Here is a 288,358-nt window from a genome sequence, read left to right on the forward strand (position 1 = left end):
ACCTCTCTCCCACCCGGGCGCACGCAGTCTGCCTGTTTCCCGCCCCCGGCGCAGCTCCGGTGCAGAGGTGGTTACACCTTGATTCCGCCGGTAGCGAGAGAAACAGGTGTGTGCGCGCACGGCGAGCGCTGATTGGTGGTGCAGACTCGGGTGAACCACTTGAACGTGCCCGGTGAGTCCTGCAGCGGCAGGGTCTCCGCCCGGTGGACGCCTGGCGCGCGCGGTTGCTTCGCGGTGACCCGCGGGCTTGTCTGTTTCGCGTTCGTTTCAGGACGCGACCCCGCGCCGCGCGTGTGCGGTGAGGCCGCTGGGGCAACCGCGGTGCCTCCCCTCGGAGAAGCGAGCCGCGCGGGAGTCCCGAGGGGAAAATGAGCCGCACCAGTGCCAGGTCCGGGCACCTGTCGCAGCCGGTCGTGAAGAGCGTGCTGGTGTACCGCAACGGGGACCCCTTCTTCACGGGCCGCCGCGTCGTCTTCCACGAGAAGAGGGTGTCCAGCTTCGACGTCTTCCTCAAGGAGGTGACGGGCGGCGTCCAGGCGCCCTTCGGAGCGGTTCGGAACATCTACACCCCGCGGACCGGGCACCGCATCTGGAAGCTAGACCAGATCCAGAGCGGGGGCAACTACGTGGCCGGGGGCCAGGAAGCCTTCAAGAAACTCAAGTGAGTCCGTCTGTCCCCGCCGCCCATCGTTTCAGGGGTTGCTAAGGTGGAGAGGAGTAACCCCCATCTCGGTGGGCTCAGGGGCTGTGGCTGTGCGAGTTGGTGGCCCTCAAAGCTCCCGCTGCAGTTGCATTACAGGTTGAAAGCGTGGTTGGAGAAGAAAGCTCACTTAGGGAGCAGTAGGAACAGATTTTAAAGGTGTGATGATGGATGAGAATCTTTTAAAAAAAAGTATTCAATGACTAGCTATTTGGAAAGAGTAGCACATACGTCATGTTAGATATTTCTCATTTCATGTTCTTTTCCCACTTTTTTCTTGGGACCTATCATTTTATTTTTAATTTTGATTAGAGTATAGTTGATTTACAGTGTGGAAATCTATCAATTTAGTTGAAATAATGTTCTTAAAAATGACTCGGAAAAACTGGATACTGAAATGTCACCAGCACTTTCTCCTCACTGTTGAAATTCTTTAGACTTCCATTCCGAGCAGAACTGACCACGCCCCACTTTGTGCTGCCCCTCCTCCCACCACCTGTACATTAAGGCGATTGCCTTGATGCTTGGAAAAATTTACTGGCTTGCTATATTTGTCTGTAAGCCTGTCACCAGATGCTTGATGGTTAAATTTTGAAGGACAGGGGTCGTTAGTGATGCTTGTCCCCAGTTCCTGGCTGGGAGCTCACTTACTGTGGGTGTTCAGTGCATTGGCAAACTGTGCCTTTGGTCTGTGAAGGGAACAGAGATAAGACACAACTTGTTATTTTGGAGGTTACAGTCTAACAGGAGATAGACTATGTGCACACCAGTAATTTTAATGCAAAGTACAAAGGGGTGAGTGCAGTTAGAAAAGTAAAATTATATGGGAGTTGAGAAAAGTTATTCCTCGTGGGGGTGGGTACTGTGGGACAGTTAGAATCTAATATTCCATAGTGGTTTTTTTTTTTTTTTTGCAGTTTTACTGAGGTAGATTTCACATAACATAAACCACAGTGGTTTTAGTATATTCATAGAGTTTTGCAACCATCCCCACAAACTAATATTAGAACATTTCCATCACTCCCCGAAGAAATCCTGTACCTTCCCAATTTCCCCGTCTCCCCTTCCTCTGGTAACCACTGATCAGTAGTGATTAGTTTCTCTGTCTCTATGGATTTGTCTATCCTGGGCATTTTATATACAGGCAGACCTTGCAGATATTGCATGTTCTATTTCAGACCACTGCAGTAGTGCAATACAGCCAGTCACAGGAGTTTTTTGGTTTACCAGTGTATATAAAAGTTGTGTTTAAACTATACTGCAGTCTGTTATGTGTGCATATGTCTAAAAAAAGTACATGCCTCATTTAAAAAATATTTTATTGCTAAAAAATGCTAACCGTTTTCTGAGCTTTTAGCAGGTCGTAGTAGTAACATCAAAGATCGCTAACCACAGATCACCATAACAAATACACTAATATAAGAAGTGTGTAATATTGTGAAAATTACCAGAATATGACACAGAGACCTGAATTGAGCAAATGCTGTTGGAAAAATGGCACTGATAGGCTTGCTCTATTCAGGGTGGCCACAAACCTGATTCAATTTGCAGAAAACCACAATATTGGTTAAGGGCAATGACACAAGGTCTGCCTGTAAAAGTAGTCATATGTGACTGTGTGTGTTTCTGTCTTCCTTCACTTAGTATCATGTTTTAAAGGCCCATCACGTTGTAGTATGTATCAGTACTTCCTTCTTTTCATGACTGAATAATATTGTGTAATATAGCTATAGCACATTTTGTTATCCTTTAATCGATTGAAGGATATTTGGTTGTTTCACTTTTGGCTATTATGAATAATGCTGCTATGAACAATTATGCGTAAGTTTTCATTTCTCTTGGGTATATACCTAGGAGTGGAATTGCTGGATTGTATGATAACTCTGTAGTTAACCAGCCCCCCCCCCCCCCCGTAGTTTTTAATGTATTTTAATTAAGTCACCTTGGGCCTCTGGATGGCCAAAAAATCTTTACCATAAAATCTGTGCTTGTGAATTCTGGTTTTAACTGTATAGAACTATTTCCCTAAATATCACTAAATTTGTGTAATATAGTGCCCATGTGTTTGTTTAGGTTGAGTTCTAAGTGTTCTGCTTTTTGTTATGCCAGATATTCTTTTTATGGGAGGTGAGGGATGAATTTAGCTTTAATTTCCCTTCTCTGAAACCTCCTTTAGTATGCTTTGTCTAACTTTCTTAGAAAAGCGCTAAATGAAACTATGTTTCAAAGAAACTTAGAACTTAAAACTGAGAATCAGGAGACTTGAGACTGAGCCCTTTATTAGCTCTGTATCGTTGTGTAGTTCAGTTGATAATCCTTGTGAATGATCAGTTTCCTAATACAGAAAAGGAACATAACCATTCCTACCTCAGAGGGTTATTGTAGAAAGTAAATGCTGTGGATGTGAAGGTGTTTTGTAAACACCAAAGTGTTCTATGAAGGCAAAGCATCTCGGTGTCCAGGCTCTTTCATCATATACTTCATTAATTTTTAAAGTTAAATAACTTTCATATAAAGCAATTTCATGGGGATGGAAACCTGCTTCAGAATCTATTAACAGCTCAAAATTCAAGGCTCACTTTAATAATAATTCATATTCTCCTTTGTTTATTTAGCATTACCAACTCAAAAGATAAAAACATGTACAATTCCAAACCAAATAGAAAGTGCACTTCAAATCATTCTTTACACACACACACACACATACATATATAATAAGAGATTTACATGGCTATTTTTGCTTTTCACTCACACACAGAAACCCAGAGTTTGTTAAAACAGTGTCCATGGTTTATTTTCCATGCTGACAGATGAATAATTTATTTGTTAAAGTGGTAGTATCTATGATTATAGTGATAGAAGCCAAGAAGATTTAAATGCTGAATATATTTGCTGAATATACAACTAGCAGTTTTCAGTTGATATAACAAATTAGGAAACTGGCAGAACAACGGAAAATCCAAACATATTGAGGGTAATTCATGTTAGGTAGACCCCATGATGCTGGGTAAGATAGCCATGGTGGAAAATATTTTTCAAATGAAAGTGATCAACTTTCTTCTTGAATATCTTTTACTCATATTTCTTCTAAAATTTTTGAAACCATGATTAAACTTCAGGTAGCTATCAAACTGTTTATTTTATAGAAGAGACATCTAGAGATTGTTATTTTCCACAAAGTTTTCCTTATGCATTTTGGGAAGTTGATCCTATTGCATTAATCCGGTGGATCTGAGATGACTTTCCTGCACATAACAGTTAGAATGTGTTGTTATTTTGTCAGAAACCAGTCCCTGAAGATTTCCAAAAGACCCATTGTATGCTAAACAGAGGGAGAATTTGCACTGTCTTATGCAAGTAATAACTGTTAATGTAAGGGAAATAGATGATAATTTCTAGAGGCATAATTGACTGAAGCGTTCTATCCAAAAAACAACAAAATAAAACGTAGCCAAAATTAATTCTGATATAAGCTTTTTTGAGGGCGTCTCAGCAATTATGGTAGTTGAGGTAGAGAGTGTATCTTTCTATGGTTGTAAATTAAATGCTAGATTTATATTTATTTTTAATATTAAAACATTTATTTAGCACCTTCTGTGTATGAAGCACAATGGGACCAGATCACAGTGATGGATATATAGCTTGGAAGTTGACAAAGGTATAAAGCTTTTAGGTTGTGCTTATGGTATAGCTAAAGAATGATCAGTAGTTAATGTATATAGCAAATAGTAATGGAATAATAGGGGTCTCCAGAGGTTAACTAGTTCACCCATCTGTCTCTTAGCTGAACCAGAGCCTAAACCATCCCACATGGCTGAGCATTTCAGGATCATTAAAGTGCTCTCCTAGGGAAAAAGCTTTCTCAGCCTTTCACAGTTGTTACTCTAATGCATGGCATCTGTACGACTCTCTTTGGCCTAAAGTCTGTGATTCATAGAACCATTAAGGAGCTTTATACACAAACTGCTCTTTGTATTGAAATTGATATAAAAATGAGAAATAATGTATATGCAGTAAGTAGCTAGCCATTGTGTGGAAAAATGTTCCACAACAGAACTATGTATCTCTAAGGCTTCAATTTCATTCAAGTTTAGAGTAGACATGTGTCAGCTCTGAAAGCCATTCCTGTGACTCTCATGGCTTTAAATTAGTAGCGATTGACTTTTGCTTTTGGCTTAAGCATTTCCTATGGCTTGCTTTACTTCTTAATAATTTTAAAAAAGAAATTTACACAGCTGATTCAAAAGTAATAAAAAGACTCCTTATTCTTTTTATTCCCCCCAGTTACTTGGACATAGGAGACATCAAGAAAAGACCAATGGAAGCTGTGAGTACAGAGGTAATGCAAGTAATAGTAACAGCACCGCTTTGTGTTTCTCACGCTGTTGTCTTTTAGAGATTTGGATGGCATTCTGATCGTAAGAGATGAATTGTCTAATGTATATAAGTAGGACATTACATGCTTTAAGGCAAAGATAACTCTTCCTTTGGACCATTAGTGAAAACAAACAGGCCGAGTAGTTGTCCTCAGACATATAGGACAAGATACGACATGCTCTTATTCTCCCATTTTCTAGCTGTGTACTATCTGGTTGGAATCTGTAGGCGTTTTCCCTGTCAAGTGGGAAGAGACTGTTAGTAACCGTGATACCAGTCTTTGCCAAAACTACACCCTGCCCCCCGCCCCCCAAACGACTCCTGACAGCTCAGTGTCTGAAATGATCAGGATCACCCGATTGACCCGGAAGCTTTCAGGGGAGCATGTTAAGACTTGCTGTAATATCAGGAAAACACCTCCATTTTAACTGGCATTCAAGTTCACCTGAGCAGTGGTCACCAAAAACTGGCATGAAGACTGGCAATGAGCCTTGAGAAATAGGTGTTCCTAACACTACGTTCCCAGAGAAGGCAATGGCAACCCACTGCAGTACTCTTGCCTGGAAAATCCCATGGACAGAGGAGCCTGGTAGGCTGCAGTCCATGGGTCGAGAAGAGTCGGACACAACTGAGCGACTTCACTTTCACTTTTCACTTTCATGCATTGGAGAAGGCAATGGCAACCCACTCCAGTGTTCTTGCCTGGAGAATCCCAGGGACGGGGGAGCCTGGTGGGCTGCCGTCTATGTGGTCGCACAGAGTCGGACACGACTGAAGCGACTTAGCAGCAGCAGCAACACTATGTTCCAAGTAGCACCTGGGACCTCTAGTGGAATCATCCCTGGTGAGTATTCTACTGGATGGATTCTTAGCTCATGGATGAAAAAATAGATTAAAAGCAAAGTTAAGGCTACAGCCTTAACTGTCCCAGTGAGAGGGAAAAAAGATAGTTAAACCCAGACTGGGATTCTGTTCACCAGAACGGACTTCCCTCTCCCATTTTAACCCCCACATTGTTGATTGCTCCTGGTGGGTGTGTTCTGCCAGTGAAGAAATGGCTAATGGTGAAAGGAGGTCTTCCTCTTTCATAGTGCTGCGAAATATCTTCAGCGAAATATCCCCAGGGAATGTCCTCAGCTCTCTCCATTTCCTCTTATACTGTGTTTATGCCCAACAGGATCATATAGGTCTCTCTAGAAAAAAACACATAGGAAAATATTTTAATTGTGCAATATTTTTAATAACGTGAGGTTAAGTTCATTACTTAAATAATTTGCGAGAAGAGGTGGTAATCCCAGACATTGTTTAAGTAATTAATATTGTTTGTACTTTTGATTTTCAATGTGTGAAATGAATTGACCCAATGTGTGAGAAGCTGACACAATGTGTGAAAAGTTGAACATGAATGTGATAAGATTTATAGCTTAAAATAGACAAAAACAGAAAAATTTCATGCGGTTCTTTTGTTACAGGGAGAGAATGACCGATGGTTAGAATCTGTAGCAAGTAGTAAAAAAAAAGACATTAGGAAATTAGTTCTGGATATAATTTTGTTCGAAGGCCACACAACTGGTTGAAGTAAGTCACCTTGCTTGAGGTTGGTGACTAAAGCCGACTTTCTGCAATAGAATTTAAAATGTGTGAATTCCTAAAAAAAGTAGGAGTGTGTATTTATTCTGGATTCTAGTGCCTTTGATGAAGACATTATGCCTGGAAAATGCAAGAGGTGTGCAAAAAAAATTAGGAATATACTTAAAAAAAATATTAACCTTAACAGAAGAAGCATTCACAAGGACTCTATAGTTAATTAATTATTTGCTAATTGTTCTTCCACTTTGGAGCAGTAACTATTGATTTCTCTTTGGGCCAGTGCCCAGGGTACACAGACAAGGTTTTGATTTATGAATACACACGTTACATGTGACAAACCCACCTCTCATCTCCAACTAGATGTTAGCATCTCTCCCTGTTCTGGAACAACGCATCTCTCCCTCTTTATTTCTTACTGGTGATACCCACCCCTTCTTATTTCCTCTAACTTCGTGGGATATGCTGGAGCGTTTCCTGTCTCCATCCTTCCCCACACAGTCTTGCAAAGGGGAGCCAAAAAGAGACATTTTGAGGATGCAAAGGAGATGGGAGGAAAAGGTAAGAAACTGTGACCTTCAGCACTTTCCTTTACCTACCCAAGTCCCCCCCTTCTCTCTTTTGTCCTCTCTGCTCTCCCCCCAATCTTTGCTTCCCTTGTGGGTCAGCTGGTAAAGAATCTGCCTGCAATGTGAGAGACCTGGGTTCTATCCCTGGGTTGGGAAGATCCCCTGGAGAAGGGAAAGGCTACCCATTCTAGCATTCTGGCCTGGAGAATTCCTTGGGGTCGCAAAGAGTTGGACACAACTGAGTGATTTGCACATCTTTTCTCCCAGTCTGAACAGTGTTTTCACTTCCCTCACTGTGCATTTCTACTCTTTTTTTTTTTTTTTTGCCTCACCTTTGCTTGGCAAGCCAGATCTTAGTTTCCCACAAAGGGTCAAACCCATGCCCCTGCAGTGGAAGCTTGGAGTCTTAAGCACTGGATCACCAGAGAAGTGCTATGCATTTCCAGTCTTGGTCTTCACAGAGACCCTCCTCCCCAATGTCCACACCACGACAACACTCAAAGCCTGCTTTGAGCAAAGGAACCCCTGCTTTCATTGTCAGAAAGGGAGAGTTTTGGGTTCTTGGCATCCAAAACAGGAAAGCTGAATGCATTTCCCCATAGAGATCTCACTGTCACTGTTGGTTTTATGGCCTTATTGCTGCTGTTTGAGGTGGAGCATAGGTCAGAAAGGCTTTTGTGGGCTGCACTGAGAACCTCACTTTTGTCTGTGAAATTCTTACTGGGCATAAACACCTCCCTTTTTTTCTACAGGTGATTTACCATCAAACTTATAGAGTTACAGGAGATGCAGGTTCAATCCCTGGGTCAGGAAGATCCCCTGGAGGAGGAAATGGCAATCTACTCCAGTATTTTTGCCTGGAGAATCCCATGGATGGAGGAGCCTGCTGGGCTATAGTCTATGAGGTTGCAAAAGAGTCAGGTTCAACTTAGTGACTAAACAACAACTATAAGAACACCAACAACATGTTATAGTAGAAGGACCTTCACAGTTTTGTAGAATGTGTGGCCTTGGGTCCCAGCTGTGGTGGCTAGATTTTCACATGTGGAAGGAGCACCCAGCCAATGGGTGCTTGGAGTCAGTAGCATTCCTCCCCTCCTCCCAGAACACCATAGTCCATAATATGATTTGGTTGTTTGTTAGATGGTTAATAATTTAGACGCAATGGTATCCACTTGCTGACTGCAAGTCATGAAATGGGGCATGCCACCTTGATGTCCTAGGGTCTATTGTGGTTTCTGCCATTACTTTTCTGTTCCATGAGGCTCATTGTTGAAAAGACACTAAAAGGATATCTAGTCCTTCTCTGTACCCGTGTCATCAGGACAGAAAAAGGCAGAACTCTAATGCATCCATTCCACTAACCTGAAAGAAGTATGTGGTCTTATTTGGCCAATACTTTTTGTAACAGGAGGAAAGGAGAGAAAGCAGGAAGATGGATGGAGAAGAAAAGGAGATGGGAAAAAGGAAAAACAAAAAGGTGGCTGGTGGTTTGGACCTGGTCCAAAGTTGAGCAGTGCTGTGGGTTCTGAGCCAATGTCCTTTCCTTTGGAGAAGGCAATGGCACCCCACTCCAGTACTCTTGCCTGGAAAATCCTATGGACGAAGGAGCCTAGTAGGCTGCAGTCCATGGGGTCATGAAGAGTAGGACACGACTGAGCAGCTTCACTTTCACTTTTTACTTTCATGCATTTCTCCAATGCATGCAAGGACATGGCAACCCACTCCAGTGTTCTTGCCTGGAGAATCCCAGAGACAGATGAGCCTGGTGGGCTGCCATCTACGGGGTCACACAGAGTTGGACATGACTGAAGTAACTTAGCAGCACCAGCAGCAGTCCTTTCCTTTCCTCTCAACATATAGCTCTTGCTTTTACTAACAGCCAGCTCAAGAGATCTTCTAGGCTCTCCTTGGACTCCTGCCTCTATTCCCCTGTCATTGTGTTGAGCTGTATTTTCATCTTTCTTCCCACTTTCCCTGTATCAGTGGTTTTAATGAAGACTGTTCTCATCTTCTGACCTTGGTGTTCATCCCTTTATTTATGGCCTCTCAGTCCTCTCTTTGCCTCCTTTCACCTCTGCTCTCTCTCCGGTTTTAGATCTTGTTCTGTGCTTCCATGTTCCAGCTTCCCCCTTGCCTCTGTCAGGGAAGCAAGCAACCTCCTGCACTGGGAGCCTCTGGTCTGCATATGGACACCTTTCCTCTTCCTTCCCAGCCCGCACTGTCCTTTTAGCCTTTTGCCTTGACTGAAGGAGGTTCTTATTTTTCTACTTTATCCACTTAGCTTTCACGTCATCGCATTCCCATACTGTGCAGCATGGTAGGCAGAGGGCAGGGAAGCAAGATTGACAGGACATACATAACCTGTTCAGTTCAGTCACTCAATCATGTCCAACTCTTTGCGACCCCATGAACCGCAGCACGCCAGGCCTCCCTGTCCATCACCAACTCCCAGAGTTCACCAAAACCCATGTCCATCGAGTTGGTGATACCATCCAACCATCTCATCCTCTGTTGTCCCCTTCTCCTCCTGCCTTCAATCTTTCCCAGCATCAGGGTCTTTTCAAATGAGTCAGCTCTTCACATGAGGTGGCCAAAGGATTGGAGTTTCAGCCTCAGCATTAGTCCTTCCAATGAACACCGGGGACTGGTCTCCTTTAGGATGCACTGGTTGGATCTCCTTGCAGTCCAAGGGACTCTCAAGAGTCTTCTCCAACACCACAGTTCAAAAGCATCAATTCTTCGGTGCTCAGCTTTCTTTATAGTCCAACTCTTACAGCTATACATGACCACTGGAAAACCCATAGCCTTGACTAGATGGACCTTTGTTGGCAAAGTAATATCTCTGTTTTTTAATATGCTGTCTAGGTTGGTCATAACTTTCCTTCCAAAGAGTCTTTTAATTTCATGGCTGCAATCAACATCTGCAGTGATTTTGGAGCCCCCAAAAATAAAGTCAGCCACTGTTTCCTCTGTTTCCCCATCTATTTGCCACGAAGTGATAGCACCAGATGCCATGATCTTAGTTTTCTGAATGTTGAACTTTAAGCCAACTTTTTCACTCTCCTCTTTCACTTTCATCAAGAGGCTCTTTAGTTCTTCTTCACTTTGTGCCATAAGGGTGGTGTCATCTGCATATCTGAGATTATTGATATTTCTTCCGGCAATCTTGATTCCAGCTTGTGCTTCCTCCAGCCCAGCATTTCTCATGATGTACTCTGCATATAAGTTAAATGATAATATACAGCCTTGATGTACTCCTTTTCCTATTTGGAACCAGTCTGTTGTTCCATGTCCAGTTCTAACTGTTGCTTCCTGGCCTGCACACAGATTTCTCAAGAGGCAGGTTAGGTGGTCTGGTATTCCCATCTCTTAAAGAATTTTCCACAGTTTATTGTGATCCCCACAGTCAAAGGCTTTGGAATAGTCAATAAAGCAGAAATAGGTGTTTTTCTGGAACTCTCTTGCTTTTTCCATGATCCAGCGGATGTTGGCAATTTGATCTCTGGTTCCTCTGCCTTTTCGAAAACCAGCTTGAACATCTGGAAGTTCACGGTTCACATATTGCTGAAACCTAACCTCTTACCTCCAAGAAATTTACAGTTTTGCTGAAAAGACAGATATATGAACATTTCCAGTACTGCATACTAAGCAATTCTGGGGTCCAACCCTGTTTGTGTCGAGCTATTTATTTCCAATGCTTTCAGCTATCAGATGGCAACAAAGTCATCTGTGAACTCATCAAAGGAAAGCATCATTCTTGACTTGGAGTTGTAGCTGCTGCCGGCCGGCTCCTCCATGTCGCCTCCATGTAGCGAGTCCTTTAGATTACAACATTCTTCAGTGGTTATTTAGGGCCCAAAATCTGTTTCACTGTGTAAGAGGCCCTGAAGCACATTCTCTACAGCGGAGACAAGCAGACAGCGTGCAGAGCACTTAGGGTGTGCTAGGAGCTGTGACTCACCAGGTGTAAAATGAGTACTTTCAGGAGTTTGGAGTCTAGAGGATGAGACAGGGAAGTAAGTCAATTATTATTATTGAGGGCACATGTGCTGGGCTGGAAGAATGTTTAGAGGACTGAAAAAGGGTGGATGGATTTACATAATGCATTATCCATAAGTTTATGGATTAAGTTTAAGCCAGTTTTGAAACGGTTTCAAATATCTTTCATTTTTGGCCCACTTTTCTTAGCTTAAAGTTTTGAGAATGTCCCTTTCTCCTCCTTGATTAAGGAGGATAATTTAATATTTATGTCTGTATAGGGATCAAAGCCTGTCTCTAATAAAAATAGTGAAAACCAACTGGATAGAAAAGCAAGAAAGGCAGCCTTGCCATGAGTCAGGCTCAGATAGTGCAGGCAGCTATCGCCCTCCAGACTCCTCTGTCTATGGGATTCTCCAGGCAAGAATACTGGAGTGGGTTGTCATGCCCTCCTCCAGGGGATCTTCCCAACCCGGGGATCAAACCCAGGTCTCCTGCATTGCAGGTGGATTCTTTACTGTCTAAGCCACTAAGGAAGCCCAAGAGTACTGGAATGGGTAGCCTATCCCTTCACCAGAGGATCTTGCAGGCAGATTCTTTACCAGCTGAGCTACCAGGGAAGCCCACAGTTAACAGAGAACACTGCTTCTCCCAGTCCTGCTCGCTCTGTCAGATGCCCTAAGGGCCTCCCTTCCTGTGATTACTGCATTCTTGCAGATGACACTCTAGACTTGCTGTACTGCTCCTATATTTTACTGGACATCTTTATTTTTTGGCCAGGCCTCACAGCTTGCAAGATCTTACTTCCCTGACCAGGCGTTGAACCCCAGGCCGCAGCAGTGAAAGCACCAAGTCCTAACGGCTGGATCGCCAGGGAATGCCCTACCCGGCATCTTTAATTGCTAAACCGCCCTCACCTCATAACAGCCCCTAGTTAACCCCCACTCGTAACTTCACCTCCAAACTGCCCTCAGTCCAGAAGTGAATCTGCTTCCTCTAGACTCAAATCCTCCAGGGAGAACCCAGACCTTAGGAAAGATGATTCCCTTCGCCTCTTTCTCAGCATCATTTTGTGACTTCTCCAAGTGCCATCCCCCACTGCACCAAATCAACAAATCTGATTTTGTCTGACTACAGATTTGTTCCTGTTTCTGATAGTCTTCACCTGATGAGGCTTTAACACATGCGTCAGAGCTGCTGGTTAGATTGTAGTCTCTGGGAGGTCTGCTCATTCTGTATAATACTTAGCATTAAGAGGCTGGTGTGTGTGTGAGTCGCTCTGTCGTGTCCGACTGTTTGCGACCCCATGGACTATAGCCCACCAGGCTCCTATGTCCATGGAATTCTCCAGGCAAGACTACTGGAGTGGGTTGCCATTTTCTTCTCCAAGAGATCTTCCTGACACAGGGATCAAACTCAGGTCTCCCACATTGTAGGCAGATTCTTTGCTCTCTTAGCCACCAGGATTCTCTAATAGGCTGGTAGTCGTTTTAATTCTCTATAGCTTTGAACATTCCTTATCATAGTTAAGGGAGATATGTGTTTTCCTTGTGTGCCTCGTGATTCTGTGTTTCGTGTATGAGTGGGATGTCTCAAATCACTTATAAGTCTTCATGGCCACCATCTAGCGTTTCAGGGATAAAATTAGTTGTAATTAAACCTTTGTGTATTTATTGTCTCTTAGAATCTGCTCAGTCACGATTGTAGCCTGCCCGGCTCCTCTATCCATGGAATCCAGGCAAAAATACTGGAGTGGGTTGCCATTCCCTTCTCCTTTAATGTCTCTGGTGTACATTTATTGTCTCTAGTATACTTTGTGGAGAAGGCGATGGCACCCCACTCCAGTACTCTTGCCTGGAAACTCCCATGGATGGAGGAGCCTGGTAGGCTGCAGTCCGTGGGGTCATGAAGAGTCGGACACGACTGAGCGACTTCACTTTCACTTTTCACTTTCATGCACTGGAGAAGGAAATGGGAACCCACTCCAGTGTTCTTGCCTGGAGAATCCCAGGGACGGGGGAGCCTGGTGGGCTGCCGTCTGTGGGGTCACACAGAGTCAGACACAACTGAAGCGACTTAGCAGCATCAAGAGTATACTTTGAAACTATTGAATGAATGCTATTTACTTAACAAGGATTTATTGTGTGCCTGCTGTGTCCTCCCTGGTGAAAGGTTAAAGCGTCTGCCTCCAATGCGGGAGACCTGGGTTTGATCCCTGGGTTGGGAAGATCTCCTGGAGAAGGAAATGGCAATCCACTCCAGTATTCTTGCCTGGAGAATCCCATGGACGGAGAAGCCTAGTAGGTTACCGTCCACGGGGTCACAAAGAGTCGGACACGACTGAGTGACTTCACCTTCACCTTCTGCTATGTCCCAGGGACTATATGCTTGTCACCCGAGAACCAAATAATGTGGCCCCTGTCCTCATGGAGTTGACTGCTCTTTAGCCGTCCTTGCTTGTCATGCCTTACTTTTAACTCTGCCAGCATTGATCTTTGTTGTAGGCCTTGTGGATTTCTTTAGCTCATAACCCTACATTTTAAGGGCTAAACAGTTTTTGAAGAAAAATCAGGGCTCTGTTTGCTTTTCTTCTTCATTTGCCTGCTCTTCTTCACCTGCTAGTGGAGAGCCAGTCATAGGTGCAGTAACAGCTAAACAGAGAGAGCTGGTCAGGTCTCACCATCTTCAAAGTGACCCATCCATGATGACGTATGCTCTCTGCAGTTGGGAGAACTGCTATCTTAAGCAGAAATCTTCAGATTAAGATCTAAAGACACTAATGAGTGTCTTCTCAAGGAGTGGATCCTCTTGAATACCCTTCTCTCATTTTAGATTTTCATCAGTGGAGAATTTGGATAAACTTTGTTTCTTCTTTGTCGGGAGGAGTGCTGCAGAAGAACCTTGGAGAGGAAGAAACAAAGGAAGTGAGGTTTTGAAACCTCAAAACTTGACCTGGTCTGAAACTGTGGGAGCATGTGTTGTACTTCGGGTCAGTCACACCTGTGAATGTCTTTAAGATTTTGAATATCATTATTAAAACTTCACATTTCAGTTTAATCATTAGGCATCATCTCCATAAAACATACTATGAGGTTTGCTACTTAAAGGCTTTGGGTTGGGAATGGGTTTCTAGACATCAAATCAGGTGTAATTATTAACCTTACTGTGGGAAAGCTTGGGACTCTGTGGTTTAACTCACTAATCTTTAGCCTTGGAATTCTAGGTTCAAAGAGGGGACTATGAAATAGTTAAACTCTTAAATGTTTCTTTCTTTAACTTGGGGAAAGATTTCCAGATTATGTTAGTCAAGTTTACTAATTTATCAAAACATCAAAGAAAATGAAACTCACTTTTGTGAGTTCTTCCAACAATAATTGAAGCCCTTTTCCAGTCTTCTATTTTACACCTTCGCCCATCTCTCTAACGTAACTGCAGAGTAAGAAGGATTCTTTTAAGGACAGCCGGTTTACATCAGTGGTGCTGGCAATTCCAAGGTGACTATGACCTTGCCAAGGCTCTAGGAAGACAGAATTTTCTGTTAAAGAACAACTGACATATTTCATTTTTCTTTCACACTTTCCTGTCTTATCTCTTTTCTTGGTATTGAGCTGTGTGTGTGGGGAGGGGGCGTGGGGAATAAGAGGAAGAAACAGAAGTGTTTGTGTCAACCTAGAAAATATTGATCTAATGAAAAATATCTGTTAGTAACCCATATCATATTCAAAAGCAGAGACGTTACTTTGCCGACTAAGGTCCATCTAGTCAAGGCTATGGTTTTCCCAGTGGTCATTTATGGATGTGAGAGTTGGACTGTGAAGAAGGCTGAACACCGAAGAATTGATGCTTTTGAACTGTGGTGTTGGAGAAGACTCTTGAGAGTCCCTTGGACTGCAAGGAGATCCAACCAGCCCATTCTGAAGTAGATCAGCTCTGGGATTTCTTTGGAAGGAATGATGGTAAAGCTGAAACTCCAGTACTTTGGCCACCTCATGCGAAGAGTTGACTCATTGGAAAAGACTCTGATGCTGGGAGGGATTGGGGGCAGGAGGAGAAGGGGACGACAGAGGATGAGATGGCTGGATGGCACCACTGACTCGATGGGTGTGAGTCTGAGTGAACTCCGGGAGTTGCTGATGGACAGGGAGGCCTAGCGTGCTGCAATTCATGGGGTCACAAAGAGTCGGACACGACTGAGCGACTGAACTGAACTGAACCCATATCAGTTCTGAATAAAAGTTAGAAGCTGGGGTCTTAATTTTTCCATTAAACATGTGCTGTGGGATTGCTCCATATATCTTGCATTCTCTGATTGGCATTTAGGTATGATTTAGAATGTCTATGAAATTGGAAGACATACAAATTAGAGCATGTTTATATTTTTTATTTATAGTAATAAGCTGTTCTAAGCAAAGACAGACATTTAACAAGAAAACATTTATAAAATGATTATCAGCCTTTTAGGAAAAAGTATGAAAAGTATCTAATAAAATAGTTAAATTGCTAGCTAATTGTGAATATTTAAAAAAATCACTTAATCGAAGTATTTAAATACTCTCAATAAGACATTTTATTTGCCCCCAAGATAAAGTCCTTTTGGCAACACCAACAGCATCCCCTGTGGAACAGAGAAGAACATCTTGTTCTTATCATGCATGAGATTTAGAAACACAGATGTTGAATTTTTAGGGATATGTATTATAATTTGAAGTTCCGCCAAGGAATACCAAACTTTTCATTGATGGATATTATGCACCTACTAGAAAATCAATACTTAGGTTCACATTTTAGGGTAATTGTAATGAGCTTATTGCATTTTCTCTTGAGTCAAAGGGACAATTCATAATGGAAGTATGATTTTTCCATGTGGTAAGAATAATAAGAAAATGTAACCAGATAGCAAGTATGGCCAAGGAAGACAAATTGTGCTCAACCATTTATTGAATGCTGCTCAAGTATGCTTTTACATTGAGAATGTTTATCAAGAGCCTACTGAATGCCAGGCAGTGGGCTGGATTCTAGCCCCATGAAGACACTGAGTATGCACTAATCAGAAACGACAACAAAGGAATTGTCATTGGAAGAGACTGAAAAGAGTTTTGAAAAAGTATAAAAGGGTGGAAAAGTAATACCAGCGGTTGTTAATCTGAAGAAAGACAGCTATTTATTTAGACCTGATTAATAATTAGCTTCAATGCTTATAAAGAATGTGGTGACTAGATCTTTTCCATCACAGCTGGGTACCAAAAAAAGGGGAAACAAAATTAAGCTGTGGTGTGAAGTTTGAAGGATTTCAGTCAGATTGAAAGAAAGATTTTAAAGAATTGGTGAAGATTCCTAGGCATTTATTGAAAGAAGGTGTCTTATCTTTTTTTCATCTATTTTAAAATATAAACCCATTCATTCCTTTGGCTGGCACATTTCGGTTGTATACCAAGATGACAGGGTTGAACTGAGGTTGCCCTCTCACCTAAGGTTTGGTGGGGCAGGTGGCTGTCAGAGTCTTCCTGGGAAGGCCAGGTTGTCACACTCCCTCATGGAGGCAGTTTGAATTGTCACTTTCTGTCATGATCTCTCAAGTTTCAGAGAGTTCTTCAGGGTCAATAAGCAGGTGGTGCTGTGATTTGCTGGCACTTTCAGTCAGAATTTTTAAAAACCAAGAAAATCTAAAGCCGTACCACGAGAGTAGAGGGTTTGGAGAAGATTCCTGGTTTTGGAGTGTGGTTTTTGTATTTATAACTAGAGTTAGCCTAGTATCCCGATAGATATAACAACCATCCAAAGAGATGTTTCTGTTTTCTTCCACACATGGTACATCCAGAAAAGAAAACCCAAGAGAATGATGTGTTAAAGTGCAACTCAGAGGAATCGGTAATAAGAAACTAAGCATATGAGGTCACCCTGTGGTGATGTTTCCATTTTTGATTAGGATGTAGAAACGTGTCAGTTTAAATTATATTTCTCTTTAATTTAGAACAGATTTGCATGTGTGTGTGTTTACTCTTCTTTTTTTGAAATTAATTTATTTTCGGTTGTGCTAGGTTTCGTTGCTGGGCAAGCTTTCTCTAGTTTAGGGGAGTGGAGGCTACCCTCTCCTTGGCGGTGCACAGGCTTGTCATTGCAGTGGCTTATCTCGTTGAGCACAGGCTCTAGGCCCACGGACTTCAGTAGTTGCAGCATGCAAGCTCGGTAGTTGCAGCTCCCGGGCTCCATAGCACCGGCTCAGTAGTTGTGATGTGTGGACTTAGTTGCTCTGAGGCTTGTGGAATCTTCCTGGATCAGGGGGTCAAGCCCGTGTCCGCTGCATTGACAGGCGGGTTCTTATCCACTGTGTCACCAGGGAAGTCCCGGGTTTAATCTTAAACACCTAACTTGTAGAAACTTTGTTTCAAAGACCCAGAGTAGCACAGAGCAGCGATAAATCCGTGGACTATTCCTGGTGGAGCAGCATGGTGAGCGCACCGCGCTGATGAAGCCAGGGACTCGGACTCGGACCCCACGGTCCCCTCTCAATTCCATTAGGTCCTCAGCCCGAGATTGTCCCCCCAGTATCCAGCTGTCACCTCAAGTCTGGCGTTGGTTAAAGCATAGGTCAGAATATATGTGAGATTCAGCTTACATCTGTCACCATATTGGAGATCAACTAGAAAGGTCTGTGTCCTGCAGGTAGTATGCTAACAGTCTTATCTTTATGTACAAAATAAAGCATATTTCACTGTACTTGAAAATGGATGGATGGAGGACATAAGGCGGTTTTTTTAAGGTTAGGGTGATTTGTTTGCATTTGTTTGATTATAGCGTGAAGAATAAAGGCGTATCTAGCTTGGTCAACAATGAAAATTCCCATTTATAATTGTGAAAGGCTCCAAAGCAGCCAGCCAGATCCAGCTCAGATGTCATAGCATGATTACATAGTTTGAATGTTTGGTTTGTTGAAAGAAGGTTGATTTCAGTCCACCTGTTAGCTGGGGCCAAAACTAGATGGTGAGGGCCTATGGGAGAGTGAAAACTAAATGGACACAGTGTATTTGTAATGTCTAATGTTTAACGTGGGACCTTTCTCTCTAGGAAATTTCTAATGGCAGTCAGTCCTTGATGCTTTGTGTTTTTTTCCTCCCTTTCTGGCAGTATTTTTGAGTTTCAAAGATTTATGAACTTCCATGCCTATCTTTGCTATTTCAAATTATAAAATGTAATGTAACCAGGCAGCCAACTTTTAGCAGTATTTATAAAAAAAGGAGTTATCGAATGTTACCCAAGTTGTGTTTTGTAAATTACATGCTGACTGATAAAATGCCATAGTCACAGCTTGTTTTTCTAGAACTGAACAGAGAACTCAGTTTCCAGTACTATGAGTTTTGTGTTAGCTTGCATGGGATCTCCCACAAATGATTTTTTAAAAAATGATTTTCAGTATCAAATTTAAAATTATAGGTATATATATTTACCATAGCATAGAGAGGTTTTTTTTGTATGGCTTTTGCAAATGTAGCTGATTTCTCATGAACTGTCAATTGGCTAATATTTAAATTAGTCAAATAGTATGTGGAAATTGGATTGAATTAACTTTCCTCTAGCTGGCACTTCTTCTAATCAGGTTGCTATTCCCTTGTGTTAATCCTATTTCCATTATTTTATCAATAATATTAACATTGTCTTCTCTTCTTGCCTATTATCTAAACATGCATACATAGATATGTGTATAATGAAGTACAGGCAATGTGATTTGCCAGTGGGGTTTTCAGCATTTTTACTGATCGAGTCTTATTTATTCCTAAACTTTCCTCCTTTCCTCTGCTTTTCTAATTCACTTGCTTGTATAGAACCATATTCATATTATAGTTCCCTGATTAGGAATTTCTTTTTCTCTAGTTTATGCTATCAAGTTAGCGGAGTTGTGTGCATCAAATTTGGTCTCAAGAGAATATGTCCAATGCTTATTATAAATGAATTTATCCTAGAAAGGCAGTGTTGGTTATATGTCTAAGTTGTTATCTGTACCAATGTCAGTTTAGCTTGTGTTCCAGGCCCTATGGGATTACTCCGAGTATATAGACAGAATTATAAAATCATAATGGCAGTCTTTCTGCTCCATCTAAATGATCCTAAAGGATTATGTTAAAAGAAGAAGGCTTTGTTTGCAGAGTCTGGAGAAGGGGAGTCTGGCAATGAGTTGCTCTATGTCTCCGCTGTTATTTCAGTCCTCCTTGCATGTGGGAGGGTTTGGAGCTCAATGGAATGACACTAATCACAAAGTTATGGCTCTCACTTTTATTTTTTTAAACTTGGAATTGGCTTTTATTTATTTATTTTTGACCTCACCAAATGGCATGTGGGGTATCAGTTCCCCGACCAGGGATTAAACCCCTGCCCTCTGGGATTGGAAGCACAGAGTCTTAACAATGGGCCACCAGGAAGTCCCAGCTCTCACTTTTTGATAGTAAAAAAAATTAATATCACAGATTTTTTCATCAGAAAAGTTCTGACCATTGATTTATGTGCCAGACATCATGCTAATGTGACTTACAACAGCAAAGAAGTCAGACAAGGCCTCAGGCTTCACGACGCTTGTGTAGTGGAGAAGACAGATAGGCAAGCAAGCACTTGTAATGGCATCTGCTGGATGGGAGAGGGCGGAAGGGACAGGGTGCTGGAGCGGCAGCTACCATTGGGAATCCTCAGAGCTTCCAGGAAGAAATGACATTTGAGACCTAAAAGAGATGAGTAGATGTCAGCTAGGCAAACAGAAGGAGGAACAGTATTCCTGGCAGCGGGAACAGCATATGTGAATGTCTGCAGATGAGAGATTATGGCACATTTGGAAAACTTACACATTCTGCTTGGCTGAAGCATGGGATGGAAGGGTTGGAAAAATGTATGAGCCAAAGAGACTTAGCAAGTAGAGAGAGACCAAGTCATAAAGGTTTTTAAAAGGAGTTTTGACTTTCCCCTAAAACCAATTTGGAAGCCGTTGATAGGGTATCAGAAAGGAATTGATATGATCACTTTTGCTGCCCCAGCAAGGTTGGAGGTCAGGAGACTTAATGGAGATAAATGTGGTGCTCATGATGGGCGAGGCTGTGGAGATGGTAGAAGGATCAGAGTCGAGAGACAGGACTGTGACTGGTTGGATGTGGGGTGAAGAGAGATGAGTTGGATGCTTCTTGGGTTTCTGGCTCAGGCAACTGCATAGATAGTCATTGCCCTTCACTGAGATGGGGGAATGGTTTGTTTTTTGGTAACACTGACAATCAGACATATTTGAAGTATTAACTGTTTGAACATTGAACCAACATAAAAAAAATGTTGGAAGATGCACCAAACCAGAACTTATTGTGAGTGTGAACATGTGTGTATTTTTCTTTACTGTGTGCTTGGGTAGTGTTCTTCTTGCTGTTTAGCTGCAAAGTCATGTCCAACTCTTTTGGGACCCCGTGGACCTTGGCCTGCCAGGCTCTACTGTCCATGGGATTTCCCAGGCAAGGATACTGGAGTGGGTTGCCTTTTCGTTCTATAGGGGATCTTCCCAACCCAGAGACCAAACCTAAGTCTCCTGAATTGGCAGATGAGTTCTTTACCACTGAGTCACCTGGAAGCCCTAGTAGAGTTCTAGATACTATATAAAAATTATCTAGTTTAATCTTCACAGCAACTGTATCAAGTAGGGACTGTTATTATTCCCATTTTATGGAGGAAGACATTGATGACTGAGACATGGTCTTATAGAGCTCAGAGTCAAGAGGAACTGTGAGTAAATATATTGTGTTAGTGCGAAGGGAAGCATATTCTACTGAGTTAACAGAATTTAATTGATGATGACCATGCAGTGTCTTTTTGCTCTTGAAAGGGAATTTGGAGGGCAAAGGGTTTTGTTTATTTACTGTACTTTGATTTAATAATGATAGAAAGAAAAAGATATACAAAGAAGACTGAAGGAAGTAAGTCCAGACGAGAGGCACAATTTTCTTTTAATTTCCTTAATATCCTTATTTAACAAGTTATCATTAACCACAAAATTGCCTAGTTATTTTAGCTGTATTCTTAATTGACTTGCTTTTTTTTTTTTTGCTTTTGTTAATATTCCCTATAGTACAGATATTTATGTTGAATGTTTCCAATACAGTACTTGAAATGGCTTTGGCATGTCTACTCCTAAAAGGATTCCCACAGGAAACCAAAAATATCTTTACATGGAAATTTACTACAGAGTGGAAGAGATTGGAGAAAGAGATAATGAGCTAAGAACCATGAATGAGTTTTTAAACTTTCATCATGTTTGCTGGCAGAGGACCAAGCAAAGGTCCCATTCTGATGGCTTAGCTACAATAGGGCTGATGAAGTGAACATCAGCTTTTTTCTCTTTGTGTGGCTGGTGGTGTGGGGTCTACCTCTCTCCCAGCTTCCGGTGGTGGGAACTGTATTCATTCATACAGAAAGTGCATTCAGATGCCCGAAAGCCAACATTTGACAAATAATTGTCACACATCTTTAATGGTCCAACGGCAGCATATCTTTTGTTTCTGCCAAAATCAATGCTAATGTTTCTTAAACCTCTGAAAACATACACATCCTCTTCTTCAGAAGGAGGTTACCCATAGTCTCTTTATCTATTGTATCTTGTTCCTAGTCAGGATATCTGGATGATGTTCTTTCTTTTCCTAGTTCTACTACTTTCTCAACTCAATATTTTGATATAAAGATAATTATTATTACCTCATATAAGTCAGTGAGATAAAGGGGGTGGGGAAGATGCAGTGATAGACAATATCCAAGATATACATGACATCACAAGAAAAGAAATGAAGGTATTTCTTCAGAGAATCATGAGACTACAGATAGTATTCATGATTTCCTTTCCTACCATCCTTAGCTGCCTGACCAGGGATTGAACCTGCAGCCCTGGCACTGGAAGGGGAAATCTTAATCCCTGGACTACCTGGGAAGTCCCTCATCCCTCTCACCTTTAGTTAACACTTCATCTGCTTAGGATTCTTAACCAGTTGGGTGGTCCAAATATTTGTTCTGGAGGGATCTGAGCTCTTGGTAATGTTGTCATTACAGGATTGCTGATGCCTTCCATAACTTCACTATTTTTAAAAAAAAACTATAAATTACATTTAACATACAAAAGAGAAATCATAGCTACAGTTTGTAGAACAATAAAATGAACATCTGTGTGCTACATTCAGCTTAAAAAACAGAACAGAATATAGTTAAATCTCCTCTCGTCTCTCTCTCCTTAGTCCCATTTCTTGCTTCTTTCCAAAATGTAAACACTATCTTGAATTTTGTATTTATCCTCCCGTTGCCTTTTGTTTTCCTTAATAGTTCTACTACATGTGTATATAATCCTAAACAATATATAGTTAAATTTGGAATTTATGTAAATGAAATCATACTCTATTTGCTCTTTTGCAACCTGTTTTTTTTTCCTCAGAGATATTTGTGGTATTCATCCATTTAATTTGATTTTCTGAAAGTTAATTTGTCAGTAGAACTGAGTAAACACTTATTACTAATATGTAGATTTATTTAATATTATTCATCTGATAAATTTGAACACTCACATGCAGATAATCTAAAAAAATGACTTCATATAATTATGAGGAAGTAGTTGAAAGAATTTAGATATTTCTAAATGTATTAAGTATTTTTATTATGTCAAAATATATGTATTTAGCTGTAAGTAGTAGAGCGAAAGTGATTTTAAATCTAATTAATAACTATTGTGCTTAATTTTTAAAGATTAAGTCATATTTATATTCTTTCCAAATATTATTTTCCCTTCTTTTAAATGGTTTATACTTTACATTTTGGATATCCCCACCTTCTTCCCTCAATTAAAAAATTTTTCTTTCATTTCTTTATCTTTTTTATTTACTGTTCTTTATTTTTTTAAGATTATAAATATATATACTTTATTTTTTATTTTTATTTTTTTTAATTTTAAAATCTTTAATTCTTACATGCATTCCCAAGCATGAACCCCCCTCCCACCTCCCTCCCCATAACATCTCTCTGGGTCATCCCCATGCACCAGCCCCAAGCATGCTGTATCCTGCGTCAGACATAGACTGGCGATTCGATTCTTACATGATTATTTACTGTTCTTTAAACTCTTCCTGTGTTCAACTTCTAGCCTTTACTTTGCTTATTAAACATGATTAAAAAAAACTTCAGCTGCCAGCTTCTCAATTCATCTCTGTCCAGTGTGCTTCATGTCTTATTTTCAAAGATTAAAAATGTATGCTGTGATGTCTTAATTAATATGCAGATTTTTTTGATCAAGTGCAGGTGTCATTGGCCACCTCTTTGCCTCCCCACTCCAATCACCTTTTATTTCTTGATAATATTTTTATTAACATGTTAATTTTGGTGAAAAATACTCCATATCATTTTAGCAAGTGGCATTTGTGGTTGACTTGAATTAATGAGTAGAATAGGAAATGGGAAATGGATTTGAAATACCAGGGAGTCAAAACTATAGGTAAGATAAAAACAAATCACAATTACCAACGTTTAATGAATGAAAGAGCTGCTTAAGAAATGAATGAATGATTGCATGAGTAACTAGGTAACTCCTTGTAATACCATGCTGAACTGACTGTCATCTGAATGTCAGAGTCTGCACCATGTTTAGATAATTTTAGAGATTGTTATTAAATTAAGGATCGGTTTTAAACATTACCATTTTATATATGTGTATATGTATCATCCATTCTCATTAGAGGAAATATAATTTTCTGTTGCTGTGTTGAAGACTATTTTGCTAAAAATGGTTGGAGTCAGGTAGCTGGTAAAGAATCCACCTGCAATGCAGGAGACCCTGGTTTGATTTCTGGGTAGGGAAGATCCCCTGGAGAAGGGTTAGGCTACCCACTCCAGTATTCTTGGCTTCCCTGGTGGCTCAGCTGGCAAAGAATCCGTCTGCAATGCAGGAGAACTGGGTTCGATCCTTGAGTTGGGAAGATCCCCTGGAGAAGAGAACGGCTACCTGCTCTAGTATTCTGGCCTGGAGAACTCCGTGGACAGTATAATCCATGGGGTCACAGAGTCGGACACGACTGAGTGAATTTCACTATACTATAGAAGATGATACAAAATCTTTTCCTATGTAACTGGAAGACATACAGAGAATTCACTCTGTAATTTGTCAAAAGTAATTCCTGTTTCCTTCCAAGAGGAGAGATGTGGATATGATTTAGAAGTTAATCAGAGTTAAAGGGCCTCACATGGTGTAACTGCAGACAAGTGTGTGTCAGTTTCATTTGTTCTTTAAACCACATAAACGTTTTTTTTTCTTAATTGATCTGAGATACATTTACTTTTCAGAAGCAAATACTTGTCAACTTTGTGATTTCTTCATTATTTAAAGAAATTGAAAACAAGACTTTACCATAGAATTACAAAATACAGCGGTTCATATCGACTCTTTGCACTGCACGGGCGCGAAAATCTGCTGCTTTCTTTTGATGTTTCTGAGTCATCATGCTGCCCTGCCAGACTACTTATCTAGAAGAGAGGGTGGCAGTCATTGAGGAGCTTGTAATATGAGACAGGTAGGGCTGATAAGGGTATAAGACAATTTAAGAAACATTGAACTAGGACGTTGATTGATTTATTAACATTGTGTAAAAGCAATGGTCCCATCACTTCATGGGAAATAGATGGGAAAACAGTGGAAACAGTGTCAGACTTTATTTTTTTGGGCTCCAAAATCACTGCAGATGGTGATTGCAGCCATGAAATTAAAAGACGCTTATGCCTTGGAAGAAAAGTTATGACCAACCTAGATGGCATATTGAAAATCAGAGACATTACTTTGTGAACAAAGGTCCGTCTAGTCAAGGCTATGGTTTTTCCATTAGTCATGTATGGATGTGAAAGTTGGACTGTGAAGAAAGCTGAGCACCAAAGAATTGATGCTTTTGAACTGTGGTGTTGGAGAAGACTCTTCAGAGTCCCTTGGACTGCAAGGAGATCCAACCAGTCCATTCTGAAGGAGATCAACCCTGGGTGTTCTTTGGAAGGAATGATGCTAAAGCTCAAACTCCAGTACTTTGGCCACCTTATGCGAAGAGTTGACTCATTGGAAAAGACTCTGATGCTAGGAGGGCTTGGGGGCAGGAGGAGAAGGGAACGACAGAGGATGAAATAGCTGGATGGCATCACTGATTCAATGGACGTGAGTCTGAGTGAACTCCAGGAGTTGGTGATGGACAGGGAGGCCTGGCGTGCTGCGACTCATGGGGTCGAAAAGAGTCGGACACGACTGAGCGACTGAACTGAACTGACTGATAAGCAATGGCTCAAGGCATGTTATAGGACTGTGAGTGAAAGGAGAACTGGAGGAAGTTAAGTCACCAAGGAGAACTCTCTGTCCGTCTCTAATTAGATAGAATGGCTGCAGTTTCAGTAGCTCTTTGAGTGAAAGAAGGGAGACATCTGGAGAGCTGGGAGCCCAAGAGGACAAGCTGATGTGTGTGTTGTTGTCATACCAGAAAGAACAAGGGAAGTGCACCCAATTTTTACCTTCTTTTTATTTTAGTATTCCCTTCCCCCTCCCCCAATATTGTGTTTTTAGAGTAGAGAAAATGCTCCAGCTGCTTTTTATTGTAATTCATTTTAATAATGAAAATGCCAAATTTCTAAAATTGCAATTTAAGCCTTTTGGGAACACAAACAATCTTCCCCCTGTGCTTGGGAAAATTGAAAAATATGATTAACCCACAGCCTGTGTATGCATGCATAGTCACTTCAGTGACTTCAGTGTCTGACTCTTTGCAACCCCATGGACTGTAGCCTGCCAGGCTCCTCTGTCCATGGAATTTTCCAGGCAAGAATACTGGAGTGGGTTGCCGTGCCCTCCTCCAGGGGATCTTACCAAACCAGGGATCAAACCTGCGTCTCTTACATCTTCTGCATTGGCAGGTGGGTTCTAGCGCCACCTGCAAAGCCCAACCTACATCCTAACCTCTGAGTAGTGACCCTTTAAAGCATCATTCCGTTGGATCCTATATCCCTCCGCCTCTGTGGCTGTGGTTCTTTCCTCTCTAGATGCTCTCTGTCCCTCTTGAGTTGTGGGATCCTACCTGCCCCCATCAGTCTCCAAAGAGGGGGCCCAATGTTGAATCAGGAAGATAGCCTGTCTTACACAATCACAAAGCAAATTTACAAGATTCAAATCCCTTAAGTGTTCTTCGAGGTGGTCCACCTTTAAAGGTCAATTTTTTAGATAGTTTGGGAGGCCAAATTCCTCCTGCTTTGAAGCTAGACAGAATGATTTTACTGCAAGGTTGCCCAACCAATACTGTTTATACAGAGTGACTCTTTCCTTTGCCTTATTATTCTACTCCCTACGGGTGTGAAGGTTAGGATTTATCACTAGATGCATATGGCAGATTTTCGAATCTTTGGAACAGTATATCTAGAAGTTACATTGAGTCCAGGGTTGTTTGGTCGTTGGTAACCTGGAAACCTAATTGCAACAACAAGCCATCCAAACAGAGTTATTCTTCTGAGTGCTCATAATGAAAGTAATACCAGGAGGGATCAGCCAGGAATGGACTCGACATCCCTGGCAAACAAAACTGACTTCTAGCTTATGGTTATCGCTAATTGGGGTACAGTAATTCTGAAGCATGTTTAGTGGAACTTTAAGAAAAAAATAATTCCACAGTTCCTGGTAATGTGTTCACTGAAGACTTCCTGCATGAAGAATCATTCTTTTTCATTTACAGGTTAAAATAGCTGGGTGTTTTCCTCCATATCCAAGCAAGTGTAAGGGTTTTGTTTTCTTAAATAAATGTACTTTATTTTCTTCAGTATTTCATACTATCTAAGCACTACAGCAAAATGGAAAGGAACACCGTATGGTAACTTGAATACCCCTTGCCCATTTTATTCATTCATGTCTTCATTTTGGCACTATAAATACAAACCCAGGTGGAATAGAAGCTAATACAGGGAAGACAGTGTTCCATGTGGAAAGGATTTTGTGTCATCTCTTGGATTTCTTGAGCTATTTGTGTTGAATGTAATTAAGGCACAAAGTAAGTGAGGCCTCTTATAAAACCTAGATTAATCATGGAAGTAGATTGGTTTCAATTTGGGGGTGATAGAAGGCATCCCTCACCAATTTTCCATTCCTTTTGGAACGTTAGGTGGCTAATATTGTTGCTTATTTGTCTCCACTGTATTTTCAGTTCCAAGCTATCACCGTTCTTCTTTACCTTTTCTTTGTAGTTTGGGGATTGCGGGGTATAAATGAGTTGAAATGAAGTAAAAATGCAGTGGTAGTTTTTTCAAGCTCATCTCCCAGCAAACTTGAGTTTATCAGAGATGTCCCTGAACTTGTTTTTCTTGTTAATATAACAGCTGATGCTCAGGGAAACAGACAAACAAACAAACTTGGTAAAGTCTTTCCAAGAAGTCTGTTTCACGTGGCAAGGGAATGAGGGTAAACATTATTCTTCAGTTGTATTATTTATTATTTCACTTGTGTTTCCTCCTCAATCCCTACTTACTGGCTCAGTGGTAAAAATCTACCTGCCAATGCAGGAGACGCAGCAGACGCAGATTTGATCCCTGGGTCAGGAAGATCCCCTTGAGAAGGAAATGGCAACCCACTCCAGCGTTCTTGCCTGGAAGAATCCCATGGACAGAGAAGCCTGGTGGGCTACAGTCCATGGGGTCACAAAGAGTTGGACGCAGTTGAGCTACTGAGGATGCATGCATGCCCTACTCAGCTCTACACCTATATGCATTTTGGGTAGCCAAACCTGTTGAGCCTGAATTGTCTGTCCACAATTTGTATGCTTCCATCAGTAGATGAGTGCCCATCCATTTTTATCTAAATGCTTCAGTTTAATGTTGTTTTTTTCATTGAGAGAAGGCAGGGCTTAGTGGAAAGAGCATGAACTTTGGAACTAAATAGGCCCAAGTTTCAATCCTAATCCTTGGGCCTAATGTACTGTCTCCTCTTTGGATAACAGGAAGAAATGATCTCTGTCTTGAAGTTGTAGTTATTAAGAAATATTAAGTAAATATCTACCATGTGTCAGATGCAAAGCTGAACAATTGGGGGGAAGAATGAGAACTATGTTACCCTACTTTTCAGGGAAGAGCTTGTTGTTTTGCAGGAATGATATGCATGCAGATAACAGTAGTAAAATGTGATAAATGCACACGGTGTGTAAGCTCACTGTGGATGAACACAATGGAACACAAAGGAATGCAATTAATATTGTGTTGCAAGGGGGTCAGAGAAAGGACACTTCAGAGTGGAGCTAGATCTTGAAAAATCAGTAAATTCAATAGACATCTTGAGGGTGAATTATGAAGGCCATGAGCAAGTACATGTATGTATGTATGTGAAGTCGCTCAGTCGTGTCCGACTCTTTGCGACCCCATGGACTGTAGCCTACCACACTCCTTTGTCCATGGGATTTTCCAGGCAATGGAGTGGGTTGCTATTTCCTTCTCCAGAGGATCTTCCTGACCCAGAGATTGAACCCGGGTCTCCCGCACTGTAGGCAGACGCTTTATCATCTGAGCCACTAGGGCAAGTACATAAATGCATAAAATTTCATAGCGCATTGGCCAGTAGTTTGAGCAATGACCTCTATGGTAAGCCATGGGCCTTGAACTTGACAAAAATGTGCTTTTGGCTATGATAAATCCGCAAAGCAGTGATCCTCAATTCTTGGGTTATTCTAGCTATACAAATTACCCCTCTGCCCAAAGATCATTCAGATACTCATTTATGGACCCAATGAGTTGAATTCATAAGCATCGCATATTCAGATATACAAAGCACAGCTAGTTTAATGTCTCTTGTAGTGTACTTTACAGGAATCCAAACTCTTTATTACCTTGAGATCTAATAACTGTAAAGGTGAATCTCCACAGGGGAATCCACTGTAAAATCCACAGTTGTCAACAACTCAGTGCCAATAGGCAGGGGACTTAGAATTACTCTGTGACTGAGCAGGCAAGCTTCTCAAGTTTCTGTAGATGTGGAGGGGATGTATGCTCTTGAAGAAAGTATTTCCCTTTGCTTCCTGAACAAATACTATTTGTTAGACATCTTCTGACATGCAAACTATTCTTGTTCATTGTCAGGGAATTTATACTACACTCAGAAGGTAGTCTATATTTTCTTCCTTGAAAATGGAAAGATATTCATCTGGACCTCATTTCTTTACGTTTGCCATCTTAGCCGTCTGTTGGAGAATAACAAATATGGGGCATTAAAGTATAAATCAAGCTAAATATATATTAAGCAGAGACAAAGAAATGTAAGTGCGAAGACATATTAGCACATTCACTAGGCTGTGTTTTCTTGTTGTTAAAAGAATATTCATTTTGTTTGCTAGTAACACCCCATATCTTCATTAGTGTTAAGGGATTCGTTAAAAATGGGTCACTGCAATGAAAACTAATGATGTATGTGAAATTCACATAAATCACATGCTGTCAGTTGCTAAAGATGCTGAAGACACTAGAAGAGATTAGTTTGAAGTAAGTGTAGGGTTCACAGAGAAAGTGTCAGTAGAAATGAAAATAAGATGCTTATTATGTAAAGTAGAAAGATCTCAGGAGTTAGAGTTCGAAGTCCTCGCTGGGTTGCTATATGGCCTCAGTGTCCTCAACTCTGAATTCTTGATGACAGCAGCACCTGTTCTAACCTGGGTTTCCTTTTAATTCAGTTCAGCTCAATTCATCAAACACATACTATGCGGTTAATCGTAAGCTCTCATAGTCTAGGAACCCTGACTGACTTGTTCAGGATCATGTCGGGGGCTCCATAGATGTCTGCTGTTGCTGCCTGCAATGTGCTGCAGAAACAGAGATGTGGAAAAACACAGTCCCTGGACTGATGGAGTGAACTGTCTGAGGAGACGGCGGGCAACAAATCCTATAACCAGAATAAGCAAGGGTTAAATTAGAATGTCAGTAGAAGTTCTGCATACATTCTTGGTTTTCACTGATAATGAATGATACCATTTTTTGATATCATGTTTTTTGTTTTTCTCCCACTGAACTGATTTCTTTATCTCCTCTCCTTGTAAAGGTATATGTCAGTCCTTTTAATAGCTCTTAATGTCTGTGTAATTTTCAATGTTATGGATCATCTACAGTAAACTTTAAAATTTGGACTGGTTTTTCTACTATCCTAGAAGTGGTGAGGGGACATCTTTTTGCTGGTTTATGTATTCTAGAAATAAACATTCATAGATGTTAGTTTCAGTCAAAAGGGGAAATAATACATTGGCAAATTAAAAAAGGCTGATTTAGGTTTTAAATGACTTTTGTATTACTGAATGCTTTGATTATCCGTATCTCTTTTCTTTTCCATCAACAGGGAGAATTGGAAGTTTTGTACACATGTGCTTACTAACAAAATTGCCAATTATGCATAGGTACATATGCTGCATCCATTATTTCAGGTGACCAGAACAGAAATTTTCTCTTTTTTCCTTCTTTCTTTTTTTGGGGCTTTGGAACTTTGCACGAAACTTGATCAACAATTGAAATTGCACTGTCCCATGTGTGATGGTAATAAAGAGAAATTATATTAGTTTTGTGGCCTGAGTTTTGCCACAGCAGTGGAAAAGGGAGACCTGAAATAATAGCAAGTAAATATTATGGTATTCAGAATAGGGAGGTAGGACTTTCCTGGTGGTCCAGTGGTTAAAACTCTGTGCTCCCAATGCAGGGGGCCTGGGTTCGATTCCTAGTTGGGGAACTAAGGTCCCGCATGCCTCCCAGCGCTGCCAGAAAAAGAAAACCAGTAAATGTCTTTTTAAAAAAAGAAGAAAAAAGGAATAGGGAGGTTGTGAGACTGACATGGTTTTTAGTCTTTTAAATTTTATTTATAAATCAGAGATGTGGTCAAATAAATGTGACTCCTCTCCCACTTAATAGTGTAGTCACTGAGTCGTATCTGACTCTTTGCACCTCCATGGACTGTAGCCTGCCAGGCTCCTCTGTCCGTGGGATTCTCTAGGCAAGAATACTGGCGTTGGTTGCCATTCCCTTCTCCAGAGGATCTTCCTGACCCAGGAACTGAACCCAGGTCTCCTGCATTGCAGGCAGATTCTGTACCATCTGAGCCATCAGGGAAGCGCCCATCTCCCACTGACATGTATAGTATTTTTTTTTTTTTAATAAACAGGGCCTTGATATAATGCTAATATAAACCCTATTGTAAGCTGAGATCTGAGTGTGGTAACAAAGAAGAGAGAGAGATGTCATGAGAAAAATGTGCTGGATTTTCTTTTGTCATTTATTTTAAAAGATAATAACAATCCTCTCCACCTGCTAAATGTACCTTGGAGTAACAAAATTTTGTGGAACACCTGTGTTTAAAACTTTTGGACTAGAAGTGCTAATGTAACTGAAATCTTTGACTCATTCTTTATTCTTTGCATAACTGCCTTGTAGAGATGGGGACAGCAGGACTCCCCTGTGATGTCTTTAGGATGTGAGGGACATCTTGTCTTTCAGGGTAGAGGACAAAGCCTCCTCTGTCTTTTCAGGTGGATCAAAGCCTAAGTTATCCTCCCAAGGTAGATGGTTTGAGGTTTCAAGACTTTCAGAGTTTCTCCAGAGGGTGTCAGGACCTACATTCCATGCTGCTTTTCCAATCAGAAGGACTTTATAATTTATTATTTATTGTAATGCACAAACTATTCTTGGAGAGAAGAGAATAGGAGAAAATATTTGCAAGCAATGTTACGGACAAGGGATTAGTCTCCAAAATTTATAAACAGCAGCTCAATATCAATAAAACCACAAATGACCCCATCAAAAAATGGGCAGAAGACCTAAAGAGACATTTCTTTGAAGAAGACATACAGATGGCCAAGAGGCATTTGAAATGATGCTCAATATTTCTAATTATTAGAGAAATACAAATCAAAACTACAATGAGTTATCACCTCACACCAGTTAGAGTGGCCATTGTCAAAATATCTACAAACTGTAGGTGCTGGAGAGGGTGTGGAGAAAAGGGAACCCTCTTACTCTGTTGGTGGGAATGCAAATTGGTATAGCCACTATGGAGAGAGGTATAGAGGTTCCTTAAGGAACTAAAATAGAGCTACCATTTGATCCAGCAATCCCACTTTTAGGGGTGTATCTGGAGAAAAACATGGTTCAAAAGGATGCATGCATCCCAGTGTTCGTGGCACCACTGGGTTTACAATGGCCGAGACATGGAAGCAACCTAAACGTCCATTGACAGGTGAATGGATAAAGAAGATGTGGTGCACAGATACTGGGCTGGCCGAAAAGCTCATTCGGATTTTTCCACAAGATCTTACAGAAAAACCCAAACTTTTTGACCCAGTGCAATAGAATAGACTATTACTCAACCATTAAAAAGAATGAAATAATGTTATTTGCAGCATCATAGATGAACATAGGGATTATCATACTAAGTGAAATAAGTCAGTTCAGTTCAGTTCAGTCACTCAGTCATGTCCGACTCTTTTCGACCCCATGGACTGCGCCACGCCAGGCCTCCCTGTCCATCACCAACTCCTGCAGTTTACTCAGACTCATGTCCATTGAGTTGGTGATGTCATCCAACCATCTCATTCTCTGTTGTCCCCTTCTCCTCCTGCCTTCAATCTTTCCCAGCATCAGGATCTTTTCAAATGAGTCAGCTCTTTGCATCAGGTGGCCAAAGTATTGGAGTTTCAGCTTCAACATCAGTCCTTCCTATGAATATTCACGACTGATCTCCTTTAGGATGAACTGGTTGGAGCCCCTTGCAGTCCAAGAGACTCTCAAGAGTCTTCTCCAACACCACAGTTCAAAAGCATCAAGTCTGACAAAGACAAATATCATATGATTGATAGCTTATATGCAGAATCTTAAAAAATAGTGCAAATGAACATATTTACAAAACAGAGAAAGAGTCACAGATTTAGAGAACAAACTTATGGTTACCAGGATGGGAGGGGGACGGGGGAGGGATAGATCAGGAGTTTGGGCTTGACATGTACACACTGCTATATTTAAAATAAAATGCCTTTTCATTATTATTAAAATTTTCTTTTTAAAAAACCTGAACTGTTCATGGAGTAATTAAAGATGGTGGCCTGTGAGTGAGTCCCTTTACTTGAGAAGGAAAGGGGCAGTATATGAGGAAGTGAACATCTTGTTCCCTTACTAGGTGGAGTGTTTGAGTTTGAACCACAGGGGTTCTCTGAAGATTTTGGTTTTGGATTAATTCAGTTCACTTCTGGGACCTCCTGATTCCAAAGCTTTCCCTGAAGCAGTCAGATTGGAAGTAGAATGAACTTGGCCTTATTTAATTGCCTTTGATATGAAGCCCTTTCTTCTGTCCATTGTGTTGCAGCCCAAATAGTTGAGATACCATGCTAAGTGTGTGCTAAGTTGCTTTAGTCATGTCCGACTCTTTGTGACTGTATGGACTGTAGCCCGCCAGGCTCCTCTGTCCATGGGATTCTCCAGGCAAGAATACTGGAGTGGGTTGCCATGCCCTCCTCCAGGCAGTCTTCCCTACCCGGGGATTGAACCCATATCTCTTATGTCTTCTGCACTGGCAGGCGGGTTCTTTACCACTAGCGCCACCTGGGAAGCCCAGTTTAGATACCAGAATGACCCAAATGCCATTGTTCTTGAATGGGTTGCCCTCATCCAAGCAGTCCAGAGAGAGAAGGAAATGAAGTATGAAAAAGATGGGACAAAGAGGGGACAGACTTTGATTTTCTTACTAACAGTGATTTACAAGCGAGACACAAAGGAATCATAAACTATTGGTTTTTTTTTTTTTTTAAGATCTTAGGTCTTAATACAAGGTCTGGGCCAAATATAGATTTTACTTCTTTGTGTGTTTTACTTAAAAGAATTACACCGTCATTTGTCTTGGTTCTCCAGTGAAGGTATTTGGTTCTCCGGTGAAGATATTTTTTTGCAGAGGTGGAAGGGGGTGGTGGCAGGGGGTGGGAGAGGTGGGGAGTAGGGGTCTGGGTTTGCGGGGGCCTGGAGATAAGCCCACAGAGGGGAGGGTTCCTTACAGAGGGGAGGGTCATTGTACCATCGATAGTCTTGAACTGCTGCTTTTTGAGAAAAAAAACCTCACTGAACCTTGAACATTCTTCTTTATCTACATCATGGGCTTTGACCTCCTGCAGGGTGCAATTTTGATGTGGAGGTGAGGTTCTTTTGACCTAGTTCTACCCTAAGGGATTGCAAATATTTTCCCAATTAAGTGAGGTTCACTGGTTAACAACAAACCATTGTTTCTTATTGTTCTGAGCTAGTAGGCCTGGTATGTGAAACAAGATCCTCCCTCCACCACTTTTTGCCAACAAGGGACAAAACTCAAGACTGATCTCACAGATAACTGTGCTTGCTTCTCTGTTTTAGTGGTGCAAGAAATTATTAATTTAGTGTCAAATTTAGGGTGACTTTTGTTGTTGTTGTTCTTTCGAAATTGTGTCTCTTGGTTTAATAAAGTAATAGAGGGTCAAGTTTCTTTGAAAAAGAAACCAAAAACCAGATGTAAGCATATGACACAAATGCTTAAGTTTACTCTAGTTACAAGTGACAACCGTTGCTGGTTACCTCAGGAAGTATTTTCGTACATTACATTTTAAGTGCAGAGTTGGGCACAGTTACTGAGAGAAAACAGGGCGAAGGAGGCGAAACTGGGCAAGGGAGGACTCCTGTGTATCAGATCTTTAGTTGTTGTTCAATCACTGAGGCGTGTCCGCCTCTTTTGCAACCCCATGGACTGTAGCCCGCCAGGCTCCTCTGTCCATGGGATTTCCCAGGCAAGAACACTGGAGTGGGTAGTTATGGTAAGGGATATTTACGATTATACTTGTTTAGTTTTTTATTTTGAAATCATTTCAGATAAAGGTTGCCGAAGAGTACAGAGAATTTCTTATATGCTTTACTTTGCCCAGCTTCCTCAGTTAACGTCTTCCATAGCCATAGAATCACTACTGAAAGCAGGAAATAAAAATTGATACAATGACCTAATTTACAAATCTTATTCAAATTTAGGAGAGTTTAGCCTCAAAGTCTTTTTTTCAGGTCCAGGATCCCATCCAGGGTTCCTCACTGCTTTTAATTTATCATATTGCCTAAGTTTTTACTAATGGATTTACTAATGGCTCCTCAGTTTTTCATGACCTTCACAACTAAGGAAATGGCAACCCACTCCCGTATTCTGCCTGGAGAATCCTGTGGACAGAGGAGCCTAGTGGGCTACATACAGTTCACGGGGTTGCAAAGAGTCAGACACGAAAATGACTAACCCTTTCACAACTGTGACGGACAGCTCTTTTGTAGGATGTCCCTTTAGTTTGGGGTTTCTTGTGATTGGATTGAGGTTATTTATTTTTTGACAAGAATTTCAAGAAATGATCTTGTGTCCTGCTCAGTGCATCCCATCAGAAGGTACTGTTGGAGAAATGTAACATACATGTTTTCAAGATAATAACTGGTCCAAAGTGTGAGGACTTGAAAGCACCATTGGTCACACACTGTTCATTGTCAATTCATCTGGTATTTGGGGTGACTATCTGGGTTAATTTGACTATCTGGGTTAGCTTTATCCAGAAGAAAAGCTATAATACTCATATCGTTATGAAAGGAACTAGCTTGCAGCTTGAAGTAACGTATCCACTGAAATTAGGCTTCTGTCCCCGAACAGAAAGTGAAAGAAGGGTGTTATCTCTCTTGATATTTATGTACTAGGTCTTTAAGAGAGACATTATCAGGTCATAAAGTTGGCAAAGGCCTATCTTAATCTTCAGAAGGATTGTACATACCTTTCAAAGAGAGGAGAAAGTGCTTATAATTGCAAGTTTTCTAAAGTACATGCTCTAGGAAGAAGTTGGGAAGGGAAATTTCTTGATTGCATCATGGAGAATTAATCCTTTTTTAATTTATATTTTTTCTTAGAGTATATAATGCTGATATGTCTTCTTATTAATGATATCCATTTTGATCTCTTGGTTAAGGTGGAATTTAATAGCTTTCTCCACTGTAGAGTTAGTGTTTTTCCTTTGTGATTATCAAATATTTTGAGGGGAGATGCTGTGGAACTATGCAAATATACTTTTTCTCATCATTCAGGATTTTACCCACAAATTTTATCATCCACAGATAGTTCCTGCCTGCAACAATTATTACAGTGCTGTTTACCTAATGGTAATTTCCTATGTCCATTGTGCCTTCTACATGTATTTGTTGGAATTCTAGTGTATGGGAGAGTTGTCCTTTTTCTCACATTTATTTGTTCATTCATTCATTCAGTTATTTCTTTATAACAATATGGACTTGTGGATATTTATTTTATTCTCTGGGATAAAATCCAGCACCAACATGTTTCATTTTGTTACTTAAATTATTCCTGCTTTGCCCATGGGGACTCTTTCCAGATGGCTTCTCTGTGGCATGGTTCAGACAATAAAGAATCTGCCTGTAGTGAGGGCACCTGGGTTCATCCCTGGATCAGGAAGATCCCCTGGAGAAGGGAGTGGCTACCCACTCCATGTACAGAGAGAATCCCATATGCAGAGGAGCCTGGTGGGCTACAGTTCACAGGGTGGCAGAGTTGGACACGACGGAGCAACTAACACTAGGTTAACACTTTTTTGAGCACTTCATTACTTTCTTGGCTTCCCTGGTGGCTCAGATGGCAAAGAATCTACCTACAATGCAGGAGACCTGGGTTCGATCCCCGGGTTGAGAAGATCCCCTAGAGAAGGGCATGGCAACCACTCCAGTATTCTTGCCTGGAGAATCCCCATGGACAGAGGAGCCCGGCAGTCTACAGTCCATGGGGTCTCAAAGAGTTGGACACGACTGAGCGACTAAGCACAACACAATTACTTTCTAGCATCATAAGATGTAGGTTAACAGCTCTCTCAGTGCTTATGAAGGACTGCAGGTAGATCCTGTACAGTTGGCACATTCTTCAGTGGGAATCCTGGGGACTAAATGACTTATTTAAATGCAGGTGGAGGTTGTACTCTGCCCACCTGGCTGCTCCTGCATGCTCCACATTGCTAGCTTTCATCTTGCGTTGTTATGTATACACTTGCAGCTGCTTTGCATTCTTAGTGGAAATTTTACAGTCCACTGCCTGGATTGGTTTGGTAACCAGAATCCCATTTGGGAAAACAAACCAAACAAAAATGACAATGGTGAAATAGTAAGCAAGGGATAGTAAGTTAAGAAGAAATATTAAAGAAAAGTCTGACGATAAAAACATTTTTTTTTTCAATGCTTTGTTAGTGGTGGTTCCCGTAATTTCTCCTAAGGGTGCTCTTGAGTTAATTGGTTATTTTTTAACTTTATGAGGGTCATATTATTCTCTTCAGCATGGCATTAGGGAAACCCATGCTGACTTACTTATGAATGCCTTAAAAATGACTCAAGTCCTATTTGGTTTTGCTATAAGATAGAGTTCCCATTGCAAATAATTATTTTAGAATAAAGTTAGTAAATGAGAGGTTTAACAGTATATATTCAGAATGCTTAGGATTATCTGGCCTTTTAAAATATTCCACAAAGCACAGAAGAGAGAAAATTACACCAGAATGCCAATAGTTTAAAAATTTGTGATATGCTGGGAAGTTAATTTGGTGGTTCAAAATTTGATGAAAACTGGTGGTCATTTGTTTTTGCAGACAAAAAGATTTAGCAGTATATACGTATTTAAATATATGGTTACACTTGAGTTTTTCAAGAAAGGTATTACTAATGATGGATATATTATCTTTTGGGTCACTTTTAAAAGTTAAAAAAAATTTTAGACATTATGTTTTAAAGCAATTTTAGGTTCACAGCAAAACTGGGCGGGGGGTGGGGCGGGCAGTACAGACATCTCCCATATACCTTCTGTGTGCATGGGCATAGCCTCCCTCTTATCAATGCCATCCACGAGAGTGGTAAATTTGTTACCATTGATGAACCTACACTGACACATCATAATTATCCACGGTTCATAGTTTACATGAGGGCTCACTCTTTGTGTTACATATTCTCTAGATTTAGACAAATATATAATGACTTGTAACTTTGTGGTCACTTTTATGCTAAAGAGAAATTTTTTACCTTGCTGTTTTGAATAGTCATATTCTTTGTGAATTTGAGTTGTTTTCCTGCTTCAGTGAAGAGAGACATTCATTTAGAGAACAGTTCAAAAGACAAATATGCAAACTGATGCTAAGATATCTGTTATTGGCAGAAAAATGACCCTCTGAATAAGATGATAATTCACACCCGACAGATGAATCCTAACCTTTCTTCTGGGAATCAGCCCCTGGACTGGGTACAACAACATGGGGACCTGTAGAGGACCGAGGTAGAGATGAGTGGTTTCATCAGCTCAGAGAAACTAATTGGACCCTTCTGGGAATGTTCTAAACAGCTGGTTCATTATAATTAGAGACATCTCCTATAACTAGATTGTTGCTGAAGTTAGAGTGGTTGGAATTTTTCATTATTATACAACAATGCTGATGAAAATATTTCATTGGCTGTGCTGATTTTGTCACTGCCTTGTCTTTCTGGAATTTCTAAAATTTCAAGGGTTAACAGATTTCAATTTTTATTCCATTGAAGTCCCATAAATTGTACTGATATAATCATGTAAGGAATATTTTACAGGTAGCAGCAAAGGGGAGAGAAACTTGAATGATCTTGAGAAGATACTGGAACCACTGAATAAGGGTGGTCTAGATATGCCAATATATAAAAATGTTTATGGATATTTAGTTGTATATAATTCAAGAAAAATCTTATTTAAATGGGTGCAAATATGTGTCTACTATTTCTGCCTTGAGCAGCATTAGTAGGAATGAACCCTAGGCTGGAAATCAGAAGTGGACCCATGAGACTGTTGCTTTGCTTTCTGTGTGACCTTGAGGGGTGGATAGGGTCATCTTTTCCTTTCTATATAATTGGAATAATACTAACCTCTTCATATTATTTTGAGGAACAAACATCACTGTAAATAAAAGCACTTAATAAATTCTGATGTATTTTACAATTATAAATTTATCTGAAAATAACTAACAAAGATATTGTGAAAAATCAAGGTAAATACGGACAGTGTTTGATGCAGTTCTGGGCATGGTATGTGCTCAAAATAATTGGTCCTAATTTTGTTTAATTTTTTTCTGAAGATATCCCCCTCCCACACCTACACATACACACACACGTGTACACACATACACAGTGGACTATTACTCAGCCACAAAAATGAATGAAATAATGCCATTTGCCACAATATGGATGGACCTGGAGATTATCATTACAAGTGATGATCATTAAGTCTGACAGAGAAAGACAGATATCATATGATATCACTTAAATGTGATATCTAAAACAATTGCACAAATGAACGTATCCACAAAACAAAAGTAGGCTCACATCCGTAGAAAATAAACTTATGGTTACCAAAGAGGAAAGGAGGGTAAACAAATTAGGAGTTTGACATTAACATACAAGCACTACTATATATAAAATGGATAAACAGCAAAGACCTACTGTATAGCACAGTAAACTATACTCAGTATCTTATGATAATCTATCAAGGAAAGGAATGTGAAAAAGAATATATACATGTGTGTGAATCACCTTGCTGTACACTTGAAACTAATACAACACTGTAAATTAACTATACTTCAATTTAAAAAAGTATTTACTGAGTGAATTCTATGTCCACAGCACCATGAATGGATATTTGAGTTACAGTTGAAGTTCTATACTAAAACTAAATAAATAAAAGAGAGATGCAGTACATGAAAATATTGATAATATAAGGGAAATATGTTATACCTGTGGAAAATGCCTGAGAGATTCAGACAAGATGATATGGAATTTCTGAGGAGAGAATTATATCCAGATGAGTGAAGGGTAGGTGGTAAGATAGTGAGAAATGAGGTTAGATTATGAAGAAGTGGGGCCAGAGTATGAAGTGTGTGAAGAAATGAGGTTAAGAGTATGAAGAAACGAAAGTGAAAGGGGCGAGCTCAGATACGGTCTCAAATACCCAAGTCCAGGATGCATGGACTTGGTCTAAAGGCAGTGGTGGCCTCTGGAGGAAGATGGAGTTGAAGGCTCTTTGTGTGGGTTGAGCTGTATGTTGCCAATGAGTAACTTCAGTATGTTTTTGTCCCTAAAAGCCTAAGTCTTCTGGATTTAGTTATAAAAGGACAGTTTTTATATGGACGGTTATAAAAACATGGTAAATGTTTTAAAAAGCAGTTTAAAATTCAATCTTTTAATTGTATTGAGTTTTTTTTTTACCGGAGACCAGTGGTCTTTAGATTTTCATGAGGGTGTCCTTTAACAGCATCATTTCATCAGGTCCTTAGCCTCACATTGGTTTACTTGGCCTGGGGTTTCAAGAGGTGGTGAGTGCTGAGTTTTGAGGCTGGTGGAGTCTCTGAAGCATTCAGCCTAACAGCCCCAGGGAGTGGTATTGCCACTTCATTAATTAGCTCATGGAGCATCCCTTTGGGCAAGTTTAGCAGGATTATTCTTATTTTTACAGAGTAAGAAAATGAGGTGTGAGGCATTGAATTGGCAATCAGTCCTGGAGTTCAGAATTTCAGGCCTTTACTCAGTTCCTCAGTTTGTTGATCTTGATTTTATCAATCCAGGTATGTATTTTCACAACCACAATTTTAGTTTCATTGAGTTTATTTTTAATAAAAATTAATATTTCTAAGGTCATGCAGGTTTTAACTTGAATTTGACCCAGCTGCAGTAAGGTCCAAGTGTCACATGGAATTTGACTAAATTAAATGATAGACATCAAATTCACATAACTTTTTTTTCCTGCTTATTATTATTTTGCTTTGGTATGGCCACTTATGATATAAACACAATCTAAATAAGATACCAGAGGGAAAGTGATATATTGGAAGGTACATGTGCTTTACGTCCAAAGACCTGGCTTGTTTCATTTTAGCAGAGTGAACACAAGTTAAGTCGCTTTGCCACCTTGGACTCTGAAATATTTCCAAATTTATGTTTGGACTATTTCCAAAAAAATGTTAGCCAAGTATTTAGTCTGTCTGTCTTTCTATTTCTTTATCTATCTACCTACCTAGTTTCCACTCAGGGAATGACTCCTGTCTCTGATTCACCAGGCTAAGCTCCTTCTCAAACTGGGTTTTTCTAAGACAGTGTTGAACCCTGTGCAGAATCAAGATGAGAGGAGCGCTATAAGCATGTCCTTCGTTTGCTTGGTAGTGGTTCCCTCACTCACTGGTAAAGCCAACCAGGAGTATGCATTCTGCTGGGTCCAAAATGAAAGTCTGGGTTTTGCATGGATGCTGTTTCATTTGACTTGCTTCCATAGTCACAGACTGCACACCTAACACTGGCCAGGATGCTCATCAACAAGACATTCCTGGTCCATTGGGGGTCCAAGTGGGAGCACCGGTACTCTGTCCTTTGGGGCAGGTGTGTTGATCCTTAATGTTATTTTCATCTTTCAAACATTATTTTCAAAGGGCATGGGAAAGTGTACAGGCTAATAAGAAAATGTACATTAAAAAATATATTCTAATTCATTATTACGCTTCTTCTATCTAAGCCGCAGTATCTCTTCTGCTGCTGCTGCTGCTAAGTCACTTCAGTCGTGTCCAACTCTGTGCGACCAGAGAGATGGCAGCCTACCAGGCTCTTCTGTCCCTGGGATTCTCCAGGCAAGAACACCGGAGTGGGTTGCCATTTCCTTCTCCAATGCATGAGAGTGAAAAGCGAGTGAAGTTGCTCAGTCGTGTCCGACAGATTAGCACCAAGTGACCAACACTTGATTCCTGATATGAGCTCTCGGAAAGTTCCTTTTATATGTAGTTGATTTGCTTAATTCTTTTGTGATTTAATTTATTATTTAAAATGACAATTAGAAAAATTGCATTTTTAGTGAAAAATGGTACTTTTTTCCCCTCAAAAATCCTATTTGTTTTATACAATGGTCTTACATATTTTTTTTCAATTCAAATATATTGCTTGGATTGTGTTTTCAAATTCTTTTATTACCATATCTGGAAACAGACATGAGTTAATTACATATAATGATTCAAAGAAATGTATATTTAAGGTTCATCTTCAATTCGCACTGGTTAATCATGAACATTTGGGGAATATTTTTGTCATACTGAATGAGGAAAGCAGCTTATTCAAGACAGATGGTTTGATTTAATTCAAGAAACAATATATACACTTAGAATAAAGTTATATAATTATTCAAAAAATCATCTATTTTTGAATTTCTGTGTATAGTAACTATAGAGAAGCATGCAGTCAATAAAAACAGCAGGTATCAGGCAACTAACCATGCATTTTCAAAGTTATTTGTTTTTGTAATGCATTCACCTTCATCTTTAATTCGACAGTCCAACAGGGTATTAAGCAATCAAGGTCAAGCAACCATTTGAGAAAATGACAATTGGTATGAAGTATGTGCTTAGTACCTTACTAGTTAATGTTGAGAGTTACTGGGAAGTAACAGTAGGGACAATACATTAAAAACTAGATCAAGTAAAGTGTATGATATGTTAGATGATGGTAAATGCTATTTAAAAAACAAAAAAGGCAGGGAAGGGCAATAGAGAACCAGGGATGTGGCAGAAGTTTTAAGCCCAGTGGCCAGGGCGGCAGTATTCAGAGATGGGCAGGGTATCATGAGGAAGATACTGCATAGATGTGGAATCAGAAAGCCCTGTCCTTCACACATGCAAAGATTCATTTGCAGTTAAATAATTCTGGAAAATTTTCTGGAAAATAGCATATCTATCAGTTCAGCTAAGTTGCTCAGTATGTTCGACTCTTTGCCTCCCCATGAACTGAAGCATGCCAGGCTTCGCTGTCCATCACCAACTCCTGGAGCTTTCTCCAATTCATGTCCATCGAGTCTGTGATGCCATCCAACCATCTCATCCTCTGTCGTCCCCTTCCCCTCCTGCCTTCAATCTTTCCCAGCATCAGGGTCTTTTCCAATGAGTCAGTTCTTCGCATCAGGTGGCCAAAGTATTGGAGTTTCAGCTTCAGCATCAGTCCTTCCAATGTCAGGATTGATTTCCTTTAGGATGGACTGATTTGATCTCCTTGCAGTCCAAGGGACTCTCAAGAGTCTTCTCCAGCACCACAGTTTAGAAGCATCAGTTGTTCACCGTTCATCTTTCTTTATGGTCCAACCCTCACATCCGTACATGACTACTGGAAAAACCATAGCTTTGACTAGACGGGCCTTTGTTGGCAAAGTAATGTCTCTGCTTTTTAATATGCTGTTAATGTTGGTCATAGCTTTTCTTCCAAGGCTATACTATAGTATGAGCTAAATAAATCAAGTGACTTGGGATCAATCAAGAATAAAGCTTGCAGTACATTCCATTAAACTGAAAAAAACTGCCTCTTCTTTATTTCAGCAGTTTCTCAACTCTAATAATGTATTCTGTAGATACACTGTAGAATAATGTATTCTACAGATACAAGAGTATATTCTACAGATAAACTCATTGCAAGATTCAGACTTAAGTAGAAGAAAGTAAGGAAAACCACTAGACCATTTGGGTATGACCTAAATCAAATTCCTTATGATTATACAGTGGAAGTGACAAATAGATTCAAGGGATTAGATCTGATAGACAGAGTACCTGAAGAATTATGGATGGAAGTTTGTAACATTGTACAGGAGGCAGTGATCAAAACCATCCCCAAGAAAAAGAAATGCAAAAAGGCAAAATAGTTGTCTCAGGAGGCCTTAGAAATAACTGAGAAAAGAAGAGAAGCAAAAGACAAAGGAGAAAAGGAAAGCTATGTCCATGTGAGTGCAGAGTTCCAAAGAATAGCAAGGAGAGATAAGAAAGCCTTCTTCAGCGATCAATGCAAAGAAATAGAGGCAAACAATAGGAAGGGCAAGACTAGAGATCTCTTCAAGAAAATTAGAGATACCAAGGGAACATTTCATGCAAAGATAAGCACAATAAAGGACAGAAATGGTATGGACCTAACAGAAGCAGAAGATATTAAGAAGAGGTGGCAAGAATACACAGAAGAACTATACAAAAAAGATTTTAATGACCCAGATAACCACAGTGGTGTGCTCATTTACCTAGAGCCAGACATCCTGGAATGTGAAGTCAAGTGGGCCTTAGGAAGTATCACTACTAACAAAGCTAGTGGAGGTGATGGAGTTCCAGTTGAGCTATTTCAAATCATAAAGGATGATGCTGTGAAAGTATTGCACTCAATATGCCAGCAAATTTTGAAAACTCAGCAGTGGCCACAGGACTGGAAAAGGTCTGTTTTCATTCCAATCCCAAAGAAAGGCAATGCCAAGGAACTTTCAAACATCCGCACAGTTGTACTCACCTCACACACGAGTAAAGTAATGCTCAAAATTCTCCAATCCAGTCTTCAACAGTACATGAACCAAAAACTTACAGATGTATAAGCTGGATTTAAAAAAGGCAGAGGAACCGGAGATCAAATTGTCAATATCTGTTGGATCATCAAAAAAGTGCAAGAATTCGAGAAAAACATCTGCTTCATTGACTACGCCAAAGCCTTTGTCTGGATCACAACAAACTGGAAAATTCTGAAAGAGATGCCTCCTGAGAAATCTGTATGCAGGTCAAGAAGCAACAGTTAGAACCGGGCATGGAACAACAGACTGGTTCAAATGGGAAAGGAGTCCATTAAGGCTGTATATTGTCACCTTGCTTATTTAACTTATATGCAGAGTACATCATGTGAAATGCCGGGATGGATGAAGCACAAGCTGGAATCAAGATTGCTTGGAAAAATATCAATAACCTCAGATATGCAGATGACACCACCCTTATGGCAGAAAGCAAAGAGGAACTAACCAGCCTCTTGATGAAAATGAAAGAGGAGAGTGAAAAAGCTGACTTTTTAAAACTCAACATTCAAAAAATAAAGATCATGATATCTGGTACCATCACTTCATGGTAAATAGATAGAGAAACAATGGAAACAGTGACAGACTTTATTTTCTTGGGTTCCAAAATCATTGTGGATGGTGATTGCAGCCGTGAAATTAAAAGACACTTGCTCCTTGGAAAAAGAGCTAAGACCAAACCTAGACAGCATATTCAAAAGCAGAGACATTACTTTGCCAACAAATGTCCATCTAGTCAAAGATATGGTTTTTCCAGTAGTCATGTATGGATGTGAGAGTTGGACTGTAAAGAAAGCTGAACAGTGAACAACTGATGCTTTTGAACTGTGGTGTTGGAGAAGACTCTTGAGAGTCCCTTGGACTGCAAGGAGATCCAATCAGTCTATCTTGAAGGAAATCAGTCCTGAATATTCATTGGAAGGTCTGATGCTGAAGCTGAAACTCCGATACTTTGGCCACCTGATGCGAAGAACTGACTCATTGGAAAAGACCTGGATGCTGGGAAGAATTGAAGGCAGGAGGAGAAGGGGCGACAGAGGATGAGACGGTTGGATGGCATCTCTAACTCAATGGACATGTATTTGAGCAGGCTCCGGGAGTTGGTGATAGACAGGGAGGCCTGCTATGCTGCAGTCCATGGGGTCACACAGAGTCAGACACGACTGAGTGACTGACCTGACTGACAGATACACTTACATATTCATGCAAATAAATATTGTGAGGAAATCTATCTTGGCATTATTTGCAACAGCAAAAGTTTATTACCTATTTTGGCTATACCATGTGGCATTTAGGATACCTGCCAGGGGTCCAACCTGTGCCCCCTGCAGTGGAAGCATGGAGACTTAACCACTGGACCACCAGGGAATTCCCTGCGAGAGCAAAAGCTTTGAAGCAACTGGAAGGATTGTCATTGAGGGACAGATTAAATAAATTATGGTACATTCACAGTGTGGATATACATAACTTTTATAAAGAATGAAGCAACTTTTACCAATGTGGAACAGTTTCCCTGGTGAATTGTTAAATGAAAAAAAGCAAGATGCAGAAGAATAGGCATAGCAAGTGATCCCTGTGTTTAAAAATTACATGTATAAAATGTCTATGTAAAACAATATGCATATGTAGATGTAGGCTGTCTTTGAATGAACATCATTAAGTTAGTTGCAGCTTTGTGGTTGGGGAACCGGAGGTGGGGATATTTCTCCTTTTTACTGTATCCTCCATTTTACCACTTGAATTTTGGTCAGGTGCATACATTATCTGTTAAACTTTAAAAAAAAAATAAACATCACTGTAAATGTTAGCTTAGGGCCAAGAATCTCTGGGTTTAAAATGAAAGAAAATTATTATGATTGATTAAAAAATTTTTATTCTAAATTAGTTTTTTTTTTAGTTAAATTTCAATAAACGTTTATTTGCAACTAACAGGAGTTGCTAAGCACTGTTTTAGGCACTGGCAAGTCAAGGATTTTACCCCTTGTTCATCTCGAAATGGCATAATTTGGCAGAAGAGAGTCGCATAAATTATTTAGGGTTAATTTATCTCTAAAATAACTACCAAAGTGCAAAGCAAGTAGAGGTTCATAGGTATGGACAACTCTGACCCTTAGAATGTGTGACTTTAGGCAAAGTGAACGATTAACCTCTAGTTTCTTTGTTTGTAAAATAGGGTTAAATAATAAGTACTTAGTTCAGGGCATGGTTTTGATGTTTTAATGATATAGAACGCATTTCCTTAGTATAGGGCTTGTCATTAAATATAGTGCAGTAAATGTTGGCTATTTTCATTTATCAGTTCCCTTTCAAATCAGGAAGAAAAAAAAAAGCCCTCTAAGCAAGTGTGATCATCAATCCTGTAGTAGCTGTAGCAGTTTGAGACAGGAAGGTAAAGAAAGATGAACATGGAAGGACTGGTGATAACCAAGCTGGGTATTGATGAGCGAGTGCAATTTCAGAAGCTGGAAGAAAGGGGAGGGCATTTTAGGCAGGGGCAAGATGAGCAGAGGTGTGGAAGAGGATTCAGAGTGTGTTTGGACAAGGGATTGGGACTCGGCTGGTTCGACCTAGAGCACACCTAGGCTAGGGGTTGGGGAGGAAGGAGCATTTGGCGGAAGATGAGGGAAGCAAGTAAGCAGTGTTGGTCATGGGGGGACCTTGTAGGCCAAGCTTAAGAGTTGGGATTTAGGGCTTCCCTGGTGGTCCAGTGGTCGAGGATCTGCCTTTCAAGCAGGAGACACAGGTTTAATCATGGTCTGGAAAGATCCCACACGCCACAGAACAACTAAGTCCATGTGCCACAACTGCTGAGCCCGAGCTCGAGAGCCTGTGAGCTGCAACCGCTGAGCCTGTGTGCTGCAAATGCTGAAGTTCACGCACCTTAGAGCCAGTGCATGAAGCAAGGACGCCCAAGCACAGCCAAAAATAAATACAACAACTAATTAAAAAAAAAAGAGTTGGGATTTATCTTTCATTGGAATCCAGATTGTGGAAGACTGAGGAGAGGATGGGGTGGAAGGAAATAGGAAGAGGAATGATGAAGAGAGAAAGGGCCGCAGGGTCAAGGGACGAATTGAAGACAATGGGGATGGAGGGCCTTAGATATTTAATGGAACAGGCAGCAGGGGACAAAATCAAGACATGCCCGCTTAGCTTTGTGAAGCGGTCAGGATCCTTCTGAAACAGACAGCAAAGGAGAAAAGTGGTGAAGATGTAGATGAAGTGAGCATGGAGGGAAGTGAGGTTAAGAGCCCTCATGCCTGTTGAGCTTTATTCTCTTGAAGTTTGGAAGGAGATGATGTGCTGAGAGTAAATGTGCCTGGAGTGGGATTTTAGGATTTAGGGTGAAAGGTGAGGATTTGGACAATCCACTGTGTGAAATGTAAGAAATAGTTGATTCGGGAGGAGGAGAGGCTTGACCAATGCCAAAGCCTTGTCTTAGTCGAAGGTGCCTGAGGGGCCGTGTGGTTCTCGATACAACAGCTTGGACCCTGGACACAAAAGGGCCCCAAAACATGACCAGACCTACCCAGATGCAAGGGGATTGGGAAGGGAACGTGCTGCTTAGAGTGTGGCTGGTGAACAGAGGAGGAAGTGAAGCTGAGAAAAGTTGATGGAGTCAGTCTTAGGAGAACAGGAGGAGGTTAAGTGCCTGGCAGGGACCCAGTCACTCTAGGGAGTGGGTGGATGGGCAGAGATGACCAAACACTCTGTCGTGGCTGGAGGGGGAGGGCACTTCATTCAAGATTTTATACATTTATGTACTTTTATTTGACAGAAAGGAACTGTTTTAAAAATGGCTCACAGTAGCTCAATAGTTTCAATTTTTGGTACAGATCATGAGCAATATGCCCTGGGCTTAAAGGAAATTTTTCTTGAGAGCTCTGTTAAAGCTATATGCCATTGATAGAAGGTAAGCACAGAGGGTTTATACAAGTGGGGGGCGGGGGGGGGGAAAGCAAGGTTTTAACAAAGGCATCGCAGTTCTCAGCCAGCTTCCTGGAAACCTCTAGTTTTTCCTCATAGGAAAAAAACACTAACATAAGTACAATGATTTTTATTTCTTTATTTTTAAAGGTAAAACCAGTAACCCACAGCAGGATCAATGTGTCATCTCGCTTTAGAAAACCACTTCTGGAACCCTGCACCATCTTGTAAGTTGGAATCCTTCATGTTTTGGGTCAAAATTAGTGTGGTGGTTTCCTTTTGGTTTGGGACTTCTTTTGTAGTTTAAAGGCATAACTGTGTCAAATGGTTTACCTCTGGCTTTGCCTTTTTTTCAGCTTGATTGCAAATGGAGACCTCATAAACCCGGCTTCTCGACTCCTCATTCCTAGAAAAGCCTTGAATCAGTGGGATCATGTATTGCAGATGGTCACGGAAAAGATAACTCTGAGGAGTGGGGCTGTCCACAGGTATGTCAGAGTAATCTTCTTGCAAGTGTATGGGATATGGGATTCAGAATTATTGAGGATATTCCCATGAGGCCCTGGAGACACTGGTCCCTAGATCTGAATTTCAGGTCACTAGTTTGTCTCTATGTGCCTCAGTTTCTTTGTCTGTAAAATGAGCATATAATTATTCATCCCTTGTAGGGTTGTTTTCCAGCTTATATTTTTGTTACTTTTTATGTTGCTTTTCTCATGCAGTTATGTTAAATTTTGATGCAGTCAAATTTTCAGGCTTTCATTATGATCATTAAGTTCTATGATTAACTTAGGTTCTCTTCACTCCTAGATTATAAAAAATTATCCCATGTTTTCATCTTTCAAGTTTTAACTTTTGTTTAAACCTTTGATCCTTTTGGATTTTATTTTGGTATCAGGAGTAAAGGCAGATCTCAATAGTTATATGCTGATTAAAAAAAAAAGATATATCGTTTTGTCTTTTGACACATACACAGATGTAAACCCACTCAATAAATGCTCTGAAGCACACAAAGATATCTAAATACAATTGCATGCCCAGATACACCTATTCATACATATATTGATGTGAACAAATTGATAAATAGAAATAAAATACAGGCAAGAACAAACACAGAAATGAGAATATAGTTATATGTCCCCTGAACATGTGAATACTTGGAGAGGCTTAATTCTTTTTTTTTTTTAACTTTTAATTTTGTATTGGGTAGAGCCAACGAGCAATATTGTGGTAGTTTCAGGTGACAGCAAAGGAACTCAGCCATATAGACACATGTATCCGTTCTCCCCAGCCTCGCCTCCCACCCAGGCTGCCACATAACATTGAGCAGAGTTCCATGTTGGAGAAGCTTACTTCTTAGTGTAATGCCAGACATGAGTGAGATTTGCATGTTGCTCACTTGGGACACCCCCACCCTCCCTTAACAGAACATGGTGGGTTAAAAATACCTGCTGGTGGTTTAGTCGCCAAGTCGTGTCCGACTGTTGCAACACTATGGACCAGCCCACCAGGCTCCTCTGTCCATGACATTCTCCAGCCACAAAGACTGGAGTGGGTTCCCATTTCCTTCTCCAGGGGATCTTCCTGTCCTGGGAATTGAACCTTGGGTCTCTTGTATTGCAGGCAGATTCCTTACAACTGAGCTAAACAGAACATGAGTAATTCTTATGGTTGGACCATTCCTGGGCATCAGTATACATATCAAAACCATCCCACACAAATTTGTTCAACTCCCTGTTTATAATTCTCATGTTTTGTATCAAAGGAAGAAAGCAGGTCAGCAACAGTCACATAAAAGAAGGCTAAGTTCACAGCCTAGAATTTATTCAGTGTCCTTTACCGGTCTGTAGAGAAAACCAGTCAAATCTTGGCTGTTGCCAGATCCACAACTTTGCTGTCTTTTCTAGCTGTAAAATTTAATGATGGATTCAGATCTTCCTATTTTGAAGGTAAATGAGAGAAGAAGAACATATGGGTCTAGGCCTCCATCTAGGGGTTGGTTTCCAACAGGTGCTCCACCAGGGGCAGATTTACCAGTAAGGGCTGCTGGCAGTGTCCAGAGTCATAGGGATTAGAGGTGGCTACTACTCCCATCCCATGGGAAGAGGCCAAGGGTGCTGTTGACATCCTACAGTTCCCAGGACAGCCTCCCACCTCTCCTACAATTATCAGATCCAAAACATCAATAACGCCCAGAGGCCTTGGTCTAGGTCAAGGCAGGAAAGCCAGATTATCTGGGTTAAGTGTTGGTATTTAGACTTGTAGGGATAGAAGTGCGTTACTTTAACATCTTCATGCTAACTCGACACTAACACACTTTAGGGGGTTAAGTGGCTGCTTTTATTTTACTTCTTGACTCCATACGATACGGACTTTCACATAATCAGTAAATAAACAGACAGAGCAATGGATTTTTTTTTTTCTTTGCAAATGTCACTACCCTTAATTTTGTGATATAAGAAGTCTGAGAACTTTTAAAACGATCATCTTAAAATCCTTCCAGTTCCTAACTCTTCTTTATCACCTTCAAAAACAAAACATGCATTGTCTTCTTTGTGGCATGGTTTTCTAAGCCGTCTGTTTTTTTCTTACTCTTTAAACAAACTGTGTGGACACTTTAAATCGTCTAGCAAGGTTATCACTGTTCTCTTAATAAGTAACACATTGTAGTTTGCAGCAACAGTTTTACAGTAAAGGGAGGTTCTTGTGAAATCCTTTGATTCTGGGAAGATGACGGAAGGCAAAAAAAGAGAAGCATGCACGCTATGCAGTTCTGCATCATTAATGCTGGCAATGGGTTCTTTTACCTCCTGCCCTCGCACCTCTTGTTTTCTGACCTAGTTCTGTATGTTTCTATGTAAAATTCTGTCTGATGGCTGCTCTTGGATGTTATAACTTAAACAGTGCATTAAGAAAATAAATTTTCTAAGTGCTCACAGAATATAAAGAGAAGAATCAAACTTCAGTGGAAGCCAAGCTTCATTTAAAGTATGGCATTCTCGAAACAGCAACCCACTCCAGTATTCTTGCCTGGAGAATTTCGTGGACAGAGGAGCCTGGCAGGCTACAGTCCATGGGGTTGCAAAAGAGTCGGACATGACCGAGCATGCACACACACACACACACACACACACACACACACACACACACACACACACACACACATTCTCTACAAGTTAATTCTCTCCCTCTAAGCTCTAAATATGGCAGCAATAGGGGATCCTTATGTTAGACTGTCAGGTTTCTGCACAGCTAGACCATAATTGCATCTGCACTGGTACTTAGCTGAGTCTTAAGACTTTGAGACATTTATAATTCAGTGTTTAGCATTGTATCAAATGAGCCAATTTAGGAATAGAGTTTTTAATTGACTGTGATTTTAGCGGTTCTTGAAATGCTTGTTAACATTTGAATTGCTGGCATTCATATTTTGGCAGACTCTACACTTTAGAAGGAAAACTGGTTGAGAGTGGGGCAGAGCTGGAGAACGGGCAGTTTTATGTGGCTGTCGGCAGAGATAAGTTTAAGAAGTTGCCTTACAGTGAATTACTCTTTGACAAGTCGACGATGAGAAAGTCTTACGGGTACGTTTGCATCCTCACTCATGTCTCATAGTTTAGTTATCACTTGAAATAGCATTGAATCTTATGCTGATTTTTAGAATCTTGTTTATCGGTTAGAAAGGAAAGGATGTCCAATACATGTTGATCGCTATTTATTTTGCTGTGATTGGAGGTTGAGAACTATTGCATAAAAATATAATATTGAGGAATCTGTGATAGACTATATAGTATTTTTTAGCCATTCACTTATGAATTTATAATAAATATAAAGATTTTTTTTTTTGTGAAAAAGGTACAGGGCAGTGAGCTTCTCTACAACATATGCTTTTAGAAGTCCTAAAAATGTTAACTTTATTGAATAATTTTTCAGTTGATGCATAGAGAAATATCTACAGGTGGTTAAGAAATAATATTTTCTACTTAAAAATAATAATGGTAAAATACAGAAATGATATTTCTTTTATACAAATAAGTGGAGCGCTGGGTGTATAGTTATTTCAGGCAAAATTTTAAGGGTTACCCTTATAATTGCACACAGTGCACAGAGAACCCTTTTGCTCTATGAGATGTCGTACATTTGTGAAGAATGCCTTCTTTCAGCCCAGCAGGTGGACTGCCCAGGCATGCGTTTGCATGAAGAGCCTCGGCCCCTGCTTGCAGGGACCCTTGGGCTTGCTCATGGTGCCCTGCGGTCCATCGCCGCTGCTTTTCCATGCCTACTTGGCTGGAAAACTGACTTTGTGTAGTTGCTCCTGATCGGATGGGTGACATGTGACAGAGATAGAGCAGCATGTCACCAGTGTGTTCTCCATTGATTTGTCATCCCGTGTAGCTTGATGGAGAGACTAACCAAGGGTTTCTCAGTATGGAATAGGTGGAATGGAATTTCAAGGGTGGTGTTTGAAGTATCGCAAAGAGCACATTGCTTTCTAGCACTTTAGAACTATTTACCAGACTTATTGCCAACCGTCCTTACGCATCCATGCGATCAAGTACTTCACAGCATTGCTCTGAGAAGCAGCGCGGGTTAGACTGCTATGGGTTGCAGTACGCACCGCAGTCAGAGCTTGTGCTTGTCCATGGTGGTGGCGAGAAAACTTGCTCACGGGGGCCTTTCTCAGGCAGGTCAGCGAAGCTTGCCTTTATCTCTGTGGCTTCTTATTTTCAGAGAGGTTCAGCTGGGTTTCGACCTGGATCTTTTCCTATAAAAAGACATCTGGGAAATACTTAGGGCCAAAGAGCAGGTTTTAAATTTTTTGGTGAGAATGACTGGTTTAGAAACTCCCTGAATATAAATGCCAGTGTTTTACCATTCTGTACTTCTACCAGATATGATAGACATGATAAAAAAAAAAAAAACTTTATCATTTTTAGTTTTAAACACAATCTGGCAAAATTGTCACTCAGCTTGGGAGATGCCTTTTTTTAAAAATTTGAAATGCAAATAAAAAATTTAGGGATTTTATTTTAAGTGGTATGAAAAAGTTAAAGGTGGTACTAAATTTATTTGTAAGTATCAACTAAAATGCTATACAAGAAAACATTAAGAATCTTTAGGACAGCGGAAACTAACACAACATTGTAAAGCAATTATATTCCAATTAAAAAAATAATCTTTTGGAATGGAATTTGGAAATGTTTTGGTGGTCTTTGTGAAATTGGGAAAGTCAGTGGTACTTTTTGTGGAATACTGATGTCTATAAATAGTTGAGTTCCAGGTCAGGGTGACAAACAGATGTTAATTATTTTGCTTTGTATATTATTTGTGAATAATATTCAGATTTCTAAGTTGTAATTTGTTTTCACAGTCAGAAAACCTCTTCACTACCTCCAATTGTAGGATCCAGAAAGTCTAAAGGCAGTGTGAGTATCATATACTTTACTCATTAATGTTCTGTATTTCTGTTCCGTAACAGAGAGGCTGTCTGTTGGGTTTCAATTAAATTCGAAGAAATAAAACGTAGCCACCTTGTGGTATATAAGCAATTATGTGAAACAACATTAGAACATTAATGTTACAACTAAGTTTCTAGAGGACAGCTAATATTTTTAAAATATGGATTTCAAAAGAGATTTTTTTTCCTAATATATAGACTTGATAAAATTTATACCAACTTGAAATCTAGGCAATAATACATAAATGAGAAGAAATGCTGTTTTAGGTCACATCACTGGTCTGCCCAGCGTTGTTTTCTATCACTGACAAAGACTAAAAAGAAAGTGTATGTGACAGAATGGCAATCCTCAGTTATATTTTTAAAAAGATTGAGAATCACTCTAAATAGTTAGCTCCTTATCAGAATCTTTTTCATCCACCATTCACTCATTTATTTGTTACTTCAGCATCATCTATTGAATACCCATTACGTGGGAACTGCGACAAGCATTTAGTAGGTAACTTCTTAACCTGTTTGTGTGTTTTGTCTGTACCCCCTCATGGGGATGAGTTTCATGTCCTGCTGGAGTATTGCTTTGACAGGTCTTCTTAGCTGAAACTTCTCTTTCTGCTCTTTTGGTTGAATTTCCTGACCTGTAGAGGTCAGAATTGATCTGATGTTTTCCCTTTCTGAATTAAATAAGCAGAACTCTTAATTGGCGTCTTGTAAAATAAGTGGCTGCTGGACAATGATATTGTCTCCTAATGATGATTTAGATATTCCTTCCCCTCCCCTTTTTTCTGTAACATTGTGTGAAATTCTTGAAAAAAAGTTTTTTGTGTGTGTGTGAAGGAATAGCGCTGACCTTGGCCAAGTTTCTGAGCTTGGATGCCTGAGAAAATGGTGGTACTATAGCTAATTAGAGGGCAGCTGAGGAAAGAATCACCTGCTTAATTTCTAATGCATTGAGTTGTCAATGTCATGATGGAGTCTAGCTGCAGACTGTTCAGCAAGTAGTTGTAAATGGCAGAGACTGAGGACATCAGATGAGAATTTGCAAGTTCATCCACGTGTCGGTCATAGTTGAAGAGCAGAGGCGTGTCATGGTGACGTTCTTTCCTCACACTCATCACAGCCTGGCGAGGAGCTGGCTTCATCACACTGTTGAGTGGGAGGATGGGGAGGTGGCAATAGAGAGGGTTGGGGGCACAGCTCACAGTGAGAGCCACAGAGTACCCATAACTTCATGAATATGGAGAGCAAGGGGAGAGAGAGTGTTCCAGTAACTGAAAAATGTATTGTAACCATCATAAAGCTAAATGTGTGCTTGCATACTAAATCAGTTGTGTCTGACTCTCTGCGACCCTATGGACAGTAGCCCGCCAGGCTCCTGTGTCCATGGATTCTCCAGGCAAGAATACTGGAGTGGGTTGCCGTGCCTTCCTCCAGGAGACCTTCCCGTCACAGGGAGCGAACCCGTGTCTCTTAGTTTTCCGCATTGGCAGGCGAGTTCTTTAGCACTAGCGCCACCTGGGAAGCCGTAAAGCTAAATAAAGTCCAGGAATTTAGATTTGGGAGACTACCCTTCTTTTCTTCAGGACTTTGGAGTGGAATCTCTTCCATGTACCATGCACAGAGGAGCTCATTAACCCTCACAGTATAGCTGGAAAGATGATGGTTAAACAGAGACCAAGTGTAGTTGAATAACTGACTCAGATCACAGGGAAGTTCATGTCAGAACCAAGATTAGGACTCAGGTCTTTACATTCACAGTGACTGAACTTTGAGATTAGGTGCCTATTATTCTTCTGAAATTTAGAATGACTTTTTAAAATTAAAAATGCGTTTCCAATTTTCAAATCCATACACAGGAGGCACGTGTGTGCCTCTTCTTGATCACTTGTTTGGAAGTTCTTTCGAATCTGTGGTGTGAATACTGGGTCATCTAATGATGACTGGCTATGTCTTCCGTGTGCCTGGCCTAGAACTAAGCCCCAGGGAGATAGTATTGAGCAAAAAGACACAACACTCTCTCTTAGCTCTGTCCTACTCAAGGAGACAAAGTTATACAAATGATACCACAAAGCAGTGTATAATTGCAAAGTGTGATTAAAATGAGAGAAAAGGATAGAACAATATGCAGGAAAATAAAAGGAGAATTTATTTTATTTTATTTTAGTTTTTTCTTGTTGTTTTTAAAAAGGAGAATTTAGATATGTGTGTCAGGAAAAGGTCTCTTTAAGGAAGGGACCTTTAAGGACTCAAAGTTACGTTTTGAGATGAGTTTCTATCTCGTACACAAGCAAAGACCCAACGTTATATTGCCATGCTCTGACTTAGAATAACACAGTGATGGCAGAGTCTGTCCCTTTTCTCACAATGCTTTCTCACGAAGCATTCTGTAGATTCATCAAGCATTCTGTCCATTTATCCGGTCATCCAGCCATCCATCCAACACATGTTTAACAAGCACCTACTGAGTGCCAGGAATTCCTTCAAGCAGCTGGCAGAGAGTGGTGACAAGCTTTCAGACCGCACGGAACTTTTGTTCCAGTGCCTGTGTCTGTGTGGGGCGGGGAGGGGTGGAAGAACGGGGGTAGACAGACTGTCAGTGTCTAAACAAATATATAATTTCAGGTGGTGATCAGTGCCATGAGGACAATAAAATGTCGCAGGGCATTTGTTGATATAAAATGCTCTGAGACTGAGACTTTAATGAGGTAATGGCAGCCAGCCATACAAGGTGGGGGCAGGGGAGAAAGAGCCTCCATAGCAGGCCCTCAGGAAAGAGCTTGGCATAAAGAAAGGGGACAGAAAGAAGGCTGGGGTGGTCTGTGATGAGATTGGAGAGGCAGGCAGGGCCCAAGGGTGCAGGCCGTGGGTGGAGTTTGGATTTGATTCCCTACCATTTGAGGGGCAGAGGAAGGGAGAGATGGCATTTGATTTCTATCTTTGAAAGATCATTCTGGCTGTGTGTGGTGTCTGCAGAGAAGTGGGTGGGGCAAGAATAGAAGCAGGAGACAGTGGGACGGCTGGAGTCCTGAGTGATGCGGGCGACTGGGACAGAAGGCAGCGGGGGCTATTGCATGTTGTCACCGATGGCTGCATTCATCCAGTGGCCATTTATTGAGTCCATACTATGTCCCGAGCACTAGGAGAAGGGGGACGACAGAAGATGAGATGGTTGGATGGCATCACCGACTCTGTGGACATGAGTTTGAGTAAAATCTGGGAGTTGCGTGATGGACAGGGAGGCCTGGCGTACTACGGTCCATAGGGTTGCAAAGAGTCGGATATGACTGAGTGACTGAACTGAACTGAACTGTTTTAGTGCTTGTGGGGAAGGGGAGGCAGAGATTCCAGAGAACACCATAAATGTCTGAAGCCTCCATTCTGGAGGAGGAAAAAGACAAACTAATACACAGTTGATATTAACCAGGGATAAACTTGAAGAAACATGTATCAGGATATGAGAGGAGAAAGTTAGAGAGGGTGCAGTACCCCCTGGGTGGCCAGGGTGGGCCTCTTGTAGGAGATTATATTCAGCAGAGGGGCATAATCCCCTGGGCACACAGTGAGGTTCCATGAAACCTATCTAGTGGATTTGTGAGTGACTGGCCGTGAACCACACGGAGAGAACATTCTACATCGGGAATACTCAGGAACTTTTTAAGGGAAGGATCAGTTTGCTCCTTTCCTTTAACTAATTGGTTCCCTGGAGAATGTACATATTTTCAAGATCCTTAACCGCTTGGCACGGAGTTGGGGTGAGTGTGAGTGAAGGGGACGATGGGTGAGCTGGCTTACAACTTAAGGAGCTACTTACTGTTCAGTTCAAGGGAAGGCATCCCTGAACTCGTGATGCAAATCAAAGGGGACCCAGAGTTGGACTTTTAGGAATTCTTTTCTCCACAAGCTTTCTAGGAATGGCTGTATTGCATAAGGAAGGGAAGTGTGGGTGGGGGCCTGATAGAGCTTAAAAAAGAGAGAAAGCTGCTACAGTCTCCATAGAGGACCTGCTGTGCAGAAGTGATGGGTCAGCAAGGCCCCACCCTTGTGGCAGGAAGTGTAGGTAATAGGGTTTGGGGTAAAGGTGAGGAGGTTCGGTGCGGGGGGGGGGGGGGGGTCCAGCAACCCTTTCAAAACAGCCAGGCAATGCCCTGTGCAAAGCAGGAAAAGACCAGAAGTCACCACTCATACAGACACGGGGGGTCACAGAAACAAGTACTTTGAGATTCTAGCCTGGAAAACAAAAGGAAGCAATAAGGGAATCCTCTGAAGTTTTATTAAGTTTGAAAAATTAACCCACCAGAGGGAGGGTGTCTCTAGGTGTGAGGTTTCAGCGCACAGAGTCCAAGCGCCCTCTAGTGGAAGAGACATAAAAATCAGGGACATGCTTGAAAGTTGGAGCCAAAGGCTACCTTACATTGTCCTCTGCTGCCGCCGCCGTTGCTGCTGCTGCTGCGTCGCTTCAGTCGTATCCGACTCTGTGTGACCCCATAGACGGCAGCCCACCAGGCTCCCCCGTCCCTGGGATTCTCCAGGCAAGAACACTGGAGTGGGTTGCCATTTCCTTCTCCAATGCCGGAAAGTGAAAACTGAAAGTGAAGTCGCTCAGACGTGCCTGACCCTCAGCGACCCCATGGACTGCAGCCTTCCAGGCTCCTCCGTCCATGGGATTTTCCAGGCAAGAGTACTGGGGTGGGGTACCATTGCCTTCTCTGTACGTTGTTCTCAGTTGTCCTTAATTCCCAAGTGGCTAATACATCTTGTGATCAACAATTTACAGATTCAAATATGACAGTTGCTCAGGTTTTGGTGAGAAAACATGATTACCCATGTATCACAAAGTCATAGTGAAAGGTCGATTCTGAAGTTTCCAGAACTCCATTTTGCCTTTTGGGAACCTGTGTCCAGTTTGGATAAAAAGATTTCTCACACTTCCCATCAGCAAATACACAGAGAAACACCAGCCTGAGTCTGAGTGTGGTCCCCTGCTCACAAGGTCTCCTGGATGCTCCGCTGAAATACACACACTGTGAGTGCTGCTGTGTGCGGCAAATCCCTCACAAAATCACTTTAGGAGGGATTTTGTGATGCATTATGGCTTTTGTGTCTTTGGCACATGTTCGTGAAGGCTTAAAGTGAGTTTACCATGGTAATGACAGAAACCTGAGTTGACTCGGTCTTGTTGGGAAGAGCCTAGGGAATTATCCAAAACAATCCCAATCTGAGTAGAGCAAGGGGGTGATCGAAGGGCTCTTTTTAGTTTTCTGTTGGTCTGAGCCAGAGGTTTGCTATTTCTATCAGGTATTTTGATATGTGTGTGAGGGAAAAAACAGGACAGTGCTTGAGTGATCACATAGGGTCTAGTGTTTGCATGGGATGCCCTGTAAAATGAGGCTGCTGCTTGATTTCTTCCACTTAGGTATAAAATCGCAATCTATTACTTCCAGGTGACTTTTTAAGGGAATCAAACCATATGATAGCTGTTTCTAGTCCCTTGGGAACTAGCAAGTGTCAGTGTAGCAGAAAAGTCAAAACTGGGTAACTTTGAGAAAGTTAATTCCTTCATCTGAAAAAATGCCTATCTATGCATTTGGTAAATATTTGTGTTTATGAGTATTTAGCACACAAGCTACTCAGTAATGTTATCTTATCAACTAACAGCAGTATGAGATGACAATCTTATTCCCTATGCCCCATAAATAGCAATGACTATCCCATTTATGAGTCAAATGTAGAAGTCTCAAAAAAGAAAGGAAGATCCCTCTGCTATTCCTCTGCCCTTCCCTCTCTATATATAATTTGTCTATGTATTATCTATAATTTATATAATGAACTATGTAAATAGATAAGTATATAATTTATACTATATAATTTATTTATATTTGTATTTATTGCACGTTTTTATTTTTTAGATGCATCTTGTTTTCTTTTTTTATTGTATATCGGAGTATAGTTGATTTACAGTGTTATGTTAGATTCAGGTATAGCAAAGTGATTCAGTTATATACATATATCCATTTTTTTCAGATTCTTTTCCCACTCAGATTATGACAGAATATTGAGTAGAGTTCCCGGTGCTATAAACGTGTTTTCTTTTTAAAATAGAAAACATCTGAATTCTTTCCCGTTTTCTAATTACAAAGCAATTATTTTTTTCTAAGTTTAATTTGTGTTGTGTTAGTCACTCAGTCGTATCTGACTCTTTGCAACCTCACGGGCTGTAAACCCTCCAGGCTCCCGTCCATAGAATTTTCCAGACGAGAATCCTGGAGGGGGTTGCCATTCCCTCCTCCAGGGGATCGTCTCCACCCAGGGATCGAACCTGGGTCTCATGCATTGCAGGCAGATTCTTTACTGCCTGAGCTACCAGGGAAGCTAAGTTCAGTTTAGTTCTTGTCAAGTGCCCGGCAATTAGTCATTAATCAGTATTTGAATGCATGTGTGTGCATTACCAAAGCTATGCCTCATATAGTTATTGGAATCAACTAGTCTTTCTTGATGCTCCAGAATCAGTCTTTTGAGTGTCCCTGGCAACCCAATCCAGTACTCTTGCTTGGAAAATCCCATAGACTGAGAAGCCTGGTAGGCGACAGTCCATGGGGTCACAAAGAGTCGGACACGACTGAGTGACTTCACTTTCACTTTCACTTTCATCAGAAACGCAGTAAATCAGAACTTCTTGTACATTCAGCAAGAGAGTTGATGCTTAAAATCATGTGAATTCTCAGTCTCCCCAAGATGCAGTGTCTGCTTCTCCCTTGTTTTACCCCTTTTGAAAAAAAAAAACAACCACCAAAAAAACCCCTGTCATGATGAGATCCAGAGTTTTGCTTTCTTTGTTTCATTTTAGTCCTGATAAATTGAACAGCATCTCTGAACATTCTAGTAGGCTTGCTAGAAGGGTTACTCCTCTCATTCAAGGCTTTTAAAGTTTTAGAATCTTGAGATGAATAGACTAATTTGAAAATAGACTAGAATGTGAGACCAGGCTGATGGTTCCTTCTCATATGATGGTTTTGGAATCTCTACTGTAATCACATTAGCCATTTCTCCTGCCTGGCAGTTTATGGCTTTGCAAGAAATAATCATTGAAGAAAAGGAAAGAAAAAAGACGTCAACTCTGGTTGCAGTTAATGCAATAATTAAGTGGAAACTGTATGTTTAAATTGCAGTTGGAATAGGAAATTAAATTATGCAAAAAAGTGTTATAGATTTGGACAAGTTTTCATACTGTTAATAAATCTATGCATAATTCATTTTCTTGTAGGCTATGACAAAATAGCATAAATAACTTCATTTGTAAAGCTGTGAAATTTTCTATTCTTAATTGGGTGATAGCTAAAGCTATTTAAACACTTCTGGATGACTGAATATCTAAATGTTTAAAATGAGCAGTTATAATAGGTTTCTAGGCAGATTTGTTTATTTAACATTACTACATTTATTTTCAGATACTAGCATAGTACAGATGTTGCATAAAATTGCACCCAATATGGTGTAAATTTGATATGATTTTTAAGAAAAAGATATTAACTCTCTGCTCTTGGAGGAAACCCTCTGATAGTCCTTGAATAAAACTACATGCTAGACACTGTTTTTTTTTTTTTTTCTTGTTTAGTCGGTAAGTCGTGTTCAACTCCTTTGCAAACCCATGGACTGTAGTCTGCCAGGCTTCTCTGTCCTCGGATTTCCCAAACAAGAATTCTGGAATGGGCTGCCATTTCCTTCTCCAGGGGATCTTCCCTACCCAAGCATCAAACTCACGTCTCCTGCATTGCAGGCAGATTCTTTACCACCAAGCCACAAGGGAGGCCCGCCAGGCACTATACCAGTTACTTTATAAATGTTACCATTTCATTTCATGTAAGAGACCTAACAGCAGGCACATTAACCCCATTCAATTGATAAGGGGTCTGTGGGGTCGCAAAGAGTCAGACACGACTGAGCGACTGAACTGAACTCAACTGAACTGATACGGAAATAGGTTCCAAGAAGGTAGGAACTAGTTACCTCACGGTCCCATTGGTGCTTGGTGGCAGTGCAGTGACTCTGAGTCAGGGTCTCTAAAACTCACATTATTTCTGCTACCTGCAGCCTCACACCTCACATACTCAGGTAGGTGCAGCACCTGAGTGTCCTAAGGCCAAGGCTGTCTTTTAGGAGGGAGTTTCTTGCACTGAGAATCAGCACAGCTGTTTCTTGGGTTACAGGGGCCACCACTGTAGTGGCTCTTATGCGGCTCCCCAGGGACTGTACGTGCGCCCACCACAGCAGCCGCTGAGCTCAACCTCACCTTCACGCTGGGAAGCCCCCTTTTCAGAGGCAAGGTCTTCATTTCGAGATGCACATGGGAATCAGAGGCAACCACCATAGGTGTGGTCAGCGGGGTTGTCTTGCAGGAATGGTGGCGGGGGGTATGTTGTCTTGAGCTGCTTGTGTCTATGTTGCTCTGGATTTGTGATTCATAGAGATGGTGGACGTCACCAACAGATGAGTCGCTATTGCAGGTTTTCTTTAAGCACAGTGCGCACCGGCTTATATGATGATACCTGTGTGCTCACTGTGACAACTCATTAAGAAGGTATTTCTTGATTAGCTGATCAAACTGGGTTTTGTCATCATTCCTCATCCAATAGTTATCTGCTGATTCTTCTGAAAGGTGCAGGAGGAAGAGGATGGGTGAGACAGCGGACTGGCTCTGGTCTTTGCTGGCTGTGACCTTGGCCAGGCTTAACCTCTAAGCCTCATTTGCTTGTCTATATGATGGGGCGATAACAGTACCTATTTCTCAGGGTATAAGGACTGAGTGAGACAGTTTCATAGCAACACCTGGTACATATCAATACTCAGCAGTTGTCAAGTGCTATTACTTGTTTAAAAATATTTTTTGATGTGGACCATTTTTTAAAAGTCTTTAACATTTATTACAATATTGCTTCTGTTTTATGGTTTTTTTTTTTTTTTTTTTTGGACTGCAAAGCATGTGAGAGATTAGCTCCCTGATCAGGGATTGCATCTGTACACCCTGCATTGGAAGGAGAAGTTGTAACCCCTGGACTGCCAGGGAAGTCCCTCAAGTGCTATTATTTTTATTCTCCTTCCCCTGGTAGACCCTTCCTCTGCCACCGGGAAGAATTTAATGTGGGTAATGGACAGAAGCAGAATCAGCACAGAACGCCCACCCCTGGCCCCTGCCCCCTTTTATCACATTAGTGACTTGACTTGTACTTATCACTCAAGGCGTTCATCAGCCAATAGTTAAGAGTTAATCTTTTGCCACGTAGGGAAATGATCGCCAGTCTAAGTCGACAGTTGGATCCAGTGACGACTCATCTCCTCAGCCCCCAAAGAGGAAAGGGAAAAAAGATGCGAATTCAGAAAAACCCACGAAAGGGAAACAAAATGCCAAGTTAAAGAGTTCACCACAAACAATCCCAAACAGTGGTAAGTTTGTTATTATTATTATATTGTTATTACTGATGATCATTATTTTAAGGTTGTGATACAGTTTTAATTTGTAAGTAGACCTGTTTGTTTTCCTGGACTCACATAGTATTTGTCACTTATGAGAGTTTTCAAAGAAGACTTTCTGTGTATGAGAGATTGCTGGTGTTTTTCATGCTTAATTTCTAGTTGTAATTAGCAATTGTGCTATGAGGATATGCTTCAAGAGAAAATATTTCTTGAGTGTTCTTATTGAGAAAGGTAAATTTTACCATCCTGTGTTCCGGCTAAAAGTGCTTGATTACCATTTTTACCACCTACTTGTGATCTCTCTTATGTGTGTGTCTACAACTCTTGTTCACATTTATTACTAACTGCTTTTAGTCACAGATCACTTTTTCAAAAAGATGTTTCACTGATATCCAAGAGAACACCCACACAACTTTACCAATAATGGTATGTACTGAATTATTAATAGTTACATACCTTGCATTACCAGGTGAGAGACAGTATAAAATTATTTAAAGCATTTTGCATTAATACAAGATTAGAGGATAAAAGTGTGATAAACTAGGGCTTCCCTGGTGGCTCAGCTGGTAAAGAATCCACCTGCAATGTGTGAGACCTGGGTTCGATTCCTGGGTTGGGAAGATCCCCTGGAGAAGGGTATGGCTACCCACTCTAGTATTCTGGCCTGGAGTATTCCATGGTCTGTATAATCCATGGGGTTGACTAAAGGGGCATGCTGTCAGAATTGTGACCTTTTCACGTTAGCTTTTTATAAAGATAGGCTCTTTCTGGTTTCACTCCAAGAGTGGTCTCAGTTGGGTGAAGACATGAGTGTGGGGTGATGCTGTGGGCAGCTGGGCTGGCTGGGACACGGCTGGAGGAGTGACTGCTTCTCCCTCCCCCTGGGATCCACTCACCTCCACAGGAAGACATGCTGGGCTGCTCTGAAAAAGGGGTGAATGGGATCAAGGTTCAGATTCATGGCCAGAGCTCTGTCTTCCTCCTGAGAGCTCCAGCTCATTTCAAAGTCCATACAAAGCGTCACATTAGAATCACAGCTCACATGGGGTTCACAGCTAAGGAGACAGCACAAATTTGTGTGAGGGCTTGGACGATGCTGCTCAGATGGTTACAGGGTCAGAAGAAGTGCAAGACGAAGTTAAAAGAGCAGGTGAAATGAAGGAGTCGATTCCACAAGAAGAAAGTGGAAGGGGCTTAAGGTTTCAAAGATTTAAATGATAATTAGCTGGAAGCCCAGAGTCCTAGATTCTTGTCCCAGTTCTGCTCTTGACTTTGGGCAAGTTATTTAACTTTCTTTGGCCCCATTAGCTTTCTGCAACATGTGGGTTCATATTAAGATTTATCTTTATAGTTTTAATTTTATCTTTAAGTTTGTTCAGTCCTTTCCAGTGACCATGAAATGTGGAAGCCAGGATAAAATGTAGTCAATGGATGTTTCATGAATGCTTGTTGTATGGAAAAAGTGAAAGTGTTAGTTGCTCAGTCATGTCTGACTCTTTGAGACCCCGTGGACTGTAGCCTGCCAGGCTCCTCTGTCCATGGAATTCTCCAGGCAAAAATACTGGAGTGGGGTTGCCATTCCCTTCTCCAGGAAATCTTCCTGACCCAGGGATTGAACCCAGGTCTCCTTCATTCCAGGCAGATTCTTTCCCATTGTTGTATGGCAGGCATCAAAGGAAAAAGCTAGCCTGAAAAAACATGCCTTACATGTGAACATTAAAAATAACAGAGGGTTTATTTTAATCAGTATATATGAGACTGCAAAACCATCAAGGCCATGGGATATGTCTTACTAGTTTATTTTTTTCGATCCCCAATAACTAGGTCTGAGAGATGAGACACTTAATAGATACTGGTGAATGAATGATGGAAGTTACAAAATGGATGTCTCTGTAATATTTTAAAACCCACTAAGAAACAAGACTCATGTTAAACTTTTCATGAATCATTTTCGATTAAAGGCTTTCATGAAATGTTACTTGCTTATTTTCTGTGTGGCTCTTAGTAGCTTATGAAAATCCTAGGTCCTACTCTCATTCTATTTTTTGAAAATCTTTAGATTTAGCAGTTTTCCCTCAAGAGAGAGGGGGCCATCATCTCTTCAGGTTATTTCACTCATGGAAATATGGAAACACAAGAAGCTGAATCAGCATTTCCATGTGTTACAGGACAGTAACCATTATTAAAAAGTCAAATTATCAGTGTTTTTGCCTTTGTAGAAATTCATAGTTTTCTCTTTTTTTAAAGATTTTTTTCCCTGATATTTTCAAGGATCTCTTTAAAAGATTTGTTGTTGATGTGGGCCATTTTTAAAGTGTTTATTGAATTTGTTATAATATTGCTTCTGTTTTGAGTTTTTTTTTAGTGTTTTGGCTGCGAGGCTTGTAGGCTCTTAGCTCTCCGACCAGGGATCAAACCCGTACCTGCTGCTTTGGAAAGCAAAGTCTTAACCACTAGACCGCCAGGGAAGGCCCCACAAATAGTTTTCAACAATAGTTTTATCTGTGGGAGTGAAACTAACCAAAACATGTTGAACATGAAAACAAGTCACATTTTTAAAGTGCTAAGAAAATGTAGAAGACCTCAGCTATTCTTCCCCAGTCTTCAGAGAATCTGCACTGGTTTTAATTGCCCACGTTAAGTGTACATTTTGCAATGTGGTTTTATAATGTGTAGATAGTAGGTTTTCACTGCTGTATCTCGGTGTTACATAGGACAATGGCTGGTGTCTTTTAAATGAAGGTTTGGGGAATTTTTGTTCCCAGTAAGAGGCTTTTGGGCTTCCCAGGTAGTGCTAGTGGTGGAGAACCTGCCTGCCAGTGCAGGAGACGTAAGAGACGCAGGTTTGATCCCTGGGTCAGGGAGATCCCCTGGAGAAGGAAATGGCAATCCACTCCAGCATTCTTGCCTGGAGAATCCCATGGACAGAGGAACCTGGCGGGCTACAGTCCATGGGGTCGCAGAGTCGAACCCGACTGAAGCAACTTAGCACGTACATGTGCACAAGAAGCCTATACCGTGGATTTAGAAGCATATACAAGAGTTTAGATGACACATCTTGTATCTTTTCATCTTGATAGAAAGAACATATGACCTGGAAAATGAATCTTGGCTTCCAAAACAATTTTCCCAGGGAAAATTAAAAAAAGCTTTTGTACCGTTTATGAGATTAAATCATCATTTGGTAAGTTTAAGGATATTAGCTTAAATCCCTACTTTTGAAAATTGAGCTATTTCTCCTTATCAGATCTCCCTCCAGATGCCTTTGGCTTTAGGAGATTTTCTAGGTTATATTAGCAAAAGTAATGGTCTTTATTTCTCTCTCTCTCTCTCTCTTTTTCCTCTTTCAATCTCCAAATTCAGTTATTATTGCAGTTGCTTTTTGCTTTAATAGCATCTGTTTTAGTAATTAGAACCAAGTGTGTGATTTTGGACATTTGTGCCTCCAGAGGGCTCTTATTCTTTAGAAAGGGAAAAGCAATAAAAACTTGAAACAAAATGAAAGGGAAGGTATATAGAGAGTCAAGATAATGAGCCAAAAATGCAGGAAATTAATACTGCATTGCATATTTGAAAGTTGCTAAGAGGGTAGATCTTAAAAGTTATTACAAGAATAAAAATTTTGTAACCATGAATGGGGACAGATTTTGACTAGACTTATTGTGATGATCAATTCTCAATATATACAAATATCACATCAAAGAATGCAAGAATTCTATTTTAGAGATAAAACAGTTTTTGATGCTTAAAATATTTTAAATTTGGAATGATGTAATCTATCCAATTTTATTCCTAAGTGTTAAAATTTTAGAGTTAAGATGCATAACTATGCTTCCTTCAGAGCATATGTTAAACTGTGAAGATTTTTTATCAGTGTTCTTTAGTGTTCTCATATTAATTAGAAAAAAAGAGAGACTTCATAGGCTATCTTGATTTTTGCAATCATTGCGATTATAGTTATACATTTTGGCCTTTTATGTTTCTGCTGATATTTATTGATATTCTGATATCTAATGCTTCAGGAATGAGCAGTGCTGATAACAGTCTGTAGATGGCAACCTGGGTCTAATTTTATTTCTTTTTCTATTTTCTTCATTTTTTTCCCCGACTCAGTTTCTCTCTATAACAGTAAAGCTTAATAATTCAGGCAGAGCTTTGACATATTTCTTCAGGGAAACAAATCTCATTTTCTTTTGGTAGCCAAGATGCAAAGTAAGATTGGTTGGTGATTGATGAAGTTGGGCGTGAAATGCATTTTTAGTGCTGCATTTAAATACCGGCTTAACTGACCAGCGTATGTTTTCCTTACACTTTCCACCTGAGTGGTGCCTGAAGATAGGTTACAGAGGCTGTTAACTAGTTATGGTCCCCTCTCTGAGAAAAATTTTAATAATGATTTCTTTAAAGTGTTTTGGGATTGATTGCATTCATTGATATTTTAAATAATTTTTACATTAAAAAATTTAGTGTTTTTAGAACTCTTGGAACACAGGAAGTATAGTGGGTTTAAGGCTCCTTCGAAATACTGGGAAAGCTATAGAGAAAATAGCTTAGTCTGTACTGCTGTGGTTTATGTGGTATTGATAGCTATATATTTTTTAAAGCAGAGTATTAAAATGTAAGCTTCCCCGGTGACTCAGTGGTAGAGAATCTGCCTGCCAGTGTAGGAGATGTAGGTTTGGGAAGATCCCTGGAGAAGGAAATGGCAGCCTACTCCAGTATTCTTGCCTGGGAAATCCCATGCACAGAGGAGCCTGGTGGTCTATAGTCCGTGGGGTCTCAAAAGAGTGGGAGATGACTAAAGTAACAACAATTAGAATGTAAGCAAAACCAAGACCTGTTCCTTCTTTTTCTTTTGCCACACAGTGCAGCAGGCGAGGTCTTCATTTCCCTGCTGCTGCTGCTAAGTCGCTTCAGTCGTGTCCGACCCTGTGCGACCTCATAGATGACAGCCCACCAGGCTCCCCCGTCCCTGGGATTCTCTAGGCAAGAACACTGGAGTGGGTTGCCATTTCCGTCTCCAATGCATGAAAGTGAAAAGTGAAGTTGCTCAGTCGTGTCCGACTCTTAGCGACCCTATGGACTGCAGCCCACCAGGCTCCTGGATTTTTCCAGGCAAGAGTGCTGGAGTGGGGTGCCATTGCCTTCTACCAGAGAGCAAACCTGTGCCCCCTGTAGCGGAAGGACAAAGTTCTAACCACTGGACTGTCAGGGAATCCCCACGATTAGTTTTCTTTTGAAGGATGCGATTCCCTTTCTGTTTCCACGTGTGGGCATGCTTGTAGAAACACACGGGCTAGTACCCTTGATGTAGTTCCTGGCTTGTTCCCAGAATAGTTCAATGAATTTCCAAGGATCGTGTGATGTTTAGACTCATGAATGATGGGGGGCAGGCGCACGGCCGGGGAAGGATGTCTGAATATTGTGACTTTACTGGGTGACCGCCCTTGGGTAGTCATGCTCTTGAATTTTTCTAATACTTACAACCTGCATGGGGTTTGCTGCGTCGCTCTGAGCCTGAAGTGTTACAGCAGTCCGTCCTCAGAATCGGATCAGGGAACATGGAAACTTGAACTGCTTTTGTTCAGCTGATGAACCAGCTCAGGCACTTGCCTGGTTCCTCATCACAGGCGACTCAGGATACAAATGGAAAGCAAGGGACTTCCTGGTGGCTTCTGATATCAGGAATGTCTGTGATGCCGATAGTGGGAGGTGACGGTGGAGGGAGGGGGAAGAAGTAGTCATGGGATTTATTACATTTCCTCCTCCCCAACTTCCTCTTTCTGTTGCCAGCCCTGCAGTGAAATAAAACCAGGAGGGGGGCTTGGTCTATTGGAGGATCAGCAGCTGCGAGGGCATCATTTACACTCGAGACACAGATAAGCTCTGGGTGGAGAAGATGCCCTGGAGGAGGAAATGGCAACCCACTCCAGTATTCTTGCCTGGAAAATGCCATGGACAGAGGAACCTGGTGGGCTACAGTCCACAGGGTTGCAAAGAGTCGGACACAACTGAGCTCACACACGTGTACACGTACACACACAGATAACCAGCCAGCAGAGTATTGTGCTCAGAGTAGCACACAGTGTTGAGAGTGTGTGTGTGTGTGTGTGTGTGTGTGTGTATGTGTAGGCTGGTCCATTATGCCTACACTTGTGGTGACGATTGTAATTATGGGTGACAAATTCCAAATGCAGAGTAACAGTGCAATTCTGAAGTTTATGTCCCATCAGTGTAGTGGTCTTCCTTCAGTCACTGTCCCTAGTTCAGTGTCAGAAACCTTGTGTGCACAGCACCAGGAAAAATAAAAATGCATTAACATCTCAGATCAAAAACAGAAGCAGAGTCATTCTGTAGAGTCATTGAACACCAACAAATAATAGCAAGAAAATGGATTTAAACAGTACTTAGAGATTCGAAGAAAATGATAGTTCAGAATTCTAAAAAAATTTTGTTTTTGTATGAGATGAAATTTCACAGTCTGAAAATGAATGATTATTCCTCCATATCTGTAAAGCTACCAAAAATATCCAATGGAACGAATAGACAGTTCCCGTGTGAGATGAGCCCAACTTGTATTAAGAGCGAAAGGGAACAATGACTTTTACTTAATTAAAGAAGACCATCTTTTGCTCCTCACTGGCATCAGAGTTTTCAGTGGCTTCATCTAATTTCGGAATGAGTGGTGTGGGCTGTCATTGTTCTGAAAGATGAGAGGGTTAGCCATCTAGGACAGAAACTTAAAAGGAACCAGTAAGCGCTATTACTAACAAACAGTCTCCATATTTTCTCTGGTGCTTTTCACCCTCGCATGTTTTGGATCCATTACACTTTCAGCTTGGTAAGGTTTGCTAACTGAAACAAGAGTTCCAGATCTAATTACCACGACACTTGATAGCATTTGGATGGATGAGTTCACCCCTTAGGAATTTTTATTTTCTGAGCAAACATCAGATGGAAGGGACAAAAGGAATAAAATTTTCTGTAGTAGATAGATAGATATAAGGCAATTTTTCATTCGTGAGGCAGGCAGGTTTGCTGTCTAATTTTTAGAAATTAGTTGAGAGAATCATCAAATTCTCTTTAGACTTTATTCCCAGGTTCACCCTGAGGTTCTAATTTAGAAGAACGATTATGGTTATTTAGCATTTTCATCATAATGAAACGTTAATGAAAATGAATGTGAAAACACTTCGATAAAGTACGAAGTGCCTGAAGAGGCTAGTGGTTAATAGCAGTATCTATGTAAGGAGATATGAATTAGTTTGAAATGGTCTCCACGTCAGAAATGAAGAACTTTAGTATCTAGAATTAGGGAGCCTGGAGATGGGGAAGTGAGGAGGGTCCTTGTTGTTTTTTAAATTCTTTAATTTTTAAATTTTATTGAAGTATAGTTAATTTACAATTTTTGTTGCACAGCAAAGTGATTTAGTTATATATATATGCATATATATCTTCTTTTTCATATTCTTTTCCAGTTTGGTTTGTCACAGAATGTTGAATACAGCTCCCTGTGCTAAACAGTGGGACCTTGTTGTTTATCCATCCTATATATAATAATTTGCATCTGCTAATCCTAAACTGCCAGTCCTTCCCTCCCCAGCACTTCTCCTCCTTGGCAGCCCCAAGTCTGACCCATCTTCTAGGAGTCTGTTCCTCTTTTGTAGATACATTTCTTTGTATCCTATTTTAGATTGTACATATAAGTGATATCATATGTTATCTGTCTTTCTCTTTCTGACTTACTTTGCTTAGTTTGGTAATCTCTAGGTCCATCCATGCTGCTGCAGATGGGACTATTTTGTTCTCTTTTATGGCTGAGTAGTGTTCCTTTATATATATAAATCTACACCACGTCGTCTTTATCCATTCATCTATCGATGGACACGTAGGTTGTTCCCATGTCTTGGCTTTTGTCAATAGTGGCGCTATGAACATAGAGTTGTGTGTATCTTTTTGAGTTATAATTTGGTCTGGATATATGCCCAGGAGTGGGATTACTGGATCATATGGTAGCTCTATTTTTGTTTCTTAAGGAACCTCTCTATTGTTTCCCATGATGGTTACCCCAGTTTACATTCGAGAGGGGATCCAGTATTAATTCATGTTGCCCCAGGTAACTGCCTTCTTACTGCTTCCCTTCCTCTCCCTTTAAAGACTCACTTGCCACCCTGGTCTAAAGCTCAAAGCTAAGGAAATCTCTGCAGAATGATGAAAAGCTCAAAGGTTGGTAGGCTTAGAAAGAAGTAGGAGGAAAGAGAAGAAGAGAAAGGTCAGCAGGGGACGGGGCGGGGGGGTGGGGGCAAATCATTCCTTCTAAAAACATTTTTAAAAGCCAAAAATATCCCTACTCATTCATTTTCTTCACTCCAGTCAGTTTCTAGGTTTGTAGGTTCCAGTCAGTAGGTTTTTCTACTCTATTTGCTCCATTGCATTTTACTGTCAGCATGATGAGTCTGCTCCTTGGAGGAGAGGCATAAAGATGGGGAAAAACATGGCTTTCTTCCCATGAAGATTAAAATTGAGTTGGAGACTCAAAAACTTCTGTAGGTCAAGGTCATATATTATGGATAGCAGAAGAGGGTTCATGGAAAAGGCTTTGAGAGCAGAGGAGGGAGGCTTACATATGACTGCTGCGATTGGGAATTGATATTTGAGAGATATTCTGGGCATAGAATTGGGGGTGGGAGGAAGGAAAACCAAGACTGAGTTCAGCATTTTTAAATCATGAATGCATTTTAAACCCAGAGTAGTTAAATGTCAATTGATCTTCCAAATTAGAATAGTAATTTAATTTAACATGGGCAGGGAAGGACAGGGATTTCACAGATTTGTTTATTGGACAGTGGAGAATTGCTGTGATTTTTTGTTTGTTTGCTGGTCTTTTTTTCCCCTCCAGGCTTTTCCTGGATGGCTTAATCTTATAATGTGATTTTTTATATCCTTTCTCAGATTAACTCAGAGGTGCTTATGTACTCTTCTTAAGAATCATAATGGTGACAGAGAACATCACAGTTTACATTGAAGGCCGTTGCACATAAAAACAACAAAAATGGTGACTTCTCCTTAAAGTGACTGAAGGAGTTCCATTATTATGTATCCCTCACCACGAAATACCCTTAACGCATCCTTATGGATAGGACATGGGAATTTGTCTCCAGGTTCAACCACTTTTCTTAGACTAAGGGTTCTATTTCTGACTACTTGCAATGTCTACCTTGATTTCTCCCAGGCACCCTACATGTGCATGTCTAAAAAAAATTCTCCAAGCCTTGAATTGCCTCTGTATATTTAGTTTCCCTCACATATTCCTTGTCTCACCATACTGTGAAGCCAGAACGAAACCTGGGAGTGATTGTTCGTGGGCAGGGTCAGAGGAGGAATCTATAGTTCCTGCCAGCTGGCAGTGGAAATTCAGGACAAGACCAGTCCCTGCTCCATTCCTTTCTAATCCCCTTCCCCTCATGCCTCCCATCATTTTAACCCTGTTAACGTTAGAGTCAGCCTAGGCTTTTCCTTGTCCCTCAGTCTCCCTTGTCCCTCCTTGTCCCTTCAGTTCAGTTCAGTTCAGTTCAGTCGCTCAGTCGTGTCCGACTCTTTTCGACCCCGTGAATCGCAGCACTCCAGGCCTCCCTGTCCATCACCAACTCCCGGAGTTCACTCAGACTCGCGTCCATCGAGTCAGTGATGCCATCCAGCCATCTCATCCTCTGTCGTCCCCTTCTCCTCCTGCCCCCAATCCCTCCCAGCATCCCTTAGTCAGGGCTAATTTGCACAGAGTCTCTTGAATCTGGTTCTGCTCCCCTGGTCCCTCCTGATTTAAGCTCCCTGTTTATCCTGTAGACTTCTGCAGCCTTCTAGGTCAGATCTCCTGAGTGCCCTCCCAGTCTGTCCTTCATAACTGCCAGCCATGTCCTAAAACTGCAAACCCGTTTCTAATGGAATTCCTTTAGGAGCGTCTCTTGTTCATGGCCTTCCTTTCCCACTTCATCTTCCACCAGCCTCCGGCATGCACGTCACAGAACTCATCTAGAGCTGATGGCGTGAGCTGCTGCATGTCCTCTGTATGGGCCTAGAATACCCTCCCAGTTCCCATCAACTTTATCGTCTGTAAGACTCACTGTGGCCTCGTGGCTTCTGCCACGTTGGTCCCGACACTCTCAGCATTGAGTCTTCCTCTCTCTGGCTCCCACAGCAGTACGTGACTGTGCCACAGTGGATGTTACATGGCCTTTTCCCACTGGTCTCTGAACAGTTCACGAGCCAGGACTCTTTATCAGTGCGTTGTTCATCTTCTCCAGGGTCCAGCATCTGGCTCAGTTGCTAACATATATTAATAGTTAGCTCTCCATAAAGTGTGATGAGAGCATGATGGAATTTTTCCAAACATACTTTCCAAAGTATGACTTTTTTTTTTTTGCTATGCTTTTATTTGAATTTAGGCATTGCAATCATTTATGATGACATTTCTTGATGAGAGTTAGCTTGATTAAATCAAATTGGCTGATCAGATATCTCCCAGTAACATAGAGATTCACAAGGTCTCTGCCAGAGTGTCCAGGCAAAAGAGATATGCATCCACGTAAGTGGAGATATTTTGTTTAAATTCAAGGGGAGGTAATTGGCTAGGAAAAAAAGACTGCTTACTTAAGGAATCAATATTAAAGCTGAGGTGCAATATATGGCTCTACGTGGGGAAAACTGAAACATTAATCTCGTTATAATTTGATTTAGAAAATCCACCTGGTTCGATGGCCCCTGAATTGGTGTACTGTGCTGCCAAGATAACAGTTTTAAGAAGATACCACTAAAATACTGAGGCTATTAAAACCAAGCTGAACTGATAAATTTTCCTCAATTTATAATGTGAAATTATTCTTTGTGTAGTACTGTCTACATATCGAATTTTCCATTAATAGAGGATTTAAAAGCCACTTTGGATTGGAGATTATTTACATTTCTATTTTCTCACTTTAAATGGTGGAGCATAACTTTCTATTGAGCACCCCCACCCCCGCCATGAAATTTTACAGGAGGCTCGGTCAGCTTCCTGATGAGTCTCTTGTTCCCACACAGACCCAGGCTACTCACTCTTCTCTGTTATTTTTCTCTTGTACTCTATTCTCTTAAGCTCCAAGGAGAAGAAATGTCTGAAGTTTTGGAGATCTTTCTCTTTCCTTGAGCAGCCCAGGATCTGTCAGAAGAGCGAGTGGCTACATAGACACATACACTGTTATACCCTGGGCACATTTTTAAAAAATAAACTTCACAGGAACATATAACATATAACATATTTGGGCTTCCCTGTTAACTCAGTTGGTAAAGAATCCACCTGCAATGCAGGAGACCCCGGGTCAATCCGGGTCAGGAAGATCTCCTGGAAAAGGGATAGACTACCCACTCCAGTATTCTTGGGCTTCCCTGGTGGCTTAGCTGGTCAAGAATCTGCCTGCAATACAGGAGAACTGGCTCCGATCCCTGGGTTGGGAAGATCCCCTGGAGAAGGGAAAGGCTACCCACTCTGGTGTTTTGGTCTGAAGAATTCCATGGACTATATAGTCCATGGGGGTCGCAAAGAGTTGGACAGGACTGAGCAACTTTCACTAACATATATACAGAAGAGTGCTCAAATAAGTCAACAGTTTGATGAATCTTGAAATTGAGTGAAGTCGCTCAGTCATTTCCGACTCTTTAGAACCCCATGGACAGTAGCCCATCAGGCTCCTCCGTCCATGGGATTCTCCAGGCAAGAATCCTGGAGTGGGTTGCTATTTCCTTCTCCAGGGGATCTTCCCAACCCAGGGATTGAACCCAGGTCTCCAGCATTAGAGGCAGACTCTTTAACCTCTGAGCCACCAGGGAAGCAATTGAGTAGATCCATGTAATTTGCAGCCAGATTAAAAAAACAGAACATTATCAGTGCGAGGTCTTTTTTTTTTTTTTCCTTTTTTTTTCCCTTCTGACACTAAATACATGGTCTTTTGCACACCATTTCTCCAACTCACCAACACCAACTGGGTGTCCTACAATTCAATTCAGTCCTGACTCTGACTGCCTGAGTTAGCATCAGACTCCATAGGTTTAAGGGATCAGCCCTGCAAAGCAGCTCTCATTTCAGGTGACCGTTGCAAGTATCAGGACCCTGAGTTATCTTCACATTCTGTCTGACTTGGCTATAAAGTTGGGGGTTTCTATACCATACCCTTGCACCCCCGCCCAAACTCAGGAAAGTGCTTTGCTTACTATTACTGGTTTATTTTAAAGCATGCAACTCAAGAAGAGTCAGGTGGGAGAGATGCAAGGTGAGAGGAGGTGGAGCACAGAGCCTCCATGCCTTCTCCAAGGGCACCACCCCTCCTCCCACCCCAGCAACCTGATGGGTTCATCTTCCCAGAGGCTCTCTGTACCCGCTCATTTGGGGTTGCATTGTGATTGATGAAATCACTGGCCGTTCATGATTAACTCAATTTCCAGTCCCCCAGTAATAAGGACGTAAGGATATGGGGGCAGAATTTAGACATGAGGTGTCAGAATGGTGCCAAGACCAGAAAGTTAGAAGCACTGCTGTATATAGCTATGGATGAGATTAGACAGGCTCTAATAATGTATAAATGGTGTGGGTGTTGACACAGGTTTTGGGAGGCAATGAAGTTGGTGTAGCTTGCCTAGAGTTGTCTTGAAAATAGCGGAGTTTCATGAAATTTCTGATGACTTCTGTCTGCCGCTTCAGCTGTGGAAGCTCATATAACCTGACATTGCAACCCAAATTCCATAATCTCTAAAGTAACAGATGAAAATCCATGAAGAGTTAGAGTAGCCCTAGTTGTAACAAGTGAAAAGCATGGCCCTGCTAAACCATAAGTGAGACTCATTTGTGACCATGTAGGGTTCAGTTTTAAAGGAGCAATCTGTTCTACACATACGTGCCTGTCCGTTCTGAAAGTTCTGCAACTATCCAGTTTTGCCTTAACAAAGACAATTTGCTAAGGAAACAGGGCAGAATCCTAAACTCCAATTAGTCCCCTGCTCTATCAGAGATTAATAACACTTTAGACCTGCTGGAAGCGACTTCACATTTGAGCCCCTTCCTACTGTGTCACGGCAACGACTTGCAAATTTTAATAATAGATGTCCTCTTTGAGAAATTGCCTTTCCTTATGCTGTGGGAGTTTTTATGATTAGAACTATGCCTCTTCTCTTGCGGTTGTTTTTGAGGCATTTATGTTACCGTTTTTGCTTATCAGGAATGGTTCAAACATTTTCTAACACAGAGCAATTAATATCTGTCAGTAGAAATAAATTACATTTTTCATCGCTTGTGACACATTCTCAAATGCTGTTTGAAAGTGCCATAATTATGCATCATCATGCTATGTAATTTTGGTGCCTGGCATAGTAGTGCTTTAGGGGTATGATTTATATTTTCTGTTTTTTATTTTTTTAAGTACTGAATTCATAGGGTAGGTGTCAGGACTGGAATGTAAGTTGGGAAATGACATTTTGCAAAATAATTTGGAGTATTTCCATTCCAGTCTTTTTAAAGAATTGTTCACATATCTTATATATATATCTGTGTATGTAAATTATGTGTATTATGATTGTACCACCAATAACTTTTGCCTTAGAGCACCAAAATGCATAAATTTCCATTTGTAAAGTTGTCTTCCCCTCCCATACTGGGAAGAGAACGACTCTTAATCACTGGGGAAGGCTCATACCTCTGGAGAGGGCACTGACTTAAGGCTGTATAAACAAACCTTGCTAAAATAACCCTTATCCTCCATTAGTTTTGCCCACATAGTTACCATCTACCCCTAGAAGCCCCAGCTCCTGATTCTTTGTCTACTCACTTTGCTGCCTTTTGTTAAAATGGTATACAAGCCCCCATCCTAAGCACTTTTTTTCCATTTTCACTTCTTTTTTGTGAAGCCTCCCCATGCACATGAACAAACCTTTTCCTTTGTTCATTTTTTTTTGGTCAGTTTAATTCGCACACCCCAGTCACAAAACATTAGAAGTGTCAACTGAAAAAAAAAAAACAACAAGAACACAAGGTAGGAGTTGTGAGTTAAGTTTTATTTGGAGCAAAATGAGGACGGTGGTCTCTCAGGTAGCTCTGAAGAACTGTTCCCAAGAGGTCAAGGGCTGGTCAGTGATTTTAATGAAGGGGCTTTACGTGTAGTCAAGTACACATTTTGGGCAGAGGCTGGCTCTCGTAACAAGTCCCTGTTGGTGATTTAGTGCTTTTCTAGATATGAGAAGATGCAAGAAACTGGGCTCATGAAATCTCCTGAAAATATCTTATCTATCTGAAGGCCTATTCTGCCAGTTTTTCCCAGAGCACAGCCTGGGAACTCATTCCTGTTTCCCACCCTGAACTCCTTTCAAGGTATGTTGAAGGTCAGCTAGTGATTTCATTCTTACGGAACCTGGTAGCAAAGGACAATTTTTTAGTTGGCAGAGGGCAGAGTGAAAGTTCTTTTTCCTCCCCTACATAACGTATTTCATCCTGTTAGACTGTAGTCAGTGATCCTATTGAAATCACTATTTCCTATTGAAAATAGTGCTGTTTTCTATTATCACTATTAGAAAATAGTCTTATTTCCTATTGAAATAGGAAAAAAGGAGCTTTAACTCTCAAAATTGCAGTTCAAATAATTTTTGCTGCTTAAATGTAGTTAGCATAAAGGGAAATGGGGTCAGGAAGGGACCAGAATCACTTACTCAACAAGTCTATCTCCAAGCACTGGGCTAAGTCTACAATATTTATGAGAAATGTGGTTCTCCACGTAAGAAATGGTCAGTCCTTTCAGTGAAGTCTCTCCTCACTCTCCATCACTTAACTTTTTTCTTTTTCAATTGAATAATTTGGTTGGGTTTATTTAGTTTTGGATAAAATATGCACAGGGGTCTAATTAAGCTAGATACTTAAAATATATCCATCCCTTATGTTGAAACTGCTGAAATTATTCGTTCAGGAAAGGCTATGTTACTGTATGACATAGCAGCATGGCTGTGAACAAAGTTGGGGCTTTACTATGTGAAAATTTTAGAAAAGAAGCTGTATTGAACCTCTCAGTTAAGTAAATTAAAAAAACAAAAAACTTAGTGAATAGAAAATTGTCTTCCTACAGGGAACTCAAACCATATGATCCCTATGTAGAATTTTAGTAGTTTATACTAGTTAAATAGGTTTCAGCAAATCTAACCCATCTCCACAGAGTTGTGATTGTAGTATATTTTTAATTATGGAGGCATTGAAAGCAATCAGCTCACATTAACTTTCTTTTAAATGGAATCGTATAGCACAGCCTTTCACGTTACTAATTCCTTTGTTTAGGGAATCACCCAGTATTGTTAAATGAGTCAATTCAGAATGAATGGTTTTTTTTTTTGGTAGGACTGAGTTTTAATATATTGAATGAGCATAACGGAAATCAAAGTAGAGGAACCTTCAAGATTACGGTCACCTCATTTTACACCTTTCTATTTCATTCCTGAAAACAAATACCCAAAATGATTAAACAGAAAAAAAGAAACTAAAGCTTTTCACGGGATGGCACGTTGGTAATTGGCAGTTACAGTTTTAAAGGCGCGAGGGCACTAGGTTAATTGGCATTCTGTGAAGACAGATGCTTTATATTTTCAAACATCTTTCTAGCTATTCCCCCCTGAGCTCCCATTTTAATTTAACATGTATGCAGAAGTTCATATTTTGAAAGTGTTTATAGTCATTTTTATTTGTTGGATTTTTTCTATGAGATGGATTGGCACATCTTTCTGTATGGGCTAGTCATCAATACATGGAGTATCAGGCGTATAATAAACAGATGTTTCTGCCTGCAAGGGAATTACCAATTAAAATTTGCCTCTCAGTGTCTTACTATTCCAGAGGTCCTATGGTGACCCTTGTTTAATCACACATCCCCTGCCGCTTAAATTGGCTTTAGTGAATTGTGCCCACTACCGATTAAGGACTTCTGTGTGCCAGCCACTATGCTGAACTGCCTATGCATGTTGTTGTTGTTCAGTCATTAAGTCATGACCAACTCTTTGTGACCCCATGGACTGCAGCCCGCTCGGCCCCTCTGTCCATGGAATTCTCTAGGCAAGAATGCTAGAGTGGGTTCCCATTTCCTTCTCCCTCTATGCACATGGTATAATTTAATTTTCATAACAGTGCCATCAGGCAGTTACTATCTCAGGTTTATGGATAAGGGACCTGAGACTTGAAGAAGTTCAAGCTGTGTAACTTGTGTGTGAAGTCCTGGATCTGGTAAGTGAAGGGGTCCAGGTTTGCATTCAAAGCCTAGCTCCCCAGAACTCCCTCATGTCACGTCTTGCAGTAACAAAGACGGCTAAATTTTTTGAGCAGCTACTTAGTGCTGGTGTTCCGCAAAGTGCTTTCAATGTATTTTCTTTGAATACCCACAACAACTGAAGGTGTTTCATTTCCAACCTACCAATGAGTTTGAAGAGAAGTTAAAGAGCATACTGAAGACTGCACAGCTATTAAGGGATGTAGCTGCATTTCAAAATAGGTCACTGGCTTCAGAGCCCATTGCACTGCCTGTATTCCAAACTGCTCTCTTTTAAACCACTTTCTTTTTGTGTGTGATGATACATGACCAGTTCTCATTTGAATTCGAGAGAGCCCAGCATATATTCAGTTCAGGTTCAGTTGCTCAGTCGTGTCCGACTCTTTGTGACCCCAGGGACTGCAGCACACCAGGCTTCCCTGTCCATCAGCATATATTGGGTTGGCCAAAAAGTTCGTTTGGGTTTTTGCATAACATCTTACAGAAACACCCAAACGATCTAATTGGCCAACCCAATATTTGTGAGTGACCGAATGGAGCTTTTTGGGGGAAGTTTGGCAGATTCTCTTTTCTCTCTTTCGGTATCTGTTTCCATTCTTTAGGGCATCCATCTTTAGCATACCTCATCTTTAGATGACTAGAGCCCTCCAACTGACTGTTGTTCCTCCCCTTCCCCAATAAAATTACCTGTTGAAGAAGACTACATTTAAGTTCAGTTGCACCAAATTCAAAATAATAATAATATCTTGCTGATTGGCATTTGCTGAGATTATTTTAGTGGAATTCCAGATCTTGGGCACTGGCTGGAAAAGATTGTTCATGTGGTCTTCTTGGGATTCTTCAAAATGTAACTGTAGTTAACTCTTTTTATGTATATTAAGACCAGTCTGAGCCTCAATAAGTTGTTTTACAGAATGTTTTAATCTCTTTGGGGGTTATCTTTTTCTATGGATATGCACTTCTGATTTTATAATGAAAGCTAGTGAGAAAATAGGACTTCACAATAGTTTCTCTTCATTAAATGTGCACTGTGAACCAGAGCAATAGGAAGCATATTTATGCATATAGGAAAGATACATGTTACTTAAAAACAAACAACCCCCCCCACCCCAAACTGGCTCTTTTCCATTTACCAGTCTGAGGCTTTTCATCATTATCTAAGACAGATCTTACACTGAGGTTCATCAAGTAAATATCTATATGCTGTTCAGTTGCTAAGTCATGTCTGACTCTTTACAACTCCATGGACTGCAGCACACCAGGCTTCCCTATCCTCTACTATCTCCCAGAGTTTGTTCAAGTTCATGTCCAAATCATATGGCACATAATTACGTGGGTTCAGTTCAGTGCAGTTCAGTCGCTCAGTCATGTCCGACTCTTTGCAACCCCATGAATCACAGCACGCCTGGCCTCCCTGTCCATCACCATCTCCTGGAGTTCACTCAGACTCACGTCCATTAAGTGGGTTAGGGAATTAATATTCTCTAAAATTTGGCTGCTAAAAATCTAGTCACTTGGAATAATAAATTTTTAAAAGAAATATAAATAATCTTTTGAGAGTAAGCATTACATACTTTCCTGATTTATAACTATTTTATGGGAAAGTATGCAACTTGCTCTTTTAGAATTTGGACAGATGGAATTTGACCTCTTGTGATTTTTATTCTTTTGTCTTGTGAGGCGCAGGTAGGTTAGATAACTTGTCCAGAATCACACAGCTAACAGGTGGAAGAGCCTGGATTAAACATAGACCATCTGACTCTGCAGAGGTAGGCAGCTTCCCACCAGGCCTGACTTTGCTCCTTATTACAGATGGGATAAGAGTTGGTTAACCCTCAGGTATGGTGTTTCTTATACTAATTACATTTTCTAGAAGAGGAACTTGCAAGCCCAGGGTTTTCACCCTACTTACCACTTTGACTTGCCTGTTCTGTTTTTGATTACTGAGAGCTTTAGTTTAATTCTGAGTCTGGCTCTCTTAAAATTTTTTTCTCCCTCATTTTTGTGTGTATATTTATTAAAAAAATTTTTTTTTCGCCACACAATGCAGCATGTGGGATCTTAGTTCCCCGACTGGGGATTGAACCTGCACTCTGCAATGGAAGTGGGGAATCTTAACCACTGGACTACCAGCAAAGACCTCCTTGCTATATGCTTAGACTGAGGAGATTCCTCAGAGGATAGACTCCAAGGCTGTTTTGACTGGAAATCTCCATGCCCGTCTCAACAGGACATTTTATTCATTCATTCATTCATCTCTTGATTGTCTGCCTCATCAGGCTTTGTGGTGGGTGAACAAGGGGCAGTGTCTGCCCTCTAGGAGCTGAGGGTCCCATGTGGGAAATCAGCTATGGCTTCTGTACTGTGGTCTGTGATGTAACAGAGGCTTGGTTCTGTCTAGAAGATCGGTGAGGACAGGGAGAAGTCAGGGAAGGCTCTAGAACTGAGACTAAATAAACCTTCTCCAGGTAGACAAATAGAGAAGGAAAGTGTTCCAGGCAGAGAACTGGCATGTTGGGTGAATGCGGTGGGTTGGGGGAGCTGGTCAGGAAACTGAGGGAAGAGAGTGGAGTGACATGAAGCTGGAAAAGGAGACCACACGAGGAGCTCAACAGGCCCTGGGGACCTGACTGACGGGTTGGGATTTTATTTTGCAGATGATACTGGAGCTGTGAAATAATAACAAAATATTAGCTGACAAAATTGGGCCATTCCTTTTTGAGAAAATTGTATTTTCCAGTTGTGAAGCCAGTGAAATACGAAACATACTCATATCCTACAATCTTTTAGGAATAAGGCATTAAAATATAGAAAGACATACCATAAACAATCACAGATTGGAAGAACTTTGAGGAGGGTGGCCCATTTAAATACCTTCTTTTGAGATTACTCTCTGAGTGCTTTGTAACACTGCCAAAAGGTAGTTAGGTATTCTCCCTAGTGAACTTTTCATGAATATGGAAAAATAGTGGGTTTTTTTTTTTTTTTTGCCCTAGAGTTTTTATAGCTAAGGAATATATTTGAAATTATTTTACAGTTCCAAAGGACATATGGTATTTTATGATTTACTGCATACTTATTCTCCAAATCTTTTAATTTTTGCTTCTTCATTGAAGTCTTCCCATCAAAATATGAAGCAAGCTGGGTGCTTGTACCTTTAATTTTGACAGATAAATGAGATGTGATTTGTCAAGCTTTCATGAGCAGTGACATGAAGTGTATTTTAAGTAAAATGTCCTGCCCTCCTGGAAACTCCATGTGGAAAACACTAACATTGTACAAGCTAAAGACTCATAGTTCTTTCTGTCCTTTTTTGGTCATAGCCTTGGGAAGGCCTACAGGAGAATTATTGATACCAAAGTAAAACACAAGCCATTTTTGTTTCCCCTTTACATGTTTAGGTTCCTTATGCATAGCTATCACAGATCATCAAACCGCTTCCTTTCCAACCCCAGCTGGCAGAAGCTCACAGACTTCTAAACTGATGGTGAAACTTCAGCTTGTATACTCTTTTTAAACATTAATTTATTTTTGGTTGCGCTGGCAGAGGCTACTCTCTAGCTGTGCGTGGGCTTCTCATTGTGGCTTCTCTTGCTGCAGAGCATGGTCTCTAGGTACACGGGCTTCAGCAGTTGCAGCACGTGAGCTCGGTAGTTGTGGCACATGGGTTTATTTGCTCTGTGGCATGGGGAATCTTCCCGGACCAGGGATCAAACTTGTGTCCCCTGCACTGGCACGCAGATTTTTATCCACTGTACCACCAGGGAAGTCCTCAGCCTTTATTCTGTGACAGAGATGGACAAGCACTTGCATCCCGTAACTAGGGAAAAGAATGACTTACATTGTCTCTGATTGTCTCAATACCAGTATCAGGCACTTTGTCAGCAGACATTCTGACTTCACACAAAACGTTGTGCACAAGCAGGAGCCCATTTTCTTGTTATAATATTCAATTTCCTTTCCACTCTCTTAATGGAGATGAAGTCGCCCCTGCTGCTTTTGGGCAGTGGAAGCTTTATGAGTATTGTTTATTCTCAGCTGCATAAAGGGTTGGTTCTTTGTCTTCCCAGCTTTTTCAGGTACTTCCCTGTGGGGGCGATGTCTTATTTCTGCCCCCAGCATGATGCTACTAAACATATTCTATCAATCCAGCCCATATGTGATGGCAGAGCACTAATTAGCCCCTTTGGATTATTTCGATTTTGAAATGGACTGTTCCTCTAGTCTGTAAGTCATTTATTCCAATATGCCTTATAATCAAAGTAATAACATTAATGATTTTCCACCACCAAGGCCCACAATGTAAATTATCTCACAGAAAGAGCTTGAAAAGCAATGCAACTGAATAGGCCTGTTCTTACCTTGTTGACCAAAGCAGTTTGTCAAAGTCCACCCATTTCCAAATTTAGCCCAAAAGCCCCCATGGAGAAAACTTTACAGTTCAATTAGCAGGAGAGAAATTGCATGATGCCTGTAATCAGAAAAACTGGCATGAACTCAATGTTCAATTATTACCTCTCACCTCTTCCTACTTTCTGATGTATCCCCTTAAAGTCACTGAGGAGTTAAAGAGGATAATTAATTTTTAGGGTAAATTAAAAAAGTATTCTGACTCTAATCAGGGCTGATTTTCAGCTGGTACTTATCACTACGGGCAATAGATGCACTAGTTGTTCATGGTTTTCTAACCGGTCAGCGCTGCTGTTGATTGGTTCTCAAATATTTTTACTCTTTAACCTACAAATAATGCCATGTATAATCTTTATGCATATTTTAACTACATGACATCTACACCAAAATCTTATATGCACTTACATTGTCCGTACCTGTACTGGCTGGTTTACATATCTGTTTTCCTTATCTCCAGCACCTACATATCACCTGCCGCATTGTTCAGTTCAGTTCAGTTCAGTTCAGTTCAGTCGCTCAGTCATGTCCGACTCTTTGCGACCCCGTGAATCGCAGCACGCCAGGCCTCTCTGTCCATCACCGTCTCCCGGAGTTCACTCAGACTCATGTCCATCGAGTCCGTGATGCCATTCAGCCATCTCATCCTCGGTCGTGCCCTTCTCCTCCTGCCCCCAACCCCTCCCAGCATCAGAGTCTTTTCCAGTGAGTCAACTCTTCACATGAGGTGGCCAAAGTACTGGAGCTTCAGCTTCAGCATCATTCCTTCCAAAGAAATCCCAGGGTTGATCTCCTTCAGAATGGACTGGTTGGATCTCCTTGCAGTCCAAGGGACTCTCAAAAGTCTTCTCCAACACCACAGTTCAAAAGCATCAACTCTTTGGCGCTCAGCCTTCTTCACAGTCCAACTCTCACATCCATACATGACCACAGGAAAAACGATAGCCTTGACTAGACGGACCTTAGTCGGCAAAGTAATGTCTCTGCTTTTGAATATACTATCTAGGTTGGTCATAATTTTTCTTCCAAGGAGTAAGCATCTTTTAATTTCATGGCTGCAGTCACCATCTGCAGTGATTTTGGAACCCCCAAAAATAAAGTCTGACACTGTGCTCAAAAATATTCTTAGTTGAAAAATAGAAATACATAATTTATTTTGTTTCTATTTTTTGTGAACCTTACACCAGCTTGGGTTGGTGTGTTACTTCTTAAGTTTTGTTTTCTAGAATGATCTCTTTAGAGAGAAAGAGAAAGTTGAGAAAGACGGCTGCATCTTCCTATCCTGGTTACATTCTACCTGCAAACTTTTGGGTGTTTCAGTAGCTACCTTAATATGAGATGCCTGAAATGGAACACAAACATCCAAGGTGTGGTTTGATTTGTGCAGAATTTGCTATGGGTTGATTACACCCTAGGATCAGTCAGTGGTTTTGGGAGTGGAACTCTTCGGAAGCGGAACTCTTTCATTAGAGGAAATTTTACCAAAATCCCCCTTTGTGTAAAACATAAAGGGAGATCTATTCTAATCGAAAGGAGTTTTCTGAACAGGTGGGGAGGCGCACCTACTCATGCCTTTCCTCCTCACGTACTGTGATGCCGCTGAAATATTTTTATGGAACTCTGAGGATTTTGTGGCCAACATCAATCTGGAAAATGTATTATTAAAAATATATTACATGTTTCTATGAAGGGAGTCCAAGTTTTCAGACTCAATATAGGTTATATAAAGTTTAAGTGCTACTAAGATTTCCATTTATACTCCAGTACTCTTGCCTGGAAAATCCCACGGATGGAGGAGCCTGGTAGGCTGCAGTCCATGGGATCGCTGAGTCTGACACGACTGAGTGACTTCACTTTCACTTTTCACTTTCATGCATCGGAGAAGGAAATGGCAGCCCACTCCAGTATTCTTGCCTGGAGAATCCCAGGGACGGGGGATCCTGGTGGGCTGCCGTCTCTGGGGTCGCACAGAGTCGGACACGACTGAAGTGACTTAGTAGCAGCAGCAGCAGCAGCAGTAGCAGAGAGCTATCAAGTTACATACTCCCATCCTATAATGCAGGATTTTTCATGTTTTCCTATTAAATTTAATTTTGTTGATGTATATTTCAGCCTGACCACATCGTTTGGGTTCTGATTTTGTAACTTATCTTTTCCATCTGGATATTTGGCAGTATGTTATCTACATAGTACCCAACTATTTTTATATGTTTTTGAAGCAAATAGGAGTCCATGAGAGAGACTTTGCTTCAAAATGACAGTTGGATGTGGTTCAGCATTTTGTGGGGGGCGGTTCAAAGACTTTGTATCCAACATTCCTAACTCTACAACAGCTGTCTCCCACCCCAAGACTTTCTGTCTTGATCAACATCATCACTGTCTACCTGTGCCTGAAATTTAGGCACAATCTTGACTTCTTGCTTCCCACCGCCTCCTATTCCCAACTGTTCACCACATCCTGTTGATTTTACTTCCTAAATATTAGGACAGTTTCCCGATTTTCATCTCTCTGCCACAGCCCTCGTTTAGGCATGTGTTTGCTCTCAGCAGGTAACAGTAACTTCTAACAGATGTCCTTTTCCTTGGTCTTTGCTCCCGAGTTTTATCCTCATTTCCAATGTCACTTGTCTGAACCAAAATTTGACTGTGTGAGGTTCACATGCTTAAGACCCTCCGGTGGCCCCCTGTCACCTACAGGACAAAGCTGAAGGTCTTCAAGTTCATGACCCTTTTGGATCATCATGTTCCTATACCCTCTAGCATGGGCTTGATACCCTCACAACATTAAATGGCTTGGAATTTCCTCCTTGCCCCATACTCCCTCTGTTTTTACTGGCTTCTTTGCCTGAGATTCTCCCCATTCGTGTATGTGCGTGCTTAGTCACTTCAGTCATGTCCAACTTTTCGCAAGCCCATGGCCTGTAGTCCTCCAGGCACCTCTGTCCATGACATTTTCTAGGCAAGAATACTGGAGTGGGTTGCTATTTTCTTCTCCAGGGGATCTTCTCAATCCAGGGATTGAACCTGGGTCTCCTGCATTGCTGGCAGATTCTTTACCACTGAGCTACAGGGGAAGCCTCTCCCTATTCATACTGCAACCCAAACTTCTTTTTCTCAAAACTTACTTATTTTAAAGATTTGGCCTACGTGTGCTCCTTCTTGAGTTCTGCATCTGCATATTCAACCAATTGAGGATCAAAAATATATTTAAAAAATTCCAGAAATTTCCATAAAGCAAAATTTGAATTTGTGCATACTGGCAACTATTTACATAGCATTTACTTGTATTAGGTATTATAAATAATCTATGGTAGGTTATATGCAAATACTATGCCATTTTATATAAGGGACTTGAGTATCCACAGATTTTGGTGTCCACGGAGGTCTTGGAAATATTCCCCTGTGGATACCAAAGGAAGGGTGACCATAATTTGCACTTAATCATACTAGATACTTAGCAAATATTTGTTAAATAAAATAATGGATGAGTGAACCCACTTAAATACACATACTCTTGTTATTTCCCAACCTGAATTTTACCATCATATACACAAAGATATGGGCTTCCCTGGTGGCTCAAGTGGTAAAGAATCTGCCTGTCAATGCAGGAGATGTGGGTTCGATCCCTGGTTCAGGAAGATCCACTGGAGAAGGAAATGGCAACCCACTCCAGTATTCTTGCCTGGGAAATCCCAAGGACAGAGAGAGGAGCCTGGTGGGCTACAATCCATGGGGTTGCAAAAAGTCAGACATGACTTAGGGACTAAGCAACAACACAAAGAAATATAGATTAGTGAATCTGTTAACTGCTGTGTTGAAATGCAAATATTCTGTGTTTGGTGCTTTCTTCATCTATCAAACTAGCAGCCTTGTAAAAAAGAAAGAAATTCCCTCAATAATGAAATGCTAAGTGAACTTACTTTGGATTTCTTTCCATTATTACTTCTTTCCTAAACACACACAAACAATTCTGGAAGGAGTAGATTTCTAATTAAACTGCCTGACTGGAGAGCACTTTTTACATAGTTCTTTCTTTCCAATAGCTTCAAACAATTAACCTGGAGGTAAAATAATATGAATTCATTGACTACTCCCTCTGATATTGTAAATGTGCCTCTTGACAGTAAGCAATTTATAATTTCCTTGGCAGAAGGAGCCGTACATATGAAGCAGGTAACAGTAAATTCAGGAAATGGTCCAATATCAAAGAAGAATGGCACTGATGATAAGTGTTTGGCATTTTTATGAAGCAGTGGAGATTTAAACAAAGAGAAAACAGGTAACCAACCACGTCACGTATGAATGGGCAGCAGCTTAATTTACAAAATACATATATTATCTAGGAAGGGAATCTGGTGGAGGTCCAGGAAGCAGAACCTCTCTTGATTTTATGTTGAGGGAATGGTGAGGCTACCAGGGTTATTCTAGAAATGAGCACATCAGTACACCGAAATTGAAAACTGGTATACTATTTGGAATTGGGCTTTATTTATCAGAACTTTCTCATGAAGACTGATACCACTGTAATCAAGTAAGAACCTCTTGCCAACTGAGTTTGCATCCACTTGAAACCCCTTTAGAAAGAGAAGAAAATAGTGAATTCAACATAGGGAGAGCCATCAAGTGCTACCCAGGAGAGTCATGGTCTACTGTCTTCAGACGGAGGAAAGCTGTTTGCTAGGCTGCTCCTTGGCAAGCACATTAAAGGGAAGTTTGCCAGGTTTTCCCCATGGCCAGAAGGAAGTACACTTTGAAGCAAATAGACTTTTTCCAAGAACTCCATCACTTAGCTATCATTTACCAAGCGCTGACTCTCCAGAAGGCACTATGTTAAGCCATAGTGAGAATTCCATGGTTGCTAAAGCAACACCGTGAATTGATTTTCCATGTTCCGCACCCCTCTTCCCCCCAATAATATTTAGTCTATCAACCAGATACAGCCTCCTGTAAATTAAAGAGCACTGCCTGTGTTAAGTGAGAAATTTAGGTCTAGTCATGCCTTGGGCAAATTATCGCGCAATTCTGCTCTCAATTGGAAAATGAAAGGGTTGAACCATTTGCTTTCTCGAGTCCTTTGAGGCTCTAAAATAGAATGATCTAATTAATTTTGATGGCCTTCTGGCTTCCATTTTAGTATTTGTGAGTGTGTGTAGTGCCTGAACATGCTGACTGAGTTAACTTTGTGAACTTGCGCAGAAGACAAAGTTCTGAAATACAACGGCAACAGTGTGTTCATTTAAATGGGAAAACAGCCTTCTCCTCACAGGGGAGGCATAAACCTCTATTGCTTAGGTGTTTGGAAACTTAATGAGTTAATATTTATTATGCTGTACAAGAATCATTAAAATATTTCCCTGCCTGGTTCGTTGAGATGTGGTGCTTTGATTTTTACGGCATTTTATATGAACAAATTTTTAAATGCACTACTTCACTGTATGGATATTTCTGACGCTTCAGATGCAGCTGAGACATATATCTTTTTGTATCTGTTACAGTGTATGAAATTGCTATAAAAAGTTTAAACTGCTCCATCAACGAAATTGAGCATTTTAGTGAAAGAAACTTAGTATGTGTGTGCATAAAATTACCAAAGTCACATAGCAAATATTATCTTGAAGTCATTTCTGAAAGGGAGTATTTTAATGTTCCCAGTGAATAATTTCTCTCTGCCCGAGAGCTACTCTTGTATCCTGGGAAATAATCAGAGGAGAAGATAAAATTATTTAGATTTGCAGCTTCTTGTCATGGGAGGTGAAGGCCTTTTTATTATTATTATTAATGCAATGGGAATAGTTTCATCACACCGTGTCTCTGCACAGCACAACCTTTTCATCATGTAAATAATTATAGTTCTGAGTTTCTTAATGCCTCCTGCTGATACTGCACCTCCATCTCAACCACTGTCTATCTGAGCGAGGAAGATGGCTCTCTTCTCAGATGAAGGTTTCTCCAGGTCCTGACACTTGGGGGCAGTGGTGGGGTGGGGGAAGGTGCTTTCTCTGCCTCAACACGGACCCAGGTCTGAGCTGACTGGAAAGGTGTGCACCAGGAAACAGGAGCTTGTTCTTTGCAGAGTAAACTTTTCTTCTGTGTAGAAATTGCAGTACTTTTTCCAGAGAAAGGCTGAGCTTGCGGTGTCTTTTCTTTGCACAGAAGCTTGCTTCTGTACCCAGGGCTCCTGGCCTGGTCTCAGAAAGGACAGCCTGTATATCCTGGGACTAAGGACTAGACCGGGCGGGCCAGAGTCCTCTTGGTGATCCAGGGATGTCAGGTACCATTTCTGCTCTTGGGGAGCTAATGTTCTCACATTCTCATGAGGGAGAGGGATGGCGAACCAGGAAACGGAGAAGTAAGGCAGGTAAGAGAGCAGGAATGCTGTCCATGTGACGTGGGAAGAGGTGCCCTGAGCACATGCCTCCTCACGGCTCCATCTCTGCATTTGGAGACCAAGTCATGGGTCAGGCAAGTGTGTCTTTCATACAGCCCTCCCCCCAACCTTTTCTGTATCATTTTTGCCCCTGGGGCAATGACTTCTTCCCAGGTAACTGAAATGGTAAAGAATCTGCCTGCAATGTGGAAGACCTGAGTTAGATCCCTGAGTTGGGAAGATCCCCTGGAGAAGGGCATGGCAATACCCACTCCAGTATTCTTGCTGGAGAATTCCATGGACAGAGGAGCCTGGTGGGATACAGTCCCCGTGGTTGCAAAGAGTCAGATACGACTGAGTGACTAACACACACTCAATGACTTTTTCCAGTTTCCCTTAGGTCCTTGGTTGAGCCCTGCCATTTTGGAATGGAGAATGGCAGGATATTTGGTGGTTAAAAGAATAGACAGTCTTCAGATAAAAAAAAAAAAAAAAGAAAACAATTTTAGGGGAGAATTAAAAAAAATCAGATCAAGTCTTTTTGCATTGAAATGAATTTTAGCCTTTTTGTTGTGAACAATCTATACCCTTCTAAGACTTAGTAACTCCTTGCGTGTTCTGTCCCTCCTTAGGACCTTTGACCCAGCCACTCCCTCTCCCTGAAATGTGCCCCCCGCCCCCATATCCATTCCTCATGCTTTTTAAGTCATGTTATTTTTAAAATGAGGCCTCCCCTTAGTGCTTCAATATTGCACCCTCTCTCTAGCACTCCATGGCACTCATATGACCTAATATCTTGCTTATTGTATCCATTGAATGTTCACTGTTTCTCCTGCTCCCAACCTCCATGAGGCCTTGAGATTTCTGCTTATATTCACTTCTGAATTCCTAGTTCTTGGAAAAAAGCCTGGTGCATAGTAGGTGCTCAGTAAATGTTGTTGAATGGATAAAAGTTTTTTTTTAAAATTTATGATTAGTTTTTAAAAGGTTGATTTAAGCATCTGCAATGTTGACTTCAGCGTCCATTAGGGCTCAGTGCTGGTGGAAGTCGCCTTAACAATCCCAGAAGGACCGTGCAAGTCAGTGAGTCACCGGTGGGTCCACCCCCTCCCTCTGAAAAGCACCCCAAGGCTTAGAAGCTACACCACAAGTTTTTCTTGTAAGTGATTCTCAGAGTTTCAGTAGGCGTCTGAACTGTTCTTTCACTTTGAGATTCTTTTCCTTTGTGCCTCTAATGGAATCAGCGCACACCTCCAAAGATATCACCTTGTCGCTGTTTTGGCGAATCCCTACCTCTGGTTCCACACGTGTCTTTCTGGTATCTTTCAAAGCCATGTGGTGAGGCCTGGCTGCTTCCTGAGGACTCGGTCCTGGGTGAGAGTGCAAAACAGTAAGGCAGGAGGGCAGGCAGCCCTACGCTCTGCCCCGTCTCTTCCTTAAAGAGACAAAAGATTAAAAAAAAGAAATCAACAAAATCCAAAACAACAGCAAAAAACCCAGTGAAGTCCCTTAGGAAAAATATCACAAGATATTTGTTTGTTTGGGGGACTTAGGGGTTAGAAGCAAGTGCTCGTCTATTCCTGACCCAGGTAGGAGGGGGCACAGTATCCACGTGGCGGGGGTGGGTGGGGTGTGTTTGTGTGGGTAGAGGTGGTGGGGCAGGGAATCCAATGGCCCAACCCCGGGGCATCTCAAAGCAAAAGTGGCATGAGTGGGAGCTGGCCATCTGCTGGGCTGGAGACCCTCTGATGTCTCCTACCGTCTTGAGGGTGTCAGGTCTAAGTGTCCATGGGAAACTCCTTCCTCTGTGGTTTGGTTCTAAAGGACATGACTCTAAAATAATGGAACCGAGATGCACTTACGATTTGCCTTCATTTGAAAGTTGTAAGAAGACATGGTCATAAGCTTGGTATTTTTTTAAATCATATTACAAGTGTGTGTGTGTGTGTGTGTTTTAAAGTTTATTTGGCCTTGTTGGGTCTTAGCGCTGCACACTGAATGTTCAGTGCATCATGGGATCTTTCGCTGCGGCTCATGGGCTCTCTAGCTGTGGTGCATGGGCTTAGATGCTCCGAGGCCTGTGGGGTCCTGTTTTCCTGCCCAGCTATGGATCCTGCGTCCCCTGCATTGCAAGGCGGACTCTTAACCACCAGTGAAGTTCCTAGTGTATGTTCTGAGGAGACTGCTCCTATAGATGAAACCAACCTTGTCTATTTGACCAGCTGATTTACTTTAGCTTTGACAAACTTTGGTGCTCCTTTCCTGAAAAATTTAATGAGAGTGTGGCAGGCAGAATAATGCCCCCCATCCCAAATCCATGTCCTGATCCCCATGATCTGTGAATATGTTGTGTTAAAGGGCAAGATGAGAGTTAAGGCTGCTAATCTACTGACCTTAAAACAGGGAGATGATCCTCAGTTACCTTGGTGGGTCCTAGTGGACTCATAAGGGCCCTTGAAATGTGGAGTGAGGCAAAAGAGTTAAAGTCAGAGAGATGGCATTGTAAGGAAGACTTGATGATGGGCCGCTGCTGGCTTTGAAGATTGAAGAGGACCACAAGCCACGGAATGCAGATGGTTCCTGGAAGCTGCAAAAGGCAAAAAGATGGATTGTTCCCTGGAACCTGCATAAAGGATCACAGCCCTGCTAACACCTTGCTTTTTAATGCAATGACATACATTTCAGCCTCTGACCTCAGAACTGTAAGATAATAAAACTATGTTGTTTTAAGTCATCAAGTTTGGGGTCATTTGTTACAGCAGCGATTGGAAACCAATACAGAGAGAATAAAGGGAAACTTGTCTTTGTGTGCGGGCCACACGCACCCTTCCCAGTGCTATGGTTTTCAGTATTCTTCCAGGGAAAATGAAAAGACAAAGACAGAACCACAGAGCACGTTAGAAGTCTGTGATGGCTGAACCTGGCGTTGACCACTATGACTTCCCTCCGGGGACTGGAGTCAGACCCTCACTTCAGGCCAGTGACCAGAGCTCGGGAAAACAGATTCCCGCTGGCAAGGCCTCAAGCCAAGATTCCTCCACCATGGCCGGGATTAGGGAAAGAGATGTATACGGGAATATTAAAAGTTAGTGCACAGTGCTGCTCTTGGAATTCTTCATTAGCAGATGTTTAAAAGTCAGCGCTCTAAAATTACTTGCAGAAGCTTATAAATATGAATTTCTTCTAATTCACATTTTATAAGAACTCCTATCAGCTGTATCACAGCTTGAAAAATACCAAGAATGCATTAGAAAAATCTTTCTGTTTAAAACTAGATTGATCCCACATTTACATGGCAAAAGAAGGCCATTACACGGCAGGCAGTAAAAGCTTCATTTCAGAGAGCTCGAGGAAAAAAACTCAAAATAATTCACTTCTACCCAGGCCATTTGACAACTGTTAGACTTTTCCTTACAAAATAAAATGAAATACCACCACCTGCTGCTTAAAATCTCCAATTAATGCTATGAAAAGTACCTTCATTTAAAAAGCCAATGTGTAAATTTCTCCAAGCTGGGTGCAGGCGTTTCTTCAAATTTACTGTAACCTTTTGCTCTTGTCTGCTTTCAGATTCCAAAGAGAAGCCAGAACTGATTTTCACCTAATTACTTAAGAGTGAAACCCCTTCCTGTTCATTGGGTTCAGTTATTTAAGATACTGATAACTCACATATAATCTGCCGCTATGTGTGTTTAGTAGAAATTGCAAAAGATTATTGAAGCGTGCCAACATTCCACCTACAAATTAAAACAAGGATGTTTTTGCAGAACCACGGAAGAGAAAGAAGAGGCTAGGAGAAAAAGTGAACAGTGGTCTTTCTGACCTTGCAAGACTCTTTGTTTTTAAATTTTGATTCTTTTTTAAATTGAAGTATAGTTGCTTTACAATGTCATGTTAGTTTCTGCTGTACAGCAAAGTGAACCAGCTAAGACTTCGGGCTTCCATTACAAGGCTCTTTTAAGATCAAATCAGCAGGTGTGAGATTCACCACCTTCCAGCAGTTTTTAAGGGATGAGGAAGCGCAGGTCTTTTATCTCTCTTTCCCACCCCGATAGTCAGGTTAATGAGAACTTCCGAGGGGTGAACCCCTGGACACCTTTGAAATGCACCCTTCTGTTTACCAGATGAATCGAGGGACAGTCAGCTTTAAACACTGGCTAGGCAGGGTCAGCTGAAAAATCGGCATAAGGGGTCATTTGCAGCCTGTGTCGAGAGCAAAGCCAGCAGGCCGATTCTGACATTCTGTTTCCTTGTGTGGCCAGTGTGCAAGACAGGAGCTAGTATGGAAACAGTTGTCAAGAATCATTTGGGGCTGTTGCAGGAGCAAGGAGAAACTGGTAGACAAGACTGTGGATGGATGTACAGCTTGAACTAGGACAGTCCTGATGCCGGAAGCTCAGCTACTTTATACCCTGGTGCCAAATCAAATCTCAGAGACAGAGTTTTGTGTGGAGTAAAAAAGAGTAGCTTTATTGCTTTGCCCGGTAAAGGAGACAGAGTGAGCTAATACCCTGAAAGCCAAGTGTCCCAACTTGGGGAAGATAGTGAGAAGTTTTATGGTAATTGTCCAAAGAGGGCATGATCAGCTCGTGGACATTCTTCTGATGGGTTGGTGGTGAGGTAAGTAGGAGTCAGCAACATCAACCTTCAGGCCCACCTGGCCCAGGCTCTGCATGTTTGTGGGTAGCATACCATTGTTAACACATCTGCCACATGGAGGGGGTTTCAGTACCTGCCGAACAGTTCAAAGATACCATCCTTTGATGGGGAAACTAGGATCTTGCCCCAAGGCTGCTCTTGACTGTTTCTCCCTGATCTTCCATCCTCTCCCTTCCATAATCAGCAACTGCTTAAATCTGCTCTTTATATCTCAGGGAAGGTCCTGGAGGCTGAATGAAGGCAGTTTTCTATTAGCAAAGCAATGGGGTGCTCAGGAGCCCCACGGGGCCTTGCACGGTGGCAGTCCCAGCATCTCTGCTTGACCCTCAGAGCTCTTCATGATAGCCTTGGATATGACTAGTACTCATCTCCCCCTCCCCCTCACCATTAATCCAAGAGGAGTGATCTCTTTAATTAGGTGCCTTGATGATCCCTGCCCCTCCTGTGCTCTGTTCTTATTTTTAATTCTTGCCTGGCATGTCCTGCCCTACCGTATCTCTTTTCCATGGCTTCCATGCTCCAAGCGTCCAGAGGAAGTGGTACAGCTTCCTCCAGGGAAGACTTTATAATCTTCACTTGAACTGACCTTAACCTTTCATGGTTACTTCCTGAGTCACAAAACTGGCATCTAAGCTAGAGGTTTGTTCTCAAAGAGGTATCCATGTTATTTTTTGCTTAATTAGATCAGTAGATCAAGCTGATATGTGGTGGGCACCCTGCCATCTTCTCCACTGTCTTCCGTGGGTTTTGGTGAGATTTCTGTCTGTTGCCTTTTCCTTTACCCTTATGTTCCTTCTCAGTCTGGGAGGAAAGGTCAACCCCTTTGTGTAACAGTCTATCCTTAAGTGTAGTGACCCTCAGAGTTAGGTCAAAGGATCTCTCTTTGTATCTGCATCTCTCTGGAACACGAGTCCTGCATCCCAGCTACCTCCTGCATGCTTTCTCTGATGTCACAGAATTTTCAAGCTTAAATTAGGTTCTAAATTGAACCCTTTGTGGATCCCCTCCAGTTATGTCTTCCTCCTGTATTCTCCCCACACGCCTAAGTGAGAAACTTCAGAGTCATCTGTTGGCTGGGTTCCTTCCTTGCTTCAGCCCACAGGTGCTGTCTGGTCTGTTTCTAACATCTCTGGAATCAGTTTTGCCTTTGGCCCTCGACAGTCATTGCTCTGGGTTGTATCCTGTCTATCTGTGAGCAGTCCCATCTCAAGGTTCTCAGTTTCCAGACCTGTTCTCCCTTCTTCTCTTCTTGACAGTCACAAGTTATCATCTGAAATGCAGAGAGGATCAGGACTCTATCTTAGAAACTTTCGTGGCTTCTTGCTCACCAGAGCCCACCCTGTTTCTTTCACAAGCTTTTAAGTCCTGTTGAGTCTTCTTGGCTTGTACTCAAATAAGGATGGTCCAGCCGCTGGGATCCTGAGTGCCTTGCGAGAGTCTGCTTAGATTTTGGTGTCTCTGTCAAACCTTCATTGAGCCCTCAGTCAGAAATAAACATTCCTTAAAAAAAATTATTTATTTTTTACTTATTTGGCTGTTTCAGGTCTTAGTCATGCCCTGCATTGCGAGGGCTTAGTTGCCTTGTGGCGTGTGGGATCCTAGTTCCTGGATCAGGGATTGAATCCATGTCTCCTGCATTGCAAGGTGGATTCTTAACCGCTGGACCACCAGGGAAGTCCCAGATATAAGCACCCTTCTTTTAGAGTACCGTTTGCCCTTTACTCAGACCTTCATTATGGTACCTGTTATATAAAATGTTATTTATCTTGAACATGATCTGTTCTAGGGCAGGGACGTGCCTTTGTTCATCTTTGTGTCCTGAATGCTGGCCTTATACCAGGATCAAATTGGGTGAGAGGCAGGTATCAACCGAAGTTTGTCAGTTAGCGGTTGTCCACTTCTAATTAGAATACATATCCATTATTGGGAAAGTGTTACATGTTAAATGTCTTTTTATCCTTATACAATGCTAAGCACACAGATCACAAAGAATAAATACTTGTTGGCTAATTTGTGATTAGAACTATAAGCAGGAGAAAGTGGAACTGTGGGACCTAGATATGTGGCAGAAATATTGGATGTCAGTGTCGCACAGCGTTATGTGGGAGTGTATGGAGATTTGCTCATTATGCTTTAGTGTGATATACTGGTTTTTACTGCTTTGGTATGAATGGGAGCACATGATTTTAAAGCAAGAAATTGCCATGATTTGGGGAGGAATATATATTTAGGTGAAATTAGTCAAATTAAAAAGGAAAAGGGAGGCTTCCCTGGTGGCTCAGTGGTAAAGCATCCACCTACCAATGCAGAAGGTACAGGTTCGATCCCTGATCTGGGAAGATCCCACATGCCACAGAGCAACTAAGCCCAGGCACCACAACTACCGAGCTTGTGCTCTAGAGCCCTGGAGCTGCAACTGCTGAGTCCATGCGCCATAACTGCAAGGCCATACACCCTAGAGCCCATGCTCTGCAACAAGAGAAGCCGCAACAATGAGAAGCCCACGTACCACAGCTGGAGAGTAGCCCCCTCTTGCTGCAACTAGAGAGCCAGCACAACCATAAATAAACAAAAAGAAAATCTAGAAATATCTGAGAATTCAAAGTTTCCTTAAAAATAAAAAGAGAGCTTCGGGTCCACCAAAGAGCTACAGTCTCAGAACATGCATAATAGTGTGTGTGTATGTGTGCGCATGCACACACAAGTGTGTATGTGTGTGGGTAGTCATATAGGTAAACCCTCCTATTTATAAGTTCTTTTTATGCAGTATATAAAATGTAAGTAACTCATGGCATCATTAATTTGCCAGTGTTCACCCTCTCTGACAATTTGAAGGCCTTTCTAAATTTAAGGTAAAGTTGTTGCAAGCCACATGAATTTTGTAAAATATTGGGAAAGTGAGAGGGGATGCTGAATACACAATAGGTAGTTTTGGAGTTGCTAAATTAACAGAACAGTGAATAGCTGTCTTTGTTGGAGTGGAGTTCCCCAGCTCACAGGCATACAGAAATATCATCCTGGTCTCTGCTTCCTTTGTGGCCCCTTAAGACCATTGCATATGGTTTTATCATCTCACTTAAAAATGTGCAGCCTAAAATATACTTAAGAACAACATGTAACACATTTAAATGTCAAATTGGACGGTATGAATATTCTTAGAATAGCATTCATAAAGAAGTCAATTCACTTCGACACAATCGCAATGATATCATGAGCTCTCTCTTTGCTTAAAAGCCCTTTCCAAATGTTTTCTGATAGGGGGTTGCTGGATTCCATTTATACCCAGGTGTGGATTTCATTAATGTGTACTCAGTCCATTTGGCCATGGACTTTTTGTGGAAGAACCTCATGATCTTTTTTAATGCACACATACTCGTATGAAAATACACATTTTAATCAGTCCTTTTTTTTCCATGAAAGTTTAGCTTTTGCTCCCTCCAAAAGAAAATATATCCAATAAGCAAATATTATTGGAAATAAAAATAACTTTGATTATAGTGAAACTTTGTGACTTCACTGTTTAAACGGTGATTTGATTTTTTGATTATTTTTATTTGTATTCTAGTTGATTCCACTGCCTTATGGATGTACTGTTCTTTTATAGGGATCTCAGCTCTCCTTTCAATGAGAAAGGATATACAAAAGCTTCAGGAACATCTAAGGAAAACAGTTGGTTTTTCAGAATTTCTTTAACACTGAAATTAAATCTGTTGCTTTTCACTTTTGAGCTAAGAATAAAATCGTTATGGATGTTCTCGTACTGTGTATTAATGCCTGTTACACTCGAATCCCACATTAACATTTTTATTTCCACTGAGATTTCTGATATAATCAGGTATTAAACCTTGTGGTTATTTTGACAATTATGCTTTTTATGGAAGGAGTCTAACAGTTAAACCCTCAGTTAGGAAAAAATGTTGTTTTACTTCATCTGGAAGAAAAATTATTCTAAGAGATGGTTAGAAGATTCAATAGTAGGTTAAAGATTTTAAAGAAAAGCTCACAGAGTCCTTTATTTTCCATTCATGAAACAAAACAGATGAAACATTTTTCTTTCTCCAGCTCCCTCCACGGCATATGCCAGGCTTAAGCTCATGCCTTGTGCTCTATGCCTGAGCCATCAATTTAAAAAAATTGACAGTTCTCTGTTATTCTTCCAGAGTTTAAATTCCCACACTATCCTATAATTTTTATTTATTTAAAAGAGTATTCTCTCCCTTTGTCTTGTTTGTCAAAACTACTCACCCTCCTTCACATGCCGTCCACCTTCTCACCCAGACCTCCTATTTGCATTTTCAAATTTGAATTTGCCTTTTTTTCATCCATAACTTAGAAGGCAGCCTTAAAGTTCAACAAACAAACAAACAAACAAAAACAGCTCTTCCCTGTGACTTATAAAGAATTTGCTCAGGTTTGGTCTAATTAGCATGATTTGTTGTTCATTACCTTAATATTTTCCAAGGTACCATTTAAAAGGCAGAAGCTTGGGAGAAGCTTAGGCCTTGGTCCTAGTTCTATGAAAGTTGGGCAAGTTACTTAAACCTCAGGTTCTTTATCTGTAAAGTCATCCACAGACACCTACTTTGCAGGGCAGTCACGGGGAGTGTGGTTAGCATATTTAGCAGATGTTCAAAAAAACTGCGTTGTTTCTTGGTCTCCTGGCTCCGTACTGAGTGCTGTATGTAGCCCAACCACTTTGAATGTCATGGGATGTGGGAGAAATGAGTATGAGATAATCTCACATCTTTTCTAGGGCAACAACTGAATTGTCCATAATGTGGTACCGTTATGGTACAGGAAGTAAGTATAAAAATTTCAAACACGCGAAAGACAAAGACACTGGGGGGAAGGGGCCCCTGAGTTGCGTCTGGAAGGAAGGAAGGATGGGCCGGTGCTGTGGCTGGGAGGAGATTGCTTGAATAGAGGCCGGGAAGTGAAGAGTATAGGGAAGTGAGTGCCATCATGTTCCCTTGGGGTTGAGGGGTCAAGCAGAGCTATGGAAAGTCAGTAGGAAAGTCAGTCCTAGTTATGAGGGTCTTTAGGAATTGAACTGGAGAAGGCAATGGCATCCCACTCCAGTACTCTTGCCTGGAAAATCCCATGGATGGAGGAGCCTGGTAGGCTGTAGTCCGTGGGCTCGCTGAGAGTTGGACATGACTGAGTGACTTCACTTTCATGCATTGCAGAAGGAAATGGGAACCCACTCCAGTGTTCTTGCCTGGAGAATCCCAGGGACGGGGGAGCCTGATAGGCTGCCGTCTATGGGGTCGCACAGAGTCTAACAGGACTGAAGCGGCTTAGCAGCAGCAGCAGCAGGAATTGAACGGAGGAGTTTAGATTTGAAACAGAACGTAACAGGGAGCAGGAATTCAGGTAACTACATTGTCCTCGTTAAGTGGACTGTCTTCCAGGGTGGCAAGAAGTGAGCGTTTTTATGCCTTTTATTTTCTCTAGTGTAGTGAAGTGATTTTTTAAACTCTCTTTGACTCATCATATGAAAAAAACCTTTTTTTTACATCATGAAACAGTACACCTGCATATACTGTTTTGTCACTAAATTGTGTCTGATTGTTTTGCAACCCCATGGACTGTAGCCCACCAGGCTTCTCTGTTCATGAGATTTTCCAGGCAATAATACTGGAGTGGGTTGCCGTTTCCTACCCCAGGGAATCTTCCCGACCCAGGGATCAAACCCGCATCTCCTGCATTGGCAGGCAGATTCTCTACCACTGAGCCACCAGGGAAGCCCTGCATATTGCTTGTGTATATTTGTTTCACGAAATAAAAGTTTTGTGAAACAGTGGTTACCCCGGTATGTGTACTGCACAGGGCTGACGCTATAATTTGCAGGGTCTTATGCAGAATAAAGATGTGGGACCTTTTGTTTAAAATGCAGGAAAAAGGTGCTGTTAAAGGTACTTAAATATATACTTTTTCCTTTCTTCCATGGTCTCTTTCTTTCTCAGTTTGTCACGATGTTTTGTTTATTCTGCTTTTGTTGTTATTCTAAGTAAAGAAAAATTAAATTAGATGTTTAAATTATTCAGATGAATTGTACCATTTGTCTTTATAACCTGCAAGGCCAGAATGTTATAGTATAAGATCACTTAGCTCATATATGAAATCACCAAAATTGTACAATTTGTATTTCTTAGCTCGTACTTGCCTGTGCATTTTGTTCTTATCAGAACAGTGGAAGTACCATATAAAACTAACACAACTATTTGTTTCATTTTTAATATGCACATTCTATAACGCTCTCTACCTTAGGGGTACTGATGAGTAAGGAAGGACCGAAAAGAACAGGACTCTGGGTTGCCTTATGTTTCTCTTTCCTTCTATGTCATTTTCAGCAGAAGTGATTGACTGCTACAGGAAAGTAACATGAGTAAGAAAGAGTAGGATAGGATTATCCTCGGTCATTCTTATTTCTTAGAAGGCCATTGCCTTCTTTCTTCTTTGGAAGCAAGTTCTGGTTTTCTTGGAAAGTGTGGCCCCACCACACCTTTCTTGGATACAGATGTAATGTGCTTATCCTGTATTCACTTTGGGTCTTGACAGTCGCCCATGCATCCTGGGTCCACCTGAGTTCTGTACTCACCGGGCATCACCTAAGACAGGGAACCATGGGCACACGTATCGTGCACGCATCCTCTCCTCATGAACGTGCTGCATTGTCTCATTGGACTTCCCTTCAAAACTAAAATTATTCAGTTTCAAGATGCTGGCCGCAGATCATTAAGCCAAGTTGGAGGCTTTTCATAGAATGGGGTCTTATGAGACAGTATAGATCACAAGCCCATGAAGCTGACAATATATTTTCTGTTTTCTTCTATCTTATTAAAAAAAAATAGTTGCAGCGCATTACATTGATGCCACAATTTACTAATGAGCCATGATCGGTAGATTGGGAAACCTGCCATTAAAAACACAGACTCTAGTGTCAGATTGCCAGGTCTGAATCCTGCTTCACTGCCTGCTGCCTACGACCTTTAGAGGACCTCTGTTTTTCATATATAAAATGCAGGAAATATTGGTAATTACTTCATAAAGCTGCTTTGGTATTAAATGAGTTAATACATGTAATATGCTTAGCATGATGAATGTCATATAATAAGCATCCAATAATTATTAGCTGATCATCACCATTAATATTGTTACCATTATTATTAATTTACATCTTGCTCTAGGTAAATGCTGAAGAAGAAAGTTTCTTTATTGAACAGTAAGCATCTCCGCTTATCCTAAAATAGATACTATCTTAGGTTTACCGATCTTTGTGTTTTATCTTGACTGCACATATGTGAAATATTATAATAATCAAATGAAAGTTAATTCTTACCAGCCTTAATGCAATGAAAATACTTAAAAATTAAATGTAATGAAAAACTCAATGAAAGATTATTTTATTTCTGTTCCTTCTCTCCAAGATTAAAACAAGTAGATGATTGGTATTTGACAATTACCAGTTTAATTAAAAAAAAAGCAAGGATGTCTGAAAGATACCATTCCTTAGCTTAAGGGACCAGAATTATTCCTTTTGGAGTGAAATTCTTAGATGATAAACTTCAATCATAGGTTAAAATGCTAGAGGAGAATGTTTTCTATCTTTGCAAACATACAGCATACATTGATTTTTGCTATAGACCCAAACTAAATCCCTAAGTCACAACATTAAATGAAAAGAGTGCAGAATCTGGTGGGTATTTAGTCAATACCTGTTGTCAGAACAACATCAAATCAAAGTGAGCAAAATACTGGCTGATTCGTTTTGATCTGTTTTGAATTTTGTTCCTTGATAGTTTCATAATAAATAGTACTATTTTGTAGCTAATTTTCATACTTCTCATTATTAATTGAGGCTGTTTAGCTCTCTTCCCATTGATGGTTGAGCATTTTATGTTTACTTGAGTCTCTCAAATTTGGTACTAAGTTGATATATGGTCACTTTATATCTGATGGTCTATCAATTGCTGATACAAATCTGTACATGATATATGGACATATTTGTGGTTAGATAATCATCTTAACATGGAGTTCAACAGACTCATTTAAATGAATTTATCTCAGACTATTTTAAATAAAATTCGGGACACAGTAGATATTGCAGAGAAAAATGTATGCAAAAAATTGTTTTTATCTACCATTTATTAACAGCAGTTCCTTGAGTTGTAGACTGCATGTGTCTTCAAAGATATGCTAAATTGGGTATATTTTAACTTCCCATTTTATGTTAAGATGGAAGATTAGCTACCAATCAAAGCTAAGTTATATCTTTAGCAAAGCATTAGCTCTGATAACAATTTATCTTTCTCTTCAAAAATTGCTGAGGAACAGATAAAAACACCTGAATTGCCAAGCATTTAAAGAGATCTCACTTTGATTCTCTAAAGCAAATGGAAGCATACAAACCTGTAAAATGCTGGGTTAAATTGAGAACAGCCTCACTCAGTTTTAAAGAATAATGCAGATCTATTACCTGTGTCAATTAGATTTGATCCACGTTCTTTTTTTCCGGAAGACTTATTTGCACATTCACAGTACATGTCACGACCCTGAGTGAGGACCACAGTTCACAGCATCACTAGCACCCATCTCAGGATTAGGTTAGCTTTGAAAGTGGTGATATTATACTTACTTTACACTTCTAGCAGGATTGGTGTTTTTAAGCATAGTATTTTAAAGCATACTATTGTTAGTAAGTGGAAAGTGAGTGTTAGGGCCTTAGATGATTAAAACTGTAATTTAGAAATAATTGGGATTAATAACCAACGTTTTAAAAAAGGAAATTCAGTTCAGTTCATTTTTATTTGCATATCTGAGCTAGGTTTTAATCCATTAATTATATGGTGTATATATAATTTGGGAACAATTTTTAGAAGCAGGATCTCAGTCTTCCACCTTAAGTCGATCAACTGCAGATGAGAATTTGAAAATTTACAATTCTGGTTTCTCTTGGTTTTTAGATTCCTTGCATGAATTCTTAGTGGTTTCCTGAAGCTAAGGAGTTTTAATTTCTTTGTCTGAAATGATTCTGAATGACCACGCTAGTGTTAAATAGAATGCGTTCACTCAGGCATGCCTGTTGAAGGTGACTTGTTTCCTGGGATCGTTGATGCCTGTGGGCTTCTCTCCCCATATCCCTTACAACCTACAGCCAGCCTGTCATGTTGTAATCCTTTTAGGATTTTTGGCTAAGGTTCAAACTCCAATAAATGTCTGTATAGTAAGAATGGTATTTTCATGAAATAGAATTCCAGCTGCATGTATATTATCAACATGAAGACGATCCATTTGGGTTTAACTTGGCCATGCGTGAATGGGGATTGTTTGGGTTCCTGCAAGAAGGCTTGGATTTCATTAGACATGCTTGTGCATTAGGGACATAGGTTTAGCAACAACTTTATGGTGCTGACATCTGTGACAAATTCTTTGGAAGGCAGGAGTCAGAAGAAGTGGGATTTAACCCTATTCAGTTCAGTTCAGTTCAGTTCAGTTCAGTCATTCAGTCGTGTCCGACTCTTTTCGACCCCGTGAATCACAGCACGCCAGGCCTCCCTGTCCATCACCAACTCCCGGAGTTCACTCAGACTCGCGTCCATCGAGTCAGTGATGCCATCCAGCCATCTCATCCTCTGTCATCCACTTCTCCTCCTGCCCCCAATCCCTCCCAGCATCAAAGTCTTCTCCAATGAGTCAACTCTTTGCATGAGGTGGCCAAAGTACTGGAGTTTCAGCTTTAGCATCATTCCTTCCAAAGAAATCCCCGGGTTGATCTCCTTTAGAATGGGCTGGTTGGATCTCCTTGCAGTCCAAGGGACTCTCAAGAGTCTTCTCCAACACCACAGTTCAAAAGCATCAATTCTTCGGCGCTCAGCCTTCTTCACAGTCCAACTCTGTGGCATCAGGCCTCTGAGTTAGGATTTATGACTATGGTCTCTCTACTCCAGTTCATAGCTCATCATCTTCCAAGAGTGGTTCATATTACCCTTGTTCTCTGATAGGCACACTCTTTTATTCTGCACCCCGATATAATCTGACTTTTATGTTCTGCTAAAAAGCAGAGAGATTATTTTACCAACCAAGTTCCATCTACTCAAGGCTATGGTTCTTCCAGTAGTCATGTATGGATGTGAGAGTTGGACTGTGAAGAAAGCTGAGCGCTGAAGAATTGATGCTTTTGAACTGTGGTATTGGAGAAGACTTTAGAGAGTCCCTTGGACTGCAAGGAGACCAAACCAGTCAATCCTAAAGGAAATCAGACCTGAGTGTTCATTGGAAGGACGGTGTTGTAGCAGAAACTCCAATACTTTGGCTACCTGATGCGAAGAACTGACTCATTTGAAAAGACCCTGACGCTGTGAGAGATTGAAGGCAGGAGGAGAAGGGGATGACAGAGGATGAGATGGTTAGATGGAATCACTGACTGAATGGACAAAAGTTTGGGTAAATTCTGGGAGTTGGTGATGGACAGGGAAGCCTGGTGTGCTGCAGTCCCAGGAGTTGCAAAGAGTCGGACACGACTGAGTGACTGAACTGAAAAGTGCTTTCATCTAGTTGACCAGATCATTGTGATGCCAAAGCTGGAGGACATTCTTTAATACTGAGTACTCCTTTGCAGTTGTCTTTCACTTTGCCCATAGCTTTTCTCTTTTTTGTCTACTCCTCGCAGCTTGTGGGATCTTAATTCCCTGACCAGGGGTCAAACCCATGCCCCTTGCCTTGGAAGCTTGGAGTCTTAACCACTGGACCACTAGGGGAGTCCCCTCTATGCATATTTAGCAGTCTGTGTACCACTAGTTATGTTACCATTCTATTCTACTGGTTTTACCATTTAAGTTTCCTACTAGACAATAAGCCTCTTTTTGTTATATGCAAGTATGCCATTTATTACCATGATAGTAAAACCTAACGTATAGTCAAAGCTATGGATTTTCCAGTTGTCATGTACGGATGTGAGTTGGATGGTAAAGAAGGCTGAATGCCGAAGAATTGATGCTTTTGAATGGTGATGTTGGAGAATACTCTTGACAGTTCCTTGGACTGCAAGGAGGTCTAACCCATCAATCCTAAAGGAAATCAACCCTGAATATTCACTGGAAGGACTGATGCTGAACCTCCTATACTTTGGCCACTTGATGTGAAGAGCTGACTTATTGGAAAAGACCTTGATGCTGGGAAATACTGAAGGCAAGAGGATAAGGGGGCAGCAGAGGATGAGACGGTTAGATAGCATCACTGACTTAATGGACATGAATTTAAGCAAATTCATGCCAGGAGATAGTGAAGGACAGGGGAGCCTGGTGTGCTGCAGTCCATGGGGTCACAAAGAGTCGGACACGACTTAGCAACTGAACCACAACCATGATACATTTTCTATGGTAGAGAAATAACTTGAGTAGGGTAGCTCTTTTACAGACTAAAATACACAAGGTCATTTGGAGGTAGCTGGATTAGCCAGAATTAAGAACAGGAATCGTGAATTTTAAGTCACTTATTAAGTAATTTCAAGTCACTGGGACCCAATGAGGAACAATTCAATTATTCTGATAAACTAAAACTAATTTGCAGTGTAATTTTTATATGATTACAAAATTAGAAATGAAAAAAATGAAAGCTATATATACTGGTTGGCTTAGATAATCCAAACTCAGAAGTATCTTATTTTTCTCAGATCCATGTATCTGTTATGAATTTTATAAAGTATATCAAAATTGATATAGATTATAAAATAATTTTGTCATGAATTATAATATTTTATATATATGTGTGTTTTATTCTTTGTTCTTTGAATATTGCTGATTTTGATGAAAGTCTAAAACATCTAAAAAGAATAAAATAGAAATGAAGGGATAAGAACAAAATTACCTTTGATCTGGGGAAATCAATGGTAATAATGCTTTTATTTTCTGCCTACACTTAGGAAATTTTGTTATCCCCATTTAAAGTCAAGGTAACATAATCAAAATGGTTAAGATTAACTCTATGCAAAGAGTTAATAGTCAAATTTAAACATCAATTGCATATCAGATGATAATATCTAGAGTAGGAGTCAGAATGCAGAAAGAAGCCAGATACCATTCAAGCTGCAGTTAAGAAAACAGCCTATTTAAGTGGATGGATACAGTTATTTTCATATAATATTCTAAATTTCCAAAGAAAAATATCACTCACTTATGATATTCTTGTTCCTGTAAAGAGTTTCCATTTGAGTTTATGGGTCATAATGAAACATATGGGGAAGATTAGTGATTAAAAAACATTCGGGTTATATGGCTGTACTAAATTAGATGTACGCAGAACATTAGCTGTTGCTTGATTAGTTTTTCATTCTGCCTGATGATAATAAACTTTAATTCAGGGGAGCACTATAAAGGAGATATTGTACAAGTTGTTATGAGGATCAGAGAAGGGCTGGCCAGTACCCTCTTCATCAGGAAGTGTTATCACATGGGAATCCCTCTTCCTTCTCAAAATCACTACTTGCTAAACTTCATGCGGGGTCCACTTTCCAAAAGTGCTTTCTCTGAATTTCACTAAGATGTTGTGATGACCACAATCTGGATCTGGGAAGGGTTTTATTGGAAATTAAATATATTTCACATATGAGTATAGTTTACATTAACCATATTAGCTAATGAACATTATTTGAGTGTCACCTTCTTACCAATTTTACTTCGAATTCTGCCTCTAGTGATTGATGACACAGATAAAGACAGTATGATTTTCCTTATAAACAGAGCTGTGTACTTTTCCCTTCTTAGAATATTATCTTATATACTGAAAGCCATAAACTCCTTGCTGCTCACATTTTTTTCTCAGTAATTTACTGGGTTTAATGAGCTGCTTTTTAAAGTCAATACTTTATAGTTAATTTAATATTTTTATGAGAAAGTGTCAGTAGTAAAGCATGGTAAAATGTTTATGGTCACACTAAACTTTCTTATTTACATATAGAGCTTCCACTTAATAGATATCTTGTATTTCCAGAAACTATTTAAAACTGGCCATTATTCTGTTATTTTTCTTTTTTTCTGTCCTGATAAGTTCTGGGTGAGTGAGTGAAGTCGCTCAGTCGTGTCCGACTTTTTGCAACCCCATGGACTGTAGCCTACCAGGCTCCTCTGTCCATGGGATTTTCCAGGCAGTAGTCCTGGAGTGGATTGCCATTTCCTTCTCCAGGGGATCTTCCCGACCCAGGGATCGAACCCAGGTCTCCCGCATTGTAGACAGATGCTTTACCGTCTGAGCCACCAGGGAAGTATCAGTTTCAAATACTGAACACATTCAATTATAGTTTATAATACGATTTTAAAAGAATTTTTAATAAATCTGGTGAGAAAGTATCCTTTAAACAAGATTTTTGTTGCTATTTAGTTGCCAAGTCATGTCTGACTCTCTTGGGACACCATGGACTGTAGCCTGCCAGGCTCCTCTGTCCATGAGACTTCCCAGGCAAGAATACTGGAGTGGGTTGCCATCTCCTACTCCAGGGGGTCTTCTCAACCCAGGGATTGAACCCACATTGCAGATGGATTCTTTACCACTGAGTCACAAGAGGAGCCTTAAACAAGATTATTGGGCTTACATAGTGATCATCACCAATTACATGAACGTATCATTCATTATTTGGCCACTTTTCTTACTTAACATTTACAGTTTTAACATATTAAAATTCTGCAATGTTACTAAACTAAATACTGATGCACTGAAATAAGGAAATGCTTTCATTTCTGCCATTGTAGTTGTGGAAAGGCTAAAAATGCATAAGCATTTGTATCCCATTTCTGTAGGGGAAACAGGTTCGTATTTATTACAAACTACATGATGATGACATGACTGCCCTACCTCAGCAGCTCTGCTTTCATTTTTTAGGCAATAAAATTCATAAGGGATAAGTGAAAAATAATTGAGGAGCATTTTTATTTTTACTAGAGTGTTTGTTATTGCTTTGCTGTGTAATATACACTAAAATGTCTATTCATGATTCAAAGGAAAAAGATTAGAGCTGAATTTCACTGTAGTGTGCATCCAAGCATTGAATTTGATCCTCAGTGTAGTAATTGAATGAAAGCAGTATTGTGTATCAAATTTATCCTCGCTCTTTAGTTTGTTAGCAAATGGCTTTTATAACGAAGATTTTAGGGTAGGGGGGGACTTAAAAAAAATTGAATCCCTTTTCTCCTTTCTGGCAAATGTGTGGGTATCTTGGGGTGGGTGTTTTTTTGTACATTGTAGGGGAGTGAGAAATGGAGGTGATAACAGAGAAGGAAAACAGAAGGCTGCACACTTGCAGGAGGTTTTTTAACCAGTGCCTTCAGACCAGGAGGAACGGGGTGTCTGCCCTCCCTCAGCAGGTGTCTGCAGGAGTCAGAAAGCTGATTTGTGAAAGCTCTTGCCCCCGCTATTCTTTCCAGATCATTAGTTTTGAGCAGTTGGTGTATTAGTTGCCTGTTACAGCTGTAACACATTACCACAAACGTGGTGGCTTGAAACAACATAGAAGCTATCATCTTACCATTCTGGAGCTCAGAGTTTCCAAAATGGTCCTCACTGGGCTGTAATCACGGCGTTGGCAAGGGCTTAGTCCTTCTAGAGTCTCTAAGAGGAAACTTTCTATTCTTGCCCTTTGCTGGTTTTGATGGTTGGCTGCAATTCCCTGGTTTATGGCCTCCTTCCATCTTCCAGGCCAGCAATGACCCCATGGTCCTTCACCTGACACTGATCTCCCCGCCACTCTCCTTCATTTCCAAGGACGTTTGTGATGACACTGGGTCCACAAGAATAATCTAGGATAATCTCCCCATCTCAAGGTCAGCTAATTAGCAACGGTTATTCTATCTGCAATCTTTATTCACCTTTGCAACACGAAGTGACTAACTGGGTGGAGAGATCTTGGATACCATGTTATTTTGCCCACCACACATAGCCTCATTTGTATTGATCCTGTGTAGCTTTTATGACAGTCTTCTTTCTGTTCACTTCTCTCTATCCCTCTCCTCATTTAAATGCTATAGTGCCAAGTGTGGCCAGACTAGGGCAAAAACCCTGTAACAACACAAAGAATTAATGGACCGGGCTAGTGGCTTTTGGAGAAGGCAATGGCACCCCACTCCAGTACTCTTGCCTAGAAAATCCCATGGATGGAGGAGCCTGGTGCGCTGCAGTCCATGGGGTTGCTAAGAGTCGGACACGACTGAGCGACTTCACTTTCACTTTTCACTTTCATGCATTGGAGAAGGAAATGGAGACCCACTCCAGTGTTCTTGCCTGGAGAATCCCAGGGACGACAGAGCCTGTTGGGCTCCCATCTATGGGGTCGCACAGAGTCGGACATGACTGAAGTGACTTAGCAGCAGCAGCAGTGGCTTTTACATTGTACTGTCTTTATATTCTGTCTCCATGCAGCAAATATTTTTGAGTGCTTGCTCTTCATTCTTTCAACAAACACCTTTTCAACTCCTGTGTGCCAAGCTCTCTTCTATGCTAGGTACAGAACCGTGAACAGTAGGGTGTGGTACCTGCTCTCTTGGAGCCAACACTTTGGTGGAGACTGAGAAACACTAAGACACCAAATAAACAAGAAAAATACCAGCTAGTAATAAATGCAGTGAGAGAGTTAAAACCGAGCATTGTGGTGAATGACTTGAATTGGAACAAGGCAGGTTTCCTGAGATCTGAATGAGAAGGAACAGCTAATCATGGAAAAAGGGAGGAAAGAGCATTCCAGGTAGAAGGTGTAAAAACCACAAAGGCATAAGGTAGCAATGAGTTTGCTGTTGGAGAAAGAAAATGTACCTGGAATTTAATGGGCAAAGAGAAACTGGTATGAAACGTGGTCTAAAAGGGAGTTCAGGACCAGATTACATCTCTGTAAACCATTGTAAGGAACCTGGATTCTGTTTATGCTGGAAAGTGTTAGAGAGTTTCTTAGTAATTCTGATCATTTGTTAATATTACTTGACTATTGTGTGGAGAACAATCTACAGGAAATCAAGAGTAGAAGCAGAGGGACGCTACTTTGCAAGCTGTTGTAGCCCCTCCAACCAATAGTGGTGATTGAACCAAGTTGATAGTGGAGCTGGAAATAATATTCACATATTTGGGGTATATTTAAAAGGATTGAATTGACAGGGCTAGAATGGAATGGATATAGGGAATGAAAGCAAGATGGAAATGAGAATTCCCAGGTTTGGGATTGAGTGGTGGTGCTGTGTTATGGGATGAGGAATATAGAGGATGAATAGTTAAGGCTCGGGACCCAGAGTTCTCTTATGACCATGTTAAGGCTGAGATGCCCATTAGACATCCAAGGTGAGTTGTCAAGTTAGGTAATTGTATATATGAACTTGGGGATCCATGAAGAGGCTGATATAGATTAGAGAGTCTTTGGCACATGAGCAGTTGAAAATTATGTTAAAGCTTGTGATAAGGGTTAGAAGAAATCTTGAATGTGGGTAAGATGATTATTGGTGCACCAAAATTTCACAGGCAGGCGATATATGACAAAAAGGGGCACTTGTTGATATTGGGATGGAATAAGACTAGATTTCTGTTTTTATGTAAATTTGAGGGACGATAAAAGTAATTGTGTGTCCCATTAGAGGCTAAACCCCTTCCTCTCAGTGGATTGTATACTCAGTCTCTCAAGCATGTCTCTGCGACCCCATGGAGTATAGCCCGCCAGGATCCTCTGTCCATGAAATTTTCCAGGCAAGAATACTGGAGTGGCTTGCCATTTCCTTCTCCAGGATACCAGGATATCTTCTCAACTCAGGGATAGAACCTATGTCTTCTGCATTGGGAGGCAGATTCTTTACCACTGAACCACTTGGAAAGCTGACCCTAGGTAGCACCTACCCTTAATGAGTTGTGGTTAGGACATCTGAACTATTGGTAGCAATACCTATACAATCATTGCACATAATGGTTGCCATTATGATCTAACTTTACTGTGCAAGTTTAAATGAGCAGTCATAATAAAGGGAAAGTAGTTAGATTTTGAAGTGCTGCATAATATTATATTGAAACACAATATTTTCACAAAAATTTTAAATTTCTTGGGTTATCTATCCTTGCAAGCAGGTGTTTTAAGTTTTTAATGTTTTAGTTTACCTTCTTCCATGGGGTGTGTGTTTAGTAGCCTTTTTTTGTGATTTTCTTTTTTAAAATTTGTTTTTATTGGAGTATATTTGATTTACAGTGTTATATGTTAGTCTCAGGTAAAGAGCAAAGTAAATCAGTTAAACACATATTCACTTTTTTTTAGGTTCTTTTTGCATATAGATCATTAAGAGTATTAAGTATGGTTCCCTGTGCTATAAGTAGGTTCTTATTAATTATCTATTGTGTATATATATGTATATCTATAGTAGTGTGCATATGTCAGTCCCAATCTCCCAGCTTATCCTCCCCGTCTGCCCCATTTACTGTGGCACTGACAGAAAGGGAACACACTGTATCATTCTAATTCTTTACCATTGTATTTTGGCCTTGTTGGCAATTCTTTGGTGCTGTTTTTAACTTTCTCGTTTTCAGGCCTGCTCTTGAACTTTCACCTTGAACATTCACATGCCTTTGAACACTCATCATGAATGTTTGTCATATTTTTGAACATCCGGTTTGGCCCTGAATGAAGTACAGTAGTTTCCCTTTATCTGTGGTTTTGCCTTCTGCAGTTTCAGTCACCCACAGTCAACTATGACTGGAAAATATTAAATGAAAAACTCCAGAAGCAAACAATTCATAAGTTTTAAATTGCATGCTGTTGTGAGAAGCACGATGAAATCTCATGCCCTCCTGCCTCTTCCTGCCCAGGAGGTGAATCAGCTCTTTGTCCAGCTTATCCCACTCTTTAAACACTTCAGTAACCTTCTTGATTACCAGATGGATTGTAGAGGTATTTCAGTGCTTGTGTTCGAAGGAACCCTTATCTTACTTAATAGTGGCCCCAAAGTGCGACAGTAGTGATGCTGGGGACTTGCCTAGTGGTCCAGTGGCTAAGACAACCGTGTTCCCAATGCAGGGGGCTGGGTTCAATCCCTGGTCCAGGAACTAGATCCCACATGCTGCAACGAAAGATCTTGCATACCACAACTAAGACCTGGTGCAGCGAAATCAATAAATAAAAAGAAAATATTAAAAAAAGAAGAGTGGTGCTGGAAATTCAGATACTCTCTTGTGCCTAATTTATTGATAGAAATTAAACTTTATCATAGATATGTTCATGTAAAAAAAAAAACAACATAGTGGTTTCAATGAAAAAAATTAGTCAGTAGTCAATCTAAGAAAGAAGTGGAGAATTTTATTTGAGCTAGTCTGAGGATTTTAACCTGGGAGGTAGTCTCTGGGAGCTTTGAGAACTGTTCTGAAGTGGTAAAGGGGAAGGCCAGCACATATGTGATTTTGACAAAGGGGTATGTTCAATCCACCACTCATCTTGGTAGAAGGTCAGTGCTATTTTTGAGGAACAGATAGCTTAGTTAATGGTTTTATTTCTTTTCTAAGTATGGGAATATGCATGAATCCAGGTTCATCATCCATTAATTACAGTATGGACCCATCAATTTATTATGTGTTCTAATAACATTTACTGACATGAGAAATACTCACGACATGGTTTTAAAGTAAAAAAAGTCTTTTGAAATTATATATACATTAGGATCTCAGTTTTATGAGTGTGTGTGTGTGTGAGCATGTGAGAGGTAGGGGAGAGAATCTCTGGGTCATGGGATGTTTATTTTCTTCATCTCCCAAGTTTTCTAAAATGCATGCATGCATATTAAATAATCTATAATCAAAAAATGCTATTTAAAAAATTTCCACTAGAAATTCGTATTCCTCTATTTTAAATTTCATACATTTTTAATAAAAATTCAAGTCCTTTTTCTTATCATAAAGTAACTTTCTCGCTGTTCCTTTTTCCATCACTGTTTATTTATTTCCAACCTTCCTTTCTTGCTCCGTGCTACTGAAGGAGGTGGCTTGCACATCTCCTTTCGGTGAGGAACAAATCCTACAACCAAACACTTTTACCTTTGTGTTCTGTGGTTTTGTCACGGTACACAATGCTGAGCTTTGTTGACTTGGCTACTTGCTGTTTCTGTCCTCATGGTTGCCATTTTTCCATTCCAGTGCCCTTTCCATGTTATTTGTTATTATTGATCTCATTCTTCTTTTCTTGTGAAATGTTTATCCTAAAACACATCTGTAAGCCGTCCAGAGCTCTGCTTGGATACAGTTAAACATTTCAATGAATGTGAGCACCAACAATATATTTCTTTAGTATCTGTAGGTTTCTCTTTGTGGTCTCTTTGAAAGCAAGTGCAACACTCGGATGCAAATATGTCAGCCCCAAAAGTCACAGACATAGGTCATAGTCTACCAGGACCAGCATCTGTCTTTAAAGGACATTGTGTGGATTGCTATGATTGTTGTCTTTTAAAGTAATTCAGAAGGCAGAAAGGAATGTCAAACACACTGAATTTTCCTTTTTCAACCATTTTGGAGATAACATTTGATAAAATGTGCAGCCTTATTTGAAATTAGTTTTTTCTGCCTTTACACATTCTCAGAATTATGAACTCCACATGTGAGTACAGGGGAATATATTTTTCTATCATTTAATTAACGTCTTCTACCATCAATGTAATGTTTATTATTTCGTTGAGTTTCATGTTCCAGAATTTGATGGAGAGACAAATACCCACTTACCCTCTTCTTGTTGACTCTGATTTTATAGACTTGGATTACTCCCATTCACTTCTCTTCTTTTTGGACAGAATAATTATAAGCTGTTTTCCTTGCCCCTTGAAGTGTCCTTCCCTGTACTTTTCTTAGCTCAAGAATCATTTTGTTGAGCTTGTGACCAAAACTTTCTGCATTTACTCCAAGCTAAACATCAGTATGTGAAAACATCACCACATACATTTTCTGTTTTTCTGTATTCTTTCTTCTGATATGCTGAGCTGCAATTTCATTTTGGATCCACATTTTCAGTCATAAGAGTCAATGGAGTCAGGACATAACCATTAGACCAATTAAGTCAGACGGGAAAGACAAATATCACATGATATCACTTAAATGTGAATCTAAAATATGATCCTAATGAATTTATTTACAAAACAGAAACAGATTCACAGACATACACACACACACACAAACAGCAAATTTATGCTTGTCAAAGAGGATAGCAACTGGGTAGGGGGAGATAAATTAGGAGTTTGAGATTAGCATATATATGCTACTATATATAAAATAGTATCGATCACTGCAAGGAGATCAAACCAGTCCATCCTAAAGGAAATCGTCCTGAATATTTATTGGAAGGACTGATGCTGAAACTGAAGCTCCTATACTTTGGCCAGCTGATGAAAAGAACTGATTCTTTAGAAAAGACCTTAATGCTGGGAAAGATTGAAGACAGGAGGAGAAGGGGATGACAGAGGATGAGATGGTTGGATGACATCACTGATTTGATAGCCATGAGTTTGAGCAAGCTCTGGGAGTTGGTGATGGACTGGGAAACCTGGCGTGCTGTAGTCCATGGGGTCCCAAAGAGTCAGACACGAATGAGTGACTGAAATGAACTGATACATAAAATAGATAAACAAAAGGGACCTAATGTATAGCACAGGGAACTATATTCAATGTTATAATAACCTACAATGGAAAAATATGGAAAAGAATATGTGTGTGTGTGTAACTGGATACTTTGTTGTATACTTGAAACTAACAAACCATTGTAAATTAACTATACTTCAATAAAAAATGAATTAATCTATGTGAATTAATCTAACATGTCTAATCAGCTTTGAGGGCAGTACTGTTATTCCTGGTTTTTAAAAAGGATAGTAGAGAAGTAATTAAAAAGGAAAGTGGTTTCTCCAGGAGAAATGAAAGGACTTGAGTTTGGTTGTATTTCCTCTCTCCCGTCCTTTCTTCCTTTTTCACTTGGCCGTACCGCCTAAGCTTCCACAGGGCTCTATTATAGACCTTATTCCTTTTGCATCAGGGCACTTTATTGATGATGTGTGTATATTTCTATCTGCTCGTTAGTCTGGAAGCAACTTGAAAGAAATCTGAATCTCATTTATATCTTATATGGCCACATTTGCTCCTATTGTGTCTCACATACAACTGAGCCTCAGCGAATGTAAAGTTGTGTTTTATGCTTTATGAAGAGTGACTTCACGACTTGGACAATATGAAATATTATCATGTGGACTGTGTTAAATATTTGTGCTCTGAGAGAGAAGTTTCCATTTGAGAAATAGAAGGGGTTTTTAAGACAAAAGATGAAAACATTTTCTAGACTGTAAGGGTAATCATATGCTGCGATAGATTATCAGAGAAGGAGGTGGGATCTCCATCCCTGGAGGTTGTAAATGACTGGGCAGAGAAAACAACCGTGAGAATGACTGAAGCATTAGACCTATCCTGAGGCAAACAGATAGACAGAAAAACAAATGGTCCTGTGATTCTTTAATTACTTAGCCTGGAGAAGAGAAGACAGAGGGAAGACGTTGAAATGACTTCAAATATGGAGAACAGTCCTTATTGCTTTCTATAGGAGATCAAATCGAAGGAGCTTATCCTAACATCTTAAAGATTTGGGTTATGTTTTACAGTTAAGGATTTTAAGACATATGTTGTGAAAATCCTGTGGAAACCTGCAAAATAAAAGATTGATTTGTGTGAGATACGGAGTTAGCTCTGATTCTGTTGCAGTAAAAATATTTTTGATGTTACTCAGAATGGAGAGAATTGTTTTAATATATTAAAGGCAAATTGCTAAAAGTAGTATTTTCAAGCACCAAGCATCATCACTGCTTCATGGCTAGGAAGAGAGAAAAGAGATATTAGGTGGGAAATCTTGCCCTTCTAAATAACTGTGCAGGATTGTGCTGTTTTAATCAGTACCAGAAGGTGAGGGGGAGGCTGGGACACAGCCCTGCTCCTCTGGGTCAGCCTTGTTTTGGTCACCGAACCTTTTCCCAGTGAAAATCTAGAAGAATTGGGGGCTACAAAAATCTTGGCAATACAAGGGGAACCAGAATACCTATAAAAAAGAATCATTAGGAATTTGATTGCAATTTCAACATTCAGCCACATGATGTCACAATTGGATTTTGATTTTCACTGTGTGTTTGTCTCAAATTACAGATGAAGGCGTTTTCAAAGCTGGAGAGGAGAGATCAGAAACGCGGGGGGCAGCTGAAGTCCAAGAAGATGAAGACACTCAAGTTGAGATTCCAGTGGACCAGGTAGCCACCATGCCTTTAAAAAGACGTGTGAACCAATGACTACCATTTTCTTTCAAGTTTTGTGGGATGCTGTTCTCAGGCAGATATAAGTTAAACCTTCTCAGGTACTAGCTATGACCTTAAAAATAAAACACCTTCAGTTTTTCCTAGTATTCCTACAAAGAGGAGCCATTAGGGCAGTCTTTATTACAGAAAGTGGTATATCTTCAATAAACAGCACTGAAGAATGAGGTGGGTTGGAGTCAGGTATGAGAAACAGAGGGAGAAGGTTTGATACAAAAGAGTATTGGCTTGGGGGTTTTATCTAGAAGAAAAAGTCCTCCATTTAGAACAGCAGTTTGAAAGTGCTGTTGTCTTCTGTCCTTTAGGGTCCTTGAAATGGATATGGTTGGAATTTGTTTTTCGTGAAGGAATTGCTTACATAAATGCAGCTCAAATATTTGCTAAATGTGTATTGATTTTCTTTTTCGGCCAGTGGAACACTGCTGTAGAAGTGTGTGTGTGTGTGTGTGTGTGTGTACACACATGTTCTCAGAGAAGAGACTAAGTAGTATTCATTCTGGCTTAAATGACACAAGAAATAAAAGTCATTTAGGCTTTTTAATACAATTCAGTAAGGTTCCTTACAATTCTAAGTGGAGGATTGGAATTTAAGTGAGGAGGGGGAATTCATAATCCCAGGCTCGAGGGAATACAAAATCACCAGAAATTGCCACTTGTTCTCTGACTGTTACGTGATGTTTCCTTTTCAAAGAGCAAATTTCACAATCCAACAAATTCCAAAAATGATGTTCTCAGTTGTGTTTGTCTTAACAGTGCAGCAGTGAAGTTACTGCCTGATTATCCCACAGGCATTTTCTGTAAGCGTCGCCTCCTTGATGAAAAGCTTAGTGTGTTAAAAATCACACAGATTTCCAAAATCCAATTTATTACCCAGGATTAGCTACAACTAACAATTTTTCATAAACTCCAGTTGTAGGTATTTTTTCCCTGAGGGAAACTGGGATTTTAAGTCTTCGGTGAAGCTATAATTAAATATTATATTTTAAGACAAAGAAGAGAAATCATCACGTATGTACAACACCTAATAGCAGTGGGAACCAAGACTAATTTATATCCGAGTCAAAAATGCCAAATATCAAGGGAAAGTCATAGCATTATTATGGAAGGGAGATCTCTCTGTTAATCACTTAAGTTTTGTAATCTGTGATAGGTATTTCTTTACTTGTGAGTTGGATGATCACCGGAAAGAGAAGGGGATGTAGGGCAAATTGATCTCAATAATACTTGAACAGCCTTGGAAAGAGTCCACAGAGCTTGATTTCTTATTTGACACAAGAATGCTAGCCTATTAAAATACAAGTATGCAAGAGAGACTGATTAAACAGATTGCTAAAGGCTGGGCCATTTCAACAAATTCAGTTTGAAGAAAAGAAAACCAGGTAACAAAAGGTCAGAGTAGGTTTTGACCTATTTAGGTATTTCTTCGAACCTATTGGTAATGGAGCTAGGATTGTCTAGCTCAGGGGGTTGGCACGAAATGCTTATGAAGTCAGGTCTTAGAGTCATTCTCTCTGTGGCCTGGTAATCTTTGCTCCATAGATCTTTGCTCTAAGCAGCTATGTCATAAATACTGTGAAAAACCAAGTGAGAGTGTGGAGACATTAGTGTAAAGCTGATCATAGTAAGAACAGAAAAGAAAAAAGTGGAAGTGTTAATCATTCCATTGTGTCTGACTCTTTGCAACCCCATGTACTGTAGCCTGCCAGGCTCCTCTGTCCATGGGATTTTTCAGGCAAGAATACTGGAGTGGGTTGCTATTTTCTTCTCCAGAGGATCTTCCCTACATAGGGATCAAACTCTGGTCTCCTGCATTGCAGGCAGATTCTTTACCGTCTGAGCCACCAGGGATGCCGAGGACCTGCCCTAATGGTGATGTTCGTGAAGCAATAACTACAATTTATTCAGTACTTACTGAGTGCCAGGCACTGTACTGGGCACTTTTAGCTCATAGAATTGTGATGACAACCCTGTAAGGTAGGTCTTATCACCCCTACCTTAGATATGAAAAGTAAGCTCCTACAGGTAGAATTACTTGCTCATCAGTTATACTGTTGAGTAGAAGAACTGGGATTTGTATCTAGGTCTAACTTCAAAGCACTGAAGTGATCTGGGAAAAGAGTATTAAATGCCCTAAAGCATCTGTCTACAATGCGGGAGACCCGGGTTCCATCCCGGGGTTGGGAAGATCCCCTGGAGAAGGAAATGGCAATCCACTCCAGGACTATTGCCTGGAAAATCCCATGGACAGAGGAGCCTGGTAGGCTACAGCCCATGGGGTCGCAAAGAGTCGGACACGACTGAGCGACTTCACTTTCCTTTCTGCAAAAAGTTAGTTAGTTACCCAAGGAAGGGAAAAAATCCTTGCATAAGAAAGGAAATGTCCATCATATACTCCTGGGCTCAGCTATTTCCTTTTGGGTCCTCCCTAGTAACTCAGCTGGTAAAGAAACCTGCAACGCAGGAGACCCTGGCTCAATTCCTGGGTTGGGAAGATTCCCTGGAGAAGGGAATCTTCTACCCACTCCAGTATTCTTGGGCTTCCCTGGTGGCTCAGACGGTAAAGAATCTCCCTGCAGTGAGGGAGACCTGGGTTTGATTCCTGGGTTGTGAAGTTCCCTTGGAGAAGGGCATGGCAACCCACTACAATATTCTTCCCTGGAGAATCTCCATGGACAGAGGAGCCTGGCAGGCTACAGTCTACGAGGTCTTAAAGATTTGGACATGACTAAGCACAGCCTGGAGAATCTCAGGGACGGGGGAGCCTGGTGGGCTGCCATTTCTATGGGGTCGCACAGAGTCGGACATGACTGAAGTGACTTAGCAGGAGCAGCAGCAAGCACAGCACAGCAGCATATATCCTTTTGGGCCATATCTGCTTAATTTCTTTGGACTTGTTTCTCATCATCTCAGTGGTTCGTGTTGTAGCTTTAGTCAAAGGACCATGAAGAAGGGTGTGTGTGTGTGTATGTGTATGTAAATATCAAGTCCAAACTGGCCAAGTACTTTATACATGTCTGAAAAACAGATCTAGTTTCAGAAGTAAGGATTAAGGCCTCTGTTGAGAGGCAGTTCACCATGGATCTCTGGTGTTGTTGCATGTTTTGTGAGTTGAGGTACAGACTGCCTTTGTTCAGGACTGCTTTATCAAGGATATTTGCCTAGTGAACAGCCTCCAAACACAGATAGTGACTTCCTCTGGAACAGTCATTCTCAACTGAAGGTGATTTGCTTCCAAGGGGACATTTGACAATTTCTGGGCACATTTTTGCTCATTATAAATGATCAAGTGCTACTGACCTCTAGTGGGTAGTGTGCAAGAAATCTGCTCAGTATCTTGTAATTCCTCACAACTTGACTGTCCTCACAACAAAGAAGGATCCAGTCCAAAATGTCAACAGTGCTGAGATTAAAAAATTCTGGTTTGGAGCAAAGGCTAGGTTTGTTTATGGTTCAGTTTAATAAAGATAATACGTCCCTATAGTGCAAAGGTCAGGCAGGTTTACTATCCATTTTAAAAGATGTGGCGCCATTGAATTGGGAGAAGGCAATGGCAACCCACTCCAGTACTCTTGCCTGGTAAACCCCATGGATGGAGGAGCCTGGTAGGCTGCAGTCCATGGGGTTGCTAAGAGTCGGACACGACTGAGCGGCTTCACTTTCACTTTTCACTTTCATGCATTGGAGAAGGAAATGGCAACCCAATCCAGTGTTCTTGCCTGGAGAGTCCCAGGGGTGGAGGAGCCTGGTGGGCTGCCATCTATGGGGCTGCACAGAGTCGGACACAACTAAAGCGACTTAGCAGCAGCAGCAGCCATTGAATTGTATGCTGAACACTAGCTAAAATGGTAAATTTCAATGTTATGTTTGTTTCATGGCAATACAAATATTTCAAAAAAATGATTTGGATTGCCTAAGCTTGGGGTTCTTCTGCTGTAATGCAAGCCACCATGTGTATCACCCCCTTCACAATGCCCTGTGGGAACGGAGCCTTGGGCAGTAGGTACAAATGCTAGTCCTCTGGCTATTGCCGTTGCTGTGAGCAGTAAAGTCCTTTGTCTCTGAGCCAGTAGTCTCCTGTCTTCTGCCAGCATCCATGGAAAGATGGCAGGCTAATGTGTCAGCTTGTTGAGTATGGTAAAATTTTAGATCTCTATAGCCTCTACATCCCATCTGGCTTTGTGTTTGTGTGTTTAAGTGTGTGTAATGGGGCGTTGTGTACCAATTTCAGCTAAATCTATGTTTGAGCTCTGTCCCAAGGTCTAGATGCCTAATTTTTTTTAGAGACAAGTTAATAATCCTGGATCTAATACTGCCAAATCGGTGGGAAACTGAGGAATATCACATTCTTTCATGGATTTGGGGGGGCCAAAACCAACTTCTTTTCTCAAGGAGGAGTTTAGGTCTCATAGGAATAAAATACTGTTTTAAAAAAAATTTTTTTGCATGCACATTGCAAATCAGTCTGGCTTCCCATAAGCAGTGAAGCAAGTGCCTGATTAACCAGTACCTGTGGTTGTGTGCCCTGGCACTGATGACGTATGTGTCAATATGCTCCATTTACAAACTAATGTTTTTCCATGCTAAGGAGGCAAGAAATGAGACTGTTCCATTATAGATAAGTAAAGTGTCTGTAGTAGGTAAAGATCAGGCCGGAGAAGCCACCATCTCAAAGACACAGGCAAATAAATACCTATAAAATAGGGCGAGAAGCAGTTATATTTTGGATTTTGTGCCGTTTGAGAAAAGAGAGCAGAAAACATAGATAGTAACTTCAGAGTGGTCTTGGATTATTTTATAGCATTTTCCATCCATTTGTAGTAGGTTTTGAGTAAGAAAATAGCAGCCCACTCCAGTTTTTGTGCCTAGAGAATCCCATGGACAGAGGAGCCTGGCAGGCCACAGTCCCTGGGGTTGCAAGAGTCGGACACGACTTAGCAACTAAAACCACTAAAACCAGTAATAAAATGAGAATTGCAAGATTTTTTTTTATGGTAAATAGTTTCTTTAAATGACATTTAAGCCAGCATCATGAATCCAGGAGCAGTGAAAGCTTTCTTTTTTTAATTGGAGTTTTGATATATACTATTTTCTTATTGACTAATTTAAAACTTAATAAATCCTTAATAACAAAGTTACACATATACTTTTCTAAAAAATCAACCAATCTAACAAAAATTATGACAAAAATAGCAACTACTTGCCCCAGCCTTTCCCACCTGGATTCCTGCTCTACAGATCTGATTTGAGCTATCAGCTATTTTTCATGGAATACATGGCTATGTTTCTAAACCACGTGTTCTCTTCACTCCGTTTTAATACCTCCGAGATCTTTGAGCCTTACAAGTGATGACATGTCATAGTTTAATTGGCATTTTAAAAATTATAAGACATATAATAGAGATCCTTCTAATTGGTGACATCTTAAATATCTTATTTTACTTTTCAAATTTAGATATTATTTATTAATTTTACCTGTAACGATGATGGAAGGTGATTATTTAGATCTCTTACCAACCCCTGCCTCTCCCCTCCCCCCGCCAAATCAGGCCATGTTCACACACACCCCTTTCTCGTTCTTTCTTTACATTCTAGTTTTATAATAATTTTTTTTTCCAAATCAGTGCTCTAGCTGCACATTATTTTTACTCTGGAAGTATTATTTCAGCTGAGCCATATAGGATAGTCACTTTTCTTTCTCGTGTAAGATTTTTTCCTCCTCCCTATTTTAGTAATTGCCTATGTTTAAAAAAATTTTTTTTTCTTAGTTTTCTAAGTTTTCGTTTGATTAGTTTTGTCATTTGTGAAGCGATTTCCAAGCCATCTGCAAACTACCAGGACTGGTACATGGTGACAATAATAAATAAATCTCAAGTTCGTCTTTTCCTCAAGCCTTTCAGTCATCTGCCTCAGTCATCAGGCTGGTTAGTTGGTTTTTGGATCTAGTGTTTTGAGTTCTCCTGGTATTTTTCTTCCCCATCATTCTGGGAAGCTCCTTTGCTTCTCCAGTGGGTGGATTCCCTATTTGGTTCTGCTTCTTCCTCTTTCATGGTCATGCCTTTGCTGATTTTGTGGAGCTCACCTCTAGCAGCTGCTTGGGAAAAGCTTCACGGGAGGCACTGTCATTTCTTGAGACTCTGCATGTCTGAAAATGTCTTTTTTTTTTTTTCTTTACTCAAACTTGATTGTAAGTAGGACTAGATATAAACTTGTAGGTTAGATATAGCTTCTCTCAGAATCCTGAGAGTGTTGCTCAACTGTCCTTCCCATCTAGAATGGTTGGGAAGTCTGATGGCATTCTGTTTCCTGGGCCTCTGTAAATAATCCTTTTTCTATCTCTGGAAGCTTTTAAACTCTTTTCTTTGTTCTTAGTGTTCTGAAAATTTTTAGTTACGTGCTTTGGTGCAGGTCTTTTTATTTATTGGACTGGATACTTAATGGGCTGTTTTATTCTGAAAATGTTTATTTTTCAGTTCTGGAAAAAAATATTTCTTAGGTAATGGTCTTCTCTCCATTTCTCTACCTTTCTTCTGGAGCTCCAAGTATTTGGGTATAGGACCTCCTATATCTTTATGGATTTTTTTTTTTGCTATTTTCTCAACTTAAAAAAAATCAACAAGCTTCAGAATTTATTTTCCATCTATGGATTTTTTTTCAAGCCATTGTAGTTTTAATTTTTAAGAACTCTTTCTTATTCTGTGACTGTTCCTTTTTATAGCATCCTATTCTTGTTTTATGTATGTGATATCTTCCCTTCTCTCTCCAAGGATTAATCTATTATTTTAAACTTTCTTTTCCTGAACTATGTTTGTTTCTTTTTTTTTCCCTCTTATTTCTGTCTACCTCCATGATCTCTGTTTTCATGTTAGAGGTTCTCCTTGGCTGTCTGGTTAGACTTTTAAAAAATTGCAATATATTTGACATGTATCATTGTATAAATTTAAGTTGTATGTTTGGTTAGAGTTTAGAGTGAAGCAACTAAACTCTAGTTTAGTTTAGGGAACTCTGTGTGCATTGGTGGAGCTCATCAAGCTAATGAAGTTTCACTCTTGTGGTTGATTTTGCTATATTTCATTGGCATACCTCCAGCTTTCAATATCTATGTTATTCCTTTGGGTTGGTCTGTTTCTGTTAAGCAGAATCTTTCAATCTCTTGTCATGATGGTGTAAGCTTGGCTGTGAGCATTTTGGGATCTGACTGTGGGAAGGAGGCATGCATGGATAGCTTAAGTAAAAGACTGTTTAAGTAGAGAGGTTTATTCTTCTGGGTTTCAGTTTGGTGTCTTTGTTCTCACTATGCTTGAGTCCAGCCTCTCTATGGTTCAACATCTTTAAAGCATTAGCCTCTTTTATTTCTCCAAGGGCAAAAAGGGTATCTTGGAAGACTACCTCCTTCTTTCAAAGACTCTGAGCCAATCCACCTGTTTCTAGTTACAGTTTATGCCCCTTCTTTCAGAGATGGATGGTGCCTCCAATCCCTTCTATAGTTTTTTCCAACATGCAAAGCTTGCTTCTTGGCTCTCCCTCCCTTCCTACAGACTCAAATTTTAGCTTCCTCAGTTCTGCTGTTATTGGCCCCATATCCACTGGCTTAGACAGTTTCCCAGGTTTGGGGGCTGTTATTTCCTTTTCAGGCTCCTGAGTCCCTCGAGGTTCGTCCCTTTAAAAATTTCCCTTACCTAAATTTTAGACGGGAATCAGACCCCACACATTTGTTCAATCTGCTGTGTTTAACCAGAAATCACTTTCACGCTAATTCATCACTGTGAAAATAAACTGTCTTCATAGTCTCTGCACCTTGGATGACAAACTGGCAGCCTGTGACCAAGCTTCTATGAGAATCTTTTTAGCTGGCACAAGGCTTACAATATGGAATCTCCGTAGTGGGCCTTGTACACTCTGTCTCTCTCTCTCTTTTTAAAAAATTCTTTATTCATCCGTTTTTGGCTGTGCTGGATCTTTGTTTCTGCACAGCTTTTTCTCTAGCTGAGGCAAGTCGGGGCCTACTCTCTAGCTGTGATACACAGGCTTCTCATTGTGGTGATTTCTCTTGTGGATCACGGGCTCTAGGGCATGTGGGCTCCAGTAGTTGTGACCTGTGGGCTCAGTTGTGGTGGAGCCCAGGCTCTAGAGCACAGCTCAATGTTTGTGGTGCACGGGCTTAGCTACTCTGTGGCATGTAAGATCTTCCCAGCCCAAGAATTGAACCCATGTCTCCTACACTGGCAGGCAGATTCTTTACCCCTGAGCCACCAGGGAAGCCCTGTACTCTTCTGTTTACTACAGGTCTCAGTACTCCCTATGACCTCACACCGGTCCTGAATTACACATTTATGTTAATTGCTCAACCCCTGGGGGCATTTGAGTTTGTGATGCATGATCTACACACACACAACACAATGGCATTTTAAAGAATCTGCAGCCTAGAAGCTATCACCAGAAATAGGAGGCTTAAAGTGCAGCTATGCTCACTGACATAGTTTTGTCCCTTTTAGAGAATGAGAGGTCACTTACAGCTTCCCTTATGAATGATAAGGTCAGTGGAGAGCTTGCTTCTGTTACTTGTTCACATGCCATAAGACACACAGAAACGTGAAGAAGGCTGTTGCTTCTGACTAGACCCCTAAATCTATTTCAGTGAAATGGATTTATTAAATCAGTGAAATGTGTTTATTCATTCCTTAAGAGGTTACGGAAAATCCTAAATGAACTTTTTGGTCAGTCAGCTCAGTCGCTCAGTTGTGTCTGACTCTTTGCGACCCCATGGACTGCAGCACCCCAGGCCTCCCTGTCCATGAGCTTGCTCCAGCTCACGCCCATTGAGTCAGTGATACCATCTAACAGTCTCATCCTCTGTCGCCCCCGTCTCCTCCTACCTTCAATCTTTCCCAGCATCAGGGTCTTTTTCAAGGAGTCAGTTCTTCACAATGGGTGGCCAAAGTATTGGAGTTTCAGTTTCAGCATCAGTCCTTCTGATAAATATTCAGGACTGATATATTAAAATAAGGGCTTCCCAGGTGGCTCAGTGGCAAAGGATCTGCCTGCCAATGCAGGAGACAGAAGAGATGCAGGTTCAATCCCTGGGTTGGGAAGATCCCCTGGAGGAGGAAATGGCAACCCACTCCAGTATTCTTGGAGAATTCCAAGGACAAAGGAACCTGACAGGTATAGTCCATGCTGTCACAAAGAGTCAGACATGACTGAGCAACTGAGCATGCTCACATGAACTATAATATTAAAATAAGAATTATAAAATGTTGAGAACTAGAAGGGAGGCGGGTCTTGACTTCTTTTTTTTCCATGGAAGAAACAAAGCCCCTTACTGTAGTGGGAAAAGCCACTTCCCCACAGCCTGCGGGGGGTGTAGGTGGGGGCCTACCTACACTGGCATTCTGTCTGGACACCTCAAGGAACAGAAGCTGGGAGATAAGGGGCTTCTATTTCATTCCAATCCCAAAGAAAGGCAATGCCAAAGAAAGCTCAAACTACTGCACGATTGCACTCATCTCACATGCTAGCAAAGGAATGCTCAAAATTCTCCAAGCCAGACTTCAACAGTACGTGAACTATGAACTTTCAGATGTTCAAGCTGGATTTAGAAAAGGCAGAGGAACCAGAGATCAAATTACCAACATCTGCTGGATCATGGAAAAAGCAAGAGAGTTCCAGAAAAACATCTACTTCTGCTTTATTGACTACCCCAAATCCTTTGACTGTGTGGATCACAACAAATTGTGGAAAATTCTTCAAGAGATGGGAATACCAGAACACCTGACCTGCCTCCTGAGAAATCTGTATGCAGGTCAGGAAGCAACAGTTAGGACTGGACATGGAACAACAGACTGGTTCCAAATCGGGAAAGGAGGATGTCAAGGCTATATATTGTCAGCCTGCTTATTTAACTTATATGCAGAGTACATTATGAGAAATGCTGGACTGGTTAAAGCACAAGCTGGAATCAAGATTTCTGGGAGAAATATCAATAACCTCAAAAAGCAGATGATGCCACCCTTATGGCAGAAAGTGAAGAAGAACTTAAGAGCTTCTTGATGAAAGTGAAAGAGGGGAGTGAAAAAGTTGGCTTAAATCTCAACATTTTGAAAACTAAGATCATGGCATCTGGTCCCATCACTTCATGGCAAATAGATGGTGAAACGGTGGAAACAGTGACACACTTTATTTTTGGGGGCTCTAAAATCACTGCAGATGGTGACTGCAGCCATGAAATTAAAAGGCGCTTGCTCCTTGGAAGAAAAGTTATGACCAACCTAGATAGCATATTAAAAAGCAGAGATATTACTTTGCCAACAAAGGTCTGTCTTGTCAAGGCTATGGTTTTTCCAGTAATCATATATGGATGTGAGACTTGGACTAGAAAGCTGATCGCTGAAGAATTGATGCTTTTGAACTGGTGGTGTTGGAGAAGGCTCTTGAGAGTCCCTTGGACTGCAGGGAGATCCAACCAGTCCATCCTAAAGGAAATCAGTTCCAAATATTCATTCGAAGGACTGATGTTGAAGCTGAAACTCCAATACTTTGGCCATCTGATGCGAAGAGCTGACTCATTGGAAAAGACCCTGATGCTGGGAAAGACTGAAGGCAGGAGGAGAAGGGGATGACAGAGGCCCTGTGAGATGGTTCGATGGCATCACTGACTCAACAGACAGGCGTTTGAGTAAACTCCAGGAGTTGGTGTTGGACAGGGAGGCCTGGCGTGCTGCAATCCATGGGGTTGCAAAAAGGTAGACACGACTGAGCAACTGAACTGAACTGAACTGAAGTATCTCACAAACGAAAACATGTTCCACCTGAGTGGAGGGCTGCTCGGCCTCCACTGCCTTCACTGAAACGAAAGGAATTGTATGCAAATGGCCTTTTCAGCTTCAAGTCAACCTCCTCTTAGTGATTTGTATTCCTGTTTGGTGCTGCAGGCATCTCACTCTGCAGGACGAGTTAAGATGAGGATGCTCTGGCTTCTAAACTTCTCTGTGCATCATCACTGAGGCTTTTTGTGACATCCCCTTGGTCAATCTGTTTAATTGATAGGAATGGTGTTAAAATGGTGTTAAAACATTAAAATGTTGCCTTCTGGAATTTCTGATTTAAGTGAAAGAAGATAACATTTACTTGCAAAGTGAGAAAACCTAATGGGATAGGTTTTTTTCAAAAATAGCTATCTAAACATAAATTCTCAAAGTATTATATCTTATTCTACTAGTGTCTGGGCCCTTGTCGAATTCAATGAGTCTAGGCTAGTCAGCTGTCAGCGGGTGGCCAGGCCAAACATTCCCTCTCCATGTCCTTACAGTGTCATATCTATGAATAGAGCCACTTTTTTTTTTTTGTAGGTCATTGTACTTCAAACCACATCCAAACCATTTTCCCCTACCTTGTGAAAGTAAGCCTCTGAAAGCTGAAAACAGGAAGTGGTACTTTGCTGTCATGAAAAATTGAAACTGATTATTTCCAAACACCTCATTCAGCTTGGGTAGGAGATGATTTTAGTCTCCATGGGAACAGAAATAAAACAAGTGCAGTAACTTCTTTACTTTCAACATCTCTGCCTGAATTCTGCCATCAAATCACAGAAACACCTATAACAAATCCTACTCCCAAATTTCAAAGGTAGCAAATGTTACACCAAGAAATGAACATCTAAGTTGGTATTTTTATTGGGGGGGGGGTGGTAGTGTTTTGAGCTCCAGTTTCTAGGTCTTGGATGTTTCAAGGATGGAGCAGGAATGATAGGCAAGAATGGAGAGGATGTTTGGTTGTTTAATAGCAAGGCTTTTAAAGTTTCAAATACATTTCTTGGGGAATTCTGATACAAGTATAAGAAAAATCAACATTTACTTCTAAAGTGGGTGGGACATCAGCTGTAGGCGCTATTTAGATGTTTTCCCATTTCTAATTTTTGGTGCCGTGGTTACGGTCAAAGGTGTGATGTGAGTTTAAAGTGTAAGTTATCTAAGCAGTCCCATCTGTCTATGAAAATGCCTTTCAAGTAATTGATGCTTCCTATATTTTGTGGCTTATTTCCATATGATTTCCATATTCCATCTTCTTTCCTCTTACCACTCAGGAGTCCTAAGTTAACCTTTGTAGCTGAACACATATTATCTTGAAAACCTGAATACTTATGGTTTCCCCTGAGCCATCTGTGCTTGGATGCAACAAGCAATAATAAGTACCAGACCTCTTCTGTCTTGCCATACAAATCAATCATTTTCTCAGGATGGGCTCTTACAAAATAAATAATGAGGTATGCATGTAGGCAAATGCAGGCAAAAAGGCACTTGGAATATCAACACTGGTGTCATGTTAAGGAGAAAATCTAGTATAACTTTTCTAGTAACTATTAAGAGCAATTGTTTGTGATAGATAACGTGATTTTAAGAAGGTAAAAGTCTCAACTTACAAAAACTTCTGTGTATAAGGGTACATGTTTTCTGTAACTGTCCACATATGTGTAATATGTCTGTTAATCTAGCTGCACTCTGGATGTTCCTGATGTCAGTGAGACTGTGAGACTGAAATTTATCTGCATGATTTGTGTGATCATTATGTGTATCAGTTTAGTGAGTAGAGAGGGTGAGGTATAATGAATACTTTTTCTTGACTCCAGTGAAACGTAAGAATTGTGCTTTATACAGAATACAGTATTACACAATTACTCATAGGCATGAGCTAATCTTGAAAGGTCAGGATGGAGCAGTTTTCAGTATCTACCTGAAAACTGTTCTCTTCAAATTTTAGTCACAAATTGGCTAAAGTTTGACATACACATCAAGGGAGAAGATCTTTAAGCATAGGTAAAAATATCTTCCTAGTTTATTGCCTTGGCAATGATGTGTTTCCTTTTTATAAAGTGACTCTTAAGAAAGAGTGGCAGGGTGATGCAATTAGAATAAATCTTGCAGAGCTGTCTTTATGGCTGAACATTATTGTGTCAACAGTGCTGTGCTTAGATGCTCAGTCGTGTCTGTGTCTTTGTGGCTCTGTGGACTGTAGCCCACCAGGCTCCTCTACTCATGGAATTTTCCAGGCGAGAATGCTGGAGTGGGGTGCCCTTTCCTACTCCAGGGGATCTTCCTGACCTAGGGATGGAACCTGTATCTCTTGCATTTTCTGCATTGGCAGACAGATTCTTTACCACTAGCACTACCCAGGAAGCCCAACAGTCAGTCCTATTTTCTCCCAGTGTTCAATTAAATCAATATTTTTAACTTAAAAATATGATTTTCATCTCAGTTCAGTTCAGTTGCTCAGACCCCATGAATCACAGCACGCCAGGCCTCCCTGTCCCTCACCAACTCCCGGAGTTCACTCAGACTCACGTCCATCGAGTCAGTGATGCCATCCCGCCATCTCATCCTCTGTCGTCCCCTTCTCCTCCTGCCCCCAATCCCTCCCAGCATCAGAGTCTTTGCCAATGAGTCAACTCTTCACATGAGGTGGCCAAAGTACTGGAGTTTCAGCTTTAGTATCATTCCTTCCAAAGAAATCCCAGGGCTGATCTCCTTCAGAATGGACTGCTTGGATCTTCTTGCAGTCCAAGGGACTCTCAAGAGTCTTCTCCAACACCACAGTTCTTTTGGGGGGTGGTGGTATATTTATGATCTTGCCTGTGTTATACATGGATTAGAGCCTCAGAAAACTAAGATCATGGCATCCATTCCCATCAGTTCATGGCAAAAGGATGGGGAAACAATGGAAACAGTGAGAGACTTTATTTTTTTGGGCTCCAAAATCACTGCAGATGTGATTGCAGCCGTGAAATTAAATGATGCTTGTTCCTTGGAGGAGAAGCTATGACCAACCTAGACAACATATTGAAAAGCAAAGATATTACTTTACCAACAAAGGTCCATCTAGTCAAAGCTATGGTTTTTCCATTAGTCATGTATGGATGTGAGAGTTGGACTATAAAGAAAGCTGAGCACTGAAGAATTGATGCTTTTGAACTGGGGTGTTGGAGAAGATTCTTGAGAGTCCCTTGGACAGCAGGGAGATCCAACCAGTCCATCCTAAAGGAAATCAGTTCCAAATATTCATTGGAAGGACTGATGCTGAAGCTGAAACTCCAATACTTTGGCCACCTGATGAGCTGACTCATTTGCAAAGACCCTGATGCTGGGAAGGATTGGAGGCAGGAGGAGAAGGGGACAACAGAGGATGAGATGGTTGGATGGCATCACCAACTCAGTGGACATGAGTTTGAGTAAGCTCTGGGAGTTGGTGATGGACAGGGAGGCCTGGTGTGCTGCAGTCCATGGGGACCCAAAAAGTCAGACACGACTGAGCGACTGAACTGAACTGAAGTGCCTTCTAGGGACCAGCAACATCAGCGCACCTGAGCTGTTGGAAATGCCAAGGCTTAGAAGTGCTGACTCAGAATCTGCATTAAACAAGATGCCCGGTGATGGAGAAGCACTGGCTTAGAAGACATGAGACTGGAAGTAACTGTTTAACATGGTGTTGAATTTGGGAGATTGCTCCATACCTTATCTTGGGGAAACAGAACAGTCTCTTGATCATAAAAGTGTTCATATCCCTCTGTCTCTATTGGCGGGATTTTGAACAAGTTTAACTCTTTATGCTTCGGTTTGCTTGTCTGCGAGTTGGGATGAGAATAGCAGGTTCCTCAAATGGTGGTGAGGTTAGTGTAAGGCAAGTGTAGAGAAAAAGAGAGCTAGCAGGGCAGTCAGGCAAGAAAAGGGAAATTTATTAGAGGGAAGCGAGAGGGTGACTGGCCCTTCAGGAGAACCAGTATCATCCCTTTCTGACGGGGTCTCTCTTATACTCTGCCAATGAAAAATTCTCTGACGGGATGGTTAATTTTTAGCCTGTTGTTGAGTCCTGTGGTCACATAGCTGGAGGTCTAGAATTTGGTGGCCTCGTAGCTGTGAGAAGGTAGGCGCCGGTGAGAAAACAGAATGTTGTTTGGGCAGTTTGGTCAGTCTCAAGGATCGCTTGAGATCACTAAAGTGATCACTTGATCATTTTGTTCTTTGTTTGTGAGGTCAACATAATGAGCCATCTCAACAATGAAATGCCATGTGGGCCCTATCAGTGAGTTTAAGTATGACCATGCATATGAAGTGCATGGAACATAAGATCAGGTACTGGATGGAGTGCCCAATAGACGTGAGTCTTGTCACCATCGTCTGTCCCTTCAGGCACACATTATACTGGCTTTTATCTGTGGGAGGCACATTTGGGTTTAGTTTAAGACAATGAATTACAGTCCTGTGGGAAACGGGGTGATGGACACAAAGATGAATAAGAAAGAACCCTTGCTTCTAGAAACTTCCAGAAGGCCTCCCTAAAGCTAAGGTTGATATTTCCCCATTATTCCACAGTCATTCCAAGCATTGTCTGAGGCATCTACTCAATAGAAATTCATGAAACAAGGTCTGATGCTGTAAAGAGCAGTATTGCATAGGAACCTGGAATGTCAGGTCCATGAATCAAGGCAAATTGGAAGCGGTCAAACAAGAGATGGCTAGAGTGAACATCGACATTCTAGGAATCAGCGAACTAAAATGGACTGGAGTGGGTAAATTTAACTCAGATGACCATTATATCTACTACTGCGGGCAGGAATCCCTGAGAAGAAATGGAGTAGCCATTATGGGCAACAAAAGAATCTGAAATGCAGTACTTGGATGCAGTCTCAAAAATGACAGAATGATCTCTCTTTGTTTCCAAGGCAAACTATTCAATATCACAGTAATCCAAGTCTATGCCTCAACCAGTAACGCTGAAGAAGCTGAAGTTGAACGGTTCTGTGAAGACCTACAAGACCTTTTAGAACTAACACCCAAAAAAGATGTCCTTTTCATTATAGGGGACTGGAATGCAAAAGTAGGAAGTCAAGAAACACCCGGAGTAACAGGCAAATTTGACCTTGGAATACGGAATGAAGCAGGGCAAAGACTAATAGAGTTTTGCCAAGAAAATGCACTGGTCATAGCAAACACCCTCTTCCAACAACACAAGAGAAGACTCTACACATGGACATCACCAGATGATCAACACGAATCAGACTAATTATATTTTTTGCAGCCAAAGATGGAGAAGCTCTATACAGTCAACAAAAACAAGACCAGGAGCTGACTTTGGCTCAGATCATGAACTCCTTATTACCAAATTCAGACTTAAATTGAAGAAAGTAGGGAAAACTGCTAGACCATTCAGGTATGACCTAAATCAGATCCCTTATGATTATACAGTGGAAATGAGAAATAGATTTAAGGACTAGATCTGATAGATAGAGTGCCTGATGAACTATGGACTGAGGGTTATGACTTTGTACAGGAGACAGGGATCAAGACCATCCTCATGGAAAAGAGATGCAAAAAAGCAAAATGGCTGTCAGGGGAGGCCTTACAAATAGCTGTGAAAAGAAGAGAGGCAAAAAGCCAAGGAGAAAAGGAAAGATATAACCATCTGAATGCAGAGTTCCAAAGATAGCCAGGAGAGATAAGAAAAGACCTCTTCAGTGATCAATGCAAAGAAATAGAGGAAAAGAACAGAATGGGGAAGACTAGAGATCTCTTCAAGGAAATTAGAGATACCAAGGGAACATTTCATGCAAAGATGGGCTCGATAAAGGACAGAAATGGTAGGGACCTAACAGAAGCAGAAGATATTAAGAAGAGGTGGCAAGAATACACAGAAGAACTGTACAAAAAAGATCTTCACGACTAAGATAATCACGATGGTGTGATCACTCACCTAGAGCCAGACATCCTGGAATGTGAAGTCAAGTGGAATGTGAAGTCAAAGCATCACTATGAACAAAACTAGTGGACGTGATGGAATTCCAGTTGAGCTGTTTCAAATCCTGAAAGATGATGCTGTGAAAGTGCTGCACTCAATATGCCAGCAAATTTGGAAAACTCAGCAGTGGCCACAGGACTGGAAAAGGTCAGTTTTCATTCCAATTCCAAAGAAAGGCAATGCCAAAGAATGCTCAAACTTCCACACAATTGCACTCATCTCACATGCTAGTAAAGTAATGCTCAAAATTCTCCAACCCAGGCTTCAGCAATACATGAACCGTGAACTCCCTGATGTTCAAGCTGGTTTTAGAAAAGGCAGAGGAACCAGAGATCAAATTGCCAACATCCGCTGGATCATGGAAAAAGCAAGAGAGTTCCAGAAAAACATCTACTTCTGCTTTATTGACTACCCCAAATCCTTTGACTGTGTGGATCACAACAAATTGTGGAAAATTCTGAAAGAGATGGGAATACCAGACCACCTGACCTGCCTCCTGAGAAATCTGTATGCAGGTCAGGAGGCAACAGTTAGAACTGGACATGGAACAACAGACTAGTTCCAAATAGGACAAGGAGGACGTCAAGGCTGTATATTGTCACCCTGCTTATTTAACTTATATGCAGAGTACATCATGAGAAATGCTGGGCTGGAAGAAGCACAAGCTGAATCAAGATTTCTGGGAGAAATATCAATAACCTCAGATATGCAGATGACACCACCCTTATGGCAGAAAGTGAAGAGGAACTAAAAAGCCTCTTGATGAAAGTGAAAGAGAGGAGTGAAAAACTTGGCTTAAAGCTCAGTTCAGTTCAGTTCAGTTCAGTCGCTCAGTCGTGTCTGACTCTTTGCGACCCCATGAATCGCAGCACGCCTCCCTGTCTATCACCATCTCCGGGAGTTCACTCAGACTCACGTCCATTGAGTCCGTGATGCCATCCAGCCATCTCATCCTCGGTCGTGGCCTTCTCCTCCTGCCCCCAACCCCTCCCAGCATCAGAGTCTTTTCCAATGAGTCAACTTTTCACATGAGGTGGCCAAAGTACTGGAGCTTCAGCTTTACCATCATTCCTTCCAAAGAAATCCCAGGGCTGATCTCCTTCAGAATGGACTGGTTGGATCTCCTTGCAGTCCAAGGGACTCTCAAGAGTCTTCTCCAACACCACAGTTCAAAAGCATCAATTCTTTGGCGCTCAGCCTTCTTCACAGTCCAACTCTCACATCCATACATGACCACTGGAAAAACCATAGCCTTGACTAGACAGACGTTAGTCGACAAAGTAATGTCTCTGCTTTTGAATATGCTATCTAGGTTGGTCATAACTTTTCTTCCAAGGAGTAAGCGTCTTTTAATTTCATGGCTGCAGTCACCATCTGCAGGGATTTTGGATCCCCAGAAAATAAAGTCTGACACTGTTTCCACTGTTTCCCCATCTATTTCCCATGAAGTGATGGGACCAGATGCCATGATCTTCGTTTTCTGAATGTTGAGCTTTAAGCCAACTTTTTCACTCTCCTCTTTCACTTTCATCAAGAGGCTTTTTAGTTCCTCTTCACTTTCTGCCATGAGGGTGGTGTCATCTGCATATCTGAGGTTATTGATATTTCTCCTGGCAATCTTGATTCAGCTTGTGCTTCTTCCAGTCCAGCGTTTCTCATAATGTACTCTGCATATAAGTTAAATAAGCAGGGTGACAATATACAGCCTTGACGTCCTCCTTGTCCTATTTGGAACCAGTCTGTTGTTCCATGTCCAGTTCTAACTGTTGCCTCCTGACCTGCATATAGGTTTCTCAAGAGGCAGGTCAGGTGGTCTGGTATTCCCATCTCTTTCAGAATTTTCCACAGTGTATTGTGATCCACACAGTCAAAAGCTTTGGCATAGTCAATAAAGCAGAAATAGATATTTTTCTGGAACTCTCTTGCTTTTTCCATGATCCAGCGGATGTTGGCAATTTGATCTCTGGTTCCTCTGCCTTTTCTAAAACCAGCTTGAACATCAGGGAGTTCACGGTTCATGTATTGCTGAAGCCTGGGTTGGAGAATTTTGAGCATTACTTTACTAGCATGTGAGATGAGTGCAATTGTGTGGAAGTTTGAGCATTCTTTGGCATTGCCTTTCTTTGGAATTGGAATGAAAACTGACCTTTTCCAGTCCTGTGGCCACTGCTGAGTTTTCCAAATTTGCTGGCATATTGAGTGCAGCACTTTCACAGCATCATCTTTCAGGATTTGAAACAGCTCAACTGGAATTCCATCACCTCCTCTAGGTTTGTTCGTAGTGATGCTTTCTAAGGCCCACTTGACTTCACATTCCAAGATGTCTGGCTTAAAGCTCAACATAGAAAATGAAGATCATAGCATATGGTCTATCACTTTATGGGAAATAGATGGAAAAACAGTGGAAACAGTGTCAGACTTTATTTTTTTGAGCTCCAAAATCACTGCAGATGGTGACTGCAGCCATGAAATTAGAAGACGGTTACTCCTTGGAAGAAAAGTTATGACCAACCTAGATAGCATATTGAAAAGCAGAGACATTTCTTTGCCAACAAAGGTCTGTCTAGTCAAGGCTATGGTTTTTCCAGTGGTCATGTATGGATGTGAGAGTTGGACTGTGAAGAAAACTGAGTGCTGAAGAATTGATGCTTTTGAACTGTGGTGTTGGAGAAGACTCTTGAGAGTCCCTTGGACTGCAAGGAGATCCAACCAGTCCATTCTGAAAGAGATGAGCCGTGGGCATTTTTTGGAAGGAATGATGGTAAAGCTGAAGCTCCAATACTTTGGCCACTTCATGCGAATAGTTGACTCATTGGGAAAGACTGATGCTAGGAGGGATTGGGGGCAGGAGGAGAAGGAGACGACAGAGGATGGGATGGCTGGATGGGATCACTGACTCAATGGACATGAATCTGAGTGAAGTCTGCGAGTTGGTGATGGACAGGGAGGCCTGGTGTGCTGCGACTCATGGGGTCGCAAAGAGTCGAACACGACTGACTCAACTGAACTGAACTGTTTTCATATCACACAAAGCAGAGGATAACAGTACACTGAGATTAGAGTTTGAATGGTGTTCTGAGGGTGTGGATAAGGAGTGACAACTGGCCTGAGGGGACAAGGATGGCTTTGAGAGAAGGTGGGTCTATCAGAGGGAAGGTAAATCCTTCCAGGCAAAGGCAGAAAGAACCTGATGAATGGCTAGTGCCAATTTTTCATTGCAACTGAAAAGTCATCCATTGCTGAAGTGCACACGCTAATCTATGGAAGTCATCCTTTTTTGATATCTCTTGCTGACACATTTGTATTACTTTTAAGAGTGAATAGAGTTCAGAATCAAAGAAAGCTATTGAATGGTAAAGTTGTCCTGAAAAGTGCCTGACATTGAACTCAGAAGCAAAGATAAAAGTGACTAAACTAAAAGCAAGGGTGATTAGTTTATGAAAATCACACCCAGCTGTCTCAATGGACTGGAAGTTGAACCTAAGCCTGCGTTTTACCTGTATGAACCAAAAAGAGCAAGATGACTGCCGTGTCTTGCTGTATTTTATTTGTTTTCACCGTGAATGAGATTAGAAAGGATACTGCTCTAAGTGGTTCACTAGAATACAATTTCATTACTGCAAATCCTATACTATACTATCTCACAGACAACCTCTCAACTCCTTCCATTCAGTGTGAGAAAAATGGAGTGGTAACAGTAATAAACATACATATATCTATGCATATATATGTAGCTTTTCCAGTTTATAATGGTCTTTCATGTGCATGATCTCACTTGGTCCTTACTCAATTCTGTGAGGTCATTATTTCCACCAGACCATAGCTTTCTCTTCTTGCACAGTATCTATTTTACACTGCCAGTTGACATCACCGTTGTGGAAGGCATCAGTAGGCAGAAATTTTGTCTAGGAACCACTGCCCACCCCCCATCACCACCCCCCGCCTCGTGATATTCTTCAAGCCTGAACACAGTCCTTTGGGATCACAGGGGAATTGGCTCTTGCAGGAAGGAGAGGTGACATCATGTATGAGAGCTCTGCTTCCCTTCACTGTAAAAGGGACAATGTGATCGGACCTGGGAAAAAGGGCTCTTCCCTGCTTGTCTCTCTTCCTCCTTCTTCACTTTCTCAAGTTGAACTTGAGATTCTTACTCTCACCTTTTCCGTTTCTTTCTCCCCAGACCCTCTAACCCCGCCCTTTTGGTGCTGTGTGTACTCTCCTCTGTTGAAACTGTTAACCTCATCTGGATCTTGTAAGGCTCTTTGGGTGAGTGGCGGCGTGGAACGTGGGCTCCATTTACAGGTCACCCCCGCTCAGTGAGCTGACCCTGGCGTCTGGTGGATGTGACTGTCCCTGTTTAGCTGGGCAGTCAGCCAGGTTCAGCTTAACAAGCAGAGGCTCAGAACTTGGGGATTTTGAAGAAATTAAATAGTTGCTAAGTTTTTTTTTTTTTTTTTGATGAGGTAGAATGAGAGCACACTTAAAATATAATGTGGCTGTCTATTAATGGACGCCCACTCTCTTATAGAAGCAGTGTTTTTTTTTAATTTTTTACCTCTTTGCAAGCCCTTACTCACTATGGTATAGATTTTATCCTTGTGTGTGTGTGTATAGGTATAAAACTCAGTGTTCCTTCTGGGGATGATTTGATTGATGTATATACTGGAAACATCTTTAATAATTGAATGCTTGCTTCAAAGGAGATTACACCAAAAAGCACATTGCTTTTCATTTATTCATTACAGATCTGTCATAGAAGCATTTTTTCTTTCTTTTCTTTTTTTTTGCCCTGAATTGTAGTTTTGTAGTAATAGTAAATTTCTTACACTCAGGATATTTTAAAAGATTATAAGCCTTTTAGCTAATGTTATCGTCCTATTTAAATTGATCAAATTGGTATTTCAGCCCCATAATCTTGCATTTCTGAAAGCTGAGCTAACCAGATATGGCTTCTTTTGATGACTACTAAAATAGCTGTGCTGGGGAAAGTCTAATAGAAATAATGGGGTGAAACATAACACTGCTTGTTAGTAGTTGTGACAATAACAGCAAAGAGAACAGAGCCTGAATTTAGGGCTGAGTATCTCTGTCCATAAAAAGTGATTAGTGTATGTCGCAGCCCAGCTCTTTTCATTAAAGGGGAAAAAAATGAATATACATTTGGGAGTAAAGAAAAGAGTAGGATGAGAAACTCAAAACCAGAAACCAACACTCTATCATTTGGCAACTTTTAGATATAAATCCAGATGTCAGTAAAGGAAAACAGACTTTTCCCCATTGAGACAGCAGTAGTCACCTTAGCAGACTTTAGCAAGCTCTTGTAATATATTCTCAGAAGCAAGGGACCTATCTAGATTCCTGAATGATTACACTAAAATTTGAGTTTTCTGTTGTTTTTATTAAAGATTTTGTATTAAAAAGATGCTAACTTTTCTTTAAAACCAAAACCCAAAGTTGTTTTGAATAAGGCGAGTTTTGTTGTTGTTGTTTAGTGGTAAAGTCATGTCCGACTCTTTATGATCCCATGGACTGTAACCTGCCAGACTCCTCTGTTCGTGGGACTTCCCAGGCAAGACTACTGGAATGGGTTGCCATTTCTTTCTCCAGGAGATCTTGCCGACTCAGGGTTCGAATCCCAGCCTCCTGTATTGCAGGCTGATTCTTTACCGTCTGAGCCACCAGGGAAACCCTAAAGCAAGTTTAGGCATAGTGAAGATTACATTTTCCAGGAGACAAATAGACAATTATCCAATTCTCAGAGATAATTTGCAAAGAAATAGTTTTATTCTTACTGGCTATTAATGCTGTAATATTTCTGGATTTTGTCCTGTCCTGCTTCACATACTCTGCCTAATAATCTTCATAATGTTCCTTACCTCGATCGGCTGGTCTGTAATAGAAATCCAGAAATGTTTTGTTCTCAGGTCAGTAATTCTTTAAACAGTAAAAGTATTATTGTCAGCCACCCTTGAGTGTGCTTACAGCAGCAACTAGGTAAATTATCAACTGCTTGTGTTATTACTGTGAGGAAGAATACAGGACTTTGGGACAAGATTGCCTTGGCTTCCACCTTAGCCCTGTGTATTCACCTGCTTTGTGATGCTGGCAGCATTGAGTGATTTCTCATTTTCCTAATTCATATAATGGGCATCAGAAGCCTATTTTGCAGGGTTCCCGGGAGGGTTTTAGGAAATGGTGAATGTATGAGGACTGAGAGTGACGTTTGGCTCTTACAGGTGATGGGCGCTTAGTGTGCTTGCTGCCTGCCTTTTGCTCTCCACCTGTAAATGCAGTTCATGCCATCCTGTACAAATCTCTGCGCACAGATGTGTAAGCTCTGGCCTCAGGCCACCTCACCCTACCTTGAGTTACCGCTCTCTTCCCCTGCCCTGAGATCACGTGATGTGGTAACTGCCCTGCTCTGCATTCTTTGATGTCTTTTCCTGTTCAAAATAATGTGTTGAGTTTTATCCGGAATTTTTAGTCTACTCTGCTCCATTTCCTCCCTTCTTTACTTCCAAAACTGAGTGCATAATGGTAACTTATAAGAAGACTACTTATAGCCCCATAAGAAGAATTTGGGGCTTCCCTGGTGACTCAGATGGTAAAGAATCCACTTGCAATGTGAGAGACCTGGGTTCTATCCCTGGGTTGGGAAGATCCCCTGGAGAAGGGAACGGCTACCCACTCCAGTATTCTGGCCTGGAGAATTTATTCCATGGACAGAGGAGCCTGACGTGCTACAGTCCATGGGGTCGCAATGAGTCGGACACAACTGAGTGGCTTTCACTTCACTTCACAAGAATAATTTGGGCAGTTAGAGGAGAATGGGCTTTCAGAGTTAGAAGGGAGGTCAGAGTTATTGCATCTCAAACCTTCCTTTTCCAGATTCCAGAAGATTAAGGGACCTGTTCAATGTCAGATAGCTGGAAAGAGGCAGGTGTGGGGTCATAACAGAAAATAAATTCTATGTTCTTTCTACCTGATCCTTAAAAAAAAAAAAACTATTATTTTATTTATGGCAATGAAGAAATGTGGTAGGTTCAGCAAAGAATGAGAACAAAAATGAGAAAATATTTTATTATTATTATTATTTTTTAGGATCATGCAGTGCCAAGTGCTTTGCTAGGTACTACATATAACTTATTTACTCCCCATGGAAGTTTTATTACATTCTTTTTTTTTTTTTTTTTTCAAATTCTTGTTTTACAAGTGGGGAATCTGAAATTCAAAGAAATTGGGTAATAGTACCTGGCCAAGACTTGAACCTGGGTCTTTCTCTCTCCAAAATCTTGCCTCTGGAATTTTGCCTCTTGTTCTCTTTTAAAATAGACTTACATGTATCCAAAGAACAGTAAAAACTCCTTTGGAGTTTATAAAGTTCTTAAGCATTTTTATAGAAAGAACTTATTGTTTCTTGGCTTTGGATCTTCACGACAATCAATTTTTGTATTTGCAGATATATAGTCAGCTTTCTTAGGCATTATGTGGAAAGCTGTCCACATTTCTTTTTTTAGAAAACCTGGATTCACATCCTTGGCATCGTCGTCCCCTTTTTTCACACTTAGAAATTTAAATATATACCAAACACTAGTGCTGGGGATGATAACCTCTCCCCAAAGGATTTGTTTTTAATCTCCTCCTCTGGGCCAGACATTCCACTAAACATTGGCCAAGGATCTTATAGTTTAATTCTCTCTTTGCCATGGGGAGTAAGAACATTAATTTTGGACTCACATGCTTTGTTCTCATTCTGGCTCTTCCACTTAAAAGCAGTGGAATCTTGACCTAGATACTTGATCTCCCTGTACCTTAGTTTTCTCACCTGTAAAATGGGAATACTACCAACCTTATAGGATCATTGTGAGAATTCAATGAGAAAATATTTGCGAAGAGTGGTATCTATAGCTGTTCAGTAGAGGTTACACAGGACACACTGCATATGTGCAAACGTACGGAAGTTTTACTTGACAGTCATACTATAATTAGTATATGATTATAATGTGCCATGGAAAAATCTCTAGTCTGCTTCCTGTCTTTATCCATTATTTCTTTTGATCCATCAGAGGCCAGCAGAAATAGTAGATGAGGAAGAAGATAAAGAGAAGGAAAACAAGGAGGTGGAACAGAAGGAAGACTTCTCAGGAATGAATGGTGAAGTGAAAGAGGAAGAAGGAGACCAGGAGGAGCCGGAAGCTCCAGAGCAAGCAGAGGAGATCCCGGATCACAGGGAGGAGCAGGCGGGTTCTGCTGCTCGTGTGAACGGAGGGACCGATGAAGAAAACGGCGAGGAACTGGGGCAGGTTAATAATGAGCCTCAAGAAGCAGTGGAGGAGGAAATAAAGTCTCAAGGAGCTGGCAGTGGACATGAAGAGGTATTTCTATAGGGTTATTTATAAGGATTAACTGTTTATAAGGGTTAAAGACAATACTGAATCATTTTTTTTCCTTGTAAATTTTATTGCCTCTGTAACTAAATATCTTTATTTCCATCTATTTTTTCCTCAGGCTGATTTGGACCCTCAAAGACCCCCAAAACCAGAAGTGAAAATCACTAGTCCACAAGAAAATGATGACAATGAACAAAACAAGGATAATTTGTCATAGCATGGATGATTTTTTAAAAGAAAGCATATTGAGTATAAGAAAAATGAAGGATTAAATACTTGAAGAAGAAGTATATAGCTATTGCTAAACATAATGTGACAATCTGGTTGAATACTACCTACTGAAATTTAAAAGTAGAGGCCTGACTAATGGGAAAGACTAGATAACTTTGAATAGCTACTAAAGGAGAGTGACTTCTTTTTATGAGCTATGTTTTTAAAAGTCATGTAGAAAAATTAAGCGTAATAGAGGGGATTTTGCACTGGAAGACAGCCACTTGTTTTTGTAAAGATGAAAAAACACAGGACCATACCTGTTCTTTTTTTTCTGATTTTATTTTTAATAATACATACCTGTTCTTGAGAAGTAAGATTATTGGATGGCAGCTTATGCTAAAGCACTTATCTAAGAGGGCATAGAATTTTAAAAAAAGATAATAGGAATGCATGTACTATTTTTTTTAAAGCAATAAACCCTTGAATAAACTAATTGCAGCTTAGTTTCAGAGATAATTTGAAGACGGCAATAGACTGAAATGTTTCTGTGTCTCGTTGACATTCCTTTCTTTCTTCCTCCTTAGCCAAAATCCACCTTAACAGAACTAAAAGGAAAATGCAAGATATTCATTTTGGAAGGAGGAAGTATTCACTCAATGTATTCCGCCGCAATATTGTCGTGCCCTTCCCTGAAGTACTGCAGGTTTTAATCGTCAGCTTAAATGACACACACTCAGGAAGGAACTACAGAAAGGAACACCTAATCCTATCACTGAGCCTGTCTGGGTGGTTTACAAACTCTGGTATCCTATGGATTTTAGCTGATCCAGTCTACCATTACCAATAATACTCCTCTCTTCATATTATTATATTAGAAAACTCAATATTGGGTATTCCAAAGATTGAATTTTCTCCAAACAGTTTTTATTTTTATTTTTTTTTAACAAAAAGAGCAAGGCCATGTAGTTGAAAAAAAAACCTAGGCTATAAGATTTTATTATGCCTCAGTTTCTCTTGCTTTTTATGTTATTTTTTATTAGAACTGCCCTGTCATATTTTTTTCTCTTAGGGGTATCAGCAAATACTTCTTTTCATGGTCAGTTATATTTAGACTTTTAAGGAGATTCTTTTCTCTATAATTTGAAGCTATAGGAGAGAAATTGTTGAAAAAAGTATAAAAAGTGTCATAATGAAACCAGTTCCTGATTACAGTTCTAGGGTTAATTAAATTAAACCAGATTGCCTCATCAGGTATATGTAGGGGAAAAAGGTCACGTTAGTTTTCAATTTTTAAGAGATGATGTAGTTCTTCCTTAAATATAAGAATAATATGTTTTCTCATATTAAAGAATATTTTTTGTTAGTTATGTAGAAATTTGCAATTTTAACTTCTTGTGCTTTCATAGAATTCATTGTTAATGATGATTTTGAAAGATTTACCCCCCCTCCAGGTTTTGTAACCAATCATCTTGGAATTAAAGTTATATAAAGAGCTCAATAATACTATAGAAAACTGATATATTTTTCTTAAAAAACTATTTTAATATTTTCCATAAATAGGAAGTATATGCAGTGACTATAACAGTATTGGAAAGAGATACTGATATACAGGTGTATTAATTTAGGAGGATGAATTATAAATGGGGCACTCTATTTTCAATATAAGCTCTAGATTGTTCTTTCTACTAGTAGGTTTATTTTTTCAAGTGAGACAGTATAAAGCTTTGCAGGTGATAGGCAATCATCTTAATAACCTTTGTTGCTAGGGCAATAGACTACTTTGTTTTTTAATGTTAAATTCCTACACTATTACTGGGTCTAGAGTTAATGATTTCAAATAGTTTATAAAAATAAAAGATTGCATATAAGAAATTATAACTAATTATCAAGGTGATTCTTCTTTCTTTAATGAAGATTTTATCTGTCTCTTCCTTCTTCAATAAAGATACTGTCTCTCATTTTTTTCCTGTTCTTTGCTTCATCATACTTAAAATTTTGGAGAAGGGAATGGCAACCCACTCCAGTATTCTTGCCTGGAGAATCCCATGGATAGAGGAGCCTGCTAGGCTATAGTCCATGGGTTGCAAAGTAAGACATGACTGAACGACTAATACACACACACACACAGACACACACACACACACACACACTTAACATTTAGGTTTGGAGGAACTTTTTAAGAGTCATCTTAGTGAAGCACACTCAGGAAGGAACTGAAGGAATGTCACTTTAAATGAAACACAAAGTTTGGTATTTAAATATACTTAAGAAAGTGATAGGCTACAATAACTGTAGCAAAAAGTTTTAACATTGGGATATAATACTCGTATGTGAATATTTCACCACCTGTCTATAAGATCAGAGAAGGCAATGGCACCCCACTCCAGTACTCTTGCCTGGAAAATCCCATGGACGGAGGAGCCTGGTGCGCTGCAGTCCATGGGGTCACTAAGAGTTGGACACGACTGAGTGATTTTACTTTCACTTTTCACTTTCATGCATTGGAGAAGGAAATGGCAGCCCTCTCCAGTTTTCTTGCCTGGAGAATCCCAGGGACAGTGGAGCCTGGTGGGCTGCCGTCTATGGGGTCACATAGAGTCGGACACGACTGAGGCGACTTAGCATCTATAAGATATAATTGTGACCTAACTTGAGGAATGAACAATCACTAATGACTTTAAAACACTTTGCAAGCATATGTTACTAAGAAAGAAAAAGAAAAAAAAGTCTTATCAAAGAAGAAATCATTAACAGATGATTTCTGTAAAGGGTCATTTTGGAGATGATTTTAACACAAATGATGCAAATTAATTCACCTCCCAAACGATATTTTTCTTTTGGGAATGGTGGCCTCCGTGGAAGATTAGCTCCACAAATTGAGACTCACTGACTGATTTGGAGACCATTTATATGAGTGAGCAGAAGGGATCTTGGTTAGGCTTCAGGTATTGTTTTATAAAGGGTTCTATGAAAAACTGATGGAGCTTTTATGTGGTGACCAGTCATGGAATGTTTTGATCTGTTATTTCTTGTGACAGTTTTCCGTTTTAATTTTTTATTTTATTTTTCATAGTTTTAATTTTAATCAAATGCTTTTCTTAGATTTAATTGCATTTAACACACTTGTCAACAATGGGTTTGTTAGTTGACATGGAACACTGGGAGTTATGTTGCCACCCCATGGACGGCAGCACTCCAGGCTTCCCTGTCCATCACCAGCTCCCGGAGCTTACTCGAACTCATGTCCATCGAGTTGAACTAAAGTCATTTTTCACGCAAAGGACAGTTTATCTGGTTTAGCTTCTATTTAAATAGCATTTGAGCATCCATGGATTTCTCCTATAAAACAAGATACCCTGGCCATAAGATAACATTTTACTCCTTATATTTCTCTATGATCATGGGATGACTTTTTATTTAAGACACTTTTGGAGGGGCGGTTTTAGAAAGCCAGACTCATAGGAAGAGATTAATAGCCTCTTGTGCCTTGCATTTTATTCTGTGTTAATTCTTGTTGTCGTCTGTAAGCATAGACCCATATATATATATATATGACTCGGAGTCAGTCAGGTCTCTCTGTAGGCTCACAACTGTGAAGCCATACTAATATGAATTTATGTTAGCTCTTCTAGTTTATAGTTCATAAACCAACATCCCCCCAAATTTCACTGAATACCCTGTCTTCTACCCAAAGGATAAAGCAAATTCACCCAGCTAAAATTGTGGCCACTGAACAACAGGAAGTCTTCTTTATTTTGTTAACTGACTCTCCTAAAGGATCAGCTCTATCCTTTCATTTTTTGCTCAACAAGGAGCCAAGGCAAAAATTTAGAAAGTAGATTAATTGCTAAACAGAAAGCTTCACATCTGAACTGTTGCCAATCTGAACAGAAATAGACCACATAGATACACATAGACACATAACAGACACTCACACAGATGCACTCACACACTTTAAAAGGTTGAAAAAGACTTCCTCAGGCACAGCATTATTAATGCAATAAGGCTCTTGAGAGAAGCAATGGATATAAACTGTTAGGAAATGCTAAGAAATGATGTATATCATGGTGCTTTAAAAGTTAGTTCCCAAAGACTATAGGATATTTTAAATTCTTCTCAAAATAAAAATCTACCAGCATTTTAATGGAAAATTCTAGGGAAGGGTGAGATATGTATCTATCTCTATAAGCTTATTTCCCCAAATTAACTACAGAGTACAGTTCTTCAGTCATCAGCCTTAAAGTACCAAAAACTTTAGGTGCAGAATATGTCCCGCCAACACAGGATCTGTGGAAAGTCATTACTGCTTGTTAATGTGTGTGTGATTTCCACGAACATCTAGAGAGGACTCTGGTATCAAGTAGCCAAGTTCACTACAAATAGAATAAAAGTCTGACTTACTCATCTATTAGTTTATCTAATTTTCAAATTCAGGGCAGAAGATTTTTAGGTTCCTTGTATGAGTGATACATCCTGAAATGGAACAGTTTTTTTTTTAAGGTTAGTCTGCTTTTCTGAGGTGATGAGCATGTACAGTTCTTCATTATTAAATATCATTTTTGTAAAAAGTGTAAGATTCTTGCTTTTCAGAAAATATCCTGGTATTTGGATGGGTCTAGTTTTGTTCTTACTACATGAAATGTGTATATTTCTTACCATGACAGTCTAAGTGACTTGGATGGAGAACAAATATGTGCCCCCACATGTTGATGAGGAAGAAAAATACTGTTTTTGAAGAGGCATAATGTCCTGTAGGATATGGGGAATTAGAAAAGAATTTTAAAAAGTCTTGATAACAATAAAGCATTTATAAAATCAGGAGATGACTAATGCAGGTTCATTGACTTGAGCCAACAACGACTTAGCTTTAATCTATGAATGGGACCAAATGAGTTCTCCGTAGTTTCATCTGCTTAAACCATATATTTTAATTGAAGGTTTGAGTTATTGTTAATGTAATGGCATATGGCAAGAAGAAATGATAGTAGTCAATTTTAGAAGAAGATAGCAGAAAACCTATTTTTTGGCTTCAATGTTTTTCTTTTGTCTTAAATCCTTAATATGTCCAAAGATAATGGGTGATTATTGAAGTTTTATGTAAAAATTAAGGTGAGCTTATCATTTTTGTATGATTTATGTTTAGAACTCTTCTTTATAAGGAAACTTATTTATGTTTTGATCAAATTATGAGCATTTAGGTTTTTACTTCTGTATCAGTGCTCACTCTAAAATATGTTTGCTCTATTTTTTCTCACTCTAAAATATGTTTGCTGTATTATTTTTAGCAAATAGACCTATGTTTTATATAATTAAAATGTGTTTGAATAGTTTGTTTATAATGTTGTGTTGCTAATATTTCATGTATTAATTTGTATATGATATTTTTCATAAGCATAATAGTAACTTTTGATTTGAACCATGTGGAAATTCAGCATATTAAAAGATACTTCTGTTTCTATTTGGCATAGGTATTAAACCTCATTATGTAAAGAAATTTTTTTATAGCTTCATATACATGTTGTTTAGCTGATAAAAATTTGAGGAATTTTAGAAAAAAATTGTTTTTTTCTTTTATGAAATGATATTAGAGAAACACAGGTTCAGAATTTTTGCTATGATAAATATACATATCTTTAAAACAGAGAAAGTTACTCACATTTTTGTAGCTAGAGCTATAGGAATAAATTCACAGTCTTACAAAGAGATTGGTTAAAATTCTGCTTTGGTTTGTGAGAGATTCACTGCGTTCATTCTATTGAGTTAAAATTTTTTTTTTCCTTTTGCGCTTGAAAAACAAAAGCAATTAAGCACACCCATTTTGCCTTCTTGACACATAATAACAACGTGTGTGATTCAGTTACCATAACTAAGAGCACATTTATGTACCTGTCAACTGTCAATGTGCAGTTGAGCTCTGTATCTTTGTTATTCCAAGGGCAAACCTGAGCAATGGAGGAGGCATCTAGATTGCTGGTCAAATCTCTTTAGACCATATGACTAATTGTCACTAGAAACTTCCCACAACCAACAAGGACTGTACTTTCTACAAGGTATTGTAAAATGGTTAGCATGCATTGGCTATAAAATTCTTATTTATGAAAATAAATATACAGCTTTCCTGCAGGTTTCTAAGTATTTTTTTTTCCCCTCGGAATGGAACTGTAATCTATTAGATCATTGTCCAGGTCTCTCAAATACCCTCACAAACTAGATCTTTCATTAACAAGACAAATAATTCGGATATGTCCTACACTTCTGTTTCCATTTATTATGGGTTTAGTAATAACAAAAATGATTTTGAATTGCAAAAAAAAATACACTTCAAGTTTAAAATTCAATGAGACACTCTTGGTTTCATTGTATTTGTTCTTTTTGGATGCATAGAACTCTGATGACTGTCCTGGCCTTCCCCTGACTCTGGTTGCTAATATTCTGACTTCTCTTCCTTCTCCTCAGAGTTTCTCTGAGCAATCTGCGGGACACAGTTCCCACCCTGTCCCCAGGCCACTAGCTCACTCAAGAACCAAGGGCCTGGAGAACCCAGGGGAGAAGGATTTGATCCGACTCACACTGCACTCTCTGCGACGAGGACCACTGTCAGGCTGACCATTGACAAAGTGGCTCTCTAATTGCACTCTGGGTCTCACCCTAACTGTCCCCCGACCCAGGTTCTCACGGTATCTGGTCCAGCACTAACAGTCACTAACGGCTGTGGGCCAGCCCTGCCCCCTATTGCACTAATACCATTGATTGAACATGCTGTTTTCCCCTCATTAATTTGTAGTGGGATCTACCCCAAGTTCTCACTTGTTTTAGGGAAGTTCTTGGCCCAAGATTGGAGGACGGTCCTGTTATAGACTAAGTTACATCCCTCCAGATTTGCAGATTGAAGCCCCCAACCTACAGTGTGACTGTATTTGAAGAGAGGGCCTTTATAAGAGGCTGCTGCTGCTGCTGCTGCTTGCTGCTAAGTCGCTTCAGTCGTGTCTGACTCTGTGCGATCCGATAGACAGCAGCCCACCAGGCTCCCCCGTCCCTGGGATTCTCCAGGCAAGAACACTGGAGTAGGTTGCCATTTCCTTCTCCAATGCATGGAAGTGAAAAGTGAAAAGTGAAAGTGAAGTCGCTCAGTCGTGTCCAACTCTTAGCAACCCCGTGGACTGCAGCGTACCAGGCTCCTCCGTCCATGGGATTTTCCAGGCAAGAGTACTGGAGTGGGGTGCCATTGCCTTCTCCACTTTATAGAGGCAGTTGGGGTTAAATGAGGTGGGATTCTGTTTTATAAGTCTGTCCTTATAAGAAGAGGAAGAGGCTCTGGAGGAGTTTACTCTCTTTCTGTGCAGAAGGAAATGGCAACCCACTCCAGTATTCTTGCCTGGAGAACCCCATGGAGCCTGGCAGGCTACGGGTTGCAAGAAGTCGGATATGACTGAGCAGCTAAGCACATACACACACTCCCTCTTTCTGGACACATGCAGAGGAAAGGCTCTGTGAGAACACAGCCGGAAGGTCACCATCTACAAGCCAAGAAGAGAGGCCTCACTAGAAACGAAATCTGCCAGCACCTAGACTGTGGAATTTGAGCTCCAGAACTATAAAAAATCATCGTTATTTAAGCCACTCAGTCTGTGATATTTTGTTATGGAGGCTGAGCAGCCAAGACACATCCTTTCTCTTTGTTGAGTCCTAAATTACGTAATAGGATTTTTTTTTGGTGGGAGAGTGGGGAGTCAGTGAATATACAAAAGAAGATACTAATTTAGAAGTTTTTTTTTTTTTTTGACAAATTCTGTTTATTTTATACTCAAGAAAACGTGAAGTTTTTAATCTTCCGCTAATGAGTTCTCTTCCTTAGAAGGGTATTAGATTAGAGGCTGTGACTGTGGAGAGGCGGATCCAAAGGGAGCCGTGTGGGGTCAGGCTCCTCAGATTTAATCTGATGCTGCTTCTTCACCAGTGTGGTAATTATTATTTTATTTTATCTCAGGATGGCTGACAGTAATGAGATATAATGGAACGCATGTCTTATCTAAAGTATCGAAAGGCAGGGTTTTTGTCTAATGGAAAATTAGAAAATAACAAGCAAGCCAAAAATATTTATGACAGTATTCAATGTAAAAGGGCATGTGCTGCTCCGTGTTTTATTCCTTCCCTCTTTTAGAACTATTAGCTGTGATCTCTTGGGCTGGGAATGACCAAGCCCGCAGGTATCCAGCTCTCCTTGTGAAGCATATCTATTTCTTATATTCATAGATGCAGGAAACATTGTTCACGACAAATGGCCCATCAGTTCAGTTCAGTTCAGTCGCTCAGTCGTGTCCGACTCTTTGCGACCCCATGAATCGCAGCACGCCAGGCCTCCCTGTCCATCACCAACTCCCGGAGTTCACTCAGATTCACGTCCATCGAGTCCATGAGGCCATCCAGCCATCTCATCCTCGGTTGTGCCCTTCTCCTCCTGCCTCCAATCCCTCCCAGCATCAGAGTCTTTTCCAATGAGTCAACTCTTCGCATGAGGTGGCCAAAGTACTGGAGCTTCAGCTTCAGCATCATTCCTTCCAAAGAACACCCAGAACTGATCTCCTTCAGAATGGACTGGTTGGATCTCCTTGCAGTCCAAGGGACTCTCAAGAGTCTTCTCCAACACCACAGTTCAAAAGCATCAATTCTTCAGTGCTCAGCCTTCTTCACAGTCCAACTCTCACATCCATACATGACCACAGGAAAAACCATAGCCTTGACTAGACAGACCTTAGTCAACAAAGTAATGTCTCTGCTTTTGAATATACTATCTAGGTTGGTCATACCTTTTCTTCCAAGGAGTAAGCGTCTTTTAATTTCATGGCTGCAGTCACCATCTGCAGTGATTTTGGAGCCCCCCAAAATAAAGTCTGACACTGTTTCCACTGTTTCCCCATCTATTTCCCATGAAGTGATGGGACCGGATGCCATGATCTTTGTTTTCTGAATGTTGAGCTTTAAGCCAACTTTTTCACTCTCCTCTTTCACTTTCATCAAGAGGCTTTTTCGCTCCTCTTCACTTTCTGCCATAAGGGTGGTGTCATCTGCATATCTGAGGTTATTGATATTTCTACTGGCAATCTTGATTCCAGCTTGTGCTTCTTCCAGTCCAGCATTTCTCATGATGTACTCTGCATATAAGTTAAATAAGCAGGGTGACAATATACAGCCTTGATGTACTCCTTTTCCTATTTGAAACCAGTCTGTTGTTCCAATGACCCATACATGGTGCTAAGTCACTTCAGTAGTGTCTGACTCTTTGTGATCCCATGGACTGTAGCCCACCAAACTCCTCTGTCCATGGGATTCTCCAGGCAAGAACACTGGAGTGGGGTGCCATTTCCTTCTCCAAGGGATCTTCCCAACCCAGGGATCAAACCTGCGTCTCTTTTGTTTCCTGCATTGGCAGGCAGATTCTTTACCACTAGGGCCACCTGGGAAGTCCATGAGGGCAACCGTACAGCGTGGTTTTCCCCTAGATTTTCTGGTCTGATGGTCTGCTTCCATTCTGTTTTAATTGGGCTCCCCATGCCAAAACTTCACTTTTTAAATTACTGACTGTAGCTTTATAAAAAGAAGTGATGTCTGATTGAGTGATTCTGCCTACTCAATTCAAAAATATCTTGGTCCTTATAGAATCAGCTTGTCAGGTTCTGTGAAAAAACCTGTTAAGATTTTGATTTGAACTACATGGGTCTTTATAACATTGAGGTATCTTATCTATAAATTTTAAACAACCATTTAGCTAAGTGTTTAAAAAGTTCCTTCCAAACATTTGTAAAGGTCTTGAACATCTTATAAATAGTCATCTTATTTATTGTTGTTACTTGGTCACTAAATCGTGTCTGACTCTTTGTGACCCCATGGACTGTAGCCCACCGGGTTCCTCTGTCCATAGAATTTCCCAGGCTAGAATACCGGAGTGGGTTGCTGTTTCCTTTTCCAGGGGATCTTTCTGACCCAAAGATTGGACCTCCCATCTCCTGCGTTGGCAGGCAGATTCTTTACCACTGAGGCACCAGGGAAGCCATCTTACAGTTATCTTACAGTTCTGTGGCTATTGTGAATGGAGTAACTTAAAAGATTGTTTTCCAATTTTTAATTAATGGTATCTAGAGATGTCACTGATTTCTGTGTATTGATTTTGTATTCAGCGCCATGCTAAACTTTCTTATTAGAGGTAGGTTTGTTAGTTTCTGCAGGACTTTTATGAAGATTACAATACTATCTGCAATAGTAACATTTGTTTTCTTCTGTTACAGTCTTAAGCATCATCTTTTTCTTACTTTATCCAACTAGCTAGAACCTCTAGCATTTCTTCAATGGAAGCAGCAATAGTAGTTAATTTTGTCTTCTCCTGATGTTTAGGGAATTCTTCTAGTATTTGCTTAATATTTGCTTATTTTTTAATAGATACCTTATATCCAGGTAAATTTCTCTTTAATGCCTAGTTTTCTAAGAGGTGTTTTATTTGGAAACTGAAAGAATGAACTATGAATGAATTTTATAAGACTCTGCATCCTTTAAGATTTTCATTATTTTTCTTTAGTTTGTTAAATGTTATGAACTTCATTAATTTCCCCCTAATAAACCATTCTTACATTCTTCAGACAAACAGTAATAATTGGTAGTATGTATATTCATTTTTACATGTTGTTGAACTTGCTTTGTTAATATTTAGAGCTTTTATATAGATGTCTGTAAATGGAAGTGATCTATTTTTATTGTTTCTCATTTGACCTCTTCCTGGTTTTAGTATTATTATAGTTGTTCATAAAATGAGGAAGAAAGCTTTTCCTCCATTTCTACTCACTGAAACAATTGTAGGTATGGGTGATATCTTTCTTGATTACCTGTAAAACCTTTCAGCCTGGGGTTGTGTTTGTATGTTTGAAGTAGTTTTAAAAAAAACTCAACTTCTTTTAAGGTTATATATCTATTCCGGTCTTCTGTTTATTGAATCAAATTGGCAATTTATGTTTATCTAGAAAGTTCATTACTTTCATGTTTTCAACTTTATTTGCCAAAACTATTTATAGTATTATTTTAGAACTTTTAAAACTACTTGTGTAAATCTAGTCATATTCTCTCTTTTTTCATTTCTAATATGGTTTATATTGCCTTTCTCTTTTTTGTTCAATAATACTGGTTATTTCTTTTTATTCATGTTTTTAAAATATAGAATTTTTGATCCTCTATGCTATTTTTCTATTTCATTATTGCTCTCTTTTCTTATCACTAATATTTCTTTTCTTCTACTTTCTGTGTGTTTTCTGTAACTCAAGTTGAATGCCTTTCTAATATATTTTGGCTTTATTCATTGCTAACATATGTTTTTGAGGCTGTAAATGAACCAGTATGTATCACATTAGCTATAACTACAAGCTTCGATAGAGAATCCTTTTTTGTTGTTGTTGTTGTTGCTGTTGTTATTTGGCTCTAAATAGTTTTTTTGTAATTTTATCTGTTTCTTCATTGACTCATGGGTAACCGGGTATGTATAGGAGACACTCTTGGTGCCCCATCCAGACCCCATTTTCCTTGGCCAAGGCACCTGTCCCCCAAATGCTATGAGTGCTGACTACACAGAGAATTCCCCTCAGCCAAACAGAAGCTGCCTTTTCCGGGAGGTTATATTCTCCCCCTGGTGACTTACAGTCAATGACTGACTGACATGGGTGGAAAAGATGGCCACCCTCTCTCTCAAGGTGGGACTAACTTTGGTGCAGTCTGTGCTCCAGAACTCCCTGTGGAAGCAGCTTACGTGTTAGCTGAGATATATCTTTGCTCACCTTTCCCCTCTGCCCTCTCCTGTTTTCACTAGTCCTCTTATTCTAAGAACCTTCCCTCAACAAAGCATATGAAAATCTCCATATCGGGTTCTGCACCTAGGGCGGCATAGCCTAAGACAAAGAACTCAAAGCTGAGGCAAGTGCCCTGGGGCACTGTCAGGTCCTCGATGGGGAAGAACTAGGACCCCAGGAGTTGCTACAGAACCATCTTTGGATTCTTTACTTCCCGTGAGACACAGATGCCATGGGTGGACACATGTGGCCTTGGCTCTTGGTGTGCTGCTGAGCCAGAATACCTCATCCACCGAGGGCCCGGATGACCAGGGCTTGTCCTCCGTCTGCTGCCTCTTCTACTCCCTTCTCTGAGTCACTTCAGCTGTGCCTAGAGCTTAAACACAGCTTCAGCACCAAGCAGACCTGGTGTGAATTTTGTCTTTGAACACTTACCATGTGACAACACTTACTATGTGACAACACTTACTAGACAACGTTTTCAACTTCTGTGAGCCTGTTTGCTTATCTACATAAAAGAGAAAAGAATAGCAGCTACCTTGTTGACCTGGGAGGCCATACAGAAAGAGCGCGCGTACAGTAGTCAGCAGAGAATAACCATTCCACAGCTGTTAGATATTAGGATTATTAGCTTTCTAACTTGGATTTTGGCTGCTGCTTTTGAAACTCCTGCCAACTTTCCCTGGCTTCTTACTACATCTTTACTATCTGTCTTTGAGCCAGAATTGATTTCTTTATTGGTACTTTTCCATTATTGACAAAAATACTTTCCAAAGCTCATATTTTCAGTCTTGCTGTACATAGATTAGCTTGGATCAGCTAGGTTCACAACTTTTGACTAATACTAAAGTTGCTGATTAACTTTCAGGATGTTTTATCTTGAAATGGCATGGATGGTGATGCTAGTGTTTATCTCTATGGATGAGAGTGGGGTGGATCAAACCGCTTGACGTTTTATCATCTTGGCATTAATTTTGGGAAGATTTACATTGATCACACTTCCCTGGTGGCTTGGTGGTAAAGAACCCACCTGGAATACAGATGAAGTTTTGATGCCTGGGTGGGGAAGATCCCCTGGAGAAGGAAATGGCAACTGGCTCTAGTATTCTTGCTTGGGAAATCCCACGGACAGAGGAGCCTTGGTGGGCTACAGTCCATGGGGTCGTAAAAGAGTTGTATAAGACTTAGTGACTAAACAACAACAGTGATAACACAAGCTGTTTACAGGTAAAATTCAGAGGTTTCATCTTTGTATTTACCTTAGAGCCTTAGTTGGGGCTTCCCTTGTGGCTCAGCTGGTAAAGAATCTGCCTGCAATGTGGGAGACCTGGGTTTGATCCTTGGGTTGGGAAGATCCCCTGGAGAAGGAAAAGGCTACCCCCTCAAATATTCTGGCCTGGAGAATTCCATGGGCTGTATAGTCCATGGGGTCACTAAGAGTCAGATATAACTGAGCGACTTTCACTCACTCACTCACTAGAGCCTTAGTTACTGTTAATTCCAACTCATGAGCCCAAGTGAAATAACCACAGGATGCATACTGGAAACTTTCTGTTATGTGAATGTGGTTATCTGTGAAATGACCAGAGTGGTAGACTTCCTATGAAATGCTAGTGAGTAACCAGATACTGCTATGGATATCACATTAGTGTGATGCTTTAAAACTTATCATCTTCAAAAAAAAAAAAAACTTATCATCTTCATCATTAATGAAATGTTTATTTATCCTTATACGCTTAATCTTTCAGTCATGTCTGTCTCTTTGTGACGCTATGGACCATAGACCGCCAGACTCCTTTGTCCGTGGGGTTTTCCAAGTGAGAATACTGGAGTAGGTTGCCATTTCCTTCTCCAGGGGATCTTCCCAACCCAGGGATCCAACCCACATCTCCTGTGTTTCCTGCATTGCAGGCGGATTCTTCACCTGCTGAGCCATAGATGTCTAGTATATAAACATACAGATATAGATGTAAATTATGGTGTTGCTTAAGGAGTTTTGTTTTGATTGTGTAAGGGTTAATCACAGGGATAATACTTTAAATGGAGCATTGATCAACAAAATACAAGGAAACTATTAGGGACTAGAAATAACAGCAAGCATGGCAGTTGGGGCAAATTATGAACAGAAAGTATGAGAAGGCCAAAAACCTTGGGTTCTGGGCATGATCCTTGTACATGGCACCACCAAGTGGGTGGGCAGACCATCTAAACCATCCCTCGAGCCCGACTCTCCAATCGGCCCTTATCTGCACTCCAGTGAAGGGACCAGCCCTCCCTCCCTCCTTGTTTTTGCTCTGTTGTGCTGTGGCAGGAGTCCAGATAAAGCCTTGCCTGAATTTGTCTGGCCTGTTACCAATTTCTAGTGATTAAAATGTCCAAAGACCCTAAATAGGTAACACCTGCATTTATAGCACTGTGCCTCCAGGCTCCATCCTAGGCTTTCTGCTCCTGTACATATAAGTGACCCCAACACAATGAGAGCATCACCAGGGGTGCACACACTTTCCAACTGCAGCATCAGATCCTCCTTTGGATTTCTGAAAGGCAACCTCCAGTTAGAAATTACAGCATAATCATGATGATGAGTTGGGCTATTCAGGTGAAGTGGAATTTTGCCCTTCATTTCTAGGAGTGAAACTTTTAAGTCCACTGAGATTATTTCAAGGTCCATGTTCATTATATCCATTTTCTGAAGAAAATGTCTTAGCAAGAGTGTCTGGTTACTTCTGCCACGGAAATTGCTTTCCTATCCTCGGCTGGAGACCATCGTCCTCTAACTAATTTCCTGTTTAGTGTTCAGTATTTGAAAGCAGGAAATTGTCATAATAAATAGGAAGCTAGAGACGATGGTGGAAATGCATTCAGAAATTTGGTTGCTAGGGAAATCATTTTTGCCTACTTTAGTTTATTAAAAACCCAGACCTTTTTTGGCATTTTCTCCCCTCTTTCTTATCCTCATCAATAGCCATTATCCAAAGAAGCTTATTAAATATCTGTCTCTGCTTGGCCCTATGAGTGGGTGATTGGACCCCTGCCCACCAGCAGCTTGTGACAATAACAACTGCAACAACACTGCAACAACAAACCTGATAGTATTAAAATCTGATACTTAACCGCTGATGAACAGTCTTTCTAAGCACCTTTAATTGGTTTTTCAAAAATTTAATACAACAGCCATATGAGGAAGGTACTATTATGACTTCTACACCATTGTCAAAGTGTGAGAGACATGAATTAAATAATTTGCTAAAAGTCACAACTAGTAAAAAAAGTGTCTGGATTCTTCCCTTCTCAGCTCACCTTATTAACCACCATGTTTTACTGCTTCTAAAATCACTGCCAATGGTGACTGCAGCCATGAAATTAAAAGACACTTTTTACTTGGAAGGAACATTATGACCAACTTAGACAGCATATTGAAAAGCAGAGACATTATTTTGTCAACAAAGGTCCGGCTAGTCAAAGCTATGGTTTTTCCAGTAGTCATGTATGGATGTGAGAGTTGGACTATAAAGAAAGCTGAGTGCCAAAGAATTGATGCTTTTCAACTGTGCTGTTGGAGGAGACTCTTGAGAGTCCCTTGAACTGCAAGGAGATCCAACGAGTCCATCCTAAAGGAAATGAGTCCCGAATATTCATTGGAAGGACTGATGCTGAGGCTGAAACTCCAATATTTTGGCCACCTGATGCGAAGAACTGACTCATTGCAAAAGACCCTGATTCTGGGAAAGATTGAAGGCGGGAGAAGGGGACAACAGAGGATGAGATGGTTGGATGGCATCACTGATTCAATGGACATAAGTTTGAGTAAATTCTGGGAATTGGTGATGGACAGGGAAGCCTGGTGTGCTGTAGTCCATGGGGTCACAAAAAGTCGGACACTTCAGTGACTGAACTGAACTGAGTCTAACCAGAGAACAATAGAAAGAACAGAGAGGAAGCGTACCTTGACAAACAATGCAAATGCAGATTTACTATTGCCCACTAGAGTTAAGCACAATTTTCGGGTTGGGAAGTGAAGAAGTGAAGTGAAATCTGTTCAGTCGTATCTGACTCTTTGCAACCCCATGGACTATACAGTCCATGGAATTCTCCAGAATAACTGGAGTGGGTAGCCATTCCCTTCTCCAGGGGATCTTCCCAACCCAGGGATCAAACCGAGGTCTCCTGCATTGCAGGCGGATTCTTTACCAGCTGAGCCACAAGGGAAGCCCTGGTGGGTATGGGGATAAGAAAGAAATTTGGGGAATTGTATATTGAAGAGAATTTCTGCTGCTTTCAAAAACAAACTAACAGGAGACATCTGCAACTTGATAGAAGAGATAAGGTGAGGCAGATGGGGAAGCAGCTGAGGTCGTTTTAGAACTGGACACAGTCCGATGGGCTAAATGCAGAGGGGGGTGAATTAGCTTGAGTTTAATGGGCTCAGACAGTTGGTCTTCAGGAAGCAAGGTCAGCACATCCCAGGAACCCAATCTCCCTGGCAGCGGATTCCTCAAACACCAGCAACACTCCATAGCAAGGAGAAGCAGGAGAAGGTTCTAGCCTGACGGCCTCACCTTGACACATCCACAGCCTTCTGCAGTCACTAGAGGCAGGTGAGTTTTAATCAAGCTCCACAGTTGCTTAAACTTTTGATCCTCCTGTTGGAGTAACATGGTCTAGAGACTCAAATGCCAGCCTAGGAAGTCAACCCGGTCAGATTCTGTTCTTGGCCTTCACTGGGAGAAGTGGCTGGTTGGAAAGAGCAGTCATTCTGAGCAGCTGAAAATAACTAACAAGACATTTTAATGAGTTAATAAATCTTTCTCACTGAACTACATGGAAAGACATGAAACATTTCATGTTAGCTCCTCACCAGCCTTAATTAAACTTGATGTTGAAAAGGTCAGTGCCCTGTCTGGCACATTCCAAATCACTTCAGTGGGACAGAAGGGGTGACTGGAGAGGTGTCTGCAAATGTGTGGAGAGGAGCCTCCTGCCTTCCCTTGGAGCCTTCAACAGGGCATTTTAAATGAGCCACACCTCATGAATAACAGCTAGCTTTTAAGAAGTGCTAGCTCTGCGGAGAAGGCAATGGCACCCCAGTCCAGTACTCTTGCCTGGAAAATCCCATGGATGGAGGAGCCTGGAGGACCGCAGTCCATGGGGTCACTAAGAGTCAGACACGACTGAGTGATTTCACTTTCACTTTTCACTTTCATGCATTGGAGAAGGAAATGGCAACCCACTCCAGTGTTGTTGCCTGGAGAATCCCAGGGGTGGCAGAGCCTGGCGGGCTTCCGTCTATGGGGTCGCACAGAGTTGGATACGACTGAATCAACTTAGCAGCAGCAGTGGCTCTGTGTAAGTCACTGTTCTGAGTTACTTTAGCTGCATTAACTCATTTAATCCTCCACAACAACCTTTGTAGATGCCTGCTCTTGTCATTCTTGATAGTGGAAGGAACTGAGGCATGGGGATTTGTAGTGATTTGGCTAGAGTTCTGTAGTCTACAGAGTGATGAGGTCTGACTCCAGAGCCTGTGTCCAGAACCTGTAGGCTCCCATGCGCCCTCGGTTAGCGCTGGGCTTTACTCACATAGTTAAAGAGGCACAAGTCTCCCATGGGTTTCAAGGCTCTGATACCTTTGGAAGTTCCAGCAAATGCACTTTAGGACAGAGCAAAGCATGCACGGCGCTCAGGTGCTGCTGGGGATTCATGATTCTTACCAGTGCCATCTGGAGTGGTGGAGGTCACCAGGAGGTTAGATTGGAGATAACAATTGTTTTTGGAGCTAAAACACCTAGCCTCAGCAAACTTTTATTGAGTTTCTAAAGGGAACTAGATACTGTGTTAGATATTGGAGAGAAATACAAGTTAAGACAAAGTGTTGACCTCAAGGAGCTCACAGATTCACAGATTTGCCCTTTACCAAATTTCTGGGAAAACTGAAATAGCAATCTGGATGGATTTTTAAAATAAATTTAGTGCTTGAGTTCAGAGGGAGTCTTGCCTTGCGCAGGTTTAGATTGAATTCCATGTAGTGGTAATGTACGTATATAATGTTTCCTGCCCATTTTTTTTTAATGCTCTATAGAAGTGTAGAGCTCTGTGATGAAGGGCGTGTTTAATCTGGGACATTTTGAACAGAGATAAGATGCACCTACTTTCTCATCCTTTTCAGAAGAATCTGTCCACAGGGAGGGAGATCTTTGAGTCACTGTGTGTTCTTGTGTGCTAAGTTGCTTCAGTCGTGTCCAACTCTCTGCAACCCCTGCTGCTGCTGCTGCTGCTGCTAAGTCACTTCAGTCGTGTCCGACTCTGTGTGACCCCATAGATGGCAGCCCACCAGGCTCCCCTGTCCCTGGGATTCCCCAGGCAACAACACTGGAGTGGGTTGCCATTTCCTTCTCCAATGCATGAAAGTGAAAAGTAAAAGTGAAGTCGCTCAGTCGTGTCTGACTCTTAGCGACCCCATGGACTGCAGCCCTCCAGGGTTCTCCATCCGTGGGATTTTCCAGGAAAGAGTACTGCAGCCCCTACCTGGGAGTAAATGCTAGTTTGATCACTTTCTGTCTGTCTGTTCTTGGGTGAATTACTTTATCTCTCTGAGCCTAGATTTTCTTATCTGCAAAATAGAGGAAGTAATAGTAGACAGCCTTAAAATTCTTTCAAGAATAGATTAAATAAAATGCAAAAATGTGTAAGAATGTTGTCACATTGCAACATTCTTGCAATGTGCAAGAACTGCACAGAGAAGGCTCTGCTTTCTGTTTCTCTGCAACAGAGAAAGCTCTTACTATAAGCTTTGTTTATTTTCTGGGCATTGTTTCATTTCTTAGTCCCATGGCATCATGCAGGACTCTGAAAATGTTGCTGTTTAGTAGCTAAGTCATGTCCATTTCTTTGTGACGAGGACTGGGGCCTGCCAGGCTCCTCTGTCCGTGGAATTATCCAGGCAAGAATACTGGAGTGGGTTGCCATTTCCTTCTTCAGGGGATCTTCCTGACACAGGGGTCAAACCCGTGTCTCCAGCATTGGCAGGCAGATTCTTTACCACTGAGCCACCCGGGAAGCTTCACTCTGGAAGAGACTGTTCAACAAAACAAACATGATCGATTCTTTGTTCTTTTACCCCGCCCCTGGAGCAGATAGTAGATTTATCCAGGGGCAAGATATGGGCATGACAAGCTCAGAGCTTCTTACTGGCATTTTCCCTATGGACTAGACTCTGAGGTTGGCGATGTGCTGGAGACGGAAGACTGAGAGGAAGCCAGAGTCCTCCAGCACTGGGGCACCGGTCATCTCCTCCATCAGGTCCCTACTCACTTCTGATTGACCCTCGGCTGCTTTCCCCACAGTGGCTGATCTAAATTGCCCTCTGCGACCCTCCAGCTGCTCTTGCCTCTTCTGGCCTGATCTGCTTTCTGCAGGAAACCTTACCCGGCACTGCTGCTTGCTCTCATCACCCAGTGCAGCCTGCTGCACGACTCTAGGGGGCGTTGTTCATGTTGGAGGTTGGGGGCATGCAGCTGGGCGGCCTTGGCATCCCAGACGCTCTGTGCAGAGCATGTGGGCTGTTTCATCTAGAACACAGTTCTTTTCTTTTTCCTTAGTTCATGGCCCCCTTCCCCCAACACAAAAAGAACAAATTCCTCCTTAGGCCAGGATCACTCTAGTTCACGTCTCATATTTCAAGATACAGATTAAATATCATTACATCAGTGAGGCATTCCCACAACCTTAGTTTAGGAAAAATCCTTTTGTTTATACAATATATATGTCTTGATACTCCTTTTTTGTAACATCTAACACAACAGTGATTTGCTTACAGTCTATACAAAGGCCGCAGCGGCAGGAATAGAGGCTATCTTGTCTTCATTATGTGAGTCAATAGAGTCTGACCTTACCCCTGGCCTCCCCCAGTCTTTCTCAGAGGCAACCGCTGTTAATGTATCCTGTTTGAAATTATTCTAGTGGCTTCTTCCATGACCCTAAATAGTGTACTTATTTATAGCATCTTGATTGAGGGCAGGAGGAGAAGGGGGCGACAGAGGATGAGATGGTTGGATGGCATCATCGACTCGATGGACATGGGTTTGGGTGGACTCCAGGAGTTGGTGATGGACAGGGAGGCCTGGCGTGGTGTAGTTCATGGGGTCGCAAAGAGTCGGACACAACTGAGTGACTGAACTGACTGACTGACTGAGTTATTAACTGATACATTAATGAGTGATTTCCTATAATGAAAGATGAGAGGTTAAGTTACTTTTTCTACATCTCATTCTATTTCATCTCTTCTTTCCAGTGTTATGTTTCATTTTTAGTGGCTTTATAATCTCTAATTTGCAGAAGGAAATAGTAACCCACTCCAGTATTCTTGCCTGGAGAATCCTGTGGACAGAGAAGCCTGGCGGGCTACAGTTCATCAGGTCGCAAGAGTTGGACACGACTGAGCGACTAAACCACCACCATCATATACTCTTTCAGGGTGCTGGTTTTTCCTCAGGTGTCTGATGATTCGGACTTTACTTTCATGTTTAAGGATGAAGATCTGATTGTTTATTCAGGACTGCAGGAGACAACTTAACTTGCTCATGATTAGGCAGGTCTATCTTTTCCATCTGTCTCTCCCAGGATTGGAAAGTATAACCTGAAGCTCTGTGTCCAAGAGCAGGGTTGGTTGGCTGGAGAATTTTGCTTTTACAAGCAAAAGTAATGTAATACTTTTGTACTAAAGTAATGTAGTAATAACCAGCTTTGATCCCTGGGTTGGGAAGATCCCCTGGAGAAGGAAATGGCAACCCACTCCAGTATTCCTGCCTAGGAAATCCCATGGACAGAAGAGCCTCATGGGCTAAAGTCCATGGGGTCACAAAGAGTTGGACATGACTGAGCAACTAAGCAACAACAACATCAAATGACCAGCTAAACATTAGACCAAGCTCCCAGCAACCCGAACGTTAGATCAAGGAGAGTTCTACACATATGCACCCAAGCCTATGCAGTCAGATTTTAGTCCTCTCCAAAAATCCACTTTCACCTCTGTACACACACACACACAGACACAGACACAGACACATTAGATATGCAGAGACTTTAGTGCCCTTATTAATCATCTTTTTCTGTAGTGCCAGCACAATGCCTGGCTCTAAGTAAAAATGCAGTAATTGTTTTAAATGACCATATAATAGCACACAGCTTTTTATATATTCACTTCTGAGGGTTCACCACTCATTAAGACACACTCCCTGTACCCAAGCAGCTAATAGGCTAGCTTCTAATGGAAGAAGCAGATATGTAAACAAATCACTATAATAGAGATAAGTGCGATAGAATGTGTTTGCACAAAATGCTGGCACTTGAGGAAGAGACATTAAGTCTGAACCGTGGGGAGAGTAAAAGAGAAAGAGAGAATGAAAGCCAGAGAAAGAGAGAGAGTGAGAGAGGGAGCGCATGCATGCAAGAGAGAATGAGAGCCAAAGACAGAGAGAGATGAAGGAACAGCTGCATAGAGAAGGTGACATTTCTAGAAGCAGAAGAGAATAAAACTGGATGAAAATGCAGCCTGTAGCCTCTGGAGCCAGGCTGCCTCTGTCACTTACTAGTTCTCCTTGGACAAGTTATCCTCTCTTTGCCTATCTTCTCCCCTGCATCATGGGCATACGATAATAGCCCTAATCTCATATTGTTTTTGTGAGGATAAAATGAATTCTATACACAAAATGCTTCAATAGTGCCTCCCACTCAGTATGTATTAGTTCTTCCCAGTGTTGCTGTTGTATCTTGATGTGGTCTTGAAGGAAGTGTTCAACAGTCAGAGACTGGGCAGATGGTTATTTCCGGTAAAATAAGCTTGGTGAGTGAAGGCACACTTAGAGCAGAGAGTGGTTGAGTATAGCTATTGATAGAACGTAGGGTCCCAGGGTGGAGAAGGCAATGGCAACCCACTCCAGCACTCTTGCCTGGAAAATCCCATGGATGGAGAAGCCTGGTAGGCTGCAGTCCATGGGTCACTAAGAGTCGGACATGACTGAGCGACTTCACTTTCACTTTTCACTTTCATGCATTGGAGAGGAAATGGCAACCTACTCCAGTGTTCTTGCCTGGAGAATCCCAGGGACGGGGGAGCCTGGTGGGCTGCTGTCTATGGGGTCGCACAGTCAAACACGACTGAAGCGACTTAGCGGCAGGAGCAGCAGGGTTCCAGGGCAGATGCCAGAATAAAGCTAGAAAGGAGCTGGACCAGATGGCAGGAGGCCGTGGAAGCACATGGAATTGCTGCTTACACAATCTCTCATCATCAGTTTTCCATCTTGAGGTATTGTGCACATAGTAAGACAATTAATGACTTCAGGGAATCTGCAACCTACTGAAGATCACTTGGAGAAGGAAATGGCAACCCACTCCGGTATTCTTGCCTGGGAAACCCCATTGACAGAGGAGCTGGGTGGGCTTACAGTCCACGGGGTTGCAAGAGTCATGACTTTCTGACTAAACAACAACAGTAACAACAGGGATTCCATTTAATAGGTGGCATGTAAAGCCGAATCCAGCCCCTCTACCCTGACACCAAATAAAATCTCGGAGACAGAGTTTTGGGTGAAGTAGAAAAGATACAGGGGCGGGATGAACATGGCGGCGCGTCGAGCCAGGGGTTCCCGGTTGTGCTCTCAGGGCTCACCATTGCAGCTGGGAATGCTCGTTTTGTGGGCTCCTGGGTCCCCGTCGATCGGCATCCAGCGAGCAGAGCGGAGGGCTGTGGACCACAGAACTTGGGCTCTGGAGCATGCAAACTTCAAGAGTTGTTCAAGGGCCTCGTTGCCCCTGGGCGTGTGGAATCTTCTACACAGGAATTGAACCCGTGTTCCCTGCATCAGCATTCTGAATTGGGATCCTTCTTGGGGGCACACGCATCACTCAGCCGAGATGGATTCCAGCGAAGTGGATCCTGGGAGGTTGGTAGGACCTCTGAACTGGAGCCTCCCATCTCCTGACCTCTCCAGAATTCTGTAGGTCATCCAGAGGACCCAAGACATGGTGGTTACTAATAGACTTCCCACAGTACTTCTTCATTCCACGTGGACTCCTTCAAGGGCAGTGAGCATCGCAGCTTCCCTTGAACTTTGTCTGGATTGAATGACAACAGGCTCAACTTTTCATTCACTTGTATGACTACGAGCAGTTTGACCAAGTTGAAGAAGATGACTCGTTTGTAGTCTTCCTCATCAGCTCATTCCATCTACTGGCTTTAAAATCATTTAGTACAGAGCTCACCGTCTAGGTGTTCATACAGTGTTTTGTTTGCTTATCATGCAGGATCATTTTAAAAGGAAAAGTATGTGTGTATGAGTTAGAGCTCTGATCCCAAGAGTCCATGTAGAAGCTTCACCTGAGAAATGTATCGTTTTGCACCAATGCTAATGAAATGTGTGAATGTGGCATACCACGCATCCCAATAAGTGTAAACAGCTTCACATGCTACTTATTTGAAACGACCAGTACTCATGACATTCCATTCATCTGAGGACTAAATATAGCCAACTTAGGCTGTGTTTGCCAAACAGACTTTGAAGCATTCTTCACACAGTCCTTCATCGACGCCAGTTTTCTGATCGAAGAAACCCTTGCTCCGTGAAGTTTGTGAACACATATACTCATGTTTTGTTTGAGATTTTAAAGTCATTCTTCAGTTTTGTTGGAGGAATGGTTCTGTATATGCCCCGTGGATCCCCAGATCCACTGATGTTCATGTGTCTTGGGGCTTCCCAGGTGGTTCTAGTGGTAAAGAGCATGCGGAACATACCCATGCAGGAGACATAGGAGATATGGTTTCGATCCCTGGGGCAGGAAGATCTCCTGAGGGAGAGCATGGCAACCCACTCCAGTATCCTTGCCTAGAGAATCTCATGGAGAGAGGAGCCTGGTGGGGCCTAGTCCATATGATCCCAAAGAGTTGGACACAATGTAAGTGACTTAGCACAGCACATGATTCATTGTCATAGCTAATATAATGGAGATGACATAAAAAGAAGCACCAGCGGTCGAAAGTCAATATCCATCACTTTTCAACTTTGGAATGTATTGTGATATTTTACATCCATATTTGTATGACTTGATAGTTGGCGAATCGATGCATATGAAGGCCTGATTGTGTTATATGTATGTTGAGGGAAGCTACATTTTTATGTGGTTTGACATATGGGTCCCATTTCATTCGTAGACATATGCATACTCATCACTTATCATCATTTTTTTTTGAAAAGACCATTGTTTGGAAAGGTTGTTGTCAAACCATGAAAGACGCTTGAATTCTTGGGCTCCTTAGAGGAAGAATTCAACCCGGGGCCAGTGATGAGGCTTGATCACTCAGAGCTTTTGTGTCGCAACGTTTTATTAAAGTATAAAAGAGAGAAAGCTTCTGACATAGACATCAGAAGGGGGCAGAAAGAGTGCCCCCTACTCATCTTTAGCTGGATGTTATCTAGCTACTAGCAGTCTACTCATTAGAGAAAGGAATGGCAGCAGACCCCTCACCCACAAGACATATGGAGATGACCGTGGCACCAGGTGAGTCATCCTGGGCCATCAAACGATTGATATGAGCAAATAGATAGCTTCATTCACATAGATCAGGAGAACCATGTAAGAGTAAAGCATATTCGTTTGTCAAGTCAGTTCTGAGCCTTTAGGCAGAACCTACTTGAAGATAGAGTCTAGGGTAAATACATAGTACATTCACATAGCTTAAGGCAAACCTTTCCATAAGAAAAACGCCTTGGTCAGCTCAAAGTATGAGAAAAGTGAAGTTCAGGTGGAACCAGGTGTCATTATAGCAACATAGAATTGTAAGAGAAAACCTCTTTTTAAATTTGTATCGAGAAGGGGAAAAAAGAGAACAGCTTGTTTCCTCCTGCCTCAGAAGTGACAGATAACAACTGTCTGACACTTGCACCCCGTCTCCTCCCTTTGGAGACCCCTGGCCTTCCTGGCTGTTACCCTCTCAGTTTCATTCATTGAGTGTTTTCTGCCTTGTGAAACATTGGGCATAGCAGTATGTGTTTATTTAGGGGTATTTCATCCAATTTCATTTAAATGCATGTGTGAATTAGAAAGTTTGACATGCTGTTGCTTTGTATACCGATTGGGAAATGTGAGCCTCCAAGTTTAATTTAGTTTTTCATGTTCATTTTAGGGGTACAAAGAAAAATAATATGACTGCTAAGATCAGATTTCGTATTTTTTGCCTAATATGAATTGAGATCACATCGATCGGAGATGAGTCTGTGCATGAAAGCCCTAATAACTAATGTTAATTGACTTCACTACCATGGGATGTTTTCCTATTTATTGAGGATTTACTTCATGTATTTCGATTTTAACTTTCTGTCTTACAGCCTTGTTTGTAGATCAAAGCTATTTGAAATTGTCATCTGGTTTTCAATGGCTTGTGAGGTTATTCATGAGTGGTTTATGAAACCGAATGGATTGTATGTAGCCATACTTTGTTGTCATTCTATGAATTTGAAGAATGTCTGAAGAATGTCTGCAGTTATGCCTTAAAGATTCATACATTTGATGTCCAATATTTGTCTCAATAGACTTGCTTTCAATGTGCAGTTTCCTATGCGTATGTCTTTCTTTATGGATTTGGGTAGAACTTGTATTGGAACACTGAAAAATCTGTGATATCAACCGTGCTGACCTTCTTTCTGGTGGTTATCATTAAGATTTTCATGCTCACTGTCACTTTGTGCAATGCTATGGATCCTAGTGGAAACAGGTGCTGTTCATCCTACTTTTGTCAAGATAGAACTCATCGTAGAAAGTGGAATGTGTTGAAATATTTATGGTATAAATATATCTTGTGTATATAATTTAAAAAAAAAAAAAGAAAAGATACAGCTTTATTGCTTTGCCAAGCAAAAGAGACCACAGCAGGTTAAAGCCCTTAAAACTGTGTATCCCGCCTTGGCGTGGTGGGGTGGGGGTGTAGTGAGAAGTTTTATGGTAAGGGTTCAAAGAGAGTGTGATCAACTTGTGGACATTCTTCTAATGGGTCAGAGATAAGGGAGGAACCGTCAAAAAAAAAAACACAATAGTGCAGCTTTGGGGGCAGGATCCTGGTTTCTCCTCAGTGAATGAAAGTTGCTCAGGTCGCGTCTGACTCGGATACACATAACAACACCTATGAGCTGTCCTGCAGATACTGAAACCTCCACCAGTTGGGAGAATTTAGTGGTGTATTGCCCACAAGCACTAGAGACCAGACTGACTGGAACCAGAAGAATGTATTTTTCATCCTGGAGGCTCTTAAAAGTCAAGTCTCATCCTTGAAGATTCCTTGCTACACATCACAGAAGTCAACATGGAAAGCCTCACAGTGTTACCTTGCACAGGTGCCTGGGAGCTTGAATGAAGCTTGAATGAGGCTTCTGAGAACACAAGTAAAATGGCATTGCCAAGGGAAGGTAAGAACCCCAGGAAACTAGAACAGTTTCTCCCAAATGTGGCCAGAGATCCTTGTGAAGGATGCTGATCTGCTGCCTGTTTGATGCTGGACGATGCAAAAGAAACATGTGCACAAGAGCACTAATTGCTTCATTTATTCTTCCACTTCGCCAGGGGACCTGCAGAGCTCACTCAGCCTCAGAATGGAAAATTACATGTTGGAGAGAAACAGCCACACCGAAGGAATGACAAGGCAATTCAGGTTCTGCTCGTTCACATGTTTTATTTATCCAGTGAAGGAAGGAAAAAACAAAAAGATAGAATTTGAAGGTGGCACAGGTTCTGAGAGGGTATCAAGCTCACGTGTTCTGTTTTCCTCAGTCTAATTTAAATCCACAGATTAAATAGAAGTGCAAAGGGATGAGACGAACACTTTACAGGAGAAGAAAGTGTCTTTTTCGAGAAAGAAAACCCTCTTAAGGTTTATATCTACTCAGGGGTTTCTTAGTGGAGGATGGCTTTCTTTTGTCTCTATAAAAATATGACAGTATTGTATAAACTGCTGGGGTTGGATATTTAGGAGTAGGTGGCATGGAGGATCCTGACTTGGCAAGTTTCTGGGAGTCCAGATCTGAAAGAATCCCACTGTGGCAAGAGCCACAGGAACACTGTAAACATCCTTGGTCATGGACACACAGTGACACATGGCAAAACAAGACATCATAGACCAGGACCCCCATTCTACAGATGGGGAAACTGAGGCCTGGGAGCTTAGGTGCTTTCCCCAAGATCACGCAGCTAGTTAGTAATAGGAACTCAAATTTCTTGACTTTTACTTCAGTGCTTTTGGTCACTGCATAAATAGATTCTCCTAATAGTAATTTCTTTCCCAAGATTCAAAAGTTGGCAATTTGAGCTCTTTAAGTGGAAAAAACTGGAGAAAACAAAATAAACAAAGAAAGGTTTGTGGAGAATCCTGAAAAGTTTGTTTCTGATCTTCAGTTCAGTTCAGTTCAGTCGCTCAGTCGTGTCCGACTCTTTGCGACCCCATGAATTGCAGCACGCCAGGCCTCCCTGTCCATTTCTGATCTTAAGGTCTCATATTATGTTAGAGCTAAAAGACCAATGTTTGGGTCAAAATCAGGGAATTTGATTTTTCTATGAACACACACGACAGTATCTTACATGTAGTGAGACCAGGAATAGAAGGCAGCACCACACAGGAAAGGTTAGAAAATTAGAAAAAACAACACAGGAAAGTAAAATGGACCACGTTAGCCATTGGTAGGCTGGTCTGAACTGTTGAGTGCTTTCCAAGAACACGGGAAATGTCACAAAGTCACACTGTGTGAGAGAGGAGATCCAGAGAGCTCCTGGTGGGCACCCAGCCGCACCTCTTTAGGCAGCTGGGTGCATGTGCCCACGCTGGCCCACTGCATCAAGGGTCCCCAGGGCCACTGAATGGAATGAGCCTGAGCTCAGTCACCACTCTGCCCACTGTCCAGCACAGCTCTGGGGCAGATCAACGCCAAAGCCTTGTCATCTCCCAAACTGGCCTGCTCCCTTGCAACACTGGGTGTAAATTAGAGAGGGGAGGGTTGGGTGGAAAAAATTTCAGGTAGCCGCTAAGGGCTGGACATTGTGAACCCTGGACAAAGTGACTGGTATCTTTGTTTCTCCCGGGCCTGGAGCTCTTGTGATAGGCTGAGTGTGGGCCTTGATGTCTGCGATTCGCTCTTTAAACCTTTGCTGAAGGAATTTCTCTTCTTTGGAGTAGCTTTTTGCTAACACTGACATCAGCAGGCACCCTGCCATGGATGTGCCCCCTATGCAGAAGAGCACGGCGCCCGCCAGCTGGCACATGTCAAGGGCTCCGTTAAACTGGACAGCATGCGTGTCCACCACCACGAAGTTGGCCTCGCCAAAGGCTTCGATTTTGGGGGGCACAAGAAAGCCCACTGCCAGGACAGTCAATCCGAGAATCACGAAGACTGTGCCTGAGATGAGTCCGACCTAGAGAAAGACACAAATAAGATAGAGTGAATGTGGTACTTCAGCTCCCTAGGGCAGGGCGGGTCTTGTTTGAAAGGAGAGATTTTTCCCAGTTGGAAGCCGACGTGATTTTCTTTTTAAAAAAGAAGATGAAAGGAGGACTTTTCTGATTTTGATACCAGCCAGGTGCTGCCTCACTGACTTGATTTTTCCTTCGAGTTTTCTGTTTGTCTGATGCTCTGCAGTTGACAAAACCCCTTTGGCTTATGTTGTCTCATTTGGTCTTGAGCAAGAGAAGAGCAGCCCCATACCTAAGAGCTGGCATCACTCTACCTACCAGAAGCTGGCCTGGGACCCCCATGGGTGCCATGTTGTTCTGTTGGCACCATCAACCTCGCAGAACCTCAACATCAGACAAGCTCATTCTGTACTCATGACGAAGTGGGACAAACCAAAACCACTTCACAATTTTGTCTAAGCACAGACAAAAACAAGGTCATTTACAAATCAGAAAATGCTATGCTCTTCCCACCCTGCATAATATGAATGATTGTTGATTCTTTACCAATTACAGTTTTATTTAGTCTTACTCTAGTCTGCCATGGAGAAGGAAATGGCAACCCACTCCAATATTCTTGCCTGGAGAATCCCAGGGACAGAGGAGCCTGGTGGGCTGCTGCCTATGGGGTTGCACAGTCGGACATGACTAAAACAACTTAGCAGCAGTCTGCTCTTGGGATAGATAAGATTTATTATCTTATACCTAATCATAGAATTGTCCCTGATAATCCAAAGTAAACTCTGGTTTCTGTAGACCCTTCAGTCTCCCATGCCTACCCCACCCCCCTCAAATCACCCAACCAAAGCCCACACCCTACAATCCTTTCTCACATTCTCTTATTGAAATGCCCTTTGGTGTCATTTTCTCTCACTGTGATGAGCAATACACTCAACTTGCTCAACACAGAAGTGTGTTCCTGGTGATTTTGGCTGGAGGCCATTGACAGTGTGGAACAACTCACCCTTTCTCCAAGTTGGTGGAGAAAGAACCATGATTACCAGTTAAAGGCAAGGGAATGTAGCCTCTTGGAGGGTAGATCACTGCCCCAAGGAGGGGCAGGGAGGACAGAGAGTGAGTAGCACAGGATGGGCTAGAAGCCACAGGTCTGACCCCAGGCCAGTGCTCTTTCTCCTCTAATACATAGCTGTTTGGACTTTACTTGTGCAGAGGTTGAGAAACATTAAGAGCAGCAGATGGAGATGAAACTGCATTAGCTCAAGTTCCAATTAAGTGTAACCCACTGAAGATGGAGAGTGATATACCATTTGGCGGTTTAAGCTCAGAGGTTTGGAATGAACAGACTCAGGCTTGGATTCCAGCACTGCCAACTAGTACTTGAATCGTAAAAGGAAAGCTACTTACACACTCTCATTAACTTTCCCATTTATAAAATGATAAATGATAATAGTACCTACCTCATAAAGTTGTGAGGACTGAATGAGAGCATGCATGAAGGCTTTCAGCCCTGGGCCTGGCTAAGTCACGCATTGCAATAAGTAGCTATTACTACTATTATTTGGAAATGTGCCTCTTGTAAAATTATGCTACACTGGCAAGAGCATTGCAACAATCTGTCAGTACTTGGGATAAAGAACAGCTAATATAGCTTATTTTTTAAACACATTTTTCATTTCCTCCTGTTCCTAATTGCTTTTAGTTAGAATGACAAGGTTGGAAAAATAACCAAATGCAGAACACCATTTAATCTTGAACATCTAAAGTATATTTATCTAACTTACTTATTATAATTCAAGGAAATACACCTCATTAGATACTTCTTTAGTAGAAAGTTGGGATAACAGAAGGAAAACATTCGTAAATCCATCACTCTAACAAAGAGGGGAGGAGAGCTAATGTTAGTGAGCACTGATCATGACCCAGCCACTGTGATTGTCTCTTAATCCTCACTAGCGTCTCATGAGATGTAGATATTTTTACCCCTATTTCACCTATAAGAAACTGAGGTTTATAGGGTTGAAGAAACATAGTTCAAAGTCCTTTTATTAAGCAGGTGGTGTGACTGGACTCGATCAGCTCTGTGTGACTTCTAAGCCCCACTTCCCACTTTCATTCTTCCATGAGACTTCGCCAACTGATATTTTGTACATTACCTTTACTATTTAAAAAAAAAATTACAATAGAGTTTGTCACCATATATAAACAAATTTCCATTATGTAATTCTGTAAAGAAACTGAAAAACAAGAGTCAGTCGTCTGAAAAAAAGTATTCTACATAAGATATAAGTATTGCAGGAAAAATTGGGTTGTAAAATATCACATTTTGGATGGCTTTCTACATTTTTCCAAGAATGGTGGCAAATCAATTCACCTTCAAAGACTAACCGTTATTTATAATGTTTAAAAAATGACTCATGTTGGAAAATTCTGAATGCCCAAACTAAATTAACTTAAATATCCATGGTGACATGCTTTGTATGTCACTAAATTACCTCCCTCCTCAAGAACTGGCACTAATTCTCCAAAATTGAGGGCAGCAAAAACGTATCCATCTTCGTTTCTAAGGTTCTTAAGAGCAAGGGAGGCCAGGGCGCTCCGTCTTCTATTTCTGTCCTGTCTCTCTGCAGCAGTCAGTCTAGTCTTGCGCCCAATAAATATTCCTGATGGACTAACTTAAACCACCAGGCCGCTGAACTTGGAGCCAGGTGATTGATTCTCAGAGCAGTTTGCTTCTCAACCGAGCAGTGTTTTATAGATTAAAATCTACTCTTGGAAAATCAGTCAGAAGCTAAAAGGCAAACTATGCCTTGCAGATGGCAGAACTGCTCACTTCAAGAACTGGAAAGTGGCTGGCCTCCCTGAGCCTTGCCCCGGTTCCCGGTTGGAGAGAGAGGCTTGCCATCTGTGGAGGGGAGCATGACGTAATGAATAGTACGTAATCCCCAGGATTCTGAGGGTGCCACCAGTGCAAGTCTAATGAGGATCTCCAAAAGAGGCGCCCAGAGAGTGACTCCAAACCTGTTCAACCACATCAGGAAGAGCTTGGGGTGGTAGACACAAAGGAGAAACACTGAGAACACTGAGAGCGTCATAGTGGTGAGGAGGGATACTGAGATACATCAGTGTAATCCTGGTGCCATCTAAGCGTGCTGAATGGAATAAGAAAGAACTTTGGAGTGATGCCATACAGTATCAAAAAATTTGTCTCTAGACGTGGCTCTGACTTGAAGTAGTTCTAGGTCTAAGAGAAAAGAGGTTCTATTAAATAAAGTTTAAGAAAGGCAACACAGGCTTTTCTTTTAAAGGTTCTAAGAGAGTAAACCAGCTCTGTTTGGGGTCATGCAAAAGTCTTGCAGGGCTGCTGGGAGAGGGGCTGCCCAGAGTAGCTGGGTGCTGTGGGATGGTTAAGTCAACACCCCTAGTGAGAGAGAAGGGCCTCTCCAGGTGATGACACACTGACTATAGAGACAGCAGCAAGGGCAGTTTTCCCTGGAGAAGGAAATGGCAACCCATCCAGTATTCTTGCCTGGGAAATCCCATGGACAGAGGAGCCTGGCGGGCTACAGTCTATGAGGTCACAAAGAGTCGGACATGACTGAGCGACTATACACAAGGGCAGTTTTTGTGCTGTGACTTCTGATGACTCTGTTGACTCTGGGGAGGAGTGGTGAAAACCCAGTCTCTGCTGCTGGAAAGGAGGACTGGACAGGGAAGAGAGCTCGGATTCCAGAAATTCTGCTGCTGGGGGCTGCGAGCCAGAAACTGCTGTTATTTTGACCAACGTCCCCTTCATTGTTCTGTCTGTGAGCTGATGAGATCTGAAAATGCAGTTTACTCCAAGAAGCAGAGCTGGCAGCAGGAGCAAGGCAGCTGTTCTGGCAGAGAGGAGGCAGTCATGACTGTTGGAAGCCAGAACCAGCGTGGCAGGGAAGAGCAGCATGTGGGGGGAAATTGCTGGATGGAGCTAAATGTGAAAGGAGCCATCTGGATTTGAGGTAAAATCCAGAAGAGGTGCAGCAAGAGTGAAGATGGGCTTTCCTTCATCCTCCTCTGCCCCGAGGGCTGCGGCTGACCTCTCCTTAGCAGCACCTGAGCTCAGAGTGGTGTCCCCTGCCAGACTGATGGCAGATTCTAACTCATCTGGCCTGACCCTCTTGTAGGGACACTGAGATTTACAAAGCAATGACCAACGCGAGGCTGGGATCCAGATCCTTCTGTGTAGGCCTCCCCTGGTACAATTTCCACAGCCCTTCTGGGCAGCGGGATCCCTGACTAGATCCTCTAGCTCTGTCCCTCTGGCCAGTCAGCACATTCAATCACTTCCATCTTCAAAAGCTATTCCAGAACCCTGCGTTCCCCCCTAACTACTGCTTGAACTCATTCCTACCCTTGGCAGAAAAGCTTAGTCCTCTACCATTGCACTGAAACCCGTTTCTCTGAGGTCACTGATGACCTCCCAAATGTCAAATCCAATTTTTCTTCTCCATGGGTATATCCTGTAGTCAGTGATTTTCAGTGCTCAGGCTTTCTTAAGACCATCACCAATGGTTTTCCCTGACACATTTCTCTCTTGCATCCACGTCTACATCTTGAACGACTCACTCTTAACCTGCTTTGCCAGAAACTCCTAAATTATTGGTGTTCCCCAGGGTTCCAGCCCTGACTCACATCGCTTACTCAATATGTTCTCTCTACGGTTTAATTTTGTGGCCACAGTTTCAACTCCCACCTATATACCAATGGCTTCCAAATCTCCAGCTCCAGTCTAGCTTTCTCTCCTGGGCTGTAGCCCCATATTTATGATAGTCAATGGGAGGGTCTACACAAAGATGACCCAAAGGCTCTTCAAATTCCAAATATTCAAAATCACATTTTCTTCTTTTCTGCTTAATTTCTCTGCATTCCTGCCATCCACCCATTCACTGAGTCCTTCCTCATGCTGGTAGTCAATGGACAATTAAATCCTGTTAATTCTACCTCATCAGATTCTCTTGAATCTTCTCTCTCCACCACCACAGCTGCGCTAATGGTAACAGAGCGCTATTAACTCTCGCCCATGTCATTGCAACAGCATTCTGATCGTCCCCCTGGCTGGGCTCGTCTTTCCTCATCCATTTTTCACATGCCATCTGAGAAAAATGCTTTTTAGAAAATAATACCACGTGGTTTCCTCTTAAGGGATTTCCTTATTCATTTTTAGCAAGACTTTGCAAAGAAATCCAAGATGTAGGCTTAAATTCTGATTTAGCTTATTCAGAATAAGGGGGGAATCTGGAGAGACTGGAACAGGAAGGAGGGGGGTCTAGGGAAATGGGAGAGGTACCGGGATCATTTTCACTCTTACCAAGTCTGGGGAGGAAACAGTCTTGCCTTGTACCTGCCCACTGCTGTTGAACATCCTTTGAAAGTGAAGGGCTTAGTCGTGTCCGACTCTTTGTGACCTCACGGACTATAGCCTCCGTCCATGGGATTTTCCAGGCAAGAGTACTGGAGTGGGTTGTCATTTCCTTCTCCAGAGGATCTTCCCAACCCAGGGATCGAACCTGGGTCTCCCACATTGTAGGCAGATGCTTTACCGTCTGAGCCACATCCTTTGGGAAATTTCTCATATCGGCTGAGGAGCAGGATAATCCTGGGGTGAGGGAAGAACGATTGGGGTGAGAAGACTGCTTCCATTAGTTCATACCTGCTGTATTTTGGCTGTTTGCTGCACAATGATAGTGGCAGCAGTCTTAGTCAAGGTCAAGTGCAAGGATGAAAAAGAAAAACTCTACGCCAGCCTGTTAGGTTCTCGGCCAGAGGCAGTGGGTGGCAGGGGGTAGGTGGGAGCGTGTCACGCAGGCTTTTGCAGACCCCAGCAGTTGCAGGCACTGGGAAGGCTAGCAGTGCCAGAGGCAGTCATGCAGGCATCTAGAATGTGAGGCCCAGAGCGTGGGTATAACACTGTGTGTGTGTGGTGTGGTGCTGATGGGGTGAGGCCGTTTGTTCCTGGTTGTGAGTCGACCTTCCCAAGAGTCTTGATTTATTCCCGTACCCTCTCACTGTACTCAATCAAGCTGGAAGGTTCTGGAGACACTTCTACTTCACCTTTCAAAGTCTCTGGGATCCAGCTCTTGTATACACTCCCATGTTCTTCTCTTGGTTCATCTCTTGGCCTCTGTGCTCCACCCTTAGCCCAGCCACACTGAACTGCTGGCATCTCCCAAGCCTGCCATCTTCTCTCACGATGCAGCTTCTGCAAGGCGTTTCTTTCTCTTGGGAAGGATGCCCTGTTCCTGTGAACTCCTCTGTGGAGTCACTTCCTCCCCAGGCTACATCAGGTTCTCCCTGCCCCAAACCCTGGGCTCCCAGTAAGCACTGCGATGCTGTCACAGTGGATTGTAACAATCTCTGTACACAACCATCTTCCTTATTTGACTGTGAACTCTGTCAGGTCAAGGCTATACCTTATTCACAAGCAAAGAAATGTCGTGTTCACAACTGAACCCAGAGCCTTGTGCATGGTAGACATATAAATATATATATATATATATATATATATATATATATATTTTTTTAAAAGAACAGCATTGTGGAACAAGGTTATGTCATTCCATGGATAGAGCAAAGCTTCTTTGGGACCCCATGGACTGTATGGACTGTAGCCTTCCAGGCTCCCCTGTCCATGGAATTCTCCAGGCAAGAATACTGGAATGGGTTGCCATTTCCTTCTCCAGGGAATCTTCCCAATCCAGGGACTGAATCCAGGTCTTCCTTCCTTGTAGGCAGATTCTTTACCATCTGAGCCACCAGAGAAGTCCCATAAAGTTTCTAACTCAAGCCCGACTGATTCCAGTCTCCATTCTCATTAAGCCCCCTCCCATTGTTGCCCACACTAAGGAGCTGGCTCAGCAGCAGAGTCCTGCTGAGGCTCTGTGAATGTGGCCCCAGTGAGAGACCCCTGTGGCCTTAGCAACACTATAGTGGAAGAGGGGTCAGGGGCAGCCCACATCTTGAACTACTTATAAGATGCAGTTTGAAATGAAAAAAAAAAACATAAAAAAGAATCATAATGGAAACATGCATAATCAGTGCCTTTCTCTGTGTTGATACCAAGTACTTCACACATTCGCTGGCAAGAGTTCCCTTATATTCTCTAGGAGGCAACCCAGGAGTGGCTGGGGTATTCCCTTGGTAGAGATGAGGTCTCTAAGACAATCCATTCTTGGGTATTTCTGGTTGACTGTAGGCTTCTCAAAGCCCTGCCTGGTATTTTATGATTAGGATGTGAGTTTAGGATTTGGATTTTGCTGGCATATAACCTCTATGAGGCCATGGATGTTTGCTCGGCTTTATTCTCTGAACTAGGTCCAGTACTACAGGGAACAAATATTTTTGGATCTTGTTTGTGTGAAACAGAAGAGAGAAAATACTGAAATCTGAATTCTGGGGTTGGTAATTTACTGAGAGTTCTTTATTGTAAATCCATACCCATATATTATTTGATGGATTTATAGCTTCACAAATCGTATAACCACTAGTGCTTTGGAACCACCAGCACTTGCAATATTCTGTATGTCAGAGGCATTTTAGGCTCTTGGCACAACAGACCTGTCAGGCAAATATTTGTTTTTTTGACACATAGAGAAGCAACCACCCACTTATCTGGGTAAATACAAGATGTGCCAAGCTTGGCTGTGTATTTCACTGGTCCAGGCCAGTACCAATTCCTCAGAGGTAACACTTGTACAGAATAAAAAGTCTGGCTTGACCAATTATAATACAGGGAACCTGCCAGTAGTAAGATTTTGAATCAACAGAGGTCTTGGGTAAACCATAGTAACAACTACATTACCCAATATTTTACTTATTAACTAAATTTCCAGTTTTATTTCTATTTCAGACCTCAGTGTTCCATATGACATCTGATAATAAGAGCGAATACATCAAATGCTTATTGAGTATCTGCCAGACATTGTACTAAGCTCTTTTCATATGTTATCTTACTTAACTCTCACAAGTGTGTGGCAGGTATTATACGTATCACTGTTAGAGGCTCATTAAGGTTAAGTTTCTCATGTTCGTGCTTAGCCATGTCCAACTCTTTGTGACCCTATGGACTGCAGCCCGCCAGGCTCCTCTGTCTGTAGGATTTTCCAGGCAAGAATACTGGAGTGGGTTGCCATTTCCTCCTGTAGGGGACATTCCTGACCCAGGGACCAAACCCACATCTCCTGCATTGGTAGGTGGATTCTTTACCACTGAGTTACCTGGTATAATAGTTATAGCTATTAAATGAAAAAGTTGAGATTTGAATCCATGTCAGCCGAGTAATTGATGTCTTTGAACTGTGGTGCTGGAGAAGATTCCTGAGAGTTCCTTGCACAGCAATAAGCTCAAACCAGTCAATCTTAAGGGAAATCAACCCTGAATACTCATTGGAAGGACTGATGCTAAAGCCGAAACTCCAGTATTTTGGTCATTGATGTGAACAGCCGATTCACTGAAAAGTCCCTGATGCTGGGAAAGATTGAGCACAGAAGGAGAAGAAGGCATCAGAGGAAGAGATGGCTGGATGGCATCACCTATACAATGAACATGAACCTGGGCAAACTTCAGGAGATGGTGAGGGACAGGGAGGCCTGGCGTGCTGCAGTCCATGGGGTCACAAAGAGTCACAAATGACTGGACAACTGAACAACAGCCGAGGACAGAGTCCATGCTTATAATCGTTACTTTGTTAACTGCCTCTTGTTGAATTCTATTGCCAGTACATTGGAGGTTTATGTCAGTATCAGTGTCTAAATTTCTGTGATATTTTGGGAGAAAGTTGGGGATGATTGGCAATCTCTAAAACACAGAATTATAGACTGGAGGGAATCTGAGGCATCATCTAAAGCTGAACCTTCTCAGTAGCCCTTCCTACATCCTTGTCCTTTTCCTGATTTATAAACGTTGTAACATCCAATGCCTTCTTCTCTTTTATGTCTGTACTCTCTTCTTGGATGACCTTTTCTAGTCTGGTACCTTATATACATTCTATAGGTCAGTGACTCCCAATTCGGGAGCTGAAGACTGGTATATTTAAATACTTCTGTAGATCTCCACTTGTGTGACTAATAGGCACCTCCAATGTGGTGCTCTTGTTTAGTCACTAAGTCGTATCTGACTCGCCAATGTAGCAATGCCAAAATCAAACTCTTGGTTCATCACCCAGCCCACTGCTTTCCTGGTGTTCGCCATCCCAGTGAGTTATAACATCATCCACTAAAGATCTCAGGCTACAAGTCTTGGAGTCAGGCTTGACTCTTCTTTCTCTTCTGTCTAATTCACCAGTGTTTCTTAACAGCTGGCCTTCAAACTTCATGTTAAATCTGACTACACTTTGCCATCTCCATTAACACCATCCTAATCTAAGCCACTATTATCTCTTGCCCCTGGGTACTTCAACAGACTCTTAAATAATGTAGCTACTTCTATCTTTGTGTTCTGTAATTTATTTTCTGTGCTATAGCCACAATGATCCTGCTAAAATATTGGTCAGGTTGCATCACTCATCTACTTGAACATTCTGGTGGCTTCTTGTGTCTCTCAAGGGGAAAGCCAAAGTCTTCACAATCACCTCTGAAGCTCCATGCAAATCATCTGTGTCCTGTCATTTTTTCTGAATTTGTCACCTGTTCTTTCCTCCCTCTCATTCCTCTCCACCCAGACTGGATCTCTTGATGTTTTCCAAACACACCAAACTTGTTCCCATTTCAGAGCTTTTGGACTTGCTATTTTCCCAGCTGAGAATGACCTTCAGCCAAATTATTTTATGGTTTCCCCCCTCAGCTTATCGTGGTATTTGTTCAAAGGCCATCTTCTCTGAAAGGTTTTCTGTGATCAGCATAACTAAATATCAGTTCTCTATCCTTCCTTAGCCTCTTATTCTGATTTAGTTCTCTTCATAGCACTTGCCACTATTATTCTTGCTACTTGCAAGACTAAAACTTGCTACTTGCTACTATTATTGTGTGGTTTATTTGTTTATGGTATGTTTTCCATGACAGATTGTAAATTTTGTAAGGGCAGGGACTTTTTCTTCTCCCATTTACCGCTTTAATTTCCAGCTCTTCGCAACTCTTTGAATGGAGTAGGTACTCACTAATTACATACTGAATGATTGAATTTCTTGTCCAGCAAGTCTGCTACCTTTCAAGGAAGCTGAAGCTCATAGAACTTTATGACCATATATCTAGTGGAAGTAGGGCAGGTAGACTGACCACTGTATTATGCCTCAGCATTAACTCTCTCCAGTACTCAACTATTTCTTTTAATAATAATTATTGTAACTTTTAAAATGATACCATCCAAACCTGTAGGGGAGGCTTAAAGCATGTTTTGCCTTTGAATGGCTTTCATAGTTGGTGAATTTATGTGGCACATGAATAACAGTAGCAAAAATAATAATGATGGCGATTATACTTATTTACATTTCACCTGAAAATCAACAACTGTGCTGTGTTTAGAGGCTTTCTTCCCAAGATTTACAGTCTCCTTTCCTAAGAAAGAAAACTGCACTTAGTGTCACCAAGAGGAATGCACATACAGAACCCCAGATCTCTCTGTTCTCTGCAGCTGAATTACTTACCGTATGAAACGACTTCTCCATTTCCTGAGTTAAATCCGTGCTCTTTACTTACCTTCCAGAATACTGAGCTCCACCTGTTGGGTGATCTCTGGATCTGGAAATCATCCTCATACTCCCAGATGGAAGTGGTACAGTCCTCATAGAACTGGTGCAGGTAGGACCGGACTCCGTAGCGCTGGCGCCCGGCCTCTGTAGCAGCCTGTGCCTGCCTGGACCCACAGACGTTGCTGCAAGAACTCATCCTTCTTGGCTGGAATGACAACATCCACAGGCATCAGCCCAATGAGCTCTGGCCTCAGGATCAAAAGGCATATTAAAGGTAAGAACCAGGCTGAATAATGTCAGCCTAATTGAACAATGCTCTTTTTCTGGGCAGAAAAGATACCTTTAAAGACTTGTCTTTCTTACCCAAGCTGGTCTTCTTTACTGAATGCAAAATCCCCCCAAACACTCAGTGACCTGAACTGGTTCTCCATAAGTGAAATGAGACATTAACAGTGCAGCACACTTAGATGATGCAAAAATTTAAGCAGGAAGCGCATGAGAAATGCAGCAAGGAAGCTGAGATTTTCCGTTGTCTTGACAAGAAATCTTCATTCTCAGAATCCAGTAGTGTTTTCACTTTCATGTTAAAGAATTAGGCAGGAATGCTCACTTGCTACAGATGAAATTTGTCTTGGACTGTCCTTTTCAATGCTTAACCGTGTTCCCTTGTGGAAGCTACATGGTGTTACGTAGCAGTTTGAAATTCTGCCTTTGGATCTCATGTATCTTCTCCTAACAATGGAGAAGTTGTACAGAAGCTTCATTAAAAAGTTGCTGAGCAATTTGTGCTTCATACTTCATTAATCACAAATGGCTTGGTCAATAATTAACACCTCACTGACTCTAACTCCAGATATTTCAGGCATTATTTGTTGATACATCTGATTACATGCGATGCTAGTGCATAATGTAGAGAGTAGACCTGCTTTTTACTATTTCCATTTAGTGTCCACTATAAATAAAAATTCATGTAACTGTTTAATGAAACTAAGCTCTAGGTAGGTTGTTCAGGATGCTGCCTTCTTCAGATGGAAATTTCAATTTAATTTGGTCTAATTTGACCTTAAAGAGAGGCATTTGTTATTAATACATGGCAAAAACAGACAAACAAGGCATTACTGAAGGACAGAAATTTTGGTAAGAGAATTCTCATTCTGTTTTTTCTTTAGTTTTCTGATCTCCATATAAGCAGACCAATAGGTAGCTGGAAATGTGAAATACTTTTTTAGATTTTTCAATTATCCTTTAGACGGTTTTCCCTGTATGGGCACAGTTTAAAATCTAGATAATTTTCCCTGTCTCAACGTGACAAAGCAAGGAACAACATTCAAAGGTATCTTCCTACTGGACCAGGGTTTCTCAGGACCTACGTTATATAATACAATAAAAAGACACATTAAGTGTTTTCAATTACTTGTCATGAAACCAAAGCAGTATTGTTTATATACAAGAAAAACTTAATCTAAAATTCTAGGAGGTGTTCCTGTGTGGCCACTTAGTTTGGTTGGATATTATCATGGGGCTAAAAGCAAAGTTGAACCAAGGGATTCACTGACCCATAGCCACAAAGTGAACCCTTGAGAATAGCTTGCAACTGTGTGCTCTCAGCCACAAGTGGGTTTTGGCTAAAAGTTGTAGTCAGATTCAGGAAAATATGGCCCTGATCTTAGAAAAAAGATGCAAACAGGTGTCACTGATGGTGACTGATGACCTCATCTCTTTAAGTGTTGGTCAGTGTTACGTTTAGTGCCTGCCTTCCAGTGGCTTCTTCCTGTCTCAGGTCCAATTACCTTCTAAAGAAATCAACCAGGAGGAGAGAGCAGGGAAAGAAATTTGTGTGTGTGTGTGCGCGCTTGCTTTTTAACATTTCAGAAGGATATTATTTTGTAACAATATCAAGATTTCAGAGTGTATTCTGCCTGATTAGAGCAATAACATCTAATAGACCAAATTCTTTTGTTAACCTAGTTTTCATATTATAAATGCTAGGATGACCTCTTTAGTACCTTTTATTTCATGCTTACACAATGAAGATGATTAATAAGAGCCTATTAGTGATATTGTGATATAGAAGTAGAATAATTTTAAAGGCACTTTCTTCTAAGACATTCTAACAAACTTTCAGTCAAGGGAAGAAGGGATTAGTATTACTAAGTCTGCTTTGTCATTGAGGAAATTGAGGCATAGAAAAGTTATCTACTAAAGGTTATATGAGTCAGGGAGTAGATGAAAGATGACAAAACAATAAATGGGAGTATGGATTGATTAACAGATTTGCATAATCAGAACCAGCTCATGCAAATACATATGCTCAGGTTTTCTATAAAGCAGTAGAGACTTTAACATTAAAAAAGGCCAAAAATAGATATGATAGGTATAAAAAATTCCCTCATAACAGTAGTAAGAGTTATCTTCCTTTGATGCTGAAGTTGTCCTTTCTCAGGATTTAGCTTTGGTGCAGAGCAGGACCTTGTGGCATACTGGAGTCATTCCCTGCACAGCTTGTTTCCAGAGCTCTAGGTTAAATGTTTCTGCTTTAGAGGATGAGACCCAGCAGTCCAACTTGGCTGAACACGATATGGGTAACATCATAAAAGAGAGAGAAGGTGTCATAAAACAAATGCTTTTGAGCTTGAGTGATAGATGGCTCTACTCTAAGTCAGAATGGATTTTCAGTGATGTTAGATACATTTCAGAAGAGAAATGCCAAGGAGTCTTATTCTCTTCTCCGGGCATACAAAGTACAAGGACATGGCTTTGGTTGTGACAGCCACACAGAGCAGAGAAAGGGCTCTAATGCTAGTTCTTGATCTGCAGCTTACTGGTATTGACATCTTAGGCAAGCTTGGTAACCTCTCTGGGCTATGGTTTCATCATCCTGAAAATAAGATGGCTGGACCTGATGACCTCTAATTCCTTCCAGATGTAGTTTTTTCAGGAGACTTTGGCCATGAATTTACAGAATGAGTTGATTTTTGTTGGATAAACAACTAGGTTTGGGAATTTCCCTCCTCCTCCCAAGTTCTGAATGATTGGTTGTTAGAGTGGTTTATTATCATATGCGTGAAGCTTCAGTTTAAAAGAGCATATAAGCTACTAGTTAGATTAGTTACTTGGTATTCAGGAGACTGAACAGTTGTGTGTTTGTTTAATGTTATTTCAGTAGAGGTAGTCCCTGGGTTTCATACATCTTTCCAAACATATCATTTGTTAGGATTCACTCTTATAGGAGATGGATCACTTGGTAGAACATGATTTTTAAAATATGACATGTTATAGTAGAAATTTTGCACCTACAAAATCTCAACAGAGAGTTATATTTCTCATAGGAAAGTCAGTAACTTTTTGTCCTAGTGTAGAAAATGTCACAGTTATACTTGGTTGATTGACACCTCCAATATTATAAAGAGGATACACAAGGTCATTTCACAACATCACTTTAAAAGCTGGGTGATGATTACATGATAAAGTAAAATTGAGAAGAAAGTGATGGTATGTGCAAAGGCACTTTAGCTTGTCTTAGCATTTATTTAATGAGTAAGGTTTCATGAGGATTCTGGTTTGTGTTTTGATAGGTATAGTAGCATCAGCAAAAACAGTAATGTTAAATCTATGACTGTTGCTAAGTGATGGATCCTAAAGGGGCTCCTTTCTTTAGAGAAAGCTTTAACATCCCAAGAAGTGTATGCATAGGGAAGGTGAGTGAAAATAGTCTCTGATAGTGTATTTAAGTGAGTCCTTACGAGTATTCATTTCATACACATTCTAGAGAAGCCTGCTACATCCTCACTGCCAGCATGGCCTTCATGATGGAGAACAAGCAACGTTAGTGTCTGGCTACTTGGTCATCTATGGAGTGGGAACTGCCTTCATTCTTCCAGAAGGACTTTCTGGGTGTGGATAAGTGAGGATACATCCATAGTCTTCTTCTTTTTCTTGTATATGGTATCTATCTTAACTGTTGTACATTAAATGGATATTCAATTCTTAGCAACATATCCTACCTATTATACACCAGGGACTCATAGAGACAGAAAAATCATTCCTTAACTGCCCCCACTCCCCAACTCTTCTGAGAGGCTTTCAACAGTGAGCACGATAAATATCAGCCCACTATCACTCTCTATCCCCTTATCTAGATTTGTTCATAGCACTGTGATGTGGTTTATCTGATGGTCTAATAGACTGTATACATGATAAACTGAAAACTTCTTGAGGCCAGGGACATTTTCTATCCTGTTTACCATTTTGAAATTTCTTGGCACAGAGTTCTAAGTGAGTTGGTGTGGATGACAGTCTGAGTGGTCCTTGATTTTTCATTCCTCCTTTCCTTCAGTGCTTTTAAAGCACTAGTTATATGCTAGATTATGTGAGACACTGGTTACAAAGATGAGTGGGGCACACATTTTGCTCTCAGTTGACCCTTGGGCTAGAAGAAGAAACACTTCTGAAGTAGTATGTGCAACAAAATGGGCGCTGAAACGAGGTATTTACAGCAGGAAGAAGTATAAATACTGAGAATCCCTTGAATGACTATTCAGCTAACAAACCCATGCATGTGTTACCATGATCCTTATGTGTGCCACTACACTAGATATCAGTTTTTGGAGATTTGAATTTCAGTCTAATAGGAACAGTTACTTGTTATTTTACTTGAAAAATGTTCACAGCCATGAAAATGGAAATAAGGTTTTATGCCTCATGAAGCCTTAAGAATACCAGAGACTTTATATTTCTTGTCTTCATGGTCTCCTCGAGAGAAGTGAGGGAGAAAATTGAGGCCCAAAAAGTATGAGTGTTTTCCCATGGCTCTGTGTGTGAGTCAGCTGTGAAGCCAGGCACAGGCCTTGTTCTTTTTATTCTCTTGGAGATTCAATTTTTTCATACTGTTTTTCTCTCCCATAAAATCATTCTGAGATAATGAGAGTGAAGTTCTCATTAGAGCCACTTCTGGGCCACAGATGCAAGGTATATGTACAAAGCTGATTTAGATAATTTATCCAATACCACACCAAAAGGTCAATTCACTTAAAAGAATCAGTTAGACTCAGAATGGATGCAGGATGGCATGAAAGCCTGCTAACAGCTTTTTCACTTTTAAATCAAGCATTCTGGAATTATATAAGCATGAACTTAAAACTTGAAAATGTGTTTCTACTAATGGATGATGGTTCATTCAGAGATACTTCATCGTCTTGGGACAGTGGTAGAGATTGCGGCTCTCCAGTGTTAATTTTTATTCCTTCTAAGTTAGTGGATAAGCAGTCACTCCTATAATTTTTGAAGAGGGAGAGGGGATAATGAAATGCAGTTATCTTATGACTTTCCCTCTTTGAGATGTATTTTTAAATTAGATAAAACAAAGTCCCAAACCAAAATGAGCCGAGCAAAAGAATCCATATTCACGCTAAACTTCTTAATTGGTGTGCAGATCACAAGGTGCTTACCAATTTACATGTGACAAAGTTTGAGTCTTACCTTTGAAATTTTCCTCTTCCTCTTCTTGTTGTTTACTCTTTGACCTTTCCTTTTAATGGCTCATTCTTCAAACCTAGTTAAGAATAAAAATCTCTGCAGAATGTGATCCAGATAAAAGTCTAAATTTCATAAGTCATTCTTATAACTTGTAAGGAATCATTTAACATCGACAAAAACATTGACAAAGGACTTCCTGTTCAAGAGCAGAGATAGTTTTTTTCTTTTTAGAAAAGTACAACATATTTTATAACTTTTTAATGGGCTCTCATGAGAGTTTATAAAGGAGATAATGTAAATGAAAAGGACTTTGTAAACTATAACACATTATACAAATATATTCTTATTTTGATATAATTCTATTCCATGCAGTCAATAATACCAACTAAACTGACCCACTTGTGTTTTACAAATTCTAAAGAAAAAGATTACTAGCTTCTGATAGAGAATCCAGACTTGATCTCTTTGGTGCCTGTTCCATTATAATGTAAAATAATCTTTTGCCATTGTATTTTCTAATCTATTTACATGCATTTTAGACTTATTAAGGCTCTTTGGATGATTTACTCGAGGTCGATTTTTTTACTCCTATATCCATTTTCTTCCTATCATGATCATTTTACTTTTCATCTGCCTAAGAAAAGCAGGTGCCCATGCAAGATTTAATTAAAAAGCCATTGCCAGCTCTAGAGCTATTGGTTTCCTACATTACTCTAGTCATGTGAAAGAAAATAAGAACTGGGGCGATATTTCTCAAGAGGCGTTAAGAATTCTTTCTGATGAACAGTTCCCCATCCATCTTCAGGAGAGTCTCAAAGGCTTGAGGTGGGTAAGCATGGCTGAGGCCTGAAAAACTGTTTTCAATATTTTCCTGGTTCCCTTTGTATGTACCATGGCCAAACCAACCTTCTTCAAGACATTAGTTTGTTCTGAAATTTTATTGTATTTCTGGGTCTGGATAAGTAACAGAAAACAAGTCTGTCTGTCTTTCATCTGTGCCTCTCTCTCTCATTAAGTGATCCCCCTCCCCCCTTTGTTTTAATCTGTCGTCGTCCTCTCTTTCTTTGAAAAAAATTGACTCCACACATGCCCTTCACCAGAGGCTGGCCTGGTCTGGAGTCCAAGGAGCTGTTCAAGGTGCTGAAAATATTTCTGCTACAGAGCCAGGAACCAATTAAGTAAATAAAAGCTGTTCAGCTGTGTTCTTTGAGGTCATCAGCTTTGGTCGGACCCGCACCCAACGCCCCATTCTAACAACACAAAGAAGTAGGTGCTGAGATCATATAAAAAGTCAAAGATCTTTAGATAAGGCGAAGGAGAGGAAAGGGCAAGGAGCGGATATATTCAGCCTGGAAAAGAAATCAATTCAGCTTTGCAAACCCCCAATACATATCTTTTTACTCTCATCTAATATTACAACTTTTTTTGTCTCACGGGAAAGAAACTCCTGAGTTCACCCTGTATACCTCCCAAATTCTTACATAACATAAACCACAAACCGCCAAAGAATGGAGTTGGTTACTCCTAATTTGTACATATTGGTGGATTTTAACATGCATGGATTTCATAGAGATTTGTGCCCATATAATAAACGTAGTCGAATTAGGTGTGTGTGTGCGCGTTTGCCTGTGTGTGTGTGTGCGTGTGTGTGAAAGACAGAGAATATGAATATTTGTGCATGAGGAGAGAGAAAGGAAAGAAAAAGGGAGGAGAGGGAGAAAGACAAATCGAGCCTAGAAAACCTCACCCCTGGGCTCCGCAAGGCTTTACCTGCCCCCTTGCGATCCCCTGACCCGTGGAGCAAATGCAGCCAGTTAGCCGCAGATCTCTCGCTGGGGTCCCATCGCCGCCGCCGCCGCCGCCGCCGCCGCCGCCGCCGCCGCCGCCGCCGCCGCTGCCGCTGCCGCTCCCGCCTAGCTGAACTCAGCGGGCGCGTGATTGACAGCTGGGCGTCCCGCGTGCCCGCGCATCCGAGGCCCGCGCAGCCGCTGCCGCCGCCGAAGGGGCGCGGATGTGCAGCGAGTGGGCGGGGCCTGGACTGGCCAGCCCTGCTTCCTGCCTGCGTCCCAAGTCTGGTGGTCCCTGGGCCTTCTGGAAGCCGGGGTCCTGTGCCTTGTGCAAGCGCGGGGCTGGGCACCCTCTCCATCTTGTCCAGGGCTCTCCTGCCCAGCACCATGAATGGACCTAGCAGGCACCACACGCGTATTTTTTTAGGTGGTCGGAGAGGCAGACTCACACCACCCCCATTGGTAGAGGCTTCTCCGGAGCCTATTTTTTTGTCCTTGATGAGACACGAGGTGAGGAACTGCGCGGCTGGCGAAGCGCTGTCCACCTGAAAGAACCTTTTCACTCCTGTCAGCGGTTGGACACTTTCAGTGTCTCCTCTTGTCCCTGACCCCAGGGACTTACGTGGATGAGATGGAAGAATGATGAAGAAAATGAATTAAATGATGATATTTAAGAAACACACACAAATACACGAAGGCAAACACCCTAGAAAATTACCTGTGAGCACCTCAGAAAAATGTGTGTAGGTATGGGCAGCTTAGCAGATAAATACAACGACCCCTGCTTCATGAGACTTTCTGGAGACCCCTGGTAAGTGGTCTATGATGAAAATGATCACTAAAATAGTTAATATTTGCACAGCCATTCTACACATAAAATAACATCCAATATTTGCACAGTGTTTTCTGTGTCCCTTTGGATTTCTTTCTATCTGAAGTGACTTGAATCAGTGAGATAAAGTAAGATATCAGTTACGTATGCCAAGATGTCTTTAAAATGTGAATTATCAGCATTATTTTGCCTTGTACAATCCATGGTTTTTATTTATCAGCTTAACAAGCATTAGGGAACAGAGAAGATAATTTTGAAGCAGCTAAGTGTTCACTTCAAACACACTGCACAATTTCCCTGAGTTATATTACATAGAAACATTTACCAGTGAATATCTTATTAATTCATTATTCAACACACATTTATTGAGTGTCAGCCATTTAGAGTACAAAAGGAGAGATACAAATAGAAGCATTTTGGAAAGTCACAGAGAAGGGAGGTCAGGCGAGGTTGCAGACTCCTGAGCTGTTTTCCAGAGGGAAGCTGTGATTTGGCCTCAGCCTGCCTCTGTAACTTTATATTTCATGGCTTGCCTTCCAAGTTCATTTCTCATCTCACTGAACATATTCTGTGTTCTTCAAGCACAGCTTGCACCTACTTCCTTCCCTTTATTACTTCAGTGGTTTTCTGTGCTTTCCCCCTCATATCTGTGTCTCCAAGTGCTGCCCACTTGGTCCTAGCATAACCAGCATCTTTTTCATACAGCGTTCTTTGATACACTTGAGTACGATTCATTGTTCTTTATTTTGACTATATATACACACATATATGAAAATCTCTATCCTATCCGTACTGCTACGTTTATTTTTGCCTTGCATTCAGTTCAGTTCAGTTGCTCAGTTGTGTCCGACTCTTTGTGAGACCATGGACTGCAGCATGCCAGGCCTCCCTGTCCGTCACCAACTCCCAGAGCTTACTCAAATTCATGTCCATTGAGTTGGTGATGCCATCTACCATCTCGTTCTCTGTTGTCCCATGCTCCTCCTGCCTTCAATCTTTCCCAGCATCAGGGTTTTTTCCAATGAGTCAGTTCTTTGCATCAGATAACCAAAGTATTGGAGTCTCAGCTTCAGCATCAGTCCTTCCAGTGAATATTGAGAACTGATTTCCTTAGGAATGACTGGTTGGATCTCCTTGCAGTCCAAGTGACTCTCAAGATCTTGTTTTCTCCAACACCACAGTTCAAAAGCATCAGTTCTTTGGTGCTTAGCTTTCTTTATAGTCCAACTCTCACATCCATACCTGACTACTGGAAAAACCCATAGCTTTGACTAGATGGACCTTTGTTGGCAAAGTAATGTCTGCTTTTTAATATGCTGTCTAGGGTGGTCATAGCTTTTTTTCCAAGGAGCAAGCATCTTTTAATTTCATGGCTGCAGTCACCATCCACAGTGATTTTGGAGCCCCCCAAAATAAACTCTCTCACTGTTTCCATTGTTTCCCCATCTATTTGCCATGAAATGATGGGATGGAATGCCATGATCTTAGTTTTTTGAATGCTGAGCTTTAAGCCAACTGTTTCACTCTCCTCTTTCACTTTCATCAAGAGGCTCTTTAATTCTTCTTTGCTTTCTGCCATAAGGGTGGTGTCATCTGCATATCTGAAGTTATTGATATTTCTCCTGGCAATCTTCCAGCTTGTGCTTCATCCAGCACATTTCATATAATGTACTGTGCATATAAGTTAAATAAGCAGGGTAACAATATGCAGCCTTGATGTACTCCTCTCCCGATTTGGAACCAGTCTGTTGTTCCATGTCCAGTTCTAACTGTTGCTTCTTGACCTGCATACAGATTTCTCAGGAGGCAGGACAGGTGGTCCTGTCAGAATTTTCCACAGTTTGTTGTGACCCACACAGTCAAAGGGTTTGGCATAGTCATTAAAGCAGAAATAGATGTTTTTCTGGAATTCTCTTGCTTTTTCAGTGATCCAGTGGATGTCGGCATTTTGACCTCTGGTTCCTCTGCCGTTTCTAAATCCAGCTTGAACATCTGGAAGTTCACAGTTTGTGTACTGCTGGAGCCTGACTTGGAGAATTTTGAGCATTGTCCTGCTAGCATGTGAGATGAGTGCAATTGTGTGGTAGTTTGAACATTCCTTGGTGTTGCCCTTCTTTGGGACTGGAATGAAAACTGACCTTTTCCAGTCTTGTGGCCACTGCTGAGTTTTCCAAGTTTGCTGGCATATTGAATGAGGCACTTTAACAACATCATCTTTTAGGATTTGAAATAGCTCAAGTGGAATTCCATCACCTCCACTAGTTTTGTTCGCAGTGATGCTTCCTAAGCCCTGGACTTCACATTCCAGGATGTCCAACTCTAGGTGGGTGATCATCATCATGGTTATCTGGGTCATGAAGATCTTTTGTGTACAGTTCTTCTGTATATTCTTTCCACCTCTTCTTGATATCTTCTGCTTCTGTTAGGTCCATACCATTTCTGTCCTTTATTGTGCCTATCTTTGCATGAAATGTTCCCTTGGTATCTCTAATTTTCTAAGACATCTCTAGTCTTTCCCATTCTATTGTTTTCCTCTATTTCTTTGCATTGGTCACTGAGGAAGGCTTTCTTATCTCTCCTTTCTATTCTTTGGAACTCTGCATTCAGATGGGTATATCTTTCCTTTTCTCCTTTGCCTTTAGCTTTTTTTCTTTTCTCAACTATTTATAAAGCCTCCTCAGACAACCATTTTGCCTTGCATTGGCATTATTTATATATCTATTTACTCTCCCTTGTTATGCTTGTAAACTCCTGAAGCAAGGATTTACCCGTCATCCACTATGTAATCTACACTATGTCTAGTCCCGTCAATTTGTAAAAATTGAGTACTCACTTATGGTAAATGAATAAATTAGTAAATGAGTGATGGGATCTGGAGATGAGCCTTGACAGGTTGATATGGTTTGGATAAATGGAGGAGAGAAGAGAGTGTTGTGACAGGCTCAGGGAATGAAAAAGCAGAAGATTCAGCTTGCAGGCTCAGTTCTCATTGTTGCTCCTGGGATGTAGGATCCTTAGGAGGATGGAGAAGGGGCTCCATATAATTTGTTTACTCACTGATGAAAGGCAGAGCCTTCAGCCACTGGACACTTTGGTGGTGGCCTCAGTTGCTCCTGGGTTGGCTGCAGCCTGGTCAGTCTCTGCCTGCCTGGCAGTGAGCCTGCCACACCAAGGCCGCAGTGTTCTGTACCAGGCAGTAGCTTGTGATTAGTATGCTCTCTGTGTTCCTGGACAGAACAGATGTCTTGTCTGCTTTTTTCTGTTTCACTGTGATGGCAGGTTCCCAAAGATCAGGATCCAGTTTCACATTTTCTGAAATCCTGGGCTGAAAAATTCTGTTTGGTCAGTTCTGAGACCCAGCCTCCCTCTTTGCAGGAGATCTTTACAGATTTGTGTGGACAGAGGGTGCAACAGTGCTTAGCCTTGAGTGAGTGGGGGCAGGTGACAGGATGGAGCACTTTCTTCTCTTTCAGAGATTTCATTGTTTGTATATAGTCACACCTTGAAGATATTGCAGATTTGCTTCCAACCTATTGCAACAAAGCAATTATAGCAATAAAGGGAATCCTAGCAATTTTTTGGTTTCCCAGTGCATGTAAAAGGTATATTTACATTATACTGTAATGTATTAAGTGTGCAGTAGCATTATATCTGAAAATATAAATAATTTTAAATGCTTTATTGCTGAAAAATTCTAGCCATCATTTGAGCCTTTAGCAAGTTATAAGTTTTTTGTAATAGTAACATAGAAGATCACCGATGATAGATCACCATAACACATGTAATAATAATGAAAAAATTTGAAATATTGCAAGAATTGCCAAAATGTGACACAGAGACACCAAATGAGCAAAGCATGTCGGAAAATGGCGTTGATGCCCTTGCTTGATGAAGGGTGGCCACAAACTTTCAGTTTGTAAAAAATGTAATTCTGTGAAGCACAGTACAGGAAAACGCAGTGAAATGAGAAGTATATCTGTATGTAAACACAACTTACTTTAAAATTTTAATTAATTTATTTATTTGGCTTCCTCTGGTCTTAGTCGTGGCATGCTGGCTCTCCGATCTTCTCTGCCGCATGGGGGAGCTTTGGCTGTGGCATGCAAACTCTTCGTTGTGACCTGTGGGATCTAGTTCTCTGACTAAGGATGGAATCTAGGCTCCCTAGATTAGGAGGGGACATCCCACAAGGGAAGTCCCACAACAAACTTTTGTACATTTATTTTGTCTCCTAAAACTTTACTGAATTTATTGATCAGTTCTAGCATTTTTTTTTTTTTGGTAGAATCTTTAGAAGTTTATACAAGATCATATCACTCTGAAACAAAGACAACTTTACTTCTTCCTTCCCATTTTTTTCTCTATTCCTTCCTTCCTTCTTCTCTTTCTTTCAGTTCTAATAGAAACTGATAGTCTAATTAGTGCTTTGAATTCTTGGAGAAATGAAAGCATGCTTGTATCATGTAAAATGCCTAAGTGTGTGTGATAGCTTCATTCTCCCAGCTTACCTTGGCTCCAGCTTTGCTGGTTGCACACACAAGCCCTAAAAAAATGCCATCTAACTAAATGACAGACCTTGTATAAAGCAGCTTCTCTAAGTTCCAGAGAATCAGTGCCAAAGGCTTCCTCTGTTTCAGATTGCTGTCATGGAGACAGATAAACATAAACTAGGTGCTTTTCAGCAGGTGTCCAAATACCTGGGTGGAATACTTGGTCCTTCAAAGTGTTCAAACCATGAACATATAAAAACTGTTTCACAATAAATAGCAATTCAGTTAGACTTAGGGGGAGTAGTGGAGAGTCAGTGATGTTAAAGTTTCTTGGGAACACATTTTAAAGAGGAGCTCATCAGGGATGACTGGAGGGACTTTTGCAAGAGTTCCTCACTAGCTAGAGACAAACCTTTAACTAAGACCCACGCCTCCTGATTCATAATCTACTTCTATTTCCACTGCTTCCTGGTGTGGTATCTGATTCATTCCACACCCAAGGAGGAGGAGGTGTCATTAGTCATCGTTTGCCCAAGGTCCGCTTGAACCCACTGTAATAACAACAGTACAAGAGAGTTATGTATCACTGTGATGAGGCCCATATGCCCACCGAGACACTAATGGAGAAATGGGACTTTGGAGGGATGTCCCTTCTATCAGGAAGCAGCAAATTTGAAGAGCAGTGTGATTTGCACAAGTTAGAAACAGTGCTGTTAACTGGGCCTGTCAGAAATAATGAATGTGGTGCAGAATGTAATCCAGTCAGGGTCCCCTGGTTTCACAGGCTCAGAACTTGAATAGTGTATTTTTGAAATAACGAAGAAAGAGTTTTGTGACTTTTAAAAAATGTTTTGAGTTTCTATCAGCCTCATTTTCCCAGGACTGAGGACTTATTCCAGCTGCTGTAACTGCCATTCCACCTTTTGCCAGGTGACTCAAAACATTGGCATAAGGACCACATCTTTGGGGATATTTAAATAGTCTTACAGTTGCCTAGTCAAATATGGGTCAAAGTAATATTGCTGTATACTGCCTAGAACCTTGGCATTAGAGAGAATGGTAGAGGGCTATTTATTCTTCTTCATAAGTGTTCATAAATCCATCTAAACCTAAGATTCATTCCTTCTCGACTTCAGATTCTATGCTCTTTAACATATTTTAATGAAATCTCCTTTATTCTTATCTCTAATTATTTCCTTCCTTGCACTAATGCTTTCTTTTCTAGGTCTTCCTTTTGATATTTCTTCTTTCTATCTATTAGCCGTCTCCCTTCTACTATCCTTCCAGTTGAGGTTAGCTTAACTCAGTTTGAAAGCATTTATTAAACAGTGTCTATAAAATACTTATGCAGATTGTTTTGAAGGATATTAAGGAAAGAAAGATGCAGTCTCTAGCTTGTCCTGTGAGATCAGAACTAAGGCAAACTATACTAAGCATCCATACAACATTTCTGAAGCCATGGATGACCTGCTGTAGGGGTGGAATTAAGGCAGATAACGTGGATCTTAACAAAGTGCCCCCAGTTCTGTACATACTCAATGTGTTTGCTGAATGAAAGAAAGAATGATTGGAGTCAAAGTAGAGAACGGACCACAGTCCAATGACTATGCTCATTATTCATCATCATTGTGCTCAGTTACCTGGTTGTGTCTGATTCTTTGTGACCCCATGGACTGTAGCCCACCAGGCTCCTCTGTCCATGGAGTTTTCCTGTAAGAATACTGGAGTGGGTTGCCATTTCCTACCTCAGGGGATCTTCCTGACCCAGGGATTGAACTTGAGTCTCCTGCACTGGCAGGTGGATTCTTTACTACTGTGCCACCTGGGAAGCCCTCTGCTCATTATTGGTGAAGGGCTAATCTGAAAGATGCTTTAATTTTTTGTGTCTTTCCATTGTGTCCTCTGCCTATCTTATACTCCAGCCACACCAAGCGAATTACAGTTTTCCAAAGACTTGCTTGTGCACCATCTTGTGCCGGTTCTTGTATGATTCCCCCTCCCATTTGATGAAATCATAATCATCTTTTAAGGCTTAATTAAAAGGTCAGCTCACGTGAGAGACCTTCTTTAAACTGTTTCAACTACTGCACCATAAGGATATTCTGATTATTCCTGTACCTCTTTCTACATGTCCCAGTTTTGGACTGAAGATGTTCAGATTAAGCTTTTGATAATCTTTTTCAAAAAAACAAAAGAACATTGAGTATATCAAGCACATACCATGCAAAATAAAGCCAGGAAGACACAAAATTAGTAAATCATGATCCTGAACCTAAGAGCTCATAGTCTAGTATGGAAACCTATGCATTACATAAAACCATGTATATACATAAAGCAACACAAAAGGGCTCTAAGGGTTTATACTTGATAGCTACTTTGAGTATTCCCAATTTGAGAATCATTAGTTTGGGATTAAAACTGATAATAGGTTACTTGTGAAAAATTTTAATGATTGCCGATATAATATTCTAAATATAGGAGGGTGTATAGTTTGAAGCTACTTATCAAGCAATTGATACCATAAAGTGTCTCCTGTAAAATGATCATGCCCTGCCCCCTTATCATCAGCCTTGCCCGGTAGCCAACTTCCTCTGGGGAGGGTGAGGGGCTGGGGCTTGCTGAAGATGGGAAGGGGCCTTGAGCAAGGCTGAAGATTCTCATGCCTGTGAGTTCCCACTCCACAGTGCTGGGATTTGAGGGTAGAAAGCTTGTGTGAAGAAGGAAAGGAAGGGAAGGGTATCTGCATCTTGGCCAACTGGACCTATCTTAAATTCCAAGGAAGTTCAGCCAAAAGCTTGACAGCAGTGAGTCCAATCAGGCAATTTATGCAATGTTGAATTCCAAGCTATGGTACTTGTATTGATTCTGTAGTCCTGGAACCGGAAATGTGTTTGAAACACTGGGAGTAATTTAAACTAAATAATTTTGCATTAAATCTGTTCTGTGCCAAAGAGGAAGCTCAGGTCAGTGACCAGACCAGCTCTTGGAAGGGAACTAAGAGGCAATGGAAACAAGATTTTTAACCCTCAGAGTGTTGAGTTCCTGCTCTGAGTAGAGCAAAGGAGACTCGAGGGGCTGGCCAAACGGTCACCCCTGGAGTGCCCAGAGCCCTGGACTGGAGTGCGAACTCTCAACCTCAAGAATTACCTTTCCTGAAAGTGTGTGAACAGATAATTCACATAAGAAACTAAGAGATCCAGTAAATATATGGTGAAAAATACACTAACAGCTCACCAGTTAGCAAATGAAAGTTGTGTTGTTTTCTATTTCTTTTTTTCATTTAATGATATGTGGTTTCCTAGGGCTGCTGTAACAAAGTACCACAAACTGGATAGCATAAAGCAATAGAAGTGTATTCTGTTACAGTTTTGTAGACTGTTTAAGTCCAAAATCAAATTGTCAGCAGGGCCTGTGACTCTGGATGGAATCCTTCCTAGACTCTTCCTAGTTTCTGGTGATGGCTGGCAATCCTTGGCTTGCGGCTCCATCACTCTGACCTCTGCCTCTGTCATCATATAATGTGCTGTCCCTGTGTCTGTGTCTTCACTGGTATTTTTCTCTTTTTATAAAGACACTTATAATCACTGGCACTCACCTGAACTGACCTGATCTCAACATGATTGCATCTGCAGTGATCTTGTTTCCAACCAAGGTCACATTCACAGGTAGTGGAACACAATTCAAGCTGTATCAGTATTGTCTTCTGTCACTGTTTTTTCCAAAATTCGATTTTTAATGGCTGAGTGTTATTCCATTGTATGGCTTGCGCTTAATTAAAATATCTACTTAAGTGAAAAATTAAAATGATTGTCCTCAGTCTTGGTAAAGAGTTGGAGAAATGTGCATATTTTTATTTTTATATTGCCAGCACGTATAATACTTGATACAGTTCTCTTTGGCTGATTTATTTTAATCTTACTTCCTATCAGAGATGTGGCTTGAGGACTGGGCTGGGAGCTGATAGGCACGAGTGAAAGCTCATTTTGCAAACCAATCAGGCCCTGAGACTCTGACATCTGTATAGGAGCTTTACAATCTTTGACACAGAAAATAGAAGTAGTAAGCAAAGTAAACTCTGTTCCCTTGCCCATTCCAGTTCCAGCCTCGGAAGACTTAGGTCTGAAGAAGATGATTCTTGTTGTTGTCACTGCCAGCCCTGGGAAGCTCTTCTGCTCCCTGCCCCTGTCCCCCCACCCTGCCTTCCATATGCCCTGAGAGTCCAGACGAGCCCCTGCTTCGTCTCTGGATCTTGCACACAGCCTGAACTATGTGAGCAACAGGTAAGCGGGTGGACCTTCTTCTTTTTTGACCGCACTCCACGGGGTATCCGGTATCCTGGTTTCCCAACCACTAGCAGTGATTGAGGCCTTACCTCCTGCAGTGGACGGAGAGTCCTGACCACTGGACTGCCAGGGAATTCCAAGAACCTTCTTGGAAGGTGAGTTCCTCAAGGGCCAGGCCTGGCTATGCTCATTTTTATTTTCTAGGGTTAAGACAATGATCTGTGCATTTAGTGTCCTAAAACCAGAACTTCTGTGTTGGTCTTTTCAGGAATATTGCTTGGAGACTACAGCAGACATCCCATGGAGAGACTATTGGAAGCGGCCACCCTGTATGCTTTTACCTTAACAATACTCAGCCAACTCTTCTCTCCCTCCTCACTGGCCTCCTCAACCCTATGGCTTTCTGCATTAATATGTATCAGATTCCCAGGGCTTCTAATGCCCTTAAAACAGACAGATGACCACGTGACCCTACTCCCTGATAAAGGGTAGGCAGCCTCCACTGGTCAGTGCAGTCATTCCCCATGTGTGCTCATCAGAATTCTGGCAGGCTGGTGAGGAGTATACCATAGCTGCCCTTGTTTCTTTTTTGGGAAGAAACAGAAAGCAGCAGAAATTTTGCTGGAGATACGCTCGATTTATGAGCAAGGGTGCTGGGGAGGCTCATGATTGTTCTGGAAAGTCTCCCCTTCCTCTCTGTTGCCTGTGCCACTCCATGACATTTTTTAAGATCTTGTGTTAGAGGATTGTAGTGAGAATGATGGCCCAGCCCAGGCTCTGCCCTCTGGTGCAGCCTGCTCAGAGTATCATGGCAACGTTGCCAGTGGGAAAAATGCAGCTGTGTCCCCGTGATTGGCGCTGCTCTATTAACAACGGGAATGTGAAGGATCTCAGGTGGGAGATGAGAGTGATAACAGAAAAGCTATTTCTTTTCATTTCCCCAGTGTTTATAGACTCTGAGCAAAATTGCTAACAGAGGCATCTCCAATTTGAAGTGCTAACACTGGTACCATGTTGGAATAGAGACTCTTGATTAACAAACGTGATTGAATCACAAAAGCACAGCAAATTGTGGCATCGCTTTCATTCTTTACAATAATCAGGTAACGAAACATCACTACTTGGGGGGCTGAATGATGGAACAGCAAGCTTCCAATTAGAATGCCTTCTTCCTACAGGAGTCCCGATTGTTCCAATGTGTGTGAAAGGATGTTAGAGAGGCCGCTCGGGTAGGGAAGAGCTGCCTGGGGCGACTCCAACCTTTAGTCTGGGCCTGAGAACTGTCTTAATGGTTTTCCAAAAGGGCAGTAACACAGTTTGAGAACCTCTCTCTTCAGAGAGCTTCTTTGGAATAGCCTTTTTTCTGTTACCAAACACACTAGACCACCTCTGCTTAGGACCTTGGCTCTTTACTCTCCTTAAACACACACACACACAAACACACATGAATGTATACACGTGCACACACACATTTGTACACATCCATCTTTGCTTCATGTGTTCTCTGCAGGGTTTCTGTGATATTTTTGATGTTTTCCCTACTGTGTCATAATTAGAAACTAATTGCAAACTACTGAGTGTTTGCCAGGTATCAGATACTGTCCTTTACCTACATGATCCCATTAATGGTTCATATACCTGCTGGGTAGCAACTGCGAGCATCTCTCTTTTGCAGATGAGCAAACAGACTCAGAGAAGTTACAGGATGTGCCTCCGTCCATGAAGGTAGAGGGGAGAGAGCAGAGTTGTGAAGTCAGGTCTCTGCAGCACTCCCCCCCGTTTTGATGCAAGAGGCATCAAGGAGTAGGTGGGAGCTAGGACTCACAGAAATGGCTGAGCCCGAGTCTGTCCTGTTGGCATCTGCTGGCCTACGTAAGCCTGCACCTCTGCTGCAGAGGTGCTCAGAACTAGGTGCCTTTGCTTCTGCCCTACAGAGTTTGGCTCTCACTACTGTAGGGGATGGGGATGAGGCCGCCGGACATTCTGGTTTCTGATCCTGCGATCTTGTCTCATAGTGATCACCTCCTGGCTGCCTGCCTCCTGGCAGTGGTGGCAGCAAGTGGAAATGGGATAGTTTAGGACCTGGGACCCTTTACTGGAGCACTTACACCTAGATCAACATCTCCTCGAGCAGCAGAATACAAAGAGGCTATAGGGAACTAAAAATAATTGTATTTATTATGATAACTAATTATTTACAAATAATTATGAACAGTAAGATACAAAAAGGCCAAAATCCAACAACCGCTTCTGAGGCGCCAGGAGCCAAAGCAGGGTATTGTGCATGAGCCCTGCACATAGCACCTCCAAAGGGGTCTGCAGGCCTCCTAAGTCATCCTATCCCACCTTCCCAGTCTGCTGATCCACTCCCACTTTCCCCTCTCGGGGAGCCAACAGGGTCCCTGTTACTTGTTTTCACTCTCTTGTGCTGCAGAAGGAGTCCCAATAAAGCCTTGCCTGAGTTCCTCATCTGGCCTCTCATCAATTCTTACTGAAATTTCTGTTGGTTAGAGTCCAAGGGCCCAAGCTGGTAAGCACAAAGAGGTTCTGTCGACTGATGGAAGACCTAGGGGTTGACTTGCTCACTTTCACTCACTCACTCATTCACACACTCACCAAATGAATTTTTGAGTGCCTCCTCACCCTTTTGTGATGTACAGTGATAGGAGCCTGAGGTCCTATGGGGGAACTGATCAGGTTTGATGTCTTCGTGGAGTTGACATATGTTATCCATTTCACCTATTGGAAGGTTTCCTTGTCACAGCATGAGGATGACAATGCCAACCTCCAGAAATTGATGAGAGTATTAGATTAAATGAGAGAATACATGTGAAAGTACCCCATAAACTCTGATGTCCTGAAGAAACAAAAAACATTGCTGTCATTTATATGTTAGTGGATTATCAAGATGGGACCTTGCCTCTACTCCTAGGATTCCTGCCAAGAACCAGCGTCTGTCCTCTTAGCATTCCTGAAATTAAATTTCAAAGTGTATTTGAGTTCCTCCTATGCTCAAATACATAATCTTATTCAATACCTGAAAGTGTAGTGAGTGTGCACTCATCGCTCAGGGCATAGTTTAGCTTCTGCCTACTTTGCCCTAAAATAAAAATAGCAACTTTTATGTTTATTTTGTGCACTGTGCTTTTTCCGCTTAGTTATATATCATGGACAACTTTCCAAATATAATCCTTTCTTTTCTGCTCTAAGACCACTTTATTCTTTTTAACAGTTGCATAATACTTCACTATATGGTTTCAGTTCAGTTCAGTTCAGTTGCTCAGTTGTGTCCGACTCTCTGTGACCCCATGAACTGCAGCACGCCAGGCCTCCCTGTCTATCACCAATTCCAGGAGTTCACTCAAACTCACATCCATCGAGTCAGTGATGCCATCCAGACATCTCATCCTCGGTCGTCCCCTTCTTCTCCTGCCCCCAATCTCTCCCAGCATCAGAGTCTTTTCCAATGAGTTAACTCTTCACATGAGGTGGCCAAAGTACTGGAGTTTCAGCTTTAGCATCATTCCTTCCAAAGAAATCCCAGGGCTGATCTCCTTCAGAATGGACTGGTTGGATCTCCTTGCAGTCCAAGGGACTCTCAAGAGTCTTCTCCAACACCACAGCTCAAAAGCATCAATTCTTCGGTGCTCATATGGTTTAGTGTCATCTATTTAATCTGCTCCTTCTTCATAGACATTTATAGTGCTTCTAATTACTCTCATTGCAAACAGCACTTTAATGAAAATCCAAGGATATATGGCTTTGAGGGTTTGTGCTAGTATTTCTGTACAATGAAAGTGGGATTGTGAGTTGGGGGGAATTTATGTTTAATATTTTGATTGATGGTGGTGGTTTAGTTGCTAAGGCGTGTCTGACTCTTGTGACCCCATGGACTGTATTGTCCATGGGATTCTCTAGGCAAGAATACTGGAGTGGGTTGCCATTTCCTTCTCCAGGGGATCTTCCTGACCCAGGAATCAAACCCGGGTCTCCTGTGTTGCAGATTCTTTACTGACTGAGCTATGAGGGAAGCCATTTTGTCTTTCCAAAAGGCTATGCCAGTTTGACCGTCTTACAGCACATATATGAATAGTCCACATTCTTGCCAATATAGGCTGTTATCTGTGTTTAAAAACATTTGACAAACTTATGGACAGAATTCATATTTGATTATTTGCTTTGTGGTTCTTTAACTGTTAACAAGCCTGACCTTGGTTTTTTTTTTTTTTTTTTTTGCCTTTTAAAAGTTTCTTCTATAAATTGACATTTCAGACCTTCTAGCCATTCTTCAGAGGCTTTTCTTCACTGAGTTGTAGGAAGTCTTTATCTCTTTTGGAGGTTAAGATTTGTTAGATCCGTTGTAAGTGTGTACTTTTCCCTATTCCTGTTAATGGGTATCAATCTCTTCCCTGAGAAACTCTGCAGGTCATAAGATTTCCTTCTTCTTTTGGAACACCAGATACAGAATCTTGGTACTGAATTTTGGGGAACAGAATGATGTCATAGAGTTACAGAAAAGAGCATCAACTTTAAAGACAGATAGTCTGACATTGAATAATTGTTCTATCATTTACCAGCTGGGTGACACTGAGAAAGTTGTGTGATCCCTCCAAGCTTTTGCTTCCTTATTGTAAAATGAAATACTAATTATCTGCCTTCTCCAAAGACCATCCTATCCTCAAAACCTGGAGATGTTGAGAAGTTCCTCTTCTGGGAAGTTTGGGGCATATAAAAGGTTTAAGAAAGAAGGACCTCTTGGTGGTAAAGTTATACAGACTAGGATGATCTGGTGACTTGGAATAGAGTTCCTTTTGCCCTATTGGCAAATAAGGCTTTTTTTCTTTTTAATTGAGAAATAAAATAAAACTCGCAGATTTAAGACAAATTTGATGAATTTGAAAAGTATATACACACTTACCTAGTTATCACCTAAAATAAGATGTAAAATTTCCATCCCCTCAGAAAATTCTTTACATCTTTTTGTGTTTTTGGTCATGCCATGCAGCCTATGGGATCTTAGTTCTTGGACCAGGAATTGAACTTGGACCCCCTGCATTGAAAGGGCAGGCAGTGTCTTAACCACCAGACCATCAGGAAATCCCTCTTTGCATCTTTTTTGTAACTTGAACTCGCCACAGCTTTCTGATTTCTTTCATAATGTGTTCATTTTTCCTGTATTTATGTTTCATATAAATGGAATCCTTCAGTGTATACTCATCTGTGTTTGGTTTCTTTCACTCAACATAATATTCTGAGATTCATTTGTATATCAGTAGATACTATTTTTAATCACTGGGTAGCTTTCCATTGTAAAGATTTACTACAGTGTATCCATTCTTCTGTTAGTAGACACTTGAGGTTGTTTCTAGCTTTGACTGCTTATGAGTAAGAAGGCTATAAACCTTCTCATGCAAGCCTTTTGGCAGACATATATTTTCATGTCTTTTGGGTACTACAGTATGCTTTTTGAGTCAAGTATATGTTTAGTGTTATCAGAAACTGCCAAATAGATTTCCAAAGTGGTCGCACCATTTTACAATCCCACCAGCGGTGTAAGGGAGTGCCCCTGGGTGTTCTGAGCCTGTTTGATTTTAGGCCTTCTGGTGCTTGTGAAATGGTATTTTCCTGTGGCCTGGCAAGTTGGACTACCATGCTTTGTTTTCCGCAAATCTCTCTGTGCATATGTGCGTATATATCTTTCTCTTTTTCATGTGTATTTGCTCTCCAGTGAGATCTGAAATTCTGTGAGGGCATAGCCTCTACTTTTATACTTTCCTTAAATACTGGACTACACTAAACACAGGGCCAGGTATGTAGTGGATGCTTAATGTCTTGTTGATGTCTTGCTACTAAGACGTGTTTGTAGACTGTTTTGTAAGGAGAGCAGATGAGGAAGGGCTGCTACCACCAAGGCTCTCAAACCCTTATAATTGCATTGGTTCCTTGGAGGTAGTTAGGAAAGACTGGCTGTGGTTCTCTCTGTCTCTCTCATTCTCTCTGACAATCAGGTAATTAGTCAGGGCTTCTTAGCAGCTGCTGGATGTGGGTGGCACTTTGTTGAGACAAGGTCTGCTAAGCAATAACAAGTTCAAGAGAGCAGAAAAACAGGCGAGTTGGGCTCTCTTACTGGCCAGCTCCCTTCTTCTACCTCAGCTGGCCTCTTCCCTGCATTCGCCCTTTGATTAATGCTATAGAGTGTCAGGAGAAGGCAATGGCAACCCACTCTAGTACTCTTGCCTGGAAAATCCCATGGACAGAGGAGACTGGCAGGCTGCAGTCCATGGGGTCGCTAACAGTCAGACACGACTGAGCAACTTCACTTTCACTTTTCACTTTCATGCATTGGAGCAGGAAATGGCAACCCACTCCAGTGTTCTTGCCTGGAGAATCCCAGGGACGGGGGAGCCTGGTGGGCTGCCGTCTATGGGGTCGCACAGAGTCGGACATGACTGAAGCGACTTAGCAGCAGCAGCAGCATAGAGTGTCAAGAAAATGGTTCTTTCTTTGATTTTTAGATTTTTATCTCCTCTAACCTTAATATATTCCCATTAAAAAATGAAATGGACAAATGAAACTCTGCAATGTGAATTTTTTTTCTTCCAAGAATTTGAAGAAAATGGAAAACAGTTGACAGCCTAAAAATTCTCTGAAGATAATCGTAGATGGCATGGTGACTTCTTTTGCTCCTTAAATGTTATGTGCGTGCAAGAACACTGTGAGGCTCTTCTCTTTGCTAGAAGTCAGATTTTCCCATGTGCAGCAGTGGGGGGGTGGGCATCCCAATCAGGACTGTCTAGCACAAGCTCTAGGAAGACCTTGCAGAGGACTTGAGGCAAGGTACAGCTCTCCTAGCTTTCATGCCTTGCTCTTGGAGGAGTTCATCGGGAGGATGTGCCCTCCAGTTAACCTTTGAGCAGGAGCTGGGTAATCACAGCCTCTGCAGCCCCTATCCTTGGAATATACTTTCTGTCCACTGTTTCCACAGTAGGAGCTGTTTTCAAGGACACAGGCGAGAGAGAGCAATTGATGAGTGAATCAACATCTGGGGTGACTATGTGACTGAACTCAATTAAGGGCTCTATATAAACTTTTAAGATTTTGGTGTGTATGGTGAGGGGGTGGGGTGCATCCATCAGAAGAGCCTTGCTAGTGACTCTCTTTGCTTACTAGACCTGCCACCTACCGATCTGGATGGCTGGCCTCTTCTTTCTGTGTCTCCTTGCCTCTGAGCATAAGGGCCAGTTTCAGACTTCATCTGGGGGTAACTCCTGAGGTTGCAAATGAACACTTGGCCACCAGCCCCCTCAACTTAGCTGTGATTGGATCAGAGATTTATGCACACACACACAATCAGAAAAAAAATGTTGAGATTTCATTCAAGTGTTACTAGCTTTCTTTAATTCCTGGGGATAATGCTTCCTTTTATTATATTTATCAAAGGTTCTTGTTTTCTTTTGTATATTCAGTAGATATTGATCATACATGTAGTATGTGCAGGCTTTACGATGCATGCTGGAGATGCATCTGTGAACCAGACCAGCCCTGTTCCTGACTTTTCAGAGTTCAGACAGTGTGGCCATGACCCCCCACTAAGCAATCAGAGCGCATTAGAAAGGAGTATGTGACAAGGGCGGTGGCAGATGTTGGCCAGTGGTGCCGAGTGCCTCACTCAAGTCTAGGGATCAGGACAAGCTTTCCAGAGTAAACTGCATCCAACTTGGAAGGAGTGAATCAGACTTAATTAGGCAAAGATGCAGGAGTCACTGTTTCATCCGAGGGCACAGCAGATATATAAGGTCCAGAAATGGAAAAGAGGAGGGTGCTCCAGGACCTGACATTTAGTGTTGCTAGAGCTTGGGGACATGTGATGTGGACAATGGTGAGAGATAAAGCTAGGGATGAAAGCAGAGGCTAGATCATGTCAGGTTGAGGAGTCAGTCCTGCATCTTAACAGGAATTGATGCTGTGGTTTTAAACAAAGCAGTCATATAATCAGAGGTTGTTCTTTAGAATGATCACTCTGCGTTGCTGTGTGGAAGTTGGGGAGGGATGAGACTGGATATGGGAAGACTCCTGGAGAGGATGGGGGTCAAAGTTAGGGGGTGCCAGGCGGCTGGGGAGAAGCAAAGGCTTTGAGAAATGGTTACAGCTTAGATTCTTGCCTGATTTCCTCAGCAGTGGTGTATTGACCAGAAGACTCAGGAAGACTGGAAATGCTGGGAATCCAAATGACCTCTTTCAGCCCCCTGTGGTGCCATTTCTGAGCTCAGAATCAGTAATTTAGAGCTGAGTGAGACTTAATAAAATCACCAAGATGAATTCCAGAGTGTATCTGACTGTGTGAGATTTTTCTGAGTGTGCAGGAGGCATGCTAATTGCCAACTTTCTTCTTTTCTGAGCTGCATGGGGCTAAAGACCAACAGAATTTATTCCTATGAAAAAAAAATGCAAGTGTTTCAAAATAAGCAGCCCTCTCATAAGTATATTGCTCTTTAGTTCATTGTTCTCTGTGCAGAGGGGGACAAAAAGGACCCCAGATGGCCAGACGTGATACTCCTGGTCCATGTTATAGTTACTGCGGGGTTTCTTGGGTATTTGGTGTTCAGTAAGTCTTGGTTTTTATTTTGCTGATCATCAAATTTTCCATTAAAATATTCCCCTCTTCTCACCAAAGCTATTATAGTCTGTTCTCCTTTATGGTTTCCAAAGGTGAAAGATAGTCACCTATTTAGAATCAGCAGGTTCATCACATGGGATGAATTAAACTTTTCAACTGACAGGAACTTCTTAAAAATTGGCTTCCCACAGAAAGGAAAAAGATTGATGATGACTGGTTGTCCACTTGTAGTTTAATCAGGGAAGTTATAGCCTACACCGTTGCCACATGCCCTGAAAGCAGAGCTCAGGGACCATTAAAACCACTGGAGAAGACTGTCAGCTCTGGCCACAGGCTGTGATCCCCACCTCTCCCCAGCAGTCCTCCGCCACAAGCTGGCTTTTGCTCACCCATGTGGAGAAGAGGGATGCCCACGCCTGGGCCAGGAGCATCCGCTGCTGTTTTGATGATGAGCATCCAAGTCCTCGGACTTCCCAGGTGGCTCAGTGGTAAAGAATCCGCCTGCCAGTGCAGGAGACATAGGAGACTTGGCTTCGATTCCTGGATTGGGAAGATCCCCTGGAGGAGGAAATGGCAACCCACTCCAGTATTCTTGCCTGGAAAATCCCAGGGACAGAGGAACCTGGTGGGCCACAGTCCATGGGATTGCAAAGAATCAGACACGACTGAGCGACTTAGCACACATGGACGTACATATCTAATTTCCCGTCATCCCACCAGGGGGAAGCTCTCTCTTTAGCTCCTGAGCCATCTATTGGAATACTGACCTCTGCCTTTTGCTTCTGCTGAGTCCCTAGTCCTGGAGATACTGCTAATTTATCTTCAGCTCACTAAATGTTTGTCCTACTCAACTGTATTGATTTTCTGGACACAGAATCTTACTTGCCCATTTGGAAAACCTTGCCCTCCTATTTCTCCCTCACCCATGCTTGCTTCTTGGACTTTGGTTCAGATCTGTTGTTCTACTTATTTCTTGGCCACATACTTTGCATATAACCAACTTTATTTTCTGCTAGGTTCATAGCAACTGACTCTGGGACTGACTCTTCCAGTCTGCCTTGTTTTAATTTCATTTTATTTATTTATTTATTTTTGGCGTCTAACACATGATACATAGAGGCGAAACATGAAAGAAAGCAATTTATTTTGATTCTAATACAGATATTCACTGAGATCACACTGGCTTTTAAAGGTCAAATGGAATTCACCTGAACCTTTATTTTTCTGGCAGTGGGATGCTCCCAGCCTTGAGAGGAGGGATGGGGGGAGCTTCTGAATGCATAGGATGAGATGGGATGTTTTCCTTCATTAATTCTGTTTACTTGATTCTACTGAATTCATCCAGTTTATTGGGTTTGTCTCAGCCTCAGCACCCTGTTGAATTAATGAATATCATTCCATGCTGGAAACCCTCTGGTGTGCTTTTGCTCTCAGAAATACCGTCTCCACTGGATTGAGAGGGAGTCTGCTCTTACCAAGAGCTTCAGAGTTATAGAGGGAATTTGTCTTACCACATTGCAAATCACTTAAATCAAATGAACATATCCTGCCTGATTATAAAGTCCTCAGAGGAGATCATCACAAGCATTTCCCATTGGCTTGCTCTCCTCCCCAAACTCCTCCATTTACTGCTTTAGTTGTGTCATCTGCCAGCTTCAGTGAGCAGCTAGATAATTCTGTTGCTATTTGTTTTTCTGCCTTTGGGGCTTGCCTTCCCTATTTAAAGAATCCAATCAGAGTCTTCTATGTGCTGGAGTTGGCCCATGCTGGCTAGAAGGAGATGATTGTTAGATATTCAGGAATTCAGGGCCCACAGGTATTTTGAGGTTGGCCAAAGCAGGAGTGTTTACATCACAGACCTTGGTTCAATTCAGTTCAGTTCAGTCGCTCAGTTGTGTCTGACTCTTTGTGACCCCATGAATCGCAGCACACCAGGCCTCCCTGTCCATCACCAGCTCCCGGAGTTCACCCAAGCTCATGTCCATCGAGTTGGTGATGCCATCCAGCCATCTCATCCTCTGTTGTCCCCTTCTCCTCCTGCCCCCAATCCCTTCCAGCATCAGAGTCTTTTCCAATGAGTCAACTCTTCGCATGAGGTGGCCAAAATATTGGAGTTTCAGCTTCAACATCAGTCCTTCCAATGAACACCCAGGACTGATCTCCTTTAGAATGGACTGGTTGGATCTCCTTGCAGTCCAAGGGACTCTCAAGAGTCTTCTCCAACATCACAGTTCAAAAGCATCAATTCTTCAGTGCTCAGCTTTCTTCACAGTCCAACTCTCACACCCATACATGACCACTGGAAAAACCATAGCCTTGACTAGACGGACCTTTGTTGGCAAAGTAATGTCTCTGCTTTTGAATATACTGTCTAGGTTGGTCATAACTTTCCTTTCAAGGAGTAAGCGTCTTCAAAAGGTGCTTAAAAGACAGACCTTGGTAATAGCTATGAATTCATTGTTATTTTGGTTTGTTTTTGTGTTCTATTAACACTATGTCTAAGTGTTAATGTCCCTCTTGCCAGCAGAGATGGCTATTGTAAATTGTGATGTTTTTCTCTTCATCACACAGGCAGAAGTAAGAAGGCTTGTAGTTGAATCTGCTGCCAAGTTAGTGAAGATCTTTAGAGAATGTGCTGGGGTTTTCCATCTGGATAGATCTGGGCCTTTGCTGGTGTGAGGACAAACTGGGTCTGTTTCCAGAGTCACATCTCCTCTGTGCAGAGGAATTGGCGTGCTTAGCACCAGTGGGGACAGGCTCCTTACAAAGACACTCGTGTTTGTTTGGCTTATTTTTGTTCATTTGATTTTGTTTTTTATATTCCACAAAGAACACAGTAGAGATTACCAGAGTGGAGGGAGTGAGGGGGAGTCAGGATGGATAAAGTGGGTCAGCAGATGAAATGAAACTCTTCCTGGTGAGCAGGCTGTAGTGTATACCGAAGTTGGATATAATGTGCACGTGAGACATTGTTATCAACCAATGTGACGTTAGTTAGGAAAAGAAGAATAGATCTGTGAAGCTCAGAGATGTAGCCACATCCTGCATCTATGGAAGAATAAAGGCAAAGACCACAAGGAGGGGAACCAGCAGAATGAGAGTTGAAAGTCAGATGAAGGGACTGTATCCTTATTTCCTGGGATAGTGAAAAACAGGGACAAGATAGATCAAATGGAATTTTACCAAGATTTATCTTGCGAATTGATTGTGATGAGAAGCCCACTAGAGGGAGGAACACTGGATAGTGAGCTGTTTTGATACATAACTCTCCACTCCCCCACATCCTATACTCTTCTTAACCTGTTTCTTCAAAACTGTCTTCCTTTACTCCAGATGAGTCCAACAGAGGTTCTGTTTTCTTTTTGCTTCAGTTCAGTCGCTCAGTCGTGTACAACTCTTTGCAACCCCACGGACTACAGCATGCCAGGTTTTCCTGTCCTTCACTGTCTCCCAGAGTTTGCTCAAACTCATGTTCATTGAGTTGGTGATGCCATCCAGTCATCTGATCTTCTGTCGTCCCCTTCTCTTACCACCTTCAATCATTCCCAGCATCAGGGTCTTTTCAAATGAGTCAATTCTTCGCATCAGGTGTCCAAAGTATTGGAGTTTCAGCTTCAACATAAGTCCTTCCAATGAACACCCAGGACTGATCTCCTTTAAGATGGACTGGGATGGATCTCTTTGCAGTCCAAGGGACTCTCAAGAGTCTTCTCCAACACCACAGTTCAAAAGCATCAGTTCTTTGGTGCTCAGCCTCCTTTATAGTCCAAGTCTCACATCCATACAAGATTACTGGAAAAACCAAAGCTTGGACTAGATGGATCTTTGTGGGCAGAGTAATGTCTCTGCTTTTCAATATGCTGTCTAGGTTGGTCATAACTTTTCTTCCGAGGAGCAAGCATCTTTTTGCTTGGCTCATGCTAAATAATTCATTAGTGTTTCCAATGAGACTTAATTGTTTTGCTTCTTTATGATACATCACTGAGAAAATTGCTTTAATAGAACACCCAATTAAAACTGACTGCCAGTTGCTGCAGGGCCCCTTCAGTGGAAGATTAACACTGTTTGGCCTTTGACTCTCACTTCATGGATGTCAACCATCACCCCATCGGCCCAACATTTGTGAAACATCAGTCTGGGACTAGAATGAAGTTTTGTGATAGAATATATGGGGTAAGACAGTGACCTGGAACTCTGGGACCAACTAGTCTTCCGGTTCCTGGGTCAGAGTCTCCTCCTCAAACAACCAAAAGAGTTAGTTTGGTATAAATTGATATAACAACCTTGGGGAGTCCAGTTGACTTAATCTGTTGAAGTTCCATCTGTGTGTACTTTATGACCCAGAAATTCAAGTTCCTGGTATCTATTTTAGAGAAAGACTTGGGTGAAACCAGGAGACACGCTATCGCCAAGCATCATTTAAACTCACTCTAAGAGAAAGCAACAAGACCCATAACTTACTTTCTCCTGGACTCAGCTTTCTCACCAGTAAAATGGAAATAGTAACACATGGAGGCTTGTTTTGAGTTTCAGATGAAGTAATGCCCATAAAGCACTTTGCACAGTGCCTGATATAAATTTTCAACAAAACATCAAGTAAAAGTTTTAGTTTTAAATTAAATTTTAATTATATGCAAATATGTCATCTCATAAAAATATTGAAATGTTTCAATAAGAACAAGTGTTCTTCAAGCCACTTCTCCTTGATTTCATTCTTAGCCTTCTACTCCTCTATTGAGAGGTAATTCCTTTTGCCATTTTTGGTGTATTTTTCCTGGCCCCTTGCTATGCACTGAGATATATAAAATTTCTTTTTTGCCCCAGAGAAAATACATAGTATTATTCTATATCTTTTTTTTCCTATTCAGCTATGATTTCAAAATCTACCCAAGTTAATAGGTGTTAAATAACTTTATTATTTTTAACTACTGCAGAGTCCCTTATTAAGTGTGCATGATATGTTTTAAAGCCATTTCCCTATTGATGGATATCTCAGTGAATTCTAGTGTTTCACTTACATAAGCAATGTTGGGACAGATACCTTTCCAGCTCTCTTGTGCAAGTATTTCTCTGGGGAAGCCATCAGGAATTAGATATGTAGGACCATAAGATGTGCATATTTTTAGCTTCAACCAGTTCTGCATAATGACCAGCAAAGTGACTCTACCAGCTTAAATTTCAAACCATGATACACGGGAGTACTTCTTTTCCATTCTCTCTTGTCAAAGTTGTCAACACTTTTAACAAAAGCTAATCTTAAGAGTGAAAAAAGAAAAGGTATATCATTTGCGGTTTTAACGTGCTAATGACCAGTGGGGCTGAGTATTTTTCATGCCTTTCTTGGCCATTTATATTTTCCTTTCTGTGAATTGCCTGGTAATATATCTTGCCCATTTTTCTACTATTAATAAGGAATACCAATCCTTTGTTCTCTGTGTTGCAATTATTTTCTTCCAATTTTTGCTTACGTTCTTCCAATTTTGCCTATGTTCTTTGCTTATGATGTCTTTTGATAAATAGTTTAAATTTTGATATAGTTGTATTTATAATTCTTTTTATCATTAAAAAAATTATTTTGCATCTTGTTGAAGAACTTTCCCTACCCTCAAAGTCATAGCAATATTCCTTAATTTTTTTTAACACTTTATAAAGATGTTGTCCAGTCAATAAGTCATGTCTTGACTTTTTGCAACCCCATGGACTGCAGCATGCCAGACCTCCCTGTCCCTCACCATCTCCCAGAGTTTGCCTGAGTTCATGTCCATTGAATCAGTGAGGCTATCCAACCATCTCATCCTCTGCTGCCTTCTTCTCCTTTTTCCTTAAATCTTTCCTAGCAGCAGGGTCTTTTCAAGTGAGTTGGCTGTTCACATCAGGTGGCCAAAGTATTGGAGCTTCAGCTCCAGCATCAATCCTTCTGGTGAGTATTCAGGGTTTTAAAGATGCATATAAGTTTTTTACATTAAAAATATGCTTATTGTTCATTTGGCTGTACCAGGTTTTACTTACGGCATGTGGGATCTAGTTCTCCAACCAGAGATTGAACTCAGGCCTCTTGCATTGGGAATGCAGAGTCTTAGCCACTGGACCACCACGGAAGTCCCTAAGTCTTTAATTTATGTGAATTGTCTTAAATTCATATGAATCTCTGTATGAATAAATTTTCTTTTGTTTCAAAAAATGTTTGTTATTCCCAACATCACTTATTGACTAATGTTTTTCTTCATAGGTTTACAAAGTCATCTTTATCAAATATTAAATTCCTACATATTTATCACTCTGTTTTATTTTTGATTCTCCTCAAACAATCCATTTACTTAGACACTGATACCATATAATTGCTATAGTTTTTAATCTCTTGACACTTGGCGGGGCTGGTTCCAGTTCTTCCCTTTTATAAAACTGGCTCTTCTTGACCATTTGGTCTTCCAAATGAATTCTAGAATCAGTTTGAATGTTTCGTGAAGAAACCTACTGGGCTTTGATTGAAATCATGTTGAATACAGAGCTTTATTCTAGGGGAGTTGATGAGGATAATGATACTGTTGATGAAGATGACAAGGATGGATTTCTGATTTCTGCTAGGGTATTTCTTGGAGTTCCAAATAGGGTCCTGTTGGGACAAGTGGAGATGATTGTGATGGTGATGAACCATCTTTTCTTTTTACCATTTCTCTACTTAGATGACCCCTTTCCCCTGAATTAAGTCCTTCAGAATACAGCACAGATGAGATCTGAAGAGCCCTTTGATTAAGGAGGTCAAATATCATTCAGGAGTAGCTGATGCCTATCGTATATTCTCCAGTATGACATCTGACCTGCTCACTCATGTCCTGAGGGTCACCTGGAGCTCAGGAAGCCAGGGCCCATTCCAAGGTCTTATCCTGGCTCTTGGGCAGTGAGACCATCTACCGTATGAGGACCCCACATAAAGGCTCTCATGGGAAAGCACTTATTCTTGTAGGAACTGTTTTTTTTTGAGAATATATGTATGAAGAAAGGCTGAGTGACCTAATTCTTAACTGTGATTGTATATATTAGAAAAGCAAAAGTGTTAGTCACTTAGTTATGTCTGACTCTTTGTGACCCCATGGGCTGTAGCCCATGAGGCTTCTCTGTCCATGGAATTCTCCTGGCAGGAATATCGGAGTGGGTAACCATTCTCTTCTCCAGGGACTCTTCCTAACTTAGGGATCAAACTCTGGTTTCCTGCATTGCAGGCAGATTCTTTATTGTCTGAGCCACCAGGGAAGCCCCATATGTTAGACACACTCCTTATTCAGCTATAGATGGTTCTTGGTGTCCACAAGGTTTGGAACCCCTTGTGCTAACAGATAAGGAATTTCTCTTCCAGGGAATCCTGCAAGCTTTTCAGCTGGGTTTGCTTGAAGACCAAGGCCAATCTTAAGTAATCTCATATTTTGTCACATCCTTTCATACTCCTGGGAGATATTTTAAGCTAAAACTTATATTTAAAATTCTGCAAGCCTTTAACTTGTATATAGTTCACCGGTCACAAAATTGTGGATATTTTCTTTTCTTTATATATGTTATAGATACGTAGTATCTATCTATCTGTCCATCTAAAATACATATTAGCCTTTAACAAAATGGACAAATCATCCACAGACAAAGGAGCATTCATATATGCATTGAACTTTGACCACATGAAATCAGAATAATAATAGTTCTCACTTCTCGGGGTTGTGGTCAAGAACAAATGGGCTGAGGTACAAGAAGCCATCTGTAAGCTAGGAAGCCCTATACAAATATTCTTTTGCTGCCCAATCCTGTAGAAAGTTATAAATGAAATGGCCAACTTGGTGCCTGCTCTTAAGACATTGAAAACCAGCTGGAAGCTTAGATCTAGGTGGAACAATTAAGGGGAAATTGCATGGTAACTTGGAAGCAAGCTCCTGCAAATATAATGAAAGTTCTGGCCCTAAGGGTTAGTATGACGCAGGGGCCTGGCGATCGCAGGACCAGCTCTGACAGCCTGCGCAGGTGCAGCCTCTCCTTGTTCTGTTCCCAGCGAGGGTAGGCAGCTTCTCCATGGCAGCAGGTCCCTGCTGCGCCACCTTCTTCTCTTTCTCTTGCATCTTTAAAAAATTCTCCCTCTCCGCGAAAACTTTCCAGGCCGAACCTCCCAGTTACACAGGGCCTCTCTCTAACAGCTCCTTTGCCTCTGTGTCTTTTCTTTCCTCCCACACGGTAATGTTACATCTATTCTGCTGGCGGTCCTGGGGCTGGTGTTCTCTGGGCCTTGATGAGGAAGAAAACAATGTCGAAAAGAACACACAGCAGGCTCCTGTCCTTGGCTCCGGGTCAGAGCCTTGTGTTTGGATCACTTCATTTATTATGCTCTCATTTTGAACTGGCGAGCACGGGTACCCACTGTTCCTTCATCTTAGAGAGTCCGGAGCTGCTAGGAGGTATTCTCAGGTAATTAATTTGTCAGGGTAGGGGAAGCAGTCTTGCCAAATACAAGCAAAGAAGCCCAAATTCACACCTCATCTAGCAGTTGATTAGTTCTGCAAATGACCACGAATAACATAAACAGGTGTGGGGTGCTGGGGGAACGGATGGTAGGACAGACAGACCTGCAAATGCATGAGGCTTTATTGCTAAGCCTGGTGTATTCATACTTTTTGCCTCTTTGAGGGTTGTAATTTCCCCTTGTAAATGAATCCCTTGTGGCTATCACATCAATCTCCTGGATAGATGAGTGTGCTGCTTGCCTGATGTGGTCCATGTGTGGGTGAAGGGAAAGGTTTTTTTTTTTTTATCTTTCTTTCTTTCTTTTTTAGAATTTTTTGGAAAGGTTCTTTTTCTCTTTTTTTTCTTTCTCTCTCTTTCTTCACTCTCTCTTTTACTTTTCTTCTTTCTCCCTTCTGTCCTTCTTCCCTTTTTTTTTCTATCTCTCCTTCCTTCCATGTTTCTGAGAAACCCATACTTTAAATTGGCTTTAAAGATACCATGCATACATTTTTCAAACTCATAGTTGGGAGATATAGTCTGATGATAAGAGAATATTTGAAGTTACTATAATTATAGATGAGAGAAATCTCTGCACATAGATTGTTTCTCTGGGTGATGACTGACATGATCCCAGGGTCTGGAGTTATCAAGAGTGTAGTGTTTGTGGTAATTATGAGTGAAGCTGCCTTGTGAAACTTGCATAATGAACCTAGCACATGACAGGTGCGTGGTATAGTTTCTGTCACCATTGATTTGAATATTAAATAATAGAGTGATTAAATTTTATGTTTCTGATGATTTGTTTTGAAATCAGTTTTTAAAATCTAGAAATGCAAGGGAAATGTATCATTTCAATTACTAGACTTCTGGTGCACTTTGTTGGCTGAAATAAATGTGCCTGGGAAGCTGTATAAAGTTAATATTTATAAACTAAATTATATTTTATGCACGTTAAGAACATCCTGCTGTCACTGGTGTCCTAGAGGAATTCTTTTCTTTGGAATGAAAATATGAGTTTCGTTACCTCTAATTTTGGCATATTAGTTTTGGTTTCCTAAGGTGAAATATACTTATTCAGTTCAACTTGTTTCAAATGAGAATCTGTTACATTCTATGTATTGCTTTGGCACTTTTGTGACATGAAATATAATGTAATACTTCTTTTGTAGAACCATCTCCATTTTGTACATAAGGTCTGTGTGTTTAGTGACTTGCTCAAGGCTCATAGAGTTAGCAAGTGGCACCCCCGAGATCTGAATCCAGGTCTCATATATTGTTACTTGTTCAGCCACCAGTTCCCAGGTCTTAGATGGCTATCTTTTCTCTTACTGTGAGCAACATGAGCCTTTTAGAGGAGGCATTTTTCTTGGGGCCTTGGAGTTAATCTGGGTTTGAAATTAATCTGGGTTTTCTACTTACTAGCTGTGTCATGTTGGGAAAGTTTCTAAACTTCTCTGAGTCTTGGTCAACTCACCTATAAAATGCAATTAATAATATCTGCCTCAGAGTATGTGTAGGGATTAGGGGAAATAAAAGATAAAACACTGGTCACATAAAAGGTGGTCCTTAGGTATTATTATTGTTAGTAGTGGAGAAGGCAATGGCACCCCACTCCAGTACTCTTGCCTGGAAAATCCCATGGGTGGAGGAGCCTGGTAGGCTGCAGTCCATGGGGTTGCTAAGAGTCAGACACGACTGAGTGACTTCACTTTCACTTTTCACTTTCATGCATTGGGGAAGGAAATGGCAGCCCATTCCAGTGTTCTTGCCTGGAGAGTCCCAGAGACAGGGGAACCTGGTGAGCTGCCGTCTATGGGGTCGCTCAGAGTCGGACACGACTGAAGTGACTTAGTAGTAGTAGTGCTTACTTAGATGTTTTCCTATCAGCTTTGACAAAGGAACCCACAGGAAAGGGGACACATCTTGTTCACCTAGTAGTCTTTTTCTGGGGCAATTAGAGCTTGTGCAAGTGGTGTAATCATGCTGTGTCTTAGAATCATAGATGATTTTCAAATACCTTCTGTGCCATCTACATAACCTCTCATCATGCCTACCAGGCTCAAAGGAGAAGGCTTATTAACATTTGCTCTATTGTTGTTCTTTAGTTGCTAAGTTACTGAATCTCTGTGACCCCATGCACTGCAGCGCACCAGGTTCCCTGTCCTTCACTATCTCCTGGAGTTTGCTCAAACTTATGTCCGTTGAGTCGGTGATGCCATCCAACCATCCCAACTTCCGTTGCCCTCTTCTCCTTCTGCCTTTAATCTTTCCCAGCATCAGGGTCTTTTCCAGTGAGCTGGCTCTTCACATCAGGTGGACAAGGTATTGGAGCTTCAACTTCAATATTCAGGACTGATTTCCTTTAGGATTGACTGGTTGGATCTCCTTGCTGTCCAAGGGACTCTAAAGAGTCTTCTCCAACTCCACAGTTCAAAAGCATCAGTTCTTCAGCACTCAGCCTTGTTTATGGTCCACCTCTCACATCATACATGACTATTGGGAAAACCGTAGCTTTGACTAGATGGACCATTGTTGGCAATGTGGTGTCTTTTTAATATGCTGTCTAGCTTTGTCATAGCTTTCCTTCTCAGAAGCAAACGTTTTCTAATTTTGTGGCTGCAGTCACCATCTGCAGTGATTTTAGAGCCCATGAGAAGAAAATCTGTCACCGCTTCTACCTTTTCCCCTTTTATTTGCCATGAAGTAATGGGACTGGATGCCATGATCTTAGTTTTTTAAATATTGAGTTTCAAGCCAGCCTTTTCAGTCTCCTCTTTCACTCTTATCAAGAGGCTCTTTATTTTCTGCCACTGGAGTGATATCATCTGCATATCTGACATTGTTGATATTTCTTCTGGCAATCTTGACTTGACCCCGTGACTCATCCAGCCTGGCATTTCATGTGATCTATTCTTCATATAAGTTAAGTAAACAGAATGACAATTTATAACTTTGTGGTTCTTCTTTCCCAATTTTGAACCAGTCAGTTGTTCCATGTAAGATTTTAACTGTTGCTTCTTGATTGCGTGCAGGTTTCTCAGGAGACAGTGAGGGTGGTCTGGTATTCCCATCTCTTTCAGAATTTTCCACAGTTTGTTGTGATCTACACAGTCAAAAGCTTTAGCATAGTCAATGAAGCAGAAGTAGATGTTTTTCTGGGACTCCCCTGTTTTCTCTATGATCCAATGAATGTTGGCAACTTAATATCTGGTTCCTCTGCCTTTTCTAAACCCAGCTTGTACATCTGGAAGTTCTTGGTACATGTACTGCTGAAGCCCAGGTTGAAGGGTTTTGAGCATAACGTTACTAGCATGGGAAATGCATGCAACTGTGTGGTAGTTTTGAACATTCTTTCTCACTGTCCTTCTCTGGGATTGGAATGAAAACTGACCTTTTCCAGTCCTGTGGCCACTGCTGAGTTTTCCAAATTTTCTGACATATTGAGTGCAGCACTTTAATAGCATCATCTTTTAGAATTTTAAAAAGCTCAGCTGGAATTCCATCACCACCACTAGCTTTGTTGGCAGTAATGCTTCCTAAGGCCCACCTACTTCATACTCCAGGATGTCTGGCTCTAGGTGAATGACCACATACCATATATCTGGTACACTTCTAAATGCTTTGCATGCGTTAACTCAGTAACCACATAGCAATGGCAATAATTGTCATCTTGAAGTAGAGTATTGTCTCTCCCCTGAATATGGAGCTAAGGAATGGTGTGTGTTCATTTTTGTGTGTGTGTGTGAGAGAGAGAGAGACAGAGAGAGACAAGCAGACAGACAGATATACACAAGGATGAAGACTTATTATATCAGAGGTTAGATCTCAACCCAGGTCACTAAGTTAGGATATTTCTTTCTGCAGCCTTGTTATTACTGATTTTCTTTTTGCCTCTGGTGTTTTCCTGACACTGCTCCCTGAGCTTGCTTGTCTATGCTTGCCTTCTCTGAGAGCAGCCATGATGTAGACATTTTATTGTCAAAATTTATCCCTCCTGTGTCCCTCTCTTGATGCCCTGCTAGGTGACTGGCAGCTCAACCTGATAAGCAAATTAAAGCTACAGTAGCAATGTTTGATAATGCATAATTCATAAGTTCCCTTTTCATATCATATGTGCATTAATATAGATCATCAGTGCTTGAGTCTAAAACAGGGACTAAGTTGGGAGTATTTTCCAGGGAAACTGTCAGAACCGCTTACAGTGAAGGGAATTGAAAGACTTGTAATGGAAATGGGACTGGGGAAGTATGCGTTTGGTATTCTTCTTGAAAGCTTAATATAATAAGTCCAAGAAATAAGACCAGAAGCAAGAATGATAGAAAGAGGTGGGAGACCCTGAAAGAAGTGAAGAGACATCCCCTAGGTGACAGGTACTGCAGTAGAAGATGGCGTGATATTTGTGCAGCTAAGCACTGGCTTGCTGCTGGCCACAGTAATTAGAGAAGAGTGTCTTAATGCTTTGTAACAGTATTTGAAGATCTATGAATATTGCTTCTAGGACAGTTATATCAGAAGGAGTTCTAGTTCGTTTTTATTTGAGTTATGTACTGAACAAGCATAGTATGCAGTACCCTGAGGTGAATGTTCTAATAATTGGCACAATTTTTGCAATGAAAACAGTATATATTGTACAAACTAAGATCCAATTAGATCGAAAGTCTGGATTTGATTTGAAAGGTTCAGTGTTACCTTCAGTTATTACCAAATGAAGCTGCCGTAACTTCTAAAGATTAGGATAAGAGGACATGACAGTTTTTTGGCATAGGTAGGAAATTTACATTTGTCGCTCCAAAGGACAGGTAGCATATAGTAACAGAAAAAAGTTATCTAGAATATTGAATTATGTGTTATCTAGAATACTGAGTTCTAAGTATACTTTAAATGCAAGCTTATACAGATCACTTATTTTTTTTTGGCTTCAGTTTTACAAAACTGTAAAATCAAGAATTTAACACTTAAAGACCTTTCATTTTTCAAATAACATTCTAAGTCATTTTTTCATACTTTGCAAAACTATAAAATTTCCTTCCAAAAGGCACTTACTGAAAAAAGCAATGGTTGTTTTTGGTTGACATTGCAGTGATTGACAATAGAATGTGTTTGTCGGTGTTCAGTGGCTAAGTTCTGTCTGACTCTTTGACAACTCACGGACTGCAGCACGCCAGGCTTCCCAGTCCTTCACCGTCTCCTGGAGCTTGCACACACTCATGTCCTTTGAGCCAGTGATGCCATCCAGCCATCTCATCCTCTGTTGCCCCTTTCTCCTCCTACCCTCCAGGGTGTGTTTTCCAGGGTACAAAAGACAGTTTCTATGTTGAACTGGATGACCAGGGTCTAGCTTCCTGTCCCTCAAACCCCAGGGAACTCTACAGTGTGAAAAGGGAGATCCTTCTTCTACAAAGTACTTGTTTAAAGTGGACTGTGACTGCCCCACATGTCCTCATCCTTTCCCGTTACATTTCACCAATTCCAGTGTACTCAGATTCTGTCGCTTTTTTTATCTTTCCAGAAATTGTCAAAAGAAGATTTCCACAAAAGTCTGGCATAATATTTGCCTCATAATCATAAAACTTTATCAGTTGTCTGATGCATCCTGATATCAGAGCATCTGAAAGATGTCTCTGAAAGAATGTCTTAGGCGTGAGGAAATAGAGTGTCTCTATAATCCCTTCTTTTTTATCCTTTCTACTTATATAGTATTCCAATTTCTCCCTTCTCTTCAGGGACCCTAATATGAATCTGAAAATTGTTGTAATGTACTGTTAATTATGATACCTTTAATGATAACACTTTCTTTTCCTTTTATTTTAAAAACACTGAAGTTGAAATTATTTTAAAAGCACTGAAGTTTTTCTAAAATGCCTACAAAGTAAATTTGTGTGTGTATGTGTGTGTGTGTGTGTGTTATATTGTTTGTGAGTCTTCCTTCAACTTTCCTGAGGGTTAGTGTAATTCAATAGCAAAAATACTTAACTCAGTTTTGTAGGATAAATTTGATGCATTTCTTAGAGGATGCATATGCAATGTTGATCACAGGTTGGTAGACAGCCATGGAAAAGTCATAGTATCTAGCAGGTTGGTTATATGTCCTTTGGCAGTTCCAGCAGAGGAACACAAATACTCAAATTCTTGGCCAAGGAATTGTGAGAACAATTGTATTGAACACAAATATCATTGTTTCTGTGGAAAGCCTTCCAAGCCTTTCCTAATGCTCTGCCTTGTGACCCAGGGGTTGAGCCCATGTCTCTGGTGTCTCCTGCATTGGCAGGCCAATTCGTTACCACTGAACCACCTTGGAATCTGAGTTGTAATACAGGATGTAATATAAACATCATTGCTTCTGCGGAAAGCCTTCCAAGCCTTGTGGGTTCCCACCACCTTTAAAAAAAATGAATTTGTTGCACTTATTACTGTATCATGAACCTTTACCCCCATCTCTGTGTTCCATGTTAGACTTTCATATCAGGGTTTCTCTGAGATAGGACCTGTGTTTTAGCCACCATTCTATCCCTAGAAGTTATCCCATTTACATACTGAGAAAATTGTGTTTATGAAGCATGAAAGAATTAGGAAATTTATCATCTCACCTCCCCGAAAACACAGGTGTGAATCAGTAGCACTGCTTTGTATCCGATGGGACAGAAAATCTAGGTTTGGAAACTCAGATAGTATTTTCTGCTCTATCTATGACTGCTGGTTATAAGAGGCATTTTTAGAAGAAAATCTTGGATTAAATCACCCACATCCTGTTTGGCTAGAATCTGCTGAACTGCAGGCAGATCCAGAAAAGCAATGACCTTTCACTGATTAACTAGAGTAATATTCTGCATCTCCTGCTACTTGCTTCTGGATTGCTAGTGTCTGGTAAATGATTGAATCTGTGGCTTGGTAACATCAAACATTTCCTGTGTAGCTTGGAGGTTGCAGTTCACAATTATCTAGTCTGGACTCTGCTGAGAAGTGATAATTAGGTGCTAAATGTTAACTGGATTACAGCAGGGACTGCTCCCACCCATCATTTAACACCTCATCAGGAGTTGGACCTTGAATGTTGTTTTCAACTCACTCTTCCTGGGCATCTGCCTCTTCCTGACCTTTCTTCAACGTCTGTATTTTATCTTTCGGTCCAATTTTGGGACAGCAACATTTTTTCACCTACTCGATAGAATCAGTACCCATACACAAGTGGGGATCTGTGACGCTTCTAAGATGGAAGGAACCAAGAGACTGAGCGTCTTTACATTTTTCCCAGAAGAGAGAGAATTCACTATAATCATAATGACAACCATATATTGCTGACTTGTGGGTGCATGATAACCCATCAGTTCTGTGCAAAGAGTATTCTGTTTATGGTCTGTTTTATATTATTACCACCCCTGTGCTACAGATGTGAAAGCTAGAGTGATAGCAGATGTGTTTTCACATAAGCTGGATGGACTAAGAGGCTCTGTTCTTAACTACGGTGCTGTACTGTGGCCTCTAGCTTCCTTTAATTCCAGGCCCTCCATTATACTCATTTGGTACTAAGTATGGACAGGGAGTTGGACCATAAAGAAGGCTGAGCACCGAAGAACTGGTGCTTTCGAATTGTGGTGTTGGAGAAGCCTCTTGAGAGTCCCTTGGACTGCGAGGAGATCAAACCAGTCAATCCTCAAGGAAATCAACCCTGAATAATCACTGGAAGGACTGATGCTCCTGAAACTGAAACTGAAACCGAAACTCCAGTACTTTGGCCACCTGATACAAAGACCCAACTCATTGGAAAAGACCCTGATGCTGGGAAAGATAGAAGGCAGGAGGAGGAGACGACAGAGGATGAGATGGTTGGATGGCATCACTGACTCGATGGACGTGAGTTTGAGCAAGCTCCAGGAGTTGGTGATGGATAGGGAAGTCTGGTGAGTTGCAATCCATGGGGTCGCAAAGAGTCAGACATGACTGAAGGACTGAACAAGAACAACGATGAGCAGGGACTCATCATTCCACAGTTCCCATTCAGTGCTTGAGGATCGAAGGGGTGAATGTCCTCAGTTGCAAGAGGATAGAGACGCAGAGTGTTTGGTGTGTCTGAGAAGGAGTGTTTCCCTGAAGCCAGCTTGGGAAATATCTCAGACAGAAGGTCAAGCTGGGGAAGAAGAAATTTTCCTCTACAATCTAGGTTCTTCTGACTGGTCTAAGAATTACATTGACATGAGATAGATTGATCAGAGAAAATCAAACAAAATTTTATTAACATGTATACATGGGACTGCCGTCTATGGGGTTGCACAGAGTCGGACACGACTGAAGTGACTTAGCAGCAGCAGCAGCAGCAGCATACATGGGAGAGGGCTTCTCAGGTGACTCAGTGTAAAAAAAATCTGCCTGCCAGTGCAGGAGACACAGGAGATGTAGGATCAATTACTGAGTTGGGAAGATGCACTGGAGGAGAGCATGGGAACCCACTCTGGTATTCTTGCCTGGAGAATCCCCTGGACAGAGGAGCCTGGTTACTGGCCACTGTCCATAGGGTCGCAGAGCAGAACATAACTGAGCATGCATGTGCACAAACATGGGAGAGGATTGCCCCATCAAAAAAAAAAAAGAAAAAAATTTAATAACTGGCCAAAATGGCAGAAACCAGCGCCTTAAATACGTTTGCTAAAGACCAAAGAGGATGTTGGAGGTAGTGGTTTGGGACTTTGAAGGGGAGAAAGGCAATTCATTTGGAGATAGAAAGCAAGTTTTTGCTAAATAAATGGGACACGGAGTGGACTCTGCTCTTCAGGCTCTACTGAGTTTCCCCACCACACTTAACACATCTTCTTGGCAGATACCTCTGGTGATAGCTTTATTCCAGAAATAGGCCCTCTATCTAAATTCTTTTAGCTAGTTAGGGGGAAAGCCAAAGTTTCTTCCTGAGTCTTTTGGACCTTGATTGTTTTTAGCTGAAAATAATCCACATGCCAGAAGGACCCATTTTTGGGGTGGCAAATTTTGCTCCCCTACAGCCACAACCTGAAATTTATACAGATGCCAGTCTCTTCCTGTCCTTCTTGTTCTCTTTGAAAATCCAAAAATGCAGGTTGTAGCAAAGGTCTGCAAATCCTGGGGTAAAAATTCCATGGAATGTGAGCTGATTTAGAAAAATTGGGAAGCCACAGAAAGGGACTTCCCTGGTGGTACAATGTATAGGAATCCCCCTGCCAATGCAGGGGACATGGGTTCCATCCCTGGTCTGGGAAAATCCCACATGCCATGGAACAACTAAGCCCAAGTGCTGCAGCTGCTGAAACCTGTGTGCGTAAAGCCTGCGCTCCACAATAAGAGAAGACACTGCATTGAGAAGCCTGTGCATTGCAACTGGAGAGAGCCCCAGCTCTCTGCAACCAGAGAAAGCCTGCCTACAGCACTGAAGACCCAGTGCAACCAAAACCAGTAAAATACAGAAATGAATTTTAAAAAGATGAAAGCCACAGACAGGTTGGAGGGGATCAATTCAAATATCATGCATACAGTTGTCCCTGGCATCTGAGGGGGAGTGGTTCCAGGACCCCCATGGGTACCAAAATCCACATGCCCAAGCTCCTTATGTAAAACGGATGAGTAACTGCATATCAGTTCAGTTCAGTCGCTGAGTCGTGTCCGACTCTTTGCGACCCCATGAATCGCAGCACGCCAGGCCTCCCTGTCCATCACCATCTCCCAGAGTTCACTCAGATTCACGTCCATTGAGTCCGTGATGCCATCCAGCCATCTCATCCTCAGTCGTCCCCTTCTCCTCCTGCCCTCAATCTCTCCCAGCATCAGAGTCTTTTCCAATGAGTCAGCTCTTCTCATGAGGTGGCCAAAGTACTGGAGCTTCAGCTTTAGCATCATTCCTTCCAAAGAAATCCCAGGGTTGATCTCCTTCAGAATGGACTGGTTGGATCTCCTTGCAGTCCAAGGGACTCTCAAGAGTCTTCTCCAACACCAGAATTCAAAAGCATCAATTCTTCAGCGCTCAGCCTTCTTCACAGTCCAACTCTCACATCCATACATGACCACAGGAAAAACCATAGCCCTGACCAGACGGACCTTAGTCTGCAAAGTAATGTCTCTGCTTTTGAATATACTATCTAGGTTGGTCATAACCTTTCTTCCAAGGAGTAAGCGTCTTTTAATTTCATGGCTGCAGTCACCATCTCCAGGGATTTTGGAGCCCCCAAAAATAAAGTCTGACACTGTTTCTATTGTTTCCCCATTTATTTCCCATGAAGTGATGGGACCAGATGCCATGATCCTTGTTTTCTGAATGTTGAGCTTTAAGCCAACTTTTTCACTCTCCTCTTTTACTTTCATCAAGAGGCTTTTTAGCTCCTCTTCACTTTCTGCCATAAGGGTGGTGTCATCTGCATATCTGAGGTTATTGATATTTCTCCCGGCAATCTTGATTCCAGCTTGTGCTTCTTCCAGTCCAGCGTTTCTCATGATGTACTCTGCATATAAGTTAAATAAGCAGGGTGACAATATACAGCCTTGACGTCCTCCTTGTCCTATTTGGAACCAGTCTGTTGTTCCATGTCCAGTTCTAACTGTTGCTTCCTGACCTGCATACAGATTTCTCAAGAGGCAGGTTAGGTGGCCTGGTATTCCCATCTCTTTCAGAATTGTCCACAGTTTACTGTGATCCACACAGTCAAAGGCTTTGGCATAGTCAATGAAGCAAAAATAGATGTTTTTCTGGAACTCTCTTGCTTTTTCCATGATCCAGCGGATGTTGGCAATTAAGCTGGTTTTGGAAAAGGCAGAGGAACCAGAGATCAAATTACCAACATCTGCTGGATCATGGAAAAAGCAATTGCATATAACCAGCCAATATCCTCCTGTGTACTTTAAATCATCTTTAGATTACTTATAACATCTAATACAATGTACATGCTGAAAAATAGATGTAAATACAGTATAAATGGTATTTAAATTGTTGCTGGTGTATGACAATGTCCAGTTTTGCTTTTTGGAAATTAAAAAAATATATATTTGATCTATAGTTGTTTGAACTCTTGGGCTCCAAAATCACTGCAGATGGTGACTGCAGCCATGAAATTAAAAGACGCTTACTCCTTGGAAGAAAAGTTATGATCAACCTAGATAGCATATTCAAAAGCAGAGACATTACTTTGCAGACTAAGGTCCGTCTAGTCCAGGCTATGGTTTTTCCTGTGGTCATGTATGGATGTGAGAGTTGGACTGTGAAGAAGGCTGAGCGCTGAAGAATTGATGCTTTTGAACTGTGGTGTTGGAGAAGACTCTTGAGAGTCCCTTGGACTGCAAGGAGATCCAAGCAGTCCATTCTGAAGGAGATCAGCCCTGGGATTTCTTTGGAAGGAATGATGCTAAAGCTGAAACTCCAGTACTTTGGCCACCTCATGAGAAGAGTTGACTCATTGGAAAAGACTCTGATGCTGGGAGGGATTGGAGGCAGGAGGAGAAGGGGATGACCGAGGATGAGATGGCTGGATGGCATCACTGACTCGATGGACATGAGTCTGAGTGAACTCCGGGAGTTGATGATGGACAGGGAGGCCTGGCGTGCTGCGATTCATGGGGTCGCAAAGAGTTGGACACGACTGAGTGACTGAATTGAACTGAACTGTTTGAGATCAAGGATGTGGCAACTGCACATATGGAGGGCTGACTGTATGTTAATTGATCAGTGTCTCAGGTCACTTTAAATGTCACTGGCAAGAGGTTTGTGATTTTATTTCTATATTCATTACACAACAAAAATGTAAGACATTGCATGACTACAGATTTTTTTCTAATGGTGTTTTCTTTTTTTAATTCTATCACAGTAATATTTGATAAATAATAAATTTCCACTGATCTTGGCTTTCAGTTGTGGATTTTGGGGGAGAAAAGCTCTGCAAGACTCAAAGCATAGTTATTCTTTCGTAGTAGTAAATCTAGCAGTTCTCTTAAAATAATTTTTGGTTTCTAAAAATGTTGTTTATCAAAATGTATTGTATCAGGAAAATGGACTTAATTATTGTTCTTTCTTTTTGAACCAAATCCACTGTGAATATACCTGTTAAGTTGTTTATCTGGCTGCATATTTTTTTCCTAAATACTACTGAGCAATTATACTTTCAAAAAGGTAATTTCAGCCCCCAATGAGTGACTCGCCATTCAAGACACTTTCTCTGGTACCATTTGTTATTCTGAGGTTTTTCTCTAGATGGTTGTTTGTACACTTCTTCTTCAGCATGTATTTTCTTAGTGTTAACTGTATATTTGGCTTGATCTTGGTATAAACTCACTTAGCATTTTAATCTGAGTCTCACTTAATCCTTGTCACTCAGTTGATATAGACTGCACATTTACAATGCCAGTTTAATCATTCTGGAAACATTTGGTCATGAATAAAAGAACACTGTAGATGTTCCAACTTGCAAGCTGGATGAGACCCTTCCTTACAGGGCTCTTTCAGGGGACTACTGTAAATTCACATTGATCTTGATTCCTTGCTTGTGGGAGAGATGAATAGGTTGTGATTTTATTTTAAGCTGTTGCATCTCCCGAGCCCATCAAACATTTTATTAAAATACTGCTTATTTGCTGAGCTTCACTAGTCAATGCCAGGAAACTTTTGTGGTCTTTTAGGGTCATTTTATCTTTCCCTCTTTTCCTTATCCTAAAAAAGAAGCAATTTGCACTTGCTGAGTGTTGGAGGAGCAAAATGGCAGGGATGGAAGGACAGACAGATTTAATCAGAATTTTTTCCCCTCAGATTCAAATGTATTTGGTATTGAAACTATTACAAGGGAACCCTCCTATAAGGCTATATTTTCTGAGGTTCAGTGGTGAATCGTTGTTCTAAATCAGTTAAACAATCCTCTGTGGGCTTCCTCTAACCCATCTTGTCTTTGTGTGGGAGGCTTCTTCCTCATTATCAAACATTGCTATGCACACTATTTCTTCTCTCTGGCTGTCTCCAAGTATTGCAAAGGATCCTTTGAGAATCTGTTTATGACCCTCTGCATCCATCAGGGTAGGCTAAGTTATGGGAGAAAATAATCCCACAATCCCAGTGGCTTAAAATCACAAACGTTTATCTTGCTCACAGAGCAGGTTTATTGCATATTGTCTGGGGGGCTCAGTCTTTCTTGGGGACTGGCGGAGGGAAGCTCCATCTTGACAACCCAGCCAGGAGCAAGGCAGCGTGGTGCCTGGAGCCCTAGCCTCTACACCTTTTGCCCAGATGCAACATCATCACTTCCTGCTAACATTTTATCAATGACAAGTTTTGGTTCAATCCTACCTGTGCCTGGAAGGAGAACCCAAAATGCTTGGTTTGCAGCACTAATGACTAGCGCACCCATGGGGTACACAATCTCTGGGAAGGTCACAGGGCACAGCTGTCTTGCTGCAATATTTCCTCCTATCCCAGGTTCGGCTTAAAACATATGTCTAGGGATGGCTATGTGATTTGTGGGGCCCACTGTAAAATGAAAATATGTGATCCTTCAGAAATTATTAAGAATTCCAAGAGAATGGCATCAGAGCATTAAACCAAACTTGGGGCATTTCTAAATATGTTGCCCTGTACCACTGTCTAGGGCACTGGACCTGCGTACTTCAGGAAGGGCTGAGGAAGACAGGATCTCCAGGGGAAGTACCGGAGGATGCCAAATTACATGTGTGCGCTTGCCCAGAGAGGCCGCGTAGAGCAAAGCAGATTGTCTGCCTGTCTCACAGGAGGTGCTGTCAGGATGAGTAAGACAATGGAAGGGTGAGGATTTTTCCTTTGTGAATCCCTGCAGGGAAGTGACCTCTAAATTCAAGGCATAATCATTCCCCAACAGTGATTTAATGACATTAATTACACTCCTGTAACTGAGCTGTCTCACTCTTATAATTTCCTTAGAGAAGGAAGGTTGGGAACACTGTCCCCCACCCCACCCGCCCTGCCCTGACTTTCTCTCAGGCAGGAAATATGGTAGCCTGCAGATAAGAGACGAATGATTTTCCATTTGCCAGGGTCCATTTCGGCCTGTCAGAAGAATGGATTTAGTCAGGGGCCGGGCAAGAGGTCTGTTAACTAGAACGTCTTGTTGGAGCCCCAGCCTGTTTTGTCCCCTCCTAAAACAAAAAACCTTGGAGAGTCTGCCTGGCTTGAGTAGATTTTTAGGATTCAGAAATTTTATTTTGGTTTTTTTAAAAGTAAGAAGGCAGATTGACCATTTAATTCTCCTGTGCCTGTGTAAAGGGTATGAGGGCAGGGACTTTGTTTCTATAGTCCTACTGTCTGACTATCGTAGGTGTATTGGTGCCCTGCCCAAATCCCCCGCGTCATGTGGGCACTGACTGCTCTGGGCTCACAGCCTCATCCTTTGCCTCTCCTGGGGAATCACCCTTGGCTGACTACAGCTGTTTCACCCTGGAAGCACCTCAGGACCAATGACTCACTATTAGGAGAGTACCAAAGAAAGAAATCCAAAGGCACCACATTCTTTGCCTCAAGGTGAGAATAACTTTGTGATGTGACTTATGTTCTAGAGTCTTCCATGGATCAGGCTAAGGCCACAGTTTACCTGAGATCACATCCTTGCTCAGTTCTTTACTTTTCCCTCTCCTGATTCTTTTTCTTTTAGATTTTCCCCTGGGAGCACCCTCTCAATAAATCATGTTCAGTAAGTCCTTCCTTCTAGGGAACCCCACTTGAAACAAAGACTATACTTACTTTATTCCCTGGGAGATTCATCCTGAATAGACAATTACCACTGGGTCAAAATTTGTACTTAAGGACTAGAACTGTGAGTGTATTCTTTTCCTAGAAACAGGGATCTGATTTTAGTGATAACAGAGAAATAGCATCTTCTTGCCTTTTTCTGGTATGGGGATGGCTAAACAAGCAGCAGATGGAAGGAAGGATGAAGATGTTTGTTAAAATCTCTGATGAGGGCTGTTCCTCAGTGTTAACCATCTTGGCTAGCAGTGCTGCTTTGAGCTGGGTCTTCAGGGAGCCACTGTATCACACCTCACTTCCCGTGTTCCTGCTCTGTGGCTCCCAGTTAACCATTGGTGGTATGGTAGTAATTATAACTAGCCGGTACATTGAGTAGTTTTTATAAGTCTATTCCCTGAATCATCAAAACCACTCCATGGGGTAGGACCAAGGTGATAGAGCTGATAGGTGGCACAGCCAGATTTGAACCTAAGCAGTTGGCTCTGGATTCCCTCACTTACTTTGCTTGACTGCCTCACAGGTAAGGATAGAGGGTCCTTTTCACCTGCTTCATGGGGTTGCAAGGATTAAACGTGTTGATGTGATTAAAGCACTTAGTATAATGAATGCCTAACACATACTAGAAATGAAGTGAAAGTCACTCAGTTGTGTCCGACTCTTTGCGACCTCGGACTATATAGTCCATGGAATTCTCTAGGCCAAAATCCTGGAGTGGGAAGCCTTTCCCTTCTCCAGGGTATCTTCCCAACCCAGGGATTGAACTCAGGTCCCCTGCATTGCCTGGAGAAGGAAATGGCAACCCACCCCAGTATTCTTGCCTGGAGAATCCCATGGACAGAGGAACCTGGTGGGCTACAGTCCATGGGGTCGCAAGAGTCGGACATGACTGAGTGACTTTCACATTCACTTCACCCCTTCATTGCAGGAGGATTCTTTACCAGCTGAGTCACAAGGGAAACCCAACACATACTAAGGGTTCTGTAAATAATAATCTTTGCTATTATGACTTTGTGGAAGAGTTTCCAGAGATATGAACACTTCGAGAGCTGGAATCAGTGTCATCTTAGTCAACTGCTTTGAAAATACAAATGTTCCTTTTTCGATACCTGTTCCTTGCCTCACTGACCTCAGCTCCTCTCTATACATGTGCACACAGCCTAGAGAGAGGGATAGTTTCTGTCAGTATCATATCTCAGCAAGGTCATGGTGATGAGCATAGTATTACTATTCCTCAAGTGTGGTAATGGTTCCAGTAGCACTTTCTCATAATCATTGCCCTTTATGGTCTTGGGGTAACATCAAGAAAGACACAGCCTGGCGAGAAGGGGCTTGGATATTTTTATTGTTTTCAGGCCATAAAGAATCACACAGGAAATGGGCAATGCAGCCTTCCAATCTTATAACTGAGCTGGCAGATTGGAAAAACATCACTAGACAGTCATTTGCATCATTGGTATCTTTGGATTTCACAGTGAGTCATCTGCATTCTTCACCAAGTGAGTCAGCTGTGCCCTGAGCAGCACTGAGCATCTATATTTTGGTTGAGTGTGGAGACCATATGACACCTGTCTTAGTAGATTGCAAACTTGCCATTGACGCCACTTACAGGGACACCTCACTGGAGTTTGAGTGAATGGATTAGCTGTGAGTTAGGGCACTTTTGAAAGACCATGAAAGCTATAGAGAAATTGTGACTTTGAGAAATTTGCTTCCTGGGAAGTGGTTAACAAAAAAGTCATACTGACTAGTGAAAGCCAGGGTATTCATGAGGACACAGACATACACGCTGTTGGCTTAATTGTTCATGGATGCAAATTAATTCAAGTGAGGAATAGCTGGGCAGTGGGCTAATTTTAAGGTTGTGTTGCCTCAAATTTGCATCCGCTCTTTGAACATAGACTCTGTAGTAGGCTCAGAGTGAGTGTGAGGTGGTGGAGGCAGCGAAGGTGGTGATGGGACATAGAAGTCATGTGTAGTAGATGATGGAATTTTAATGGTAACAGTGAATTAATTAAAATATAGGTAAAGAAGACCCTTAAGATAAACCATTGGCATCCCACACAGGCCAGTTTAACATCTTTCTGTTTTATTATCACAATCGGAAGACCTAGTTAGGATCACAGGATAAGAGAGAGAGTATGAGTGGAGCAACTGAAAGTGATTGCAGGAGTTAGGAGAAAAGCCAAATCAGATACCTCTGCCAGTTTGCCAATGAGATTCGTGTTCATCATTCATGCTAGGAGAGAAGACTGTTAGGTGAAAAGGTTAAAAAGAGGTAAAGTACGGATTGGGCCAATGACTGGTTGGCCCTTAGATTTTTGCTTTTATTTGTTTGTTGGCTTTTCTCTAATTCCATGTGTCTGAGCAAGAAATGAGTAGTCTCTTTTGACTATCTGGGAATGTTTCTTTGTTGGTAGCCTAAAAGAATTAGTTTGCCTGTTATTAAGGTACCCAAGTACCAGTGATAAGTTATAGGACAGATGTTATTTCACTGAATGCAAGTTGGAATGTTGGTGGAGGGGGCATTTCTGGTAGGAGCATGAGATTTGTAATAAAACCGCTTAAAATATAGTTGGAGTTCCTCATTTTCTGTGTGACCTTGGAAGTGTTATTCAGTCCTTTCAAGTTTCTTAATCTGGAAAATGGAGATTATACATACAACTCTTGTTAAAGAGCTTCCGGGTATTGTAGTGCTCAATCAGGACAAGTCAAATGGAAAGTAGCAATTAAGCCTTTATTAAGTACTGTGATCGTGTAAGCAAGAAGCCAAAAAAGAAAGTGCTGGTTCCTCTAATGTCCCGTTTCCCCCCATGGCTCTGGTCAAAGGTCAGATCAGTACAGATAGGAATGAGAAGGTGGTCTCACTGCTAAGGGAGCCCCACATAAAAGGATTTTTGCCATTTTATGGACCTGGGGCCTAGGAGAATGGAGACACCCCCTGCCTACCAACATAAACAAAGAGACTTGTGAATGGAGATGCCTAGGCTAGGAATGGAAATATGAGCATGGCTAGGGGAGGGTGGGATGGGTGTAGTCTGTGAAGGCAATTGCCTCCAGAGCCTGCAGAATGCTGCCTCTGCACCAGGTCTAAAGTGGTCGTGGCTGTTTTCTCAACACGAGGCCTGCCAGGCAAAGTCTATGGTTGGGCCCAAAAGATTACATTTAGCATTCTGGCATAGGGCAGGATGCCTCAGGACCTTTTGAACACAGTCTGAAAACTACTATAATACTTGATAGAACCTAGGATTGCTTGATAAAGGAAAGATGTAGTGACTTAGCTTTTATGGAGAATGGAGTTTAATATATTCTATGCTAATAAATAATTTATACCTAATTGGCTTAGTAAACTCAGTTTAATATACCAGTTGATCAAGCTTTTGAAAGCATGCTGTTTATCTTGCTGGTGGAAGCCAAGTGTCTAGTTCCTAGAAAGTATTATTGCGATTCATTGAACATGCCTCAACTTAAGTGACTCCTCCATGAGGTGTGCTAAATAAGGACTGTCAATATAAGCATAAACGTTATAGCCTGAAAATATGAAAGCTTTTGTAAATAAGGCATCAGTCATTTATAGTCAATTTCATGGTTGCTCAGTAATTAAGAGCAGAGGAACAAGGCTTGGCAAACAAATGCTTTGCCTCTCAAATCAGATTTGAGATAATGACTTATAATTATTCAGCATTTACATGGCATTTTTGTATGAATAAAATGCATTCTAAACCCTAGTCATTTTTATAAGTGATGATCATGTAATCATGTACCTTTTTTTTCCCTTTGGGATGATTTTGGTCACTACCTCCTGTACAAGCTTATGAACCTGTTCTTCAGGCACTCTGTCTACCAGATCTAATCCCTTGAATCTATGTATCACCTCCACTGTATAATCATAAGGAATTTGATTTAGGTCATACCTGAATGGTCTAGTAGTTTTCCCCACTTTCTTCAATTTCAGCCTGAATTTTGCAATAAGGAGTTCATGATCTGAGCCACAATCAGTTCCAGGTCTTGTTTTTGCTGACTGTGTAGAGTTTCTCCATCTTAGGCTTCAAAGAATATAATCAATCTGATTTTGATATGGACCATCTGGTGATGTCCTTGTGTAGAGTCATCTCTTGGATTGTTGGAAAAAGGTGTTTGCTATGACTAGTATGTTCTCTTGACAGAACTCTGTTAGCCCTTGCCTTGCTTCATTTTGTACTCCAAAGCCAAACTTGCCTGTTACTCCCAGTATCTCTTGACTTCCTATTTTTTGCTTTCCAATCCCCTGTGATGAATAGGACAGTTTTTGTTGTTGTTGTTAGTTCTAGAAGGTCTTATAGGTCTTCATAGAACCAGTCAACTTCAGCTGCTTTGGTATCAGTGGTTGCAGCATAGACTTGGATTACTGTGATGCTGAATGGTTTGCCTAATTATGCTCATTTCACATACTAGTAAGGTTATGCTCAAAGTCCTTAAAGCTTGGCTTCAGCAGTATGTGAATCAAGAACTTCCAGATGTACAAGCTGGTTTAGAAAAAGGAGAGGAACCAGAAATTGCCAACATTCATTGGATCATAAAGAAAGCAAGGGAATTCCAGAAAAGCACCTACTTCTTCTTCACTGACTACGCTAAAGCCTTTGACTGTGTGGATCACAACAAACTGGGAAATTCTTAAAGAGATGGGAGTACCAGATCACCTTACCTGTCTCCTGAGAAACCTGTATGCAGATAAAAAGCAACAGTTAAAACTTTACATGCAACAAATGACTGGTTCAACATTGGGAAAGGAGTATGTCAAGGCTGTATATTGTCACCCTGCTTATTATCTTATATGCAGAGTACATCATACACAATGAGGGACTGGATGACTCATTAGCTGGAATCAAGATTGCCGGGAGAAACATCAACAACTTCAGATATGCATATGATACCATTCTAATAGCAGAAAGTGAAGAGGAAGTAAACAGCCTCTTGATGAGGGTTAAAGAGGAGAGTGAAAAAGTTGCCTTAAAACTCAATTTTCAAAAAACTAAGATCATGGCATCTGGTTACATCACTTCCTGGCAAACAGGAGGGGAAAAAGTGGAAGCAGTGACAGATTTTATTTTCTTGTGCTCCAAAATCACTGCCGATGGTAACTGCAGCCATGAAATTAAAAGGCACTTGCTCCTTGGAAGGAAAGCTATGACAAACCTAGACAACATATTAAAAAACAGAGACATCACTTTGCTGACAGAGGTCTGGATAGTCAATAAAGTGGTTTTTCAGTAGGTATGTATGATGAAAGTTGAACCATAAAGAAGGCTGAGCACCAAAGAATCAATGCTTTTGAATTGCGGTGCTGGAGAAGATTCTTGAGAGTCCCTTGGACTGCAAGGAGATCAAGTCAGTCAATCCTAGAGGGAATCAGACCCTGAATATTCATTGGAAGGACTGATGCTAAAGCTGAAGTTCCAGTACTTTGGCCACCTAATATGAAGAGCTGGCTGATTGGAAAAGATTCTGATGCTGGGAAAGATTGAGGGCAAAAGGTGAAGGTGCGGCAGAGGATGAGATGGTTGAATAGCATCACTGACTCAATGGACATGAATTTGATCAAACTCATAGTTTGATCATGGTTTAAAGATAGTGAAGGACAGGGAAGCCTGGCATGCTGTAGTCCATGGGGTCAAAAAGAGTCGAACATGATTGAGCACATACAAGCAGAAGAACAAAGGTTAGAAATAAATAGAATTAAGTGGAATTCCTGCCAACTTTATCTTATTTGTATGGGGAAGATCAAAAAGATCTTTTCAGAATGAAGTTCAAAATGCTCAGTTCAAAAATACTCAGAAAAGATGAAAGGTTTAACCGTTCACTATTTGAGAAAAGCAAATGTGAGTTTGTGTTGGTAAGGTAGTTTAGCAGGAAAATAGAATATAGGCAGCTATTATCTAGTTCTGTTTATATTAATAATTGGTCACAGTTGGATTCAGGGCTGGTTTTTATAACAGGCTCCGTTACAGGGTAAGTTCAAATGAATTTGGAGAGTTCCGAGAAGGTCAAGAGTGCTTTAATGTTGATAACACTAATAGTAAGAGCAAAAGAAATCACCATTTTTGGTCTGAAAAAGAGGCTAATCATTAAATGAGTAAATGTGCAAATGTAGGATAGAAACTTGACTTACTCAACTCCTAATTTACAGAATCATGTTTGAGTGGACTCCTGGGACCTGTTACCTAATGTGTTATTTTATGAAGGTATCTCCCAGATAACCTCCCTTATCCGAGTATGGTTCCAGGGATTAGGATGTAGACATCTTTTGGGGGGCGATTTTCTAGCCTACAATTAATACCGTCACGTCAACTGCTTTTTCTACAAAGAAAGAAAAAGAAGCCCTGAGAAAGTCAGTCTCTGGCAATGGGTTTCTATTTTTCAAATGAATAGCTGGAGCTAGAAGACTCCTTCCAGCCCCTACTGTTGTGGAAGGAAGGGACTCTAAATGTCTTGCCTGTGATTTATACACTTGATATTGGGAGGCAGTAAATATAGGATGTTATAATAATCTTTATTAAATTTTTCTATATTTGAATCCTTATTCTAATCAGTTCATTTATGGCATGTTTCTCAACATTGGTACTGTTGAATTTTCGAATGGATAATTCTTTCCTGGTTGATGAGGGCAGGGGTGGGGCTGTCCTCTGTGCTGTAGGGCGTTTATTAGCATCTCTGGCCTCTACCTGATAGATGTCAGTAGCGCCACTTCACACCTAGTTATGAAAACAAAAAATGTCTCTGGGCATTACCAAATGTGTTTGGGAGGGGGTGCAAAATCAGCACCAGTGGAGAAACTACTAACGTCTCTGAAGACATAAGGATTCAAGGTTTGTTTTAAATTTTAACCTTACCATCTGCTGATCTGATCAATATCATTCTTGTAGTCAAACGTTAAAATGTAAATGTCATAATAATGTTAGAAAAAGGGCAGCGTAGTTGTAAAAGCACTGCAGATCACCCTCTTCTTTTCGATGGACCACAAGTCCACTTTTTGGAGCCAACTGTCGAATCACTTATCAATATCATCATCTAGCTTATTACTTTGTTCATAAGGATATTTTGAGCGTCTTCGTCAAATGCCTTGCTGAATTCCAGATTCTAAGTTCTGACACATTTCCTGAGTCTGATAATTCTTTTAACAAAAGGATTAGAATGAGTTCGACAAATCTTTGTCCTCTTTTGGCACCTTGTAATTAATTATGGTTTTCTTTTCGATGAGCTCAGATATCATCTTATTATTTTTCTGTTCTAGGTTCTTTTGGTACTTAACTTTGAACTCACCAGTTTATGTTTGTAGAATCAGTCTTGCTCACTTCAAAATAATTGTGTTTCCTCTTTTGGTATTTAATCATTTAATGCATGATTCTTAAAATATTTGGAACCATAAATACAAGGTTATACTTTCTCTTGACACTTGAATGAATATATCCAAACGTCTCCATTTCTCTATCTGCATCTACAACTCTATCTATGTAGGAGACTTTAACATCCTTGAATCAGTCTAAAAGACTTTCTTAGAATTTCCTCTCTGATTAGAAACCGTGTCTCTCAGTGCTGGAATTACCTATCCAACCGCTAATTTGACATTTCCACTTAGATGTCTCAAACATAACTCAAACTATCTTTAATTTAGGATTTCCAGCCCCAGTTGTGGTCTTCACTGTTTCTTAGCTTGTTGAAGGGCACCACCATCTGGTCAGTTCTACAAACCAGGACCCTGGAAAATAGTCAAATCAGTTCAGTTCAGTCGCTCAGTTGTGTCTGACTCTGCGACCTCATGGACTGCAGCACGCCAGACCTCCCTGTCCATCACCTACCCCCAGAGTTTACTCAGACTCATGTCCATTGAGTTGGTGATACCGTCCAACCATCTCATCCTCTGTTGTCCCCTTCTCCTCCTGCCTTTGATCTTTCCTAGCATCACGGTCTTTTCAAATGAGTCAGTTCTTCGCATCAGGGGGCCAAATCCATCCAAAAAAAAAAAAAAAAAACAACGGATTATACCTTCTAAAAATACTTTTTGCATTTTTGCTTTCTTTTTATTTTCTCTTTTCCCACACCCAGTTCAAAGTACATTGTTTCTCACTCTGGCTAATGAAATATTTCATAATTGGATGCCATAAGTCTAATCCTGATAAGCACAGTGGTCTTTTTGAGATATAGATCGGATTATATAGTTCCATCGACACATTCTGTTTGTTCTGGGATACAAGTTAAAATCTTGACTGTGGTTTAGAAAGTAAAATCTGGAGTCAGGGTGGGGGGAGTGGGATGCTGCCTGCTGCATTGCACTCTGTCTTCTTCTTTATAGCACTTGGGCAGGCACACCTTGCTTCTCTATTAACAGGTTCTTGCATTCATAATTCCCTGTGCCAGGCATGCTCTTCTCTGTCAGGATTTTATCTGATTTAGCATGCATACATCTTCAGATCCCAGCTCAGTCATCCCTTCCTAAGGAGGCTCTTCCCAGCCTTCCTTGCATATTTCTTTGTTCCTCTAAATCAAATCTTCCTAATACATGCTGTCATGACATTGTAAAATTCTTCTTCATAGCACTTTGGAAATATAATTTTATATTTGTTTGGGTGACAATTGAATTAACATGTCTCCCACACTAAATTGGTAAATTTTTTGAGGAAACAAATGCCACCTGGTTTTGCTTACTTTTAGACCTTGGTCACATTTTTATTTTCTGTGCCATATTTATGCCACTTTTGTACCTTTTGCCAAGTACTGAGCATATTGCATAAGACTAGTATTTTACTTGATGCTTTCAACATTTTTTGGTAAAGAGTCTGCCTGCAATAGGGGAGACCTAAGTTTGATCCCTTAGTTGGGAAGATCCCCTTGAAAAGGAAATGGCACCCCACTCCAGTATTCTTGCCTAGAAAATCCCATGGATGGAGGAGACTGGCAGATTATAGTCCATAGGGTTGCAAAGAGTCAGACCCGACTGAATGACTTCACTTTCACTTTCATTTTCCAACATTCATATGTAGGTTTCTGAGTTTTATTTTTTTGCATGCGTTTTTGTTTTCAAACTGAAGTATAGTTGATTTACATGTATGTTAGTTTCTGGTGTACAGTAAAGTGGTTCAGATAGATACATATAGATCGGATTATATAGTTCCATCGACACATTCTCTTTGTTCTGGGATACAAGTTGAAATCTTGACTGTGGTACATACATACATATATATGTATCTATCTGAATGTATATGTGTATATATTATACTTTTTCAGATTCTTTTTCCATTGTAGGTTATTACAAGATATTGAATATAGTTCCCCGTGCTGTACTGTGAACCTTGTTGCTTACATGGATATTTAGTGTTTATTAGAAATTGCCCAACTGTAGTTCAGAATGGCTGTACAATTTTGTATTCCCATCACTGGTGTATGAAAGATTGATTTTCTGTGCATCTTTGCCAGCATTTGGTGTTATCATGAGTTTCTATTCTAGCTGTTCTAGTGGGTATGTAGTGATGTCCCATGGTGAAGTTGATTTGTATTTCTCTAATGACTGGTGATACTGAACATTTTTTTCACTTGCTTGTTTGTCACCTGTATCCTCTCATTAGTAAAATGTTCCTTTATCTCTTTTGTCCTTTCCCTAACAGGATTACTTGTTTGTTTTGTCGTTGTTGAGTTTTGAAAATCTTTTATATATTTTAAATACTAGTCCTTTGTCAGATATGTGGTTGGCAAATATTTTCTCATCTTTCCATCCTTTTAATGGGGTCTTTCACAGAACAAATATTTTAAAGTGTTGATTAAGTCTAGTTAATTCATTTTTTCTTTTATGCATTTCGTTGGTTGTGTCAGATGTAACAACTCTTTGCTTAACCGAAGGAAATGGCAACCCACTCCAGTGTTCTTGCCTGGAGAATCCCAGGGATGGGGGAGCCTGGTGGGCTGTCGTCTATGGGGTCACACAGAGTCGGACACGACTGAAGCAACTTAGCAGCAGCAGCAGCAGGTCCTAAAGATTTGCTCGTATGCATTTTCTAATAAGTTTTATAGTTTTTGTTTCACATGTATGTCAGTGATTATTTTGAGTTAATATGAGCATAAGGTTTGAGGTTTAGGTTGATATTCATTTTTTTGCCTGTGGATATCCAATTGCTCCAGCACCATTTGTTGAAAAGACTATATTTTCCCCATTGAACTGTTTTTGCACCTTTGTCAAAAATCTGTTGAGCATAATTGTGTGGGTCTATTTCTGGGTTCTCTATTCTATTCCACTGATTTATGTGATTATCTCTGTGTCAATACCACATTCCTTTGATTGCTATAGCTGTATAGTAAGCCTTAACATAAAATAGCTAAAATGATTTGTCCTATTTTATTGTTCTTTTTCAAGATTATCTCAGCTATTCTAGGTCCTGTCTTTTCTATAAATTTTAGAACACTTGTCTATGTCTACAAAATATGTTTCTGATATTTAGATGGAAATTATATTAAATCTATGGATTAATTCAGAGAGATTTGACATTATTACTGTGTTGAGTCCACCAATCCATGAACAGTATTCCTGTAGGCCTTCTTTGATCTCTTTCATCAGCATTGTGAATTTTCTTTATATTTGTTTTGTTAGATTTATACCTAAGCATTTCATCTTTGAAGATATTTTAAATGATATTGTGTTTTAAAATTTTGTTTTCTGTGTAGTCATTATAAGTGAATAGGAATGGAACTGATTTCTGCGTGTTGATCTTGATTCCTATGACCTTACTAAACCTGGTATTGGTCCTAGAGCTTTTTTGAGGTACTTCTCTTGTGATTTTCTATGTAGGCAATCATGAAAATACTTTTTTCTGTACTTTTGTGTTTTTTCATCAATTGGATTATGAAGGCCTTTGGGCACTGTATGTTTGTGTGATGCAGATAGTAGGGGCTAACGTGTATACGCATGAGAGGCCCACCACCAATAGCACTGTGGTCTGTGAATCTCAGTAATGTTAATGATAACTCACTTTTATTTCTCTGTTTTTCTTTTTCCTAAAAGAGCTAATTCACAATGCATTAATCTACATGCTGGAACTCTTATTTTTCTTTGGAGTGCAGTGTACTTAATCTATTTAGAACAGTTCATATTTACAACTTCAAGAGAACAGTGCCTTAGTACAGATTGAAACTAGATTTAATTAATGTCTTTACAAAGTACTAGGGTACTAACCTCTTTTAACTATCAGAGAAATGCCTATATGTCGGATTCCGCTTAGCCTTTAGCAGGTTCACAAAGTGCTGGAAACAGGATTTGTTTGTTTTGTGTAACACAGACGATAATTAAAGTTCTTAAAGCTGTGCATTGGCCCTTTTCTTAGTTTATTTGGCATTAATGGTCTCCCTATGCTTATAGTTTGGTTGAGGACTTTCATATAGTATTTTTTATTACTCGTACTATGTTTTTGTACCTATAACATAATTTGCAAATGTGCCATCCTTTCACATTTGACCTAAGACTCCCTTTCCAGTCTTTACCGAAGATACTTAATACCTGGCAGAATGGAAAAATGAAAAAGGGGACAGATGTGAGTGAAGAAACTCTTATGATTTAAAGTTAATAAAGAAAGGAAGGAGTAATAACTATCTTTTCAGAATACCAGCTTGTAAATGATTAATAATATTAATAATTTTTCCTTCAACTTTATTAAAGCTTTATATTCTGCAAATATGTGCAACCAAAAGTTAATATCTAGTTTTGTCAAAAGAAAGACTGATGGCATTAGATGATAATATCTGAAATGTTCTTTTGGTTTGCTGAGACTCTATTAATGTAATTATGTATTGTAAAGAAATGTAATAGAAAAGCAGGAAGTCATAGCCCAAGACTGAAGGGTAGCAGAACACACCACCCCCAGATGTGCCACTTTGGCATGTGGATTATTTTGAGTTGAAGGCATTCAAGGCCCAGGAGACTCAGAAAGGGCTTTTTGCCTTCCCCGTAACTGCCCCCAAAAGATGTCCTTTTCATTATACGGGACTGGAATGCAAAAGTAGGAAGTTAAGAAACACCTGGACTAACAGGAAAATTTGGCCTTGGAATGTGGAATGAAGCAGGGCAAAGTCTAACAGAGTTTTGCCAAGAAAATGCACTGGTCATAGCAAACACCCTCTTCCAATGACACAAGAGAAGACTCTACACATGGACATCACCAGATGGTCAGCACTGAAATCAGACTGATTATATTCTTTGCAGCCAAAGATGGAGACGCTCTATACAGTCAACAAAAACAAGACCAGGAGCTGACTGTGGCTCAGATCATGAACTCCTTATTACCAAATTCAGACTTAAATTGAAGAAAGTAGGGAAAACCGCTAGACCACTCAGGTATGACCTAAATCAAATCCCTTATGATTATACTGTGGAAGTGAGAAATAGATTTAAGGGCCTAGATCTGATAGATAGAGTGCCTGATGAACTATGGAATGAGGTTTGTGACATTGTACAGGAGACAGGGATCAAGACCATCCCCATGGAAAAGAAATGCAAAAAAGCAAAATGGCTGTCTGGGGAGGCCTTAAAAATAGCTGTGAAAAGAAGAGAGGCAAAAAACAAGGAGAAATGGAAAGATATAAGCATCTGAATGCAGAGTTCCATAAAATAGCAAGGAGAGATAAGAAAGCCTTCCTCAGCGATCAATGCAAAGAAATAGAGGAAAAGAACAGAATGGGAAAAACTAGAGATCTCTTCAAGAAAATTAGAGATACCAAGGGAAGATTTCATGTAAAGATGGGCTCGATAAAGGACAGAAATGGTCCGGACCTAACAGAAGCAGAAGGTATTAAGAAGAGGTGGCAAGAATACATAGAAGAACTGTACAAAAAGGATCTTCAAGACCCAGATAATCATGATGGTGTGATCACTCACTTAGAGCCAGACATCCTGGAATGTGAAGTCAAGTGGGCCTTAGAAAACATCACTACGAACAAAGCTAGTGGAGGTGATGGAATTCCAGTGGAGCTATTTCAAATCCTGAAAGACGATGCTGTGAAAGTGCTGCACTCAATATGCCAGCAAATTTGGAAAACTCAGCAGGGGCCACAGGACTGGAAAAGGTCAGTTTTCATTCCAATTCCAAAGAAAGGCAATGCCAAAGAATGCTCCAACTACCGCACAATTGCACTCATCTCACATGCTAGTAGCGGAGGAGGCAATGGCAACCCATTCTGGTACTCTTGCCTGGAAAATCCCATGGATGGAGGAGCATGGTAGGCTGCAGTCCATGGGGTCGCTGAGGGTCGGACACGACTGAGTGACTTCACTTTCACTTTTCACTTTCATGCATTGGAGAAGGAAATGGCAACCCACTCCAGCGTTCTTGCCTGGAGAATCCCAGGGACGGGGGAGCCTGGTGGGCTGCCGTCTCTGGGGTTGCACAGAGTTGGACACGACTGAAGCGACTTAGCAGCAGCAGCAGCACATGCTAGTAAAGTGATGCTTAAGATTCTCCAAGCCAGGCTTCAACAATACATGAACTGTGAACTTCCTGATGTTCAAGCTGGTTTTAGAAAAGGCAGAGGAACCAGAGGTCAAATTGCCAACATCTGCTGGATCATGGAAAAAGCAAGAGAGTTCCAGAAAAACATCTACTTCTGCTTTATTGACTATCCCAAATCCTTTGACTGTGTGGATCACAGCAAACTGTGGAAAATTCTGAAAGAGATGGGAATACCAGACCACCTGACCTGACCCTCTTGAGAAATCTGTATGCAGGTCAGGAAGCAACAGTTAGAATTGGACATGGAACAACAGACTGGTTCCAAATAGGAAACGGAGTACGTCAAGGCTGTATATTATCACCCTGCTTATTTAACTTATACGCAGAGAACATCATGAGAAACGCTGGACTGGAAGAAGCACAAGCTGAATCAAGATTGCCGGGAGAAATATCAATAACTTCAGATATGCAGATGACACCACCCTTATGGTAGAAAGTGAAGAAGAGCTAAAAAGCCTCTTGATGAAAGTGAAAGTGGAGAGTGAAAATGTTGGCTTAAAGCTCAGCATTCAGAAAACTAAGATCATGGCATCTGGTCCCATCACTTCATGGAAAATAGATGGGGAAACAATGGAAACAGTGTCAGACTTTATTTTGGGGGCTCCAAAATCACTGCAGATGTGACTGCAGCCATGAAATTAAAAGACGCTTACTCCTTGGAAGAAAAGTTATGACCAACCTAGATAGCATATTCAAAAGCAGAGACATTACTTTGCCAACTAAGGTCCGTCTAGTCAAGGCTATGGTTTTTCCTGTGGTCATGTATGGATGTGAGAGTTGGACTGTGAAGAAATCTGAGCACCGAAGAATTGATGTTTCTGAACTGCGGTGTTGGAAAAAACTCTTGAGAGTCCCTTGGACTGCAAGGAGATCCAAGCAGTCCATTCTGAAGGAGATCAACCCTGGGATTTCTTTGGAAGGAAAGATGCTAAAGCTGAAACTCCACTACTTTGGCCACCTCATGAGAAGAGTTGACTCATTGGAAAAGACTTTGATGCTGGGAGGGATTGGGGGCAGGAGGAGAAGGGGACGACTGAGGATGAGATGGCTGGATGGCATCACTGACTCGATGGACGTGAGTCTGAGTGAACTCCAGGAGTTGGTGATGGACAGGGAAGCCTAGCGTGCTGCGATTCATGGGGTCACAAAGAGTCGGACACTACTGAGCCACTGAACTGAACTGAACTGAACTAACTGCCTAAAAGATTTTAGATAAGCGGCCTGTGCCAAGAAGAGAGCTATTACCAGAGATAACTTTTTATATCAGAAAAACTTATCTGTATCTCAAGGCAAACATCTTCCTCCTGGTTGAAGCCCTGGAATTTTACTCTCTTCCTCCTTGCTCAGGATGGCATATAAGCCTCAATTGCCTGAATGCCTTTGAGTCTCATGTCTTTATGGGGATCCTCTATGCACATAATTAAATTAGTTTTTGTTCTGTTAATCCATTTTATGTCAATTTAGTTATTAGGCCAGCGAAATAACCTAGAAGGGAAAAAGAGGGAAAAAATCTGCCACTATAAGATTGTGGTCTCTAAAATAACTACCCCCTCTCCCCAAGTAAAACCAAGCAATACTGACATTATTTAAATATTGGTCTTTCAAGATAGAATGTAAATCAATTGAGTTTGACAAATGTATGCTGGGTCCTTACTGTATGCCAGAATCTATAATACATACTGTGGGTAGAAAGATGTATAAGACATAGCCCTTCCTTTAGGTGCCTTGATACCATGTTTTCACTGTAGATTACTTGGGAGGAAAGATACCTAGAAGGCATGATATTCAAGTTCCAGCTATTTCAAATATGCAATATCAAGGATAATCAAATTGAAAACAACTAGGCCAAACAGAATCAGATATATCCTGAGATGAACTGGCATTAATAATGAATGAAGGGAAGTTAAAAATCAATAATCACTGTAAATCTTGTGATTCTGAATATGAATCAGACTCATAAGGCTTTTGAAACCTTCGTCATAGGTAACAGAATCAATCAGCATGAGATGATCTCAACAGTGCAAATAGCAGTTCTGTGTTAATTTTTGGATGTACTAAATAAGCCGATTTTTGTTTTCAAAGTACTATAATTGATAGTTGGAAAGACCTAAATCAGACGGATCTTGGTATGACATTGTTGAAGTTTATTAAACTGGACCTTTTAAGATTTGATACATAGGACAACTGGAGCAAGCATATCTTATACCCTGTTTCCCAACTGGAGCCAAGTAAACGTGCTTAGGTGAAGCAGTTATTCATTCAATGGACAGGATCTTTGTATGGTTGAGCATCTCCTTTGAATGTAGAAGCAAAGACAAATAAGTCATACATAATTGATGCTTTCAGTAAGCAGATAGATTGAAGTATGAGGTGTCTGATTCCAGGTTAAAATCCTTGGTGTAATTTTTTTAGAACATTGTGACAGAATCTTAGAGTGCTGTTGACATGAAATAAATAGACTACCAGATACTTCTACAGCACAGATGAGATTATTTGGAATTAGCAGAGAAATGTTGAGTGTGATGAGAATTCAGGAGAGGTTCAACTGCATGAAGTACAAAAATGGTTAAAGTTCCCACAATGATCTGCTCAATGGTACTAACCAAAAGGTCAGCGGCCATAATAGTTATAAGGCAAAAGGAGTATCCCACTACCACAGAATAGTTTCCCTCATAGCTCAGTTGATAAAGAATCTACCTGCAATGCAGGAGACCCCGGTTCAATTCCTGGGTCGGGAAGATCCCTTGGAGAAGGGATAGGCTACCCACTCCAGTATTCCTGGGCTTCCTTTGTGGCTCAGCTGGTAGAGAATCTGCCCGCAGTGTGGGAGACTTGGGTTTGATCCCTGGGTTGGAAAGATCCCCTGGAGGAGGGAAAGGCTACCCACTCCAGTATTCTGGCTTGGAGAATTCCATGGGGTCGGTCGCAAAGAGTCAGACATGACTGACCGACTTTCAGTTTCACTTTTCACTGCCACAGGGCCAGTTGCTGGTGCTAATATCCTATGAGTAGATGGAGGTGCGTTGTTTTCAACTGAGTACCTCAAGGTACCTCAAGGCATTCCCATCCTTTTCATATACAAAAAGGAAAAAGTAAATCTGCTAATCGAGATGCCTAAGGGCAGGTGGATTAATCAAACTCTCCTTTAAGGCCTTGAAGATTCTGTCTTCTGGTTCTTTCTGTAAAATTGGATCAAGATTATTATTGCTTAGTAAAACATACCGAGATTTGGCCATAAGAGATAAATTTAGAATCCAGCTTCAACATTAACCAACTAGTCTGTGAATCCCTTGCAGTTGGTGCGTAGTTTTGGGTTTTGAGAAGTTTAGACACTGTGAAGTCTACCTGGATGTCAATGTAGCTCTTGTTCTCATATCAGATGCCCTAAGTATTGAACCTGGGTTTGGACAAACTGCAAGTTTTTTTTTTTTTTTTTGCAATCTTACATCCTGTTAAGACTAAAAGCTTTAACAAGTAGATTCTGCTTTCCTGTGAGGAGGCTTGAGAAAGAGAGCAAAGAAGCAAATCATCCATGTATTGCAACAAAATAGAATCTCTAGGGAACTTTAGGTTATTCAGATCAGCCTTCAGGATTTGTGAGAAATAAGTACTCTCAGTAAAACCGTGAGACAGTAATATCTAGGTGAGTTGTTTTTCTTTTTGAGTGAAGGCAAAAAAGGTATTGGCTAGCTTCATTAGCTGGAATACTAAGGAATGCTCTGCATAAATCAGTTAAAAAGAATTTATTTCTGATGATAATGGATATTGGCAATGTATGTTCATAACAACTGGGTGCTGAGGGATAACAATGTCATTTATTGCCCAGAGGTCCTGGGCAAATCTCCAATCTTGGCCCTTAGATTTTCTTCTCATGGGTAAGATGAGAGTCTTACAGAGGTTAGTACAAGAGATAATGAGGCCTTGAGCCTTGTAATCCTTGTGGGCTCTGTGCTTTGAAGGGCTTCTTTACTTAGAGGGAAGAGGTTTTGAGGGATCTATTTTAATCTTGATAGGAGGTATGCTGTGAATTTTGACAAAATCAGTTGGATGTTTTGCCCACAAGAAGGGGAGTAGCTGATTTAATAAGGACAAATAATTAGTGTTTCAGAATCAGTTCTAGTATCTTCAAAGATGGCATAAATAAAAGATATCAAAAGGTCATTTAATTCAACTTACTGGGTACACTGATGACTAGTGTCAAATCTAGAATTATTTCCTGTTTTTAGGAGAAAGAAATTCTGACATGATACTTCTCTAAGAAGTCTTTGCTTAATAAATAAGAGCTGAGGGACTATGGAGGAAATGGTGTGTATCTCTCAAAGGGCCTAATCAAAGGGGAACAAATTCAGAGACAGGAACCTCTTGAGGTTCATTACAGATCCTCAATATTTGAACTATTTTAGTACTCTGAGGCAGAGACTGTTTTATAGGAGTGCGATTGAGCATGGAGAGTGGCTCCAGTGTCATTTAGGACTGTAAGAGATTCATTCCCAATCTGGAGAAACGTTTCTCCAAGCTGAGTGAGAGAAGGGATTGGAAAGGCCTCCTATAGGTCCTTGGAGCCCCATCATTGAGAACTGGGAGCACATTGGAAGGCTGATTAGAGGGCTGAAGGTGTCTAAAATACTCAAATTTGTAACAGTCTCTTTTCCAGTGCCCTGAAAGTGAAAGTCACTCAGTCGTGTCCGACTCTTTGAGACCCCATGGACTTTATTACAGTCCATAGAATTCTCCAGGCCAGAATACTGGAGTGGGTTGCTGTTCCCTTCTCCAGGAAATCTTCCCAACCCAGGGATCGGACCCAGGTCTCCCATATTGCTGGCAGATTTTTTACCAGCTGAGCCACCAGGGATGCCCATTTCCAGTGCCCTGGATCATTGCAATAAAAGCAGAAACTAGAAGTATTTTTATTTCATTTAAGAGCCTTTATTTTTTTGGAGTTGAAGATTAAGAATTTTGGCTGTCTTACTTTTAGGTGACTTATCTAGAATGTAAGAGAGCTGGTTTGGCAGATTAACTAAATCTGGAATGAACAGTTTCCAATTCCATTGTTTCTTTTTACAAGAAGGGAAGATTCCAGTTCAGTCCATTAATAACACAGAGTTGAAAACTACCCTGAAAGAATCAATAAGTGAAGGAAGCCCAAGATTAAAAAAAGAAAAATCATCTGAAGTCAGTTGTAATAGTCACAGACAGGTTCATTAGAATTTTGTGTGCAAGCCTGAATTTTGTTCTACTCATCAGACTTTGAAAAAGCTCTGAGAACTGCACCATGAAGTCACCTAGCAGTTGCCTGAGCTTATCACACAGTAAGTTAGGAAGCTGGTCTTTTCAGCTGTAATTCTAGAAATCTTTCAGGATTTTCCAAGTTAGTGGTTTTTATCCAGTGGTTGGGGTAGCCTTCACTGAGAAGCATATGAACCTGGTATATGTCAGAGAAACCAGGTTGATAAGTGTGACTGACTCTATTAAATTCTGCAGCAAATCTGTGAGACTCCTCAGTTACTTAGGGGATAATCCCTAACTACAGCTTGCAGTTCAGCTTTATTTCAAGGAATGTAAGAAATTAAAGATTTAACTTCTGGATCCTCAGAAGGCTTCATTTTATAGGGACAGGTTCTGACAAGTTCAGAGGAAAAAGGAGTGGGGAGAGGTTCTGCAAAAAGGGACAATTTGTGTGGAGGAATTGGGGCTACAGAGGAGGTGTAGACAACCAGAGAGGAAGGAGGCAGAGGGCGCTGGTGGTGGAGTTCGGTCACTGGGAGCCAAGACAGAGAGACAACATGGGGCCAGAGGCAGAGCCTGAGACAAATAGCCAAAGAAGAGCCTGAGGCTCCAGGAGCCATTTTGTTTTCAATTGTTTGTTTCCCTCAGTTAATCTTAACATCTTATTTGGCAGGGACACAATATTATACCCCTGATAATGCTGGGAGGGAGATCTCCAAATACCAAGTGAAATAAGCATTCCACCCAGTGTGGAAATTTCTGAGCTATTGTAGTCCAATTCAGTTTTAAGGAAATTAAGTTTGGGGATTTCAAAAGTTCTCTATAATGGCTATTGATATTCTCAACTGCCTTTGGTCAGGTCTGTTCATTTAGTTGGAAATGTGCCCGAGGAAGGACTGTGGTTTTTTAAACACAAAATTACCCAGAGCAATTGTGTGTGTGTTTGGGGGAGTGGGGTGAGGGGAAGGAGGGGAGGGGAGGGAGGTGCCCTCAAAAGGTTAAGATAACTAGGATCCCATTTCTCACAGGTTTTTCTCTAGAGTAAAAGAACAATTTTCAAACAGTTCAAACAGCTCAAGCAACACAATTCAAACAGCTTGTAGGCTAATCCCAGCAGTTCCTAGGAGATAGCTTGGTCCTCAAGGAGCCTGACCAAAGTCTTTATCAGCCAGTTTCCCAAGAATAGCCCTTCCAAAGGAACAGACTGAAGGCTTAAAAACTGGCAGTTTCAGAGAAGCAGCCTGTTTCCGAAAAAATGGGCTGAAGACATTTTAACTCAGCTTCGATTCAGTTCAGTTCAGTTCAGTCGCTCAAGCGTGTCTGACTCTTTGTGACCCCATGAACTGCAGCACACCAGGCCTCCCTGTCCATCACCAACTCCCAGAGTCCACTCAAACCCATGTCCATTGTGTCGGTGATGCCATCCAACCATCTCATCCTGTCGTCCCCTTCTCCTCCTGCCCTCAATCTTTCCCAGCATCAGGGTCTTTTCAAATGAGTCACCTCTTTGCATCAGGTGGCCAAAGTATTGGAGTTTCAGCTTCAACATCAGTCCTTCCAATGAACACCCAGGACTGATCTTTAGGATGGACTGGTTGCATCTCCTTGCAGTCCAGGGGACTCTCAAGAGTCTTCTCCAGCACGACAGTTCAAAAGCATCAATTCTTTGGTGCTCAGCTATCTTTAGAGTCCAACTCTCACATCCATATGAGAAAAACCATAAAACTGGAAAAACCATAGCCTTGCCTATAACAGTTTAATCTCAAAATCAGACCAGAGTATCAGAATACAGTAAGTCCCCTACATATGAACCTTCAAGTTGTAAACTTTCAAAGATGGAAAGATGTATCTGGTTCCAGCAAGCAACCAGAACCTGTGCCAGCAATATCAAACATGAGTGAAATTGCATTGTTCCCTCCATTTCCTATTGTTGACGATCCTTCAGCTCTTCTATCTCCCACCTCCACTCCCTCCTCCTCTTCTTGCCTGTTGACTTGAGGCCAGCCCCTGGATACCAGCTGTTATACTGTATTACAGGACTTTTCAAGGTACTGTACTGTAAGATTAAAAATATTTATTTTTTGTTTGTTTTTTACATACTGTTTGTGTGAAAAGTATTAGAAACCTATTACAGTACAGTACTATATAGCTGATTGTGTTAGGTACCTAGGGTAACTTGATTGGACTCAATGAACAAATTGGACTTAAGAATGCACTCTTGGAATGGAACTCACTCATATGTAGGGGACATATTGTACTCACATGTAGAATAAGGCCTTTCTCATAAAGACAAAGCCTTTAAGTTGATACTGAATAAAATCTGGAGAGCTTCAAATGCTAATAGAGTGTGTTCTTGAGATCCAGGAGAAAGATGTACCTTCAGACTCCAGGGTTGGTGAGAAAAATAGTGAGCTCAGAAAACCCAATTTGTGGATAATGTATCTGTTTGCTCACCAGCCCTGGAACCTGTAAGGGTCTTCTCTGGTTCTTGTAAAGGCCACCAAAATGCTGACCTGAAGTACATAGACTGCCAGATGCTTCTCTAGCCAATGTGAGTTTATTTGGGACCAGCAGAGAATTACAGTTTGAAGTCTGCAATCACAGCGAGATATGTGCAAGTTGCTGCATGGCAAGGGAGGGAGAGGACTTTTATAGGGAGGGAAGGAAGTTGGGAGGGTTCAACAAGACAGAGTCCATGGTTCTTCATTGGCTGCATCCTTGCCAGGAAAGAAGAGGAGCCTTTCTTTTTCCTGTGGGGTTCTGCTATCATCATAGGGCTTGAAAGCTTCCCCTTCTGGTCTTCAGACTCTTATTTAATTGAGGTTTCTGTTTATTAATTTTTTGCTGTCCTGAATATACTTATCTCCTGTGGCATTGTACATCACACACACAAGCTTGTGGAGAAGAAAGTGTCCCATGCTAATCTCCAATAAAAGGCATTTTGGCATGACAGTCAAGGTCATGCACCAAAGGTCAGAAAGCCCAGGCTATCAGCCCCACCGGGTTACTAGCTGTGTGACTGTGGACAAGTTATTTGACCTTCCCCAGCCTTGATTTTTCCCTTTTGTAAAGTGGGGATAATAATAGTACCTATCTTATAGGATTGTTGGGGTAATTATGATTTTGTGTGTTAATAAATATAAAGCATTTAGAACTGTCTAGAAGAGAAGAAGCGGTGGCTACAGAAAGAAACAGAGAGACAGATTTCTGTTTGTATAGAGGTTAGTGCTAAGGCACCTTAGATTTTTAGAAGCGGCAAAGTGGAGATGAGAGCAGAAGTCATTGCCAGGGGGAGAGGAAATGGAGGGATAAATAGTGAATGTAATTTTGGGAAAGGCAGAAATGATCTGGATTCCTTTCTTGAAATTTCAGGGTTTCAAGAAAGATAGGGAGATAAGTATAGCTTCTGGAAGCAGTGCTATTCAGAGAATCTTAGGACAGAAGAGGCCAGCTTGTTTGAAGGCGGAGGGTGGGTGCACAAATAGAGGGAGATTTAAGATGTTAGAGAAGGGGAATGATTTTTAAATAATGATTTAAGAAATATTTTTAGTTGTTTCTGTCTGAGAGGAATAAATTTCCCTCTACATTTCTAGGTTCTTCTGACTTGTCTAAGAATTAAATTGCCACGAGACAGATTAACAGGAGAAAATCAAACAAAAGTTTAATAACGTGGGCACATGGGAGACCCAGGAGATGTGAATAATTTGCCAAAATGGCTGAAGTCCTCACTTTAAATACCATCTTCAGCTAAAGACAAAAGAGGATATTGAGGGTAGTGTTTGGGACTGTAAAGGGGAGGAAGGCAATTCACATGGAGATGGAAAAGCAAATGTTTGGTTAAAAAAAAAATGTTTGCTGGTCTACATTGGATCTGGAGTGGACTCTGCCCTCTAGGCTCTGCTGAGTTTCCTCCACCACACTGAGCTCATATTCTTTGCAGATACCTCTAGTGATGGCTCTATTTAAAGAACAGACCCTTTATCAGCTAAGAAGGATGTGAAAAGAAAGTCTTTCTATGTCTTCTGCTTCTTAAAAATAATCAGCCTAAAATACTACTCATGCCAGAGAGACACATTTTGGGGTGGCAAATTTTGCTCCCTTACACTTTGCTTTTTTTCAGAATTTTCAGTCAATATGTATATTTGCAAACATACACAAGAATAGAATCTATAATTTCCCAGTTACCCATCACCTAGCTTTGACGATTGTCAACACTTTCCAAAATTTGTTTCATCTATTCCCCACACAGGGAAAAAAGAGTCACCAAAGTATTTTGAGACACATTCCAGGTAACATGTATCATTTCACTCATAATAATTCAGTATGTGTCTCTAAACTAGTAAGGATATTTGTTTTCATAACCATAACAGTATTATCAGACCTAAAAAGTTAATATCAATTTCTCACTGTCATTTAATACTCCATATTTAATTGCCTTTAACTGTCTCCAAATGTCTTTTTATGTGTATACCTTGTTTGCACTGACATCAATGTAGGGTCTACTCATTGCTTTTGGTAATTATTTCTTTTAAATCTCTTTCAATCTCTAACAATCCTTTTCTCCCATGCCATTTATTTGTTGAGAAAAAGCAGAGCCATTTATATTGTAGAATGTCTCATATTCTGGATTTGACTGATTATTTTTTTCTTGTGTCATTTAATTTGTTGAAAGGTGATATATGATGGTTGAGATTCTGAGATGAATCATTTTTCTCCCCCTAAGGTGGAAGAAAGAGAAAAAAAAAATGATTGAGATGAGGAGGAGAAAACTGCATTTCATGTTAAAGGGCTTCAATCACTTTGGTAAAACTGAGAGTGAACTTACTGTTGAGATAAAGATATGAGGGATTGTGGCTAGAAGTTGGAGGGCAAAAGTTTGGGAGTAGAGTTTGAGAACGTAACTGGAGATGAAATTGAGTTGTGTTAAAGGCTTACCACAGTGCAAAGGGATTTTTCAGTAGCTCAGACAGTAAAGAATCAGGAAGATTCTGGGTCAGGAAGATCCCCTGGAGAAGGGAATGGCAACCTACTCCAGTATTTTTGCCTGGAGAATTCCATGGGCAGTGGAGCCTGGTGGGTTCCAGTCCATGGGGTCACAAAGAGTTGGACATGATGGAGTGACTTTGACTTTCACTTATCTGCAAATGGTTCATTTGTTTTCTTGCCTTTATTCATTGTTGGCCAGTGGCCTCCAGGTGTAGGATTTACTCAGGGTTGGTAAGTGTCAAGGTGGCTACAATTGGGGAATTGGAAACAAATTTGTAGGAATCAAATGTGCAACAGGACAAAAGCTAAACTGGTCATGCTAGGAAGGATTTTGTGCTAAAGATGCTGATAGATTATGACAAAGAAGGGATAATGGGCCAGAGGACTCAGAAGACATGCAAAGATAAGAAATATGGTGTGAGTTTGGGATGGACATGTACACATGGCTGTATTTAAAATGAATAACCAACAAGGATCTACTGTATGGCACACAAAACTGCTCAACGTTATGTTGATGGGAGGGGGTTTGGGGGGAAAATGGATATGTGTATATGTATGGCTGTGTCCCTTTGCTGTTCACCTGAAACTATCACAACATTGTTTGTTAACTGGCCATACCCCAATACAAAATAAAAAGTTAAAAAGAAAATAAAAACAGTGATCAGAAGGAGGGCTCATAGGGGAATATCTTTGAATGCTTATGAAGTGACTGCAGCTCTGGGAACCTGACATAAAGTTTGGAAGAAAAGAGTGTGGGCAGTAATAGGACCTTCATCTCATTCCCACTTTGCTGTTGCTTTGCTGTGTGACCCAGGGAAGTTATTTAATCACTCTGAGCCTCAATTTCCTCTATTATAAGTAAGGTGAAAAACTATACCACAAAAGGCTGTGGGATATTTTATGTATATAAAATATCAGTGGCTGTGACTTAATGTTGTTTAGTCGCTAAGTTGTGTGCAACTCTTTTGCGACCTCATGGACTATAGCCTACCAGGCTCCTCTATCCATGAAATTCTCCAGGCAAGAATATTGGAGTAGGTTGCCATTTCCTCCTCCAGGGGATCTTCCTGACCCAAGGATGGAACCTGGGTCTCCTGCATTGGCAGGCAGGGTCTTTATCACTGAGCCACCAGGGAATAGGCTATCACAAAATATTGATTGCATGGAGGTTGTCAAGAAACCATGAGGTCAGTGTGTCCCGCATGGTAAAGAGATAAAGTGTTTGTTTAAGGACTTTGTCCATTAGAAAGTCATCAGTACTTTGTAGAGAAAGCCCATTAAAATAATTAAGAACTCTAAATAATAATCATCAGTACCAAATCAGGCAATTGGAGATATAATAAAGCTTAAAAAAGGACTATTTTTTATGCCTGTTCTCAAACATACATACAGTGTGCCCATCTACATTGCATCCATGCCTGCAAACCCTCCATGTTTTAATATGTTCCAGACAGATGATCATTGCTTTGTAATCTCTGATTTATAGCCATGCAGTCAAAAATTAGGTATTCTGGCTGGGTGAACCAGATATTCATGAATCTAATCAAGGCTGTTTTTAAATAAAACACATTGAACCAAACCTATTTTCAGATTCCACTCTCCTATCTATCAATATTCACAGTCTAGCAGAGAAATTCAGAAGAGCCTCTTTGTGGTAAAAGAGTATTGAATATTCAGTTTATATGGGAAGCCAGAAGTAGTGCTATGATTTAAAGTCACCTCTGATTATGGGAAACAGTACACAGATCATCTGCCAGAAAAGCTTATTTCTGGCTAATGCCTGGTTCTTAGGAAAGGGTTAATAAGGGAGGAATGAGATAAATTCAACTGTTTCCAGCTCAAGCATTTTTTGAAACACTTAAAGACTGATCTGCAAGTTTTTGAATACAAATGTACCAGACAGTCATCTCCTAAGCTTCAGAAATGGCCTTGGCTGCCACTAAGTGGGTGGAAAATGAATGGGGGAGAATGAGAAGGGTGCTGCTTTGTTTGTGTGGTGCACAGTATTACTCTGATGAAAAATGCTGGCAAGCTTCCGCCTTTCAAGATGCTTGTGAGACTCTCCTGCCTGTGTTTTATCTTTGGGTGTTACCATGGCTACTGATGAAAGAAATGAAAACCCAAAGGTGGAGGGAGGTAGACAGATCAGGGGGTGGAAGAAACGGGGAAAACAATCTCACCAGCCAAGCAACCGGGAAGATTTACTGTTGAAAGTCTTGATTGCCCTTCCTGCTGCATACACTGTATATCCAAACATATACTCTGAAGCCAATTATCTTTTTGAATAAAGCTCCATAAAGGACTACAACTAGAAATCAGTTGAGTTGCTCTTGTGCAACTTCCTTGTATTTCTTATTGGGGAGTGTAAGGAAGTAAGGAATTTACCTTCCAACATCAACTCTGCACTTTCCAGCTATGTGGCTTGGGCCAAGTTATTTAACTTCTTAAATTTCCAGTTTATCTGCCTGTAAAGTGGGAGTGACATACGTATCTCTTTGTGTAAGAGAATCCCATGTGTGTGTCCTAGCATATAGTAAGGTCCACTTTAAGTTAGTTTTTATTCCGTTCCTTATTGAGGAAGAATTGGTTTTGACTAGACGATTTACTTCGGAGAAGGCAATGGCAACCCACTTCAGTGCTCTTACCTGGAGAATCCCATGGACAGAGGAGCCTGGTAGGCTGCAGTTCATGGGGTTGCTAAGAGTCGGATATGACTGAGCGACTTCACTTTCACTTTTCACTTTGCATTGAGAAGGAAATGGCAACCCACTCCAGTGTTCTTGCCTGGAGAATCCCAGGGACGGGGGAGCCTGGTGGGCTGCCGTCTATGGGGTCGCACAGAGTCGGACAAGACTGACGTGACTTAGCAGCAGCAGCAGACGATTTACTTTTCTGTTTTTCCCAGTCTTCCTTTAGGGAAGCGCACATGTGGCATCTGTTTCATTGAAGTGATGTATTATGGCTGATAAAAGCCAGTGAGAGGAAAAACTGTGTGTGTGTGTGTGTGTGTGTGTGTGTGAAAGTCGCTCAGTTGTGTCCAACTCCTTGTGATGCTATGGACTGTAGCTCACCAGGCTCCTCTGTCCATGGAATTCTCCAGGCAAGAATACAGGAGTGAGTAGCCATTCCCTTTTCCAGGGGATCTTCCTGACCCAAGAATTGAACCCAGGTCTCCTGCATTGCAGGAAGATTCTTTACTGTCTGAGCCACCAGGAAAGCTGGAACAAACTATATCCTTAGCTTATTCATGGGCAACTCTTGCCCCTCTCATCAGGCCTAACTGAGGAGGAGCAAGGCAAATTCTATCATCACTGACTATAACATCTCTGCCTTATCCTGGTACTTTAAAAAAGTTGACTATAAAAACAGTTTTATAAATGGAGACATCTTTCCTTGGAACATCTTTCCTGTTTCAATGTTCTATTTTCTTCTTTGATTAAAAGGAAATTGACAGGGATATTTTTTAACCTAGTTTCCCTTTAGCTGGTTCTGTCAAGTGATTAGTTACTTTTATTAGTGACTTAAGTGCATTAGGAGAATTATTTCCATTTAAATTTATTGAAATAATTCTTTCATTAAGTGAAGGTTGCCTTTGAAATGTGAATGCTCAGCTTCCCCATCTCAATTTATTTTTAGGTTATAAATATGAGTTCATATACAGTACTAAGTTTTCATAAGGTACGCAAATGAACTGTGTCTAATACTTTGAGCATCTGGTTAAAATAGACACAGAATATACTTTTCTTCTCTTTAGTAGGGGTAGTTTTCCATTATAGTAAGGCTTGATATTTATGTGTCTTACATTTGTGGACAAGTAAAATATTCCAGAGTGTGAGAAGGATGCATTCTGTCTACATATGTTTTCATCTTACATATGGTAAAAAAATGCTCTGCCCTTTCAATACCATGTCCATAATTGCTGAATCTTCCTGCTCATGGCAGTGATTTTTAGATTTTGTGATGCCACCCGTTAGTGAGCCATGGAAGCAATTTGGTGGTTGCAAGTATTTTAAAAAGTGAAATGGAACAGAATAGGAAATATCAGAGTGCATTATATGTGGGAAGGTTAAGTACGAGTACTCCTTGACATTTTGCTTTAATTATATATTTACACTTTCCCATGTGAATTGAGGTAAAGAAATTGATAAGCATTGACTTCAGGGTTGTAGTCCAAGTTAAATGGAGCTAAATAATGGAACCACACAAAGTTAGGATTTTATGACAAAATTTTCATCTCCCTTATGGTGCAAGAATCCTTGATACCCAGGATATCTGTTAGAACTTTCCACATTCCTGTTGAAAATGCTACTGTCTGACGAGTCACTATGGTTCAAAATATCAGCGTTCTTTTTTCTCATCCCTGTCTCTCTCACATTCTTGACCTCAGTTCTGGGTAATAATGATTCTCCCCTATATTATCCATCACAGCACGACCCCCTCCCCCCCTCCACCCCTTACCCCAACTGCTCTCTTCTTACTGCCCTTCCTTGGTTTCTTTCCCCTGTCTTGGGCTTGTTAGGGACCAAATGACGGTCTCTAGGACCTGAGTCATGTTTACCAGAAAGAGACAGGATATGCGCTCATCCTGCCTGGCCAATCATGTAATGCCAGCTACTCCTGTAACTGAGACAAAGAACTGCCTGTATATAAGCCGCCATACTCCTTTGTTCGCGGCTCTTGTCAGATTCCCTTGTGTGGGATGAGACTTGGGCCCTAGCGCGCTAGGAATAAACAAACTCCCTTCTTGTGTTTGCAATACTGTGGTGGACTTGCTCTCTGGGTCGGTTCGGAGATACGGGCTCGGAGCATAACAGGGCTACTATAGTAGCTTTCTTACCACCTCCAAACGTTCTGCTGCCCAATAAATTATCCTAAAATATCATTCTGAATGATCATGTCTATATGCAAAAACTTTCATAGCTCTCCTGCTACCTAGTAAATTCCAAACTTATTTGTTGCTTTTTAAGGGCCTCATGATCTAATGCTAGTTTACCTTTCCCATCTTCCTGAACTCCAGCCAACTGGAACTGCTCGTCATTTTCCTATATGTGTCTCTCTCTGACTTGCATAACTTTTTCACATGGCTATCTCTTCCTGGACACATATTTTCAGTCTGTCATTTCCCTTTTATACTCCCAATTTCTTAATCCATAACCTTATCTCTTGGTCAAGTTTATGCCTAAATGTTGCTTTTTCTTGATTTGTTTCTCCAGGTAGAAAACATTCTTCCCACTGTTAGACTCTCATTGCATTTAACCTGTATCATTCTGAGGATGTGTTTAAGATACTTTGACTTTAGTTATTCATGTACATGATTGCTCTGCCTTTGGATGAAATAATTTTCTTCCCCCCCAGCCCCCAACCCCACCTCCTGTTTATCACAGTGTCTTGCAAGTAGTAGTCACTTAATACATATTTGCTGAGTAAGCTCTAAAGTGACACCTATCAAGTAGTGGATTTGTGGTCTAAAAGGATTAAATCAGCTTCTAAAATTATCTCAGATAGTCTCAGGAATTGTTCTTTATAGTGGAAGAAGAGTCATGGAAATCTGAGAAGAATGTTAGTCATCCTTTTACTTGCTTTCAGACACCTTAAAACACTGGAAAAGGCTTGACATAGTGGTCCTGCATGACCCAATCACTCATGTCATTAGCAGTGAGTCAGTAACATGACATCCTTAAGCATCAGGATAATGTATAACTAGCCTGGCTGACAGCTGTGCCTGCTGCAAGACTTTAGTGTTGTTTCTAATCTGAACCTTTTGTGTTTTGAATAGTTGTTTTCAAGATGTTCTTCCTAAATCGGTGCATCATTACCTGGAGCTTGTTAGAAATGCAAATCTCTGCCCAATCCCAGATCTATTGATCACATGATCTGGCATGAGGATCAGAAATCTATGTTTTGTCAAGTCAGCCAAGGAATTCTTTTTTGTTGTTCAGTTGCTCAGTTGTGTCTGACTTTGCGACCCCATGGACTGCAGCATACCAGGCTTCCCTGTCCACCATCTCCTGGAGTTTGCTCAGACTCATGTTCGTTGAGTCAGTGATGCCATCCAACCATCTCAACTTCTGTCACCCCTTCTCCTTCTGCCTTCAATCTTTCCCAGAATCAGGGTCTTTTCCAATGAGTCGGCCCTTCGCATCAGGTGGCCAAAGTATTGGAGCTTCAGCTTCAGCATCAATCCTTCCAATGAATATTCAGGACTGATTTCCTTTAGGATTGACTGGCTTGATCTCCTTGCAGTCCAAGAGACTCTCAAGAATCTTCTCCAGCACCTCAGTTTGAAGGCATCAGTTCTTCAGCACTCACCCTTTTATATTGTCCAGGTCTCACATCCATACATGACTGGTGGAAAAACCAGAGCTTTGACTGTACAGACATTTGTAGGCAAAATAATGTCTCTGCTTTTTAATATGCTGTCTAGGTTTTCTAGAATTCTAGAATTTTCAAGGAATTCTGATGCATGCTAAATTTTGAAAACTTCTGATTTAGAACTCTCTCTTTTCTCTTACTCCCCCATCACCCCCGCCAACTCTCTCTGTACCTTGCATGAGTTCCCAACACCAACACCACCTTGAAAAGAGCCCTGAGTCAACCATCTCTAGTCATGGGCAATTATGCATCAGAAGAACAAAAACAAAAAAACCAACCAACCAGACAACACCCCCAACAACAGTATTGTAGCTATACCAAGAATAAATAGGGCCAAAATTTATAAACTAAAATTAGACAATAGCTAATTAACCTATTCTATTATTCACCAGAATTTTAAAAGTTGCCAGAAAACCTCTTCAGAATCCTCCTTAATAATCCTTCATAAACCTTGAGTCCTTCACGCAATGCCATTTAAGATAAATTGCCTTTCACTCAGCATTTAAAAAAACGTATTCCCTAGTTGTATGACTGAACTCTGTTTTTCACTGCTAGTTTGCAGACTCTCAGCAGCATTTTAAATTGGGCAGGCTTTTGTAAACTTGCTGAGGGGTTTAATTTGCAATTAATTTCACTGCTACTACAGGGAAATGTAGTTTTAGTTCCAAAAATCCAACTCACAAAGCATTGGAATGTGGCAGATCGGTGCATTGGGAACTTACTGAGCTGGGAACAGATATTGTGCCTTATCGAGTTCTGCAGTTCCTATTTCTGATACAAAAAATTAGTACCAAAGTGTAAGTCTTTCACCGAGAATCTTAAGGGAACATGAGTAGAACTGGATGGGCAATAGTCTACGACAGGATTGTTTTTCTTAGGGGCAGAGAGATGCTGATTACCTCTTCAATATTTCCCCTGGAGTAATTTCACTCTTGTAATTTCCCCCTTTATATATATGTGTGTGTGTGTGTGTATATATATATATATATATATATATATATATATATATATATATATTTAATCTTTTAATTTGATTTATTAAGGTCTCTGACAGGGGTGACATTTTCAGGTCTTTTTAGTTACTTTCACCTGAGGTTTTTCAAAGAGGGAGAAAATGAGAACCAATTGGACATCTGAGGTGTTAATAGAAGATGCATTACTTTCCTAACTACTTTACCTTGACTAGCTCTTGCTTCCTATTTTATTTTCCTCATAACATTTATCTCTATCAAAATGGGTGTATTTTCTAGTTTTTCTTTTGCACTATCATATAAAGTTCATGAGCACAGGAACTTTGCCTATGCCATTTTCTACAACTTTTCTAGAATTTAGGAGATGCCAAACCCATAGTAAATGATCAATAACTATTTTTTAATTAATGCAGTGGTCTTCCCTAATGGCTCAGATGATAAAGAGTATGCCATTTAATGCAATAGCTCTACTTGAGTCAGATGTAAATTTCATGACATGCATATACTGTGTTTGGACAACAAAAATGTTCCTCCATAGAACTGGTAATAGTCATGGCTCTGGAATTTCACTTTTAAGAGAAATTTGGAACAATAATGTAGTTGGAATTGAGGACTAGGTATTGTTTTGAAGTTTCATTTGCATAAAAATTACATTATTTATGTACTAAGATCTTCTTGATTGAAGATAATAAGATAGATATACATTATGAGTGTAGATTAAAGCCACTTGCTAAGCAGCCCTTTGTCTCTATTCCTGGGAGTAGTCAGATCAACTAGAAGTTGCTTGCAAGAGATATATGTTCTAGTTACACAAACAGATAAAACATACATGATTCTAAGTTCTCCATCAGTCAGTTCAGTTCAGTTCAGTTGCTCAGTCGTGTCCAACTCTTTGCAACCCCATGAATTGCAGCATGCCAGGCCTCCCTGTCCATCATCAACTCCTGGAGTTCACCCAAATTCATGTGCATTGAGTCGGTGATGACATCCAGCCATCTCATCCTCTGTCGTCCCCTTCTCCTTCTGCCCCCAATCCTCCCCAGCATCAGAGTCTTTTCTAATGAGCCAACTCTTTGCATGAGGTGGCCAAAGTATTGGAGTTTCAGCTTTAGCGTCAGTTCTTCCAATGAACACCCAGGACTGGTCTCCTTTAGGATGTACTGGTTGGATCTCCTTGCAGTCCAAGGGACTCACAAGAGTCTTCTCCAGCACCACAGTTCAAAAGCATCAATTCTTCAGTGGTCAGCTTTCTTCACAGTCCTCAGCTTAAATGCTAAAGACAACAAGTATACGAAAATCTCTTAACTTAAATGGTACATAAACCTGCAGTTTATTAAATAGATGCTGAGAAGTATGTAACTAAATCCAATACCTTTCATGATAAATCTTTTAGCAATGTATCAATAAAGGGAAACATTTTAATCTGATAAGCACACCTACCAAGCCCTACAGCAAATGTCATAATACCAAGCTATTGAAAATGTTCCTTTAAATATTAAGCATAAGAAGATCCCACATATCACCATCTCTATTCAACATCTTATTGGAGAACATAGCCAGTGCTATAAATCATGAAAAAAATTAAAGTTGTAAGAAATGGGAAGGAAACTTTATTGCAAAGAAATCAAATAGTACCTTAAATTCTAAAAATAGCATAGTCCAATGTAGACCAATAGTAACAGAGGTTGGTGAACTGTTCTCCACAAATTACTCTGGGTTGCAGGCATTCTCCATCATTAGGATCTATCACTTTACAGGGCCTGTATTCCTCTGCATGCAGGTAACAGATGGGGAACAAGAGAGAGTAAGGTCATAGATGGGAGGTCTTTGTAAGCCAGACCTGGAATTGACCACATTCTGTTGACTAGAATACAATGATAGCTAGTTATAAGGGAGCCTGGTAGATTTTGCCTAATTCTTTGGCTTGGAGGGAAAGAAATTAGGCTTTGATCCACACAAAGCAAATTTTACTGTGACTTCTGTTTGCAGTTTTATTCTTAGATGTATTACATGTGCATATCAGGGGAAAAAATACTGTCCCTGTATGTTTGAAAGAAATAGAAACTTTACCCAGCTGACTACATTTGTATCAATTCTTCCATAAGACTTTGGTTCTAATTCCAACAGTAGCTGAGTTTTCATGAGCAGGTGAATTAGTGTGTGGGCCATGTTGTCTGTTTCAGAAAGAAATGAAAGCTACTTCTGTTTGACAGTCAACATGTATAGTTTTTTTTTGTTGGACATTAATTTCACAGTGGCAAAAACATAGATAAATGTGTTGCTTTGATTTCTTTTTTAATGTACTGAGAGCACATTTGCAGAGTGAAACCATATGGTAACTGTCTTGCCTTTACTACTGAATGAATTAGCTTGTGATAGTGTTTCCTGAGCTAATGAGGCAAACATTTTCTTGGATTCAGCTGAAGAAGAAATCCTTATTACTGTCACTTCAAGGATAGGGAGAACAGTGAGCATAACATTATCAAAATTTGCTGAAGCAACCAGCGTACTTAGGGAGATAAGTTTTTCAAGAATACCCATATTGAACAGTGAGAATGTACAATTGTCACTTTGTGGTAGTAACTAGAAAACTTCATGAGCAATTTACAAAACCTTGTTAGAATGAGAGGGAGAGAAGAAAATGATAAGATATATAGCACATTGAGATAGTCTCTATAAATCCTTGGAAGTAGGAGGTTGTTTGTTTTAAAAGATATTAGAGATTTTGAACCTATTATTTAATCTCTGGGTAGCTTATTTTTCTCATATTTGAAAATAAGGTGTTGAGTGGAAAAAAAAAACAAACCTATGTGATCTTTTCTAGTTTTAGCATTGCATGACTCTAGGACAGTGTTCCAGTTAATAAAGAGACTCAAAGAACAAAAATACAGGAGTTGCTATGTTACTTATGAATAGATTGGTTCATTAAGGCTGTAAGATTGGGGGATGGAAACATTACATCTACAAATCCTCTGTTTGAAATTGAATCAGAATGTGGCAATTTTGCTCTGCTGGCACAGAGGTAAGAGTTCAGGGCCACAAAGCAGCTGATCAGTATCCAAGAGGGGGGTTTCCGCCTCTCAGTGAATGAGGGAAATACAGAAACAGAGACCCCAAGTCTGTGTGCAACTTTCCCTTAAGTAGTCTACCAACTCTTAAGCTGCACTTGTACGGTGAATCTCAAAGAGACCCCACAGAAAATAACAGCTAGGAGTCGAAAGATCTGAGACTTCAGCAATAATTAGGTACTGGGAAAAAATGGGTTCAAGTTTGTGTCCCTCAAGATAAACACCTTGGTAAATCCTCTGGTCTTAGAATTGGGACTCCAGAAGCTGTAGAAGTATTGGCCACAGTCCAAAAGTAAAGCGAAATTTTTAGGAGTCAGTGTTGCACTCCAGTAAGAAAGGGAAACTAAAGCGTCCCAGCACTAATAAAACCTAAAACAGATGCTTGGCAGGATCAAATTATCTATTCCTATGCTAGGTAAAGAGCCTCTTGATAAAAGAGCAAGAGGAGAGTGACGAAGTTGGCTTAAAACTCAGCATTCAGAAAACGAAGATCATGGCATCCAGTCCTATCATTTCATGGCAAATAGATGGGGAAACAATGGAAACAGCGACAGACTATTTTTTTTGGCTCCAAAATCACTGCAGATGGTGACTGCAGCCATGAATGAAAAGCTGTGACCAACCTAGACAGCATATTAAAAAGCAGAGACATCACTTTACCAACAAAGGTTCATCTAGGCGATTTTAAATCATTAGTCATTAGGGCTATGGATAGAATTTAAGTCAAGTAGGTTAAACTTATCTGAAAATTCAGATGTTTTGATTTGAAATACTATTAGTTTATCCTTTGCTTCCAGACCTTTTTGGATGATATTCTGTTTTAGTATTCTGTTCTCAGCTGCTTCAGTAGTTCACCCGAAGCTCTCTATCACTAGTGAGCATTCGAAGTTCTCCCAGCTTGTGAAAAAATAATTTGTAATCATTTTGTAAAAGAATATTAACCAATTTCATCAGACTATTTTAAGCTATTTCAGGCTATTTCTAAGACATATATATATATATTTAAAATAATTTCATTAATTTGTTAATGGATACAGTGACTAAAAGATATGAATTATGACATCAAAAACATAAGCCCCATGGTAACTACAAAGCAAATCTATAGTAGATACACAAAAGATAAACAGAAAGAAATTTATACATACCATTACAGAAAATCATAAAATCACCAAGTTAGAGAATAAGAGAGGAAGAAAGGAAAAAATAAATTACATATCTGCCAGAAAACAATGGGATTAATATGTCTGTATCAACTGATCATTACTTTGAATGTAAATGGATGAAATTCTCCATCAAAGTGGCTGATTTCTCCATCAAAAACAAAAAACAAGACCCTACTGCATGCTGCTTACAAGAGACTCACTTCAACTTCAGCTTTAAGTAAATGGATAGACTGAAAATATAGGGATGGAAAAAGATATACCAGGCAAATGAAAGACAAAAGAAAGCAAGTATAGCTATACTTATGTCAGACAAAGCAGACATTTCTCAAAGACTAAAAAAAAGTAAAGAAGGTCAATGTATGATAATGGGGTCAGTTCATCAAGAGAAGACATTTGTAAATGTTTATGTACCCAACATAGGCACATCTAAATATATAAAAGACCCTGATGCTGGGAAAGATTGAAGGCAGGAGGAGAAAGGGATGACAGAGGATGAGATGGTTGGATGGCATCACTGACTCAACGGACATGAGTTTGAGTAAACTCTGGGAGTTGATATACAGAGAGGCCTGGTGTGCTGCAGTCCATGGGGTTGCCAGGAGTCAGACACGACTGGACAGAACTGAACAAACCTGAAGGGAGAAATAGACAGCAACATAAAATAGGTGACTTCAAAACTCCACTCTGAACCATGGATAAATCATCCAGATGGAAAGTTAATAGGAAATATTGAACTTAAACGACACATTTCCCAGATGAACTTAATGGACATTTAACTCTAGTTTTATTTAAAATCTAGAAAAATTTGCATTTCTAGTTATCTTTGTATTTGTACTTCTAAATTAAAAAAATATCTTTTTCCCTACTTCATTTAACTCTATAAAAATATTAATTATAAAATTCTATTTTGTCAGAACGCATATTATTAATATTACTCTGTCACTTTTGTTTCTGTCTTTAGATCTACTATTAAACCTACATGGTATTTTTTTTGAAGACCATGTAATTAATCCATTGTTTGATTTATAGAAGTGTTTTAGGCTATGGATTTTCCTTTGATCAATGCTTTAAATGTAGTCAGAGTCTGATATATACTATACCCATTATTCTCATTCTTTAAAATTTTGGAGACTTTGGACAAGGTTTCTTTAGGCATTTCTTAGTTGGATGAAACTCATCTGTAAGAAAGGGTCATGGATATTCCATTTTCTGAGTTCTTTCAAATTCAAATTCTAATTCTGTGGCCTAAATACTTAAAAGATAGCATGGATGAATATAAAATTATTAGTTCAAACTTTCCTTTCTTGTTCTTCATATAATGTTACCTTATTCTGTCCTTGCTTTGCATATTGATTTTGAGAAATATAATTCTAGTTAAATCCTCTTGCCCTTGTAAATTATTTTTTTTTCTGGAGGCCCTGAGGATTTTTAAATTTCTAAATTTGCATTTACTGAGTTTTACTGAGATAAATTTTAGAATTGGTCTTTCTAGATCAAATTTCCCAGAATTTCGCTCTTTCAATATTTAAGCTCAGGTCTTCTTTTATTTTTGGAAGATTTTCTTGAATTATAGTCTAAAATAATAGTTCTATTTTACTGCATCATCTTTTTTCTTTACGATCTCCACTTATACCTATGTTGACTTTTCGTTGCCTATTTTTAAATTTCAGCTGGTTTCTCTCTGACTTCTTTTACTTCTTTTTTTAAAAAAACTTCCAAATTCTCTTTGTTGTTTTCTTACTTTAATGCTCCTCATTAAATTTTCATTCAAATCCGTTGTGAGTCCTACATAGGCGCCATATAATTGAGCTTCCTTTGTGATATGCTGTTACCTTCCTCTATTGGTTTCCTGAAATCAATGAACTCTTGTTTCACTTCTTCTTGTTTTAGCCCCCATTTTGGTTCTTAGATTTGGGGTTTTTAATTTTATGTGTCTTTTTGTATCTTCAATAGTTTGAGGATAGATAATTCAATTTTGCTTGTTGGGTTACACTTTTCTTCAAATTCATGATAATTTATTTGGGAGAATTTTATCAGTTTGACATTTAAAATTTTAATCAACTTTTTTTTTTTAATAGTAGATTTGTTTAGAAGAAATGGCACATATCTATATATTTGATTGAATTGGCTGATTATAGTTTTTCCTCCAGATTTCTTGTCCAAGTTTGCCATCTTCTGTCAGAGTAGAAGACTGCAGTTTATAGGTGGCTTGGGGGGATGGCTGGGAGGGACAGTAGGGTGTAGTGTTGTGTGTAGGATTTTTTTTTTTAATATTGTCTGGAAGGATCCTAAAGTGACTCCACCTATCTCCCCTCACCAGTCTCCAATGGACGTGTCTTTCTCTTTTTTCTTCTAAAATGTTTCAAGATTGTCTCCTTAAACACTGCATTCAATTTTAAGTTCCTTCCCTGTAGTTAGTGAGCTGATCTTCCAGTAGTCTTTAATCAGTATCTTATTACCTAGGATGATTTTAGCTTAATTAATACCCTCTTCTATGTTCTGCCTACTTTTTCTAGGTTTTCTTCTTTCTCTCCTTCTGCTGTCCCTCACCTTCAACTTTCTGAATAGATGGGAGATTTAGAGAAAACTTTGCTCAGTTTGATATTTGTTTTTCTAAATGCAGACAATTTATAGTGATTTTTACCTTATGCATATGCTAGAAGTGTGATAATTGTACAGATATATTTGTGCTTATTGATCTGTGTAGGTTTCCTGGTGGATGTGTGGCAGGATTCATATTTAGGTAGCTGTGATTACTTTGACTTTCCAGAACCAGCACTTATAACCAGTTGTTGCTCAGTTGTGTCCAACTCTTTATAAACCCATGGACACTAGAGTCCTCTGTCCATGAAATTCTCCAGGCAAGAATACTGGAGTGGGTTGCCATTTTCTTCTCTAGGGGATCTTCCCCACCCAGAGATCGAACCCTCATCTCCTGTATTGGCAGGTGAATTCTTTATCACTGAGCTACCAGGGAAACCCTCATAACCACTATGTCCCTCATTAACATTGTCCCTTTAGATTTTGCTCACAGTTTCTCTTTTGATGGACTCTGATATAATTTTTTTTGAGCTCTGTTTATGAAACTGGAGAAATTGCATGGGTGTGAGGGTGTATTTGTTTTCCCCATTGTCTCTTTTCAGGGATACATGCAAAGTTGCTTCCTTTGTAAGCTTTGGACAAAACACTACACCAAAATACACAAGCACGTAAGAAAGCAGACGATACCGATTAAAGAAATCCCTCCAGTTCAGAACCCACATGCAAATCTCACCTACCAGTTCAGAAATATCCAGAGACTTCTGGATGCTAGTTTAGGCTGATGCTGGGCCCCTGTGGTACAGAATCATGAACTTCACCTGACTGTGTGACAGATTGCTAGAATGTGGGGGGATTAGTGAAAGTCTCATAGAGAAGTAACCTGGGTTTTTTTTTTTTTTTCCTCCCAAAGCAAATAGGAAAGGAACAGGAAAAGCTCTTTAAAGCAGAAGTTTTTACTTGATCAAAATCATGAAGGTATTAAATGGTTGAGTTTTCCCAGGTAATCTTAAGTGGCTTTAACACACATGTTTGAGAGTGTGTTGGCAAGGGGTCAGTCTTGGGGGAAGAAGTGATGAGTGATGGGGTGGAACAGTGGCTGGAGTCAAATTTGAAGGACTTTACTTGCCATGTGACTCATTCATAAAGAATAATATGATTAAGAATGGCCTCTTTTACTAAGAAAAATAAAAAAAATTCAACACCTGCTGGTGAAGCTGATCGATTGTTGAGAAGATACATTTGTCACTTGTAACACAAACTGTTTTCAGGGGGAAACCAAAAATGTATCAGATAAGTTTATTTTCAGAACCATAGCCTCACCAGTGGCTATTAGTTCATTGTTTTCAAAAGCTGGTTGATAAAGTAGAAGAGTTTATTTAAAATATTGGTTTAAGGATATCAGAATGACCAGACACAGGCAAAGAGGAGTTTTCTCACTTAATCAAGAATCCTCCACTGAATGGTTATGCATGTTCTCCAGTGCTGACATCTTCAATTTTGTTTCAATGCCCAGCTTGATGTAGACACTAAAAGAATAATAAATACATGTTGAACAAAAGGGAGAAAAAAGAGAGAAAGAAAGAAAAGAAGGAAGAACTTCTCTTGGTAGAGCAAGATAAGTTGATTGTTCAGCCCATGGTTGTCACATGACAATCTTTCTTAAGATCCTTCCAGTGTGTTCATGCTTAAGAACATACCACAGGTAGTTTATTTCGGTAAGGCAACAGCTCTCCACTCCATGTGCATGTAAACCACGTGCTCAGCCACTCAGTTGTGTCGAGCTCTTTGTGGGCCTCATGGACTGTAGCCTGCCAGGCTCCTCTGTCCATGGGATTTCCCAGGCAAGAGTACTGGGATGGATTGTCATTTCCTCCTCCAGGGGATCTTCCTGACCCAGGGATATAACCTGCATCTCCTGCATTGGCAGGAGGATGCTTTACCTCTGAGCCTCCTGAGAAGCCTCCACTTTTAACTAAAATGTAAACACACCTGAGAGCTGTTAAACCTTATCACCCAATGAAATATACAGATAATTAGTAGATAATAACAAAATGGGGCTTGAGATAGGTGCTGAAAGTTACCTTCAGAGCCTCTGACTCAAGGATAGGGCATTTCATTTCACAAGGGCACTGGTGAGGGAGGCTGAAAGGATCCAAGGACAGACATCTCTGTTTTTTTTAGCATTTTTTCCATCTGGGGCACGGTTAAAATAATGCCTCTTATTCAAGCTCTGAAATAATCTCAAAAACAATAAAAATATAAAAGTCCTGTGCTCAATTCTTTCCAGAGAACACTCTGGGTACAAAGTTAGAAATAAAGCAAAGTTTAACCAGAGTTAAATGATGACTTTATTCAAAGAGGGTTACGAAATTGTTTTGATACTCACTGCTGCTGCTACTGCTGCTAAGTCACTTCAGTCGTGTCCAATTCTGTGCGACCCCATAGACGGCAGCCCTCCAGGCTCCCCCGTCCCTGGGATTCTCCAAGCAAGAACACTGGAGTGGGTTGCCATTTCCTTCTCCAATATGTGAAAGTGAAAAGTGAAAGGGAAGTCGCTCAGTCATGTCCGACTCTGTGCAACCCCGTAGATGGAAGCCCACCAGGCTCTTCCATCCATGGGAGTTTCCAGGCAAGAGTACTGGAGTGGGGTGCCATCGCCTTCTCCGTTGATACTTACTAGCTACCCATAAACATGAAACTTGGGGTTTTTATTTGAAATTGAACACATCAGAGCCTACAATGAAGAAGGCAGTACTTAACTTTGTGTTTGACATGTTTTTCCATACTTAGTCCATACAAATACTCTTGTGTCAGTTTTTAGATGTTAAGGCTATTCCTCGAAATACAGAGTTCAGTCATTCCAAAGTAGGCTGATAATCTGATTTTTAAAATTTGGACCATATGGAATTTTGTCTAGTTAACTGTGTATGTCTGGAAGCAGAGTAGTTCTATGAAAGGGTGTTACCCTTAGCGGATAAACACAGAACTCAGAACTGTGGCCTGAACGTCAGAATACCTGTGAGTAAATCGTGGAGGGAATTGGTAGTGGTGGTAGTCTCTGGCCAGCTACTTTCTTAGTACTAGAAAAGCACCATTGTCGGGCTACACAGTGAGAAAAAAGCTCAGTATATATACTGCCTTTAGTTGCTGATGGCAAGCGGCCCATAACTCCTCTGTCTATCCCTTTCCCATCCCCCCAGCCCTCATCTCTCTTCCTAAGGGAGAAGTAGGATATAGCCTGGTGATGTTTAGAACAAATTCACTGTTGTCTTTACTACTTATGATCAGATGGTGAGTATACGTTGTCGCTTCAGTTCCTGGCTAAAGGAAGTTGATTTGGGGGATGAGGGAAACCTAGGACACGAAAAAGGTATAGGGGTTGTGTGGTTTCCTACCGCATTCCCTTTTTCAGTTATTCATAGAGCACGGGAAAAAAACAATATGCCAAATGAATTTTACACAGTTGAAAATATTATGAAGCAATCAACAAGATAGTCACCAAATGACTCTGGTTGTGGGCGATGCAGCCGACCATTTGTGTATATGTATGTGTGTGAAAGAGGGAGAGAGAAAAAGAGAGGGAGGGAGAGAGAAAGAGGCAAGACATCTATTTCTGGACTGTCGGGGTAATGTTTGTCACCCAGGAAATGAAAGCTTGTCTTACGCTGCCTGTACTGCAGATTTGGTACTTAACAGTGTTTCTGACACTTAGGCTGTTTGTAACTGCGCCTCCACTTCAGAGATAAAATCCCATTGGGTTCAATACCTGCTTTCTCCTTTGACCACCGAGGAGGAGCTTTTTAGCTTCTTCACAGGCTGCATTATTGCTCTGGACAGCCTCTTGTAGTGAGATGTAACCCAGTTTCGTGACTTTGCTTTTATTCAGTCTACTCAGAAAATCATGGTATGGTTTCTGTTCTCTCTCTTTTCTTTTCTTTATCTCTCTCAGTGCAGGAAAAAAAAATGATAAAATTATAGAATTAATGGGCACTGAAAAGATGGAGAGACTGAGATCATAAGTTACTAAACCAATTTTTTTGCCATAAGGGTATAATTCAGTGATTTTTTATAAATGTGATTCAAGCTGTGGCTTTTCTGAAAGATCAGAAGTCACCTTATAAAAAAAGGAGAGGTGGATCATAACTTCATAACTAAGAATCATCCAGATGACCCTGCTTTCACTGGTAAGATTTATATAATTTTAGTCACTCTAATTCTTGAGAGAAATTTATTTGTAAAATACTTAGCTGGAAAACAAAACAAAAGAGGAACCCAGGACACTTAAACAAATGAGACAGCTACATAGCTCTGTCTTTGAATGTCAGAAACAATAGGAAATCTTTAGAATATGGGTTGTGTGTGTTCTGAGCAGAATACGGGGCTTTGAGTTGGAAAATCGAATTGTGTGACCTTTAGACATGGAATGTAACCTCTTTTGTTTTTAATTTGGCTTTATGTTCATTTGGTCAAAAATCAATCATGTTGGTGCAAGAAAAATTTTAAAGTGATAAATGACAAGCTTATGTTATATTTTTGAAGTCAAGAGAGTTAAGAGTTGACTGCTTTGGGTTCTCAAGGTGGTCTTATACCTCAGAGTGGGCCCCTGCTAACATCCTAGAATGCATCTCTTTTACAAAAGACCTGGGTTTAAAAACTGGCTGACTTTGTAGTTTTGAATAAATTCCTCGATGTTGATGAATTTGGGTATCTATAAAAAGAAAATTTTAGGCACTGCTTCTGCCTATAACCATTTTAATCTCATGGTCACAACATGGGTTTGCAGTTAGACAATTAAACTTAGCATAAAATTGGATTCTGGTTTTGAACATATTGCTATACAGTTTTAGGTTTCAGTATCATTAACTGCAAAATTAAGTATTAGGTGCTCGGTGTCTAAGACCAGTTTGGCTTTAATATTTGCATGATATGGCTTCCTGTGCAAACCTCCATAGCCCTTTTTGCAATGAGCTCTTTTGAGAGAACCTTTCCTTCTGATGAGTGCTTCCAGTGCCAGTTCATGCATCTGTAAGAAAAAAGTAAGCCAGACACTCTGTTATTATTCACACTGCAGGAAACCCTGAGAAAAGCTCAATGAAAGGAATGGCAGCCTAAAATTAAAGATCCACTGGGTGTGCGTGGTGTGTGTTTTTAACACGTGGTTCTTTCCCCCTTGCTATCAGTAAACTTGATGACTAATAGTGTATCCAACTGCACAAATATAGAAAGAAAAGTTGGAATTAGTGTAAAACAAGATGGTAAAAACCATTCATGAATACAGAGATTCTATAAATAATGATGCTGCTGAAACAGTTTGTAAAGATTACTCTGATGTTTCTAGGTACCATCTTTTGAGCTACTACTGGGCTTACTGATGCTTTGTTTGAGACTGTGTCAAAAGTAATCCTAAATAGCTCTTCAGACTCTGGTCTTAGCTTTCTGATTTATCTTCTTCTTCTTCTTCTTTTTTTTTTTTTTAAATATATGTATGTATAGTCATATGTCAATATATGTATGTGGAGAAGGCAATGGCACCCCACTCCAGTACTCTTGCCTGGAAAATCCCATGGATGGAGGAGCCTGGAAGGCTGCAGTCCATGGGGTCGCTAAGAGTCGGACACCACTGAGCGACTTCACTTTCACTTTTCACTTTCATGCATTAGAGAAGGAAATGGCAACCCACTCCAGTGTTCTTGCCTGGAGAATCCCAGGGACAGGGGAGCCTGGTAGGCTGCCATCTATGGGGTTGCACAGAGTCGGACACGACTAAAGCAACTTAGCAGCAGCATGTGTAGTCATGGTTTGAGTTGGGTGAACAAACAATGAAGGGAAATCCTAAACAGCTAAATCTTTTAATATTAAAACCTTCTGTATGTTCAGCACTTTCCAGTTTAGTAACACTTTTGAGTGCTAGTCTTTCCATAGGACACAGTAGGAGATTTATTTATTTATTTAATGGATGGCATAATTAAAAATGAGAGAAATTAGATGGCATTTAAAACCATGTTGCAAAAATAAGAGTAAGACAATATAAATAACAGCAGTAAGAACAGTATTTAACTGAATGCTTCCTGTGTGTTAGATGTTCTTCTGAGCCTTAATCCTTACCACAACCTGAAACAGTGTTCATCAGAAGATATAAGTGGGGACAGGGGCACTCCAAGCACAGGGAGAAGGCTGTGAAAAGTTTTTAAACTAATAGGCAGGTGCTGGGAATGAGGATAGTAGTCAGAGTGGAGGATAGGACTGAAACAGAAGCAGGGCAAGATCATGGAGTGCCTCCTATGAGGTGCTGAGGAGTTCAGATTTTATCTTCTAAGATAGGGACAGACATGCTTTTTTTTTTTTTGGCTGAAAAGTTTGTTCTGATTTTTCTGTAAGATGTTAATGGAAAAACTCCAATGAACTGTTGGGCCAGTCCAGTAGATTGAGGACTATCCTCCCTTTGCTCATGTCCTTTTAGTTCATGTAGTGATTCTTTTTTTTTTTTTTTTCCTTTATTTTAATTTACAATACTGTATTGGTTTTGCCATACATTGACATGAATCCACCATGGGTGTACATGCGTTCCCAAATGTGAACCCCCCTCCCACCTCCCTCCCCATAACGTCTCTCTGGGTCATCACCGTGCACCAGCCCCAAGCATGCTGTATCCTGCGTCAGACATAGACTGGTGATTCGATTCTTACATGATAGTATACATATTACAATGCCATTCTCCCAAATCATCCCACCCTCTCCCTCTGAGTCCTAAAGTCCGTTATACACATCTGTGTCTTTTTTGCTGTCTTGCATACAGGGTCATCATTGCCATCTTTCTAAATTCCATATATATGTGTTAGTATACTGTATTGGTGTTTTTCTTTCTGACTTACTTCACTCTGTATAATTGGCTCCAGTTTCATCCATCTCATCAGAACTGATTCAAATGTATTCTTTTTAACAGCTGAGTAATACTCCATTGTGTAAATGTACCACAGCTTTCTTATCCATTCATCTGCTGATGGACATCTAGGTTGTTTCCATGTCCTGGAAACAGTGCTGCGATGAACATTGGGGTACATGTGTCTCTTTCAATTCTGGTTTCCTCGGTGTGTATGCCCAGCAGTGGGATTGCTGGGTCATAAGGTAGTTCTATTTGCAATTTTTTAAGGAATCTCCACACTGTTCTCCAAAGTGGCTGTACTAGTTTGCATTCCCACCAACAGTGTAGGAGGGTTCCCTTTTCTCCACACCCTCTCCAGCATTTATTGCTTGCAGATTTTTGGATTGCAGACATTCTGACTGGTGTGAAGTGGTACATCATTGTGGTTTTGATTTGCATTTCTCTAATAATGAGTGATGTTGAGCATCTTTTCATGTGTTTGTTAGCCATCCATATATCTTCTTTGGAGAAATGTCTGTTTAGTTCTTTGGCCCATTTTTTGATTGGGTCCTTTATTTTTCTGGAATTGAGCTGCATAAGTTGCTTGTATATTTTTGAGATTAGTTGTTTGTCAGTTGCTTCATTTGCTATTATTTTCTCCCATTCAGAAGGCTGTCTTTTCACTTTGCTTATATTTTCCTTTGTTGTGGAGAAGCTTTTAATTTTAATTAGATCCCATTTGTTTATTTTTGCTTTTATTTCCAGTATTCTTGGAGGTGGATCATAGAGGATCCTGCTGTGATTTATGTCTGAGAGTGTTTTGCCTATATTCTCCTCTAGGAGTTTTATTGTTTCTGGTCTTACATTTAGATCTTTAATCCATTTTGAGTTTATTTTTGTGTGCAGTGTTAGAAAGTGATCTAGTTTCATTCTTTTACAAGTGGTTGACCAGTTTTCCCAGCACCACTTGTTAAAGAGATTGTCTTTACTCCATTGTATATTCTTGCCTCCTTTGTCAAAGATAAGCTGTCCATATGTGTGTGGATTTATCTCTGGGCTTTCTATTTTGTTCCATTGATCTATATTTCTGTCTTTGTGCCAGTACCATACTGTCTTGATGACTGTGGCTTTGTAGTAGAGCCTGAAGTCAGGCAAGTTGATTCCTCCAGTTCCATTCTTCTTTCTCAAGATTGCTTTGGCAATTCGAGGTTTTTTGTATTTCCATACAAATGTTGAAATTATTTGTTCTAGTTCTGTGAAAAATATGGCTGGTAGCTTAATAGGGATTGCGTTGAATTTGTAAATTGCTTTGGGTAGTATACTCATTTTCACTATATTGATTCTTCCAATCCATGAACATGGTATATTTCTCCATCTATTAGTGTCCTCTTTGATTTCTTTCACCAGTGTTTTATAGTTTTATATGTATAGGTCTTTAGTTTCTTTAGGTAGGTATATTCCTAAGTATTTTATTCTTTTCGTTGCAATGGTGAATGGAATTGTTTCCTTAATTTCTTTTTCTACTTTCTCATTATTAGTGTATAGGAATGCAAGGGATTTCTGTGTGTTGATTTTATATCCTGCAACTTTACTATATTCATTGATGAGCTCTAGTAATTTTCTGGTGGAGTCTTTAGGGTTTTCTATGTAGAGGATCATGTCATTTGCAAACAGTGAAAGTTTTACTTCTTCTTTTCCAATTTGTATTGATTTTATTTCTTTTTCTGCTCTGATTGCTGTGGCCAAAACTTCCAGAACTCTGTTGAATAGTAGTGGTGAAAGTGGGCACCCTTGTCTTGTTCCTGACTTTAGGGGAAATGCTTTCAATTTTTCACCATTGAGGATAATGTTTGCTGTGGGTTTGTCATATATAGCTTTTATTATGTTGAGGTATGTTCCTTCTATTCCTGCTTTCTGGAGAGTTTTTATCATAAATGGATGTTGAATTTTGTCAAAGGCCTTCTCTGCATCTATTGAGATAATCATATGGTTTTTATTTTTCAATTTGTTAATGTGGTGAATTACATTGATTGATTTGTGGATATTGAAGAATCCTTGCATCCCTGGGATAAAGCCCACTTGGTCATGGTGAATGATCTTTTTAATGTGTTGTTGGATTCTGATTGCTAGAATTTTGTTGAGTATTTTTGCATCTATGTTCATCAGTGATATTGGCCTGTAGTTTTCTTTTTTTGTAATATTTTTGTCAGGTTTTGGTATTAGGGTGATGGTGGCCTCAAAGAATGAGTTTGGAAGTTTAACTTCCTCTGCAATTTTCTGGAAGAGTTTAAGAAGGATAGGTGTTAGCTCTTCTCTAAATTTTTGGTAGAATTCAGCTGTGAAGCCATCTGGACCTGGGCTTTTGTTTGCTGGAAGATTTCTGATTACAGTTTCAATTTCTGTGCTTGTGATGGGTCTGTTAAGATTTTCTATTTCTTCCTGGCTCAGTTTTGGAAAATTGTACTTTTCTAAGAATTTGTCCATTAACTGCTGATAGTAGTCTCTTATGATCCTTTGTATTTCTGTTTTGTCTGTTGTGATCTCTCCATTTTCATTTCTAATTTCATTGATTTGATTTTTCTCTCTGTGCTTCTTGATGAGTCTGGCTAATGGTTTGTCAATTTTATTTATCCTTTCAAAGAACCAGCTTTTGGCTTTGTTGATTTTTGCTATGGTCTCTTTTGTTTCTTTTGCACTTATTTCTGCCCTAATTTTTTAGATTTCTTTCCTTCTACTAACTCTGGGGTTCTCCAATTCTTCCTTTTCTAGTTGCTTTAGGTGTAGAGTTAGGTTATTTATTTGACTTTTTTCTTGTTTCTTGAGGTATGCCTGTATTGCTATGAACTTTCCTCTTAGCACTGCTTTTATAGTGTCCCACAGGTTTTGGGTTGTTGTGTTTTCATTTTCATTAGTTTCTATGCCCATTTTGATTTCTTTTTTGATTTCTTCTGTGATTGGTTGGTTATTCAGAAGTGTGTTGTTCAACCTCCATATGTTGGAATTTTTAGTAGTTTTTCTCCTGTAATTGAGATCTAATCTTAATGCATTATGGTCAGAAAAGATGCTTGGAATGATTTCAATTTTTTTGAATTTACCAAGTTTAGATTTATGGCCCAGGATGTGATCTATCCTGGAGAATGTTCCATGAGCACTTGAGAAAAAGGTGAAATTCATTGTTTTGGGGTGAAATGTCCTATAGATATCAATTAGGTCTAACTGGTCTAATGTATCATTTAAAGTTTGGGTTTCTTTGTTGATTTTCTGTTTAGTTGATCTGTCCATAGGTGTGAGTGGGGTATTAAAGTCTCCCACTATTATTGTGTTATTGTTGATTTCCCCTTTCATACTTGTTAGCATTTGTCTTACATATTGCGGTGCTCCTATATTGGGTGCATATATATTTATAATTGTTATATCTTCTTCTTGGATTGATCCTTTGATCATTATGTAGTGGCCTTCTTTGTCTCTTTTCACAGCCTTTGTTTTAAAGTCTATTTTATCGGAAATGAGTATTGCCACTCCTGCTTTCTTTTGGTCTCTATTTGCATGGTATATCTTTTTCCAGCCCTTCACTTTCAGTCTGTATGTGTCCCTTGTTTTGAGGTGGGTCTCTTGTAAGCAGCATATAGAGGGGTCTTGTTTTTGTATCCATTCGGCCAGTCTTTGTCTTTTGGTTGGGGCATTCAACCCATTTACGTTTAAGGTAATTATTGATAAGTATGATCCTGTTACCATTTACTTTATTGTTTTGGGTTCGGGTTTATACACCATTTTTGTGTTTCCTGTCTAGAGAATATCCTTTAGAATTTGTTGGAGAGCTGGTTTGGTGGTGGTGAATTCTCTCAGCTTTTGCTTGTCTGTAAAGCTTTTGATTCTCCTTCGTATTTGAATGAGATCCTTGCTGGGTACAGTAATCTGGGCTGTAGGTTATTGTCTTTCATCACTTTAAGTATGTCTTGCCATTCCCTCCTGGCCTGAAGAGTTTCTATTGAAAGATCAGCTGTTATCCTTATGGGAATCCCCTTGTGTGTTATTTGTTGTTTTTCCCTTGCTGCTTTTAATATTTGTTCTTTGTGTTTGATCTTTGTTAATTTGATTAATATGTGTCTTGGGGTGTTTCGCCTTGGGTTTATCCTATTTGGAACTCTCTGTGTTTCTTGGACTTGGGTGATTATTTCCTTCCCCATTTTAGGGAAGTTTTCAACTATTATCTCCTCAAGGATTTTCTCATGGTCTTTCTTTTGTCTTCTTCTCCTATGATTTGAATGTTGGAGCATTTCATATCGTCCTGGAGGTTTCTGAGATTGTCCTCATTTCTTTTAATTCGTTTTTCTTGTTTCCTCTCTGATTCATTTATTTCTGCCATTCTATCTTCTGTTTCACTAATCCTATCTTCTGCCTCCGTTATTCTGCTATTTGTTGCTTCCAGAGTGTTTCTGATCTCATTTATTGCGCTATTCATTATATATTGACTCTTTTTTAATTTCTTCTAGGTCCTTGTTAAACCTTTCTTGCATCTTCTCAATCCTTGTCTCTAGGCTATTTATCTGTGATTCCATTTTGATTTCAAGATTTTGGATCATTTTCACTATCAATATTCGGAATTCTTTCTCAGGTAGATTCCCTACCTCTTCCTCTTTTGTTTGGTTTGGTGGGCAACCCTCCTGTTCCTTTACCTGCTGAGTATTCCTCCGTCTCTTCATCTTGATTATATTGCTGCGTTTGGGGTGGCCTTTATATATTCTGGTAATTTGTGGAGTTCTCTTTATTATGTAGCTTCCTCACTGTGGGTGGGGTTGTATCAGTGGCTTGTCTAGGTTTCCTGGTTAGGGAGGCTTGTGTTGGAGTTCTGGTGGGTGGAGCTGGGTTTCTTCTCTCTGGAGTGCAGTGGAGTGATCAGTAATGGGTTATGAGACGTCAAAGGTTTTGGAGTAACTTTGAGCTGCCTGTATATTGAAGTTCAGGAGTGTGTTCCTGTGTTGCTGGAGAATTTGTGTGGTATGTCTTGTTCTGGAACTTCTTGGTCCTTGGGTGGAGCTTGGTTTCACTGTAGGTATGGAGGCATTTGATGAGCTCCTATTGCTTAATGTTCCCTGAATTCAGGAGTTCTCTGATGTTTTCAGGCTTTGGACTTAAGCCTCCTGCTTCTGGTTTTCAGTTTTATTTTTACAGTAGCCTCTAGACTTCTCCATCTATATAGCACTGATGATAAAACATCTAGGTTAAAGATGAAAAGTTTCTCCACATTGAGGGACACCCAGAGAGGTTCACTGAGCTACAAGGAGAAGAGAAGAGGGAGGGGGTAGTTAGAGGTGACTGGAATGAGATGTGGTGAGATTAAAAGAGGAGAGAGCAAGCTAGCCAGTAGTCAGTTCCTTATGTGCGCTCTATAGTCTGGACCGCTCAGAGGTATTTATGGAGTTATACGGGGAAGAGGAGAGGGAGGAAGTAGACAGAGGTGGCCAGGAGGATAAGAGAGAGGAATGAGAAGGAGAGAGACAAATCCTGCCAGTAACCAGTTCCTTAGGTGTTCTCCACCGTCTGGAACACACAGAGATTCACAGAGTTGGATAGAGAAGAGATGGGGGAGAAAAGAGACAGAGGCCACCTGGTGGAGAAAAAGGAGAGTCCAAAGGAGGAGAGAGTGGTCAAGCCTGTAATATCGCTCTCAGGTAAAATTGGGTAGTGAAGTTTGGGTTTTTAAAGGTACAAAATTGACAACAAAAACCGAAGAGAAAAGATTAAAAATCTAGAGAAGAGGTTGGATTTTCAAAAGTACAATATTAAAGAAAAGAAGCAGAAGGAAAAAGGAAAAAAAAAAAAAAAGCCATAAGAATTATTAAAAAAAAAAAAACAAAACCAATAACCACCCAGCGGCTATATATGGTGTTTGCCTTAAAAAAAAAAAAAAGTCTTTTTTTTTGAATATTAATAATAGGTTATAGAAATAAAAATTAGAGGAGAAATAGAAGACTTAACTATTAAAAAAAAAGTGAGAAAAAAAAAAGGAATGATTTTAAAAATCGTAAAAATATATCTGGCCCTTCTCTGATGTTGTGGGCATTGTGGGGTCACTTCCAAGGTGGTTCCCTCTTAACTTCTTCTTTATGCTGGTTTTTTAGGCTCACTAGTTCAGTCGCGCTGTGGGGAGGGGGGATGCTGCAAACAAATAGCGCTGTCGTGTGCACATAGTGTCTCAGCCCTGCTGTACCTGTCCCTTCTCACGGGGTAGAAACCGCTCCGGCTCTACAATGCTCAGCCGGGAACCGTCTGAGGCCGGCCCTAGGCTGCGTGCACTTCCCCGGTCTAAGCCGCTCAGGTTCGGCGCTCAGGTAGCCCTCAGAGGCACAGATTCAGCTGGGACTGCGTTTTGTGCCCTTCCCGGGTCCGAGTAGCTCAGGAGTTTGGCAAGCGCGATCGCTGCGACTTGTTGCCTTTTCTGCCTCTGCTGCTCAGTTTTCTGAGTGGACCGCTGGCGCCCCTTGTGAGACAGATGATGACTGTCCAGCACCCCCAGAAGTCTTAGCAAAGAAGCCTGCTTGCAGTTTGGTAAGTGATGTCTCTCCGGGTCTGCAATTGCCCCTTTCCAGCCCTTACAGCTCTGGCTGCCTGTCCCCGGCGGGGGATGGTCTGCAGCCGGCTTTTTCCGCTCCGTCCTTTGTTCTGTGCTCGGTCCTGCAGGTGTCTTATGTTCGAGCTTTTTGCATGGTAGCTATCCCACAGTCTGGTTAGCTAGCCCCAGTTAGATCGTTCTGGTTGCGCGTGGGGCGTTCCTGCCAGATTCTTACAGAGCACTGCAGCCCGCGCCTCCCGCGCTTCCCTGCCCTGCCCCCAGTTCCCAGTGGCGGATGCAGGCGTCTGTGCTTCTTTTCCGCTGGGGGAGTTACTGTTGGCTTGTAATCTCTTGGTTTTAATTATTTCTTCATTTTTCCCTTCCTGTTATGTTGCCCTCTGTGTTTCCAAGGCTCGCCACAGACTCGGCAGGGAGAGTGTTTCCTGGTGTTTGCAAACCTCTCTTCTTAAAATTCCCTTCCCAGGACGGGCTTCCCTTCCCGGGACGGAGCTCCCTTCCCACCTCCTTTGTCTCCTTTTTCGTCTTTTATATTTTTTCCTACCTGTTTTTGAAGACAATGGTCTGCTTTTCTGGTTGCCTGATGTCCTCTGCCAGCCTACAGAAGTTGTTTTGTGGAGTTTGCTCAGCGTTGAAATGTTCTTTTGAGGAATTTGTGAGGGAGAAAGTGGTCTTCACGTCCTATTCCTCCGCCATCTTAGGACCGTCCCCCCAGACGTGCTTTTTGTGAAGAGCTGGTTAGTCAAGGCTTTTGGCTTCGTGGGCCATATGGTCTTTGTTGCTAGTACTGAGCTTTACTGTGGTAGCACAAAAGCAGCCACAGACAATACATAAACACATGTGCGAGACTGTGTTTCAATAAAATTTTATTTAGAAAAACAATGACAAGTGAGCAGTGTATGGCCAATGGGCTGCTCTTTGTTGACCCCTATTCTAGAAAACTGTGAAAGACTAAACTTTTAAAGGCAATTAAAACATGAGACATGCATTGCTGCTTCCAAAAGGTCTTCCTCACCTGATGTCAAATACAATGATTAAATTGAACCAAATATCAATTATTTCCCCCACTCTGTCAAGGAGAAATGATTCCACGGGAATAAGGGCTTTCTCCTGCGAGAGTGAACATTGGTCCCTGGCTTGCCTGGGATAGGCTGCTTTATATCTGTTGCTCAGCATTATAACTGATAGTACCCCTTTCACCTTTACAAGTTGCCCTGTTGGGTAAGTTATGTATGGTGACCTTATTTTGACCCTAAGAAGAGGTTCATTTTAGAACTTCCACAAAGGGATAGGCATAGTCATAATATTTTGTCGATGGTGTGATAGGTTGAGAACTTTACCATCTGGAGTGGAATCCTGGCTCTGCCCTTGTTATCCATGTGGCTTTGGGCTAATTGTCCATTTTCTCCCAAGTCAAGATTTCTTTCCTTGAAAATTGAGAGTGATAGGTTCTTTCTATGTAATAAGGGCTATGTGAATATAATACAATGATGTTCATAAAAGTTCATGGGGAAAACAATTTGTCCAGTATTGCCCATGGTGATAGGGCTTTGCACTCAGACAGAAAGGACATTACCGAGCATCCACAATTACCTTGCAGAATTTATTGCTTCTCTTTGAGCCTCAGATCCTCTTTGGAGCTAATAATACCAGCTCTTCAGAATTGTTGTAGTTATTAAAAGATAATATGTGTAAAATGTCAAGCATAGTCTATAGTTAGCACTTAATGAAAAAATGCAGTTTTAATTTTTTGATCAAAATATGATGATGATGATAATAGTAACTTATTGAACAATTTTTGTAGGCTTCTCTAGATGAAGTATATCTCCTGTGTGATCTTATATGGTTAATGCTAATGTCATCTGACTTTTGGGGCTGTGGTGCACTTTCAAATCCTTGATTTCCGGGGCCATTCTTTAGTCATGGCAGAGCTCCCTGTGGTTTTTCGTCAATAGGGAAGGCCAAATGAGATCGCTGCCTGAAGAAGCAGGGCTGCAAACACCATGCTATTTCTCTCCTACTGCTTTGCTTATACCCTTCTATCATGTTTGCTTGAAGGCCTGAAAATAATTGGTTGAAGCTGCCACTCACTTTTAGCCTTCTATCCAAGTCTGACAAGTATGTTGCTCCAAATAACATGCACTATAAATGGCTTGAATCTAATAAGCAGTTCTGTTTGGACATACAATCTGTTGTCCTTCTTCCTTCCTTGAGAGGGAAATTACAATCTTCTAAGACTCTCCTTCCATTTCTATAGAATGTGGATGCTAATTTGAAAGCAGTCTCATAAAATGGAAGCAAACGGGCTAATTAGAAATATTTATGGGCCTGTTAGTGAATATATGTCTAATTGAAATAACAAGGCTCTCCCTGAAGGGGAAACATTACTTTGGTTGTAGGAATAATTAACTTGTGCTGTTACATTGGAAGAGGATAAAACCCTATCTCTCCTGATAAGATCCATTTTTACTTCATCAGACCAAGGTGTCTCCAAAAGGACTCATTAGTATTTTTATTATTAAATTTTAATTAAAAAAATCAAACTAGACGTTCACATGTCTTATTCCCCTGAGATAATCACTTTCAACTCTTTCAGTTGACTGTGTTCATACTTACCACCATGTCTCTAATAATAGGTTTGTATTATTCTTTTAAAATAATTTAAATTTTTTTAAACAAAGTGATATACAGGTATATAGTTAAAAGAATCAGGTATTTCCACATTGCCTGTTAGTAAAACCAGCATATCTGTGGCACACCTTATGTTTCTTACCTTCCTGGAGGAAATCACGTTTTGCATTTACATCCATGATTCTATTTAACATGATACTATTACTACTTCTTGACTTTTAGCTTTAAAAATGATCTATTAACTTTGGATTTGATGAGATGAGAATTTGGTTTTCTTTTATACAAATACCAGTCCCACTCTGTACATGGACCCTTTCTACTTCCCATCCTCTCGGTATAGTTTAATCATAATTTTGGATAGATTGATATTCTACATGTACATTATCACAACGATATTAAAGCTATTCATGCCTAAGCCATGTAATATACTTTGGTTATTTTTGCTATCCTGCATAATATTTAAAAATACATTTGACTGTTTTATTTGAACTTAGTACTAATTCTATCCCAAACTCTGCACTTCAGTATGTAAATCTGTGGTGTATATGTTCTTTAAAATCTGACATTTTTCAATTTTTCTTCTGGAAGAAACATCTTCTAGAGCCTACTGGCACATTCTCATCTTAATAGTATTAATTAGTATCATCATCCAGAGATTAATTACTAATATCATCCAGAGATTTTATTTCACCTCCTTTGTTTTCACCTTTGACTTTCTCACGTATTGAACCCCCTGTTTCCTGGATCCAAGATTTTTGGCTTTATTGATTTATTCTGTCATTTTGCCTGGGTATATCCTCCAGTAGTTTCCTGAGAAAAGTAGAAAACTATGTGAAGGATGAGTTAATTTATATTTTGCATGTCTGAAAATGTCTTTATTTTATTATTGCATTAAAAAAAAATTTGAGCTCCATATTGTCCTTCCCCCAGTCTCTGGGAACTTCTGTTCTACTTTCTGTCTCCATGGATTTGTCTGTTCTAGATATGTTATGTAAGTAGAGTCATACAATATTTGTCCTTTTGTGTCTGGCTTCTTCCACTTAGCATAACGTTTTCAAGGTTTATCCATGTTGTAACATATATCAGAGCTTCTTTCCTTTTTTATGGATGAGTACTACTCCATGGGATAGATATACCACATTTTGTTTATCCATTCCTGGGTTGTTTTCACCTCTTGACTGTTGTTAAGAATGCTGCTATAAACCTTGCATGATGCTGGGAAAGACTGAGGGCAGAAGGAAAAGTAGGTGACAGAGGATGAGATGGTTGGATGGCATCACTGACTCAATGGACATGAATTTGAGCAAACTCTGGGAGATAGTGAAGGGCAGGGAAGCCTGGCATGTTGCAGTCTATGGGGTCTCAAAGAGTTGGACATGACTGACTGAATAACAAATAAACATTGGGGTACAAATATTTGAGTTTCTGTTTTCAGATTTGTTGAGTATAAACATGGGAATGAAATGGCTGGGTCATCTGGAAGTTCTACGTTTTGAGAAACAGAGAAGAGCTGTTAAGAGTGAAGTTTATCTTTTTTTTTTTTAATTGGGACACTAAAAGAGTGAGATTTTGCAAAGTTATCTTGGCAGGCAATACTTGGCTTTCAGGAACTTTCTTTTTGAACACATGGCTATTGTTGGGTTTTGGTGAAATGACATTATTTGTATAGACTATAACTGGAATCAACAAGAAGGTCTCAGTTGATCAGGATCTTTCACAATGACCTTTCCTTAAGATGGTGAGAAAGGATACCTGGGCACAGGCTCAGAGGAGCTGCCATTGTGTTTCCTGGTTCCATCTGGTATTTGCCTTTCATGCCTGGTCATTTACTTCTGTGTTGTTTAGGAGCAGAAGGATATGCTGGCCATCTGGAAATCCTGGTGTGCATAGCTTTTCTTATTTAAAAATATTCCTTTGTTCTTTGAGCATTATCTTAATTTTCTGATTCAGTTTACCCCATAATATTCCTGAGCCATGATTCTGTTGATTTGGTGGTGAGAATACTGTAATTACTATTCGCTTTGGAACAGAAGTGTGATGACTACATGATAGGCATGGAATAGAGACTTCCTTTATCAAGATACTGCCAACTATGGCTGATATAATTTAGTAATCACCTTAATTGGTATTACCTTAGAACCAGAGTTGCCAGATAAAATACAGGATTTTTGAATATTTATATTTGGATAAATAATGAATACTTTTTTATTTTTTTACTTTATTTTACTTTACAATACTGTATTTGTTTTGCCATACATCAACGTGAATCCGCCACAGGTGTACATGAGTTCCCAATCCTGAACCCCCTTCCCACCTCCCTCCCCATACCATCTCTCTTAGTATAAATGTGTCCCAAGTATTGCAAGAGACACACTTACTCTAAAAAATTATTCATTGTTTGTCTGAAATTCACATTTAACTATGTATTCTGTATGTTTATTTGCTAATCTGGCAACCTTCCTCAGAGCACCAAATGCTTATAAGATCCTTCCTTTTCTTCAGAGTATTGTTCAGCAGATGTACTGCCTATCTGTGTGACTTTGTTCCTCATGTATTTTGCAACTGGCTCCTGTCTCTCACGGAGAAGGTAGTGGCAACCCACTCCAGTACTCTTGCCTGGAAAATCCCATGGACAGAAGAGCCTGGTAGGCTGCAGTCCATGGGGCTGTGAAGAGTTGGACATGACTGAGCAGCTTCACTTTTGCTTTTTACTCTCATGCATTGGAGAAGGAAATGGCAGCCCACTCTACTGTTCTTGCCTGGAGAATCCCAGGGATGGCAGAGCCTGGTGGGCTGCTGTCTATGGGGTCACACAGAGTCGGACACGATTGAAGTGACTTAGCAGCAGCAGCAGCAGCCTGTCTCTCATGATGCCAGTGCCCTGCAGGATATAGGCGGCGAGTGTCATTAATGAAGAACCATGGTGGATAACTTTGGCAAGTCAAGGATGAAATTGCCTGTGTAATCTCTGTGGGGCTGAAATGCATACTAGACAGGGAGGTGAGTTTCAAGCCTGGGAAAAGCATGCCTGAATGGAATGTTTCAGGTGAAGTCCTGCTGAAGTCCTGAATGAATGGAGAATTTGATTGTCTGGATCTTAGATGGTTGGGGAATTGGGAGGAGGGGATACAATAAACTGGAAAATCCTGAAAGAAATGGGAATACCAGACCACCTGACCTGCCTCTTGAGAAATCTGTATGCAGGTCAGGAAGCAATAGTTAGAACTGGACATGGAACAACAGACTGGTTCCAAATAGGAAAAGGAAGACATCAAGGCTGTATATTGTCTCCTGCTTATTTAACTTATATGCAGAGTACATCATGAGAAACACTGGACTGGAAGAAGCACCAGCTGGAATCAAGATTGCTGGGAGAAATATCAATAATCTCAGATATGCAGATGACACCACCCTTATGGCAGAAAGTGAAGAGGAACTAAAAAGCCTCTTGATGAAAGTGAAAGAGGAGAGTGAAAAAGTTGGCTTAAAGCTCAACATTCAGAAAATGAAGATCATGGCATCTGGTCCCATCACTTCATGGGAAATAGATGGGGGAACAGTGGAAACAGTGTCAGACTTTATTTTTGGGGGCTCCAAAATCACTGCAGATGGTGATTGCAGCCATGAAATTAAAAGATGCTTACTCCTTGGAAGGAAAGTTATGACCAACCTAGATAGTATATTCAAAAGCAGAGACATTACTTTGCCAACTAAGGTCCATCTAGTCAAGGCTATGGTTTTTCCTGTGGTCATGTATGGATGTGAGAGTTGGACAGTGAAGAAAGCTGAGTGCCGAAGAATTCATGCTTTTGAACTGTGGTGTTGGAAAAGACTCTTGAGAGTCCCTTGGATTGCAAGGAGATCCAACCAGTCCATTCTAAAGGAGA

The 288,358-nt window shown here is 40.8% G+C and overlaps 2 protein-coding genes across 2 annotated transcripts; one reads left to right on the plus strand and one right to left on the minus strand.

The window, feature by feature from the left end:
- The first annotated feature begins 223 nt into the window (after positions 1-223).
- Positions 224-144,769, plus strand: DCDC2 (doublecortin domain containing 2). Its single transcript, XM_068960481.1, has 10 exons — positions 224-661; positions 4,985-5,039; positions 48,728-48,804; positions 48,934-49,065; positions 52,015-52,161; positions 53,949-54,003; positions 63,311-63,470; positions 117,417-117,517; positions 142,429-142,737; positions 142,871-144,769. The coding sequence occupies exons 1-10, from the start codon at positions 369-371 to the stop codon at positions 142,967-142,969; spliced, it is 1,428 nt and encodes a 475-aa protein (XP_068816582.1). The 5' UTR covers positions 224-368; the 3' UTR covers positions 142,970-144,769.
- Positions 144,770-170,837: 26,068 nt separating this feature from the next.
- NRSN1 (neurensin 1) lies at positions 170,838-182,087 on the minus strand. The gene is made up of 2 exons (XM_068961100.1): positions 181,899-182,087; positions 170,838-171,236 (listed from the first exon to the last, which is right to left on the minus strand). Exons 1-2 carry the CDS (start codon positions 182,085-182,087, stop codon positions 170,838-170,840), a joined length of 588 nt encoding a protein of 195 aa, XP_068817201.1.
- Between the last annotated feature and the right edge of the window lie 106,271 nt (positions 182,088-288,358).

Source organism: Capricornis sumatraensis, chromosome 22, assembly GCF_032405125.1.
Source record: "Capricornis sumatraensis isolate serow.1 chromosome 22, serow.2, whole genome shotgun sequence".
NCBI classification, from domain to species: Eukaryota; Metazoa; Chordata; class Mammalia; order Artiodactyla; family Bovidae; genus Capricornis; species Capricornis sumatraensis.

Coding starts and splice junctions, on each gene's coding strand:
- DCDC2 (XM_068960481.1), top strand. CDS start 369: ATGAGCCGCACCAGTGCCAGGTCCGGGCACCTGTCGCAGCCGGTCGTG. Junction 662..4,984: donor GAAGCCTTCAAGAAACTCAA/GTGAGTCCGTCT, acceptor TATTCCCCCCAG/TTACTTGGACATAGGAGACA. Junction 52,162..53,948: donor ACGATGAGAAAGTCTTACGG/GTACGTTTGCAT, acceptor TTGTTTTCACAG/TCAGAAAACCTCTTCACTAC.
- NRSN1 (XM_068961100.1), bottom strand. CDS start 182,087: ATGAGTTCTTGCAGCAACGTCTGTGGGTCCAGGCAGGCACAGGCTGCT. Junction 171,237..181,898: donor GGAGCTCAGTATTCTGGAAG/GTAAGTAAAGAG, acceptor GTCTTTCTCTAG/GTCGGACTCATCTCAGGCAC.